The sequence below is a fragment of the Tachypleus tridentatus genome, chromosome 9 (genome assembly GCF_004210375.1).
Source record: "Tachypleus tridentatus isolate NWPU-2018 chromosome 9, ASM421037v1, whole genome shotgun sequence".
Lineage (NCBI taxonomy): Eukaryota > Metazoa > Arthropoda > Merostomata > Xiphosura > Limulidae > Tachypleus > Tachypleus tridentatus.
The window spans coordinates 135,339,282-135,622,915 of record NC_134833.1 but is presented as its reverse complement, the minus strand read 5'-3'; the positions used below and the strand labels follow the sequence as shown (position 1 = coordinate 135,622,915).

Sequence of the window (283,634 nt, the reverse complement as noted above, 5' to 3'; positions counted from 1 at the left end):
AACCATCGAGGGTCACAGAAGTAGGAATGTTTTGTTTTTAGTTAAGCACAACGCTGTAGAAAGGGCTATCTGTCATCTGCACACCACGGGTATCAAAACCCGGTATCTAGCATTGTAAGTCTACAACGATGTAGAGTAAGAGGAATCAGTTTTATTTGTGTTTTGCGTTGCATAATTGTAAGTTAGGCAAAATATACATAAAAGTCATTGTATCCAATGAAATTATAACACAAGTTCCATTTTGTAATTAGAAGTATGCGTAGAAATGCTAGATAGAATGTTAAACAAATTTTGCGTAAAAGTCGATAATGTATTCCTTTTTAAAACTTTGGTTTATAAACATAAAAAGGCCCGGCATGGCCAAGCGTGTTAAGGCGTGCGACTCGTAATCTGAGGGTCGCGGATTCGCATCCTGGTCGCGCCAAACATGCTCGCCATTTCAGCCGTGGGGGCGTTATAATGTGACGGTCAATCCCACTATTCGTTGGTAAAAGAGTAGCCCAAGAGTTGGCGGTGGGTGGTGATGACTAGCTGCCTTCCCTCTAGTCTTACACTGCTAAATTAGGGACGGCCAGCACAGATAGCCCTTGAGTAGCTTTGTGCGAAATTCCAAAACAAACAAACAATAAACATAAAAAAATTAATTGTTTTGTTTATAAAAGTACAGAGGTCAAATGCTTCTATTTATTATCGCTAGATAGAAGTAAAAATAAGTAAAGGAAAGGGTCCAGGAGAGCTGGAGTCACTTTTCAGAACAAGACGTATAGAAACTCAGTTTGTCAAGGTCTAGAATGAACAATAACTGTTTTATAGTCTATATCATTAATAACAATTGAAATGAAATATTCATTATTGTTGTTACTTTTTAAACAATAATGATATATTTATTCTATTAATTAACATATTTTTGAGAAATTACATGCATCATTAAAACTAGACTTACATATCATTACGTCTACATTATGTTCCCAGAACTAAACTCCCTTCCTGTTTACAAAATCCTGTATTCGACCTTAGAGGTTGTTAGTGACAGTAACTTTGTTTATTTAGTTCACATCCTATGTTACTTAACGTTTTGTGTTCGTGAATTTATCATTGAACTCTTCCCATAGTCTTCAAGCAAGTAGAACCCAACTTGGCAATGAGCTCTGTTTGCCTCGGGAATATTCTTAACTCTACCACATAACTCCTACACTTATTTATTTGAGACACTAATGATGGCTAAAACGCGCTTGGAAAGCCGCCCAGGCAGGATGAAGATCTCGGCGTAGGTTTACAGAGTCAATAAACTCGAATTTTGCCTTCATGACTTCCCTCAAGATACAACGGCACTATTTTGAAAAATGTTTTCATAACCCCCACTCATAAATTAGCAGGATCAAATGCAATGCACGTGCTCGGGTACCATGGACGATTGTTCTAACACAGACTTTGTTTGGTACAAATACACCTTTAAGTAACTATAAAAGCAAATGGGGATAATATAAGAGCTTGTTCGGTACATTGCTGTCTCTTTGAATAACAAGGAAGCTTTCGAACTCAGTTGCGAATCGCAGGTGTTTTATGCTGGTTAACATAATAAAAATAAACCACACTTTTGGAACAAAATATTAACACGTAGATTATAAAACTAGTTTCATAACTATTATGTATCTCTTTTCAGACGTTTAAGAGGACATTTGTGTTGGTGTTTGTTTTGTTATGTATATACATAGAGATAATATTAATTTGTTTTTGTTTGTTTGTTTGTTTTTGAATTTCGCGAAAAGCTACTCAAGGGTTATCTGCGCTAGCCGTTTCTAATTCAGAAGTGTAAGGCTAGAGGGAAGGCAACTAGTCATCACCACTCCCCGTCAACTCTTGGGCTACTCTTTTACCAACGAATAGTGGGATTGCCCCTCACGTTATAACGTCCCCACGGCTAAAAAGACGAGTATGTTTGGTGCGACGGGGATGTGAACCCGCGATCCTCAGATTAGGAGTCGAACGCCTTAACCCACCTGACCATGCTGGGCCTAGAGAGAATATTAATACTGAACAGTCAAGTAAAATAAAACAAAATCAAAAGGAAGACTGTGTTAAAAATAGCAGATTCTTGCTTCTCCCCGTCTTCTTTACTCTGGAGAGCAGTCACCTTCCCACAACTTTCTGCAGGCAGTGAAAGGTGATATAGATATGGGGCGTTGTGGACTTCAGCATCCACATATTGCTCTCCTAATTTCTATTTCTTGTTATTATTCTATTAGTTAATTATTTTATTCTTCATGTGTGACTGGCGAATGGAGGTTAAGACTGATAAACAGTATACCCCCCTGCAACGTGGGTCCTTCTCCCGCAATCATCTCCAAAACCTAGGGTACATTAATATCCCATGTTATGAAAGGATACTCTGAGGATCTTTCCAGTTGGTGCAGAGTTTTGGTTTTTGTTTGGGCTTACACATATATATATGTATATATTGATCGCAACTTCTTACCAGGCATTTTGAATAAAATTGTGATGACGTGGCTCGCTTACGTAATTGTCTAAAATATGAGAATACGACTGCTCCGTACATGCGTGTGTGTGTGTATATATATGAATTCCTTATATACTTAGTTGCTGCACAAGAACCGTTGATACACATATTCTTATAAAGTTAGAGCTTTCTACAAACTCGAATTATAATAATAATTTGACAATACAATTGATTGATTAATTTTAATTGTACAGGTTCTATTTATATTATTTAGCTAAATCCAGAAAATATTTGCAACAGAGTATTGGTTATACCTTATTTTATACTCGTGTGTATTGAAAGAGCTGCATGTCAATTTATTATTGTGTAATCTCCAACCTGTGTAAACGTGGCCTAGTAGTTAATGTGTTTGGGCTGTGAGTATGAAGGCACGTGACTGGCGTGTCATTATTTTAGAAATCCGCATTATCGGGTCTTATGTGTGGTGTGAGAGCAGCGGCCGAGTCCCGCTATTCGTTCAGACATGAGAAGTGCAAAGCTGGACGGTGAGAGCTCTTCACAAGCTGCCTTCCCTCTTGTCTATCAGTTAAAAATAAGGAATGGCTAGTTACAGATGACCCTTGCGTAGCTTTGTTCGAATGTTTTAAACAAAAAATAACCTTCACCCTGTAAATGTCATTAAATTAATTCGTACAACAACTAATTTTCAAAGGTAGCTCGTTAAATAATGTTACCTGCTTGGACAGCACTAATTCTACGGATTTACAAGACTGAAACGAGGAATTCGATTCCCCTCGGTGGACACAGCAAATAGCCCGGTGAGGCTTTGCTTATAGAAAAAACAACAACAAAAACACGTTAAACAACAATCACATTTAAAGTTGGAAGGACGTGAATACTTGAATTATTTTATATTCCTAGGGACAAAATGACATGACATCACATCGTGATATCAAGATTAATTACATCTCAGATCTAGAATTGTACAACCTTATATATCTGTGTATATATATGTATAGTTAAACCTGACAGTTTTCAGACCAGGCCAAAGATATGTGATAAGTAATCGAAAACCAAAAGAAGAAGGTTTAAAGGGGAGAAAAGCGTATTATATTGTATGAAGAGTTAAAAAACACTACATTGAAGTGAATTTTTGCACGAAGCAATATGGAACTTAACACTGAACTTACGAGATCGACCTCTGCCTCAAACACACGTTTCAACACTACGTTATGTCGTGACTGCTGTGCCTCAAAGCTTTGTAGACACAAAATGTTGAAAAACGTGACAGACTGTCAAAAGGTAGCCCTGACTCAAATTAAGTTATATTTGTCTATTTATCCGCTTTTTATTTATCTGTCTATTGTTTCAATTTATCTACCTACCAATTTCTGTCTGTCTACCTATCTGCTTGTTTCTCTATCTATTTACCATTTATGAACTGTTATTTGTATGTCCATCTTTTTAATTTACATATCTACTTATTTCTCTGTATTTCTGTTTATCTATCTGCTTATTTCTGTGTCTACCAATTTATTTGTTTATCTACCTATTTATCTCTCTGTCTCTCAGTTTATCTATAAATTTTTCTCTCTGTATTTCTTTCTTTATTATCTGTCTGTCTATCATTTCATATGCTTATCTACCTATTTATCTGTCTGGCTATGTTTCGCAATTTATCAATACACCCATTTCTTTTTATTTTTGTCTATCTATCATTTTTTTGGTTTGTATAAAAATAACAACGTGTGAAACATTGCTCTTATATCGTAGAAATGGATGAATACTTAAAACATTAAAAGTCATGTAGTTATCCGCTCACGTTCCAAAGAATTTAAATCAAAGCATTCGAACACATTAACTACAATGGATACATATACTGTGTACGCATACAAACTTTCCTTTGAATTATAGTGTGTGTTTTTTTCAACAGTTACAGCTGCAAAGTTAATTAAGCTTTCCCCGTTTTTGATTTATATAATAAGTTTTGTTCCAATTAATTTGGGTTGCATTGTTGTTGTTTTTTTAAAGCAAAATCGAACAATATGAAAGTAATGTCCATTTTGCATGCTTCATCTATACTTAATTAGAAAAATGCTGACGTCAAGCTCCGAAAAAAAATGGAATAAAAAACATGGAACAGGATAAAACTTTGACACAGAAATATTTATCAGTTTATTGAGACATGTTTTAATAAAAGTCATTATGTAAGGTAACAACATCAAATCTTTAAATAGATCCTTTTATGTAAAAGTTCATTGATTTATTTTTCGTTTTAAAAGACTTGAGAAGAAGGAAAAAGGATGATCTAATTGATTTTTCCGAAACTTGATGTTATAATATTTCAACTGGCACGCACTTTATGAACAGTCCTGAAACAAATGCTGATACAGTGTAATAGCCAACCTTATAAGCTTGGTTGGATATGAAACAGCACCTTTTAATGCATAATGAGGAGCAACTGGTTATATTACGATTCATTAAATCAATGAGTTTCGTTCACAACGATAAGAGTATCCGAACGTGTTATAGATAGTTTCTAGATATCTGATCAGTTGATACTCAGTTACCCCCCTCAAATTACGTTGTCACTCATATAGTGCATTCACAAGTCCGTAAGTGTGGAGCGTGATTTTGCAACAACAGATGCGAACCATGAATTCTCAGATTGATAGTCCAGGCACACTAATAATAGGCAATAACAGGTCTCATAATGCTTAGAAATTAAAATATAAGACGACACGTTTGAATTATAGTAAATATTGAAAATATAGTGAAAAGGATACTAAAATATTCATCACGTATTTTTGTTTTTAATTTTAATCTCTGTTCTGTTTCGAGTTGTTAAATATATACATAAAAGAGGAGACCAGAAACACAAGCTTGTCACTTTTTTATCGACTGAGTATGAACGTAAGTTCAGTTTGGAACATGATTATTAAAATGACTTTAACTTAAAAGTTTGTGTTGAATTACGCGCGAAACTACACGAGGGCTATCTGCTCTAACCGTCCCTAATTTAGCAGTGTAAGACCAGAGAGAAGGCAGCTAGTCATCAACACCCACCGCCAATTCTTGGGCTACTCTTTTACCAATGAATAGTGGGATTGACCGTCACGTTATAACGCCCCCACAACTGAAAGGGCGACTATGTTTGGTGTGACGGGCATTCAAACCCTCGGACCTCAGATTACGAGTCGAGTGCTTCAACCACGTGGCCATGCCAAGCCAGAACTACCAGATGTTTGTGCACAGTATTTCAATGGTAAATAACCCGGGAATACCACAATACCAGCGTAAAAGAGTGTTGTCCACTACTTTTTCAGCACATTATAGTTATATGTCTATGTCTTGATAGTTCAGAGTTGTTCTGAAGTCGATTTCAATTAATACACATTTAAAATTAATCTAAGTAATGAACTAATGAATAATTTACGAAAAGCGTTAAGAAACTTAAAATGATAGCCCTACTTTTATTTTTTGAAGTAATCAGCTTGATTCTTGGAATGAAATAGATTAAGTAATATTTTCTGTGATTTAGTTTGACATATTTTTCACGTTAATTGTGGATTCAGTTCTTAAATAATTAAAGGCTTTAACTTTTGTTACGTTTGCGTGGACTATCTTGAAGAATGTACCCTCCCATTAACCTTTCAGCATGCATTTATATTTTAACGCATAATTTAATAAATATATTCTTAAACTTTTTTTTTTTATATCGTGCATGCATATTCATTTGGATTTAGTTTGGAAGAACTTGGTGTTTGCTTGTTTGTTTGTTTTGGAATTTCGCACAAAGCTACTCGAGGGCTATCTGTGCTAGCCGTCCCTAATTTAGCAGTGTAAGACTAGAAGGAAGGCAGCTAGTCATCACCACCCACCGCCAACTCTTGGGCTACTCTTTTACCAACGAATAGTGGGATTGACCGTCACATTATAACGCCCCCACGGCTGGGAGGGCGAGCATGTTTGACGCGACTCGAGCGCGAACCCGCGACCCTCAGATTACGAAGCGCACGCCTTAACGCGCTAGGCCATGCCAGGCCCCTGGTGTTTGCTTTCCAACGACGACTGAAAAATCAATAAACTGAGTGCACGTTGAGAGTTCGAGTTCCTTTATGAACAGAAAACTAGACATTACTCTTCTGCCCTTTTTTGCCTTAAGAAAACAGCGTAAGTTTAAATTCGTCTCATAAAATTGATCTAAGAAAATTGTTGTGCATCGCTATTCTTGTCGTGATATTTTGCAACTGTGGTCATAATATGACGTCATAACAACTGACAGTTCCAAACTACAAAGAAAAGGGTGAGGTGGTAAAGAATTATTGGGTGTGCCGAATATTAATAGCTTCTTAGCAGCGCGTTTAAACTTTACTGACACGTGTAAGTGACAGATTTCGATTAGCGTTGAGGTAAATTTTAGTGAACGGGCACAACTTGAATATCACTCCAAGGAACAGGGTGAATCTCTAACACTAATTAAATGCCGTATTATTTTCATGTTCCACTGACCTGAACTACAAAATCTAGCGCACCTGCTTTTTAATGATTTGTTGATAATGACAATAATATAACTCCAGTACTTTTTTTCTGAAATTGCATTTTTGAAAAACAAAATTCTCTTTGTGATTTTTTTTTTTAAATATACAAAGCATAAAGCTACAGAAAGGGCTATTTTGTGTTCTGCCCATCCCGGGTGTCGAAACTCGGTTTCTAGCAGCATGAGTCCGCAGACATAGCGTTGTGTCACTGAGGGGCTCTCTATGTGCAGGCCTGGTGTGGCCTGGGGGTTAAGGTACTCGACTCGTAATCTGAGAGTCTCGGGTTCGAATCCCAGTTATACCAAACAATATCGTTCTTTCAGCCGTGGGAGCGTTATAATGTGACAGTCTATCTCACTATTCTTTGGTAAAAAAATAGCCCAAGAGTTGGCGGTGGGTGGTGATGACTATCTACCTTCCCTCTAGTCCAATACTGCTAAATTAGGGACGGCTAGCGCAGATAGCCCTCGTGTAGTTTTGCGCGAAATTCAAAACAAACCAAATCAAACCTCTTTGTGCATCCGCCATCTTTTTATGAATTACAAACCAGGTACCTAACAAGAAATATGAATGTCAGAATTTCATGTTATCCGATACAAGACAATACACTAAAATATTTAGTTATTTATTCTTAAATATTCACAAAATGTGTACGTGTTTTACAATAAAAGGCCCACTTAGAATTAGACAAAAATAGTTTTCTGATCTAAGTTTTATTAAAAGATTTTCTCTGCAGTTAAGCACAAAGTTACCAAATGGGCTGTTTGTACTCTGCTCACTACCGGTATTAAAACCCAGTTTCTAAAGTTATAAGTTCGCGAACATTCCGCTGTGCTAGTGGAGGTTATATGTAAAAAAAGTGTTGGTTTGTTTTTTGCGCAAAGCTACACGAGGGCTAACTGCGTTATCCGTTCCTCATTTAGCAGTGTAAGACTAAAGGAAAGTAACTAATCAACACAACCCACCGCCAACTCTGGGGTTATTCTTTTATAAACGAATAGGATTGACCGTCGCATTTTAAAGCACCCCGGCTGAAAGGACTAGCATGTTTGGTGTGACGAGGATTCGAACCCGCGACCCTCAGATTACGAGTCGAGTGCCTTAACCATCTGGCTAACCCGGGCGTGTAAAAGAAGTAAAACATAGAATTTTTAACACGTTAAAGCAGACCAGAAATGGAAATACAAATCGAAACACTACACCATGAGACGTGGTAGGTAAATTAGAAAATGGGATGAACAATATTTTAGTTTCTTCAGTCATCTTTTTTTTCATGAAAAGAATGTTCGAATTCAGGTGTAATTAGAAGCTTGTAAAAAGAAAACTGACTTACCAGGCTTCGTCAGTTGCAATCCTCATTTAATTAATAAATTATTAACGGATATGTTCAATTTCACGAATTTGAATCAGAGAGATCTCTCGAGTAACCATAGCCTGCATTTTTCAAGTAAAGGCCATTACTCATAACTAGCTCGAGGTGTATTTTCGGAGCTTTTACTGTTCTACACGCACATTTGTGTGAAATATCTGTTTTCGTACAAGACTTCATTCTTTAGAATGTTGTGTCGTATGATTTTACGTTCTTTAATAATCACGCAGTACACATATTTTTCATCGGAAAGTGGTCTGATATATTCCTTTAAAATTTGAGCAACCTACCAATCCATGGCTTGGCCCGGCATGACCAGGTGGGTTGAGGCGTTCGAGTCGTAATTTGAGGGTCGCAGGTTCGAATCCCGGTCGCACCAAACATGCTCGCCCTTTCAGCCGTGGGGGCATTATAATGTGACGGTGAATCCCACTGTTCGTTGGTAAAAGAGTAGCCCAAGAGTTGGCGGTGGGTGGTGATGACTAGCTGCCTTCCCTCTAGTCTTACACTGTTAAATTATAAACGGCTAACGCAGATAGACCTCGTGTAGCTTTGCGCGAAATTCGAAACAAACCAAACCCAAACCAGTTTGTATAGCTATAAATACCCTTCTAAAAATTATATAACATTTTTCATTAAGACAACTTTCTTTCAGAGAAAAGGATGCGATGTAATAATTTATTTTACTTGATCAAAACAATGCAACTCTTATGTCCATTGGGCTACACTTTTACCAACGAATAGTGGAATTGACCGAACATTATAGCACCCCCACGGCTGAAAGGACGAGCATGTTTGGTGTGACGGGGATTCGAACCTGCAACCCTCAGATTACGAGTCGAATGCCTTAACCACCTGGTCATGCCGGGTAGTATTGTTTTAAGTGCGCGTATTCTAATTTGTTCAGCGTATTCAACTAGTTCTTTATTGTTGTTTGTTTTTATTTAAGCGCAACTTCACACAATATAATATCTGTTTTGTGCCCACCATTTAAGAGCTTTACAAAATTATAAATCGAGGTTTGATCCTCAAGGCCGATACAATGCAAGTATATTATGCATCTATGCACTACAAACAATAATAAAAAATTACATTAAAGCACTTTTTGACTAATCTGAAATTGTTTTCGTTCTGTTTTAGCGCAGTACCACACAATGAGCTATCAGCGCTCTGTCCGCCTCTGGAATTTAATCTCAAACTCCAACATTATAATTTCTTAACTTCTTGTTGAGTCATCGAAAACAACTTCTTATGGTAATATATGCAAAACTGACGTGTGATTCTTTTGTAGACAAAATTGAATCAACAAAAATTAATACAAGTACAAATGGTATAATATTATTTTATATTTTTGAATTTAAAGATATATTTTTATACAAAGCTGATTTTTAAAAATTAACTTTAAAATACAGTAATTTTTATACCTCTTTTGTCCAAATAAATAACCGACTCTTAGCATACTTGTGGAGAAACCTTCGATCAGGCTTTTCTTCTGAAAGCATATAGCCATCGTGTGGCCCAATGGTAAGTCAATAGGTTTATAATGCTAATTTCCCTAATGGCATAGCGGGATGTTAGCGGGTAAAACAACTCTAGAATCTGGGTTTCGATACCCGTGATGGGCAGAGCATAGATAGCCCATTGTGTAGCTTTGTGCTTAATTTCAAGAAAATAACACCAAAAATCGATTTACGATACTCGCTGTTGGCAGAACAGAAATAGCCCTTCTGTAACTTCGTGCTTTATAAAAAGAAACACAACTAAAGACATGTTTGTACATTAAATGAATTTCTCCGTACTTAGTATGCTCGTGGAGAAACCTTCAATCAGGCTTTTCTTAAAGCATGTAGCCTCTATGTAGCTCAAAGCTAAACTTATTTTTCTTGTTTACCTCATGGGTAGATTATTATTCCACCCCCTCCCAGTGATACAGCAGTGTGTCTACTGATTTACAACGTTAGAAACCGAGTTTCGATACTCGTAGTTCGCAGATCATCGACGGCTCATAGTGTAGCTTAACTTTAAACAAATAAACAGACCGCTATAATTCTAGAAAATTTTAGAAGTAATGTTGTTCTTGTTGTTGTTGTTATTTTCACAAATTAAGATCTAGTAATTAAATACAAAAAGCAAAAATTATGGAGGAAGCGACGTTTTCCTTGAATCTACTGGCCGAAATACCCTGAGAGATTGCTTTAGTACTGAAAAAAAATGTTTCGGGTATTTATAAATAATATAATTTACACAAAGTTTAATACAGTGGCTACCCTCGAATTACTACCCAGAGGAAACGTATACAATCAGCAGCACCCATGGCCACTAAGGGATTGACTATCAGTTTTATAACGCACACCCAGCTGAAACTGTGCAGGAGCACATTCAGCGTCACTGCGGCGCGAATCTTAGATTTTCATATCCGCAGTCCGCCATGCTAAACATTAAGCCACAACTCACCCACGTCGTTTACGGTGTCTTATTCTCTGCAGATGTAATAACCAATAATGTCTAATCCTTAAATTTAAATATAAAAAAAATGCCGTTAATACAAAAGTGGCTAAACTTGAAATTAAAACTTGTTTTTTAATACTGGTTTCCGAAGAAATCCTGTCTTGTATTCTTTGTTCTGTTAGCAGCTTATTAAGTTGATGTGAGATATCAATATCTTGTTCCAAAGTTAAGACAAAACTAAACTTGTACTCTAATAGCTCCTGTACAATGAAGTCTTTGAACGCGGTACATTAAAAAAAAAACGAACTAACAGATATTTTGCTGCAGTTTTGTGAGACTAGGTGGAGCTCTTTTCCTTTATGTCTAAGGTGGTATCATAGAAATGACATTCATTTCTCTATGTTGTTTTCTGGTTGAAAGTAAATTGCACTAAAATAAAAATAAATTTCTTATTAACTCTGTGGTAATTCAAGTAAATGTTTGGACAGTATCTCTTTGTAAAGTATACTCTGTAACATCTTGGTTACTTCAGGCTTCCTTTTTGGTATCTTTAGTTTTGTTTTGTATCTAGTCAAGTATTTAAAACATAGTGTAGTTTAACAAATGAAAACTGTTTGTCAATTTCTTTGAAACGATCGTAACGTCATTTTATATTCATTATTTTTGTTAATCTCCTAGATAGACTGTAAATAAGGTCCTATTTTCATAAAATCGTGTCTCGTACGTTGTAGCCAAGAGTCAAACTTCACTATTGAGTTAGGGTAGCTCTCGAATTAGCGGTGGGTGCTGTTAACTAACTGTCTTCTTTCCAGTTTATCAGTTCAAAGTTAAGGACAGACACCCACATATGTTGTGTAAATATTCGAAACAAACTTAGTCCCTCCCTCTCCCTTTCTACCAAGAAATTTCAGTTTGTTTGTTTGTTTTTTGTATTTCACGCAAAGCTATTCGAGGACTATCTGCGCTAGCCGTCCCTAATTTAGTAGTATAAGATTAGAGGAAAGGCAGCTTGTCATCACCACCCATTGCCAGCTCTTTGTCTACGCTCTTACTGACGAATAGTGGGATTGATCGTGACATTATTACACCTCCAACGACTTAAAGGGCATGTTTTGTGTTATGGTGTTTCAAACCCGCTACCCTCAGGTTACGAGTCTAGCGCTTTAACTGCCTAGCCATGTAATTACAGAAATAATGATAAAAAAAGCATTTGAAAGCTTTGACTGGAAACTAATTTTACACACTGTGTACATTTATCGTTCCTGTTTAAATAATCTATTTTTAAAATAAAAATACTACCAGCTTTATTGAAGTTTAAAAGTCCCGTTGTTTGTCGATACCACTAAAACAATACAGATAAGTTCATAATTGAAATACCTGTTTTAAAATTGGTTTGAATTTCGCACAAAGCTACACGAGGGTTATCTGCGCTAGCCTTCAACTAATTTATTAGTGTAAAACTACCACCAACTCTCTTATCAACGAATAGCGGGATTGACTGTTACTTATAACACCCACACGACTGAAAGGGCAAGCGTGTTTGATGGGGCTGGGATTCGAATCTGAGACTCTCAGATTGAGAGTCGATCGCCCTAATCACCTGGTTATACCAAGCCTTTTGTTTTGAATATTCGCTTAAAACTACACAAATTGTATCTGGTAAACTACATGATACGCATCTAGTCAACAGCGCACAGGTTAATTTTATCGAATAATGGGGTTTGATTTTCACTCTTTTCACGCGTCCTAAAGTGGGGAATGCGATTTTGTGGCAATAGAACGCAAACTGTCGACTCTCAGATCCATAACGTGGCACGTTAGCTACATTTGGTGGCATGAAAAAGGCATTCACACCCTAACAACTGTTGTCGTAACAAGTGGCTTATATGAATAAAGTTTTGACCGCTACTGGTCCCCAGTTGCACATCAGTGTGTCTGCGCACTTATAATGCTAGAAATCGGGTTTCGATAGCTGTGGTGGGCAGAGTACAGATAGCCCTTAGTGTAGCTTTGTGCTTAATAATAAATAACAACAACTGGACATTATCATTTGTTGTGTCCTAGCTAGCCTCATTAGCTCTGAAATGAGTGAAACGTATCTTTGAAGATGGATAAGACGAACAAAGTGCTTCTGGATCACTATTATCATACATTCTTTTAATTCTTAAAAATCCCTATATATTTGATATACAATGAAGTGTTAAAAGTATGATAAGACTATGACTGATGTGTAATGACAAGTACATCAAATACAAAAGGCAGGTACTGCTAATATATATGGTAGATTTAGGTCATAATTCTTTTGTATATTCTAGTGAAAGTTGGATATATATATATATATATACACGTAATTTGTTCTTGTATTTGGTATGCGAAACAAGAAATTTGGCATAATCTTCTGAAATAGAGGCCTGGTGTTGTAGCCTTTATGTAAGATGGTAGTCCAGACTGTCTTTGTTATCGCACGAGTTAGCTGGACATGGTGGCTTGTATTTACTTAATGTAGAGTTACCCATGCAACAGCCTCTTAAGCGTCAGGAAATCTGATTGTGATTGGCTAACCCTTAAAGATAGTGTAGCTCCTAAATTTTCGACCAGTTCTAAATCAAATTACCATTCGAATAGTGGTTTTATTTTGTTTTTCTTGTTATTTTTTGTATTTGTTTCCCTTTAATACTCCACTTAATTTATCCTTTTAATTTCGCTCTTGTTTCTTTACTTACTTTAAATTATCAAAATTTTTTCTTTTATTTCAAATAACGGTTATAAATATCGTGCTTTTCTTGTTCTGTATATTCTATTATCTCTTTATTCAATTTCGCATGTTATCCAAATCTGTTACCTGCAGGATTCATCCACCTATGCTTTTATACTCCCCAAAAATGTGAGCAGTAAACTTATGTGAAGAGAAAATACTTACTATTTCAGATTAGTTAAATACCCTTAAGAACAACAATAACTTTAAATTTGTATTTTTTTTACAAAATGTTTTGTTAATGAAAGGCAAAAAAATTTTCAACCAAAAAATATCATTACCGAATTTTCCATGGTATTTGTTTGGGACCGAAAACACTTCCAAAACCGACGATACCGATCTGGTGATTACAGAGGTTTTTGAGGTTTGCTTGTGGCTTTAAATTAGGACTAATTATTATTAATTGTAAATTTCAATGAAAAATGTTTAGCAACTCTTCTGTTAGGAGTGGTTAAGGCGCTCGACTCGTAATCTGTGGGTTACGGGTTTGAATCGCCGTCACACCTAACATGATCACCCTTTCAACCGTGGAAGCGTTATACTTTTACAGCCAATCCTATTCATTTCCAAAAGAGTAGCCTAAGAGTTGGCGGTGGGTGGTGATGACTAGCTCCCTTTCTTTTAGTCTTACACTGTTAAATTTGGGACAGCTAGCGCAGATAGCTCGATGTAGCTTTGCTATAAGAAAACACACATACCCTACCAGAAGTTTGTTTTTGAATTTCGAACAAAGCTACACAAGGACTATCTGCGCTAGCTGTCCCTAATTTAACAGTATAAGACTAAATGAAAGGCAGCTAGTCATCACTACCCACCGCCAACTCATGGGCTACTGTTTTGCAAACGAGTAGCCACATCGGGCTATCTGCTGCGCTCACCGAGAGTAATCTTACCCCTGATTTTAGCGTTCTAAATTCATAGACTTACCGCTGTACTAGCGGGGGCACTTCTGCTAGGAGTTATTACAAAAAAAATTGTAAATATGGTATAAACCAATCATCACGAGGCCTCGAAAGATAGCACTATTTTGTATTGTAATTATATAAAAGTCCGTTGCTTGAAATATGTTGAAATGAACTAGATAGAAAGATAATGGTAAAAATTTTAAAAGAAGCACGTGTACATATTTTTTCTTCAAGTAAAAGTTATTCTCAAAAACTTTAGTGGAATTATTTTTCATTTTTATTCTCATACAGCGTGATTCTAGATGATAGAAAAACTATTATGAAAACACAAAAGCAATAATAACAGATTTTTAGACATTTTAGGAAATTCCGTGTTTCTTGAATTTATTTTAGATTTCAAATGTCCCCAGGGGATTCGATTCCTCGCGGTTTACAATGCGCAGGTAGTTTATTATATATCTCAGCTTTGCGCATTAAGAAACCAAATAAAACAAACAAGATTTTAAGGCACAGTGTAACTTCCCTGTCTGTTGGGGGAAGGGGCTAAGGTTGGAACGGTTCCAGCTTCAGTATCTGTTTTTGGTAATAATATACAATATCTAACGTCGTAACGGCTGTACCTTCCAGAAAATTTATTTCTGTTTTGTATCTTCAGATTAGGACGCAAGTGGGATTAGCTCTTGGATTTATAGCTTTATTTCGAACACTAAAAGTTTAAATGATATCATGAGATATCACTGTTCTTATCTTCTGTAGCTTTAAAACCAATAACTCAGTCACTTTTATTTCTATAAGCCTCTGTTTCACCTCACAAAACACTTTGCATTGACGGTCGAGAAACAGAATTAGGCCCCCATTTATGCAAACAGAGAATGAGGATGGAGTTAACATGTTAATTTTGAGACTGATTTTTACACATTCATGTGGCAAGTTACGTGTTAGTTTGAGGACCACAAATTTACATTTAAAAAAAAAAACAAAAAAAACAGTGAAGGTAATTAAATTTTATGTACGGTATAACGTTACAGTAAGTTATGATATAAAAATAACATTTGCACAAACAATTAGAAGAGGGATAATTGATTTTTATTGTTGTTTTTTTTCCGGGCTTCTTCCCTTCTCTTTCCTGCAGTTAAAATAGGGGTCGTTTAAATTGCATAAAGTTGGGCTGTAATGAATGTGATTAGAAAGTAGGTCACTAAAAACTGATCAAAGTTTCTCTCTGTCTCTCAAACTCTAAAAAAAATACAACAACAACTGTCATTTCAAAAAATAAATTAACTTGGGAGAAAAGTTCACTAAAAAATCAAGAGGAGAAAAAGACAATAAAATACTGGTCATGAAGTTGTAACCCTCGTTATTGTTTGTTTGTTTTTTGAATTTCAAGCAAAGCTACTCGAGGGCTATCTGCGCTAGCTGTCCCTAATTTAGCAGTGTAAGACTAGAGGGATGGCAGCTAGTCATCTCCATCCACCGCTAACTGTTGGGCTACTCTTTTACCAAGGAACAGTGGGATTGACCGTCACATTATAATGTCCCCACGGCTGAAAGGATGAGGATGTTTGGTGCGATCGGGATTCGAACCCGCGACACTCAAATAACGAGTCGAACGCCTTAACCCACCTGGCCAACCATTTTTAAAAACAAACAGAACAATAAACAAGGGATTATAATGACACTATTCATTGATTGGTTAGTGGAGAACCAATCTTGTTACATGCATTTCGGTCAATACCGTGAATGATGTTTTATTTTTAACATGTAATTTAGTTATAAAGAATTTGAACAGTAAATAATAACTGATTTTTAATGGTCTCAAAAGCTTCTTTGTTCTGTGATATTTTAGAAACTTTGAAATGCTAACGAGAGCCTTTAATGCACGTGAATGTATTTCAGTGAAGACAATTCATTTATTGAATTTTGAGCAAAGCTACTAGAGGGCTATCTGCACTAGCCGTCCAAAATTTAGAAGTGATGGACTACATAAAAAGCAATTAGTCAAAATTACCAACCGCCAACTCTTGAGATACTCTTTTATCAACGAAAATTGAGGTTGACCATCACATTATAACTCTCCCACTGCTGAAAGACCTAGCAAGTTCAGTGAAAAGATTCGAATACACGATCCGTAAAATTAATTGTTTGTAAAATGGATAAAGAAAAATGTTCATTTTTTAGGACATTGCTAAAGAGTTGCACAAGCCTAAATAAGAGCAATAAACATAATACTCAATTTGTGATGGCTAACTAATAGCTTTAAACGCAAGTGCAAAATAAAGAAATAATTTAAGCAGGCTATAATTTTTAGGAAACAATTGAAATGGATTATTACTGGGGATTGCAACAGATTTACCCTTATACGTTTATTTCGATACCTACATTTGTTTTGGTTTGACGCGTGTGGCATATATTGTCGAGTGTTTACTGGGCAATTCCCGCCTGTCCTCTAAATTTGAGTAAGAATCAACAACATTTGTTTTACATTGTTCGAACATTGTTGAACATTCTAAAAACTCGTCTTAAACTATATAAATCAACGCGCCAAGAGGCATTATTATCATTATTAGTCAGCTACAGTCAGCATGCAATAAGCCTCGGAAGCTATAATTATGATTAACGCTTATTAGCCGGAAAACTACAGAAGTTAACCAAGAACATTTACAGATTTCAAACATTACAAACCGTTCAACTTCAGTGAATTACCTCGGACTCTATCATTTCTACGAGGACATTATTCGATTCTCCTCGGTAAACTCGGCAGATACCCCGATGTGGCTTTGCTCTATGAAAACACACACACACACACACGAGAACATTAAATATCTTCTTTGGTGAGAACCAAGCTTGTAACCGGTGTGAGGCCAGCCAAGAAACGACAATGTTAGCTTAGGCAACAATATCACCTCAAAATTCATTTTCTCGTCGCGGACATTGATCGTCGATAAAATATTCAATTCTAGACAGGTTATAAAACTCGGTGCTATTTGTAAGTTTGTAAAACTGTTGTATATAAATCATTATTTGCAATAACTGTTTGTAATATCCGTTATTATAAATTGTACTGTTGTTTGTGTAGTAAAATATAATTTTGTTAAAAAAGAAGATTGTACGTATCAATCTTGTTGGCAAATATAAATATCATACATATTAACATTTAATTAACTTTAAAATTAAAATTTCCGATTATTTGAACTAATAATACCTAACGACGTAGTATAATAAATCAGAGCCTCGTCCGAAATAAATTATAATACGTAACAGGACGCGTTTCTTATCATACCAGTCGATACGATACGTATCTAGATACAAAAGTTTTACCAGCGGTTTATACCAAAAATATGTTATTAGAAATTTTGATTTTTCTATGTACAAAAGACAGATAATGTTCACTGAAAGCTTGCCAAATTTCGTGAAGATACGTGAATCGTATCGTAGCGGACAATATATACACTAACGCAACGCTCTATCATCACACCTTTAACTATTACTACTTTAACTATTAGTTACAAATTCCACGTGAATAAGGTGTACTCAACAGAGAACTCACTGATCTTGCCCTTAGAAAATGTCTCCTATGCTCGTGGGGTTAAACTGATTGAAATGGATTGTTTCAGCAAGCTGGCTAGCATTTATTACATTTGAAAATAGAGCTGATGGAAACCATGGTTTCCTTTCTTGTTAATGAGGCTTGCATAATGTCATGATATATGAGCTCTGGTTCAGATTGGAACTGTTTTAGACGGAGTAAGTCCTTCGTCAGAATTCACTGGTATTTATGAAATTTCTTTTGTCGTAAAACATTGAATAAAAATAAAACGCAATGTGTTCACGCTGAGAATTCACGAACTATTCTGTTCACACTGTTTGCATCAAATAAACTGTATTTTGTTCTAGTGTGAAAACGTTTATATTTAATCTTTCATTTCTTAGTCGATTTGACTTAATTACAACTTTACTAAGCAATTCACCCAGTTTATCAAATGTATATATGTTACTGTAAAACGTTTATTGGTTAGAATATTATTGGACAAAATGCGTGTGTTTTCTTATAGCAAAGCCCTATCGGACTATCTGCTGAGCCCACCGAGGAGAATCGAATCGCTGATTTTAGCGTTGTAAATCCGTTGTACTAGCAAGGCCTGATTTGGCAAGTAACATAACTTGTGTTTTTGGAGCATCTATTTTTATGATTCAGTGTTTACAGAAATTTTGTTTTTGGTTTAGTCGCGGTTATAGATTTGTCATGGCCATTGTTGGAGTGTACAAACTCTCCCACATAATTACATCATTAGTAAACTGTAAATAGAAGTAGGAATTCGCATGTAACAAAGGCGTCTCAGTTACATATAAGATGAATAGTTCTTGCAGGGCACCTGCCTTTTGAGTAAAATAATCTGAGAAGGTATCTGATATATTTTTCCTGCCTTTTATTTTATCTAGAAATTTGGAAAGCCCTCAGATGATACCTCGTGGTAGTTTCATTTGGAACATTTGAAACTTTAACCTGTTGTGCCATATACTGTCGAATGCTTTTTCCACATCGAAAAGCAGGCGAAAGTGCATTAATTCTGATTAAAACTATTAATTATCATTTCTATTAGTCACACTAAATGATCTGTGCTTTGACTTTATTTTCGAAAACCAATTTGTATTTTCGGTAATTTTGATGGCAGTTTGAGATACACCAATAATCTTTAACTCATGATGTTTTCTAAGAGATTGCCAATACAATTGGTTAGGTTGACTGGTTGGTATGAAGCTCTCTGATCTATTAAATGGTTTTCCTTTTTTAAGAAACATTAAGACGTATGATACATACAAAGCAGCTAGTATGTATACTGATTTGAGGGACAGATTGAAAATTACCACGAGATATTCGTATGTGGACTAAACGACTGTTCCTAATTTTGAACTACTGTCCACAGGGAAACTGCCAAAAATTAGCACCTGTTGCAAAAAGAGCTTTGTCTGGCTCCTTAAACAAAATAGCAGGATTGAATGCCACTTTTGCAATGCTACTACGACTAGAAGTGCGAAACGTGTTTAGTGACATCACGTCTTGAACCTTGGACCTTTAATTCAATCAGCAGCTCGACTTGTTAATTATTAGGCCATGTCCAGTCTCTCTATTTTAAGCTGTACTATAAAAATATTGCAAATTTAAATTTAAAGCTTATTATTTTCCATGTCTTCTAGCGTAATAAATATTGAAATTTTTTCTCAAACATGTTGTCTGTACATTGTTTACTTGACTAAATTGAAGAGTTACGTGTTATAATTTATCTCGGACGAGTCTCCAATTTATTATGTTATGTTTGTTTGTTTATAGTTAAGCACAAAGCTACACAATGGGTTATCAGTGCTTTGCCTTCCACGAGTATCAAAATCCGGTTTTTAGCGTTGTGAGTCCGCTGACATATCGCTGTGTCACTGGTGGGCATTATTTTACGTATTATTATGATTTTGAATAGACGGAAATTTGAATATGAATTTAGAAGTTAATTGAAAGTCGATACACTACTGGCCAAAATCTTAAGGCCAATGAACATAAAGAAAACATATGCATTTTGCGTTGTTAGACTCGACCACTTATTTGAGTAGAGCTTCGAAAGATGAAAATAAGAAAAGGGAAAATAAAAGACTTTTTTAGCATTCAACATGGAAAATGTGAACACTATGAAATTAGCCTAAATACTAGCTGGTCAAAAGTTTAAGACCATACTGAAAGAAAGCGTTAATCGGTAAACACGGAACGAAATTTAGTCATTTGTGTTCAAGAATTAGCGTTGTCAGCATCTCCCACTGACATCTCCTGTGTTATATTGGGTAAAAACATGTCAAAGGCTAAAAAAGTTGACAGAGTTTGAACGTGACAGAATTGTGGAGCTGCAAAAGCAAGGTCTCTCTCAACGTACCAGTGAGATTGGGCGTAGTAAAACTGCTGTTGCAAATTTCTTAAAACAGCCTGAGGGATACGGAATGAGAATTTCAAGTGGTTGGCCCAAGAAAATTTCGCCGGGGTTGAGTAGGAGGATTTGACGGGTTGTCCGGCAAGACACCAGCCGATCGTCGAACCAGATTAAAGCCCTTACAGACAAAGAATGTAACTCAAGAACAATCAGACGGCATCTACGAGAGAAAAGCTTTAAAAACCGTAAACGTCTTTAAAGGCCACGCCTCCTTCCACACCACGAAACAGCTTGATTAAACTTTGCTGAGAAGCACCAAACATGGGAAGTAGAAAAGTGGATGAAAGTTTTGTTCTCTTATGAGAAAAAATTTAACCTGGATGGTCCAGATGGCTTCCAACGTTACTGGTACGATAAGGATATCCCACCGGAGGTATTTTCTACATGACACAGTGGAGGAGGTTCCAACATGATCTGGGGTGCTTTCTTCTTCCATGGAACAATGCAGCTTCAGGTTATACAGGGGCGTCAAACAGCAGCTGGCTACATTGGCATGTTGGAGAGAGCATCCTTATTGACTGAAAGCCTTCGCTTGTGTGGAAATTATTGGATCTTTCAGCAGGACAACGCTGCAATCCAGAATGCCCGCAGGACAAATTACTTTTTTAATGGCTAATAATATGATTCTTTTGGACCATCCAACGTGTTCGCCCGAACTGAACCCCATTGAAAATGTTTGGGAGTGAACGGCAAGGAAGTCTACAGAAATGGACGTCAATTCCAAACAGTGCATGATCTTCGTGAAGCCATCTTCACCACTTGGAATAACATTCCAGCCAACCTTCTGCAAACGCTTATATCGACCATACCAAAGCAAATGTTTGAAGTTATTCACAGTGATGGCCGTACAACTCACCACTGAGACCTCTTGTTGGGCATTTCCTACCCTGTTTAGGACTTCTTTTTGGTATGATCTTAAAATATTGACCAGCTAGTATTTATGCTAATTTCATAGTGTTCAGTCTTTCCTATTAAATGCTAAAAAAGGTTTTTATTTTTATTTTTCTTATTTTCATCTTTTGAAGCTCTACTTAAATAAGTGGTTGAGTCTAACAAGGCAAAATGCACATTTTTTCTTTATGTTCATTGGCCTTAAGATTTTGGCCAGCAGTACATGTATTAAATGTATTATATTTGCCAACAAGATTGATACACACAGTTTCCTGTCTTTACACAAATATATTTTAATATACAAACAATAATGCAGTTTATAATAACGATTATTACAAATTATAATTAATATACAAACATTTTACAAACTTACAAAAATACAGAGTCTTCTATCTGGTCTGGAACTAAATATTTTATCGACGGTTCACGATGAGCGAATTAATTATATGTTGATACACATATATACTTCACTTGAGGGAAAGCTAGATAGCTTCTTCACATTCGAGTTCTATCCCGACGAAAATATCTAATGTTATCATAGAATTACTAACATCCAAAGTCAAATAATTTGTAATGTTCGACGTTTATAAAAAGTTCCTGGTCAAATATCTGTAGTTTTACAATAAATAAGCACTTATCGCAGTTATATCTTACTAGGGTTTTGTATACTAATTCTTGCAAACCAACAATCGTACGAAAGCTGTCTCTTAGCGCGTCGATTTATAACCTTTAGGCGAGGTTTTCGAAAGTTCAGCTGGCAACAATATTTTACTTACACATATCAAACATTGTTGATTCTTACATTCGAGAAGCTTCTGCGAATTTAGAGAATGGACAGGATTTTCGCAATACACATTTACCTATATAAGTTACGTGGGTTTCCAAGTATATGCAACAAACAGATATTAAAATAAATATATACTAGTAAATCCGTTACGGTGGTTATTCTTATACATTAATATGTATAATAAATGTTCTTTATTTGTATCTTATTTTTTAAATTTATTACTATATTTTATGCATTCTATAATTTCAAAATACAAGTACAGAACTTTTCATATAAACACACTCTAACTGTTAGAATTTCAGTATAACTTTATTTTCCAAGAAACTGTTTATGTCACAATAGCTTGGGTACCTTGGCAACAGTTATGTTAACATCAGTAATGTATGTATAAACTACGCTCGTGTGTGTATGTGATATAACGCCCAACTGATTCCAGAATTACGTTTTCACTTTACCCATCTATATATATTAGGCCAAACACTTTTGTTTGCTTTTTTCAGTCGTGTGAGTGACTAATAGGGAAAAACGTGATGGCGTGCACATTAATACTGATAGTACGCGCAATTTTTAATCTTACTGGGCCTGATGTCACTTGTATGTTGTGGCCCTTGGGTGGCCGGCAAATTTACTTAGAAAAAATTAGAGTGCTCAAAGCAGGTGAAACGCCTGAATAATAGTGCATGGAATAATGGAATAGGACCTCGGTTCTATTTTTTGTACGTTGCACAGTACAGCTTATCCTTTGTTAGGTTAGTCAGTAAAATAGTTGTTCGCAAGATTTAATATAAGCACGACATGGCCAGGTGAGTTAAAGCGTTCAACTCGAAATTTGCGGGTTGCGAGTTCGAATCCCTGTCGCACCAAACAAGCTTATCCTTTTAGCCGAATTCCCCTGTTCGTTGGTAAAAGAGTAGCCTAAGAGTTGGTGGTGGGTGATGATGGCTAGCTGCCTTTCCTCTAGTCTTACACTGCTAAATTTTGGACGGATAGCCCTCGTGTAGTTTTGCGCGAAATTCAAAAACAAATATATATATATATATATACTAAATTAATGACGCTTTGCGGACTAAAAGGAGCCGTGTATGTATTAAATAATATCTTTGTACATAAAGTTTTATTTCATTTTTCATGCCAGAAATAGAAAGCTCTACTGGTTGCGACACAGTGACGTGCAATTTCACTCGTGCGGCAATGCACGGTTGGACAAAACGAAACCTCCATACAAATTCTGTCAAAACGAGAGCTCGTGCGAGTTCGGGGAATGCGCTTGTGCGTTTGAATCGATATTTTTTTTTCTAACGTACACGATGTCGTAAAAATTAGTTCGTGCTATAAATAAAATGACAAATTTCATTTGAAAATTGATAAAATATGAAACGAGACAAATAAATGGAAAAATGCTGAATACGGCCGTAATCATAGGAAAAATAATTTTGTTTCAATAATATTATTCTTTCTACTCCGATTAAGCGTTAATTTGAAAATCACGACTATACCTAATTGTAATTTACATGCCAGAGCAAAATGTTACTATTTTGACATATTACTGTTTTAACGTGATCTATCGCTGGGCAGGTTCTTTTGAATTAGTTGATGAAAATTATACCAATGCCAGTCCATGTAACATAAAATAAATAATTTATTTCTTTATTAACGTTTGCTATAGACCACTTTCACTTGTTGAGTTAGGCTTAAATGCAAAAACAACACTTGAGTGGAAATTCCGAGACTAATGATAATTACGCCTAACTCACAAATAAGTTTATTTACAAAATTTCATTTCGAATGGATCAAATAAGTGAATCAACGCGATAACTTTCACAACTAACACTGATCTGAATCACTCACTGATTAATTATTGAAAATACCTTACTAACTTATTAACTAATCATTTATATCATACTCGCTTCCTAATACCCTACTCACCACACGAATTTTCTATATTATAACTTCATGCGTCCTCTGATAAATGTACAAGTTAAAATAATGGAAATACAGCTAACAACATTATGTAGGAAAATAAAACTATCCTACATATAGTTTCTATTAAATATAATCGTTACTTATTTACAGATACTGCTGCCTACTGTAAACAAATATCTTCCAGTTAGTACTGTCTTGTGCTTGTTATTAAAACTACACAATGAACTATTTCTGTTTTTTAGTACTGGCTTGTGCTTGTTCTTAAAACTACACAATGATGTCCATCGCGAGTATCGTAATCCGATTTTTAGCGCTACAAACCCTTAGATTTACTGCTGGTCCACCCGAAAAGTTAAATTACGTTAATGTGGAATAACTATTACGTAACTACAGGATGACTGATAGCTAAATAGCTGAGAATTATTGTGTAAAACGTAATAATAGTACGTAAATACAAAATAAATTTTTACCAATTCCCCTTCCAAATGACCAAAGAAAGCATCTCACAGTCAAATATAATAAAAGTAAGTGAGAGCTGAAAGGGACAGAATGACTTTTTTAACTTTTTTTTTGGCAAATTTGTTGTTTATTCCTTTTATTATTAATCCAACAGGTCAGGCTAACAGTACAAAGATAATAGACGTATAAACGGAGTGCGAAAAATTTTAATAACTTTCTGTATATTTCCTTTTGGGTTAGGCCCGGCATGGCCAGGCGGTTAAGGCACTCGACTCGTAATTTGAGGGCCCGCGGTTCGAATTCTCATCGCACCAAACATGCTTGCCCTTTCAGCCGTGGGGGCGTTATAATGTGTCAGTCAATCCCACTATTCGTCGATAAAAATCTGGTCTTACACTGCTAAATCAGAGATGGCTATCGCAGATAACCCTCCTGTAGCTTTGCGCGAAATTCAAAACAAACCTTTTGGCTTAGATCTAAAGCTATTTAAAACTATACAATTATAACAACGCTTGTCATTCTTTTTTTTCTTTTGTAGCCACTGTACACCCTAAATATCAAGCATCTTGAAAGTTTTATGGTAAACAACGTAGCAACTAATGGTTATATGATAAAGTATGACATTTTTACATCCTTCTAACTCAGCAGCAACGCGATTCCATAGTTATTTCACTTCAAGATTTTCGTGCACACTGCATGAAATGCCATCTGTTCATAGCTGCCTTTATAGATTTATAGACTACGGGAAAGTGAACATCTTTGGTATATTAAATCTACGGTCACTTCTATAAAAATATGTATTTATCATATTTACAGATACAAACAATCCTGGAAAACTTTGCTGCTTTAGTAATAGTGGAAATTCTCCCCTACGTGTATCTGTTTTAGGATTTTATTGTTCTAAATAAAATAAAATAAGATAATGATGATAATAAACGCTGACTGAATATATATTTCGAATACACTTCTCCCACAAATTCCATATCAGATAGGCTCGTTATGACCAGGTGGCTAAAGCGTTCGACTTGTAATCTAAGGGTCGCTGGTTCGAATCCCCATCATACCAAAAATGCGAGCTCTTTCAGCCGTGGGGGCGTTATAATGTGACGGTTAATCCCACTATTCGTTAGTAAAAGGATAGCTCAAGAGTTGGCGGTGGGTGGGTATGATAGCCCTTGTGTAAATTTGCACAAAATTCAAAAACAAACAAACAAACCGTATCATACATAAAAATGGCATTTCGGGGGCAATTATTTCCTGAGAGCAACATTCTTCATCTGGGAACTGTTCCCCAAAATTAAGGCATGTAGTTGCTCCTAGACCTGGGCGAGGGCGGTTGTTCAACAGCATCCACCATCAACTTTCGAGTTGCTCTTGTGTGATCGAATAGAGATTTCACTGTCCTTCTTACACAGTAACCACGACCCTAAAATGAGAAATGGATTTTTGCAGCAAGAGTGTGTGTTTGTGTGTTTTTCTTATAGCAAAGCCACAAAGGGCTATCTGCTCAGCCCACCGAGGGGAATCGAACCCCTGAGTTTAGCGTTGTAAATCCGGAGACATACCGCTGTACCAGCGGGGGGCTTTGCAGCAAGAAGCTGTGAACCATGAACTCAAGAATTCCCAGTCAGAAAACACTAACCGCTGGATTACGCTCATCCATTTACTAATATCACTCAGTATGGTCTAACACACCAAGCTTTTCTGATTGTCTTAGATCTCGCAAATGTCTTTCGTGAAATCCCTAATCCGTTTTCAAGGACCGTCATATAGATGGAATTGTCTTCCCTGGTGTTTAACATCTAAAGAAAGGAAAGCACGGATTTTTACACAACATATCCAAACCAAGACGAAATATAATTAAATGTAGTTTTATGGAGAAAAAAAACAACAAGACCACAGCTACCATACAAACATCCAGCACTGGGGCACAAATTACAATTTGGATCAGCGTGTAATGTGCCCTAGTTTTTTGAGGTATTGGCGGAAATAAGACATCCTCTGTTTAATTTAACCCAAACGTTACCATCCTGACTTGCTAAGGAAAAAGAAAATATTGAGCATGTTTACCACCTTTTTCTCTCTGCAGCCAGATGTGGGAATGAAAATAAAAAGTAAGAGATAAGGGGGGAAGACAGTAAAACTGTCCTTGAAGTTAGCATTGCAGCCCCCAGTATGATATTTCGACATAAATACCAAGATCTTAAAGGACTGCTGTATTAAGCCTAATCAAAATTAGGCTTAATCTGAATAGTTACCGATATGTGCAGCTCATATCCTTCGCCTTTTCCATGTTACTATCTAAATCTTCAATAAAGAGATTTATACAGTAGTAGGTCTCATATAGGGAAGGATTTGCAACTACATACCTACCTAAATAAGATGTGAAGCATCCAATAAGTAATTCCAATTATTTCCCTAGTAATAAATCTTAAAAAATATTTTATTGTGCATATTATAATTTTGTTTAAATCATTATCTTCAAATTTATATCAATACTTTTTACATTTATTATAAAATAATTAAAAATATGAGATTAATGTTTTCTCGTCAAACCTATTGAAAATAAGTTTGGGTGTTAATATTAAATATTAAGAACTGTATATAAATGCAACTTATACAATACCTAATAATATATAATATATTATGAGGCAATGAAGCGAGGTGGGGCGATATGAAAAGGTCGAGTGAGAACGCTGAGTGAGACAAAGGCAGCAAAAAGGAAGTGGACAAAGCCGGAGTCCGCAGTCAGAAAACAAGCAAACAGTAGACCAACCTCGAGAGAATCTGTGGTACGTCCTGAGATCAGGGCCACAGAGTGGCTGGGATTTGTAAATCAAAGTGCCTCAGAATTTGTTCTTTATCGAGGAGAATCGAACTGCTGATTTTAGCGTTGTAAATCTGAATAGTTACCGATATTCAACCGGGAGATTACTGTTTGTAGAAGTAAGTCCAAAAACTTGAAATGTGAAACCACTTATTTTAGCACAAATATTGAAATTACTATAATTATAAATTATCTTAATAATTAAATCTAAATAATACGCTTTAGTATTTGATACAGAAGTGTTCTTAATATGTAGAGCTTATGTAATTAATTGTTACTGGATTATTAACACTAGTTGAATCTCGGTAAATCTTCATGTGAAGGCAAGTAAGTCCTTAACCCACCTGCCCGCTATGGCCAGGTGGGTTAAGGCGTTCGACTCGCAATCTGAGGGTCGCAGATTTGAATTACTGACGCCCCAAATATGCTCACCCTTTCAGCCGTGGGGGCATTATAATGTGATAGTCAATCCCATTATTCGTTGGAAAAAGAGTAGTCCAAGAATTGGCGGTGAATTGCTAAATTAGGGACGACTAGCACAGATAGCCCTCGTGTAGCTTTGCGGGAAATTTAAAAACAAACCATATTTAGAAAATTGTTTATAAATTTATTTTCCTAATAAAAAATATAAATTAGCAAAACAGCTTCCATGATTAGAACCCATTGCCATACGTACTTTTTTCATAAAATTACATTTAATTATACATATTTTATAGTTTTCTATTTTATAGTTTTCGCTGTTCGAATGGTTATTCAAAAATATATAAAATAATTAGAACAAATGACCCAAAAAACTGACAGATGTTAACATTTTAACCTATGAAAAGTCTAACAGCGTCAACCAATAAAAGTCCTCTCCTCAATAAAATCTGAAATGGCACTTCTGCGCCCACTCTCCCAGTCAAGAATAAACATGGTTTAATGCACTTTCAAATGATGCATATTTATTTTTCACAAGTTTTCTAAGTTCAGTTCCCTTATATAACTTGCTAAACGAAACTTTATTGGGATTTTGTGTGTGTGTAGTTAAGAAACAATGAAATATATTACAATAATTTGAAAACCATTCTGAGAATTATGCAACTTCTTTTGGATTAAATTATTCTTTTTTCGTAAATTAATTGTAATAACTGGCTGTTATGACCTTTAAACTTTACTGCATTTTTGGAAGTTACATTCTAAGTGCATTTAGTTGAAGATTCAAAAATATTAGAAATATCTCTCAAGCTGGTTTTTACGGAGTAACTCTAACTCGTAAGAAATTATTTTACTTCACATATCTTGAAAATTTTCAAAAATCTGAGACAAATTGCGCTGTTTGTATTTCAACATAGTGAAGTATCTCTACTTTTTCGCTGCGGTGAATTAAATCTCCTTAGATTTTAATGTAAACTTAACGCTGACTCAACGGGAAACCAGACAGTCACCAGCCTCATAAAATCGTTTTTATAATTAAACCATATCGATGGAAGTCTGGGAGCTTTTTCACGCGTAATTTTCTTGAGTTTCGTTGCTGAATAAGTGGTGTACCGAATTTTTTAAAATGCGGTATTTGATGTTACAACACACATACTTAGAGCTTTTTCTGTTGCACAAACACACACATGTATACAGCAGTTAAAGTGACCCGGTAATAAAAAAAAAAAAAAACGCGGTATGACCAACCGATAAAACAAAAAATGTGCACAGTTATTTGGTTTCTCACGAAAATATGTTTGGCTTTGATGTTTTAGCAACAATCATCCAAATGCGCCTCACTTCAGCATGCACACCGGAATCTTTTGTAAACCACTTTAAACTGTCTCTCTTTGTATGTTAATACGTATCTTGTTTTTGCGCTTCTTTTGGCATTGCCATTCTAGATCATACTTAACTTTTGCAAAAATGTATTTATTACTTTTTAAAACCAATTTTATTAAAGTAATTGGGTAAGTTTGTTTATTTTTAATTTGGCACAAAGCTACACCAGGGCTATCTGCGCTAATCGTTCCTAATTTAGCAGTGTAAAACTAGAGGGTAAGCAGCTAGTCGTCACCACTCACCCCCATGTCTCGGGCTACTCTTTTGCCAAATAATAGTGGAATTAACCACCATCACGTTGTAATGCTCCTACGGCTGAAAGGGCAAGCATGTTTGGTGCGAAAGGGATTCGAGCCCGCGACCTTCAAGTTACGAATCGAGTGCCTTAACCACTTGGCCATGCCGGACCAATTTGGTAAGTGGATATTTCTTTTACGTTTATAATTCGGTGGTATCATATATTGTTAACATTAAATCAATATTGTCAGTTTCTTCATTGAATGTGTAGAATGATCTCGTATACTGTTATTTTAGCATACACCCAACTACATAATCTTGACTTGTTGAGAATTAATGTTGAGCAACCCACAGTAATTAAATAATATATGAAAAACGTATCGCTGTATTATCCCTTTTATGATGTTTACATTCTTTTGGCATTGCCCCTACATTAATTTACATTTACAAAATGTTTATATCACTTGTTTGTGACATTTTGTTCCTTGACTGAAAGTATGTGTTTGTTATGAATGTGTGTAATAAGATTTAATATTATGTCTATTGACAATTTTTTTTCACTTTTTCGCTTCTTACATAATACAGGGGTTGGCTCCTTTAAAGACACAGATGTATAGTGTACAAAGCATTGAATATTCTACATGTTACACTCATTTAATTTTCATCTGTTATTGGCTGTTAATTTCTGTTTCACCCTGTACTTAAGGGCCCGGCATGGCCAGGTGTTAAGGCACTCGACTCGTAATCTGAGGGTCCCGGGTTTGAATCTATGTCACACCAAATATGCTCTCCCTTTCAGCCGTAGGGGCGTTAAAGTGTGACGGTCAGTCCCACTATTCGTTGTTAAAAGAGTAGCCCAAGAATTGGCGGTAGGTGGGGATGACTAGCTGTCTTCTCTCTGTTCTTGCACTGCAAAATTAGGGACGGCTAGCGTAGATAGTCCTCGTGTAGCTTTGCGCGAAATGCAAAACAAACCATACCTAGGGCTGTGACGATTACACTATTTACCGGTTACGGTTCGGTTACTGCTCTTAACCGATTACGGATTTCCTAACCGGTTAATCTAAGATTTTTTTCCGAGAAAAATAAACGAGGGAAAACAATACGATTATCGACATGTAAATATTCCATTATTTGACCTTGACATTGGTATGCTTGCCTATCGCGATTTTACGAACTTCTTGCCTTTTTGTTTGGTTGAATTTTCGTTGTTGTTGTTGAAAGCCTTTAGAGTTTTTGTTAACGTTCGGTGCGGCCGTCACGCACAAATTCCTAGGGCTGTGACGATCACACGATTAACCGGTTACGGTTCGGTTAAGAGGCAAAGATTAACCGGTTACAAAAGTCCGTAATCGTCGCAGCCCTAACCATACCCTGTATTTATACGTTTGAAAGGAACGCCAGATTTCTGTAACAAAGCTAACATTAATGAGTAGTGATAACAACGTTTACAAAAGAACCACGATTTTTAAGCTCATACGAAGCATTGCCGGGCTTAGCGATAGTTTGTTATCAAGTTGTCTTAAATGCTTTTCTGTCATGATTAAACCATTGTGAAAACTTCGCATACTTTTTGGTTGAAATAAAATGGAAATATGAACATTTTGTCTTTTCAGCTCTTTCTCAGTTATTCACTTTAGCAACACTTTTCAATGATATTGGGAGTCTCACAAACTGTGCAAAACTGATGATGGCGATTATAACTATAACTGAAGTTTATCAGATAGTTGTAAGGATTATAGTCTAATAGATTGAGTGCAGCAGCCATTTTTGTCGCTTGACTTACCCCTAGATATTAAGCAATGCCCTTTTAGTGAAATAAAAGTTGCAAATTATGAATTTATATGTTTGTATTCGTTATATATTCACTTCTTGTTGGTTCTTCTGATAAGTTTTTGTACACATACACCAGTTATATGTGTGTGCGTCTGTGAAAATTAGTGAATTTAAATGATGAATCATACGAATAAAATGAAGCATTTTGTACTTGTTATAATACATAAAATATAAGTATTTGTTTGTTTGTTTTTTGAATTACGCACAAAGCTACTCGAGGGCTATCTGTGCTAGCCGTACCTAATTTAGCAGTGTAAGACTAGAGGGAAGGCAGCTAGTCACCACCACCCACCGCCAACTCTTTTACCAACGAATAGTGGGATTGACCGTCACATTATAACGTCCCCACGGCTAAAAACGGCGAAAATGTTTGGCGCGACGGGGATGCGAACCCGCGACTCTCAGATTATGAGTCGAGTGTCTTAACACGTTTGGCCATGGCGGGTCCGAAATATAAGTAAAACCATACATCTTGTGTACGAATAGTGGACTGCTTGGAAAGAACAAGTTACGTATTCGTACAAAATGATAATTTTCTGTGTACGCCTTTCATGACTTAACAGCCCAGCATGGCCAGGTATGTTAAGGGGTTCGACTCGCAATATGAAGGCTGCTGGTTCGAATCCCTATCGCACAAAACATGCTCGCCCTTTCAGCTGTGGGGGCGTTATAAAATGACGGTCAATCCCACTATTCGTTGGTAAAAGAGTAGTCCAAGAGTTGGCGGTAGATGGTAATGACTAGTCGCATTCCCTCTAGTCTTACACAGCTAAATTAGGGATGACTAGCGCAGATAGCTCTCGTGTAGCTTTGCGCGAAATTAAAAAACAAACAAACATGATTTAATCAATAGTGTTTTGTGTTTCAGCAAAGTTTTTAACATTATTAGGAAACGTCGGAAATGTAGGCCTAAGAGAACGTTAAAAGAATGAAGTAAATGTACTTCTTCCTTCTGTTAAAGTAACAAGCATGTAAACATATACTAGCTGTGAAGAGTCGTACAGAAAAAGCTGAAAGAAAAATTTTTAATTACCGAGAACAGAGAAACAACTCAATATGTTAAAATTCAACAAGAAGACAGAAAAATTATGATTTAAACAGAACGGGAATCAGGAAGATAGATTCCCAAAGAACGGGAGAAATGACTGCTTGAACTATTGACGCAATATAAAGTTCCGACGCTTACTTTTAACAAATAAGGCATCTGTCAAATCTAGTTTTTTGAGGTTTCACTATTAAGTTTTGGTTTTATGAGTCACGAAAAGTTGATTCAGCAGCAACAATTGTCTACAAATTAAGTCGAGAGCATTAAAACACAAACTGAATTATTCAGTTACTGGAATGCTGTAGAAGATGTAAACATTGGAGAATGTCGCCCGATTCCCAGAAGGGTCACCACGGCACAGAAATAATTTCTCTGCCTCTTGTAAAGAGGTCTAGAAGCAAGCGATAATAATATTTCTTGGAAACTGTAGACAACTAATCTGGTAATATACACTCGCACTGTTAGAACAAGAAAATGTGTTTCAACAGCGCCTTACGAGAAGTCCAAAGTCAACATGTGTATTTCCTGGATTTGTACTACACATCACTAACATTCACTTAGCAAGATGACCGCGATTCCGACAAATTTTCAGAACTCTTTGTTCTTGTTTATTAGAATTTACCATTTCTATTTCACTTTGTTTGTAACGCGGAATATGGAACAGTTTAATTGCTTCGTACACGAAGGAACTATTGATAGTGACAGAGAATCTCTGACAGATGTTTCCTCCTTTCATGTTAAAGGCACTAAACATGTGTATCGTCCAAGTAACTATTATATTGGACGGTATTATCCTCGTATGAGACAGGATATTTGGGATAATAATAATAAAATTACATAATTCTACTCTCTGGGGCACAGCGTGATTTAGGGCTTTGGACTTGTAGTTAAAAGGTTACAGATTCTTGGTGTATCCTTGTTGTATCTTTGAATAAATCATTTTTACTCCAGTTGCTTTGGTCAACTCAGCGATATCACGGATTCTAACAGGTTATTCTGAATTGCTCTGCAATGTGCTGGTTTCCATCCAAAGAGACGATGTCATCATTATCATCTCATCCGCTTGTACTAAAGGAATTTTTTTGAAGACGTAATAAGGACAAACCTACATAAGGAGCTACTCTGACTCTAAAATGTGAACCAGAGAAAGTGTGTTACAAATTACTAAAACGTATTTCAGTTGCCATATGTTTTTGTTTGTGTTTTGTAAAAATCTGGTTGAAATTATATTTCCTCTGGGGTTTCAATGTTCATGAAAAGGGAACTAACCATGGTTTGATACCATGACTTTCATCAGCTGATGACAATTCGTCACTTTTGTTATGCTTCATCAGAATTTATCCGTATACGACTGTCGTGATCGGAACCAGACCACTTAGTATCGACGTTGTTCGAACACATATGGCAGCCTTTAACGGTTCGTGAAGCCGTGTCAATGTTTGCTTCTGATTTTAAGATCCTCACGTGCGCTTATAGCTGATGATGTAATGGTTTGTTTGTTTGCTTTGAATTTCGCGCAAATCTACATGAAGATTATCACGAGAAGAGATGAAGTGTAGTTAAACTGGATTCAGGACTGAGGAGCCCATTAAACACAAAAGCCAATTTGGTTTTCACAATAATATTTCTGTTAGAATAGGTATTATTATTATACATATTTTAGAGATAGTTTTCATCATTTATGTGTAAATATTAATACCAATAACTATATGTTAAAATAAACATAACTCTCATGTCTCTTGATTTGTTTTTGAATGTTTTACAAGGGATATTCTGGAAAAACCTAATTAACGAATAATTACAAATCTTTTACTTTAAAGTCACAGTACTATCCATCCCACCCCCAGTGGAATATCGGAATGTCAGCAGACTTACAACACTAGCAACCGTGTTTCGATACCCATGGAGGGCAAAGCACAGATAGCCCGTTATATAACTTAGTGCTTAGCTATAAACAAACTAACTATCTATTGTTCTTCCGCTCATGTTTGACGACCCACAAATGTGATAAATGAGTAAAATATACCAATATTATATACTTAGTGTGTATTACTTTATATTGTATTGTTGACAAAATGTTACAATCATGTTAAATAGTTAGGTCAGAGGCTCTAAGATTCAGGCATAACCGTTTCTAATATAGGACTGCTGACCAGTTAGAGAGCCAGAGCTCCTTTCAAGGTACTCAATTATAAGTCTCTTTCAATCGTAAATGGAAAGTGAAAGTAAAAGATTTATCTTACCTGTTTATAAATGTAGATTTTCACGTTAACATACTTGTAGTATAGTATTGTATGGAAATAATTTGTTTTATAAAAATTCTTATTCCAAATTCTCATACAACTTTGTGAAAACTGAAAATTGTAGCATAACTTTCGAAGAAGATTGAAGCCAGTCCTGTGTTACGCTCTTGATGGAGGATCAGTGACAGGTTTCAATTTATTACAACTTTGAAAAACACCTTGTAGCAGATCCAACATTTACTATATATCGCCGAAAGAAATGAATACATTCTGATATACCGCTTGGAGAAATGTAACCAGACTTTGAAGATCAACTAGTAAATGAATTATTTCAACATCTGGCTGAGTTACACAGTTAATGCTAAAGCTAAACAACTAGTTTATTGCGTTCTACGTTTCAAATGTATTTACATTTACGCAGGAGTTTAAAATGTGGCACGTAATTACGGAGCAATTCAAATCTTACTTCTAGTTTGATTAAAGCACGGTCTACTACAACGTAAAGCAAAAATCTGTTTTGTTTATTTTGAAATTCTCGCAAAGCTACACGAGGGTTATCTGCGCTAGCCGTTTCTAATTTAGCAGTGTAAACCTAAATGGAAGGAGGCTAGTCATCACCACCCCCTACCAACTCTTGGGTTACGCTTTTACCAACGAATAGTGAGATTCACTGTCACATTACAACGCTCTCACGGCTGAGAGGGCGAGCATGTTTGTTGTAACGGGGATTCGAACCCGCGACCCTCAGATTGCGAGTCAAGCGCCAAATCTGTTATAAACCGTCACTGTGCAACAATGACTGGTTCATCCTTTGATTCGTAATTAGTAAGAGATCTCTTTGGGTGAAAGGTAGGAGCAGTCAATAATGCCTGCATTTTACGCGACTATTCTTACCCTAATACCAGGATTGGTAGTTACTTTTATAATGCGCCGCGCGTCCTCACAACATTTATGCATATCATGTATCAAAATCTGGGTTTTTAATTCACAATCAGAGATTTTAACACTAAGCCATACTTAGCCCTATGGATTTTCAGTTCGAGTTTTGATTTTGAGAATACAAGTTAGTGTGCAAAACAAGTGGTTGTGCTCCTTCAAGTTTCTCACTAATTGTAACTCAGTAGTATAGAAATTTCAATAGGAACTTTCTGGAGTTTATGAACTTCTTTAATCTTCTGTTAGTTTCATGTAATTGAAACAGAATTCCTAAAAATTGGTAAATTTCATTGTAGAATTGGAAAATATTTTAAGTTCAAATACTATTATTTTGCTTTTTTTCCAGTGGTTTACTGTTTCGAGTTGGATTGTAACCTGCATACAGTGAACTAATTCTGATTTACTAACGCTTATTAAAAATACTGCTAATGTTTTACACAGACTATATATCTCTCAGTGGAAGAGCTGTATGTCTGCCGACTCACACGACTGGAAACCAGGTTTCGATACCCGCAGCGGGCAGAGTACAAATAGTCCATTGTGAAGCTGTGTGCTTAATTCCAAACAAATACAAACAATAACGTACGATGTTATACATGTGAATGCGAATCATTTATGAACATAGCTAGCCCTAGTGACTCGGCTTGCATAATTATTTTGAAACTTGTTGTGTTATGGTAAAGGACAATTTGGAACAATAAAATAAGTTCCGAAGCATCTATTCAGCAAATATCACCATTTAATAAACATAGTTTAAAAATACATCTATTTTAACTTGCTGTTAGATTGTAAAAAAAGGAGGTAGATTGTGGAAACATATAGTTTACAGTTACTCTGTAATTGGCACAAAATGAAAGAACTGGGGAGACAAAATTAATGTCATAACACCAGTCACAACGTATGGAAAAAAAAATCCATTAGGTTAAACAGACTGATGAAGTTTATTCTAATATTAGCTAAAATAAAGCTATTTTTATCTTTTTTATCGATTTAGTTTACTGACAAGGAAGAGGGACCGTTGCAGCAGTTATTCTAAAACAGTATTAATTTATTATGTTACTAGATGAACTACTCGTCGCCTAGACAGAAGTTATGTAAATTCATGATTAATGAAATGTTATCATAGGCCATGAATGATTGCTTCCTTTATGTGTAATTGTAAAAAACCAAAAATGTCCATAAAAACTGCAAAACACAAAGTGTAAAACTACAAGTTTGCATGTATCTCTGCATGGACCCAAAAAAAACATCGTGCTATATTTGAGGAAGGTCCATCCATAGAAGACAAGGTACTGGCAAAAAAAAAACCTATAAAAACTGCTAAACGCAAAATTAGAAATTTATGTGTGTGTCCTCATGGACCTAATAAATCTACATTCCAAATTTGGTGAAGATTCATTTATAGGGGCAAAGTAGTGGTAAAAAACACAAAAATGATCATTTAAAAAACACAAAATGCAAAACTGAAAATTTGTATGTACCCCAACACGGGCCTAATAGATCCCTATACAATTTTTAGTGAATATCCATCCATACCCTGCGGAATAGTTACACGATACAACAGACAGTATTATTATAATTATATAAATTACACTTATCTACTCAAAATGAAACATATTTATGTTATTTCTGTTTTCGCAGACTTGAATGAACAGAATGTACATCATTGTTCTTGGAAAGCTTTTGACTTTCTTTATTGCTCGATGTTTTCAAAGAGATTTGCAAACCAAATTTTCAAACTAGATTTTGTCGAGTTCTTAACTTCTTTTAAGAAATTGAGTTTTCACACATAGAAATAGATTAAAATTATAGGATGAAAAATTTTACCTACACCAGCATTCGGCAGAAGTACTTACGAGCGTTTTATCTGTTAAGACTATATATTCTTCTGAAATTTAGTAAATTAATATATATAGTTTTCTTTTCACATTTCTTAATATAAACATTTTTCTCAATGTACATAACGTAATCTTTATATTTTACTGATGCATTTGGCATGTACTTGGTTTCCATCGAAAATAGCAAGCCTTCAATGACTCAATGGAAGACTAAAAGAACGCAAAAATTTTGGATTTTGTCCATGTAGTTAGTACAGACAGGTACCCAATTGTGCAGCTTTGTGTGAAAACAAACAAACTCCATCAAAAGAACAAATTTCATATTTTAACAGACACGTTGTTTTCAGCTCTTTTTGCTGTTAAACATTTTTTGCCGACGTCCAACGGTGACAAATATTTAGATTAATGTATTAATAACTGAACCCACTGTAAATATTTATTACGCTTGAACACAAGAAAGCTTTTACTCTCTGATCAGCTGAGCTAAATTGGTGAGCTTCTAAGATTCTGTGTTCTTAACTGTTGTCACCACTAACAATAAATTGCGAGTACTTTTAATTTTTTACATGTATGTAGGGAACAAAAGTATATTTTCTTTGTGTGATGTTTTTTAAGGAGAAAAATGTACTCGGTTATATATACATATGGTAAAAAGTAACTTTTAACACGAAAATTACAAAATGAATAAAATAATACAAGCAAAAAACTAATAAACAACAACAAAAAATGTTTTATGATGAAATGTGGTATTCGAATAATATACGTCTTACTCTTCCATATCATGTATTTCTTAACAGCACAATTCTTGAATTTTATTCTAATTTCTAACATTGAAACACCATATCGTTTGTAAAGTTCAACCTTAGGTGTTACTTTCTGTCAAGATGTTTTATCTGCTATTTCTTTGGATATTTTCATTGCATTCTTCTTGTTTGGGGATAGGATACCTTCTGATTGTTACATTGAGCAGAACATCTCGAAGCCCTTTTTCTGATTAATCACCTGCAGAGAGATTGTGTATTGTGAATACAGTTTTGGTATTTTCGTGTTAAGTTTGCTCTGATTTTAGAGTTTGGCACGTCTTTGCAAAGAGAGACAGGGTTTACTGTGGAAGTTAGTCATGGTACAGTAGTAATTCCACTTGCTAATCGTGTCATAACTGTTAATTCAATGGTTTCCAATTATTATATTTTCTTTTTTTTTTTCCCCAATTACATCCTTATTTACAAAAATCCTATCACAATACGATTGGCTGTCGCTTTAAAAACTTATTCAGTAAATAAAGAATTTCATTTGGACCTCTACACCGCGTCTTGTCTCTTTCCATTTCACCTGCATCAGATCTTTATACCTGTCCTTCTACATATGATTTATCACTATCTTGTTTTGCGGAGGTCCAAGATGACCTCCAAAGAAAATGTAGTTAGAAGTAAATGTTCAATGAGCTCATATAGTTCATTCTTTAAATAATGTTATACTGGTACGTAAGTAAATATATTCAATACTACGTTTATAAATTTACGAACTCCTTAAAGAACGTGGAAACAACCCACACCTTTTTCACCTGAAAGAGCAAATCCCAGCTGCTAAAATGTTCAAGTCGGATAAAAACATAATTTATTCACCACTTTTAAAAGTTCTGATGTTCAGACTCTAATCTCTAATATTAAATGGAATGGTATGAAAGTAAATCAGTTTTATGTTTTATTTTCAAAGACCTGAAAAACTTGGAAACAATACATGAAATTATGATGGCATAAGCGAAGTGATCCTTGGTCATTACTAATATTATAAATAAAAGTATATTATGCTGTGAATTTTTACGATGATATAATTCAAACCTTTGTTTATCTGGACTTTTGAACAGTTGGTAGGTAGATTGTTCTTGGTAAAGTGGTCTTTTTTTACCTAAGTCCGTAAAGCCTCTTTCGCAATGCAAAAACCATTAACGTAGTATTATAATGCTAAATGCGAGACTAGCTATAATGCATGTCATAGTTTTGAAATCAAGTTTATTGGTGTAAACTCAATTTACAAAGTGTAGCTCTTCATCATGTGAGTTACTTTATAAAATGCAAGATAAAATATTATTTCAAGTACCGCGTGGGAAATTACGTGCAGTAAAGTTCGTCCGCATACTAAATTTAACTAGTTCCAATAATTTCTATGCTGTTAACCCTACCTGCTACTAAAAGCTCGCATTAAACTTTAAACGCCAAATTAACAGCTATTATAGAGTTAACATCAGTTTAGATCAATATTGTTTTAGTGTAGAATTAAATTTGAGTTACACGCAAGGCGCTACGATGTACACGGTAAAAAAAAAAAAAGATTATATATTAATTTTGTCTACATTTTTGTTTTATTTCTCTGCATCCATTTACTGTATACTGTATTGAATAGCACACTTTAAACTATTTCTTATCTCACATCGTAATTTAAGCAACTTAAATCAGACACTTATATTTCATATATTTACTTGTTTAAGTCTTTATGAGAAAATTAAACCTTGACGGCAAGCAATGTATATTGTATAGAGGGCGTGGCGCCACGCGCGACCAAGCAGGTTTATATACACATGAGGATTTATTACTTTACTAAGAACTGTTAAACGGTGATAACAACAGCCTTATCTTGTTGTATTACTCAGAATTGCTTTAACTCAGTAACTTGTTTTGATTATCACAAGATCATGCATCATCTTCAGAAACAGATATTTTAAAAGTAAATAAAGAATTTACGATTACTCCCAAAACGCATGATTAAAGAAGTAATGGTTATATCCAAACGGTGACCGTAAACATTTCTGTTTAAAGTAGACGAATGGTAATTTTGAAAAAAAAGAAAGAAAGATATTATATAAGAAAAGGTTCAAAGAAAGATTTCATGTTGTTTTTTGTTTCGTTTTTGCTTTTTACTGCTACATACTAAGTACATCTGCTCTGGTGCTATCAATGTTGTGCCTGTCCCATTCATGGTCTACAATTCTATATTCAAGGCTAGGCTCCACGCCATTTGGCGGACGACTAGCAGTAAGCTTTGTTTGTTTGTTTTGGAATTTCGCACAAAGCTACTCGAGGGCTATCTGTGCTAGCCGTCCCTAATTTAGCAGTGTAAGACTAGAGGGAAGGCAGCTAGTCATCACCACCCACCGCCAACTCTTGGGCTACTCTTTTACCAACGAATAGTGGGATTGACCGTCACATTATACGCCCCCACGGCTGGGAGGGCGAGCATGTTTAGCGCAACGTGGGCTAGCAGTAAGCAATGTGATAATAAGCTTTACCCGATCAAACCTGTGTTGCTCTTTGGCCATCTTATTTCCATAATTACAGGAGACCTGGCATGGCCACGTGGTTAAAGCGCTCGACTCGTAATCCGAGGGTCGTGGGTTCAAATCCTCGTCACACCAAACGTGCTCGCCTTTTCAGCCGTTGGGGTCTTATAGTGTGACAGTCAATCCCACTATTCGTTGATGAAAGAGTATACCTTGCAATTACTTAGCAACGTACGACTCTTTGTAATACACAATAATCCACCTTTTACCATTGTTATGACTCTGAACGACAGCGCCATGTGAGACATGTTTCTCCCATGGATTTACCCCTGATGCTAGAAAACGTCACTTGCGACGGTGACACTGTCTACCTTACTTGTGTGTTTAATTTTTTTCATGACCATTGGCCTTTTTACTTCTATTTAAGGTTGTATCTGTTTTTAACTTCATTTGTTTTTCACTTTGATTCATTTTTACATTTTGTAATGATTGTACTTTTTGTTTGTTTGTTTTGCTTTAGAATTTCGCGCAAATCTACACTAGAACTATCTGCACTAGCCATCCCTAATTAGAAGAGTGAGACTAGAAGGAAGGCAGTTAGTCATCACCACCCACCGCCAACTCCTGGGCTACTCTTATAACGCCCCCACGGCTGAAAGGGCGAGCATGTTTAGTGCGATGGGGATTCGAACATGCGACCCTCAGATTACGAGTGGAGTATCTTAACATACCTGGCCATGCCGGGCTGTATTAGTAAGGCAAAGTAGAATTTCCTTTCAGTAAATACATGTCGATTTTCATTTATGGTGATATATTTCTCTGTGTGATTTTGTAAGCTTCTTTTAGTTTTATAAGTCTCTAATGATGAAAGATTTGGATCGAATTGGCTAAATCCAGTGTCATGCCAAATGTCTACACCTTAGTTTTCTTAATTTTGTTATTATATTGTAAAAAATAATGCGTAAAAAAGAGTATCGATACATTATGTACACACCAGAAACATTGTTATGAACATCTTTAAATTATTGCGTGACTCCTTATTTTCAGGAAAATTTGATGCTGATGATAACTTAGAGAAAACTGTAGGAACAAATAACGGTATTGCGTTTCTCTTTTTCTTTTGTCTGTATGTGTACTATGATAATAAATGCAAACTTACTCTTCTCACAGGAGTACTAATGAAAGAGTAAAAAAATATATATTTTTTAACATAGCAGTGTTCATATCTATATATATATATTTATACTTGTTATTATACTACTATTTCTAGTAAACTGCTAGGCGTTGTTTAAAATGTAGCTTACCAGTGTTGAACAGAAGCAATAAATCGATTAGTCGCGTGTGCTGGTTGGCGCCTCTCACATACCGAGAATCATAATTTTTATTTGGTTTATAAAATTAACTGCAGGTTTTATAGCTAAAAAAATTAAAGGAAACAATTTTGATCACTTATCCTTTATTTTTGCCTATATTATTAGGTATTTGACGTTAAGAAAGACTTTTAATCGAGTTCTCATGCAAAAGAAAAACGAAGAGTGGGCATGCGTATTTCTATCGTCGCATGATAGTAAAATACTGCGGTAAAAGATGCGAGGTGGGTGAGTTGATGATTGTGTTTAATTTTATTACTCAACTGGGACCTTGTTGTAGTGAGTAAGAGTTCTGTGCCTTTTTAATAATTCCTGTTCATTTTCAGAACGATTGTAAGAGTAAATGTAGTACTCAGTCTTTCAAGATCCTTCGACGTGCTCAGGTATGACGTAAACGTGTATTAGCCTTCCAAATTCACTACTTGCACTAGTAGTTATAATACTACTAAGCCTAATATTATAACTATTAATAATAAGAAAACTGTAGTCTCTATTGGAAATTGGAACTGTACTTGAGATACTTGAACAAGTTCGACAAGATCTCTTGACGTTGAGAGTGAGACTGAGTAAAGGACCGAAGATGCATGATTGGACACATTTGTGTTGACGTTAAGCCTTAAAAAAGTGACAAGTACTGAGTTTTACCTACTTTCTAATTATTATACAAAATAAACCGAAATATGAAGCTAATTTGAAAATTGCGTTAGCAGCAAAGACAAGGTATGCCTTTTTGTTCTTATTTTGTATGAAGTGTAAAGTTAAGGAAAGAGGTTTACTTTTAACAACTAGTCATTTTTATTGTGGATTATTTTATGAAATCGATATTAATGGTATATCTATTATCATAAATGTCCAGTGCAAATATTTCATGTACTTATAAGCTTTATTTACATGGTTAGTGGAAATTTAAATTTGAAACATGACACTGTATATAATATTTGCATGATTAGGCAAATCTCTTATAACTTGAAGGTTTAACACGTTTGGGGGGATATTCAACACTAGAATTGTCAGTAAGATACACCCATGAATGCTAACACGAATCTCGTACCCTTTTGTACTTCAAAAGTTTAGTAAGAGTTCAACAGGTTCCATTGTTGTGTCACACGATATAGAATTGCTTGTAATTTACAACTTTTTATAATACTTGTAGAAAACTAATAGTAAATGTATTACATTTGGATTGTTTAAATGGAAAGCAGTGTAAAAGTTGTAAGAATTTTAATATTAATGGGAAGACATTTTATATTATAAAACTGATATTTTCTCATTTTTATTAGTAAAAATAGAACTATTATTAAACTTGAATATTTTCTAACATGTAATGAGGGTGTAATAAGTGTTACATTACTGTATTATGTTAATGATGTGAGATGTGTCATACATTCATAAAGTAACAGGAAAATTGTTTAATAATAAATTTAAAGTGACTTTTATGGCCAGTGAAATTAAAATGTAAAACCTTGCAGATTAGTTGGAGTATTTACTGATGTTATGATTGATTGATATATTCTGGAAAGTTCATATGTCATGCTCTCATTACCTTTTGTCTTAAAATGTATGTCTAGTATAATACTAAAATGCTTAATGAAAACCATTAATGTAATTTGGCAATTATTGGCTAAACTACTACACTTGGTATATGAAAATTTAAAAAGCATTTGATTTGTATGTCTTCAAAACTGTTATACAAGGATACAGTAATATTTTTCTAAAATTAAAAAATTGTATAAATAGGCTCAAGAAACAGTTTTTTTTTTTTTTTTTCACCAAGCTTTGGTTTTTCCACCAAAGTTTTGAAAAACTGATAACATCTTATTTGAGTATAATACGTAGTTGTCCACTCACTACAAAACAGATACCATTATGTGAAGAGTGTAGATATTACTGGAATAGTAACAGCATTAGGTAATCTAAGATATTAAGAGAGGCTTAACATTTTTTGCATTTGTTTTTTTAACGCTGTAGAAGAACTATAGAAGACTTGATTCAAATTTTCAGTATTCACAATTGTAAGGGTTATGGATATGTTCTTATGTTTGGTTTCTTTGAGCAGAAGTAGAACCTGAATGTTAGAGGAGGACTTGTATAATGACTCTGGGAATGGGGTTTCTTATGAGAATAAGTTGGCATCCTTTTTACTTCCAAGAAGAGAAATCTTACTGGGGTTTACAAAAGTTGAGAACTAGGTGAAACTTTAATGGCTCATATCTACAAATGTTGACTCCTTGTGTGGAAACCAGCTACCTTTATCGATGTTACCAGTGCTCTGTTGATTCTCCATATTTTGCTTATTGTAGCTACACTGTGTAGTGCTTTGTTTTTCAGTAGTTTAGTTTTCACTGATTTTGATGAAGACTTCTCATGGTTGCAGCTTTCACCTTACTTGTGCAGAGAAGTGATGCCAGTGTAGTTGTTCTTCCTTATTTAGATTTACTCCTGTAGGATTTTACCATCCAGTTTTTTGCCATCTCCCATCCATCCAAGCATGTACCTTTTGAAGAGAAAAATTGTTTCTCCACTTATCTAAAACTTACTCTACAAGAAGAAATTGTCTGTTACTATATAGACTAAGCCAATTTTATTCATGTAATTTAAAACAATATTGAATGTAATTTCAACACTGTACAAGTACATGCATTAATATGCATCTGTGATTAACTTTATTTATTTGGTTATGATGTATGAATCTTTTTCCTGTAGCTATTACAGTTTAGGATTGTTGTCTACCTGAAATAGTTTCTAGTCAGTAGTAGAGCCCATCATTGGACAAGTATGTTGGAGCCATCTTCTTCAGAAGAAGAAAGTGACAATGAAACAATTGAAGACGAGAGCTCTGAAACCACTGTGCTTTCAGCCTCGGCCACGACTTTAGAACTACCTCGAAGCGGAAGTGTAAGCCGTAGTTTATCCCCTGCAAGTGTAGCAGAAACATTAAGTATTGGGAGTGTTTCTCAGTCACGTTTCAACAACTTAGCTCGGCCATCAAGTCCAAGCCCTTCTTTAGTTAGTGATAAAGAAAAAGATGATGTCGATCGTGCAGAACAGGAGGAAGAAGAAAGAAAGAAAAGACTTCAACTTTATGTTTTTGTACTTAGGTGTATTGCTTACCCATTTAATGCTAAACAACCAACAGATATGACTCGGAGACAAACAAAAATTACAAAACAACAATTGGAAACTATTCAAGGTCGTTTCCAGTCTTTCTTGAAAGGTGAAACTCAGATTGCTGCTGATGAAGCATTTCAGAATGCTGTACAGAGTTATCTCGAGGTGTTTCTAAAGAGTGATCGTGTACTGCGTATGGTTCAGAGTGGTGCTTGTTCAGCACATGACTTCCGTGAAGTCTTTAGAAACAACATTGAAAAACGAGTGAGAAGTCTGCCAGAAATTGATGGCCTCAGCAAGGAAACTGTTCTAACTTCATGGATGACAAAGTTTGATGCAATATTTCGTGGTGATGAAGATACAAGAAAGCAGAGCCGTCTTCAACAGAACATTGCATCAGAGCTTATTTTAAGCAAAGAGCAGTTGTATGATATGTTCCAAAGTATATTAGGAGTAAAGAAATTTGAACATCAACTTCTGTATAATGCCCTTCAGGTAAAACGTAATTAGTTTTAAATTTTTAAAGCTTAATGTTTAAGAAGTGCATTATTTATAACTTTCTAAGTTGCCTTCTGTGGAAATAACACAACTGGTCTTTATTTAGGAGCTTAGTAAAATGTTTTAAACATTTCCTGCTAATGGACATATTGTGAATGTATTATTACACATAATAAAAACATGTAGGATAAGTAAAAATTTTATTTTTGTTTGACCTTTAATGAAACTTGTAGGGTTTAGGTAGTATAGGATATAAATTTATAAATGTATGATTGTTACATGTATTGAGGTTGAAACACTTGTAGTTTTAAAGAAGATACATTGGGCTTAGCCTATATGATAAAGTATATGGAAACATTTTTGAAGTGATCTTCAGAAATTGTGATGAGATTTTTGTATACACAAAAATCTTTTACTTGTAAAGAATTTGGAGAATATGTAGCACTAAAACTACTAACCTAATCTTTTACGAATTTCATGAGAAAGAAACTGGAAGCCCAGTCTAATTTTGTCTTTTTATTGACTTAGACCAATTTCAAGGAATTTCACCTCTCATTAGTAATAATGGGGAAAAAAACAAAACAGACTAGGCTTAGTCATCAAAATTTATAGTTTTGATGATGTAAAAAAATTTACCTAATATGCAAAGAGTTTAGTGTTTTCTCAGTGTTGACATTTTTACTGTTTTTATAGTGCATTTTATATATGTTTGCATCTGGGTTTATGTATATTTTCAGGGACAGGTAATAAAGCAGCATAAATGTTGTATTAATTATTTTAATTAAACAAATATAATTTTATTTGGATAAATTTTGAAACAATTAAATCGTTATTTTTGTAAAAGCTCATTCAGTCTATTTTGTACAGGCATTTGTAAATCAATAATGATTTAAGAAATCTTTTTCAGATTGCAGAGAAAAATAAACTTGGTAATAAAACTGAGTAGTAATAACTCTAAAAGAAATAATAATTAATGGTACTTCTCAAACGTATCTTCCTACCATGAATAGTCATGATTATTTGTTAATAATGCATATGAAAGGAAATGCAAAAGGATATTTGGATCAGAGATTTCATTTATGAACTTCATTTTTCTTTTGTTTTTTAATGTGGTAAACTTCAAAGGCACCACGTTAACAGTTGAAATATACAAGTGGAAAATCTAACATCAGAGGGATAATTTATGTATTTTAATATATAACCATTATGATAACTCGTATTTCTAAAAGTCCCAGTCTCCCTTCAATTCATGTTGTGATTAAGTCATTATTTTGGTAGTTTATATTTTGAGAATTGAAAAATTTCAATCTGTTTCAACATTTGTTTTGGTACGTGGTTATTTGCACGCAAAAAATTTAAATCATCCAAAATATTTTTTTTAGCTGGATTCAGCCGATGAACAAGCTGCGGCCATTCGCCGTGAACTAGATGGAAGGATACAGAAGGTTAATGAAATGGAAAAGGTTTGCTTTCTTTATAAATAAATGTGTATATGTAAATTATGTTGATTAAAAAAAAAGTGATTTTTAAAATTGACTGATGGTGCAGAATTTGTATTAAAATCATTCCATAAAGAGTTATTTAATTGTTCCACAGAAATTTTGATAATGTTATTGTTTTGAAAAGGGGAAACTGTTACAGGGTAAAGACAATGGTTTTTTTTTTCAAGCAGGTTTATTAGTGATAAAAATCCACACTGCTCAGTTTTTCTAAAATACATCTTGAATATTGAAATGTTGTCCTTTATTTATTTTAGTTGAACAATTGAAACTAAAATTTACAAATTCTTTTAAACTATAGAGCAATTTGTCAGTTTGGAATTTGATTTATTTTTCAGAATCGAAAGCTGATGCCAAAGTTTGTTCTGAAAGAAATGGAAAGTTTGTACATAGAGGAGCTACGATCATCGATCAATCAGTTGATGGTCAATTTAGAGAGCTTACCAGTATCAAAAGGAAGTGCTGAAGGGAAGTATGGTCTTCAGAAACTAAAACGGTATAATCATAGGTGAGAGATTGTCTATTTTTATACCATTTTTGCCTTTTAGGAGTATTTATTTGAAATACTCTAAGAGTTTTTCTTTATTTCAATTGTAGCTTTATTTGATCGAGTGAAACGTGAGTAACTATTTTTGTATGCACATGATTTATTACAATGTTATAAGTTAAACCCATGTGATTGTGCTAATTACACTTTTTTGGAAATGAATTGAAATTTTAATGCACTTGAGCTGTGAACATTGTATTTAGCACCTATATATTTGGACCATGGTAAATTCTTCACCACCAAAATATATAATGCTGCCACATAAAAGTCTAAAGGGCTATAACAGCCCTTCCTGAAGGTGGATGTGCATAGAGCAAGAGTGTTAAATGATATATAGCCAAAACACAAAATATTTTGCAGAAGAAAATCTTCATTGTTCTCCATAGAAGTAGAAAAATTGTACAGCAGAGTTTTAGGATAGCACCTGACTCCAAAACTACACTGAATGTGATCTTGATACTTTCCTATAGTGGAAAGTGAAGGTTGCAAAAGAGAATTCTTGTTTCAAAAGTTTATTTCATGAAACTAGTCATATCTTCTGTTGCTATTAAAATGATAATAAGGGACTTCAAGGTCTATAAGGTTTTGAAGCTCTCAGCCACACCTTTAAGTCATTGGTTGTTTTTGTGAGAAAATCGTCAAAGAAGTTGCAGTCACCGCATAACTATTATGACACAAATTCACTGAGTCCATGATGCAATTACAACAGGTTTTGTTTTTCTAATTCGTATTCTGTTTAAACATTTTTTAGGAAGCTGATGTACACATATAGTGTTTGTAGAAAGTTTCTCAAGGCATATGGTCTAAAATTAGCTCTATCATTCATTCAAGAATGAAAATTGCAGTGTTGGGCAGAAATTTGTAATCATGGCTATTGTGTTGAGGATGATGGAAATGGTTGCAAGGGAAACTTGACCTGGAACACTTTTCTTACAAAATGTGATTAACCCACAGTACATTCTGGAAGAAAGCTCCTCTGAGGTAGAAATGAGAAATATCTTGATAATAGGTTTCCTTTATCTCATGGAAACAGTTTTAAGTGTAGTTTTAATGGCACAGGAGTGAAGAAGCAGTTTTCAATGTCAGGGACTTCCTCGAGTCTTCCATTTATTTATAAAATTGACTGAATACACTTAAAATCTGTTAAGATGTTTTGAAGTATTTTATATCTATTTACCACATTTAATATGAAGACAGTAATGTTTTTTGTATTTAATAAATAATTGCTTAATTATTAAATTTTTAGATTTTATTTGAGTATAAATAATATACTTGACAGATGCTTTTATTTACTATTTAAAACTTGCATTTTTCCAAAAAGAATACAAAATTTTATTTATTTTATTCTCTCTGAAAAAGATTTAATGGAATTGTTATAGTTTAAAGATTTTTGAACTGTTGAATTAAAAATGTATATTTAATGCTATTGCATAAAATTTTATAAATTTGATAGAATGATAATGTTGAAGTCGTATTTTGTGTATATTGTTTTTTATTTTTCAAATGATGATAAAATGTGCCAAATTAACTTATTTTTCTTAAATATTTATTGTTAAACAAATGATGACTTTTGTACGTATGCTATTCCTTAATAATCAAGTAACCTCTTCCATGCTGCCACATTATATGTATTGTAGTCGTCAAAGGTAAAGATTTATTATTAAATAATATTCATTGCTACTAAGTTTCACCCATCTGTGGCATGCTGTGTATCTTTTAAGGTTCAGAAAACAGCAAAGATTGCTTATGATCTATCAAATTCATCAATTGATTGCTTTTGTCTCATCTTCTATGTAATGCAAATTATGCATGTTTAAATATCAAAGTTCTTCCTCTTAAAATTTTTTATGACAACTGTTTTTTATTTTGAAATTATTTTTGTTTATAAAGTAGAAGAAAATACAAAATCTTTTGGAGAATTATTCTTAGAAGTGAAAACATCTTTGAAAATTTTTGTTCAGAAATTGAAACTGTATTGTTATAGTCTATTTGAATAACAGTATTTGTCAGAGAGTTGTATAAAAGTTTGCATTTACTTTAGCAAAGACCAAACTCAGTAGTGTTTATTCATACATGACACAAATAACATTTAGTATTAATTAAGGCTAATTTTATTGTTGGTTAACAATGAAGAACCAGGCATATTTTGATTAATAGAATGCTTGAGTTGTAACCAGTGGGCTTATGATACCTTTTATCATTGCCAGGAATACTTTGAGGCTGTGGGTACAATATAAAAGTGACTTACAGAACCTTCTTCTTTGTCAAACAAGAGCATTCCCAAAGTTGATAGTAGATTCTGTGGGTTGTTTTCTTCCTTCTAGTACAGCTCCTAATCTGGAAGCTGTGAAACCACAGGGCAGCAGGATAGTATCAGAGGGCCATAGAAAATGCAAAAAATAGATTTTTTTACTATTTAGATACTCAGTATCTATAGTTTTATTGGGTTGGAACACTTAATTAGTATGTGGCACACATTTAGGGGATGTTGTGAAAACATGGGGAACCCATGCTATAATCTGTCAGTTAAAAATCAAGAACAGATATGTCTTTTTTTATTGCTTTTATGAAAATTTTGAAGTGGATAAAATTGATTGTGAAAATGTAAGTCTTAAAAAAATTCTTTTCTTATTGGATCAAAACTTTCTAAAATCATGAATGAGATTATTGTGTGCATGTAAAAGCTTGTCAACATCAGCCTGCTTTTCCTTTGATAGATGGTTGGACTTAATTACTTCTCTAAAAATTATCATGTTTAGTTAGCTGTGAACTTATTAACACTTAAAGACTATTTATGTGACTCTACTAAGCCTTTATTTTTTCTTTATTTCCTGTTTAAGAAGTTATATTTTACTTTGTTTATTAAAAAATACTTCATAGATGAATATGAAGTTATACTTTGACTAATAATTTAATATTTAACTCAAATGGTGTTTACATTTGTAAAGTAAAAGTCAGAGGTACCACATAATGCCCAAGCAGTTTCTTTCAAAGGTGATTCCAATTACATGAATATCTTTTACAAGATCTTAGAAATAAATGTAAGCAGTTGTCAGTTACACCTAATTATTATTATTATTACCAAAATTCCAACTTTTACTTAAATAATTTGAATGTTGCTCTGAGACTTCTTTAAAGATATGTTTTAGATGCATGTAGCCTCTTGAGTTCATTTATTCTGAATTACAAGGTTGTATTGAAACCTATTATCACTATTTAACTTACATTACACATATATACATTCTTAATCTGAAGTGTCTTGCATTCTTACCAGAGGAACTTGCATTACACATTTTGTTTGTCCTTGCACAAGTTAATGTCAGCTTAAATTTGTTCTTTTTTATGTATCTATTCTTTATGCTGTAGCTTGCTTTATTTGTTCTACTTTTTATATAATATATTGTTCATGTTTTGTGATAATACATCTGATATGTGCTATATTTAGTGGTTCTCAGCCTTTTCTAATCCACTCTTCTAGTGCCAAATTTGTGTCATGGAACCCTTCACCGTATGCTCTCTCAAGTAATAAGTTTGTGACTAACTATTTGTACTTAGTCTCACTTGCTACTTTAAAACAATGTGGTAACATGTGCCATTTTGAAACTATCTATATTAGTAAAGAAATGTGATGTAGTCAGACTACAATTACGTAACTAGTATGTATTTATACAGTAAAATATATGGAACTTGTGCATTTTGCTGAACCCCTGGATGTCTGTCTAGGAACCCAAGGGTTCTGTGAATCCCAGTCAAGGAGCACTGTGTTATACATGTTTAAATAGAGTAGTACAAATATTGTTACTTATGTAACCAAACGTAGACATGTTTAAAGTATTAGTCTACAATTTTAAGTTAAGTCATACTTTATTTTTATATGGTGTAATGGGGTTTGGGGATATTTTGGCACATGACACTCTTTATCTATAATAACAGATAATTGTTGTAAAATTCATTATTTTTTAAATTTAATAGACCTGCTTGAGGCATACTTTCTGCATGTTTACTAATAGGTATACTTATTGTGTACTTTCTCTGTTCAGTAACAGTTTTCTGGTGAAGTTTGTGTATATTCAGTAACAGAAACCTTAGGGTGTACTTTGTTACTGAAACAGTTATATTTTTGGAGTTTTTTATGCACATTTAATAACAGTATATATCTATAATTTCAGGGTGTTTGCAATAGCATCAACACTTGTGTAATTCCACTATTTAATAACTTTGTACTTTGTATATGTTATAATGCACATTTTGTTTAATTTCAATGTATTTAATTACAGTTAAATTTGTGTAATCAATAACAGTTATAATTCTGACATACTTGTGTGTTAATAACAGGTACCTTTGTAATGTGATTTCTGTATTCAGTAACAGGTGCACTTCTATAAATGTTCTGTTTAATAAACAAGTACTCTTGTGATGTATTTTTTGTGGTTGATAAGAGCACATTTGCACTGTTCTTTGTGGTTGATAAAAGGCATGCTTTTTGTGAAATTTTCTGTGTACTTGATTATAAGGCACATTTGTGTTGCATTTTCTGTTTGTTTAACCCTATCATAATGGGTCAGGTATAAAAGGTTGTATCATTGCATTTGTTGACTTCCATTGAAAATTTTATTAACTAACATTTTTATGAATTTATGTAAATATATTTGGTATCAAATTTTAGATTATAATTCAAATTTTTCTGATGTCAGAATACTAAGCTTGTTGTTTCATATGAATTAGGAATTCAAATTATCAGTATTAACAAGCTAGAATATGAAATGAGAACCTCATATCTTTTTCATTGCATATATACTGAACCAAATAGTGGCTCAGTTCACCTCTTTCCATTTTTGGAAACGGTGTCTTACATATACTTCAACATATAACGTGAATAGCTAATTGACAGCTTGGGATGTCCCCATTTCTCAGCCATTTTAATATTTCAAAAGGCCACCTCATTCTGTCTCGCCAAAATTTCAAAGGTATAGGCTGTCTATAGTCTGCTCTAATTTGATATTTGTTTATATCTAAATACAGTTTAGTTATGAAGCTTGATAAATTAGTGGAATTCTATGGGATCTGTATGGTAATTTGTGATTTTTTTGGGGTTATTCAGCTGTGTATATAAAAACCTAACAAAAAAATATTTGCATTTCATATCCTCCACATGCAAAATTTGAAAAGGCTTATAAACCTAAGTCAAGCAGCAGCCGAGTAGAAAAGTTGTAACTAAAAGAAAGAATTGTTTACTACACTTCTTTATTTACTCTTCTAGATTTAAAAAAAGTTTAATAACTTATTTCTGAATAGTATTATTTTGTATACATATTTAATTTAAAATAATTAAAATGTGACTGTATATTACAAAGTACTGATATACTAAGGTATGACCAAGTCAGGATCACTTTGTAAAGTCTAAAGGCCAGTTTTGTATTATTGGACATGATAGTATGAGTGTATGTGCACTTCATCAGTGCAAGTTCTGTAATGTTAGCCAGGCAGAACTGGAAGGTTAACATATTAAAAATAATAAATAATGTTATAAGATTTAAGCTTATTTACACTGAACATTTATATTTCACTTTATAATTTGTAATCATTCTAAAAATTAAAAGGATAATTTATATTTGCTGATTTTTTATAATAATTACAAAGTCAGTCAGGTTGACAGACCTCACACAGGGAATATAAAAGAATATAAAATAATACTGAAAACAAATATTTGACGTGTGTTTAGGAAGTGTTGGAGATAACACAAGTAATATAGATTTTTGGGATGAAGAATAGTTTTAATCATAACATGAAATCACTTTACATTGAGACTAGTAACCAAACATACTTAATATTTTCATGAATAAATATTTAGTAAAAAAACTTCATCAGAAGATCTGATTGTTTGTGTACAAAATCTTGCAGTCATTACTAAAAGTCAAACCAAATTTTGTGAAGGTACATATACTGTTGGGCCTGGCATGGTCTAGCTCGTAAGGCGTGCGACTCATAATCCGAGGGTTGCGGGTTCGCGCACGCGTCACGCCAAACATGCTCGCTCTCCCAGCCGTGGGGGCATTATAATGTGATGGTCAATCCCACTATTTGTTGGTAAAAGAGTAGCCCAAGAGTTGGCGGTGGGTGGTGATGACTAGCTGCCTTCCCTCTAGTCTTACACTGCTAAATTAGGGACGGCTCGGTGCAGTGGGCTAACAACCTACTCACTTAAATACTTGTTGAAGAATCCGCAAGCGATTGCGGCCCTATGTTCCTAGATGGAATCTAATGGTTATAACTAACTAATTAACATATACTGTATCAAAAGTTATAGTATAAATACTTGTGCAAGTGTGTTTATAAATTCATGTAAATTATGCCACGCATGTTACAAAAGGGTTAGTAATCTTATTTCCCTATAAATTTTCATGTTTAATACATTAAAGCCCAGTGGAAGGTATAATGCAAGGCAAGAACTGTGCACAGTATTGAGGTGATTTGAAATCTGTTAAAAAAAAAACAAACAACTGAGAACAATCTAATATAACTCCCAGAAAGTGAGATATACCTATAGCAGATTGGTTGTGCAAAAAACAATTTTTCAAAGTTTAAGATAATATATTAAGAGTTTATTAACTTAAAAAACCTTCAAACTAAAAAAAAATAAAACTTATAGTTGAATTGTGCAGTTATTGACATCATCACTTGAAAAACTTGCTGTTTTCAAACTATTGGAGCTAGAAATAAGCCTCAAATGAATGCAGAGTTAACACGTTGATTAGTTTTGTTCCCTGACAAGCTGTTTCTGCTCTCAAGTTTGATCATTACAACAGGGAGCACACATAAAAAAAACCAAAACAAAATTAGGACTAACATTTTTTTAACCCAATATTTTGGGAATAATTTGAGGGTATGCATGATGCAAAATATTTCGAAGCTTGATGCTCTCATTTTGTGTTTGTAAAACTGCAAGATAACCACACTGGTTTAACAAGACATTTATATTGTTTCCTTGTTTGATAACACCTATTTGTGTTGTACTTACTGCATGTTTAATAAAAAAAAATTCTTTTTTGTGAAGTTTCTGTTTCGAAACAGATGTATATTTTAAGTAATTTTTATGCTTAAATGATACACATTTTGATTAGTTTTTTTTGTTTTGTGATAGTATAAGGTACCTCTGTGTGTTTTTAATAATAAATCCATCTGTGGTATATTTTGTGTTTATATTGAATTTTTTCTATGGTGAATAATACGTATTTCATTGTGAATTTAATTCGTTTGGTTGATGTGCCTTTATACTCTATACCAGATTTGCACTTTTTTTTATCTGCTTTACAATTAGTGAGTAACTGCTTCTGTTTTACAGAATGTTTTACATGTTTTTGTAAGCTTAGTTGCATTGTAAGAATAAACCTGTGATTTTATAATATACATTAATCTTCCTTTTGTTACAGGATAACCTTTTTTCTATAATAATCAACTTATTCTTCTGGTATATAACTTCTCCATAATAACATGATACTTGCTCTTTTAACAATTAACCCATAATGTCTATAATTTAATTTACTTGTTAATGATAGCATGTACTTTTGTTACATGGTGCAATTACAGTGATTAACCCAAGTTTTCACTTGATACATGAGAATCTAACAAACAAAAGAAAAATGTTACTAGTTGGGATAGTTTAAAACACAGTGGATACAGCAAATCAAAATTATTAGATAGACGTACCTGGTAATGTAATAAATAAAATTCAATAACTTTTATGTATGAATCTTCCTCAATCAGTGAACTTATTAAATGAAATTATTTTATCAATTATTATACTTTTGGTATTTCAAGAAACAATAAATGCAAACTGATATGAGCTGATTTGTAACTATAACCACACAACTGAGGGAAGTCATTATTCCTGCTTACACAATCTAGGTCAAAGTAGTACAATGAAACAATTTAAGTGTTTTTATATATTTGAAATTATTTTGTAACACATTACAAGTAGTAAATTTAATTTTTTATTTCAGGCACATAATTCATTTTTTACATATTAAGCAATTTGGGTTTATCTCTTTACACAAAACTATTGTTTATCTTGATGTGAAAGTTGTTGACAGGACTAAGATTTGTTTTATCTTGAGTTCCCTTTAAAAGTAAAAGCAACACAGTATTTTACCATTAGTATATTCATTAACCTACACAGTATTTTAGGCTTCCTCTGCATTGCTTGCGAGATGAAACAGGTGAAATGGTTTTATGAATACAGAATGATATTCTAAAGTCAGTGGTGAGTGAGAAAGTATATTTGTTGATCCCTGGTGTTACTCTTCTATAGTGTAACTTAACTATCCAAAATAATGTCCTTCTGTTACATGGTACTTTTCATGTAATGATTATTCTTTGCTTTTATAATATAATTCTCATGTTTTTAATAACTTGCTGTACTATCTTCTTTTTTTTTCATGTAATTATTATTTTCTGTTTCTATAACATTTTTATATTGTTCATAATAACTCTCTTGTTCTTTCATGCTGACTGGATAGCCGCGGCAGATCTTCTGTTTTAAGGCAGGTAGATTTGAGATAGTATGGTATCTTAGTTTGTTTTTTCTCATCTATTGGTGGTGGTGTAGAGTTTTGTAGCTTTCATTTTATGTGTGTATTGTAAATATATTAAATTTAAATATAGTTATGATTTAAAGTAATAAATCTAATCTGAGAGGTGCAGGAAAATAGTGGAATGAATTTGTGTGAAATGCAGGTATTTACACTGCTTAACTTTTATCTGTGGTCGTAGCTTGCATGATGAATACATATTTTTTTTATTATTAATTGATTTTTACCTTTTCTTATAAATGATCCAAAGATAGTAAGTAGTTAATATGAATAATTAATGCTAAACATTATTTTACAAATATAATAAGAGTTATGTAAGTGATGAACAATTAACACTTAAGGATTTAAAATATTCTCATGCTTTCAGATCATCTTTTTTTCTTAGTTGTGCTAATATTTGTTAGTATATTATATACCTAGAAGCTTCACTATCATCAATATGTCACCTTTATAATACGAAGCAAAAACTAATAATTTGTAAAATAAATTGTACATTTTCACCAACAATTTGAAAAACCATTAAATTTGTGTTTAATCATTACTTCTTCAGAAAAGTTAATTTTGGAGTGGTTTTAAATCCATTTAAAGTAAACTTGTAAAAAAACTACATAGTATGAATACACTATTTCTGTGCAGTATATGCTGAAGTTTTTATGGTATTGACATTATTGTATATGTTTGTTGTAAACAACATTCTAGGACTTTTGAAAGTAGAAAAACATATAGAGCTGTGAGGCTGGTTGCAATGCAAGTGTTTTGCAAAATTCATTACCTAGAATATGTGTTTACATCAGTGAAGGTCAAGTTTTGTGATAGATTGCATTAGATGTTAAAGCAGTTGTAAAATATCTGTTTATGAAAAAAGAAAGTAACATAAACTATTGTAAATATAATTTTAATGAAAATATTTAAAAAAGTATTTTTAAAAATTAATAAAGATGCTTTTCTAGAAGATGTTTGTGTAGAAATGATTTTTTACAGTATCATAAGTTTGTATTATGTCTAGAATTAGGAAACCTTGTTAAATTAGGTCATTTAATCTTAAACTAAAAGGTCATTCAACTTTGAACCAAGTTGTTGGTATAATATGGTAGGTGTTTAGTAATTTGTTAAAGTAGTCGTCTAGCCTTGAATGAAATTTGTGTTATGTCTAGAAGTTGGTAATTTTTTAAAGTAATTATTCAGCCTTAAACAACATTTTAGGACTTTTGAAAGTAGAAAAACATATACAGAGCTGTGATGCTGGTTGTAGTGCAATTGTTTTGCAAAATTCATTACCTAGAATATGACTGGGATACGAGAGGCATAATAATAGTCTGTTCATATCTCCTTGGCACTTGATAACATAGATGCCAAATGAAAGTTTATGCCAAAATAATTTATACAACAGTGCATAGTCACAAAAGGAAGGACAATACTAGAACTTGCTGTTCCATTCTGGCCCAGCATGGCCAGGTGGTTAAGACACTTGACTTGTAATCCGAGTCTTAGGTATGAATCTCCATCATGCCAAACATTTTCATCCTATCAGCTGTGGAGGTGTTACGGTGTGATGGTCAATCTCATTATTCATTAGTAAAAGAGTAGCCCAAGAGTTGGCAGTGGGTGGTGATGACTAACTGCCTTCCCTCTAGCCTTACACTGCTAAATTAGATATGGATAGATCAGATAGCCCTTGTGTAGCTTTGCGTGAAATTCAAAAACAAAGAAAACCAAACTGTTCCATTCTAGCATGTAAGCAAGACATTGCAGTTGGCCAACATACTGTTTTGTATGTGTGTGATTATGGTGGCAATTTTTATTGTCTTAGCCATTTTGTCCTGAAATCTCTACAGATCTACACAAAAGTATACTTTAACAACATTAAATAGATATTAGACTGTCTTAATTTTAATTGAAGTTGTGGAATCTAATGTGCTTAAACAGGAATATTATATACTTACCTGTTAGTGAAAATATTAGAAACGGTAATAAATCTAAAAATAAAGTAGAAAATAAGAGCAAAAACTGAAAATTTGTATACATTTAACTTATTTAATGGCTTGATTTTATTTCATTTAAAAGTTTTATTTAATAATATTGATTTCTATTTCCTCAATATTCATACTTAAATTGCTCCATTAGTGCTGTGCAATTAACTCTGGTACAGGACCACAGGAAGCAGTAAGGTCAGTCAGACTATGCACTGATCACTTTTTAATGGCATGTATAGTTACAACTTGTGTATTAAAACTTGCTTCTTTTAATTCAGTGCATTATGTTGTGTTTATGCAGTATTTGTAAATGACTCAAGATTCAATCTCATTGGATTAAATTTTTAAATATTTTCTGGGGGAACCCCCAGACCTTCTGAGAAATGGTGATGTGGAAATGGCCTGACCACCCGTAAATTGCTTTATATGATAACATGGTACATTGAACTTAAAAATATATATGTAAATTTTAATACAGTCACTGTATGCATACTTCTACATGGATCTTTCCAATAAGTCCTTTTTCAAAGTGAATATTCTTTAATTAAAAATGTATGTATATATGTACACTTGAATAACACGCACGCACACATGCATTTTAAAATTAAAAAATGTCTATATATTAATTGATAGAGTTAAGTAAGTTAAAATCAAATCAAAAGGAAGGACTGTATTAAAAAGAACAAATCCAAACCTCTAACTAATTATATTACTTTGTTACAACCAAAAACATGCCAAAACAAAAATAAATAAAAGTAACAACACTGCAGATTCCAGGGTACAAGCTATAATGTGGGATATGAAATATAGTGGAAAGTCACAGACATAGTAATAAAGTTTTTTCTTCTGTTTTAAGTTATTATAAATGCTTTTATTAAAGCTACAATGTGGAATACAAAATGTAGTGGAAAGTCATAGTAATAAGGTTTTTTTTCTTCTGTTTTAAGTTTTATTTTATGATTTTATTAATTATTGCTTTTGTACTTATTTTTCCTCATTTTTAGCTTCTCGACTTCAACGCTCAAACTGTGGTCAAGATGTAGCTTTCGAAGCATTTCTTTATACCTGCAAGCCCCGTTATGGAATGTGATTTATGACTCCCTTCTTTTTGCTTTTAATTTCATGTATGGACCTTTTAGTTTGCATTTATTTCTGCATAAACCTTTTCTGCTTTCTTTCCTATTCCTTATTCTTTCTTTCTTGTTTTTAAATAAGTGCACAGTATTGTCTGAACAAAAATGTTAAGACAATCAATGAACTATCATACATTGTAGAAAATAAAGGAAGTTTTTATAATTACAACCACCATTATTTTTTCATAGTTAATATAAAATAGTCACATATGTTTTGATAATTTCTAAAATTGTCACACATTGAAATCCAGTATGTTTTTCATATGTAACACTAAACTGTGTTACAGGTCTTCAAAAACCATATTGAAAGCAACAGCAAATTTGTAATGCTTCTTATTACAAAAAAAAAAAAAAAAGTGAAGGTATGTGTGGTTTTTTTAGGGGGGGCCTGGAGACAGATATGGCATAGAACATTTATGTGTCAGAAATGTCTATCAGTATGGTATTTCCTATTTCCAAGGTTTTTTTTTATAAATATATCTAAAGTGGTACAGTTTTAAGGGTAGCTGTATATTTTTTTCACATCAAAAGTTACCCAGGAAAAAAAAGCCTTATGTGAAAGAGAAATTCTGGGGAGGAATATTCCTCCTGCTCTGTAGAAAGAAAACACCTAAGTATAGTATTTGTTATCCATGTAAAATCAAGAAACACAAATCTGGACATGGGCTTTTAATTTATATTTAAAAACAAACAAACCTATTTAATATTGTGCAACACATACATAATATTTAATATTAATGTATGTTTTGTAGCAGATTGCAAGTAGTGGTTTTTAATTCATTTTAATGAACATTCATCATGTTTCATGTATAGTAACAAAGAGAATAGTGTTTTGTGTGTTTGTCAGTTACTGATGAAAGGTTTTAGTTTTTGCACTTTTTCCACACTTCCCATTCTAGAAACATAGCACCTGCATGTTCTTCATGTTAATGGAAATTACAGGACATATGTTATAAAATAAATTATTTTATTTTACTTTGGTAAAACATCTGGAAATTTATATTTGTATCTAAGTGCATTACTATTGTAATTGCATAACAAGTATGAACTGTTGTTACAGTTGGAAGGTTATTAAATGACTTAGCATTAATTATGCAATTATAAATACAATAGGAACCAGGCATCACTCTCAAAAGAAGGATTGACAGAAGATGCTGAGGCTATGCTATCAAAACTAGACATTGTGCTTTCATTCACCCTTGAGGTAGTTATGGCTAAAAATGTTTTTTTTTTAAATTTAACTTATTTCATTTTTAACATTATTTCAAAAATCACTAAACTTGTGTACTTTATTGAGCAGGTTAAGAATTATAATTTTAGTTTGTCAGTGCCTGATACAAATATTTATTAAGAGATTCAGTAAAAAGCACAGATGTTAAATGGACTTGAGAATCAGTTGTTGATTTTTGTCTTGAATGCAGCCAAACTACAGGATACTTGATAGTTATTTAAAATTATAACTTGTATGCAATGAACCATGTCATTAATCAAGGAATGTATACAACAAGAAATGGCTTAAATGGTTTTAGCAATTTAAAAAAATGTCCTACAATACCTTCACATTTGTTATTGTCTCATGTTAACTAGTATTTCACTGTTTACCTGTATATTGTTGTTCAAACTGTTCGGTTTTTTTATTTTTATTATTTTGATATTTTTTAATTTTTAGTTGTTTTAATACTTTCAAGATTAAGCTTTTAAAAGATGGGCTGAGACATGAAACTTTAATTTTGATGTTAAAATAATTGTATATGTGAATCTTTCATATTTTTTACTTTGTTTTCTGTAAAACAGTTTTTAGTCTTTGAAATATGTGTTACCTTGTTAGAGGTTATGTTTTATTAAATTAAAGTAATGCCTTCTGCTTTGTTATTTAGGTAGTGGTTATGGAAGTGAAAGGACTCAAGTCTCTGGCTTCCAATAGAATTGTCTATTGTACAATGGAAGTTGAAGGTGGAGAAAAGCTACAGACTGATCATGCAGAAGCTTCAAAACCAATGTAAGTTTTATGTTTGATTCACTGGGGAATATTTGTTTGATTTTTAAAAAACTTATTATAAGGTTCATTATCAATTAATCTATATTTTGAGATTTCATAACTATGAATTATATTAAAAAAATGATGATAAATTTTGATTTCTTACTTAAGTAAAATCTTCAGATGCCTCAGAAATTTCAAAAATTAAGTTAAGAATTATTATAGTATTAGACAATGTAATCAAAGTTTTCTGCTCAGTTATGTTTATCTTTCATAATTTTCTTTCCAGGTGGGATACACAAGGAGATTTTACCACCACTCATCCACTCCCTATTGTAAAAGTAAAACTTTACACTGAAAGTCCAGGACTGCTTAGCCTTGATGATAAGGAGTTAGGAAAGGTGAGCTTTAAACATCTATGAGGTACATTTTGGTCAATAGAGTAAACATAGTGTCTACTATACCCCAAAATATATCAACTAGCCATTGTAGTAGGACCTGAATCCAGTATTGAATTAGACCAACTTTGTCTTTCTAATGAAATAAAGATTTGAACTCCAGGTATTCTTAAATTACCATTGCTACAACTAAGAAGGACATGTGTCTCAATATGGAACAGTGTGAAACACAACTCATCAAATTCTTACAGTTGTTCGTTGTCCTCAATTTATGTTCTCAGTATTGTTGAAGTAGAGCTTTCTGGTTTATATCTGTGATCAACAATTGTTTAAACTTGTCGTATTTCACATGACAATTTTTGTAGTTACCTTTATGATGCAGTAATAAATGTCAAATCCTGACATGTTTTGAAGAACTGGTCAGTTTGGAAATTTTGAAAGCGTAATAAACAAAGTGTCCATGGTATCAAATAGGCTAATGTGTTTAGTTGGCAGCTGCTAATCACATGCAACTCTTTTGTTTTAGTGTGTATTTAGTTCAGTGTATAAGATGAAGGTAAGTAAAAACATAAAAAAGGGGATATGGCATTGTCTTGCCATATGAAATATGGTGGTTTCTTTTCATCTGGAGAAAAAGTTGAAAGAATTCTCAGTTTGTCGTTTGTCATCAAAACCTTTTGGTTACTTTTTGACAATTTAAAATTAGATTATAAACAAAAAAAAAACAGAATATTGAAACAGCAATGTTACATTTAATGTTTTCATCAATATAAAAATTATATAATAAACATCATATAAAGATCATGCTTGTTCTGTTAATATATATGCAGATATTTGCATGTATTTATTTTTACCTCTCTGACTAGCTTTTTTAAGTTTTACTGAGTGGTTTTGAAAGTTCTTTGACTTTATATAACTTTCATATATATTCACACATCTTGTTTGCCTTCATAATAAATGTTAGTCACTTTTCTAAAGGTGGTGTTATCTTTGATCCTAGGTTGTCACAAAATTTTGCACAAAATAAACTGGGTGAGTAGGTGAAAGTTAGACCTTTTTCTTAAGTCTGAAAAGTCCCTCTGTGTAATTTGATCACGTTTTGGTTTCTTTTTCTGACACTGGGGTATTAGTAAAACAAATTCCAGATCCCCATTGTCCCAAGCCAGTCTAGTACAACTGAACAGGTCATCCAAGACAGGTTACAGTTACATTGTCCACTTATTAGAATGGACACTGTGCCTGATCTGTAATAATAACCAAACCAAAAAATAGAGACAGAAGTTCTTCAATTGCTGAAAAAATCTATTCTGTTTACACAATTTTTCAGATCCCTTGTAGCCTGTTAAAACCTTAATCAGGCATATACCCTCTAAATGTCAAAACATCACAGTTTATTTTGTTGCATATTTTGAATCATTAACCCTTTTACCATCAATATCCAGTGCAAAAGGAAAGTCTTACAGTCGAAGGCACAAACAATAAAAGGTTTTACATTTAAATTAATTTATTTAACTTCCATGGGGAAAATTACTCAATTTTCTTCTTCCTTATTTTGAAGCACTTCTAACCAATTTGTTTGTAATTTTCCACCTGCTCATCAAAATTCTGCATTCTAACTACTCCCTTTGAAATAATGGACTGTGCCAATAATCTTTCATTAATGAGTCAGTTACAAAGGTTGAACTCTGTGTGTTGAATTAAGAAAGAGCTTTTACTAATTCTTATAGTCTTAGTTGCCGTCCTAAGTTTTTTTTTTTCTGTGGTAAATCCTGAATATTTGAGGATAGACAGAAAGCATGGTCCTTACAAATCAAAAAAGAGGAAGTTTCATGGTTATAGATTAATCAGAAATAAACAATAGAATGCAGAGGGTGCTCATAATCTTAGTAACAGTACAGGTGAAACACTGGAGCTGCCACAAGTTTTTGGTACTAACAGCACAGTAACAGTTCTTTAACATTTGAGTAACTTTCCATGGTGCAAAGTACTTCTGAAAGATAATTTGAACATCTGTATGCTTCGGAAAGGATGCCACCAAAGAAAAGATTACACAACATTGTATCCAAAGTGCTAATTTGTTTGTTGATATGGACATTCTGTCAGAAGTAACAAGTGAATTTTACCATTATTTGTGTGGAAAAAGCTGATCTTAAACATTACCAATAGAAGTGGACTTGTTGCTACTTGGAAATTTGCATGAAAAGGAACAAACTCTCATAATGAGAAAGTTTGGTATATGAGTCAAGAAATGGGAAGGAACTCATTTGTAACTAACAAGCAATTTGTGTATGCTGTCATACATTGGAAACCAGTGTAGTTGGTCTTGAACTCTTTCTTTTGAGCTGAATTTTTTTTGCTGAAGTTGTACATACAGAACAAAAATTTTTTCAAGATTTTAGCAGCTGCACATAGTGTAATGTTCAACTGTTCTGGGAAATTTCACGTTTAGTATTCTGTTATTTCCCACTAATTCATCTGGTGATATACCAAGAAACCTAAAGTTGATGAAATTGCTAAATAAACTACATTATTGAACTCGTACTTCTGTCTCTTGCTCGTAGTTTTTTTATGGCCAAGTTTACATAGTTCTTGCCATACTGAGTGGCCTCTGTCATGAAAGTAAGAGTTATGAAAGTCATGAAAGTTACTTTACGTAACTGTTTTACTATGTTTTTATAAGAATTTGTTTCCCTCATTTCACAAATGAATCGAAATTCTGATGCCATAAATTGTTTGTTCCTTTCCAAAATCCAGAACTTATTTCCAACCTGACCACATGAATTCTGTTCTAACTTGTTTCATCTTTCTTCATTTACTTGTAGTTTTGTAATAAAAAAAAAAAAAATCAGACTAGCACTTTTGAAATGTTCATCATTCAAATCCAGTCATAAGGAGTAGTCACCATAATATTCATCTCCTCCATACCTTGACTTCAGTTTTTCCAGATGTTTTCTGTATGCTATAAAGTGTTTTCATTGTTTGGTATATTTTTTCACAATAGAAAGAAGGCTTTTTGAAATATTCCCACACTTTCTGGTGCCCCTATGATACAACAATTTGGGTTATTGATAATAATAATAGCTAAATTGAGATTGGTTGAATTACTTTGTCTGAACACTTGCATTTTGCAACCAAACATGTGTAGTATTGATGCAGTTGGTAATGCTATTAGAAACTAACTTATCTGCTCTCTTGACGAGTTAATCTATAACATCTGTGATCTTTCCAAGTTGGAACCATTGAAAATGTAAAATGGTACTATGTCTGAAAGCATTTTTGTATAATATATGTTGGCATTTTGTATGGTCACCAGACACATGGTAAGGACCATTTTATAGCTGCTGTCTCAACTGTTTAAGTGTATTCCCTTCCTTTGGATTTCTTCTGATAGTACTTGAATCTTTTTGTCTTGAGCTTGCTTAAAAATTGCACATTTTTGGCATTAAATTTTGAAGTTTTATGAAGTGTTTTGGTGTTGCATTTAACTGCATGATTTGGTGCACTTCACTTTCTCAGCCTGCCTACTATACCTAAACCTCTTTATTGTTTTAGACACTCAAGCCTCGGCCGTTATTTTTTCATACTATAGACCATGCATATCTTCACTGTTCTTCTACTATATTGTCAGATTCCATTTATGTGTAAGGTTCATTCTGATTTTTCCAGCAGTGATGGTTGTTTTATTTTGTAAACTAGTGCTACAGAATTCGTTGCTCATACCCAGATATAAGTTTTCTATATGGAAACCAGTTATAGCAGCACACCAAATATTTCAGTGTATTTGTGCCCATAACTGCATCAGGACCAACCACTGTTTGTATAAACAGTAATAACTGGGTTGCTGTTACTATCCTTCTTCAACTTCTGTTGCTAGCTTTTCTTGTTTCATTGTAGCATCCTGTTTTGTGTGAAACATTTGCTTTTCACACAAATGAAGCAAACAGGTTATATAAAGGTAGATGTGATTTTTGTTACACTTTTATGGAAATGAAATATTGGTGTCTGTTTTCACTTACTCTATTGGCAGATTTGAATCTACTATATTTGTAATATTATAATAATAAAAATAAAAGTTTGTATAAAATTATAAATAAATAAATATAATATGAAGTTATTATTATCATACATACTTTTCAGAGTGAAAGTAAAGAACTATGGAATTTTTATGTACTATTACTCATGTTAATAATTTTCTGTGTATTGGGATTATACATAAATATTAATCAATATACCTTTCTAGTGTATTTCTTACATATGTTAAATGTATTCACAGACATGACTGGAATCCTGACAGAGAAATGTCTGTACAATTGAGCATATGCACCTCCACAATCGAGAACACCCCAAACTGCTGAATAATTTGTCTAATGTATGAATGTCTTTTGCATTCACATGTTCTTCTGGCTCTGATACTATTTTAAGTTTCAAAAAAAAAGTCTCACATTAATTTGGATGTCTATTTTAAACCTCATCTGAATCATGAGGAAGAGTGTAGCCAGCCATGTGCACATACTTTGCACTTAAAAAAATATAACAAAAAAACAACTGCTTCACTGTATATTAGTATATATAATATTACCAGTAATATTCTACATTCTAGAGGGGCACTTAGTAGAGCATATACCTCCACCATGCAAGATTGATCATATTTGGCTCTCAAAAGATACAAAAATGTATTTGTTTATCTGTCATTATCAACAGGTATGGACCATTTTTGGCAGGACAATAAATAATATTCTACGTTAGTTCACCATGTTTCATGAAAATTCAATCATTGTTGGCTGAGCTATAGAGTGAAAACATTATGAAAAATCAATCCAATATTTTTTTTTCCCACAATAGCACATGCACACAATAAAATATAACTCCATGACATTACTTGAACTAGTGAATTCTGAATTCTGCTTATTAATAGAAATAAACGTATATGCAACTTGGAATTAAAATTGATTTGAAATAGTTTTGAATAATATTTGCTTTATGTTGTAGGAATAACAATTACTGGATACCCCAAAAATATATATATTAACTTATCATGATGACTGTATGTAATCTTCATTTCCATAATGTTTATTCTCAGCTTTCTTGGCTGGTTTTCATTTTTAGTTCATACAAATGCCATCTATTTAGTTGTTTTAGTCAGAGTCATATTTCATTTTTTGTTAGTGCCATTGCTTCAAGTTGTTGACTGAAAATGTATTTAAGCTAAACTATGAACAGCTGTTTGCTGTCTTGTTCAGCATCTACTTATGACTGCAACTGTGTTGTGTACTGGGACTTCACCATGAAAACAGAAGGTCAGAGGTGATTGGACGAGGCCCTGTTTTATGGGAAGTACACTACAAGATGCAGTTTAACAGTTACATGATCATACCAATTTATAAGAAGGAAGGGTCAATCATTTTAGAAAATTAGTAATCTACAGTGTACCAAGTTAATTCAAAATGCAAATCTTGATGGTAGTGTGTACGTGTACACATCTTCAATTAATCACAATAACAGTTTGATTTTTCTGCAACATTCTGATTAACTAGATGTGTTTTGGTTACTTATTTATTTTGTATATCTATATAATGAAGATAGGTATAGATAAATTTCTCATTATAGGCATGGAAGAAATGTCAAGAACATTGTCCATTTGATGCTTCAGTCTATTTCAAGAAGAATACATACATGTATGAACCAATATATGAATTTTCTTCAGGTTATAACAGACCATGAACATTTAGCATATTAAAATGTGTAGGAAAAAAAAAGTTGTATCAGGAAAGAAATTGTATTCAGTTCACTTTCCCACCTAGAATTAAAACTTTGATTTATTTTATATATAGTATGGCCTATCATAATCTTAGATACCAGTGGACAAATAGCATTCACTATTAATTTAAAAGTTTTTAGAAAATTTTATTGTTCTGTGGCTTAACTGAGTAAAACATTGAAACGTATTGACAACATAAGCATGTATACAAACGACAAACCAGCTTTTGTTCTTTGATATTATTATTTCAGGTGCACAAAGAAACATTATTTTTATTGTACCTGCAATATTTGCTATTTCATAATGACTTCATTTTTTGTTGCTGGTCACAATATAAATTTTTTCTACTTGCAAAATTTAGTTTGAAACATTAAGTTCCATATTTAATACATTGAATATTAAAGAAAATGTTAACAACTGGCTCTTTTTGTTAATTCAATAAATATGAAGTTTTTTAAAAAGGACATCTTCATTTATTGGTTCGGTTCAGTTTTATTTACTTAAAAATAGGCCCTTGCCATCTAGTGAGTTGTAAAGCAAACAGATTTTAAAATTACAATAATAAGATTATTCAAGGTGAAGCTGTTTAAATTTACATTTTCATTAAATATTCTTTTAAGATACATGTGTATGTATGTCTGTTTACACATATTTTACATCATTGATGGATTTTTTGTGATATTCTTTATATGGTTTGTTTAGTAAATCATTTATTTTTAGTCCAGCATTTTGTGTGAATTTAGATTTAATATCTACATTTTTGTTTGTTCCATATTATAAATTGTTTTCCACTGTTTCCAATGTAGGTGATGTACAGTTGCTTTCCTTTTTGTATTGTTTATTTTGTATGTTTGTGTATGTTACTTTTTTGTTTAGTGCTCTTTCAGTGACATTTTATGAAAAATTTGAAATTAAAGCAAGTTGAAATATAATTAATTTCATTTTTGACTTCTTAATTTGAACTAAGGCATAATACAATACTGCATAAGCCTTTAATTTAGTATCTGCTTTCGTAATGTTGTGTACTGATTGCCAACTGAGATGTGTTTTATTGTGTGTATTCTTTCTGTGTATGTTATACTGACTGTATTGCAAGGTTGTGTGATATTTAAATTTTAGGAAGTCTTTTTTTTTTTTTTTTAGCTTCATTTTCATCTTCATTTGTGTATTTTGTTTGAATGGATGGAAGTGAATTGTTTAAAGAAGTAATTTTGTTCATTTTGGCTATTAAAACTGCATAATACACCATCTACATGTTTCCACCAAGTGAGGGTTAGAATGAGGCTACTTGCATTTCTTTTATTCCTGTATCACTTATGAACAAGTTTTATAAAGTAAGTGTGAGATAAAGGGTTTTCGATGCTAATCCAGTTTTTTTATTTAAAAAATTATTTTATTGTCCAAAGAACTGTAAACAGTTAATTACTGAAAAGTGAAATAAGGTTTTTCACTGTTGATGTAAGATCTGTATGATCACATGTACTTCCACTGTATTATCATAGTGTATTTTTAAGAAAGTTTCAGAATAATTTATGCTATTATGAAGGTGTTATAATCATTCATGTTTTAATTTTCAAACACTGTTATTTATCTCCTAAAATCATCTTTATAAACAGGTAATAATTAGACCTACTCCTTTGAGCCCTAAAACTCCAGAGTGGCACAGAATGACTGTTCCTAAAAATGTCCCAGATCAAGACTTGCGTATAAAAATAGCAGTTAGAATGGACAAACCTCAAAACATGAAGCACTGTGGGTAAGTAAAAATTTATATGAAGCATTAAGTTGACATTGTAAATAAGTTTAGAAACAGCACTTTGAAGATATATATGCCTTTGGTAAGTTTTCTAAAACTTGATGCAAAAAAAATTCTCATTTTTAGAGCAAATGAAATTAAATGCCTACCAGTGGCTCAGTGGTAAGTCTGTGGGCACAGTACAGATAGCTAGCTCATTGTGTGGCTTTGTGCTTAATGGATAATGTAACAAACCTTGATCATGTATACATAATTTTGTCAAAACCTTGCAACATGTTTACATCAAAGTGTAATGTTCTTAAATTTGTGTATATATATAAAAAATCCGTAGTCTTGTTAATTATGATTTTGTTGTATTCATTCCTTGCTAATGCTAAAAGCTAAATTGTTTTTTTAAATTAATTTATTTATTATTGTAATATCATTTTTGCAGGAAGTGAGTAAATCCTATGGTATTTTTAGAAATACAATTTAATGTTGTAAACTTGTTTGTTGTAAAAGATAAAGAATTGTGTTGGCTAAATGTTAATAAATAACAACTGATGTGTTAATATTAACTTGTGATGAAAGCAAACTATCTACTTAGGTGAGAACTAAATCTGTAATGTCTGTTAGCTAATTAAATGTGATCAGACTATACTACGACTAGAATGTGTTATTTCATGCATTGGGAACCCTTGTTGTAAACAGTATTTTCAATAATAACCTCAGTAATATCTCATGAGGTTCATGCAGCCTTAGGAGGCTTAAGCTTTCCTAAATTCATATACAAAGCTAGCAATGAAGAAAAATCGTTATATATTAACTTGGATATAATACAAAATGGATATGTTAAGTATTCTAACTAAAAATGTATATGCATTGTAGTAAAATTTTCATTTGTTTTGGGCCCATTTTCCAAGATATACTACTAAGCTAACATTGTGAAATAATCTTTATAATAATAATAATAATGTTTAAAATTAATTATTATGAATATAATAAGTTATAATGAGATAAGTGTCAAGAAGAGGCTAGAGTGTAGCTAACTTAAAATAAATTATAGTCACTGCCTCTAAAATCTGCTAAAAAATGAGAGGGCTTTCCAACTATGAGAACAGCATTTACTTCCAGTAGGTTACAAAATTAAAATCACTAAGGCAAATTATGCTTTCCAGATATCATCTGCTTTCCTAATTATAAACACTTCATTGTCCACTTCTATGCCATAAATTGTATATAACACTAATGTTGAATCATCCTGTCAAAAGTATAAGCAACTAGGTGAAAAGGAGATTAGTCAACTTATTTGAACCTGACATTGTTCTTGACATTCATGTTTTTTTGCTTTGACAGGTACTGTCAAGTTAAGTTCCTTACATAAATCTCTTAACTTATTTTAATTTCAAATGTTTTTCCCTTTTGATAAATTTTGCTTCCATTTCAAACTAATTTTTATGGTTTAAATATGTTTGTAAAACTTTACACCAAAGTAAACTTGAACATATTTTAAATTTAAAACTGAGTTTTGAGTGTTAACACAATGAGAATTTAAACAGATCTAGACTTAAGCTATAAATTATACAAAACACAATATATATTGTATAACTATATAAAATGTAAAGATTTCCTGAATTTCTTACAACCAGCTCTGGTTATTGTCTCATTTCATATCGTGGATGAAACCCCAACTGTTATGATCCTATACTGTATAATACATAAAAGGAAAAAAAATGAACTTGGCAATTTCATAATTGATTTATATATTACAACATAAAAGAAATGCAAACATCCAATGTTAACTTGTATACAATAATTTACAAAACTTTACAACACAAAAGAAACTTTTGTGGTAGATCGACAGAGGAACTGTCTCTCCAGCTCAGTAAAATCACTTCAAACACAGTATGTGAAAATTCAAAGTTGAAATTCTTGGTAGATGTATAGTTACAAAAGTTCACTGTTCCAGTCTCAATTACACCAAACTTCTCATCAATATTTTCAAAAACTGTTTTTCATGAGATCTCAAAAAGTACAATAATTAAGACTAATTCTTAACCTTACTAACTCTTTAGGGTTGTAAACAAAAAGCTACTGATAGCTTATATAAAAATTAATATTTATGTTCAAAAACTCTTTCTGACTCGACACAGAAAATCTATCTGAAATGGCCAGTCAAACTAAATTAAACAATACTTTAAAAAAAATAACTCTTTCTCTTAATGGAAACTTGAGACGTTTTACATAGAACCCGAAACAAAAAGTTAGAGAGCATAGTGGCTAAAAACTGTTACACATCAGTAATCAGGTGATACACCTGCAGTGCTTCTCCTGCAAGTTTCTTACAAAAATATAGCACTGTAACAGTACAGTCAAATAACAAAGGGAAACTGATTTAACTAAACTGATGATATTATATCATACTGTACACTGTAGGTTAAGTTGCAGGAGTTATAACTATATGTGTATCATCAGTGTTAGATTTCCGCTTTATTTGCAGGCAATCTACAGGAAGCAGTCCTTTGCAGGATGGTTAAATGTGTAGTTATTCATTTCAACTGTTTTATTTTCATTGTGAATCCATTGAATTTAACAGCCTTTAGGTATTGTCAGCCTTAATGGATTATAAGTTTGGCACATTTCTTTCGTGTTGGTGTTAAGAATAACCTATATGAATAACTCGTATGAATCTCACTGAACTGAAACAGGGTACAGAAATATTCACTTTGAAAATTACAGTGATGGCTGAAATGTAATTATGAGCAAGAAAAATGCAAGTATGTCAACATTTTCAGACCATGACATCATATGCAAAATGAGAAATTATCATATATTACCAATAAATTTGATAATTGAGATATTTGCTATATTTATGCTTGTCATAATGTTATTTCAATGGCTATATTTAAGTTGTTACTGTTACGCATGCGCAACCATGTGTTTACAGTCTCAATGTAATTAGGTACTGTTTTTAAAATAACTACCATAGCCTAGGTTATGGTATTATTAAATAAAGTGATGGTTGAGTTTGAACTTTTTGAGCCATAGTATAGGTCTATTGACTGTCACACTTTTAAACCCTTAAATTATTATATATATTGAAATGTATTCTGAATTTTGTGTTTCAAATATACCAGTAGACTGATAATAGGTTGGGAAGTATCAGAATTGTCACCATTCTTGATGGTATTTCTTTAACATTTTTACTGCCTGCACAATGCCATTGAAATTGTTTCACAAAAGGAATCAGTTTTACCACTACTATCAAGTGATAAATGTTTGTGAACTTTTGTGAGCAATTGAATATATTTATGGTTAACTCAAGTTAATTGCATGACTGAGACCTTTTAGACCCTAGGACCAATACAGACAGTGTATTATCTTTTGAGAGAAATAAAAGGTTTAAAGCAATAAAAATTAACTTTAGGGTTTAACTTTCAGGTATCTCTATGCACAAGGCAAACAAGTTTGGAAAAAGTGGAAGAAAAGATATTTTGTATTAGTTCAAGTAAGTAAATTTTCCAGTGTGAGACTTTGAAACTAATAAATTAGGAATATGTTGTATATTGAAAATAGTATAATTTAGCAAAGAAACAAGAATGTTATTTGTTTTTAAAACACATTTTACAAGTAGTAAACAAAAGCAAGATTTCCAAAATAGCCACTCTGTCTAATAAGCTGGTAATTAGATTGTTTTGAACAATATTTCAGTAATAGCTGCTAAATATTCCCACTTAGATGAATGCTTGTTATGTGATGGTAAGTGTATTTATTTTGCACCAGAGAATTTGTTCCAAATAATTGTTTTTAATATATTTTCTAAAGCATTAAGTACATTATAATAAACATTTTTTTTGTATATATTATCCTTTTTCTAATGTTTTACACACCCAAACAAATTGTATATTTTGATGTTATTTTCATATCTGTTTCTTAAAGTTTCTTAAAGCCATATAGAGTTGACCATGGGGAAAAAACTACTTCTGGAAAAAATATTCATACCTCATGGTTAGTTGTCTGGCTCTGTAGTTTATTAATTGTGATGGAAAAAGCAAGGAACTGGAGGGTCAAGAACAAGTTCATAAAGCTATAATGTTTTATATAAAATGCTATAAAAATTTTTAATAACTGTTTACAATCCTACCAAAGGTAATAAATGTCAATAATAATATATTGTGATATCTGCTGGTTTGTAAAAATACTTAAATTGTGTTAACTATGGACATACATGCTGGTGTTTGTATATTTAGGCAGTATATATGTAGACTTTATTTCAACTTGTGTAAAACTATTTTACTGTGTATTTCTTAAAAAGAGGATGATTTCTGCTGTTTTTAATTTAGAAAGGTAAGTAAAATGTATGAAGAGTTTGTACTGTTATCAATAAATTAAAGGTCTTCAAGATCCTTTATTTTGTATAAAAGTGTTTTTTTGGTTATTGAAATTTTCTAGGTGTCCCAATATACATTTGCTATGTGTAGCTACAGAGAAAAGAAATCTGAACCAACAGAGATGATGCAGTTAGATGGCTACACTGTGGATTATGTGGAGCCTGTGCCAGGTAATGTGGTAGACCTTTGTATCTTATTTTTGTCTTCTATTCTAAGTTTACTTTCAGCTAATCTTCTAATAACTTTACATCTTAACACCCCATACTTAATCATTAAGTTAAAAGTACCCTTTATCTCCAAACTAATTATTGAGTCATTTTAACTTCGTATCTTCACAGTGCTTTTCTAAATACTCTCAATGTTATAGATTTCTTATTTTGCTGCCTTGATGTTTTCATAGGTTCATATGGTATTTTTGTCTACCTTTTAATAATTTTAGGTCTTCTCTTGAGTCAGTATTTGTAATGGCTCATCTTTTTGCTATTTTTATCATAGAAATAAGTAATTTTTAAATTAAAGAATAGCTCTTCACAAGTCTATATTCAGAAAATGTTCAATGTTTAAGATGTGAAATGTATATATAGGAAATGATAGAAAACAAAGAAATATACAAATAATTATACTTGCTAGTAACTATTGACTGTAATTCTTGTTAACTAAATCTAGTTTACTGTTAGAGCCCTTCACTTTGTTTACTCTTTGTGCTACATTCACAAAGTGCAATAACTGTTAAGTGGTTATTTGGTATTTACTAACCTGCGATTAAGTTAGCATGCTGTAGTTATTTGTAAGTTATATGTTTTTGTAACTTGTTCTTGTCAGGAAGCATAATTATTAAAACTAAATTATGACAGAAATAACATTTCTAAAAAAGTTCATAGTTGTTTGCAAAAATATATAAATTTACTGTTATATCTTTACTACTGCAACTAGTTAACCACTTTACTACTGTAACTAGTTAACCACTTGGAAGTTCATATTGTTCTTTAAATGTTTATTAAGGTATTCAATATATTTTAGAACAAAACTTTATTTACAAATTACTAATGTAGTTATTCAGAGTTTTATTTTTTTCTGATGTGTCAATTTGAAGTTTACGTAACCAAAATGTAAAATTAAAGTACTAAGGGAATCAACACCAGTAATAGAAAAAAGTAAAAGAAGTTTGGAAAAAACTTCATGCTCGTTTTTTGTTTTTTCAATTACTAGAATTGGAAGGAGGAAGATTTTTCTTTAATGCTGTGAAAGAAGGAGATAGTGTTTTGTATGCTAGTGATGATGAAAATGAATGCCACCTGTGGGTTATGGCAATGTACAGAGCAACTGGTCAATCTCACAAACCAACTCCTTTAGTACAACCTCTTGCAAGTAAAAATTCAACCATTTCTAGACTTCAAGGGGGTGAGTAATATAATAACTTGGTGTAGAAGTAAATGCGTGTGTGTTTTGTTCTAGTACTGATTTCAGTAATCAAGTATCATCTCCAAAAGGAAGTAAAAGTTTTCTATGGAAAAGTAAAGCCCCAAAAATCATGAATTTTCACAAAAAATAAAAGTTCAAGTAGCTTTTTCATAAACAATCCTTTTCTTTCCCTTAATACATATAAGTGAATGTATTACTTTTGTGCTTTCAGTTTAAAAATAGCAAGAGTTACTCAAATTGAAAACCGTTAATGTGTGGAGCAGGTCCTAGAGTTTAAGTGATTGTGAAAAATTTTATAAAAATGCGTATTTTTAAATAGCTCATAGAAAAATAATTGTCTCATAGATGTCTGGAATACAAGGGTTACACAAAAAGTCAGTATTTTTATTATTATTGCAAATGCATTATGTGAAGATCTGTTCCAAATTTGAACCTTCCTTTCTGTTTATTGACCCAATGTACTTCCATTGATATTAAGAATTGCATGATACAAGAGAATGTTGATATTTAAACCAAAGTTGAAGTGTTAGTTTAGGTTAATATATTTTGAACACAAGTTTGTTAATATGAGATTTGTGAAAAACAAGTATGTGGACATTTTAGTAAAGTTGAACAAGGTTGGTGTGAAGTGGACTGAGAAAAGAACTTGAACAAGGTTGGTAAAATATTTTCTCAACCCAAGTTTTTGATATAAATTTCTCAACAAGTGGACATGAGAAAAGAACTTGTTTTCAGAAATGTGAAGGACTTAAGTGTTCCTTTTTTATTTTGTCTTCAACTTTAATTCAGCTGCAAACAATAACAAGCAGTATGGTGATTTCAGATTTCATTTAGTTTGAAATGTAAATAACATAAGTAACAATTTCTTTGCACACAATGTGGCTTTGTTAAGTGAGGAATTGTCTTGCATAGTTTCTATATCATTTTTAATTTAAACACTTAAACCAATTTTTTAAAATCAATAATTGTTTTAGTTTTAATAATATGAGTGTAATAAAATATTAATTGATTGAACTTGGGTTTAATCATGACTTAATATTTCTGCATAAAAAAACAGTAAGTGTATTCAAACATAAGACTGAGTGTGTCAGAATTAACCATTGCCATTCATGTAGGAAAATTTTGCAACACATGTTTCTGATTCACTATAGAGGAAGTGAGAAACTACTGCTGCAGAGACAACATTGCAAGACGAAGTGTACATTGATTTCAGTTGTTAGAAAATGAAACAATGTATGGCACGTTCCTAATCTATCCAAAAGCTCACCAGCTGTCGTTATATTTGACAACTACAATGACCATAGTTAATAGTAGTTAAAGAAAACAAACATGGTTTTTGTAAATTTAAAAGCTTACTCTCGTGTTTCTATTTTCAAAACCTGTTTGTTCACAATATTCCCTTGTTTTCTGTTTTACACAATGCCTCTGGAAGTCTACTGTTAGGCTTACAGTGCATGTGAACATGGTTCTTAATAAACATAGCAGACATGCTAGTAGCCTGAAAATACATGAAAGAAGGCCATTTTCAGTTCACTAGCCTCAGTGTATATACTATTCAAGCAGCATAGTAGTTGAAGCTCTTACCATGTTGTCCTTTTCTGTGTGTAGTTAACAGATTTCCACCAAAAACATCCACTTTCCCCTGTGAAATGGGATTTGTTCAGTTTTACTTTTTATGTGCATAAATTAGGTTTAGTGAAACTGTAGTTTTAAGTAATGCAGTAATATGGTTGATATTTTAACTTCTGGGAGGCTCAAAACATCTAACTTTGATTCTAAATGTAGTAGTTCTAAGTTTAAAGATACTTCTAAACATTATTCCAGTGTATATATTTCAGAAGAATATTTTAAAATGCATTAAGCATATTAAATTTTAACATGATTTTGTGTGATGCAAATAATGCTTATATAACTAAACAGTAGATAAAGGACATGTCATCTTATGTGTTGATTCAAATTCAAAATTTTTTGGACTTCTATTTTTATGAATTTATGTCATTGAGTTTAATATCAAATTGTAGATTATAATTTAAATTTTAGTATTATATATTACTGAATTTCTTAATTTAAAAGTAAATATAAAAAAACAACAACCTAAACATTGAATTTTGTGTGTGTCATGTTGAATGCAACAGTGGTTGAAATTAGGTGTTTGTGATGTTAAAATACAATGTCTATAGTTTCATACAAATTAGGAACTCAAGTTACTAATATTAACAAGCTATAATATTCCTCCTGTCATTTGTATTTGCTGAGATATTGCTCATGTACTGAATCAAACACCGTTACCCACTCACCTCTTTCCATTTTTGGAAATACTCCATTATATACCCTTACTTCTGTTTGACTTGTGAATAACCACTTGAAACCCCAGTATTTTCCCCTACTGGCTTTTTCAGCCATTTTAAAGTATTGCAATGTTGTCTTGTTCTTTCAATATAAGTATTCAAGCTGGTGAGTCTTCAGTCTACTCAAAATTTCATATTTTTTAGACCCAGATATAACTTAATTGCTAAGCTTGATAAATTATAGTGGAACATATGATGTTGGTATAGTATCTTATTTTTTGGTTAATTTAAATGTGTATATAAAACTTAAAAAAAAAAAAAAAATCACATCCTCCATATGCAGAATTTTACAAGACTTAGCAACCTACAACAAGCAGTAAATGAATACAAAAGTTGTAACTAGAAGAGATAATTGTTTATTTTACTTTTATTTACTGTTCTGTTTTAAGAAAACTTTTAAGAAGTTATTAGTAAATAGTAATTATATATATATATATATATACTCACATAACATGTATTTTACAAAATACTAGTCCACTAAAACACAGCCAAGACAGGTTACTTTATAAAGACTAGAGCTTGTGTGTGTGTGTTTTCTTATAGCAGAGCCACATGAGACTATCTGCTGAGTCTGCAAAGGGGAATAGAACCCCTAATTTTAGCATTGTAAATTCATAGACATACTGCTGTACCAGCAGGAGACTCTTAGACTAAAAATCAGTTTTATATTATTGGATACGGTAACATAACTGCACGTGTGCCACATCATTGTAACTCTGTATTATTAGCAGGACATTATAAAGATTTTACTTGTGGAATTTCAAACTGTTTCTGATCACTAAAAGTATTTTTAATCGTAAAATAAAAATTACATTGCATGTTAGTTGAGAAAAGAATGTAGGCATGATAGAAACTTTTCTTAACAAACCTCAGGACTTGATATAAAAAATATATATTTTGCATGCACAATCCTTATGATGTTTACTGATAAACTGTCAAATTTTGTAAACATACTCTTATTGATTTAAAAGTTGTAGAATAAAAACTATAACAAGCACAAAATGGTTGATGTTGGTCCCAAGGACAGAGCCCATGCTGAAAGAGTTGACTTAATGTGCAGATGTGCCTTCTATGAATGTTTTGTGACATAAAATATTCTCTTAAAGCTAAATAGCTGATTGAATTTGTTTTGTGAATAAAATGAGAGATGATTTTTTTCTCAAATTTGTATTATTTCTGCCTTTGAAAATCCACTGTAACTCTTTTCTATTATCATTCAGTAAAAAATACTCTAAATTCACAGGCTTTTTAAAATTCAGTTTACTTTAAAAGTGTTAAATGTGTTTTATGTTCTGACTATCTATAGCTTTACATTTTCTATAATGTCTGTTTGAGAAATTAATAATTTTGTTGTTGTTGATGGTGGTAGTACATGTGCATTTATATTCAAGCTTGGGATCATTGTGAAATTGCTTTGTAACTGGATCTGAAATTCTGATTGGTTGTGTGGTATTTCACATTGGAACCATGTACATATCACATGAAATGTAAGATGAAAATAAGTTGCAATGGTTTTACTATTTTTTGACAGTTTTATGATTTTGATAGTGGTTTGGTTGCCTCAACAAACACAATGATAGAAAGTTGACTTCTTTGGTAGAAGATATTTTTGCATTTGAAAGGCTTTGATGTATTAACTACAGGAATTTCAGCTTCAATGTACCGTTTTTCAAAAAATATAAAAATGTTTATAGCAACATTGCTCATTTTGAAATAATCCACAAATGCTAAGAATTTCAAATGTCAAGCCAGTTGACATAATAGAGTTAAACATCAGTTTCAGTGAAACATTTAAATTAGTCTAGTAGATTCCTGGTGGTAATCACTGAAATCTGAGCAGCTTGTAACACTATTAAAGCATTAGAAAAGCAGGTATGCTCATTTATTGAAAAAATAATAATATTCAGAAGAATTGTGTATCAAAGGATGTTTTCTCTCCATCAGTGGTGAATTTGTAAATACAAATTGTTGAATTATAAAGTATTAGAAATTAAAGAAAATTATCTATTTGAAATTATTTGCAGAACAAAGTAAATTAGGGATTGCAACCATTAATAGAATTCATAGTTGATTAAATTCTGGAACATGTAATGCTTTTACATTTGATGTTGTAGCATATCCCATTTATAAAAACACGTAAACTGTAGGCTGTGTCTGATAAGTAACAATAACTGAAGAGAACACTGTTGTGTTGGATAGTTTTGCATAACAAATGAAAAAGTCTTCGGTTCCAGGAACAAAATTGTTATTCTGGAGTTTTGTTAATCATTATTTCTAGATCATATTAAAAATTATAGCTTAAAACAAATATAAACACTTACAGCACAGTTAGAGTTGAAACTGAAAGTACTTAAAAATGATTCTTAATAGTGTCTTAATTTTCCATATTTTGCAAAACGTAACATCCAATTGAAATTAAGGCTTGATGTTCTTCCAGATTACTCAGGTAAATTAGAAACAGAATTTTACTATCAGCACATAGTACTCACTGTAAGTTACAACCTTTTATCACTTAAGAAAAAAATGTTCTCACTCTTCATCTCTCATTTTATGTTGTTCATTACTTTCTACAATTGAGGAGTTTCTTCCCAGTAATTTGGTATTTGTATGTAGCATCTGCGTGAACATTTCCAGACATCAAGTTTAAATAGCTTGTAACAAACCAATATCTATATTTATTTTCTGAACTGGGAAAATTATTTGTTCTGATGTTAGATGCGGACAGAGCCAGAAAACATGGAATGGATGAATTTATTACGGCTGACCCATGCAAATTTGATCATCATTGTTTATTTAGAATGCTTCAGACATCAAGCTTAGACTTCAGACTGGCTGACCACTACTGTTCCTTGGTAAGGCAAAATATAAGGAGTCATCATTATAATCTCATCTAGTAACTTTTCATCTAAAGATAAGTATGTTGCAAAGCTGTTTCAAAATGCAGAATTACTGAGTATCTGAAACATTGCTTATATATTTCAAAAATTAACTTAAACATATGTTTGTGTGAAAAATGTAACTGTATGTTGGCACAGCATTCTCTTGTTAGTTTATTCTTTGTAAGAAATCCAAAATAGTTTGTTTTGCATGTTTGTTCCAGGTTATTGTCCCAGATGAGATTCCTGTGTGTTATAGACTATACTCTAACAAGAAATAAAACTATTGTTCTTTGTTCAAACATTTCCCTTATCCACTGCCTTTTGAGTTCTAAACAGTTTTGTTTTTTTAATTAGTACAAAGGTTTTATACCCTGTTATATTAGCCAGGATATAAATTCTTAGTACTTAATGTTCAAATCTACAATTATCAGTAAATTTATAACTATTATGGAAATAGTGACTTTGTTTCGTAGAATAACTAACTTTGTTAATTAAAGCACTGCCTACTAACAAGCTGTGCTGAATGTTTTGCTTCTAGGGGTGGTTTAGCCCTGGTCAAGTATTTGTTTTAGACGAGTACACTGCTCGTTATGGTGTACGTAGCTGCTACCGTCACTTGTGTTACTTGAATGACCTCTTAGATCGCTCTGAAAAGTCCATCATGATTGATCCCACACTAATCCATTACAGTTTTGCTTTCTGTGCCTCTCATGTCCATGGCAATAGGTAGGTACTAATGAAATGAGAAAAAAAATTGCTTTATTAGTTATTTTGTTTACGCTGCAACTAATTTCATCTTGAAGCATGACTCATCTTTTTGGTGTACATAATCATAATATTTAGTTCTTTCTTTTCTAGTTAGGAAAATGCCTGTGTGATTGAGTTTAATGTTAGCTAATTTGTTTCATTTGACATCTTTAAGCCTACATGTGCTGTGTTTTCACACCTATTAGAACCAACACACGATCATGATAATACAATGTTGTGTTACAATAGTAAAATAGTTTTCTTTAAGAATTTAATTTTCAGTTTGTGTCTGCAAAACACTTTGATTTTTCAGTGACTTAAATTGGTTTTTCATAACTGAAAGTTACACAAAGATATTATTTTGCTCTAATCATCCATTCTCAAACACATATAGACTGAAACACAGTTATGTTAATTTTAATATTATTTTTGCAGGTAAAGGAAGCATAACTGCATTATATTTTTACCTTAGATGAAATTTTAAATAATATTTGATACTGTAATACTGAAGTGTTACTCATAAAAGACAAAACTAAGATGCAGACTGTAGTTTGAGAGAGAAAAAATGTACATGAGTAAGAGGGTATCTGTCAAAGGATAACTCGCATAGCAGTAAGGATACATCGCATCCCAAATTCAACATGTATCAGGAAACCTCATGTGGGGAAAAAAATGAAAATTCAACATCTGAAACTGCCATTTATGAAAAGGAAAGTTAGCTGCATCCTAGTGAAACTGAATGAAATAAAACAGGTTATGATTGGACCATGGTGGGTGGAGTATAATTTACTTCAGAAGTTGGAATGTTAGTTCCGATGAGAGCAACTTAAAAACTAAACTATTATGCAGGTCAGAAAATACTCTGTATAAAAATTAAACCGAAATATATGTTTTATAATAATTGCTTCGCATACACAAAAGCAATAACAGTTTTGTGTTGTATACTTCTGAATGTTGTATATAATACTACACATTTGGTGTTAACTTAAACAAATGTCAAATGCATATCTTGGCTTTGGTTGTGAATGTATAGCTCAAAGGTTATATATATGAATTTCTAGTGCTTTAAAAAATATTCACATTTTATGTAAAAGCACTCTAAAAAATTTGTATAGTTCAATTTGATGCTTATGTTTACATATAGAGCATTTCATGAATTTACAAATGTTTTTGTGTTTTTCTATTAATGTAAATTACAGAGAGTAATTCTAAGTTTTAGTTTCAAATGTGTGTTCCTTTTATCTCGATTATATTTCATTGTTTTGTAAACTAAAAAGGTAAAAACTTGTGTGAGTGTTATCAATATACACTGATCTTCCAGAGGAGTTTTGTTTTTAAAAATAATAAATGCAAATCTCATATAAGTGTTGTGATTCTATGCCTGTTACCCTTGTATTTGTTTTTGCCCAGTTCTTCAAATATTCTTCCTTTTTATTCTGTTTAAACTGTCAATTTCTTGATATTGTAATTTATGCCATGTTTTTCTTTTTATCCAAGGTATGAAATGTTATTAAAATTTTAAACAATTAAAACATGTATCATTTTTAATTACAGTACTAATAAAATAGCATATTCTTATAAAGAAATATTGAAGCTTTAAAATTAAGATAAAAGCACCAGAACTGACATTGATTTTACACTTGCACACACACAAAAGTATTGCACCACCTGGACAGGTTGCTACTGATGTAAGGTATGTGCTGCCTTCTCTTTCTGTGCATGCTTTCATGTCTCTCTTGTGCGTATTGTCAGTTTCTCTGATTAGCACTAGAATCATGTCTTAATCTTTGCATGCCACCACTGTCCTGCTTGCTCTTAATTACTTTCTCTCTATATAGTAGGTTATTATAGATTAAGATCTCTATATATGAATGTTAACCCTTTCTACTATTATATATATATTTATTTAAATATAAGTTAAGATAGTTTGTTGAAAAAAATTTAATGATATGGTAACTTGCTAATTTAAAATTGTGAAAATATTACCATGGAAATCTTGAAATGTTTCTAAATCCTTAAAGTTGTAAGTATTGTTAGGTTTTTAAGTTTGAATTGCTTCTGAACCCATATTAATTTTGTTTTCCTAAATTCAGTAATTTTTCATAACAAGTGGGACTATATAAAATTTCTAGATTTAGTGATTTTGTATTAAAGGGTTAACATCAGTAGTTTTTAGACCATTGTGAATTAATAAAGTTGTTGGTTAAGATAGAATAACAGATGTTAGATTTCATGATGGGGATTAATCCACTTGTCAGAGGAGTGATCATTGTTTTTTACAAAGGAAACTGTTCCATGTTCCATATTGTGGATATTAAGATGTTAAATCAGAATATTTCTCTTCTTGAACTTAGACATGTTGGAAGTTTTGAGATAGAAAAAGAGGATATATGTGTGTGTGTGTGTGTGTATATATATATATATATATATATATACACATGGATGCATCTATACAGAACCTTAAATGACACAGATTTTTAAAGAAAGAGGACTGGTAAGCTACATTTAAAATGTTTTTGCTAATCCACTTTTTCTACTTACTGACTATAATAGACATCAATAAAACCCTCCTTCCTTTATTTCCAGATTTCGTTGCAGCTTCTGATGTCTTGGGGCAATCCCTCTAGTTAGCCCAATATCAAAATCTTGTTTTTTCTTCTTATCAACAAAAAAAAAAAACAACAAAAAAACTCCTTTACAAAAATAAAAATTCTCTAAACTTAATCTTAGCTCATATAGCAGGGTGTGGATTCCTGTTCGTTGTGAGGGGACCTGCCAGGGAAGGTTCTATTCTGTCTGGTTACCTTCTCTGGGATCTAAACATCCACCCACGTGTTTGCCGTTCGTGGCGACCTGTGAAGGGGAGGAGAGGATCCTGGTGGTTGAGGGGTCCAACCCTAACACACCACTTTGGCCTTGAATTCCTGTAGACGGGCGGCCTTTGGGTGGCTCCCCTTGGGTCAATCGGCTGGTCCACTTGGGCTAGAGTCAACCAAGTACCAGTGTTGGAAGTTCTCAATGGGTGTTGTGGACATTGTACCTGATGCCGGTGTTTGGGTATAGTGCTCACGAAACCCTGGCGTTGCTGCATTGTCCTTGCATGACTTTGTAATGCGTCCCCTCGTAGGGCTCCATGGTGGGTGGGGTCAGTGGGTACCGAAATTTTTTCCTTTTTCCTATGGATCCTTTTTCAAAAAATTTAAATAAAATTGTGAAAAAACAGTCACTGGGTAAGCGACCACGTCTTGAAGACTCTGAACAGCATTCTTCAACATCTGTAACACACGTACCTCATTTTCTTATATTACATTCTCTTTCAGAAAAACCTTTAGGGCAATTGTTCCCCTTTTTTATTCAGAAGGGACTAGCTAGCTCTCCAAAGTCATTAAAGAAACTTCGACCTGAGACATATTGGTTGAAACATCCACATCCCAACACAGTGAACTCCTCTTGAATTCAAAGGCAATTGGGGATATACCTATTGAGGTTACACCTCATGCTACTTTGAATTCATCACGAGGAGTTATTGTTGAGAGGGATTTGAAGAACGTCCCCGAGTCAGAGATTCTCGCTGGTCTCTCCACTCAAGGAGTTTCTGCAGTGAGGCGCATCTCCACTCGCAAAGATGGAGTTACACTGCCAACAAATACCCTCGTTTTGACATTTACTTCATCACGTGCACCTGCCACCATCAAGGCAGGTTATCTCATTTGCAGGGTTTGGCCATACATTCCAAACCCTCTCCGATGTTTCTAATGTCAGAGATTCAGCCACTCAAAGACATCATGTCGTGGTTCCCTGACATGTGCTCGTTGTGGGGGCAAGGACCACGATGCATATGAATGTGACATGGACCCACATTGCATCAACTGCTCGGAAATTGCTGCCCACCACTCCATCTTGGACATATGCTGCTGCACTTCATTCCACAACTACAGTGGGAGTGCAGACAGATCTCTCTGTGCCTACAAGAGAATCGTTTTCAAAACAACCGAAAAGCCTTTTGACCTCCGTGATTAAAAGGGTTGATGAATCGACTTCCACACCCATCTCTGTTCCTCCCATACGTTCCAACAAACTTCAAGATCCACATCCTTCAGTTTCAAATACAGGCATTTCTTCTGATACATCTTTCTCTCCCACCCCAAGTAGCAAAACAATCATTCGTTCACGTTTTCAATCACTGGAATCCCCTTCCAATGACAAAGATCTGCCCACTCGACCCAGGGCAGGATCCATGGAGGTTGATAGACCTCTTCCGACTAAGGACAGTAAGGAAAAAAGACGTGATCGTAAACCGAAGGGTTCTCCAGCCACTTCACCTACCCCTTCTTAAAAATGGCCACCTTGATACAATGGAACTGTCAAGGTTTACATTCTAATCTGGATGATATCAAAACACTGATTGCTTCCTACCATCCTGTTTGTCTTTCCCTACAAGAACATTTCTCAAACATGCTGATACAGTCTCCATTCTGCAGTTTTCTCTGTATAGAAATGACAGGCTGTGTGATGGAGGGGTGGCACTATTGGTAGATCAGCATGTGCCCACCCTGCCTTTGTCACTCAACACATTCTTAGAGGCTGTAGCCATTCATGTTTCCTTGGGTCATACCATCACTGTTTGTTCTCTCTACCTGTGCCCTGGAGAGACATATGAGCAATCAGACCTTGATGCTCTCATTGAACAGTTGCCGTCTCCTTTTCTAATCCTGGGGGATTTTAATGGACATCATCCACTCTGGGGAAGTGCTGTTATTGATGGGAGGGGTCGATCTGTAGAGTGTATGCTCTCTGATCATAATCTTTCTCTTTTCAATACTGGTTCTTCCACATATTTTCATGCACCTAGTCAGTCCTTTACCGCTATTGATCTCTCGGTTTACTCCCCTTCATTATTCTCCCATTTTTCATGGAGGATTGACAGTAATCCACTAGGCAGTGATCATTTTCCTATCCTTTTGAGAGAGACTGGCCGTGGTCGATGCCACCCTACCTGTGTGCCCCAGTGGAAGCTGGATCAGGCAGACTAATCCACTTTCACTGCTCTCGCAGAACTTGATCCTGCCATCGTAAGTATTATACAAGCAGCTGCTCAGTGTATTCCTAAAACCTCGACACGTTTTCCACGATATCCTCGTCCGTGGTAGGAATCCTGCTTGCCACTTAGCACGGAAGGCTCAAAACGGGCCTGGGATACTTTTCGTAGATATCCCACACTTTCAAACCGTGTCGCTTTCCAACGGGCCCATGCACATGCTAGGTGGATAAGACGTCAAAGTCAGAAGGAATCTTGGATTAAGTTCACAACTAGCATATCTTCTACCACCGGTTCCAAGATCATATGGGACAGGATTCGAAAGGTTAATGGGCACTACAATTCTGTCCCCCTCTCGATCTTACTCTCTGATGGTCAGGAGGTGGCTGATGTCCGGAGCCACTTCTGCTTGTTCCTCTACCTTCTTGGCCATCAATACTCAGGGAGAGCGTTCACCTTTTTCCTTTCGAACTGATTGTTTCTTTGACTATAATTGTCCCCCTACACTGGTGGAACTGAAAATGGCCCTTCATCGGTCTGCGAGTACATTTGTTGGACCTGATGATGTACACTATGACATGCTGTACCATCTATCTCCTGCTTCTCTTGATGTCCTTCTGATTGTCTTTAACCAGATATGGCAGGAGAATGTTTTTCCTCATACCTGGCACCAGGCTATTATTTTACCTTTCTCTAAGCCAGGGAAAGATCCCAAGATTCCTTCAAATTACCATCCAATTGCTTTGACGACCTGTCTCTGTAAGACCTTAGAAAGGATGGTTGATGCTCGTCTTGTTTGGTTCCTCGAATCAAACAACCTCCTCTCGCGCCCACCCAGTGTGGGTTCCGATGACAGCACTCCACCACAGACCACCTAATTCGTCTTGAAACATCTATCAGAGAAGCCTTTCTCAACCGCCAACATCTTGTATCAATATTCTTTGACATAGAGAAGGCTTACGACACAACATGGCGTTTTGCGAGACCTCCATACATATGGGTTACCTGGCCATTTACCCATGTTTATTAAAAATTTTTTAATGGACAGGAGATTTCAAGTTCGTGTGGGTTCGACACTTTCCCGTTCTTTTGTACAGGAACTTGGGGTCCCTCAAGGATGTGTTTTGAGTGTCACACTTTTCAGTATAAAGATAAATGCCATCACTGAACAACTCCCTCTTACTGTTGCAAACGGGCTCTATGTTGACGACTTTCACATCTCATGTCAGTCTAATTTCTCTCACTCTAAAACCGTATGCATGCACTTTTGCCGTCAATGGGGTATCCACCCTGATCCTGAACTTCATATTGGTGAAGTGTTGCTGATAGTGGTCCCGGAGACCAAGTTCTTGGGGCTTATCTTTAATCGTAAGCTGACCTTTATACTTAAAGCAGCTTCGGATCAAATGCACAAGAGCACTGAACATCCTCCGTGTCTTCTCTTCTACTAGTTGGGGAGCAGATTGATGTTCGATGTTAAAGGTATATCGTGCTCTTATTCGATCAAAACTCGACTATGGATCAATGGTCTATGGCTCTGCAAGACCCTCGGCCTTAAAGATGCTGGACCCCATTCATCACCAAGGTCTTCGACTCTGCACTGGGGCTTTCCGTACCTCTCCAGTTCAAAGCATATACATTGAATCTCATGAACCTTCTCTGCACCTTTGCCGTTTGCAACTATCTTTACAATATGCTTCGAAACTTCGTTCCTTAACATAGCATCCCACTTGGGGCTATGTTTTCCTTCCTCTGTGGGCCGTACTTTTTCAGAAGAGACGATCTGTCATTGCTCCGTTTGGCCTTCGCATGCGGGTGCAATTGGATGAATTGGGTCTGTCCTTAGATAACATTACAGATTCCACAGGTCAGCCAATTCCACCATGGCTTATTACAGCCCCCAAATGTGACCTTTCTTTCAGTCATCTGAAAAAGGAAGATACTCCAGATTGGAAGTACCGTCTTTTATTTAATGAACATCTTTCGAACAATCATTCAGTTCCCATTTATACAGATGGTTCCAAATCAGGTAATTCAGTGGGCTCTGCTATGGTTTGCTGTGGTTCAGTGGTTGCTCGCAGAATCCCTTCTACAGCTTCTGTGTTCACTGCTGAACTGTACGCCATTTCTCTTGCCCTGGATCATATTGCAGCTGAGCAGTACTCCAACTGCACTATTTATACTGACTCGCTTAGTTCTATACTGGCCCTGGAATCGCTACACGTTGGCTCGCACCCTGTTCTCGCTGATATTCAAAACAAACTGGCCCATTTCTCATTAACAGCTACTTCTGTCCAGTTTTTCTGGATACCAGGCCATGTTGGTATTCACGGGAACGAGCTTGCAGACACGGCAGCTAAATCTATCTGCTCTGGCACTATCACCACTGTGCCTATTCCATACATGGACTATGGTCCTGTATTCAAGGCTCTGCTCCGTGCCAGCTGGCAGTCCACTTGGAGTGAGCAACGCAACAACAAGCTTTTTCAAATCAAACCCTATATTGGACTTTGGCCATCTAGCTTCCGTAAAGTTCGGAAGGAGGAAGTTGTTCTAACTAGACTACGCATTGGTCACAGTTTTTTAACTCATCGTTTTCTTTTATCTGGAACTGATGCACCAATGTGTAGTTTGTGTGACACTCAAATCACTATCAGCCACGTTTTACTTTCTTGCCATCGTTACAATTCTCAACGACGGGAATATTTTAAACATATTTTTTCCCATGGTCTATCTGTAACATTGGATAGCGTTATTGGTGATGCTGACACTGTCCACCTTGATAACGTTTTTAATTTTTTAATGGCCATTAATCTTTTTCATCTCATTTACGTGTTGCATATTTCTTCATTACACCTTTTTAATTGTGGTTCCTTTTTTACAGTTTTATTTTCTCTTGTTCAATTTGACATTGGAAAATGGCCAGAACATTAAATAACTCGACACCAGGACTGGAAAGGCCAACTTCAGGTGACTAACGCTGCTGTTTGAACTATCCGTTTGAACTACTCGTTCGTCATCCTGGCGAGTTGTTATTACACTTTTGCTGCATGTCATTTCACACTTTAACTACTTTACCTTTTAGTACTGACCATAATGACACATAACCCGGAACCAGGACTGGAAAGACCAACTTCAGGTGACTGACTGTGGTTCTTATACTTACCTGTTAGTCTTCCTGGCAGGTTATGATCATTACCATTCTGCTGCAGATAGTCCTTTACAACTTTGTAGACTGAATGCCAACATTGTTTTTTATGCCATTTTCTGTTTTAATTGCTGTTTTGTTTTTACCTTCATTTACTTTTACAAATTTTACTCCATTTATTTGACTTTTATCTTTTTACTGGACATTTGGCTACTCATTATTACGATTTCTATGTCTCTTGTAAACCTTTTATTCTTTTACATTTTGATAATGGCTGCTATGACACATAACCCAGAACCAGGACTGGAAAGGTCAACTTCAGGTGACTGATAGTGGTTCTTGAACTTACCTGTTAGTCTTCCTGGCAAGTTATGTTCTTTACCATTTTGCTAGAGTAAGTACTTTACAACTTCTTTTACTGTGCTTTCTTTCTTAACGTTGTAGACTAGGTGTCAAAATTGGTTTTATACTTTTTTGTTTTACCTTCATTTCCTTTTATGTATTTTACTACATTTACTTTATTTTTACCTTTTTACCGGATGTTTGGCGCAGATAGCCTAGCTGCGTTGTGCCATTAAACACTAAATCAATCAATCATATAGCAGGGTGAAAAGAAACCGAAGTTTCTAACCACCCCTAGTTATATTTCATCCCCTTCAGGGAAATATGTCATCCTAAATTCCTGTGATAAATCTTGCTTATTTACTGACTGAATCTACAACTAATTAAATTCAATTGCTCACTTGTTCAAAACAAGTAATTTTTCTAAAGGTCAACTATTTTCATGTCAACTAATTGCCACTGGGACAAACAACACTTTCTCTGAGTTTTAAATGTTATCAACATAACTGAAAAATAAAATGCATAAATCTGAATCTAAACTGTGTTTTTAAACTTAATACTCTCATATCTTTGTCATTTTATATACTTATAAGCAACTACCAAACTATAGTGGTGGTGTTTAATTAACACAGTAAGGGACTTTTGAATATATAAAAAAATATATATATTCAAATGCTGTAAGGCATTTTTAGAGGAGTTGTTATATTCTGATATGATTTGCATGATCGATCATGAATCTTAATTGGATTATACCCTGAGCTCTTCACAGTGAGTAATGTTTTAAACCAAGGTGAAATTGTAACAATAGTAATGATGTTGATAGTTTTGATAAAAATAGTAAGGTTTGGAAATTCCATAAATTGTGGTAAAAAAGAATGCTATGGCTCAAATATTAGATTGTGTTAAATGGTACTGCACTTCATAATGATGATGATAGGCACACTGCCAGTGTTAGACCTAGGCCATTGGTAAACTGGACTTATTCTGCAGATGGCCAAGATGAAAATTGGGATCCTCGTGCTGACAGTTCTCAATGTAGTAATGAACATGTATGATGCAGTTTGTGTAAATATTTTTATTTCAATCAGCTGACATTTTTCTCCTTTTATAAAGTTTAAATATTCCTCTGGTCACAAATATTGTGTATTGCACTATTATTGGAAGTAATTGAATACTGTAATAAAACCATTGGGTCAAATTGAGTTAAATGAGAAAAACAACAAAAATATTTCATTGAACGTTTTTTTTTCTTTCTTTCTTTCTTTCTTTCTTTCCTAGTAGTATTTCTGTATGTGACAGTGTGTTGAACAACTAAATTTTTAAGTTGAAGAGTTCCAAATTCTGTATTGTTAACCCTGATAAGTCAGATTGTTTTAAAGGTCATGGAGGTAAGTCTGTTTTAAAAATGTGGAAATGCAATTTCAAGTACTAATAATAATTTAATTTTATTTATCAGAATGCATATTAGATAGGAAAGTATTTAATATGGATATATGTAAGAAAAGTGATATTTCCAGATATATTTGTATGTGTAATATTTGATTATAAAAAAATTAACATTTTTAAATTACACCTTAGATTTTGCTTATATCTTGGCTTCTTGTACAAATGATGAGATGCTCATTAACTATTTTAACTGTTAGAGTTATGACATAAATTAAAAATAAACATCTTTTAAATGGTTATGATTTTCTAATTTTCATTTTGTGGCAGAACTTTTCAGTTTTGAGTGTGACATAGATAAGTTTATTTGTGAGTTTTGGATATTAGCTATAGTAAAAATTACTCTATAAACATAAAGAAAATCTAGCTTAGATAATTAATCTTTACAATTTTATTGAATGAGGTTTGTAAAAACATTTTTTAGTTGGAAGTGATCTATGCTCATTCATTGGAAATAAAATATTATATTGGGTGTACACTTTGTAAATAAGTACACTTCTAAAATAAATATCATACATTGGGTAGAGGTGTGTATAATTTTTCTTAAGTAAGCTCATTCTTAATAAAATGTGATTGTGGGTGAAGATCTATTTGTTAAATCATTTTAAAGAGACAAACAGATTCAGGGTAGTTTTGTAACACAGGTAAATGATTTATTAAAGTTTTCCTTTTTAGATTTGATGCTTGTTTTTTCAATACATTGTGATGATGAAATTTTCAGATTGGATATAGTTTGGTATGTATTAGCATGTTTTAAAACTTCAGGTTAGATATATTTGTGTGTGTGTGTGTGTGTGTGTGTGTGTATATGTGTGTGTGTGTAAGTTTGATATATTTAATATCTGTAATTACATATTGATCTTTTGTAGATACAAGAACATTTTGATGAAATTCTTTGAAAAATTGACATATGAATATAATTCACTTAAATCTAATTTAAATTAGACTTTTAAAGAATATTTTAATCTGAAAGGGATTTATAGGTTATTAAAAATTTAGGGTGTGTATTTATTTTTTAAATCTCCTGTGTACAGATGTGGATTAATCCCTATAGAAGTATATATGTTTCAGGCTTAGTTTAAGGGGCAGTGGTAGTAATGCATGATTCAGTGAACAATGTTACTTCTCAGTATTTTAAACAAAATGCTGAATTGGTATTGTATGTATTAACATGAGGTAATCATTAAAGTTTGTACCTGTTTTGTTGAGTAACATGTTCTATGTTCTAATGGAGTGTCTAACTGCAAAGTTTCTTTAATTAATTAAAAATGTGAAAGCAAATGTTTGAGATATTTATAAAATTGATAGAATATACCCAAAAATGAACTAATAACTGAAAATCATTCAATATTTTTAAGTTTTGTTTTTAAAGTTTTCCTTTACACTTTTAAAAAATCTTTGTATAAAATGGACATAAATAAATAAACACACTTTTTATTTTCAACTTGTTGAATCATGTTTTCTTCTGTTTCTAAGCACATCCCTGTTTCTGCTACAATGGTTTTTCTTACCATTTGTAGTTTTATCTTGTAACAAGTTTCAGAGTTTTTAACAAATTTGAAAGAAATATGTGAAACTTACCTGGTAATAAGTGCCTTTTGCTTGTTTGAGCTTGTAAAATTTCCTTTTTATAACTGCTTATACTAAAGTATCGATTTGATTAGAAAGTTCTGTCATTTAACTTAAGGTAGTCATACTATAAAAATATAGTTTCAGGTGTAGGTAGACTGTTCTTATATTATACAAGTATACAGTTGCTTTTAATATGTGGTATCTCCTCTGTTCACATATGATTGTATTTTGAGATGTTATTTCCTTGTTATCCTAAAATAGTCCTTCCAGTATTTAATAAGATATACTGACAAGCCAGTCATACTCTTTATTATATATATTTTTTAAATGCCTTTGTTCTTCTGTCTTTTTTTATAGCAGAAACCTTCATTTTGTTCTGTAACATACAACATAAAAAAGTTTGATTTGTGAAGCAGGATTAAATGAACATTATTAAAAGGATCCTGAACACATAGACATAAATTTTATTAATATATGTATTGTGCTTTGTCATGATAAATTGAATTGATGTTGATAAGTTGTAAACTTATTTAGTGTTATAAGCAGTTCTCCTATAAACACATTTTTATATAATTACAGGAATTATTTGAAAAACAGTTTAGGTGTAGTTGATATTTTTTATGTTTAGATAAGGGAAAGTTCTGTTCGTGAGCACATTTTTCTGTTTTGATTACTTGAATAAAATGTGTTTACAGCTTTGACTATGATTTTATAACATGAAGATGGAATTAGTTTTCAGTAAAAATGAGATGATGTATTCATTTATTTCAACTTAATCTTTAAAGAATAATGTGGCATTCAGTGCTCTCACTTATTGCCTTACTACCATAAATGAAAAAAGAAATTGTAGTGTGTGATAAGTTTGAATTCAGTCTTGAAATAAGTACTAATGCATCCAAAAGATTTCTAAACCTTGACAGGAGAACTTGAATGAGCTTATGTATTTATGATTAGGCCTTCAGATATTTATTTGTATACTAAAATGTACAACAACATTTGTTTAGTTTCTTTCCTGAAAATAAAATAACAAAGGTTTTTAATTGCTAGACACTCCCTTCCCTCACAGTAAAAGTTTACTTGTTTTACTTAAATCAGAAGTTTGATACAAACCCTTGAATACATGATATCCAGTACTCCAAGTACATAACAATTAGTGTATCTAGCAAATATGTTTTACTTTGGAATACACAAGTTTGTAATGCAAATGTGTATTTGTGCATGAATTCTTTGTAATGTTTAGTATTTGTTTAATTTTTGTTAGCAGCAGTAGTTAATATAAAAATAGGCTTGTGTGAAACTTAAGTTCTGCATTAAAAGTAATTGTTAATATGTATATATATCTACATATATTTGTAATAATATTGTACGTGAACTAGAATAGAGGATACAAATGCAATATTTACTTTGTTTCTAAAGACCTGATGGAATTGGAACAGTTACAGTAGAAGAAAAAGACTTATTTCAACAAATCAAAGAACGGTTGAGAATTCTTTTAGAGAACCAAATTACCCACTTCAGGTAATTTGAATTATTTTCATTGAGTTCCTAAATTTTAACTTTAATTGACATAATTAGAATAGCTACCTAAAACTGTTTTGTATTATTATACAGTGTTATATTGGTCAAATTGACCAATGTCGTATAGAGTTAGGGTAGAGAAAATAACATAAAATATAAAGTTTGAGGCAACAAATGTTTATTTATTCAGGATGTTTTAAAGATTGTTTTAAAATTTTCTTGCACTCAATGCAGTGAATCAGTATATTCATTAAATTTTTTTTATTTAAAAGTTCTTAAATAAAAACTGATTTTTTTGTGTAAAGATTTGTAATTTTTTACTGAAAGTTTGCCATATTTTATGAAGATTCACAAACATATTAAAAATCAAAGTATGACATTTATGATGGTCATGTGGTCAGTATAATCTACTGAACCCATAGCAAGAGGATTAAATTTTACTTTACCGATTACTGATAATACTGTAGCTGTGCTTTCATTACATGTAATTACTCGAACTTGGATTTAGTCAGAAAAGCTTTCTTTAACAATATAATGTATTTGGAGAACATTGGACCTATTGGTCCATCTTGGTTGTTCCATTATTTGAATTAAATTAAAACTATTAATTTCTTTTTGCTTTTTTTTTTTAATCTTAAAACCAGCTCTGACCATTCATATAATTATCAAGCTTTATTTCCTCCACAACATTCAAAGGCAACCCATTCCACATGCCAGCCACCCTGTTAGAAAAATATTATCTGTAACAGGTTTACCTTTAATCTAGTACCATTACCAAAAAATAGAATCAAACACATGACCAAAGACCTCAATGATCAGCTAATTGAAAAAATGAAAGGGAAGGAATTTGGGTCACAGTTAGATGAGGTGACAGATAGTAACAAGGATGCTCATTTGAGTTGCTACACACAGTTTGTGGATGGTGACAATTGTGGAAGACCTCTTTTGTAAATTTATCACTACAGGTACAAAGGCTCAAGACTTGATCCTTGACACTTTTGTGTAAAAACAACTTAGACTGGACTAAGTGCATTGGCATCTGTACCCATAGTGGTCGTTTTGTCCAGCTCTTATGGAAGATTGCAGGCTCTCAAATGAAGCAAAATTCTTGGTGCATTGTGGACTCGCTGCATAATCCACAGGGATGCACTTGTGCTCAAAGCACCTGAGTCCTCAACTGAACCTAGTCCTGGGAAGTGTGTCAAAAGTTGTAAGCTTTATAAAAACTTGGTCACAGAAGATGAGGTTTTTTTAAAAACTAGGTAAGGACATGGGATCTGAACACACATCTTTGTTGTACTACTTTAGCTTGCGATGACTCTCCCAATGGAATGTACTGCCCCATGCATTTGAATTGTGACAGGAACTCTGCTCTTATCTTGAACAACACAAATATGCTAAAAATATCTTAGTAACTGATTTTTTGTCAAAATTAGCATACCTGTGCAATCTCTTCAAAAAACTGAATGCGTTGAATCTCTCTCTGCAGGGAAGCAACATGCACATTCTGAAACTCAGAGAAGGTTTCAGCCTTCAGAAAAAAGTTACTACTATGGAAAAGAAAAATGAGTGGAGATGGTGGCAAAGACTGTTTCCACTTGTTGCAGCAATTTGTTACATCCAGTAAAGTTTATTTGACCCACGAACTAAAATCTGTTTTTGAGGAACACCTAACACAGCTCAGTGACTGGTGTGAAAATTACTTACCAGAAGATATGGATAAGTTTGCATGGATTTAAGACCCATTTAAGGCTAAGGCCTCAATTGAATTTACCTCTGCAGAAGAAAATCTCATTGAGCTGTCTTTTGACAAAACTTTAAAAACAGAATTTGGCAGTGTGGAAGTAACTGAGTTTTGGGTATCAGTAAAAGAATAATGTCTGCTGCTAAGTGCTGAAGCTTAGCAACTCCTAATTCTATTTGCGAAGTCTTATCTCTGCAAAGCTTGGTTTTTGGCAGTTTCTGTGATAAAAAGCAAGTACTGTGCAAAAATCAGTATGGAACAAGAAATGAGGGTGGTGGTGATTCCAAGGTTTGAGAAGCTGTGCTGTGTCCAGTAGGTGCACACATCTCATTAGTAATTATGGTTATTTAAAAATGAAATAAAAGTATTGTTTTTACTTTCAATTTATGTGTATTATTCTTTCAAACATGTACAAAGTTGTTAGGACATAAATACTTATTAAATATTAAGTTGCTCGGACCTCACTGCTTAATAAACGGAACTGTCAGTTTTCTTTTTGTCTAGAGGCGCTGTGAAAAACATTGCTGAGATACTGAGGGGGCCTTGAACCGAGAAAGCTTGGAATACACTGGCCTAACTCATTGAATAATCTTTTTGTAAATCAGCAGCATCCTCTCTACAGTTAGAAACACCCAAGACCTTAATATCTGCAAATATAAGTAACTTATTGACCAATTGCAATAACTGTTTTTCTTTTTTCTTTTTTTTACCAGCCTTCTATGCAGTACTTTGTCAAATGCTTTTTGAAAATACAGATACACCAAATCTACACTTTTATCATTATCTACATAAACAGTAACCTTTTTAAAGAATGTCAAAAGATATATAAGGCAATATTTTCTCTTAGTGAAGCCATGTTGGATATCCAATAAAATTCTAAACTTTTTAAAATGACTGTAAAGCATCTTTTACCAAATTGTCCAAAAATGTTCTTACAACTGATGCAAGGTAATAGGTCTGTGATTACTGGGACAATTTTTATCATTTCCCTTGAAAAGAGGAATGACATTAACTAACTTACAGTTCTCTAGAACTTGCCCACTGTTGAATTACTGACAAGATATAACAGCAAGTGGTTCACATTTCTAATTTTTTATACCTCCTTAAAACCATTGGGGAAATATCTGATCCAAGAGCTTTATCGTTCTATAAATTTCCCAGTGTTTTCTTAACCAGCTCAGAATTATTGCAAACACCTTGTTTGATCTTATTGACATAACTTGATTTCTTAAGTTTTTTTCCATTGCAGTGTTTAAAGTTTATACTGTTGCTAACTTATATAAATGGTGAATAAATCCACCATAAATTTAGTTCACAAAATACAAAGGTGATTTGTAACTGATTTATATTGACATATTACTTAAATATGTCATGCTTATTTCTTGTAAGGCTATTTCCTGCTGGCAGTACCTGATTTAATTGAGTAAGTTGTTTCTGGAAAAATGTTCATCTTTGTTCAGTTATTATTCTACTTGTATTTCAAAAAATAATTGTCAGGAAAGCATAATTAGACTCTACTGATAAATCTCGCTGGTATTTCAGGAACTGTTCCTGTCATATGGTTTATTATATTCCAAACAAGACCAGAGTATTCCACTGCAATACAGCTACACATTACATTCATTTGAATATGAATACTACATTCAGTTTTTATTGTTATTCTACGTAGCAGAATAATATTTGTGTAATAAATTTTTTAATGTATAAAATGTATGGCAAATTTCTTTTTATAGTAATGTTCCAATTTAATGGAATCTAACTTTATCAAAATGATAAAATTAACCTTCATTCTAAAGCATTATTTTAATTATTATTATTATTGAGTTTGTAGTGTTGATGTTGTATTAACAAAGTGTCTTTATTAAAATTCATTTTCACAAACTGCAAAAATGTGCTTAGGCTTGGGTGATTATTTTGCCAGTCTTATAAACAATGATTTTGTATGAACAATATTACTGAAGACATTTTGTTTTTGGTAAAAAAAATTGGCAGTTAAAAAAGTATATTGCTCATACTCGTTAATATAATATGCAAAGTGGTTACAATTTAATGATAAGTGTTCATTATGTAGGCAACTCTTCCAATTATTCATTAAATGTGCCCTTCATACACACATCCATATTTTGATAAAAGTATGTAAACAAAAAGGTTTTTTAGTATGAATGTTGTAAAGTTATGTCAGTGTTGTATTTGTATTAAATAAAATTCAGCATCTCCTCAAAATGGAATATCAGTTTCTTGTGCATATATGAAATTTAACATCATGTTACAAAGAACTGTCACATTTATCATTTATGTTCCCATTCATAACAGAAAATTGTGTTTTTGTACTTAGAGAAATAATGTGTAGGATAATTTTTGTCACTTTCCAATATTTTATGTAGGTACTGTTTCCCATTTGGAAGGCCTGAAGGCTCTCTCAAAGCTACTTTGTCACTTTTGGAAAGGGTATGTAGATTTTCAACAAGCAGCCACGTTTTCACTGTGTAAATTTAAATGTATGTGTGTGTGATTTTCCATAATTTATAACTGTCTGAATAGGTTTGAAATGCACCTTTATTGCTACTTTGAACACATTGTCTAGTAATACATACAAAACTCTTGAAAAGTCAGGCTTAAGGTTCAAAGTTTTATTTTACTCAAAACAAATGGTAATAAAATGGGTATAAAAATAATTAGAAAGATGGCTATTTAGATGTAATTTTATTTTGTAGGAAATTTTAGATTGTATCAAATATCATTTGGTCTTGAAAAGAATTCAAGATAACAGTGCTTGAAAAGATTAGGGCTACACTTTAGTTAAAGCACTTTGTGTCACAGATTTTATTTTTAAGGTCCTTATGAAAGACGTTATGACTCCTGCTGCTCCAGAGGAAGTTCGAGGAGTTATCAAAAAATGTTTAGAGAATGCTGCCTTAGTAAACTACACCCGCATTTCCGAACAAACAAAAATAGAAGGTAGATAATTGGTTTTGTTTCTGCCTCTAATAAAGTGAAAAGTTGTAAAGGAGACAATTTACTAATAAGGTATTATAATGGTTGCTAAAATGGAGATTTTGTTCAACTGGTATATAACTAGTTTTAATACAAATCAAATGTAAATGAATACGAATTAAAGTACATTATTACCTAGCAGTAGGTTATATACATTAAGTACGAAGGTAGGTTGAACTTAGAGTACAGAATGTTCTTGCATCTTGCAGTAACAAACAGTAACATTGACTTTTTATGAAGGGCTAAAATTATAGTTTTAATATGTGTAAACAGCTGTTTTTTGTTCTTATTTTTATAGTTTGTGTGTGTGTGTGTCTGTAACCTTCCTGCACCAAAATATCTATATTATAAATAAGAACAGTAAAGCAGAATATATCTCTAATAGTGCATTTGAAAGAATACAATTTTTTTTTAAACTTTGTTTTACAAATAAGTAGTTAGGTTAATCAGTAGCTTTTCATAGAATTATATAAAAATGGCTAACTTGAAAGTGAGTACAGTAATGCACTACATAATTTATAGAGAAGAGTGATATTTATTAAAATCTTTTAATATGGGAAAGATGTGCATGCATGTGTTGCTTTCTAACAAATGTCAGTTTGTGTAGATTTTTTAAGGCTAGTTTGTTCTGAATAATTAGTGGTTATTGAGTATGGTTTCTTAATATCATTGATGTATAGCTACTAATAATTTTTATTTCTAGATATAATAAATTTTGAGAAACTTTTATTAGACTTAATTTTTTGTGTGCTAATAAAATTTGCCTCTGTCTTTCTGTGTTTGTTATTTCTGATCTTACCTGTGTTTTTGCATTGCTACTTTTGCAGTTGGAAATGAACCACCTTCACAACTTCAAGGTATACCCACTTTGCTTTTGCTTGTTCTTGTTTTTGCTGTGTATAGCTGTTAGTATTGTTAAATATTTCTCTGCCTTCTTGTCTTTATTTTTTTATGTAGCTGTTATTGATGGTTGAATTGTTGCTTATTGTTCAACAGTGAACTAGTTTTAAGTAGTTATTAAACCAGCAAATAGTATTTACTAAATCTGTACTGTTTTTATTTGACAGTTTGTCATATAGTAAATGTAAGTTTCATTGACAATTACATTTTATTTATTCACAGTCAGATACTATTATTTATAAAATTTCTTAAACTGAATTTTAAAGTTTACTTACAATACAGATTGAAAAATCAAATGAAAATTAAATAAGTTTAACCCTCTCCAGACCAGAAAGCACATTTTAGGTGTATAGTGTGCACGTCATATCAAATTTCCAAATTTAAGTAAAAGTAATAATTCTAAATTTCAAATATTTTTAACTCAGACATAGTTTAAAAGTGATATTTTGCCATTTTATTACACTTAGTGTATTCACAAACAAAAATGAAAACATTTCAAACTTACTTTTCTCTGTAGTTCTGAGGAGTCTTGCCTGTAAGTGATATACTTATCCAAAAGTTTGAACTTTTTCTGCCAATACCAAAATCTAGATTTATATTTTTTAATAAAGTATCATCCCTTGAGAATATTGTCATGTATATTTTTGTTTCTCATTGCTTTCCTCTAAATTTCACTGATTTTATTAGTAAAGCCTCATGGTCCCAATTAGTTATGACCTTGCAGCATGTGTTCTGACTACTAATTAAGATCAGCTTTGAAAATACCTGCAGGCAAAATTTAAATAGCATTGGATAGAGCAGGTCACAACTGTCAGTGTAGATTCAAACAAGTGGTGTGAGAAGTAATGTATGATATTTCTGGGAAGATGAATTAGATGTAGTTTTTGCAGAGAACAATAGAATCTAGTGGGACATTTAGAAAAAGTGGGAACAAACCATAGATCTGGGATTTTCTTTTTCAATAGTTTCTTTAGGTTTTCTCTTGGTTTCTGAAAATGTTTTTTTGTGTTAAATTATATTTGTTTGAAAGGTACAGAAATTTTTTCTTTGATAAGATATCAGGTAAGGCTAGTTAGTTTCAGGCAGTATAGTCACTGATGGCAAAATATCCTGACGATTCAAATCTGTATTTATTGATTATTGTTACATTTATCATATTCAAACAACCTCATAAACAAAAGATCTTATGTGTGATTAAATCTGTTGTGATACCATTTTTAAAAGTCAAATTCTAGGCATATACTATCAAAATAAACACATCAGTGAATATCAGTCAAGTTGAAAATTATTGGATATGTGAAATGGAACTATGTGATCCACATTAAATTCTAAAATGATATGAAGTATTTTTATTTATTTTTCAAACAGTGCCTTATAAGAAAATGTTGGCAATATTTGTTACATACTATGTATTAAGTTCTTTTGTAAGTTTCATGCAATATAGCTAAGCATTTCTATTGTGCACAATAGGAAGGAAAATAAGTAATTGAATATTAACAACAGGTTGTTGAAGTCTGGATTTCTAGGATTGATAAACTTGATATTCTTTAACTTCTGAATGTCCACTGCTGTGGTTATTTCCACTTCATCTTGTTGGTTTGGCCTTTCTTGGTTAAGTTAGTCATTGGTGCAGTGAGTTTAGTGTAGTTTGGAATGAACTTCTTAGAGTATCCTGCTAACTTGCTGCTTGGTCATTGGAGCTGGTACATCTAGTATATAGATTAGTTTTCTCTTCCTTGTCTGTCAGACACCCACCTTGCATCCAACATAGTCCAACATAAAATAACTAATGTAGCACTTAGATGGTTATAATTGCTGCCTTCAACTGTCTGAACAGTCCTCTGAATTTATTCAGATGGTCTTCCCATCCATTTGTGTGGGTCAGTGTAGTAAGCATAATGATCAGTGTTGGTGGTTTTGTGGAACATCTTTCTCATCATGTGGTTGAATGTTGCCACTGAGTTGGCGAACCCAAGCTGCATCTTTTTGAACTGGTAGCATCTATCTAGTGTTACAAAGGCTGTCTTCTCATTAGGTCTCATCTGCATCTTGATCTTCCAATATTCTTTATTGAGATTGATCTTGGAAAAGAACTTGGCCCTGTTTAGTTTTTCCATGGAAGCTTCTGGGTTGTCCATAGACTTGGAACCATTTTTCCTCACGAGGATCAGCTTCTAGATATTTATGCAGAAGCAGTTTGAGCTGTCTCTTTTCTTCACAATTATTATGGGAACAGTGGATCAATTTCAAAGGCTCAATGATTCCAGCTTCTAACATTACTTTGAGTTCCTGTTTGGTCAGGTCTTTCATTGTAAAGGACATCTGGTAGGCTTCATCTTGACTGGATCCCCAATTGGGGTCTCAATTTTGTGTTGCACAAGATTTGTCTTACCTGGTCTACCTATAAAAATGTGTTCTGACACGGTAGTTCTTGTTTATTCTTTCTTCTGCTTGCCAGATGTTTCTTCACTAATACTAATGTCTTTGTATGCCTAATCTCCAACCAGTAGTTTTGAGTCTAATGGATTTTCATCATCTATGACAAAGCCATTGTTTTCTGTATCTGTGAAAGTCACACCTGCAGTGTGTTTCTGTGCCTCAAAAGCAATACCTGTTAGGTCTTTTTCTCTCTCTCAAAGTACCTCTTCATTAGATTGATGTGTTAGATCTTGGTCTTCCCATTTACTTTTGTCATAGTTCATCCTGTTGAGCACTCTCTGCATTTCAAAATGTCTTTTCCATTGTAAGGTGAGATTGTTGTGGTTTGTGGGTAGCAGAACCAGGACCTTCTGTTTGATATTCAAATGTCAGTTCTTGAACTACTTGTAATAGGTATGTTTCTGACCATCTTGAGCTGCATAACAAACTTTCTCTGGTAAGTTGACATGTATCCTCTAGTTGGTTTATGAGGTCTGACATATACTGATATCTGTTCCTCACTTCTGGCTTTTCTTCTCTTCACAGTTCTTTCAGTATTTATGGCCCAGCATGGCCAGGTGGTTAAGGAACTCGACTCACAATCCAAGGGTCGCGAGTTCAAATCCCGGTCACACCAAATATGCTCACCCTTTCAGTTGTGGGGGCATTATAATGTGAGGGTCAATCCCACTATTCATTGGTAAAAGAGTAGCCCAAGAGTTGGTGGGGGGTGGTGATGACTAGCTGCCTTCCCTCTAGTCTTACACTGCTAAATTAGGGATGGCTAGTGTAGATAGCCCTAGTGTAGCTTTGTGCAAAATTCAAAACAAACTGTTTTGAGTATTTCAGTATTTGCATTGGACCTTGTACTGTTTTTCTGTACAGTAATTCAAAGGGTGAAAAAACCTGTATTCACTTGTGAAATTTCTCTTTAAGCAAATAATATTGCTTGCAGGTACTTGACCCAGTCATGTGGTCTCTACTGGTACATCTTTTACAATATGCTCTGTTGACTCTCTCACAAAGTCTCACACCTGGGGTGTAAGGTGGTAAAGAGCTGCCTGGTACTGATGAGTCTGAACACTTCTTGCATCAGTTCTGAGGTAAACTTTGTCATTCAAGGCTTCTTTAGGAGAGCTTACTTTGCAGAATGCTTTCATGTGGGCTTCTGCTACTTTGTGTCTCATTCTTCAGCATTGCTATGGCTTCTGGATAAAATGTTTCATAGTTGACTATTGTCAGCATGTATCAGTTGCACATACAGATACAGGTGTTAATGGTTTTATAAAGTCAACATCTTCTGTGAGAGGCATCTCACCCAATGGTACCTTGGCTACCTTCCTTCTAGGTACTGTTCTTTAGCAGATTTCATATGACCTGCAGAATCTGGTCACACCTCTGATGGTCCTCAGTTGTGGAAGTTGCTAGTAATTCTGTTTACCATCTTTTCTCCTCAGTGACCTCTCAAAATTGACTTGAGCTAATTTCATCACTTAAGTCTGGTATTCTGTTGATACTATGATTTGCTTAACTTTCCGAGTAGAATTACTTTATATATCTGATAAAGCAGTTCCTTCCAGTCCTCTATTCTGTAACTCTTTTTCATCTTTGTCTTGTGCTCTTACTTTCTCCAGAACACTTTTCCAAAGTTTCTGCAATGAAGGATCTTTCTTCTGTGCTTCCTTTAGTTTCTGTAAGCCTACCTTCAGGACATCATCATTCAGGACTTTCATAGGCTCGATGTCTTGCTTACTTTTCTTTTCTCGAGCTCTTGTAATGACTGCAGATACTTCATCAGTCTTCTCTCTGTATAGTTTCTTTAAACTTCTACTGTTTGGTGTATTGGCAATCATCATGTTATAGATGGATGTCTTCATACATATGGTCTTAAAGTATCTCGGGTAGTATGGAGTGTCCACTTTTATTATTGCTGTGGAAAAGTTTCTTACTGCTTTGTTAATCATTATAAACAGATGTACCTTTTCCTTCACCTAGTCATCAGACACTAGACTGGAACATATTGCTGTATTCAGTGTTTTGTAGGGCTTTGTTCCTGACATAGTCTTTGGCTACTGGCACGTTGTGGTTTGTTGGAAGGTCTTGATAAAATATTCTGATCAACACTGGCATTGTTCACATGTTTGGTAACTTGAACTTACCATCAGTCAGGCTCTCTTTAATCATGGTGATAGCACTTTTATCTTGTGGTGAATCTGAAAAGTCTTCTCTATTTTGTTTCTTCTAGCAACCACACCCATGGTGACAGTCACTTTTGTTCTTTCTTGCCAGCACTATCTTTGTAGGTAACTTCAACTCTCTCATATTGATATTTCTGCTGGTGTTTATTTATTACAGACTTGCAGTGTGCCTCCCCACCTTTTATTTATTTATTAACAAACATAACATCTCTTTCTCCCTTTTGTCTTGTCACCTTTGGTGGGATATTTCTTATTGTCAGTCACCTGTGGTTTCAACTTTAACTGGTTATTCTTGAACTTGCCAGTTATACTCACTCCATGCACCTCCATATAATATTCTACCAAACGGATTGTCTTTTCCATGTCTCAATGCTCGTTCCTGTAAGAACAATGACATTCCTGAAGAGCATGTGATTATGAACAGTTCATGTGTTAGTAGCTCTGCCAGATTTTTACATTTGCCAGTCCATCTTGTGAAATGTTGCTATAGACATGCCACAAACTGAAATACAGTTTTTTCAGTGTCAGATTTGACTTTCCAGAAGTTTTAACATAAAAAAAACTTTTTCAGTAAGTTTAAAGCATTTCAGCAAGGGCACTTTTAACTTGTCATTGTCCATGGCATCTTCTGATGTCATGCCCACATATACTTGTAGGTTTTTTTTTCTGGGAGAAGATGACTGAAACAGACTGTAAAGTCACCTTTGTCCTAGTTCTGACTTTGGGCAAATCTTTCAGAAAGCATCCATGCAATTGTTCTATTCATCAAATTTGAGTAGCTTAGATCAGCTAGCTGAGCCTGTTATCATTTATGGGTCTTTCATCTTGCTGTTGTGTGAGCTTATCTTGGTTTATATTCTATTTCAGTTTCCCTTCTGTCTCTCTAACTCATTTTCTTCCTTTAGTCTTTCTTCCTCTTTTCTTTGCCTACACTCTTCTCTATCTAGGTTTTGTCATTATTTAATAAACTTTATTAGATTGATCATCTTTAAGTCCAAGTGCTCACCTCTCTCTCTCTCTCTCTCTCTCCACTTATCAAAGACAGTTGATATGGTTTTGTAGTGTGGTTGTAACTTCCACAATAATAGTGCTACCTACCACTACAGCTGTGCTTATATAGGCCAATTTACATCTTTTCTACCATTGTTTACCCCTATTGAATTTGATTGGCTCACAAATATCAGGTTTTTATATGCAAGACTGGCACTATTCTTTACAGTAGGTGTCTGTGACTTGTTGATAAATTTTGTCAATAAACAAACAGCAAACAGTCCACTTGTTTTAAAATACTTTCTTAAAACAAATCAAACATAACAGAGCTTTTCCTAAAGATTTTTTTTTTCAACTGGACAATTATATATTAACTCCATTTTTTCTCACCTTGTGTACAAGCCTGGTAACAGATGATTCAAAAAATAGAGTATTCTAGTAAATGCATTTTATTACCAACTCTTCAATGGAATTTTATAATCTTAAAAATATTTTTTAAATATTTATCCACTTGAACTTACTAATGTAGATGAATTTTCAACTGCACAAATACTTTTACAGGTGTGCATTTGTGTTGACTGTACTCTAGGAAAACCCTGAAAACTATATTTATAAATGTTTGTTATAATTGTATCCAGAGATTTAAAATAATATCTTATTGTCAAAATTCCACACGGAATTCTAAAATGCTTTAATTCATCTTTTAACAAAGATAACAATATTAGAAATTGTTAATGAAGATACCAAAAGATTTCAATGATAGAACTTTTATATTTTCAAATTAGAAACATATTCTTTCAGATTCAACCAAGGTTTTAATAACTATAGTGTTTTGAATTTGAGTAATAACTGTATTTCTATTTTTCCTTTATAGATAATGTTTTGATAAAAGAAAAATTAAAATTGGTTAATTTTTCAGAATTTTATATTTTAAATACTACTTTTAATTACAGTATTAGTGTATATAAATTATTTATTAAAAAGATTTATTAACTTAATCTTCCTACATTAAGAGTGTTAATTAATATAATAAATATTTGCTTTTTGAAATGATCATGCAAAGCACTTTCAGATATTATAAAATACTGATTAAAAGTCAATAATTTCCCATGTTTTGAAGAAGAATAACTGCACATTAAAACTTCATATTTGGTAATTAAACATAAGTTACTTAATTACTGGCAGATTTCTGAAAATATTCATCACTCTAAAAACATAGTATTATTTCTTGTAAAAACTTAGACTACCATTAGTTATAAGTTATACCATTATAAAAGTTTGTTAACTGATTTAAATGTAGATGAAGTTAACTTATCTTGTGAGTGTGAAACTATTTTATTTATTGGTACTTTTTATAAACATGTTATTACTGGTAACTTGGAAATTATAAAAGATAAATGTATGTGAAATAGTTAAAAAGGATCTAAATACAGAATTGCCACAAAATGTAATAAGCAGCATATTATAAAATCTGTTGTAAACTATATCGATGAATATATTTTGAAACTTAACTGTGGTACATCTTGTACACCTAGATGATTTTGGAATGAAAGTTTTATGTGTTTTAAAAAATAAAATTTAAATTATCCAGTATGAAATTAAAGAAATACTGTATAGATTTGTTGCTTCATCAGTTAATAAAGAGGGTTCAAGAATTATAAGAAAAATGTTATAGTTTCTATTTATAAAGCTAACTATAATTTTGGTTTCATTTGTAAAAAAATGTATGCATTAATTATGATAGAAGAAATCAATAGTATACAAACATTTAGACTTATTAACCACTCTAAAGATACAGTTAGTAATAATTTCATTGAGGCATATAAAACCTTTATTCTATACCAGATTCTTTTGTAGATTTACCTTTTCTGTGTGATGTTTTTAAGCTCCATAAAATCTCCAATTAAATTTAGATATATTTGTAGTTCAATAATAACAATTATTCAACAATTACCCATTTTATTAAATAAATTACTTACTTTTATTTTACCAAATAAAATATTGATAATAATAATAAAAATAATTAACCCATTTTAGAATATCTAAGAAGCTGAACAAGTAAACAACATTCAAACATTTGATTTTAACACACTCTACACAACAGTTCCGATATCATTTCGTAGTATTGGAAGAAAGAAAATATAGCTCCGAAATTGGAAAATGTCTTAAAATTCTTCATTAGCAGTAATATATTTTTCAATAACCAAGTAATTAAGCAAGTAATATGACTTCCAATGGGAGCTGACTATTCTACTACTATTGCAAATTTATGCCTTTATTTTTATGGGAATAGGTGTATTGAAAACCAAATAGACCTGGACATTTTTGTTTCAACTTAGATATATAGTTGACTTAATTAGTATAATTAAACCTGAGATAATGTTATTAACACTATTTATCCAATAGAATTAGGAATTGAAAATACTTCAATTTCTAATGCAGAGGCACATTATTAAGATTTAAAAATTAAAATAATTGATAATGATATCGACTTAAATATTTTTCTTTTCCAGTATATGGTTTATCCTCTTGTATTAGTAATATATTATACTCTTCTGTTATAAGCATTATAACTTCACAATTATACAGATTTTGTAAATTTGTAATAAATTACAATATTTTTTATTAATGTTGAAATACTGAAGCAAAACATTAATATTTAATGTATTTAATACAGGAACTAATCAAATTATTAAAATATTCTGTGGTAAACATAAGAATACATTTAAATAAATATCATGGCTCGGCATGGCCAAGCATGTTAAGGCGTTCGACTCGTAATCCGAGGGTCGCGAGTTCGAATCCCCGTTGCACCAAAGATGCTCACCCTTTCAGCTGTGGGGGCATTATAATGTGATGGTTAATCCCACTATTCATTGGTAAAAGAATAGCCCAAGAGTTGGCAGTGGGTGGTGATGGCTATCTGCCTTCCCTCTAGTCTTACACTGCTAAATTAGGGACTGCTAGCACAGATAGGCCTTGAGTAGCTTTGCATGAAATTCAAAACAAACAAATAAATAAATATCAAAGTAAAAAAGAAATTTTACTGAAATTTTGTGTTAAGTATTTTTAGTTGTTAATAAGCTCATTTAAACTACTTGACATTACTTTTATGCAGATTAACACCTTATCACATATAAAGGCTGGTTTAGAATCTGAAAAAATGGTAGTTACAGTAGACTTAATGGGTGGTGGTTGGGAGTTATACTAGTTATTTTAGTTAACTGGTTAGGATCCTATATATACTAGTATAATTTGTCTACTAGGCTACAGATTAGTTTCTTACCATGATAATGGGGGCTGAAATGCCAACTTCAGGAGTTTTTCTTACTTACTTCCAAGTGGTAGTACCTTATTATCATTATTACATCTTTACTTTGGAAAACAGTCACCTTCTCACAGCTGTCTGCAGGCAGTGAAGGGTGATATAGATGTGAGACATTATGTACTTAAGCATCCACATTTTGCTCTCCTAATTTCTATTTCTTTTGTTTATTAATTAATTATTATTGATATTATTCATGAATTTTTTCATGTGAGACTGGCAAATATGGGTTAAGACTAATAGACAGTGTGTCCCCATTGTACTGTAGGTCCTAATTCTTCAGTCACCTCCAAAACCTAGGGTACATTTTATATCCCACGTTATAATCTGTAACATGATAGTCCTTTTGATTTGTGCAGCATTTTAAATTTTTGTTTGGGTTTGTTTTTGTTTATTAGAGTATAAATATTGCTTACATACACACAAACAATAAAAGTCTTGAATGTTCCACACAACTAGACATTATCATGCAATAATACTCAATTAAAGCAATAAGAAAAATTCAGATGGTTCAAGTAACTTGATTTTAAATCCAGAAACTACCAGCTTATGATAATTGAACTACAAAATGTACGATTTGCACAGTTACGTAAACAGACTTGTGATAAACTGTTGCTTCGTAAAATAACTAAATTTAGAACTTGCACTATACTTAAATTAAAGTAGTTGTGTATATCTAACAATTGGTAATGATGGGTAATGTATTAAAGAAGTTTGTTAATCTCTGTTACTAGACCTTTAAGATTTTGATCATTGCTCTCATATTGATGCTACTGAGACATTAAGCTTTATATGAACGTAATACTTGTCATATTCCTAAGTAGGTTACTAGCAGCACACATTTTTTTGTGAACAAATTTCTCAGTTTCCATATGTTCAAACACATGTGTCAGATTTTAAGTTTTTAAGAATTATTTAAGTATTTTATACTTTATCTATTAATGAAGTACTTCTCTGCAAAATGCATATAAAATTATTTTTTTTTCTATTTGCCAAGAAAAAACTCCCAAGCCTTTAAACTAGTTATGAATAGGCTTTTAATCTTTGTGAATATTTTATCTGTATTTTGTCTTCTATTTGCTTTAAAACAGAAGACAATAGTTGTAAAGATATTTTATGTTTTGCATATTAATATTTTTGGACCAGTTTGTTTTAAATGCTTATTACTTAGTTTTAAGGCATTTATTGTGAATTAACTTTCATACTGAATAAATTTCCTTATTACAATTGTTACTATCTGTATTATGGTGTGATTACATTGTTGTGTTATTTGTTGTTTTTTATAACTGAATGAATTAAACATGTTTTTGATCTTAAACAGAGTCCACCACTGATTTATCTACACCTCCCAATAAGAAACTTGATGACTTGATTCACCTTGCAGAGCTATGTGTTGATCTGCTTCAACAGAACAATGAACATTACTCAGAGGTGAGTTAGATCTGGTGAAGTGTGATAAGAGCTTATTTTACAGGTGAATGTTTTGTAAGTAGGTGTTCACATTAAAAAAAAAGTATGTTGAGCATTTTGGAGTAGAAAGGACAATTAAAAATATATTTTTGTTGCTATGACAATTGCACATTTTATCATTGAAAAGTGTAGTTTTAAAATTTTAATAAGTTATCAAGTAAACTTGTACAAGTCATTCAAAGATCATGTTAATAACAAAATGAACTTGTACAAGTCAGTCAGAGATCATGTCACTGAGCCTTTGAAAATTAGGAGGAAAACCCCAAAAGAATAGTAAATGTTAAATAAAAATAACTGAAACATTGATAAATAAATTTGAAACTTTAAAATAAAAAATCCTGCCATTTTTTTTTTTTTATATGTAATTAGCTTGAGATACTTTCTTTAGGTTATATACAGGGGTGCACACTGTAATACATAACACAAAAATCCTAACATTTACACAACTTATTTATAACGTAACATTATTACAGCATTCATTATTACCTCACCAAAAGTGTGGTATATTGTTTAAAAATTCAGTATGTACATACTTTAAACGTTGTATACACTGTACAATGGTCAGGGGTAAACAAATGGTGCACACAGAGTTTTGTGCTATATATATATATTATCAGAGAGATAGGATCTGCTACACAGATAATAAAAAGCATAATTAGTACTGCAAAAGAAATGTTTCTTATTGGACAGTTTTTTAAATAATGCATCTTTTGTACTTTGTGTGATGGAACATGTGTATTCTATTTCTCTGAATTTAATTAGTATAAAACCACATGGTATTTGTTTTGTTAATAAAAAGTATTACTAGCAGATTTTGTTCTCTTCAAAAATGAGTAGCAAATTTTTTTCATGACAAAAAAATGCACACCTACCTAAGTAAGTTGGTCTGAGTCCATTATTTCAATACATTTTAGAATATTGGTGACCATTTATATTTTTATAGTATATGGGTTTTTTGAAAACTATAAAGAGTATTATTTTTGAAAAATTAGTGTTTTGTAAAATATCAAAAATGTGTTTACATTTTTTCTTCAACATACATTTATGAAGATTGCTTGTGATGAAAATAGTTAAAAGGACAAGAAAAATTAATTAAACATAAAATGAAGAAGAATTGAGAAACTCATATCAACAAAACGTAAAAATAGACATTTTGTATCACTATATATGTATCTTACATATATTTCTGAACTTCAAAGTTTTGAAAAATTTTATTTAAATTGCAGGCTTTTATAAACACGTATAATAACATCTTGAACATATGTAACAAATCAAAGTAAGTCATAATGCATCACTTTTAAATATTATATGAAAGCTCTTTCTGATATCACATTGTGTTTTCAAACATTGTGGAACATCAGATAGCTTTAATGATAGAACTATACACTGGTAGAGCATAAAAAGGTATATAAAACCATTTAGGTCTAATAATGTTAATTATGAAAACATTAAGCTTTTCAACTAGTTTCATTGTTGTCAGGGTAATTTTTGGGAATATCATACATTTAAATTTACTTGCTGAATTTTTAAAATAAAGTTTTTTTTTTTTTCACATAAAGAGTTGTACAAGTGTTCTTTGTTTTTTTTTAATTTCTAATTAACCCTATCATGATGGGCATCTGTTACTGACATTGTCGTGAGGTTTTAAGAACGTGCATTCAAAATTTAATTAATCAACTTTTTGTTTATTTCATATCTGTTTTTATAAATAAATTATTAGCTAATAATCCATAGTTTAATAATTTATAAGTTCTTATTTTCATAGGTATTGTTTAAAAAAGTCATGAAATTTCCCTTGTGGAACACATTTTCTTCAGACATCTCCTCGTATATATTTTGTCCACCACCTCTCTGGTGATCATGAAATTCCATGTAAATTACTCGCTATAAAATCGTCATTGCTCATACAAACCATACGTTTAAAATATAGCCATCAATTTTATTTTGTTACAGAGCCATCAAATAGAAGATTTACACCCTCTTGACACACCCACCTGTCACATCCTCTCTTTTAGAATTTCTTAACAGTTTTCTCTTATGTTCAATTCTATATTATCTGTAAAAAAAACAAAGTCAGGATTTTCATCTATCAAATGATATATTACATTGTTTTCTGAATGGAGAATAATCATTTCTCTGTTAGTATAAACGACCCTATGGGAAAGATAATGACTAGCTTAAATGAATTTGTAATGACTCTTGTCTCGTAGCTAGAAAACAAGTAAAATTGTGATAGTGTAAGTTGTCTACTTTTTGCATGTTAATTTTCCATATTGTTAGGTAAAATAAGTAATATAAATGTTTCATGAGGTACACATGTGAGCAGATTGTGGGTAAAGTAACTTGATAATATAACATGACCTCCACATTCCCCAAGTGCTTTACAACTTAATGGTACAAATAGTAGTTAGACACAGTTCAAAAGGTAATAAAACGATAAAATTGAATTATAAGTAGATGTATAATGTTACAAATTGAATACTACTCAGGATAACTGAATGTAGTTTCATGTTACAGTTTGAAGTCATTCTGGAAAGAAAAAAGGGTAATTTAGATTTGATTTTTTGATGTCTGTGTGTCTGGTTATAAGATCAGTCAACATGACTGACCCCCATATGGAGTTAAAATAGAGAAAACAGATACAACATGAAGTTTTACTGAAAATGAACATTTGAAATGTATTTAGGAGGTTTTAGTATTTACACAAATGAAATTTGAGATTTTTTAGATAAACAAGTATTTTTAATCTTAACATGGAAATCATTTTGCACACAGACTATTTAAAACAAATGCTTGATATATTCACTGACAAATTTTTAGTTTATTTAGAATATTTCACCTCTTTTTGTATATGAAGGACTTTAATACTTACTGTATTAAAGTTAGTAGTATCAAATATATAAAGACTATACGAGTACAAAGAAGTCACATAGTGGGTCAAATTGACTGAGTGTGTGTTGAGGGAGTTAAAAGGTGTTTTATTAATCCTGAGTTTCTTTGCTATTCTTATCTAAACATCTAATTTCCTGACAAAATTTAGTTGTATTGGTGGTTACTGCCTTGTACAAACACAAACATAAAGGATAACATTTTTAAGTCTTAGTTCCTGAAGACAAAAGGCAGAATACTTTCAAAATAACAGGCAGCTTCTGTCCATTTACTTAAACTTCATCATGAATAATCTGCCTGAATAATATATCAAAGAATATTTCATGTCATTCTAGAAGTAAACTTATTGAGTAACTCTTCACTTCTCAACACTGAAATTACTTTACAGCAAAAACAGAATACAACATTGTTATTTAATGCTTTCACTTGATATTCAAGTATATAACCTGAGAAGCATTAAGGATAATCCATTTTTAATCATTACAACCTTACTCAGTGGGTAATGTAAAAAAATAATTTGACTCTGTATTATATTCTATATATTACCTTCAGTCCTTTCCCGTTTATCCACGACTAGGTTTTCAGAATTTAATTATTGTAATTTTGTGCACGTTTCTGTTTATTTTTTATGATAACAAGTCACTGTGTAAACAGATGTAGTTGCTAGTTATCCTGTTTTGATGATTCCAATATCCTTGTATATTATGGTACCTTGTTACAGAATAACTAAAAAACTGTAACCATGTAAAATGTGAATTGATTTTATTTGACATCCTGTTTTTGAATTTCAAAAAAAGTTTTTAGAGCTTTTTAATAAATCATTTGTGTATTTGAAGAGCATGATGACATATTTTGACATTATACTTTTTTCATTGTTATCCAAGGTTACTGTAAATCTCTTTAGAGAATCGCATCATTCTTGAATTATTCAGACTTAATGTAGTATAGGTGAAATAGCTTGTTTATGAGCATGAATAGCTGTAGATGCTTTAAACCATTCATCTTATTTGAAAGTATCTTTTTTACATAAATAAATAATCTTTAAACAGTGCTAATGCTAGCTGCTGTGTTTAATAATGGTACCTTTATTACTGATTGATGCATTTTAAGGTTCACGAATAAACAAAGCCAGTGGTTCAGGTAGGTTTTTTGTCACTACTGTTATAGAGATAATCAAACTGACCTATACGTTCTGAAGTGAATGGTTGATCCTTTCAGTTTTTGTTGTTTTGATGTCTAGTAAGCTAAGTGTATAAAAAATCTATCTTCCAGATGTACAAGGATGAATAAAATTTACAGTCCTTCAGCATGATTGTTTTTTTTTATTTAATTATTTGAATTATATCACCAGAGTGTAGAATAGTTACTTGTGTAACATCAAATCACTACAGTTTTTAACTGAGAACACAGTGAGCAAAGTAATTTATAAAATGTTTTCTCACAAAGGAGAACATTAAATTTGTTACCATTTTTCAGATGTTTAAGTGGTTTAATACATAAATATTAAGTTTTATTTTTCTAAAATTAGTTTCACAGTTAGGTAGCTGGTTAAGTTTACAGGTCATAGAAGCAAAACGTATATCCCTCGTTAGTGTAATTTAACTTCACAGGGTAATAGCGGTCATGAAAGGTAGTCTTTCAGCAGGGTAATTGCTTATAACTTTGTAGGAGTAATACCTATAAAACATATATAGGCTTTCAACAGATAATTGTTATTAATAGCTTTGAAGGGAGTAGTAATAAAAACTGTAGATCTGTAGTCTTTCAGCAGAATATTTCATCAAGGTGAAATAAAATTTCATTATAGTAGTGGAATTGTATAACAGTGTCAAGAATGCAGTTTCCAGAAGCAAATTTCAAATGTAAAACAGTGTGATGGAATTCAGTTTATCAAAACTAAAACAATATTCAAAGGATAGAGCAAACTTATAAAATAAAATCTATTGAAAGTAATGCAAAACTGAGGAAGTAGGACAGTGTTGCACAGTTCAGTTTCTGGGAAGTAAAGTACACCATGTTTGCAAAGGTTTATTAAGGTCTAAACAAAATAAAAGACAGAACAATATAGTAGAAAGCATACTTATTAACTAAAATAAAGATTTGTAGTTAGAACAGTAGCATATGTAAATTTATTAGGATCAAAGCAAAATTCCTCAGGAAAAACTATGGGATGATTCAATTTACCAAGAGTTCAACAAAACTTCAAATGGCAAAATAATACTGCAGTCAGCTGAAAGTAAAGCATCAGAGAAATTTAAAAGAGAATGTTTTAGCAACACAAAAATCTGATGGTTGTAATACCATAACATCGTTCTTTTTGTTTAAAATAGAGCATTAAACACATACAGAGGTATTTGGACCAAAGCTATATTCAGTGATATTAAAACACTAAAATAGTGAAGAGAGTGCAGTGTAGTTCTGTTCTAGTACTGAAGTAATTTAATTTCCTTCAGACCCATGGCACTTATTTCAACAACTAAACCAGGTGAGCGCTATGTATACATCTTATGTGAGCATGCTTTTTGGTGTTTTTTTTAACTGTTGAGTGTGCTATGTGGTAAGTATCTATGTAAATATTTTATAATGAAGAATAGTGTTGCTGTTGTTTTTTCCTCATTTGTTCTGCTTGGCACTTCTGATTTGTGTGCTTGAGCTCTTGAGTTTGTTATGATATGCAAGGGCTGTTGACGTTGCTGCATATTCCATTTGTTTAACTAATAATATTGTAGCATGTATTTGTGTAAATTTCTTGGTGTTGTGAAATCTGTTGTAACTAATACTTGTTGTTGTGCTCTTTCCTGCTCTCCCTGTGGTTGATGTTTGCTGTTTCCGCTTCAGGCCTTTCGATCGGTGAGTGGTTTGTGTGTGGTGATATCTTTTAATTTCTTTATTTTTGTATTCTTTGTTTGATATATTATTGCAGTGTTGTTTTTTTGTATATGTCTGACCTTACAGTGACCTCCATCACACTCAAATTGTCAATAGGGAGATAAAAAAAATTAGGTTAAAGTACTCTCAATAATTGCATATTTTTTTAATGATATCTAGAGTGTTTTGTTCTATATTCTGTACCATAGAAATAAAAACATTTTTGCAAATAAATGGGCTGTTTCTCACCTTAAAATTAGGCAACTGTGTAATTTCTGAATAAATGTTTGCTTTTTCCATGGAGGCCATTGTCAGGACAGGATATATATATATATATATATTAAAGAAAGAAATTAAAGAAAGAAAAAGCAAAATGAAAATAAAATTAATACTTTTTATGTATGTCAAGTGAAGAAAAACTTAATGTATAGTTTACTACAACCTTGTTTTTTAGCTGGATAAAAGACTTAATGTAGTAAGAATAGAATCAATAAAGATTTTGGTATTAACCTACCTAATATACATCAATTTCAGTGTAGGTAAATGTTTTTGTATACATTTACAACAGTAAATGCAGAAGTATAAAACAAATTTATAAAATAAATTTGATGCTAAAGGTTAAGCCTCTTTTAGTAAAGGTGTTGCTATAGAAATAAATAAACTTTTAATGTAAACTATGTTAATAATTTTAACATATAAATAAGGTATGTAATCAAAGTTCATAAAAATATTTTTACAGAATATTAAAAACATTGAATCAAAGAGTGCTTTGTACCTTTTTAAGCAGGTGCTTGTTGGGAGTAAGAATTCTGTATCTGACTGGTGAAAAATTGACCGCTTGACACTAAACTATGATCGTGCATTGTTCTGTGATCAAAGAAATATTAATCTTTAGAAATTTAATTACATTTTGTTTTCATCATGTACATGCTAGAAAATATTTGCTCTCTAAATAAAATATTTTTAAATTGTAATTTATTGTTTAGAAATTAAACAAGTATTTTTTCCTTTTATTAATTGAATACAGAAAATCTCTGTTTAAGTTTTACTATCTCCAGATATTTTAACTCTTGTCTTATTCTCTATTTTTATCCATATCAAAATTTATTTAACCTCAGTTTATGATCTAGCAAGACTATATTTGAATCTATATATATCCTCTTCACCAGTCTCAAGAGCACCCACTTTTCTAAAATGAGTTCTTGTCTTCTGATTAGATAGTTTTCATAACTTGGTTGTGGTAAGTTCTTACTGTCTTCTCCATTTGTGGACATATTAATTTATGTGTTGTTTTAAAGAACACTTTTTCTCAAGTGCTTGTTATATTTAGCATAAATTATGGTGCAAGTTGAAACATCAGAAGGTTAGTAACAGTTTCTTAAAACTTGTACAGGACACATGCCACCAACTAACTGCAAAAGATCCTTAGATTCCATTGGCAGGTATGGCATACCACATTTTTCTAACTAAATTGGCTGTTTCTTACTTTAAAATTATACAACTGTGTAAGAACACTTGGCTTATACTCAAAACTTTAGAAACGGGTTACAGCCACAATAAGGATACATGCTGAAACAAATTTCTTCTCTCAGACCTTTTTGTTAGTTTCAAATCAATGATATTTTACTTGATCATTGATGGATGCTGTTTTTCAAATGTTTCTTCTCATCTTTGATGTGTAAACTTCGTTGCTGTGCTTACACTTGTGTCATTGTATGATTAGAAATTCTTGCATGCAACAAAACAACTGCTGTGACCTGCTTCCATCTTTTTAGTTGATTGTGGCACAGGATGAAAGAGCTCAATGATTTTAGTTTTATAAGCACAACACATCATTAAGGATCTGAAGAAAAACAAGCAGAAAAGATTTTGCAGAGCAGTTGACCTTAGAAAGGCTTTCTTCAAGATTTAAAAATCTTTGAGGTATTGAGTTCTATAAAATTTATGAAGTGTTAAGACACTGGACTGCTGCAGTAGTTGATGCCTCTAAACAACAGCTTACACTCATTTGCTTTTACAAAAATTTAACAATTTCTTTATTAGTATAAAGATATAAGAATATTTTCAGGTTCTTTATGTTGTCAGTTAATGGCTGCATTGTGTGAGCTGTAGACTCATTGCAGGGTGTGATTCTCTATTCAGTTTTCAGCATTTTCCAGTAATGATTCTCAGTATTAATACTTCAGAATTAATCTGTACAGTAATATGGAGTGTGTAAAGTTTGTTGGTGAATAAATGGATGTTGAATAGTTACAATAAAATAGGTTATTTCATTGTTTTAAATATTACTCCAACCATTAGATAACATGAAGAGTGACAAGTTTCTTTATTAAGATTCTTTTTCTGTTTTTGTTCATATTTGTAATCTTAAGAAGGCTTTTCTAGTTAGTTTTGGTCAGCTTGTGAAAAGTCCTCTATGTATGTATGCATATATAGATTTCCAAAAAACTGAGTAAAGGGATTTTGTTTGAATAAATTGTATAAATAAACTCTTTTTTGGTCATGTAATATTCTTTCCATGATTACAGTAATGCTGCCTCTATCGAAAGCAATGAAATATAGCTATTAGTGTCAGTTTCATTAAATCAGGTTGAATAGGCTTTGTATGTTTTATATGCTGATGGTGGTAATAAATAGAGGAGTGTCAACATGTGTGGATTACTTTTTGTCTCTTTTTTTGCTCTTGAATTATCTCCTTCACAGTTACAAGGCATGTAGTATAATTGTTTTAACAAATTTTGGTTTTTCATTTCATTTGTATACTCTGATGAACAGTACTTGTATTTAACTGTTTTAGCACCTTCATGGTAATGAATAAACTTCCAAACGAATGTGTTTGATTTTTAGCTACCAGATGTAGGCTTGCCATATTTGGTTAGAACAAAATATCACTATAAAATTGTCACTTTACCATTTAAAAGTTGATAAAGGATATTCATGCCATTAAAATAACTCTTCACTTTTGCTGACTTATTTTCTTAGTAAATTTCAACTATTAGCTGCACTGCATAATCAAGCCCAAATAATTGCATTTCAACAAATAAGCATTATTTTTAAATTGTGGAACTAGCAAGAACATTCAACACTATGATAAAAAAAACAACAACAATGAAACTGGTTTTGCATCCTGTAAAGCTTATCTCTGTTAAAAAATATAAAGAAAAAAACTAGGTAAAACAGTTTTTATTTATAATATTTATAGTAAAAAACTAATTGAAGCCATATAAAGTAATGATACAGAATATTAACATCATAGAGATATCATATTTAACTTGTTTAACAAGGATAAGACTATTTCAGATAAACAGCCGAGAATGCTTTTGTTAACTGCTGATTATGCTTAAGGAATCCTATAAAATTAACTGATTCTGACAAATGCATAAACTTTATCACGTGTTCATTTCAAAATTTGTCAAAGGAATTCATAGAAATATTTGAAAAATTTGACAGTTGCCTAATAACAAAGCCCAGTGATGGTTTTATTGTCTTGAAATTTTTGTGTGTTCTGCAGTTATTCCTGTATGCTGAATCCAAAAGTGATCTCTATTTTTCTTTATGTATCACACACGTTTTACAAAAAGTCCTATGCATTTTTTATAAGTGAATCATTTTCATTGAAATTGGGTCACATTTGTTTACGCTTAAAATGTTGACAATCATCAGCTGTAGATTTCTATAGACCATTTGTGACCTAAGAGTCTTCTCGATCATTCTACAGCTCATGAGAAACACACTGGTAGTATACCAGTGGTTAATAGGCCCCATGAAGTGTCATTTTTGCATAGTATTTGTTTTTGTGTGCACTTTGCCGTCTTTGTTTTTTCTTTTTTAATATTGTTTATCCATCACTGTGGTTACAAGAGGTGGTGTAGGTGTCTCAGATATATTTTGTTATATTTGTAGTAAATTTATTGTATGAAGAAGCATTGCCATACATACAGAATCAGCCTGATACCAGGATCGAAAAACATTGAACATGAAAATTTGATTCACACAAAGAAAGTCCTGTTACCTTCACATAAAACGGCTTGATGAAGCAATCTGTAAAGGACCTTAGACAAAGTAAGCGAATGTTTTAAGTATCTATGAGCAATTCTCGGCTCTTTCACCACTGAAACTTGAAGGAATTTTTGTTGAGCCTTGGATTAGGAAATTTACTTAGGATGAAAAGATCAAAAGGACGGTGAGAAAAGTTGAAAAAGAAGCACAGATTGGCTTTTAAAGACGTTATTGACAATTTTTAGGAAACAACAAGAACCTAAATAATAAAAATGTTGTTAATAACATGCTCAGTAAATTCAGAGAGTTGGGTTATAATAGGAGTTTGAAAGTTAATTTGTTACACTTGCAAATTATTTTCTAAAAATCCCATTGTCATTAGCAAAGAACAAGGGGAAGGGTTTAATTAAGGCATCAGAAGAATAGAGAGGGATTGTGGAGATCAGCTTGATGGCTGATTACTGCCAGTCATTGAAATGAAAATGCTCCAAATGCAATACAAGAAAGATCACAACACAGTTTTGAAACTAAAAGATGTAGATTTCACAAAAGTCATGATTAATGAAGATATGTTTGACATTGTTCTTCCCTTTTCTTCAGCTTGGTTGTATATTTGTTAACAAAAATAATAATAAAAATGTTCATTGGGATAATTGAAGTAATAATTTGATCTAAGTAAAAGTATTTTTTCTTCCCACTTTGTAAAAAATCCTTATGTGATAAAAAAAAATTTTGAAGTCTGCATAGCTGAATTATGGAAAATTGATTATTAAAATTAAAACACCTTTTATGCAGTTTTTAACTTTGCAGACCTGTGTAATCAGTTGTTAAGGAACCTTATAGGAAGTAATTTCTTTGTAACCTTTTACTCAGATTTAAATATTCTGCTTGGAACTATTTTAGAAGTTGTACATTAATATGCTTGTTATTAAAAAAGAAATATACTGAATTATCTAAGTTTCACTTCATTTAATCCATATGAGCATGATTGTTGTTACAAGTGCTAAGCCTAACATTTTAACAGTTTAAATTTGATGCTTTTTTTAACACATCTCAGCTGATATAATGCTGTCAATATTTTGGAGTAAAGAATTAGATTTCCACATCAATGATTTCAATTTTGTTTTACAGACAACTGAGCTAAATGTCTAGTGGTATAAAACTTTAGTATCTAATAACTTCTGATTAAAGCATATTGCCTGGTAATGAGCATAGCTGATTAAATATAATGTTCAAACTATCCAACACAATGATTAAAATGCATTGTTATGTTAATTTTTTTCTTACTTGCCTAAAGGTGTGATTTCAAACACCTAAGTTATTTTAGTTTATTAGTGAGTGAGTATTGGACTTTACATGAGATCTACAAGTAATTATATAGTTTATCATTCATATGTGAAAAACAACTGGGCTGTAGCTCTGTGAAGGAAATGTAATCTGTGATTCAATTGACATTTCTTTAGGTTTAGCGTATAAACTACAAATGAATCTCTGTAAAACATTTCTAGAGAATTGAGAATTTAAACTAGATTATTTCTATTTTCTACCACAATAATGAACACTCCTTAAATACTAGTCTTTTATTTTAGATGAAGATTAAGAATGGTATTTATGAAATAGCTTTAAATTACTAGCATAGTTTCAGACTTATAATGTGAGGTAATATAATGAAATAATCCAAAATGAACTGTTATTCTTAGATGTATTTTTTATATATATATAATAACTTGAGTTCTGTGACAAGTCCTGCAATTCAGAGAAAATGGTTTTATTTAGTAGGCTTGGTATGGCTAAGTGGTTAAGGCACTTAACTCATAATCCGAGGGTCGCGGGTTCAAATCTTGGTCACACCAAACATGTTCACTCTTTCAGCCATGGAGGCAATATAATGTTATGGCCAATCCCACTATTTGTTGGTAAAAGAGTGATCCAATAGTTAGTAGTGGGTGGTGATGACTAGCTGCCTTCTCTCTAGTCTTGCACTGCTACGTTTGGAGTAAATCTTTGTGCGAAATTCAAACCCAAACTAAACCACTGATAGTAATGTAACTAAAAGCTATGTAGCTTAATCTAATTCCCTGAACAAATCTTATATTTTGATTTGTTATTGATAACTGTTTTTTAATTGTCTAAAAAAAATTGGTTTGGATACATGGATCAAGAAGTTTTATATTTTCATGTCTTTTAAGTACACTGTTATCATAATTTATATTTTCATTTAACAATGCACAATAACTCCTAGATCATCTTATTTTTATAAAATGTTTGCTTGTTTATGGTTAAGCACAAGGCTACACAATGGGCTATCTGTGATGTGCCTACCACAAGCATTAAAATTCAATTTTAAAATCTTCAAGCCCTTATACTTACTGCTGAGGAGCATCATGTTTGTAGTAATAGACTGAGAAATTTGATTAAGCAGTGTAATCATTAATTTAAAACTGTAATTTTATATATATCAAAGAGAACTACACTTACCTATGATTTAACTATTAGTTTAATAGTTACCTACTTAAGACAATATTTTTTGTTAGTAAGAAGACTGAATGCTGTATTAGTGATGTACAGAGATGGTATTTATCACACTAAATTTATGATTAGCTTTGTGTATAAGTATTGTTAATATAAGAAAGAAAAATATGAAAAAGAAATAACTTTAATGAAGCACTTGTAGCATTTTCCAAGAGAAGTTTGTACTTAATTGTCTCTTGGTAAGCTTCATTGAGAATTCTGTGAGCCCTACTTTAATTAAAATTAGTCAAATTTTGATTTTCATGTGTTCATCCTAAGTTATGCTAATTTTACAGCTGTACGTATGTTGAAACTCCAACTTTTCTCTAGTCTGTTATATTTTATGTAGTTTAAAATTTATTTTGATAAAGTTTTTATAAGTCAATGAGCTAATGACATGATACTTGTAAATATGAATTTGCTTGGGTAGGGAAATTGGAAAACTATAAATAGAAATAGTAAGCTATACAAGTCTATTGACTATCACTAATAATGTTCTTTATAAGATATTTGTAAGAAATAAGAATCAGTGTTAAAAATTAATCACTTAGGTACATTTTTTACACTTTTAAAGTGAAAATAGTAATTAGGTCTTCAATGGCCAGATATTTCAATGGGAGTAATTAGAGAGTGTGTGTGTCAACTTACTTTTGTAATTTTGTAATTAGAGTATCAATAAATTGATATTTCTGAGCATAACATACATACAAAACTATATTTTTTGGTTTTTCTTCACTTGGCTGCATGTCTTTTGTTTTATTTCTTTTTGTAAATTAAATTGTTAATAAAACAAGATAAACTGTTCTTGAAATTTCAGATATTTAAGTGCATATGTTTCAGTTCATTGATTATATTAATTTTGAGTTGTCAAGTTTTTTAAAAAAAATTGATAGTTATTATGAAGTACAAATTTTGTTGTAAGATAAGTTTAAATTGTTTTCAGCTCTATGAATAAGGTATTCATAGTGGAAATTTTTTACCAGAGTGAATTAATAAACTTTTCTCAAATATTGTATTACCTTCTTAAAAGTATTTCCAGTTATTTCTTAAATACTGTAAATAGATAATTGTTGCTTCAGGAATTGTTATTTAAGCTTTGTGAAACTGTATTTCATTGTTTATTTGAAGTAACAGAGAAAGGTTTTAATTTTTTTATATTTATCTTGAGTTTTGTTTTCGGCTTGGCTGAAGATACGTTGTTTTTTTTTCCTTGCTTGTTTTATAATTTGTTAATGCTCATACATTATTGTTGTTTTCTCTATGTTGTCCTTGTGATGTTCATTAATAATACTTTTGTGCTGGACTTCTCCCACTGCTCTTATCCTAGGATGTGGTGAGTATATATAATTAAACTATTTTGAATAACATTAAGATGCTGTAATTCACTGATACTAAATACTGAAAGTGATTTTACCTTTATCTTTGTGTTATCATATTTTAGTGTTTAGTTGGCTTATGAAATATGAGATACCATCAAGATGAAGTTGATTTTCAGTGCACACAGTCAACTTAAAGAAAATCTAGACTGTTTTGCCCTGGTCTAGGCTAAACTTAGGTACCTTAGAATAAAATGTAAATGTGCAGATATTCATTTGATCTATAACTGACAAAAAAAGATTAATAAAAATACAATTTAACAAGTGAAAATCGAACATGTTGAGTTTTAATTGATTGAATAATTTTTCTAACTGTAAGTTTACAGAAATAGTTGATCAAAGCACATCTATGATTGGAATTGATGTAAAGTCATGTGCCATCTAAGTTAAAATGGTATATCTGTAGAACCAGGTTGGTAGAATGTTATATTTCAGCTTCATTCAACAGTAAGACTTTTAATCAGTGATAATGGTACATAGTAAGACTTTTGTTTTATATAAATGTATTTTGATGGCACTGTCATATTGATTAAATATAAACATGTCTGTTAATTCAAAAATTAGATACATGTCCATCCAAAGGCTAATGATTGCATATCGAAACTAATCTTGAGGCTAATTACAGATAATAAAAACATTACTGCCTACATGAGTGGACATTGTAGAAATACAATGAAAGAAGAGCTTTGATATTATTAAAACATTTATTTATTTGAAAAATATATTTAGCTACATTTATGACTCTTAGAACCACAGTTATTTTTACCATACTCTATAGTTATGTAAAATAGCTCAATTACCACAAGAATTCATAATAAAGTGAATGGTTAGAATGTTTTTAATATAATTTTTTTTAACTTTCAGAAAGCTAAAGCTTTCATTTGTTACTTGTAATAAGTTTTTTTTCTTTTTTTAGAACACAGAGAAGATATATGTAGTTTTTGTTTTTTTATATATATATTCTTTTTTCATATGTAGGCATTTGCATGGTTTAGTGACTTGCTGGTCGAACATGCTGAGATCTTTTGGTCATTGTTTGCTGTGGATATGGACGTTGTACTTGCGGAGCAGCCACCAGATACATGGGACAGTTTCCCTCTATTCCAGGTGCTAAATGATTATCTAAGAATAGATGGTAAGAAAATAAATTATTTGCACATGTTAAACAATATTGAAGATAATTTGTGTGTGTGTATTAAGGATTTTATGTTGCAATTGGTTATCTTCCATTTTGATTAATTACAGTATGCATGGATCATATAGAATGGATAAGTTTTGTCAGTATTATTACTTTTCAATGCAATGACTCACCTCCTTGCTTATTTCTTTCACGTATATGTTGAAGATAATGTTCAGAATTGGTTTTGGGCATGTTCCATTTGATTGTGTTCATAACCTGTTGTGTTCTTCTGGTGCTGCACATTATTGTGGGCTGTCTTTTTAACTTGGCTGCATCTTACCCATGGATTAGTTCCTCATCCACTGGTCTTCCAATGTTCTGCTTTCTCGTTGTTCCTTTTTTTGTTTCTTTGTCACATTTCTCTTTGCCATCTTCCTCTGCATCATTCCTCAACCCTGGTTTTCCATGCAGTCTGGTCCATCCCATCTTTTGTATTATGCATGTCTTCCTCTCCACCTCTTCCTTCATTCTTGCTAAATTTTGGGACACTCTTTAAAGGATCCATTTAGTCACTTCTCACAGTCTATCTCAACCTTTTTTTCTTTTATTTCACTTCCTTGAGCCTGAGACCTGTCTTCTTCCTACCTTTTGATCCATCTTCACAAATTGCTCTTTCCTCAGGATACGAAATCTTTACCATTGTATGTGGGATTGTTTAGCCTACCTTCCTGATCATGTAGCTCTCTTTTGGTTCCAATCTTGTCACTCTTCTGTTTTTCTCTTGGCTGGCATGTGGATTACCCCAAAATCATTTGTCTTACATTAAACTATCTTCACCATCTGCCTGCATCATCTCGAGCAGCATATAGTCTTCCACCAAAGAATGTTCTTCAATTAACCCTCCACCTGTCATGGGTGTGAGTATTCATTTACTTATTTATTCCTCACTTTTCTTCTATTTTTGGATTCCACTAAGTGGCTAGCATTGCCTTACAAGGTATATATAACCAGTATTCTGCATTGAGCCAGGTTACAGAAAGTACTCAGACTATCCACTGTGACCCAGTCAGTGCCCATTGTGAGATGGTGTATTCCATAGTACCACCGAAATTTTACTCATAGTCTTATATATCACTTTTTTCAGTTTGATACAGATTGTGTTCATTCCATGGACTATCATGGACAAAACCGCCACCAGAGTTATGCTTCTACCTGCTTCTCTGGCTGATGTTTCCTGGCTTTTAAAAGATACCATTTAGTAGTCACCCATTACACTGTCTCCAAAAAACTCTTTCCAGAACTGCAGGACCAATAGGGATATAAACATATTTTCTAGGTCTCTTCTGCTTGAATATCCCCCCAGTATAACATGGAGACTTTTGACATTTACCGTTTCCCAGTTCCCCTGGTTATGGACTGTGGAGAATTCTCACTTATTGAAATATGAGAGTGTTATAACACAGTCCTTTTAGAAGTGAAGCAAGGGTGTTTCTGTAGCATGGTACAGACCACTCCAACCTATCTGGATACATCACAATCTCAGATTTATTGCTATTTCTTAAATATCCAACTGTGATGTATTGCTCATTAACCCTACACCCATTGCTGGCAGTGGACCCGTAGAGTCTGATGGTTAAGTTATTTCATGAGTATCCTTAAACAGAGGTGCCCTCCTCCTGGGCCCTTAGTGTCTTATAGTTAAGAAGCTGTACATGGATACTTTTCCTATATGCCTTTCTCTCATAGCTGCAGAGACTAATGATCAAGAAGGTGATCACACTTGGTACTGTTTGAAGATTTTTCAACCTTACTTACACACATTGGACTTCCAATGGCTTTTGTGCAAGTTGTCAGGCACCTGTACCTATTTTGCCCCTTTATGTGATGTTTTTCAGGTTTTTGCATCTCCATATTCACTTCTGCAAAGATTATACCCTGATTTGAAGGACATGCAGTCTCCCACAGATGTATCCCTGTGTAGCTACTGCCATAGGGTGTTTCACACCATGAGCTTTCTTTTAGCACATTTGAAAGGAAGCTTATGTAGGTAATATCTCCATTGATTTCTCCACTATCTAAACATGGGATTCTAGTTAACATGCACATGGAGATGGGTCATCATTATTGAAAGTTAACATCTTGCTTGCCTGTAGATATGTTTCTGATAGGTACTCACTTCCACACATGTTCCAACCATTCCTGCCAACTCTTCCAGTGCACTTTTATTGATTGCCTCATTAAAGAATGAGGATTTGCACACTTGAATCTAGAGGGAGCATTTATGCAGAGAGATGTATTGCATTTCTGTTGGTGGAGGGTTTTTTTATATGTCATCAAGTAGTAAAACAAATTCATGTGTTTTTTCTTGAATGTTAGAATTTAAAGAAGGAGTTTCATTAGGCTGGTGGCATGTAATTTTCTAATGCAGAACAGTACAACTTTGAGAATGAAATAGATAATCTGTACAGGGAGATGAGTATCTATTAGAAATATATTTTTAGAAAAGGAAAAATGTTAACTTTGAGCATTGAATGGCAAATAGTCGATGAGTATGGGGTTTGAGAATATGCTTCCCCAAAAGGTATTTGAACTTACAGTGCCCACTGGAGCCTAGTTTGTCATGGAGGACCAAGATGTGATAGAAATTAGAAAAAATAAAAGTAATGAGAGAGTAAAATTTAATGATCAATTTACATGACCTTTGGTAATTTTTTAACTTCTCTTTATCTTGTCTTTTCAACCTTTTTTTTTCTCCAGTTACCAAATTCATATAAAGATATTTATCTATTAATATTGAGTCATTATTTTGTACCAAAAACTGAATTCGTGTTGAGGAAATAAATAAATCTATTGACATTTATGCAAAAGTATGGAGTGAGTACTTCTCATTGTTAGAAATGAGAAGCCTAACTTTTCTCATCTGATAATTGTGATTCATATGGAGTATCAGTTGGTACAGTTGTGTGTTTGATATGGAAACATGAAAATAATACAAGTTTTACCATACAAAAACTTTCAATTCACTAATAACATGTCTGATACTTTAATTAGAATATATGAGCAGTGGGTTATATGCAAATTTCCTGTATGTTGTATAGATTTCTAAAGTTACAAAATAAGAAATGCCAAAAAGTCCCAGAAACTACTTGATTAAGGTATAATTAGATATTTCAGTACTTCATTTATTTTGTTCAAAGTTACACAAAACTGGAAAATTAATCAGGCTGAAAACTAGTATCAATACTAGAGTGGAACCCCTCTAAGCAGCCATCCCTCAGATTTGGTCACCCCTTGAAAGCAGTCATTCAATCACAGTCCATTTTTTTGTTTACATAATTCCTAATTATGTACAGTGGAACCCCTCTAATCAGGCCAGTTTGTCTCAGTCTCGAAGGTGGCTGCTTTAGAGGGGTTCCACTCTACATAATTCAAATTTGTTGTTAATTGGTTTGTTGTTACATTTTCGTAACATGATTTACGCATGCTTTGTGTTTTTCTTTTCTTTCAGAGAATCTTTGCGGTGGTCGGTTTCATCAACACTTAAGAGATACATTTGCTCCTCAGGTTGTGAGATATGTTGATCTTATGGAGTCCTCCATTGCCCAGTCTCTTCATAAAGGTTTTGAGAAGGAAAGATGGGAACTTAAAGGGTGAGTTTTTTTTAATTTCTTGACTGCTTGTTATGGGACATTCCTTCCTATGTATATGTCATCTTTGTTGATTTTAATAAGTATATTCATAATGAGTCAAAGGATAGAGAAGTTTGAAAACAGAATAAAGTACATGTGGTTTCTCCATATTCACACTTTAATCTTTTTGTTTTCTATAATAGATTTTGACTATTGTATTGCAATGATGTTTAGACTTAAATGATTTTTATAAATCAAAACTGGCTTTGATATGCTTAATTGTGTCATTTCAGTATCTTTATTTCTGTGTTTTCAGAAATGGGTGTGCCACTTCTGAAGATCTGTTTTGGAAATTAGATGCTCTCCAGTCATTTATCCAAGAACTTCACTGGCCTGATGAGGTGTTTGCTAAGCATCTTGAGCAGAGGCTGAAACTGATGGCTTGTGATATGATTGAATCCTGTATTAACAGGTGTGTTTAAATCTGCTTCAAGTATTAAGTGTGTAGTTGAGTTAAATTAAACTTGTACATTAAATGTTTTATCAAAACCTAATATTAATATCAATGATTTGTTTTGGAAATTTTTTAATGTATTATTGTTGTGAATATTTGCTAGAACATTTTATGTCATAGAAAGTAGATATGTTAAATTTTTCACTATGAGCATTTTTTCTCCATGTCAGGAAGGTTTAGTGATTTATATACAAAATTTAGGTGAACAATTTTATTATCATGATACATGAATAAACTTGGTACAGAAACATAACTAATAATCCAAGTTTTTAATAGTATACAAGTTTTCTGAATTTATAAGACAATATTTTTTAAAAAATCTTTAATTTCCTCTAATATGAGAGTTGTTACTTCTTATTATGCATCTTGTCTTCTCTGCTGTATTTACCACCCCTCCAAGAAGTTTAATTTTTACAGCCATCAATATTATTTAGTTACAGACTCATAATGTATAAAACAGGACCCTTTTTACTGTGCCCGCCTGTCACATCTTTACTTTCACAACTTGCTAATTGTACTCTCTGATACTTGATACTATAGTAATCATAAACAATACAAAGCCAGAGTTTTAACTTATTAAATGATGGATCATACTTTGTTGTTTTCTGTAAAAAGAATCATCTATTTTGCTTCTAGTTCAAACTTTATTCCTATGGAAACACATCAGTAAACTTAGCCGAATTTTTTAACAGTTCTTGTTGTATAATTAGAAAGCCAGAAAACTGTGATAACTATGGGTTATTGCCCTCTTTTTGTATATTATGATTCTACATTCTTTGGCACATTAAATAAATAAAAAAAATATTAAGTGCAATAGTGCCATTGGTATTAAAAAAAAAAGGGAGGGGATATGTGTCATCACAGAGGAGTAGCCCATGCATTATGTAATTCCATAGGGTAATGTGAACTACACATTCATTAACTGATTTACAATTTGTATGACATGAATATTAGTTAGACACAATTCAAATGGCAATAAAGCAAGATTTATGAATAAATAGTTATATATACTGTTATGATTTTAAAGTTACTTTAAGGTAAACAAATGCCATTTCTTTCTTACAATCTGAAGTCATTCTAGAAATTAAAAAGGTGTAATTTAGATTTTTGTTATTATGGTTACACGATCGGTCTAATTGACAAACCTCATATAGAATTATAGTAGAGGAAATGACTGGTAAAGTGTGAAGTTTAACTGAAAAAACGCTTACAATTTATTTGGAAGGTTTTTAGACTTTTTAATCTTGTAATACACAAAATGTATTCAAAGTTATGGAAACTATTAAGGCTAATTTGGAGTCATGAACATGGTCAGTTTCTCTAAGCTCCTATCAAGAGAGTTAACTAGCTTATGTTTGTAAGGCATGTGGATCTAAACTTGTGTTCATTCCTCAGAACTCTTCAAGGTTTCCAGCAGTGGCAGAGAAAGGGCAGTAAATGGACCAGCACAGACTACATAGTACCATCTGAGATGTGTGCCATGATTAATGTGGTGCTAGAAGCTAAAAACCAAGTTAGTTATGATTTTGCTGCTTTACAAGCTGTTAACAGTGCTTTAATCTTAAATTAATGTAATTTATACTGCATATTTTATATATAATTCCAAGAACTGGTAGCTGTTATGACAAGAAATGTAATACCTGATGAGGCAGTAGTAATTTTTAATACAAAAAAATGTGTTTATTTAAGCTGCATAAATTAATTGAAAGATAATTAAAACTTATAATTTGGATATGACATACTATGTTCCTTTTTATGTAACAGTTTCACTCAATCCCTCTATTAATTTTTATGCTTATTAAACACACAATGATCCATTACAAAGTACAAATGATTGGTAATTCAACCCACTCTTATAAATTAAAATTTGATGGAGATTGCTTTGCAACGTTATAGTTTGATTTAATTTCAATATTGAGTATGGTTGCCTCAAATAGGAAAAGCAGTGTGGTAGTAGTTTTGAGTGCTTTAAGTCAAAACAATAAGATCTTAAGGTGTCTTAAACCACTCATGTAGGAAAACTATTTTCAGAAAATCTGTAGTATCTGTAGTTGTGTAACAGGATGTGTTGCATATGAGCAATCATACAGGCTCAACAGGGTTATAGTCTAGTGAATGTGAAGGCCACTCCATTTAAATAATCCACTTTCCTTTTAGGAATATGTTGTTCAGCTAAGCAAAGTGAGAATGGGTATTATTTCTGTTTAGCTGAAACTGGGTTTGATATTGCACCAACATATAGCAGCACGAAAGGGATGTTGGATGTGTAGTCCCTGTAATATTTATTGTATCAATGTTAACATTTTTCCAGGTTGTAGAAAAGGATATGTCAATCATTGTTTTCCCCTGTCCACTTCTACCATTCCCATATGTATCATGTTTGTATGTGAAAATGGGACAGGGTCCAGTTACAGATTCACTTGAAATTAAGAGAACCCAGTTATCTGCAAACAGCATCAATAACCACTTTTCTGTGAAAATTAATACTCCTCATGTTGCTGGTCATGTTCTTAATGTTACTGTAAAATAGGCCATTTTGAGCCTTGCTGTGAATGCATGTCACTAGATGTCTGATATATACACTAACTATAATCTGTTCCTAATCAATTGTAAATTATCACAACAACACACTGCACCTGCAACATTTGATTTAGGCTTAAAGCAGATACCGTATGATTGTAAGAGGCCAGAATTAACCAATGAAAATAGTCTTCTTGTGTTTTGAATTATTGTTTCCCTTGTACAATTTGTTCAAGAAACTGTGCCATTGGTTTGGAAGTAGTTTCTCATTTTGTTAATAATGCTTTGAGATACTTGATCAACTTACAACTTGCTATGATTGTCTAGCTTCCTTTTTTTTTTTTTACAATATTTAAACCATCTTCTTTGAGGTCTAGCCATGGTTCAAGAACAGTATGGAGCATTTTTTAATGTAATTCACTTTCCAAGTGACAACTGAGACAAACATTGCAAAAGGCAAAGAGTGGATAAGTCATTTGCATTTTGATTAATCTTTATATATTTAAGATAAGTGACTTTATTATACAACTTTTCCATATTATTAAAAACTGTTTAGCCTTTGATTTTCTTATGTGCTGTACTTCAAACAGATAAAATTTTTTGATGTTGCTAAGACTTCTAAACTGTACATTACAATACATGTTGTCATATATTACATACTCATAACAGTCTATATATACTTTAAAAATAAACACATTCAGATAATAGATTGTAGAGATAGGGCTGAAGTAAGTGTTGACAATATTATGTGTGCATTATATATATATTTTGTTCTTTTTCTCCTCTAGTCATTGAAGTTGTGCACTGTAGAGGGAGTAGACATGGTAAGTAAAATAAAAACAGTAGTCAAGAAAAAGAATATTTGAAAACATAATTGTCGTAATGTTTTACTTGTGTTAACTGTTTTTCTTTAGCAGTGTTTATTTTTATACATTTTCTAGTAATTAGTAAAGTTATCCTTTAGTTATCTATGAGATTGTTTAGTGTATCAAAGATACCTTTTCAGAAAAATGTTTTGATATTTATAAATTAGCCATTGGTGAGAAAGCTGCATGCATATAAACGTTTAATTGTATATAAAAATTAATTATACATCAGATTATATTTTCTTAATAAATTATTAGTACTTGATGTTCACACTTGCTGATTTCTAGCATCAATATCATGCCAAGATAGATCAACTTGTTGATAAGACTCTGAATGAAATGCATACAGGACTGATAGGCAAGGTAAGAATGTACTTTTAACACAAGATAATAGTTTTATCTTGTTTGAAGATTGAGTAGAATGGAATCAGTAGATTAAAGATGCAGTTAAGTCTGATATTTGACTTCTATTTAGATCAAGTGTCATTATCTTCTTTGCAGGTTAGATTTGTAACATCATATTTATACTTTTTGAATAGTCTTAAAAGTGTGTAAATTTCTAAAACACTTGTAAAGTGATGTGTTAATCATCTGAAATGATATATGTAATTAAAACTAATATTTAACATTGCTTTGTCAAGCCTTGATGAGCATGTGGTAATGTAATACTTGGTTAATTTTTAGGACATAGCTAGACCATGTGTGTCTGAAGATTACTCACTTTGATGTAACATGTTACTACTTCATAGTGTCTTTCCTGTAAAGATTCTTATGGTACTTTGACAATATAACCTACGTACATTAAAACTTTAATTTTTGTTTTCAGTTGACGAGCATCTTGGAAGTAACACTAAGTAAGCTGTCGCGATACGATGAGGGAAGCCTCCTTGCCCCAATTCTTTCTCTTACCGTATGTATATTAAAGTTACAGTTACCTCTTATATTTAAAATATGTTTGTTTGATATTACTGTAAGTAAAAATGTCCAAGATCTTGAAATAGCAATCAGCATTCAAACATTTGATAAAATTACAAAATGCACTTCTAGGATTACTGACGCTATATAGTATTATACAACACTTAATTCACTGACACCTAAAATATTTACTGAACATATGGCTTGTGTACATTACTTCATTCAGCAAGGTTATGCTCGTATTATGGTCAATCTGTAAGTAATGGGTTAAGGACAAAAATGTATCTAATTTTCAGTTAAGTATTGTAATGAATGCTTTTTCAGGAAACTTGTTATTGTCGTAGATCATTTATTACACTAGCTGCACAAAGACATTAGTAATTAGTGTGTCAAGAGTGGGAGTGGATAGAACATGCATCTGCATTTCTTAAACAGCTGGCCCCAAACTGCTTATGGCATACAGAAGGTAAAGATTCTACAATGTGCATCAGATTATATCCCAGTTGACCATTTTCTCCATCTGTGGTCAGAAACTGATTGTCTTCAACCATGCCATAGAAAGAGCATTATAAAGAGTTGTCATCTGATAGTTTCTGAAAATGTCTTGGATACAAACTTGAAAGCATAACTTAGTTGTGTGTAGTATGCAAAATATGTGTAATAAGTAACTGAAAGTGTGACTCAGTCTAAGTCACAAACCATCTTTTAAAAATGTTGAAGATAGACAGACCAGACCATAAGGTACTTGACCGTAACTATGTTGTTCCAACAGTGCAAGCTTGCATGACATGATGCAGTGATATGGGCAATTTTTATCATAGCAGATGTTGGGTCTTTTAATTCCTTCAGAAGACAAGCAGTAATCAGTGTTCCTCAGTATTATTACCAATAATGTTGAACCAAGTAAGTAATGGCTTCTATTTTTAAGAAAATAACTGAATAACTTACCATTTTTGTCAAGTGTAAAAAGGGGCAAATGTTGGAAAAAAATCTGTTTTGAGCATTATATAACCCATATGGACACACAATAAATTTTTGTCAAGTTACAAAATGTGGATGACCCTATAATATATTATTTTCATGTGCTATAAGACTGTTTTGAGTATGTGTAAACAAACATTTTTTTTATATGTCAGTGCTTATAGTTTAGTATCTTAAATACTTCAAAATATCAGAGGTGTAGTGTTATAGTGACAAAATTAAGATATTGCAAAGTAGAGTTAGTTATGGAATACTGTAAATAATTATTTTATATAGATTTATAAAATGTGCTGAAAGTTAATTTTGACTTGCAAAAAAAATATGTATATATATATTTTTTTTATATTTGGTAAAATTATGTACTTTCACACAAAAATTATTGTAATTACTTACACATACAGTTTTAATTTTCTTTCTTGTATATTATTATGTGGCACAGTGTACTGGTTACTATGTGAAATGTGTTTAAACTTTAATAAGGTTTTTACATGTCTTAAAAATCATCTTTAGTGTTTCATCTTCAACTGTTAGATGACTGCTACCCACTCACCTTAGTTTATATTTCAACAGATGTGTATTGCACAGAGGAAGGTCAGATTAGTTTTGTCATAAAACTGCTAATTGTATCTATTAAGTAATAAAATAACTGAATAACCTTTTTTTATGGTTATAAGAGTTCTGTATAGTTGAGAAAACCTATAATTTCAAAATACCTTGAAACACACAGGAATCTTTATTTCTAGTCTTTGCTTCTTTCACATGTATATACTGTTCTTGGCCTGGTAGTTAGTGCACTCAACTTGCAAGCTGTGACTTGTGGATTCAAATCTCATCATTGAACATGTTCACCCTTTAAACTGTGGAAGCATTATTATGCTATGGTCAATCATACTATTCACTAGTAAAGAATAACCCAAAAGTTAGTGCTGTTCAACCATTATTGAGGCATGGGCTTGCAAGGCTGAAGCCAAGGGCCTCAAACTATGACCATAAATGTATTGCACTTAGAGGTTCTGTCTTGAGGGGACTTCTATAAGTTAAAAGTCCTAGGGCTAATAAAACCCTTAATCTGGTCTTGGAGCTGTTGGCTAGCTGTTTTACCTCTGATCTATCACTTCAAACTTAGGAACAGGTATTATAGATAGCCTTTGAGTAGCATTATGCAGAGTTCATAAACAAACAAACATATGGTGTTACTCCTACCATTTACTGGATGTGTAATATGATTTACACCACTTGTGTATTTTTATAAATAATTTAATCAATGAATATAAAATTGCAGTCGGTCTTATCATAATTCTGCTACTGTTGGTGAAAAAGTACTGTTGTGTACTTCATCAGTGTTAAACCATAAAAGTTATAAGATTCCAGTAACAAAATGTAGGAACAGAAATTCAGTAATTATTCAGTATAACTTGTATTTCAGAAGACAATTGTTTAAATTTGATGTGTCTCAAATTTACCTTTCCGATTTGTTTGAATTTTGACTTCAGTATATGACACAGTAGACTGCTAATATACATAAATGACAGTCATATAAAACTGATTGTTCCCTTCTAATAAAAAATACTTATGTGAATGCAGAGATATTGCTAATGTTGTATGTGTAAAAAAATATCTTAAGAAATTAATTTTTAATCTCACGTTTTAACCTAAGTCCATTATTGTTTGTCCTAAACAAGGTTAATACAGAAATATGTATTAAAGATTGTTACCAGAAATTCTTACATTTAATTTTTTTCTTCAGTATAAGCAAGGGATGTCCAGTTCAGGGCGTGAAGTGGGACAAGCATATATTAACTTTGCTAGAAACAGCATGGAGCAGTTGAGGCAAAAAGTTGTTGATGAGTTATGGGTATTAAATGTGTTTGAGGTAAAATTTTCATTTAGTCTTGTTTTACTTGGAAAACCAACAATAATTATTTTTTTTGTAGAAACTTAATATTAGAAACTAGTATTGTTGATATTATGACAGAGATCAGTTTTAAATAAGGATTGAGTTCTGTGTTAAATGTTATAAATACTTGACTTATTTAGATAGTTCAGGTTAGGTTATGATTAATATTTACATTTTATCTCGTAAAGACCATGGTATAAGTGTTAACTTGTTGATGTTTTAAATAAAATTGTTTGTGAATTACTAATATTTTTAGATATCTGATAGATATATATGAAGACAGTTGGCTCTTGTTCTTACCTAAAAATAAAATATTTTTATGACTGTGTCAGCAATTTTAAAGGATTTTGTTTTGCCTTGTAATCAATACCATTCTTTTCTTGACAAGCCTATTAGGTCATGATTGCTTCCTACATATTAATTATGATGTTTTCCATAGATGTGGAAAAATAGTTACCAATTTTATGCATTGCAGTCATACTAATGGTTAGAGGCTAAAGTAATATGTTTTCAAACTTTTAATTCCGTGAGTTATTTAATGATGTATACAACAGTGTTTAAGATCTAGTGTGAGTAAGTTATTGATACTTTTTATTTCACTTTTATTTATTTAAGCAATGGTATGCTTCCCAAATGACTATGCTGTGTGCTTGGTTGTCTGAAAGACTGGATCATGGACTCCACTCCTTTCAGCTCTCAGCTTTGTCTCATATTGCAAAGGTAAAAGGAATTTAAAAAAAGACCATCAAATTAAAAGACGTGCATCTTTATTCTCTATTAACATGTATTGCCAAGGTCATCTTTTACTGTGCATGTCATGAGGTTTCAGTGACTTACTTTTAGAATTTTATTTGTCCATTTTTTAGTTACGTCACAATAATTAGTATAGCATAAAATCTTAGCTAATAATTATTTTATTATTATTATATAAATTTCAAGTTCTTAAATTTGTACAATAACATTTAATAAAATCCTGAATTTCCTATAGTGGGATCATTTACTGTAGGTAACCTCCTATTCTCCATTCTATCCACCAATCCTGCAAAAAGTACAAAATTAAACATAAATTACTCACTATAATATCATAATCAGACAAACCATAATTTTTATAGCTTTCACTTTTGTTTTGGTTACAAAGCTATCAAATAGAAAATCCTGATCCCTCTTGCCACACCCACCTGTCACATCCTTTCTTTCTGAATGGAGAATTGTCATTTTATCTGTTAGTACAAGCATCATTCCCACAGGAAAGTAATAACTTGGATGAATTTATAAGGGCTCTCGTTGCATAGTTAGAAAGCCAGAAAAATTGTGATAGTTAAATAAAATTGTCAGCTCTTTGCTTGTAGTTATTCTGTATTCTTTGGTGTATTATTTAATTAAATAAAAATTATTTAATGCATTACTGCTATTGGAATAAAAAAATTGCGTTAAGTGTGATCAACAGTTGACAGCATGAAGAAGTAAGTACTTTGTTTCATGTTTGTTCTTTATTATTATAAAAGCAACTAAAATGTAATAATGAGGATCTCTTTAGGTTACTTGAAGTTAGATTAGGTGAAATAAATAATAATGTTTTATGAAGCATGCACATGAGCAACTTGTATGTACTGAATTCGATAATGTAACATGATCTTCACGTTTCTTAAATGATTTTAAATTTATAATGGCACAAATAGTATTTATGCATGGTTCAAAAAGCGATAAAACAAAACTTAATTATAAACATGTATTGTTACAAGTTTAAAACTACTTAGGATAAACGAATGTAGTTTCATGTTACAATTTTAAGTCATTGTAGAAAGAAAAAAGGGTAATTTAGATTTTTTTTTCTTTGTGTGTGTGATTATAAATTCATCAAATTGAACATCTCCATATAGAGTTACAGTAGAGAAAATAACACATAAATGTAAAGTTTTACTAAAAACATTTGAAATGTATTAAGGAGATTTTATTGATTACATAATGAAATCTGAGGTTTTTGAGATGAAAACTATCTTTAATCTGAACGTGGAAATCAGCTTGCACGTGGATTCTTCAAAACAAATGCTTGATATACTCGTAGGCATTTTTTTTTATTTATTTAATATATTTCACAAAAAATGATTTTTTTTATATGTGAAGCACTTATAATGTTTACTGAAAGATTTACATGCTATATTAAAAGTTAGTAGTATCAATATATAAAAACTTTACACAAGTACAAAAAGGTCACATGGTTGGTCTAATCGACTGAGCATGTGTTGAGAGAGTTAGAAGGTATTTCATGATTCCAAGTTTCTTACCTAAACATCTGTATTGATACCAAATGGTGTTTCTCATGGCTTATGACTGTTCGAAACTGTAGTGCATTAAATAATACTAAGTGTTATGTAGTAAACTAGTATTCTTGTTTCCCCAACATTTATCAAGTAAGTGAAAGACCGTAGGCCAATTTCAGGTAGATATTTGACATAAAAATTCTGTAAGGTAATAATTAAAACATAATTTTTAATTACACAATTTAATTGGTTATTTAAAAACCCTTTAAGTATTTTAATTAATTAAATTTACTCAAGTGCCTTAAATTTTTAACTTCTTTTTAAATACTAGAAGACAATGGTTATTATAGAGGAAGAGAAATGCTCAGATGTGATTTGGTAGTTTATGAATAGAATATTTTTTTCAGTCTTTAATCATTTTTTTTAAATTATCAATAAAAAGCCCTGTGAAGAAAAAATATTTTGCACTATGTTTTATAGGGTACAACAGTATTTTGGCATTTTGTCTGGCCAAGTATGTTTGGACTAAATTACTTATCTTTAATTCCACGAAGCAAAGTCATTATTAAGTCACTAATTCCATAATAGTAACTTTTAATTAGAATTAAAAAATAAACTTAATTTATATTCCACTTTTTGTGTTTTGTTTTGGGGAAATAGGAAAAGGATAAGTGGGTTTCTTTATAAACAATTACTTTTTCATAGCATTTTTTTATTCTGGGCAAATTTTTTCTGTTTTTAAATTCATGTCCCATTGCAATGCTTTTTAAAGGGTGGTCTTTCCTTTAAACATATATTAGATAAAAATAAAAACAGAAAAATATATAGAAAAGGTTTTTAGATATATAGTATGTTAATTTTTAGTGGTATGTTGTTTTTGTATGCTGTAGTTTGATCGAATATAAAACTTTGCATTTCATCACTGTCTATCATTACTAACATGTTTCTAAGGCAAATATCTGTTATTAAAATTGTGTAACAGTTTTATTCTGTGCATTCTTTATTATTTCCTTCAGTCTGTTATAATTCTAATTACATCTTCATCAAATTAAAAACTCCTGATTTATAATCATCTACATCTGGTGTTTATACCTTTATTGTATTTTGGGTAAGAGATCATACAAACAAAACTCATGAATCTGTATGATATGGTGGATGAGAATTAAAAATATCTGTATATTCTAAGTGATATGAATTTCATATATTATTTCCATGTGATGTAATTCAAGCAGTTAAACATGATTGTTCACAGAAATTATTCTCAGATTTTGAGTTGCAAGGTATTGAAGAGGAAAAACTGAATTCAAAAGTTTACCAAACCATTTGTAGTCGACTGCAGCTTGAGGAAGCTGCTGCTTCTGTTTCAGACACAGGAAACAGGGAAAAGGAAGACTCAGAGTATGTATTGTAATTATGTTTATATGTTTACATTATTTTATCTGAACTAAAAATCCAAATATGATAAGTACAGTATGTAGAAAGTATATAGCATTCATCAGTATAGAATGTCAGTTTGTGACACGAAGTATAGTAAAACAGGATGTTATTTTAATCCTTGACACTACCACCTTGTTTGTTTTTCAAAGTTTGTGTATTGAAACTTATTAAGTAATATTATTTTTGTGTCTGCTATAACAGTCGGCCTGGCATGGCCAAGTGTGTTAAAATGTGCGACTCGTAATCTGAGGGTCGCGGGTTCGCATCCCCATCGTGCTAAACATGCTCGCCCTTTCAGCCGTGGGGGCGTTATAATGTGATGGTCAATCCCACTATTCGTTGGTAAAAGAGTAGCCCAAGAGTTGGCGGTGGGTGGTAATGACCAGCTGCCTTCCCTCTAGTCTTACACTGCTAAATTAGGGACGGCTAGCACAGATAGCCCTCGAGTAGCTTTGTGCAAAAAACAAACAAACAAGTATTCTTGTAACTACTTATGTCATGGATCTACAAGCATTTGTGAAAGACAATTTTATTCTGTATTTGATATGAGTTGGAACATTCTTTGTCCACCTTTTTATTATTTCAGATCATCTTTCTAATCCCAGTGTGAACTAAGACAGTTGGTAATTTAAGTTTCTATTTAGTGTTTTATACCACATTTTCTGTTGGTTTACAGTTTGGTGTACAACAGATATAAATTGATTCTGTGGGTTTATATGGAGATCAGTATAAGAATTGTTATAACTTAATAAATAAATTTTTTTTATACTGTAGACATTTAAAAAAATCTTTTTAATCCACCCTCAAATGGTGACACCCTTAAAGATGTTGAACATACAACTGCATATCAAATTTAAAAATTTAACTGAAAATAACATTTCTGTTTTCCAGTTGACATTTTGTTATTATGTAATTTGCAAAGAAGGATAAATGTTCCAACTTTTATATACACAAATGTCTAAGGAGTCTCCTGGCTAATTTTTCTGTGAAATTACCATTTGTTCAAAATATAATTATTCATGTCTTGTTTCTTTGTGACTTTTCTTCCTCTTGGTAGTTTAATTCTTTCAGCTCTGTATTTACACTCATGTTTTTAATGTGTGGTCTGAACAGTTGGCAGTGAAGCACAACTTTCAAAATAACTTGACAACATTTACATATGGTTATATAAACCTGGTAAATAGTTATTTTAGATTTAAAATGTGGTTGAAGCATATATTTATGGTGTTGTGGATAAGTAACTGGACAGAGCTTATTCTTGATGAGAAGTTTGGAAGACTTGTGAACAGAGAATGTTTTTTCATTGAATGGTCATTCATTAAAATATTTTTGTGTTAAATTATATTTAAAAGCTACAGAAATGTTCTGCTATAACAAGACATCAGATAGGTTTAATTAGGTTTAGCAAGTACAATAAGCAATGGGAAAATTTTCCAATGATTAAAATCCCATTTGTTTAATGTTATGACGTATGATGTATTCAAACAATGAACAGAAATAAAGAACTTGTTATGTATTGGAAAGTAGTTAATTTTGTTATAAATATAAATTACTCAATGTTTTTAGCTAAAATCAGGATACCTATTCTGCCAAAAATAATGGTGACTATTCTGAAAGATCAGAGTAAATTAAGTAACTGATAAATCTTTGAGTTTTTGCCATTTTTTTGTAATTTATATCTACAAGTGGTGACTATTACACTTGGCTGGTTAAAGTATTAAAAGAAAGGTTAATGGATGTTAATGAAATTGAAATGACATTATAAAATATAACCTTTTGATCAAAATTTTAAGAAATTAAAGTTCTAAGATAAGTGGAAGTATTTGTAGTGGCTTTTTTAAGTAACACCTTTCTACTCCAGAGGGGGTTGGTTAAACAAAACTGTGGATGATATTTGTTTTTCATGAACCACAAATTGCATTTCGTTTCAGTAATGTTCTTACTTAAATCTCGACCCATCATTATACAATATTTTGTCATTAAGAATTGTAGTGCACATGTTTCCACTCGTAGTATGATGTCATTTTTAAAAAATTGCACGTTCAAAATGCAAGAACAAAGTGGGTACGAAATTGGGAAAAATAACAAGGTGATTATTCTAAATTCATTTATGAGGCTGTAAAGTGTTATATAATGTATAACCTAATTTTTTTACTTTATTTTTTTAAGATTTGATTTTAACTTTTCAGGGACAGGGCAGGAGAGAGTTTTGTATAAATTCATTGTGAGTAAACATTTGTTGTGATGTTATTCAGAAAATAGTATCAGTGGTGGAGGGTCTTTAAACATCTGTTGTGTCAGCCTATCGTTTTGTATCTGGTGATGGGTTTATAGCTTACTCTGTTGCACTGTTTTTATTAAACAAATAAATAAATATTTGCCTCTGTAAATTAATGTTTTGACAATACAAGTGTCATGTTATCGTATGTAGTACCGTTAAAGATTAATACTGTTAAAGTTCTGTAGATAATCTTTTGACACAATGAATATTTAATTCATGAAATGAACTAAAAAGCTGAAAATGAAAACTTGTCATTTTGACTTGCTAAGGTATTAATAACCATGTCAAGCAACCACAAAAAAATCTTTTCTCATCCCTTCTTCTTCTTCAAGATAACTATATAATCACCAGTACGTACCTTATGGACATGTTTATAACCAATAGAAAGAAAATGAAGATAATTTAAGTATATTTAGAGAAAAGGTACCTCATTGAACTCTTTATTTTTTTTATATTATGACTTACTTTCTTTTTTAAATTTTGATCTAATATTTTAACTAGGAACCATTGAAGAAATAAAAATTGTTGTTTATGAAATTTCTTTTTGAATACATTTTAGGGACTACCCTGAAACTGGAATTGAGGATGATATGGGTCGTCCAAAAGTAATGATTCGAGAAGCAGAAGGAGCAGAAGGATATGTCACTCGTATTCAGAATGTCACACAAAATGTGATGGGACGTGTTTCAACCTTTAGCAGAGGTATTGGAGGATTTGCTAACAAAATCTCTGGAGGTTTCCTTAATTTTTAAACTTCAGACCTACGGTGTCTGCGATAATCTCTGTTTTGAATGTGTGTTGGCTGACAAGTAACTAAATGTACTTAAAATGTGACCATCAGGCATGAATATGGGGTTTAAAAAGCAGGCAATTAATCTCTGAAAATATTTTAAGGAAGAGACAAATGAGAATTTGTGCTTATGAATATGCGATCATGAAGAGCAAGTTACAAGTTAGACTTGAAAGTGTATTTAGCAGTATTTATATTAATTTAGATGTACAGAAGATGTGATCAGAAAATTAAAGGATTGTTACTGCTGTCTCAGAAGCAGAAAAGTTAATTGCTTATGAAGATTGTTTAGAATGAAAATGGGAAGTCCAAACTTACCATCCATGAAAAGTAGATGGGTGCATGTTTACGTAGATCACTTTGTTGAGTGTATACTGAATAACAGGAAAAGATTTTCTATCTTGAAAACTAATATATATATATACATATAAGCACAAACATAACTGAGTGGTGGTATAACTAGAACAAGGTAAACAAATATTAGGCTTAGGAAAATGTCATTTCCTAGTATTAAGTGGCTTAAAACTATGCATAAATGGGTAAGTGAGGATAGTTTTTAGCCCAGCTGAGCTTAAACTTATGTTTGTAATCCTTATTGATTATGCTTTGTTATAGGCTTTTTTCACTGCAAGCTGTAACTTTTTTTTTTTTACTTTTTTATCTCTTACTCTTTGCTTGCATGTAACAAATACCCTCAAAATCAATGGAGAAAATATAGCTGTGCTGTTTTTATTTTTTCGAAGATGTGTGTTACATTGAGACTTGTAAGAATAAAGATATTTGTATTAACTAATAGTTTCAAGAGAGAAATCTAAGTTATGTGGGTTAACTTTCAGAGTTATATGACCTGGACCTTGCTGGTGTGGGACATAAGAAATTGGTTCTTATACATAGTTCTGATTTAAGAAGAAAAAAAAAATGTATTGAAGAATGTATATAATGAATTAAGGTCACTCAGAAGTAATTAAACTCCCTTTTATTAATCATTCTTGTATTTTAAGTAGTTATATATTTCATGGTTTACCAGTGGGTATTTACATTTATAAGGTTCTTTGATGATTTTTATTTGTTCTATTCATCAGATGTTTTTAAGTATCTTGTTGGTATCTTCACTCTGCTATATAACATAATACAAAATATATAATCGTGTAAATCATGAAAAAATATTTTCATCTTAATTGATCTAATTCTCTCATTAATTGTAAGTGGAAATAAATGTAAACTAATTGTGGCATATATGGAGTGTAATAATTTGTGTAAGCACTCTATAATAATAGTGATGAAGTTTAAGTGTTGGAGATATATGTAGAAATACTTTTGGTAGTGGACAAAAGAACCACCATTCCAGCGTTGAGTTGAGCAGATGTGGTTATAGGTCCCAAAAACAACGAATTCCCATTTCTAAATAGTTATAAATGTTGTAAGTTAAAGGGGTATGCTCATATAGGCACATCAGTGTGGTGTGAATTGTTTAGTAGATTTTCAGCTTTTAAAGGCATTTTTTCCTTGGATATCAATATGAGAATGTTTGAATTGTGTACATGCATGTATTCATATTCCTTACAGATCTTAATTTCTACTTTGTTGGTGGTTGTTGTGTAAATTTCAAGGAAATTATAATATTGTTAAGTGTGTGTGTGTGTGTGTTTAGTTTCAAATCAGTATTACTTTTTAAACAGTTTTCTGTTTGAAAATGTTAGTGGTTAAATTCCACTAGTTTCAACTGAAATGTTTATGTGAAACCTATAGGTTACTATTTGCAAAATAAATTCCAAACTAAAACATGTATGGTCCCTAGAAAATTAAATTTTAATATCAGATCTAACCACTCCTTGAAAATGTGTTCAAAAGCCTAAAGGTTGTATAGTCATTTGAAAACCAAATTCATGTTAAAGCTTTCTAGTCACTATTTGAAAATCAAATGTGTTCAAGAACCTAAAGGCTATATATTTATTAGAAAATCAGATTATAAGTGTGCATCAATTTGTTTTTTCTATATAAAAAATTAGTGTGTACAAAAATCCAGAATTTTGTTTTTTTCATTTTGAAATGGTTAAAAATGATGTAAAGCTTTTGTAAATCTTGGGGTTAGTGTGTAGAGCTTACTTGGTAACTTTTAAAGCCTTTCAAGTCACTTAATGTTGAAGTTTTTCAATAAAAGACTTTTAATTTTTACTGCATGAGAACTTCACATTTTATTTATAAGAACTTAGGCTTATTATAATAGTTTAATAATCTTTGTTTCTGACAGTTAGAAACCAAATGAATTATTTAGGTAAAGTGAGCCAAGAAAAAGACATACATCATCTAACTAGTAATTAGAAATTAATTTTCTCATTAAAGATGTGATCTTTCCAGTCAGTATTTGAAACCTAAAGTAAAATTGGTTTATAAAGCTCTTGTGCCATTTACTTAATTATTTGCCGTGAAATATATGTATATATTTCTGTTCTTTATTCTGGAAAAGAAGACATTTTTTGCTGCAACTGATTTATGAAAAAATTCAATATTTCAAGACAGTTTATATTAATCAATGTAAAATATATCTTTGGTAGTTAAATGCAAATATTCAAGTTGCAGCATTTTGTGTGCATTTGATACAGTTATTCCTTTACACCCTAGAAATTTGTTTTACATCTTTTGAGATCATTGTGACTGCCATATATTTACACTAACTGTAGTTTATTTAATGGGTTATGCTTCTAGGTTGTGGTATTTTGACAAACATTTAAATGGAAATACAGTTGAAATTTGTAACAAACCACAGTTGTGTGTATTATTATTCTTATTATGATTTGTAAATTGTTTTCTGCATTTTATTTGTATTTTTCTATATCTTCTATACTACAATGATGACTTAAAACCCATTTAGCAACACAGCTAATAATGAAGACATTTTTCACTGAGAGAACTTACAAGGTAGTTACAGTAGAATTTGAAATGTTATATTCCCACGTGTAGTTTGTAACATTTGTCTACATGTGTATACATTTATATTCAGTATTATTTTGTATTAATTTGTGTCATTCAGCTAATAACTAAGTTAAAAGTATTATAAAGCTTATCTTTTCTTAGGTACAGCAGAAACCAGAAATAATTTATTAAATTGACCACAATGAATAATAATAAATATAGTGTTTCATGGAACTAAATTTCAACATTAATTATTATTTAATGATTCAACTTGTGTACTCTTTCTTAGCTGTATTTATTCACAATTATGATGTACATTAACAAATAAGTTGGATCCAGATTTTAAGACTTGAGATTTTTACTTAAGAACATTGTTGGTTAGTTATAATTTTTAAAATATATGAAGATCACTAAATGTTTTCAAAAAAGTAGGTCAGCCTTCTTATGGTTCCAAGCACCTGTTTTGGTTTAAAATAAGTTAGTTTTTTCATGTGTTTAAATTAACTGTAAGGTTAGGAAAATATGATTTTTATAACCAGAGATTTTGTTTGATTTTTTTATGTTAATTAACCATTTGTTTTATAGTATTTAAGAATAAAAGGATCATTAAAGAAACACTTTTTTGCTATTTCATTCTTTTGTATACATTTTTAAATATACATATTATATTTATAATGAGTCTAGGTATATGAGCCCTAGTGGATACAAGATAAATCAATTGGTAATTTTATATCAGTTCAGTTTTTAAAGTTGTTGAAGTGTACTGTTTTGTTTTTTATCAAAACTTCCTGAAAAATTAATGGAAATAAATATGTCGATAGTAGCACTTTTAAACAAAATTTCCTCTCAAAAAATGCATTCACAAAGTGTGCTAAATCTTCTTATTCAATCTGTTGAAAAATTATTTTTCTCTATTGATTTGTATCATAAGCAGGCATAAGATCTAAAGTTGTGTTGAAATACTGAAAAAAAATTAAACATGCTCTTAGTTCTGTTTTTTAGAGATGTTTCTACGATATGGTCAGTAGTTTTTGTATGTGAAACTATCTGTGTGATGACTCATTGTTCAAATAATTATTTTTATTCAGCTGTGTTCCTATAATGTCTGCCTGTTATTTGACAGTGATATAGATAGATAGGTAAATTGAGTCAGGTAATAAGAAATACTTTCTTATCTGTTTTCATATTTATCCTTTTCATGATGCAATACTTTGAACATGTGCCATGATTTTTACATTTACCTTTTTTGATTTTTGCCTGACCACCTGTCATATAAGCCTTCAGGTTAATAGCATGTCACACACACATATGTATATCAAATATAAAGAATGTAGCTGGTTTATCTTAGAAACATGTAAATAACTATAATATAAGGATTATAATGTTTTCATGTTGGGTGATGACTTTATATGCAAATAAGTGATTTTCTTTAAACTACATTAGTTCTGTGTACCAAATTTTGAGCATTCTACAAATAAAATATTGTGTGTGTTAAAAGGTAGTACTGGCTCTATTATTTGAATGGCATTGAATATAACTTGATTTTGTAATCCTTTTAACTTCTCCCTCCTGGCTTAGCAGTTGATTTGAAATCATATGATATCAAAATTCTGGGTTTGATGCCTACCTGAGGATTTATAATGCTGTAATTAAACTTTGGTTCTCATGTTGGGAAGAGTGCAGATTGTGTATCTTTGTATTAAAAAAATGTCAGTTTATTTGTCACTTTCACAGTTGTTATATATTTGCAACAAATAATTTGAATGATTTATTACTCCTTTAACATATCAGTTTTTGATTAAGTCTAGTAATAATAAACGTTCAATATAGTGGATATTTGAAATTTTCTTCAATCTAGGCTAAGTAGAATTTCATTTAAACTTCAACTGTGTGTTTGTTTCTCTGAGGAAAACTTTGATAAGAGGTAATATAATTAAAACTGTAGGAAGTGGGAATTCTAAAAATTTGTTTTCAGCATATAGATGCATCAAACCTGGTTGTACAGTTGTCTTATTTTGAAAGAAAACCATGTTCACAATAAGACAGAGGGTGGCAATTGAAAGTTTTTTGGCAGCAAACTGATGTATACTATTTCATCAGACTGCTTTCTGTATATTAACAATACAGTGTGATCTAGACAAGCACATCAGTCTTTCACAGAGCATTCTGAACAGGAAATAAATTTCCATAGGAATTTATTCAATCAAATGTTTGTCATAAATCCCCAAAATCGAAGTTATACGAGTTGGATCAGCCTAAATAATAGGAAAAAGGGAGCTTCGGGTTCTTACCACTCACTCTTAACTTCCAGTTTGAAAATTTAACTAATACGTATGCCATGAGAAAATTTGTTTTTGACGTGCTCTGTCGTATGCACAAACTTTAACAATGAGACAATCGCAATTCAAAGTCTGGTGTATCCTGTTAATTAACGAAGACCTTAAAGTTAAGTTGTGAAACAATCACAAAATTTGCGTACTAGGGCTGTACAAGGATCATGTTTTTTATACATACACACACATTCAAATTACACATTATATATACATGAAATTCTGTTTTTTTTCTTTTGTTTTCCCAACGTGAGTAAAAGTGTCTTAAGAATTCATGTTATTATATATTACGGGTAGCTTTTTTACATTGAATTTTGTGCAATTTCTCAAAAGACAGAATGCACGAGTAGTCGCTGATTTTGAAGCAATAGATTATAGGTAAGACGTATTTATACCATCCACCAACAACATTATAGGCTACTTTGTACCAACTAATACTGGGAATACACTATCGTATTTGGTTATGGGCTTCAATAATGCCACTGCGAATTTCGAGTCAAATGCTAGAGTCATCGTCGAGTTTATGAGAATCTAATTTGAGTTTTGGTTAATAGGTGTCGCCGTATGTATTTTAGAAGTTTTAGATTTAAACACTGTTAATAAAGAAGCATCGGATTTATTTTATTTTCAAAAAAATATATAAATAGATAAAGTGACGAATTAATCACGCAATATTATGGTAACTAATTTGTACATCAACGAAATAATAGATATAAATATATACATAAAACTAAAGTTACTTGGGATGACGTCATATGGAAGAAAAAAGTTTCATTTCAATTAAATACTTGTTACGAATGTCAGATATAACTGGGACTTCTCTAAAACATTTTATTAGTATATCAAGACACGATAATGTGTTGTGCGGTGAAAACAATCTGCTGTAGTACATTGTTATAAACGGGAGTGATAGTTTAACAGTTTTCCATCTGTATCTCAGATTGTGGTAATCAGAACTATCCCATAGTTTTAGTAGATGCGATCCGCTGAACCCTTACTTCACATATCAAATGTCAAGACAATTCGTTAAAAAATGCACAAGATATCTCCAATTTTGATAGTTTCTTATTATTATATAATTTAGTTTTCTTCGCACCAAAACTACGGAAACTGTTTAGGAGAAAATCAACCTTCGATGATGTTTTCAAATTCGGTACACTGGTAGATTTTTTCAATCTATAATTTAAGAATATTATTTGGTGTAAATATATGCTACGTGTGCAAAGTTTTTAAACAAAAAATAACACATTTGATGTACATTTGTCACGCAAAAGTCACGTGAGCTATCGGTCTTTAATTTGTATTCCAACTTCAACGAAGAATGATCGTGGATCAATATGGCCTAGCGCGTAAGGCGTGCGACTCGTAATCCGAGGTTCGCGCCCGCGTCGCGCTAAAACATGCTCGCCCTCCCAGCCGTGGGGGTGTATAATGTGCCGGTCAATCCCACTATTCGTCCCCCAGCCGGTGGGTGGTGATGTATAATGTGACGGTCAATCCCACTATTCGTTGGTAAATATTTATTAAGATAGCCCAAGAGTTGGCGATGGGTGGTGATGACTAGCTGCAAACTTCCCTGTCTAGTCTTACACTGCTAAATTACGGACGGCTAGCACAGATAGCCCTCTCTTAACTCTGTAGCTTTAATCTGCGAAATTTCCAAAAAAGAGTAAAAAGAGTAGCCCAAGAGTTGGCGGTGGGTGGTGATGACTTTTGTTTGTTTGTTATTCAGATTAAACACTGCAGACTTAGATATGTAAAACTATAAGGTGAAAGGGCGTGTAGATACTTAGGTATTACTTAAGTTAAGCAGTATTATTAATTTCCTTTTTTTAAGCATAAATTTACTACATCTTAAAATTATCATAATTAAAGAGCGTTTAGTGTCACGTAGTATTAGCTTAAGCAATTACCATAAATAGCAATGCTTGGTACTGCTGTAGTGATTACGAGAGGATGATAACCTAAATTCCATGGCATTATAATAAAATAATCAATTAACACTGTTTTCGAGATTTAAAGTACCACCATATATTTAGATAATCTAGTTGGTTCTATATAGTATTGGTCTCTTTTGAGGAAATGCATTATTTTACTTGCTGTGATTTGTTGGTGTGTGTTTTCGCCACTATAGTACCCCAAAATGAACAGAAAAACGCTGTCTAGATAACAAATTAATGGATATTTGCTGTAAAATTATTATCAATGAATGCTATAAGTATAGTTACTGATGGTAGTTACAGTGTAGTTATTGTTTTCACTTCCAATCTTGATTTCGTTCCTTGAAGTCTCACACTCAATTTTTTATCGCCTCATCTTTTTTTTGTTGTTGTTGTTTCATACCTGTGTTGTTTCTAAGGAGATTATCATAACTAAATAAGGTTTGATAGAGATATTGTGTACATCAAATAATGTATTTAGAGCCGGCATGGCTAGGTGGTTTAAAGCGTACGACTCGTAATCCGAAGGTCGCGGGTTCGAATCCCCGTTGCACCAAACATGCTCGCCCTTTCAGTCCGTGGGGACATTATAATGTGACGGTCAATTCCACTATTCGTTGATAAAAGAGTTGGCGGTGGGTAGTGATGACTAGCTGCCTTACCTCGCGTCCTACACTGCAAAATTAGGGACGGCTAGCGCAGATAGCCCTTGGGACAGCGGTAAATCTAAGGATTAACAATGCTACACTCCAGGGTTCAATTTCGCTAAGTTTACACAACAGCAGATAGGGTATGTAGCTTTACTGTAAGAAAAAAAACAAACACATACGCATGCCAACTGAACATATCATACAAATTTTATAGAAAGCAGTATGTTTCTCATCTATGAGGTTTTGAGTACGTTTTACTTCGCCATTTCGTAATATGTTTTTAATATTTTTATTATATTTGATTATCCAAAACTAACAGCAAGTCGTATAATTGTTTAGTCAATATAAACGAATTTCTTTACGTGAGATAAATAAATATTTTTAATTTTATGAAATTAAAGACGTTCATGTATCGAAAAAACCGCTCGAAGTTTACTAAATATAACTACTTAATCGTGGCCTTTTAAGTTGCCAGCATTCAAAAATAATAATTGAGAAACAACTGAACAGAGGGAGTCTAATTCGTACAATCGTGTTTTTGTTATTCATGTGATATTGCTTAGTGATACTGTGTTTTTGTGTGTTAAAGTCGTTGAATCTTTCGATAAAATTATACATATTCATTAAATATTATGGGCGATCGTGAGAAATCTGACCTACGTATATTTTCTAAACGTATACGTTCTCATAGGTTTCGTATTGAATTAGACATATTATCTGTTATACATGGTTTGAGACCCGCCTATTTGTGGGATAAATGCCTCGCTTCACCTGAAGAAATACAAAATTTCGTCAGGGCGTTCAGTGCCCGTTTCAGTACTTCTAAGTGTAAATATAGATACAATATATTGGACGTTTTAGTATTGGAAGAATCAGTGTTTGTGATTAACTTACAAGCGTTAGTTGGCCATTTAGGACGTTTAGTAAATGATTCCAGTTTTCCATTTATCGATGTATCATTCAACCTAGAAAACCCTGAATTAGTTTCAGTTGGGGAAAGTCTTACGATGAATGTCATACGAAATGTTGAAAACGAACTGAGAAAGTATTGGGAGCTACAACAGCGAACTGAATCTAACCGTGAACCTTCAGTAATAAAGCTTGATTGTGATAATTTATGGAACTTGACAGCATTATTTGGTATTTTATTAAATTTTCCAGTGATTTACTGGTATAATTTAGAGACCCAAAGAAAAGGTGATAATTGCTTAGGAATGACTACCCTTAGAGTATATCGCATAATTTGCCACATACATTTCACGGAAAGTTTAATACATCATGAAATTTTGTCATTTAGTGTACCCAAATGTGTTTATTCACAAATTCAAGAAAAGATATGTTTGTGGTTTTTCATGCTTAAAAATATTGTATCAAGTTTTTGCTGTGCATGTTTTAAAGATATTGAACTTATTAGTGAGGAAAAGGTTTTGCCCACTGTTGCCTTATAAATTGATGTATGAATTGAAAAATACCATTTTCACATTAGTTTTTTGAAAGTGTAGTGTGTGTGCTTTCTAATATATGTTTATAATTTACTGAAAGTAATTATGCCAACAAGCATGTATAGTGCTCCAATAATTAATACTACTAGCCATGATGTGCCACAATTTCCAAACACTGACTGTTTTTTTTTTTATTACCTAGAGAGTAAGTTAGTTATTTCAAAGTGTAGTATGTGTGTTTTAATACAAATTTGTGAACTCCAAAAGTTTCACAAATTTTAATTAACAACACCTGCCTTACCATCAGCTAAAATCTTCTGCATGTTTAAAATTTAAAGAAAAGTAATTACGCTAAAAAGCAAATATGTTACCACGAGTGCTTATTTAGTCACAATTACAATACATTCACTAAATTTTTTTTTAATTACCTAGAGAGTAAGCATCTTTTTCCCACTTTCACTATTATTTATAACTCTTTAATTTCACTGTTCAGTTTAACTCAGCTTTGAATAGTTTGGAATCAAGCTGTATATAGTTTTCCTATACCCTATTGTAGTAACCTTTGATCATAGTTCAAATTTTCATCAACAAGATTTTGATTTTAGTAGCTGTTCTCTTAACTGTTTTTGTCATATTGATTCCTTCTTGTAAAATAGAGGACCAAATTACATTTCTCAGTTTTGAGTAAACTTAACCACGATAATATAAAGTGAGAATAATGCTCTTATTTTTAAACTCAAAATTGTCACAAACAGACTACAGATCACAGTCAGTTTTTCATCACAACGAAATTCCAAACCTAAAGTTTGAGGGATAAGTGAGCCACATGATTTCTTCTTTTCTACACCACAAGTAGGCTACTTTATACTTGAACCTTATTTTGCACATTCAAACTAATAACTAGCTAGTTCCTTTTAAGTACCCATTCTGTTTACAAGAGTGTTAACTAAATGTAATGTAATTATTGAATAAATATATATTCTCTTCCTAGTTGTAGAAAAGTAAATTATAATAGCTTTCTACTGCTACACCTGGACTTCAGAGTCATAGAAACATTTGTGTCTTAACCCTCCTCTGCAAATTACCTGAAAAAAAATGAAGAAAAACATAAGTTTGAGAAATATTTTGATATATATACTAAATGAAGGTAATATCCTGCTTCACTAATATCAAGCTCATTATGTAATATATATTTGGAAAGTTTAAGACATATTTATGAGTGCTGCAATTTTGGTCACAAGAATTATCCATTGGATACACTACATCACAATAAAACATGATGAAAACATTTCAGAATATAGCATAATAAAGATATATTCACTTCTAGTTACAAAAAAGGTAAAATTATACATTTTCAACTGCCACGCTATATGGAGGAAACAATATTTCCTGTAGGAATTTAAAAAATGCTTAACTTTCTTTAAAAAGTAAAACATAATTTTAAGAGAATTGTAATTTTTTTTAATTCAAAATATTAGTAAAAACATTACAAGATTCTAACTTGACTCCTTATGGTTTATGTTAGCACTATGAAAACAATGTTATGTCTACTAAAATATTTCTGCATCACCCTTATGAAAAAGATTTTCATCTCAATAAGTAAGAAAGTATACATAGGAATTACTAGACACGTGCATTACACTCTTTTGTTAAATGTGCCTTATGCTTATTTCTCATTTAGCTTATAAATGTGCACAACAAGCATTGGTGCCTGTGGTAACGTACAGGATTTGGAGAATGTTTATCTTATGCTAGTATATGTTGTTGAAGTCATTGTTTCACATTACTGGACTCTCCATTGCATGTTGGAGAATGTTTTTACTAGCACCAGTCTGTAAATGTTAAGAAAACGTCTGAAAATTCCGACTTCTCTACTTCTAAAAGTGACCAGGTTATGTGGATGACAGTTGCACTCTGGAAGTTTTGATTCTATCTGACTACATTTATAGTAGATGATTCTCTCTGTTCAGTTCAGATTAGACTTGAATTCATTGGATATGTTTCTAGTTATCAGATGCAAAATTGTGGTGATATTATACATTTGTGTACATGCCCAATTGATTCACCTTGTGATATAGACGAAAACATTGTTTTATCCAACAGTCAAACTTTATATCCAGTCATCACTTCAGTTATGTCAGAATTAAGATTAACTTTGTCATACTTTTTCTTTCTACCCTCTAACAAGTTAGAACTACAGACACTGGATATGTTGGTCGTCTTTCTCTGACGAAGTGGTCATCTGATGCTTCATCAGGAATGTTAATTATTTGGCTGAGTGATGAAAGTTCTTCAGAACAATCTATAGACAGCTTGCTGAAATAATTTCTTACAAATGTGTACAACAGCTCCATGAATAGCTAGTGTAAGTTGTGCTTTCAGTCAGTGCACAATATAAATGGTAACAATGTAGTGAATCTGAATAGAATAGAACTTGTTTTAATGGGTTTGCTTTATTTATTTTTCTGTGGTACTAACTGTTATGAGTGAATGGGTTTGTGTGTGGCAATGCAGTAAGTTTGCTAGTTAACTACAAATATTGGCAGTAATCTAAGGAAATAAGTATTCGTTAATGTATACCACTGAATTTGGCTTAAACTGGTATAAGATGGTAATGGTGTGAATGTTAATCCAACCTAGGAAAATCATAGCAAACAAATGTTGGTTCAGTTAAGTTCTGCGAAATTACTTATTTCATAATGCCTTAAATTAAGTTTAGTGAGAGTACAAATGTTATTCTTGGCTAGGAGAATTTGAGAATGAAAATATTGGTTCAGTTGAATTTTGTGAGACTACTTGTTTCATAATGCATGAAATTAAGTTAGGGTTTACAGCTCAAAAATAGCAGCATACTAATACACCATAATTACATAATCATTGATAAGTAGTTCACACTAGCAGCACATATTGGTTATTAAAGTAATGAAGTACTATATCAGAGGTGATCTGTCTGAAACTGCTAACATTTGTGATGTATTGTTGAGATATGTGTACATGGCATTATATGCATTTAGTGTTACAAATGCATGTTAAAAATTACACAAGAAGACTATTCATTAAAAATAAATTAGTAAGCAACACTTGAGTAAATTAAAGCACTTGATCAGGATGATAAGATCTCGAAGTATAAGGTTAATTTTGACTGTTGGCCTGTGAAGCATTGTTTAAAAATATGGAGAATATTTTAGTTTTGAAACTGAAATATTTGGCAGGTAGTGACTTTTATAGAAAAGGTTTACTTACAACTTTCAAATTCTCATATGCCACAAATATATGGAATGCTAAACAATCCATAAAACAAATGTTTCTTTGCAGCATAATGTTTTTGCATTTAAGACTTATAACTATTAAAAGTGATGATTTAGCTGTTACTACTATAATTAGGAAACATATTTTCCTTGTGAAATGTAATTCCCAAACAATGATAGTGTACACAGTTTTCTGTTTGGTTGTGAGTAAATGTTTTTCAGTCATGCAGATTGAATATATTCCTTAAAAAAAGGTGTGTTTTTTTATTATTGTCTTATCACTTCAGTGCAAGGTGCAGTAATTATGCACAAGAATACAGACCATACACCAGACAATGATAGTAAATAGTATTGAATAACTGGCTTCTCTGTCGTGTTTCATTGCAACCTGAAGATGAGAGCCACTAGGCAGGTAAGTCTGCCTAAGAATTACCAATAATGCATCAGCTGCTTTGGTGCTCCAATGGTCAAAAGCAACCTCAAGACTAAAAAACAATGTTTATAGTCTTTGATTAACTTCACAAAAAATTGAACAAAAGCCTTTCCCACCTCTTTAGGTTTGAAGGTAGTCTTGATCATGGATCAAGCAAAAGCATGTTACTCATGATGTGCACGTCACACTCTTAACCTGGTACCATCTGATTCTCTTACAGAAAAGACAAACCTGTATTTGAAGGTATCATGAATGAAGTGTCTGTCCTGCAAAAGAACATGCGTAATGACCAGTTAATAAATCCTAGTGTTGTGTGCAGCTTCAGTAAGGAAAGGTTGTTTACTTGAGTGATACCATATGTCCAAACTGAAATGAAATAAAAATGTATGCATTATCTTTGGAAGTAGCAAATCTGTGCTGTCATTATGTACCACACTTGAAAGTGTAGTTCTTAGCTGCTTGTATAAGATGATCAGATTTTCAAATTATAAAACCAGGACTCACTCAGATTTTCAAGCCTTAAGATTTCCATCATTTTAGGGATTATTATGAACAGTTAATTATGCTCATAAATGTCTAGTGATAAGAATACTTTTACTTATATTAATGGTGCTTCAAATGCCTCTCTGACGAACGATTTTTTTTGATCATCTTCTTGTTGGTCAAAAGTTTGTCCTAAAATTTTGAGCAGCTGTAATTTATGTTCACCCCTGAGTTATTTTAACCAGTTTCATCACAGCTTTAAAATCAAGTATATGCTGTAAATAGCACCTGTCAATTTGCATTTGTCTCTCTTTGATGTAGAGGGTACAAAATTATGTTCTCAGTTAAATTATGTAATCATGTTACTACAGTCTGCCTTTAGCCAACTATAGGGACAGGAGAAAAGACAATACCAAATCAATTAATGCTGTGCTCAGCATGGCCAGATGGATAAGGCACTCGACTCGTAATCCAAGGGTCGCGGGTGCGAATCCCCGTCACACTAAATATGCTCGCCCTTCCAGGAGGTGTTATAATATTCGTTGGAAAAAATAGCCCAAGAGTTGGCAGTTGGCTGTGATAACTAGCTGCTTTCCCTCTAGTCTTACACTTACATTAGGGACGGTTAGCGATGATAGTCCTCGTGTAGCTTTGCGCAAAAGTAAAAAAAAACAACACAAACATTTAAAACTGTTTAATAACTTCCCTACTTTTATCTATTGAATTACGGTTTTCAGAAATTTCAGTATTAAATACAAATATAACAATTTACAAATTACAGCCATGAAGTAAATTGACTGAGTGGAACGGCCTTTCCTCTGTCGAGATACGAGGAAGAGATCCAGTGGCTGTGAAAAAGATTAGTCAAAGTCGAATGGAACCTGTCTAGGGTATGAGAAGACCTCAATAGTCTATAGTCGTCAAACTTGGAAGCACAACTGACAGGGTTAAAGTGAACATAACGATGCACCAAACACTTTCTGGAGTAAATGCGAATTTTGTATTTTTTAATTTAATTTTAATTTTTTAATTGGTAATTTTAATTTAGTATCTTCATATGCAATGAAATGCTTTCGTTGCATGTGTAAAAGAACAATATTTCAAATATTTTGTAAGTATGTATTTATTCCTTTTAATTTGGTATACAAATTGTAAGTTAAATGCAACACGAGTGTCTCCACGGTAAGCTCTTATTTTTTATTTTTTTTACTAAATGTTTATTTTATATGTTTTTCAAGTAAAGCTTGTCTTTCCATTATCGAGATACGAGGAAGAGATCCAGTGGCTGTGAAAAAGATTAGTCATAAATTGTAGCTAATGTCTGTCTGTTATCACAGTTATATCCAGAGCTTTAAATAATTATCTATTTTTCATCAAAGTACATAGAGGCTGATTCAATTACTTTAGAATGAAGAAGAAAAGTTGATATTTTGTGTTCTGTTATTACAATAGAGTCTGTGATAATTTCACTTTAAAAATTAATACTAGACGTTCTTTATCATTAACAATTATGCAATCTAGATGTAAATAATAATCTATCGACGTGTATTTAAATCCCGACAGAAGTCTTAAAACATTACACGCAGTACTAGATATTCTAATGCAGTAATACACAATTAAAAAAACGATAAAATTTCAGAATGTTCTAGTAATTTGGCGCAATTATAACAATTGAATGTACACGTTACACAACGTATTATTAGTAAACAATTACATAAACAAACTTACCATAAACTCTCGCTTCTAGAAATAACTGTTGTTGTTTTTGAATTAAGCACAAAGCTGCGTAAACGGCTATCTGCGCTCTGCCCACCACGGGTGTCGAAATCCGGTTTTTAACATTGCAAGTTCGCAGACGTACCGCTGTGCCACTGAGGGTCCTAGAAATAAGTGAATAAAACACCCGCACTATATAAATTATCCATGTAATAACCTTCGTTCTCATTAAACTTGGTGAAACAGTTACGAACATCTAACAGCTACATATAGTTTTGAGCACAAATAAGCTTCGTTATATCATGTAAGTAGAACTATAAAGCGATTGTTGGATTTGAGATTTAAGCATTTCTTGCATGTTTTATTTTCGTACAAAGAAGGAGTTGAGAATTGTGCTAATCTTATATTCATTTGAAAATTACTCACTATGTAAGTAATAACCTAGCTCGTGAGATTATACATTATACGGTATATAAGGCTCCCCAGTGGCTCAGCGGTATGTCTACGGATTTACAACGATTAAACCCGGGGTTTCGATACCCGTGGTGGGCAGAGCACATGTATTTCATTGTGTAACTTTGTGCTTAATTCAAAACTTCGATATATAAGCCAGATCTTCGACATTTCTTACTGAACATAATTTCACAATAACTTTATGTAGATAGTACATTACTTTACTATAAGAAAACATAAAAAAACTTATGCTAATTTGAGCCAAACCCCCAGGCTCGGCATGGCCAGATGATCAAGACACTCCTCTCATAATCCGAGGGTCGCGGGTTCGAATTCCCGTCATACCAAACATGCTCGCCCTTTCAGCCGTGTGGTCGTTATAATGTGACGGTCATTTCCACTATTCGTTGGTAAAAAAGTAGCCCAAGAGTTGGCGGTGGGTGGTAATGACTAGCTGCCTTCCCTCTAGTCCTACACTGCTAAATTACGGACGGCTAGCGCAGATAGCCCTCGTGTAACTTTGTGCGAAATTCAAAATAAACAAGCCAAGCCTCTCTTTGCTGAATTACAAGAGAATATTGATTTGTTGACTTCTCATGGGATGAATGTGGATTTTATTTAAACAACCATGTAATTGTTTAAACTATATTTAATGCACAGTTACTTCCAGATTTAAACCAACAGATAGCTCGATGTTGTTTTGCTATAGGAAGAAAACACACAGATTTAAACACTTAACATTTGTTTTTTACTTTTTTTAAGGGGTATATGTCCTGGATCTCTGGCATCAACATGTTGGTTGGTTATTGGCATTTTTATCTTACAAGTTAAAATTCCAGTTTCAAACAGTATGCATGCGCATAGGCCTGACATACAATATGCTTTGTATTTATTTGTCATAATAAAAGTTTTGTTTTTTTATTTACGTTTATATACATACTTCTTAACTTACACGTAAAGAAAAGAAACCCAGTGAAGTTAACTCGTATGGAACTTTAAATTCCCTCCACCTGAAAATCGTGTTTGATACGATCTATAAGTGTTTGATTCTTCAATACAATGTTGAAGATAACTGTAACGCCCCCTGTGATAGGTATCGAGATTAAAAGCGTCGTGGTTTCAGTAGGATTTTGTTTTTGGTTAATTAGAATATTATATCGAATTTAGATTTGCCCATGTATATCGTTGTCTATTAAACTATTATATACTCCAATTAAAATGCCAACACACGTAATTAATGAAGAAATTAAGAATTTAGTTGCAAAAGACAACGGAAATCATCTTAACCTTCCCACATATATGTATTTGTTAACACTACTTTCAGCAATAGGAGGTTTTTTGTTTGGGTATGATACAGGAGTTGTTTCTGGAGCTATGATACTTTTGAGGGATTATTTTAGCTTGAATCATGTGTGGCAAGAACTTATTGTTAGTATAACAATTGGGGGAGCTTGGGCATTTTCTTTAGTTGCAGGCATACTCTCAGATAAATTGGGGAGAAAACCAGTAATATTGATAGCAAGTGTTGTTTTTACTGCTGGAGCCATTGTAATGGGGTTTTCAGTTACTAGAGAAATGCTTTTAGTTGGACGTTTAACTGTTGGAATTGGTATAGGTAAGTTTTAACACATCCTTCTAAATTAGTAGTAATACTTCCTTTTAGCATTTTAGTTTTTAAACCAGTAAAACAAAGTAGCTCAGAATTCAGTCTTTAATATGTTATTACAAATTTTTGCCACTGACTAGTTACAGAGCATTAGTTTAAAATGTAGTCTTATGTTGAAGGTGCAGAGAAAGAAGAAATCACTTTGAAGTTTAAGATATAAAACAGTTACGTTTCAGTATTTCACTTGATTTTGTTAAATTTTAGTGAAATTCATTGAAAGATTTTATTTTTAGTATCCTTCTATATCACTATTATCTCATGTCAGATTTATTTGTTGTTGTTTGTTGTTATTGTTTGATTTTAACTCTTCATTTTATGTGTTTGTTTATTAAAATAACTTTGTGTTTTTCTGGTTGTACTGCATTGAATATTAGAAATAATCGTTCACTACAACAGACCATTATGTGTATGTTATTAAATGTATAAATCATGGATTCAGTGAGAAAAGTTTGTTTGAGTAACTAGTGTGAAATGGTGAAATATTTATGTTGGAGACCTTTTTTTGAGAATAAATTGCTTTGATATGTAGTTGGTTGAAAGTATAAGATTGGTGATCAATATTATCTTAATAATGTTAACTGCAAATTCAAGTTAAAAGTCATAATATTATAAGTTAGCTGTTTGACCAAGATTAGGTCATATCTTTACATTTCAAATAACCTTATAGAAGAGCAACGTAGGCTAGGTATAATCTTTATCATCCATGTGCATAACAAGTAAACACTTAAATAATATGATTTTGAGATAACAATATACAGACATTAAGCATGGCATTTTTTAAATTCATAATTTAAAAAAATTGTTTTCCAAGTATATTAACTTTAGAGTAGCTTTCTATAGCTTAAATTTAGTGCATAGGTCTTTGCTTCCATCCTTAATATTGTGCTTCTCAAACACATCACTCAAGGAAAGTGTTATGTGACAGTTTTGTACATCTAAACCTTATTGCCATATTCAAATCTCAAGTAGAAGAATCTGCTAACAAAAAAAACCCCAAAAGTGTATAGAGTATTTACCACACTGAAACTTAATATAAGAGACTAATTTTTATTTTTGCATGGTACAGAGAGCTTATCAGTAATTATACACATAATTATCTTTTTATAATTAATATTATTCTTCTGTAAGATAACTTTATCATGTGGGGATTCTCACTCTTAATTATTATGAAATTGGCCACTACGTTTTCAGTGGATGATAATACTTACACTTAAAATATTTAAACAAACATAACTTTTTCTTTGCAGGTTTGTCTTCGATGATTGTACCTATGTACATTGGTGAAGTTGCACCTTCTGGAAGACGAGGAACTTTGGTAACCCTGAATACTTGTTTTGTAACTGGTGGTCAGCTTATTGCTAGTATTATAGCTGGTGCTTTCAGCAATGATAAAAAAAGTGGTTGGAGGTAGGTGTAACTAATAAAAATTAATATTTAAGATTATTTAATGAAAGGAAAACTGAGAGAAGTCCATTTTGCCTGTTGAAATTGTCTCTTACAAAAAGTGAATGAATGAAAACAATAATTATAAAATAACTCCACCTTTATTTAATTTACAAATCAATTTTAATGCAGCTATTTGCATCTCTCTACCTATTTAACATAATGTGACAAGAATTCAAAACTAACAGCACAGCTCACATCATTGTACAAACTGTTACATAAGTTTATAGTTCTAACTCTCAAAAGATTTTCCCTAAGAACAATTCTGCATAGGGCTTCCAAAGCTTAAAACATTTAATTAAATATTGAAACTTTTATTCCCAACCATATCATTCCAACATTCAGATCAACACTCTAGAAACTTTTATAAGACCAAGAAATCTTATTCATAAACTTACTATTCTTATAAATAGAACTAGAAAATGGTATTGGATGACAGGAGCTCTCTAAATGGAATCAGACGTTACCTGCATTTTAATATCATTAGCAAATTTAGAAATTCTGTTATCTGAATAGCCATTCAACTTATTAAAATAAAAACAACAACAGAGGTCATAGAGAAGACCCCTGAAAAACTTCACTAGATGCTTCATGTCAGTAAGAAACCTGTATTTTTTGTTGTTTTCTTTGCTTTCTATCAATAAGCCAGTTTCCAGTCCATTTCCTGGAATTTTTTTGCCAGTTCCTTTAGCTTTAAATTACCAATCAGCCTCTTGTAATGCACATTACAGTGGCTTTCCAGAAGTTAAATTAAACAACATCAAAGGGATGTCTTTATTGAAAAGTTTAAAGCCTTGGTTAAAAGGCTTACCCAGTTCAGAGCTTATACATAGAATCTCAGGAACCTTATTTGCACCTCTGCCATTTGCAACTGTCTTTACTGTATGCTTCGAAACTTCATTCCTTACCAAAGAATCCCACCTGGGGTTGTGTTTTCCTTCCTCGATGGGCCATGCTTTTTCAGACCAGACAGTCTGCCATTGCTCCTTTTGACCTTTATATCCAGGTGCAGTTTGATGAATTGGGTCTGTTCTTGGATAACATTGCTGTATTCACTGGTCAGCCCATCTCACCTGGCTTCTTACAGTCCCCAATTGTGACCTATCTTTAAGTCATTTGAGAAAAGTAGACACTCCTGATTGGAAATACTGTCTGCTATTTGCTGAACATCTTTCTAACCATCCTTCCATTCCTATTTATACAGATGGTTCAAAATCAGGTGATTGTGTGGGCTCTGTCATGGTTAGTGTGGTTCAGTGGTTTTGGGCAGAATCCCCTCTACAGCTTGTGTGTTCACTGCTGAACTGTATTCCATTTCTCTTGCCCTGGATCACATAGAAGCTAAGCAGTACTCAAACTGCACAATTAATACTGACTTGTTTACTTCTCTGCTGGCCCTGGAATCACTTCATGTTGGTTCACACCCTGTTCTCTCCGATATTCAAAACCAACTGGCCCATTTCTCTTTAACATCTACTTCTATCTGTTTTTTTTGGATATCAGGCCACATTGGTATTCGCAGTAATAAGCCCACTGACACTGCAGCTAAGTATATTTGCTCTGGCACTATCACTGCTATGCCTGTCCCATACATGAACTATGGTCTTGTATTCAAGGCTCGGCTTCATGCCAGCTGGCAGTCGACTTGGAGTGAGCAATAAGAAAACAAGCTTTTTCAAATAAAACTGTATTGGACTATGGTCACAGTTTTTTAACTCGTTGTTTTCTTTTATCTGGAACTGATGCACCAGTGTGTAGTTTGTGTAACACTCAGATCATAATAAGTCACATTTTACTTTCTTGTCATCTTATGATTCACAATGATGTCACCATTTTAAGCATATTCTGTCCCAAGGTTTGTCCATAACATTAGACAGTGTTATTGGTGACACTGTCCACCTTGGTAATGTTTTTAGTTTTTTAAAGTCATTAATATTTTTAATGTTATTTAAGTTTTTTTAATTTTTACTTCACACTTTTTTAATGTGGCTCCCTTTTAAAAATCACAGTTCATCTAGTTCAATTTGAAATTAGAAACTGACTGTGACATTAAGTAACTCGAAACCAGGACTGGAAAGGCCAACTTCAGGTGCCTGACGGTAGTTTGTGTACTTACCTGTTAGTCTTCCTGTGGAATTATGATTATTACAGTCATGTTACAGAAAGTCCTTGACAACTTTAATTACTGTAATTTTTCTCTTGATGTTGTAGACTAGATGTGAGCATTGGTTTTATGCTAATTATTTATTTTTTTTTTAACTGTTTTGTTTTACCTTTATTTCCTTTTATGAATTTTACTGAATTTATTTCTACGTTTTTACTGGATGTTTGGCACAGATAGCTTAGCTGCTTTGTGCCATAAAACACTTAACCATCCAATCAACCAAGCAAAACGACTTGAAGAAGTTTGTGCAGCACTCCCAGACCAGCATTAGTCAGAGTAACACAGCTCTGGCTCTTTTTGCAACTTAACAAGAAAGAAAGATTGGAAGCATCATTAGTGGGTACTGTTTACCAATTGAAGCTATTTTGATGATTCAAAGTGGATTGTGTGGCAATGAGAGCTTCCCTAAGCTGGATGGTACACTAGTAACATTAATGCAATATATGAATTGCTTAATGAGAGCTAGAAATAAGTTGCTAAGTACACTTAGTTGCTCTGGACCCTTAATTCAGGAACCCACCATCAATCAGAACATTGGAGGAACCTGAGCACTCTATGCTGGGCTGACATTGCTGATAGTCTCTCAATCATGTGATGATTTGAAGGTTGGCAGGGAGACCATTTGTTTGCACCCTTGGATCCTCGTAAATAAAGCCAAACAAATAACTCCTCTGACATTTAGATGCTTGATGAAAGAAGAGCTAAACTACTTTCTGAAGCACTTCAGGCAGCTGACTGCTTGGAACAGTTATACCCTTTAACAGGCAATTCAGTGCCTAGCACTGAGACTGGATGACTCATAACTTGACTCATTCCAACAACTTCATGAACATAAGGTAGCCATAACTGTGTAGTGCTAAAGATTTATCCTGGTGAAAAATATTGATCCATTGGGTTGAGTTCAAAGCTTAAGTAAGGAAACCTGTGGAAAGCTTGACCACTGATGTGGATGATCTGTGCAAGCTGCTTGGTAGAGATGTTAGCTGGTGAGATATTATAACACATTGCAAGTTACAGTCAATGTTCTATCTTCATTATAGGTTGGTCTAATGCATATTCAGTTAATATATACCGTAGCTACTTTTACCACTAGATGTAATTTCAAGTACAGTATTTTTTCAGCAGATACAAGTGTAATTACTGTAGCCATAATGCACAAATGACATTTAACAAGACTTTCCTTGATTAATAGTAAATATGTCTATGTTACAAATAAACATACTCATAGAATTTTCTCACTAATTGTTTGAGTATTGAATAAATGCAATCAGTCTTTTCTAACATGCAATTTTTCTGAAACTGAAGTGATAAACTTGCATACTATTTATTGACTTCACTATCTGCTTGTATTTATAAATAATGTACCCTTGTCTCTTGATTTTACATGAAACATCTTAATTATTACATCATTATGATTAGCAGCTCCCTCTAGCAAACAGTGAAATTATAAATGTTATTGAAGTACAACTTGCAGCAGCATATTATAAACATCAAAAGAATTAACTAGTTTGTTTTTTAATCAGTTTTATTGGAATAGAACAAATATAGGCTTTTGATGTTGCAAACAATTACATGTCACCCACTGAAATTCCAGTGTTATCGTTTGTGGTTATCATGGCTATTAGTTATCTTTCTCTTAGAACTTAGTACTATTTAAATTTTTCTTGAGTTTTGTCTTGCATTAAACCAGTTTAACTGCTTTTATAATTAAGTTTTGTGGAAGTAACTTGTGATAATAAATTACTTTAAACATGCCCAGGCACAGTTGAGTTATAAGATGTATAATCAAAAATGTTTTTGGTAGTTGTGGTGATGAACTTAAACTGTTTCAATAAACAATAAATATAGCCTTGAGAAATATCTAAAACTATAAATTCTGCTAGGCTAATCAAATTTGTGATAACTAAATTTTCATATCTCTTATTTCTCAAAATATAGTTGTGGAGAAACTAGTCTTGTGTTAATTACTGGTGTTTGCAAGCTTTGTTTAGTTTGTATTTATTATATTGCATATATTACAATCAATATTATTTTTGTGTAGGTACATGCTAGGCCTTGCTGGGATCCCATCATTCATTCAGTTTTGTGGTTTTTTGTTTATGCCTGAGTCTCCTCGCTGGCTAGTCAAAATGAAAAAGTATGAAAAGGCTATTGAAGTGTTAAGGTCTGTACGGGGAAATTCTGTTGATGTAGAGCCTGAGTTCCAAAGCATTAAGAATAGTAGTTTGGAGCAAGAAAGGCAACAAGCTGGATTAGGTAAGTTTGGAGGTTTTCAGAAAAGCGAGGTGTATGTGGATTTTATTAAGAAAAAAAAAAAGGTAAAGCAAAGATACTGTGTTTTAAAGCTCTTTTTGAGGGAGTGTGATAAAGTTTAAAAATGTATGTATGCCTTTATGTTTGTCAGGTTTTATGGGACTGGATTTTGTAACTTACGATAGGTGTCTGTGAGTTGTTGCTGATAAATTTGAACAATAAATGGGCAACACACAATTCACTTGTTTTAATATAATATATCAAAAACAAGTTTAACATGTATAAAAATTCTTTACACTGTGGGATATCATAGTTGCATCTAAAAGTCTAAATATGTTTGTTTTTTTTGCTCATCAAAAGTACATGCAGCCTGGTTGAGTGACTTTAGAACCCGATTGACAAAACAACTTATGTTTCCTCTTCTGTGTTTCTAACTTCCTACTCTACAATTAATTTACTTCTCTTACCCTGTGAATTACCACATTTATATCTAGAGCTTCAAATACTTGTGTCCTTTTCATCAAAGTCCACAAAGGCAGGTTCAGATATTTTAGAACACATTTTGAGAAGACAAATTATTCTACTTATTTCTGTTAAACTGTGAATCTTACTTTAAAATATTGTCTGTTATGGCAAAATTAACAATCACACAGTTTAACCTCACTTTCACTATCTTAAACTTTCTTTCCTGACTTCTGCTCTCTTGGTTGCTTATTTTTATATATATACTGAGGCTGAGAACTTTCTACAAACCATTGGACACTAAGATACTCATTTAAGGCAAGGTGAAAAATACAGAAGATTTGAGTAATGTGACTTCAATCCACAAAATATGATCTACATATGCAAAAAACATTACTCATGCTGTTTTATGTAACAAATCTGTCATAACTATCATTTTTAAACTTTTGTTATTGAAACTGAATAATCATTAAATCACTAAACAAAGTAAATAATAACATTGGTTCTAAACAGTTTTGTTTATCTAACATATCTGTAACCTTATATCAGTGTGTATTAAACATTCAGTACTCTTATAGCCTCTTCAGAGCAATATGGCATACTGTCACTGAGTTTGTTTATGTAATCCACTATTATTTCATCCAAGATTATCAGTAAAAGGTAATGCAACCCAGCTGCAATAGCTGGTTTAGGGTTGTAGTTAGCAATTTTCAGGCTCAGTCATCCCCAAAAGTTTTCAATGGAATGCAGAGTTTTATTGCCAAACCTTGTTCTAGCATATGACACAAATACTATCTCCATGTGATGCCTTTGGGAGGCTCCACTGACATTTCCCTAGAGGATACAAAGAGTAGTCTTTCCATAATGATGGATAGCTGCCTAAACATGTACTGCACCACCTCTTATGTTGTTCCTGTCAGAGAAGGACAAACTTTACTCATCTGTTGCCCAGGTAAGCAATGAACACAAATCCTACCATCAGATTTAACAAGCCAGAAACAGGATTCATATGAAAAGATTACTTGTGGCCAGTGTCTTAACTGCAAGTTTGCATGCACTTTTGCTCAGGTAACATGATGACAGCAGTGACTGGAGTGACTTGCTGGCTCTCCAAAGTTAGTAAAGAAGCTTTGATCTGGAGACATATTGGTGGAAACATCCACATCTCGTCTTGAATTCAAAGGCAATTGGAGGTATACCAATTGAGGTTACACCTAATGCTACTTTGAATTCATCACAAGGAGTTATTGTTGAGAGGGATTTGAAGAACATCCCAGGGTCAGAGATTCTCGCTGGTTTCTCCACTGCAGACAGTGAGGTGTATCTCCACTGTGTGGCAGCTGCTCAGTGTATTTCTAAAACATCAACAGATTTTCCACTATATTCTCGTTCGTGGTGGAATCCTGCCTGACAAATGGCACAGAAGGCTCAAAATGGGCCTGGGATACTTTCCGTAGATATCCCAGACTTTTAAACCACATTGCTTTCCAGCGGGCACATGCACATGGTCAGTGGATAAGATGTCAAAGCCAGAAGGAATCTTGGATTAAGTTCACAACTGGAATATCTTCTACCTCCAATTCCAAAGTCATATGGGACAAGATTCGAAAGGTCAGTGGGCAATATCACTCTGCCCCCTTCTCGATCTTGCTCTGTGATGGTGAGGAAGTAACTGATACCCAAAGCATTGCTGATACTCTAGGTGAAAGCTTTAGTTTGGTATCTAGCACTTCTGCTTCTTCCACCTTCTAAGCCATCAAGACTCAGGCAGAGCAATCATCTCTTTCCTTTCGAGCTGATTGTTTCTATGACTATAATTGTCCCTTTACACTGGTGGAACTCAAACTGGCCCTTCATCAGTTTGGCAGTACGTCAGTTGGACCTGATTATATACACTATTTGATGCTGCTCCATCTATCTCCTGCTTCTCTTGCTATCCTTCTGGTTGTTTTTAACCAGATCTCGCAGGAGAATACTTTTCCTGATGCCTGGCTATTGGCCTGCCTTTCTCCAAACCTGGGATGGATCCCAAGATTCCTTCAAACTACCGTCAAATTGCTTTGACGAGCTGTCTCTGTAAGACCTTAGAGAGGATGGTTAATGCTCGTCTTGTTTTGTTCCTCAAATCAAACAAACTCCTCTCACTCACCCAGTATGGGTTCCAACAACAGCACTCCACCATGAACCACCTAATAAGACTTGAAACGTGAATCAGAGAAGCCTTTCTCAAACGACAACATCTTGTATCAATATTCTTTGACATTGAGAAGGCTTATGACAAAACATGGAGGTATGGCATTTTGTGAGAACTCCATATATATATATATATGGCCAATTACTCATTTTTATTATAAATTTTTTAATAGGCAGGAGATTCCAAGTTCGTGTGGGTTCGACACTTTCCCGTTCTTTTCTACAGGACCTTGGAGTCCCTCAGGGCTGTGTTTTGAGTGTCACACTTTTCAGTATAAATATAAATACCATCACAAACTGCCCTTAATCGTGTACTGAAGTGGCCCACGGCAAACGGCATTAATTTCTCTAAAACCGTTTGCATGCATTTTTGCTGCCGATGGGGTGTTCACCCTGATCCTGAATTCTGTATTGGTGGAGTTGTGCTGCCTGTGGTCCCTGAGAGCAAGTTTGCAACTGTCTTTACTATATGCTTCAAAACTTCATTCCTTACAAAAGCATCCCATCTGGTATTGTGTTTTCCTTCCTCGATGGGCCATGCTTTTGCAGAACAGACGATCTGCCATTGCTCCTTTTGGCCTTCGTATCTAGGAGCAGTTGGATGAATTGGGTCTGTACTTGGATAACATTGCAGTATCCACTGGTCAGCCTATCTCACCATGGCTTATTACAGTCCCTAAATGTGGCCTTTCTTTAAGTCATCTGAGAAAAGCAGATACTCCCAATTGGAAGTACCATCTTTTATTTACTCAACATCTTTCGAACAATCAGTCCATTCCTATTTATACGGATGGTTTAAAATCAGGTGACTGTGTGGGCTCTGCCATGGTTTGTTGCAGTTTGGTGGTTGCGAGCAGAATCCCCTCTACAGCTTCTATGTTCACTGCAGATCTGTACGCCACTTCTCTTGCCCTGGACCACATATAAGCTAAGCAGTACTCCAACTGCACTATTTATACTGACCCACTTAGTTCTCTACTGTCCCTGGAATCGTTTCACGTTGGTTCACACCCTGTTCTTGCTGTTATTCAAAACCGACTGGCCCATTTCTCTTCAACATTTACTTCTATCCAGTTTTTCTAAATACCGGGCCACGTTGGTATTCGCAAGAACAAGCTTGCAGACTCAGCAGCTAAATCTATCTGCTCTGGCACTATCACTGCTGTGCCTATTCCATACATGGACTGTGGTCCTGTATTCGAGGCTCGGCTCCATGCCAGCTGGCAGTCGACTTGGAGTGAGCAACACAAAAACAAGCTTTTCCAAATAAAACCCTATATTGTACTTTGGCCATCTTGCTTTTCTAAGGATCAGAAGGAGGAAGTTGTTCTGACTAGACTACGCATTGGTCACAGTTTTTGAAGTCATCGTTTTCTTTTATCTGGAATTGATGTACCAGTGTGTAGTCTGTGTAACACTCAGATCACAATAAGCCACATTTTACTTTCTTGCTGTCGTTACAACTCTCAACTCTAAACATGTTCTGTCCCAAGTTTTGTCCATAATGTTAGATAGTGTTATTGGTGATGGTGACACTGTCCACTTTGATAAAGTTTTTAGTTTTTTAATGGCCATTAATCATTTTACTGTCATTTAAGTTTTTTAATTTATACATTACACCTTTTATAATGTGGTTGCCTTTTAAGAATCACAGTCTTGCATTCAATTTGAAATTAGAAAATGGCCGTAACATTAAATAACTCGACACCAGGACGGAAAGGCCAACTTCAAGTGACTAACGCTGCTGCTTGAACACTCTGTTGGTCATTCTGGTGAATTATTATTATCATTAAAATTTTGCTACACGTCTTTTAAAACTTTTATTCCTTTACTTTTTGAAAATTGGCATAATGGCATATACCTCAGAACCAGGACTGGAAAGGCCAACTTCAGGTGATTGATAGTGGTTCTTGTACTGACCTGTTAGTCTTCCTGACAGGTTATGATAACTACCATTATGCCACAGAAAGTCCTTTACAACTTCTCTTACTGCAGTTTCTGTCTTAAGATTGTAGACTAGAGTTAAACATTGGTTTTATGCTACTTATGTTTTTAAACTCTGTTTTGTTTTACCTTCATTTCCCTTTAATTTTAAAACATTTACTTTACTTTTACCTTTTTACCAGATGTTTGGCACAGATAGCCTAACTGCTTTGTGCCATAAAACACTAAATCAACCAACCATGCATGCAAACAATAATATCAGTATAAAACAACATGTATACATTTCACCAAGAGTGAATACATGCATCCATGTTTTGTAGTTGGTTTTTTTTTTTTTTTTTTACTGTAAAGCTGAATATATATAGATTGATAATTATATGAATATCTCAACTTTTATAGATGTATGTATATACATTCAATGTAAATATAAGGCAACGTCTCGCAGAATAATAACTTGTAAAAATAAGCATTTTTAATTTTCTTTATAGTTGAAATATTTTCACATTCCTTTTACTTCTTCTATCTGCTGGCTATAGTAACATTTGTCATGGTTCTACTGCAGCTGACTAGATTTTCTTTTTAGAGCGACATTGTGCACGCTCTACAAGGTTGAAATCATGTTAATTAACAATAATGAACTGGTTATATTAATATAACTTTCCACCACCTTCATTTCTGATGGAGTTTGGGTCATGCCACTTCTACGATTCTCTTCCACTGTTACTTCTCTGTTGGGCTGCTGCTGCTGCATATTTTATCTGAAACTAAACATTTTCTAAATACAATTTATAGTTAGAAATTTCTGCATCAGTTTCATATAGAACCACTATTAGTTTCACCATCTATTGCTTGCACAATGTTGTCACTCCTTGTAGTCAGCTTCTAAGATAGATACTGTATTTGCAGTATCAATAAATTGTACAGCCATGCAGTGTTGGCTGTAATGTAACACCATCAGCTGTTGCAGTGATTGCTGACTCTATGTTGGAAACTGAGCTTGTTGCTATCTTTTAAACTATGGGTTAAAGATTTCTGTCATGGAAGACAGCATATATGTTTATATATTTTAGTTATTTTTGTAACATGGCTGAAATTGATCACGCAGTGGTAAAAAAAACAAAACCTGTGATCTTGTCAGCAGCTTTATGTCTTAAAGGGCAAAAATCATGTGAACAAATGATATGCAACATCAGTACAGTTGCAATCATAAGTTAATAATTGCTATGTTACATGTGTATTATGGCAGCCATATAAATATTAAGTTACATCCATGGCCTGCATTTAGCTATATACACGTGTAGTAGATTAATAGGCTAATATAAACTACAGACAACATTAAAGCAGTTGGGGTCAATAGTTATACAGCTACTGTTATTTGCTAGGTAGTCAAATACACTTAAAAACTACCCTATAAAAATGCAATGATGCATCTAGTAATATTGTCCAGTTTTTATTATAATACAACCATTTTTGCTCTAAGGTGATGGAACAATATTAAATAATAATAAAGAACAAATGAGTGATTCCTATTATGAATCACTACCATGGTTAATGATATTCATTGTGTGTTCATTAATCAGTTCCCATATTTACCATTTGTAATGCAAAAGCTTACAGTTATTGTACAGACTTACACGCTATGATAGAAGTAAATCCTCTCTTAATTTTTATACTTTTTCATGCCTTGAAACTCATAATTGAGTTTTACCCGACACTGAAGTGTTTCTGCCCCACAAGTGGAAGTAGTGTAGTGAAAAGAGCCCTATTGCTTGAAGATTTGGCTTACCTTTTGAATCTCGGATATTATTATATGTTAGGAATAACTGCTGTTTCTAATAATTATGCCTGGTGTTTTTGTTTTGTTTTTATTAAAACATTTATGGAAAATGTTGTTGTTTTTGGCACAATCATATTTGTGTGTGTATAAATTTATAAGGCTTTAGTAAACAAATCAAGTATATCTTTTCCTCATAATAATGTTGTAAACTGTATTGTTATTGGTGGTATGAATACATGAACTAAAATAATTGAAATATATAAGACAAGCTAGTTGTGCCTAGTATAGCATTTTGATGATATTTTTTTTCTTTGAGATTTTATTACACATTTCACTACATGCATATGATGGAACAATAAAGGATAGGAAAACTCAAAACACATTCTGTTTGTGTTTCCAGCACTAATGAAATTGTTGCCATTCAAACCAAGCATACCTAACCTATCAGATAGCTTCACAGTTTTTCACTATATATATAAAGTCACAAACTTGACCTCCATCAGGGAGCAGTATGAGCCACATAACACTATGAGAAGTACTTCCTCTGCTATTCCTCTCATGTTATCCAATGTCCTGACCAGTCCTTTTTCTCATGAAAGCAATTTGGCTTCTCACTCATTTCTTTATTTTCCATCTCCTATCAATACTCCCTTTACAATGATGATTAGCTTCTTTGTTTTCTTTGCACGTTGTGGTGTTATATGGCACATACTGTCCCCTTATGGAGTTCAAGTTTATGACTTTTTATTTATACAAATAGAGTGAGAAACTGTGAAGCTATCTGATGGGCTAGGAATGTACAATTTGAATGGGAACATATCCATTAGTGCTGAAAACATAAACAGAATGGTTTGGTGCATCAGTGGGTTGCAAAAGCATGTATAAGTTGTCCCTAGGTGGAAATATACCACCAATAAGCCTGTAGATCAAGGGGCTACTCCATGGGGAAAAAATCTTGCTGGGACAATATAATCAATCTGCCTCCAGATTTGGAGTGCTAGGAATATGGCAACTAAGATCACCATGTGGTGACTGTGGGCTCAGAAAAGGTGATCCAGGATCTGAAAGAACAGAGACTTGGAATTGGTAGACCCTTGCTTGGTGATATAAATGACCAATGTGGAATTATTGGAGTGTGCCATAATCACCTTCTCTTACAGGAATGGAAGTGGGACAAAGCTTGATGAACTCCCATAAACTCAAAAAAGATAAAACAGAAAGAAAAGTCCTTGATTGACCAGAGACTGCAAATCTCTTGGGAGTTAAAGTAAGCACCCCAACCTTCTAAATATTACTGCCTGAATAAGTAAGTCTGGACAAGATGATGGAAGGAGCACCTCTGATGTGGTTTGGTTTCTGTCTGACCATCAAGCTAGGTCAGCTCTGATCAAGTAATGAAAGGTAAAAGGGTGGTCCAGCTGATGTGAAGAGAAGCTCCACTGATCTAGTGGTATTAAATGAAGGAAACATATAAGAACCTGACCCATAGGAATGAAAGCTTCCAAGGAATCCCACATCCTCATTAGTGATAGAACCTCTTGAGGTACAAGAAGATGTGAGGCAAGGGCCCTGTGGACTATTTGCTTCATATCCTTAAGTAGGAAAGGAGAAAGCTGGGCACAATTGAGATAGGAATAAAGAAAAACCTCAAATGAACTTGGAATTTAGTGGGTGTAAGAGTGGACATCAAATTTTCACCAGGAATCCCACTTGTGCTGCTGTATGTAGAAGCAGAAGAGTATAACCTCTTGATTGTGAATGGGAAAATGTGAGCAATAACTAATTTATATAAATTAAACAATCAACTCCCAAACTGTAGCTATCAATTTTGAACAGTAATTAACTGTTAACAGTATGGCATTTTGGGGATGAACTTCAAATTGTAGATTAGAAGCAGAAAATGTCATTTCTAGCATCAGGAATGTAGAAGAAGGAGTCAAAGTAAAGCTCAACCCCACAAACAGGAAAGAAATAAACACATCAGCAATGCACCAAAGTGAAGATGAAAAAATTTATCCAGATATAATGATGAATTAGATGTTACTTGTGGTGATGATATGTAATGTCCAAACTATCTAAACATACCTGGTTAGCAAAGTCTGTAATAATAATGAATGTGCAATTCCATGAAAATTACCAAGAAAAAATAATAACCAGTATCAAATCTACAATTCATCTAAGATAACTTAGATAATAAAGGACAGATAAGTAAGGCCAACAGTGAAAGTAAATAGGATTTATGGCACATATTGAAGAAAGACAAGAAAGAAAAAATATCAGGCAGAACAATGGATTAAATGTGACTACTAGTAATCCCTAGGTAAAGTACATATTAATATATAAGTAATCAACTTTAGACATTTACCAAGTCTACAAGATATTTAATGTTAACAAATGTGCAAAATCACTAAAAGTTCCTAGAAATTCAAAGTAATAAACAATTTTTAGCTTACAGTTAATCTGAATACCTTACACAACAGAGGACACATAAATATTTAACTGATCAAGGTCTGAGCAATGATGACATGAAACTTAAATCTTCCACGTGCAAACAATGACAAAAGCGCACAAAGGGCATCTGATTTGATGTATACCATTGGTATAACTACCACGTGTGAGATGTACAAGTCAAAAACTTACCGTAGAACCACTGAGAAAACTGGAAGAAAGAAGAAGAACAAATCTCCATCAAAATGAATTGCATAGTGGCATGTCAGTTTGAATAGAAAAAAGAAAATTAGTGAAATCCCTTATGTCTTAAACACAGAGAAAAATTGGGGTATGTGTTGACAAATGACCTGATTGACTAGCTATAAAAAAATAAAGGGGAAAACACCTGAAGAGATGTAGAGTGCAACAAACTAAAATAAGAAGGTGCCAAAAAAAAAAAAAAAAGAGTCCATATAGTCTTCATTGCCAAGTTGAAAGAAGTTGTTGTTAGCTGAACGTATGAATCTAGCTCCCTGTGAATTAAGGCCTGTATCTCCTCTGCAGATAAAGATTAACCTGATTTCTGGGAAGTCGTGCCAGTAGTGTTTTCAACTGCAATCAGAATTTTTGTAGTGGATATCATTAAATGCAAATTCATAGAAAAATCTCTTATAGTTTGATAACGATAAACAAATGCAAAATAATAATTTGTTAAAACAGTTGAATACAAACACAATGAAATAAAACTGTTGAAAAAAACTGAAATGCCATAAACTGGAACAACATGAAAAAAACATGTCCAAACAATGCTGTGCCAATTGAGAAAGTGGGGATTGAGCAGATATAGCAGAGGGAGTTTGCTGTGTCAACATAGGTGGCACAGTACTATTGGTGGAGAGTAGTCTCATACTATGTACATGTTCTGTTACAAATAAAGTTCTGGCACCATATAAGTCAATTGGAAAAACACTTTATGAAACACTGGACATAAATACCAAGCATTTGTTTGCTTGCAGTGTGAACTGTGTAAAAGGGTATTGATTTCTTATTGATATAATGACTAACTATAATTTTACATTTATGTGTGCATATCATACATATCAGGTTTTAATTGAAACTTTGTAGAATGGACGGCAACTGCCTGTTGTGGAGACACAAGTGTGCAGGATGATGTTTTGAAAATCTTTCACTTTTTGTCTTCAGGACTGCCGTCCATTCTACAAAGTTTCATCATGAATACTCTGCCTAAACAATCTGTCAAAGAATAGCCTTTAATTGATTGTTCTCATAGCAGTTAAGAATACAAGTATTCATATTTTTATAAGATCAATAATTAATAACTTACCAGTAAGTGTAATCACATACTGAGTGAGAGACAAACTTAAATTTTTGAAAATTTCATAGTTTTATAACAGAATATTCTTCTATGTTATCTTGCTCTGTGTGACATATATACTATTAGTAAACAAATAATGATGTATACTAAAGGATATTACACTAGGTATAAAATTTTTGACTACATTAGCCAGTAATTAAAGATAAACCATAGAATATAATAAAATTGTATTCTGATATGTGTTTTCTGAAACATTTTGTTAAAGTTTATCTGATTTTGATGTATTGATGCTTGAAGTTGTGGAAAATAAGTTACGTTTTTTTCAATTTTTTTGAAAAAAAAACCCATCAAATTGCAATTAATACCAGTATATTAGTAGTTCTCTATAGAAAATACAGTGAAATTAAAATTGCCCCAAAAAATTAAATTTTAAATTAAAGGTCACTTGAAACAGGACAGAAATTTTCAGCTTCAAATTCTAAAAATATGGATCTACAGGTAGATAAAGTAAAGGTTCAACATAAACACATTTGCTTTATCATCTGTTGGATTTTTGGAAAACAAGTATACAAATCTTAAAAATCTTATTTTTTCATCCAAACTGATAACACATAAGCATGATATACTTTAATAAATTGGTGCCTAGAATAACTTTTTATAACAGATTAATGATTAGTTCTTTTGTGTTTTTTTTATATAAGGAATGCCTTAAGGTGGTAACTGTACATGTGTTAAATAGTGTCATAGTGTTAGTAGACTTTATATGTAGTGATGACCAAAGCACTCAGTAAGCATATTACAAGTATGCATGCTAAAATGAACAATGACAGAAATTTTTACTAAAACAATGATTGCCACTCACTCTCATTTGTTTCTTTGCCCAACAAGCCCAAAACAAGACAAGAAACCATTACAAGGATACCAATCAGAAAGTGACCAACCTATTAAGTTGTTCATCTTTCTTCTTGTTTCAATCAAGATAATTCTACATCTAATTTCAATTTAAACTGAAATCCAGTCTATGTGTTTATGGGCAGTACATGATGTCATCACTTAGTCATAATAACAAAAATCATAATTCCAGTGTAAATGATGCTATCAATACCCCTTGAATTCATCTATTTTACAAAGATATGGTGTTCCTCTGAAAAAAAGCTTAATGATCCATGATTAATAATTACTACAAGGTTTGTTATATACATAAACATCACATAAAATACACAGGATTACAGTTAGCCAAACTAATTACTGCTATTGTTCCTTGTGTGTGTTATGAAAATTAATGATTTCATTCTTTTTTTTTTTTCTTTTTTTTCCAGTTTTTACATTGAGATAGGTAAAAACATAAAATTATACAAGGTACTGCAGTATGTTGATCTACTAGCAGTGAAGGTAAAAATGTATTGGTGTATGTTAATGAGCCATTTGATTCTGATATTTTTGTAAGAAATTTCAGCTTCTAAACCTTAAACTTTTACTATAGTACATCAGTTTCACATATTATAATAGTTGCTCTCTTTTGCTTTTCATATTAATTTGAGCTTTGAAATTAATTTTCTTTCTTTTTCTTTTTTAGGTTCAAAGCCAGTTTTGTTTAAAATACTTCTGGATCCATTTGTCAGAAATGCTCTAATTGTGGGTTGTGCATTACAGATATTTCAACAGATTTCAGGCATCAACACCGTAATGTAAATATTAACTTTTCTTTACCTCTTAATACCTTTAAATTTTATATGTCTTCCCTGGAGAAAAATTGAAATTATAAACTGTATTGTGATTTTAATTAGATTCTTATATGTGTAACTTGCATTTGTTTTCTAAGTGCCATTATTGTATAGAATTTAATGTTGATTTAAAAGTGTAAACATTTTGAATGTACAATTTTATAATTAAGAAATGAATGTTTTCAAGTTGTCTATGACTCATCTCTTGTGCAAAAACTCTGATGTTTTTTAATTTATTATGTCTGTTGGTTTATAAAATAAACTGTTATTAAATGAATACAGTTGCACTCTCTTTGTTCATTGAACAAAAATGTTCAAAGCATCAATACTTATGCTATTGTTTAGATTGTGTGGATTTTTCATATCACACAAATGTGATTAAACAAAGTCTTTCTTTGCAGAATATTAAAAAAATATGTCATTGACATCTTCATTGTAAACTTCATTATATGAACTTTATTTAGATGTAATGAAAGTTTCGAGTATAAATTAAAATAATTCATTAATTTAGATTAAAGCTGATAATAATCTCAGAAGTGTGGAATATTGGGTGTTGTGATATTGAAGATCCTAATCATAATGATTTTGAAATACAATAGTTCATTTTTTTTATAAAATATTGTTACAAGCTATTTTTTTACTGTTGTATTTAAGCATTAGCTGGAGGACATAGAATCATAATTTCATGTAATTGAAAGAGTGGCTTTCCAAAATACCTAGAATCTGGTTCAGGTTGTAAATATGAGTGAGCCAGTAGTGAAGGTAGTTGTCTTCTAGTCAGTAGAGTGAATCAGTCAGTATGCTCATATTTTTATTACACTTAATGCATTAATTTATACAAGTAAGTTGATTTTTACATTAATATAGTGCAGACAGAATGACTTTAAATGTTGGCCCACAAGCTACAAAGTGTACAAGCCTGTAAAAAATGTTAGGGAGAAAAAAAACTAATTTGTTATTGTTACATGGATTGGATTTAATTACTTTTCATGAGATAATTTAAAAGAACTTGCAAATTGGAATTAATTATTTTACAACATATCATAAACATACTTGCAAAATTTATGGAATCAGTAACATCAAGCCATGTTTGAAAGCTTAGAATCTTTTTTTTAGTACTTGTAGTTTTCTACAAAAATAGTTTTCGAGCTGTTTTGTGGGATTAATTATCCCTGATATGTTCATTAATGTCATCCAATAATCATATTATTAGGTGATGTTCTATAAAGAAAAGTGTCATCAGTTGGCAAAAATAGAGAATTTAAGACATTCAGTTAGCAGAAATAAGTGTTGATGAACTGTTACATGTAGTATTCAGATCAGTTAAATTCAGCTAGCAGAAATAAGTGTTGCTGTAATGTTAATGTAGTATTCAGATCAGTTCTTATATAAATACTAATTGAAAAAGGTTACCTGTCAATTATATTACTGTTGTATAAAATAGTAACTGATTTACAGATCTGTGTTGAGTTTATATATAAAGTTTGATTAACTTGTAGTCATCATGTACAATTTAATTTCATTCTGTCAAGATATGTATTTATTTTTATTATTAGTGGGTATTCTGTCAGTACACTAACTGTATCTAGAAAATACTGAAAGCCTTGGCACCTTGTATAAAACCTTCTATATTTTTGTTGTTTTCCTCACCTCAGTATTGAAACCTTTTAACTTACTTTGGTAACAAGCATGCTCTCTTTCATCCTTTTAAAAATTTAGGTTGTGTTTGGTGCAACCAGATTTAATATTTACAGGCAGAACCAGGATTAAGTATGTGTTGACTACTGATGAGTTTTACATTCATTTTTACAAGTTTTATGTACTTTGTGTTTTATCTTATAAAACACTAAATATCACAACATTCTGTTACTAATGTTATTAACTCTTCTACTTATTATTCTTCTCTATGTTTTTTTTTATATTTATAGGTACTACAGTGCTACTATCATAGAAATGTCAGGGATAAAAAATGAAACAACAGTTATTTGGCTTGCAGCTGTGACAGCTGGAGTTAATTTTATTTGCACTTTTATCGGACTGGCATTAGTGGAGAGATGTGGACGTAGACCTCTTGTTTTATCAAGCTTAGGGGGTAAGTAATGAAGTAGAGAAAAATTATTCATAGTGTTCTTTTACTTTCCTTCATCTGAGGTGACTTAGAAAGAATCATGAATCACTTAGTATCATTGCATTCTGTGTCTGGCCTCAAATGAACCATTTATTATCTTAGATATATTGATTTTAATTCAGCCATCTCTCTCGCATGTGATCATTTAATTTATTAGATCACATGGTTTTCTGTTGTGCCTTAAAAGCTCTTCTTCCATCGATAATTCAATTCCTACATAAGTCATAATCAGTAATTTGTTAATGTTGTAATAAATTAATTTTTTTCAATAAAAAATTTATGTACTTGAGATCCAGGTAAGAGTCCAGCTTTATTAAATTCCCTTTTTTAGTTTTACTTGATCTGAAGAGACAATCTGCATCTCTAAAATTACCAGTTTAGTCTTGTATGATAATGCTTTTATAATTAAAATATATTTATTTATATTAAACTGATACTATTTTCATTATCCAAAAATATTACTGATAGCATTGTAATAAATTTAATTAGCTGTTTGATGGTTTTTGTTAGAATTTATGACAGCAATTTTGATAAAATTACATCTGTTTTTTTTAAATCATATTTTGTTTGTTTCACAACTTGTAAGCTGATCTCTTCTTTGATTGAATTTTCTTCACTTGTTTTGTATGTGGTTCATATTTGGACTCTACTATTGTACTGAAGATGATTTTAATTTAAATTTTAAATTATTTCCACTTGTACAAGGATAAATTGAAATTGTGAATTACAATTAATCATTGATTAGGCTCATTAAACTTTTGTCTCACCAGTCACTTGTAATTTAAAATAAGAGAATAACAGTTTTTATCAGTTTGTTATAATTTTTAAGATTAATTCTAAGATTGTATAGTAGTTGAAATATGATAACATTTGTCTATTAAGATAATGATTAATAATATCTTAAGCAGTGAAGTTTGGAGATTTCTTAAATTACCAAAGGTCACAGAGGTTATGTTTTCACTCCTGTGTATGTTTGTCAGCAGCATGTTTCAAAAACAGCTGAATGTATTTTGGTAACATATGGACTATGGCCCAACTTGGAAGTGATTAGTTTCTAAAGGATAAAGATCACAATAAGGCCACCAAAAACACAACAACCCTATCTGTTAACATGGGGACCAGTTTTTTCACACTATTTTTGCTTTGTAACTCAGTCAAAAATGATCAGATTAAACTTGGTGGATGTGTGTTTAATATTATTTCTTATTGTCCTGCCACAAATTGAGTCTGTTAATAGTGACAAACATAAGAACACATTTTGTAAATGGAAGTACCACTTCTTACCTAAAGCTGTTTTGATCCTAATGTGCCCTGTAAGTATATTTAAAACACTGTGCTACATTACACCAGGTTTTTTGCTCTATTTCAGATACAAGCTAATTATGTGACTTCCCTCCACCAATCACACTATGCCATCAATACTGCTGCAGCTATCTCCTTCTGCTATTCTAGAACAAATCCTCACTTTATTGATTGGAATACTGGTGTGCAGATATATGTTTTAACGTATTCTTTGTATGACTACAAAACTTTGATTATGCTTGATCACAAACTTATGTCAACTTCAAGTTTCGATTTCTTGTGTTTGATTTCCATTGTTGCTACTCATTTGTATCAGAAATATTTCTGTTTCTAAATTCTAATTTGTTAATGTGAATGTGATATTTAATATGGAGGATGAAGAAATTCCTACAACAACCCACAATTTCTTTTTATGGTACTTTCCATTTTATTTCCAATGTCTAGTATTGTTCTTTTCCCCAGGAGATCTGTGGTAAGTTTCTCAGCATGTACTTCTCACTCTGAAAGGTATAACCATGTTTAGCAAGTTTATGTGGTCTTGTGCATATTAACCTAATTTCCTCAAGCTATAAGTTATGTCTTCTCTGCTCATCAATTGATAAGTTAGATTTCTATAATTCTTTTACGATCTAAGTTACTTTAGTTTAGGTTTGCATTTAAAATTTAATTATTACCTTTTCAGTGGGTATATATATATATATATGTCCTACGCTTTGCATCAGTTTCATGGGTTCTACAGGTTCTGCCCACCTTCTCCCATTCAATTCCAAAATCTTCCTTGTGATTTGAGATTGTCACTCTTCCTCTCATCTTGCCTAGTTTGATCAAGACATGCTATACAATGAAGCTGTTGAATGGGTGGTACCCACACAACCAGGGCCCTGTCTGTTGGTTGTACTGCAGAAGATGGGAGATAGAGAGCAGTTGAAGACCTGACCTGGTTGAACTCTTATTTGGAGCCAGCTCATTTCAATATGGAGTTCTACCTCTTGCTTTGGAGTTTTTGTGTTCCCCAGGGCTCTGTGTGACCAATTTGTCATGATAGGTGCCTTTCTTCATATTTCAACTGCTTCATTGTCACATCACTTCTTCAGTTTATCCATGAAGGTAATATCTTCCAATTTTGGGTACTGCCCTTCAGTCCTTCTTTGGTTGAATTTGTTTGTTGAGGGTTACACTTTTTTGCCTTTTATTTTCAATTGTTGGGTCTTCAGACTCTCCTTTTTTATGGAATATTGGCTTATACTTGCTTCTTCCTGTGCCCAGTTGGTTAATAATGCCAGCTTAGCTTTTGAAGAAGCTAATTGGGTAGTGTTTACTCATCGAGTTGGAAAAGTTCACTCTAAACCCCACTACATATCTTATTCCATTGGTTTTTTTTTAAATTCCCTTCTTCATTTGGCCTAACCTTCAGCATTTTGGCTCAGTGATATTGAGCAGGTAGTTTCAATGGTCCTACCTTCTTCTTTTATCACTGCATGAGGGGTTCTTTCTTTCTTGAGGATTTGAGTTCTCATTTTCTTGGGTTGAACACACATAGATTCCTTTAGTGGATGCTCCTTTACCAACCAAACTTCTCCTGTACCCCTTTGATGCAGTGGTATGTCTGTGAACTAACAACTTTGAAATCTGAGTTTTGATATCTTTGGTGGGCAGAGTACAGGTACACTATTGTGGTGCTTTGTGCTTAACTTCAAAAGCAACAGACAGACAAACAAACTTATCCTATGATTCCTAGGACCATCCCGTTACCTTTCCTCCTCAGACCAGGACCAACATTGCTTGCTGGCTCAACAAGAAACTGACCGTGATGAGGATTCCCATATCTCCACCTTGTCCAGAATCTCATTTCAACTGTTTACTAGTCAGTGGTTTGCTGAGGAGTCTGCTCTTCGTTTTCAACATCCTGGAACTTTTGGTAATTTGTAGGGATCTCGCACTCACAGTTTTGTAGGGGCAGGTGGTTATGGTTCATTCTGACTATTCCATTTTTGTCATCTGTATCACCAGTCACTTATCTCAGTCTAACCAGGTTCTAGGAATACTACGTATAGATATGTTTACTACTCACTGGAACATGAAAATTCCTTCCTTCAGTTAGGATTGGAGGGGTCGTCATCCTGATGCCTTCGCTTGAATCAGACTCTTCCTTGGAGTCCTTTTCCTTATTCAAACCACCCCTTGTTGTTTAATTGGTTGCTACTTAATATTGGCTTGCTCAGACATGATTTCCTTTGCTCTGGCCCTTACTGGAGCAACATTACCTACTCTTACTTCTGTCCCAGTCTCTCCTCTGACAACTGTGATTGGGTATAACTCATTCTGATATCACCAAACCCCATCTTCATGTGTGGCTTTTGTCTGGTCTCTTGCCTCAGCTCAGGGATTCATCCTTTATGTAGCAATTTTTCTTTCTCATTCCATTTGGCCTTCCTCCTTGTCAGTGTACCAGAGGAAATGGCCTACCTTCAAACCAAAGTCTGTTAGTCATGGCTTCTGCCCTTCCTCTTCTTCTTGACCTCCTCTTTCCCAGTTCTTCACATGGCTGTTTGATCTGGGTTTGTCTGTGTTAACTATTTCCAGTTATAGGGCTGCCTTAACAATTACCTTTTGGTTTACCTGTTTTGGGCAAGCTTTCTTCCCTCCTGTTATTTCCATCCTTTTATCTACTCTTGTCCTCTATGTCTCTTTGTTTTGCCATATTGTATCTCTGTTTTGTCTTTCATGCCTGTCTAATTCTCCATTTGAACTCATTGCTATGAGTTTCTCGTACTACTCTCCTTTAAGTCCTCTTTCTTTTTTCTTGCTTGCTTGTAGTCATTGTTGTTCCAGTATTTATGTCATTGATGTTTATTACATCCATTACTGTTCCTCTTCTGTTATCCTCTATCCTGATTTTGCTATCCTTTCTTAGATATCTGCTGCCAGAGCAGGTGGTTTGGTCTTCCATCCTACTTCCTTACCATCCATTTCTCACAGCACTTCTGTTCAGTTTCAAATATACATTTTTTGGTTTGGTTTGTTCCCTGACATGTTTTGTGGATTGTACTACCTCCCTTTATGTTATTGTCCCTATTTCTTTTTCAAAGGATTTCCTTTTGTGTCCCATAATCTGTCTCATATTGCACTTACTGTTTGGGTATGTCAAAAGTGAGGATGTTCTAGAATAATAGAGGGAGCTAGCTGTGCCAGTATAGATGGTGCAGAATGATTGGAGAAACATAGTCATATGATCAGCTGATGTTCTAAAATGGTGTACAGATTATGGGGTACAAAGGCTTGTGTGCTGTAATGAAGTCTGTGTTTTTGTTTGTCAGTGCTTAAAAGGTAGATCAGAATTGAGATAGCTTTGTGTGAAGACTGGTGCAGTATAGTGAAATTTTTTTAGCAATGCTAAGAGGGCAGATCAGAATTGAAGCAGCTTTGGGTGATAGGATATAAGTACCAATTTTAAATACACTTTCAGTTTAAGAAAATGTTAATTTTCATATTTTTTGAAAGCCAAATTTAATCAATGCTGTGGGGCAGAGGCATGTACTCTGCTGAGTGCCTCTATAATTAAACATGTTTTACATTGACAGTTGTACTAGCTATGTTACTAATAACTGATATGAAAAAAAGTTGCTCACAGACTAATGTGTTTCTTAACAATAACATCATAACAAAAAGAAAACCTATTCGTAGCTTGATGTATTTTGCTCAAAAATGATATATATTTTTAATTTGTTAACATTATTGATAGACAGCTTGCAAAAATGGTTGGCATACACTTGTTTTATTATATGTACTGTTTTTTTTTGTTTTAACTTTGTGAAACAGAATTTATTTGTAATAAAACTGAAACTTGTAAATTGAAATAATATTCACTGACTTTTTGGTATTTTTTAAATTTTTTTCTCACTTATAGATTTCTGTAATTGATAGCAACAAATGAATCTTGGTTTTCCTTCAAAGCTAGCAATTACTGATTCACAGTATTAGGTAGCAACAGTAGATGAAAATGGTATGATTCATTGTATAAGTGGTGATATGTACAAGTATTGTCTCATTTGAATCATGGAGTTGTCTCATGACATACATGCAACTTGTTTCTACACTTAGAATTACTGTGTTGTTATTGATTTTTCAAAGTGATTGACCAAGCTAATATCTAGAAATGTATGCAAACCAATCCAGAAAAACAGAGTTAACTGGTAACAGTGAAATTTGATTCAGTACCAATAAACAGTACTGACAGATTGATTACCATTTATTAATTGATTAGGGATTTCTATGAAGCTGCTCAGAATATTAAACATTTAACATTGTTGATTTCATAACAGTATAATTTACATAATCTGAAGTATTGTTGAGAGTAATGTTTTATAAATTTATGGTGTTTGATCTTTATGACAAGTATATACAAACTAAACACCTAAGTATGTGAAGTGGGAAGAAAGTCTTATTTCAAATATTTGACCCAAGTTTTAGTAAAAATAAAGTGCCAACAATAACTCAGATTGTATTCTGATGCTTTGTTTCGAATAATGTGAACATACACAGCTTTACTGGCATAGAAAATACTCAACAGAGATATCAATTTGAACATAAGAATATAATGTTTTTATATCTATTTCTACTATGACACATTCAAAAAGTTTTAGGTGAAGAAAACTAGTGTGAAATGTATTGTACATTAAATTCACTACCTGATAAACTGTTAAACAGTGCAGGGCTCATTTTATTATGAAGACAACAAAACATATATTCACAGTTCTCTCTTAGCCATGATCATGTGATGCTGCTCACATAAATAAAATTTCTGTACAATAAAAATTCTTTATTTATAAGTAATAAAATGTTGAAAAATGCCCACTTTGTATGCATAATGGGTCATTGTGATTTCTGAAGTTTGTTTTTATCCTTTTTACATATTACAAGAAGGTTGTCACTCTTACCACTGGGTCCTAATTGGAAATGTCCCATCATTTATGTCATTAGGTTATGTAAACTAAGGCAAGTTGCAACTACCTTGTTCACTGAAAAAATCACTAAGTTGTTATAAACAAGCAAAAATAATATTTATTTGTCAAGAATGTGAATATAAAACTACACATCTTCAGACATGGGGAAAAGACTGTTAAAAAATTAGGAATTATAAATACAGTTACATCTGTCACAAGTTAAAGAAAAAATCCCAAAAGTTTCTTTAAGGTGTTACTTCCTATGATATCAAAATGCAGGAATGTTCAGTACTTTATGTATTGAACTGTTTGCAAGATTCAGTGTTAGATCTTGATACTGATAAAATAATTTCTATAATGCAGTGAACAGAGAAATAAAACATTCATCTATATTCTTATACATTATGTAAATTCAGTTTGGAAAAACAAATTTTAGTGCAGCTCATTTCTACCAGATTTTTTTCAGTTTTGTACATAGGTTTCCCTGCAAATTTTAACACTGACTGTTTTTGGAAGATAGTTTCAACAAGTGTGAAATAAAGATACATAATATAAACCACAAATATATCTACACAATCATTACATATAAATTGTTTAGAAAAGAATGTTTTTACATTTATGGTTTATTATAGGCCCCAATTTGCAAGATTTTTAAAAATTAAACACCTGTCAATTTAAAAGTAAGAAGCACTTCAACAAATTATTTCTCCTGATTTCAAAAACATTTGACATTTCGCTCACCAAATAAAACAAAGTACTTAACGTGTTCCTTCCATAATAACAGCAGTTTCATGCCTCTCAGCTAACAGCCATATAAATGCTCCATGAGTCAGAGTATACTATGATTGAAGAAACAGTTACTTATTTCTTGTGGTCAGAAGTGATGTGAAACCTTATAAGTAAAAAATATGACATATTTATTAAACTTTTTCTTACTTTAGAAAATGCAAATGCAAAACATGATTCAAATTATAAGTGCATAGTAAATCAATTTTTGAAAAACAAAACAAAATCACAATTGGAAGTAACAATAGTGTGATCCTTTATATGATATATTTATACCTCTAGTACAAAACATAAAAAATTGTATTTCAAATTTGTGAGTAGCAGATGAGTCATTTTGTAAAATGGACTTACAGTGGACAATCTACTGAACAATTCTTTGCATCTTATTTTATCAATAGGATCATGAAAGTTGGCTTCAAAGAAACGTTCCAGACAGTTGTCCAGCAAAACAGTGTATTACCATACATCAAAAATTGAAGTAGAAAAACATATAGAATCTCAGCTGATGTATTGTTTATCACTGTACTTGAAAGTTTTTATTTTCCATAATTTTTTTTTAAATCTCAAGAACATAGTATGATTCTTGTAAAAGTATGATTTTTGTTGTTCTTGGATTATGACTTTTGGTAAGAATGCTTGAAAATACAATCATTCTAGTTCAGGGAGCAGCTTTCCAGTCTAAAAGTTATTTTGAGTGATTCCTTTTACACTTATGTCAAGAGGTGTTCAAATTATTAAATTGTAAACATTTTTGCTAACTATGTGAAGTTGATCTTGTACTTTGTAATAATATGTATATGTATAGTTTTAGTATATTTTCCACTGACAGTATTGCATATAAAGGAGTCATCCCATTTGCTGACACTTGACTTCATTAATGCCATAAAACACTATAATGGCACCTGGGCCACAAACACGCCATTTTCATGCATTTTTTTTATTTCTAATTTCAGAGGAATGACCAAGTAGAGCATTTCTTTCATTGCAATTGTTTTGATAGTATAAATATATACTGTGTTGTAGTTGGGCTAAGGATTCTTCTACAGTAAGTGTCTGTGACTTGTTGGTGATTAATTCCATGATAAATGAACAATCAGCATCCACTTTTTTTTTTTTTTCAAAATAATGTGTGTGTGTATAAAAATATAAAATTTGAACTGGTTATATATACAGAGAGAGAGAGAGAGTTTTCTCCTTCTTGTCAAAAGTCCACGATTGTCCAAAGGTCTATTCATTTGCTTTAGAATTTCATTTGACAAGCCAATCTACCTTTCTCTGTTTCTATCACAGTAATATTCTGTGTATAATTCACTTACAATTGTGGCACAAATAACCACAGTTTATACAACTGCTCTTCCAGTCATCATTTGATCTTCTTTTTTCAAAACATCCTTTCTATCATTTATCAAAGTGCACTCAGGTTGATTCAATTACTTAAGAGCCACACTTTTACAAAATAAATTATTATTATTATTATCTCCTATTCTACTATTAGTCTTACTCTAACACATTAAATGTTAGGCCTATGTCAATCATTAGGCCTATCACATTTATGGCATTTAACTTTGTGCTGAACTTTTCTTTGGCTGTGACTTTACTTCTTCTGCTGTTTCTCCTCATCTCACACTATTTACATGTTTATCATTTAAATATTTGCCCTCCTTTTAGAAATCTATATTCTTGATGTCAGTGTATTGCATGTGACATTCAATTATTTTGACATCATTGAATTATAAACATAACCTTGAACTCTTGTTATGTAAAAAAACAGCATTAGTCAGTCATAAATATTGGCTCACAAAAAAAATTAATTAATGCTCGGAGACATCCTCATCACCAATCTACTTTTCCTAAAGATTATGTATCACTTCTGACTTTTTAAATTTTCCAGGTTGTGTTAGAGGACTAATTCCAGTTTCTGTGTGTGATCTTTTCTCTTTCATTGCTATTGCACATATACAAACAAAAATTTATTTCTAATGCTCATGAATAAGAATTAAAAAAAAAAAATGACCATTAATAACAGCTGCTGAGAGTTTGCATGTACCTGTATCTGTCGCTTCTCTACTCCATCAAGAACTATAGTAATATATGGAATTACTTCAATATCCACATCTCCAGCTTTTGTAGTAAAATGTCTTTCTCCATAACTTACTACTTTAAATTGTTTATGGAGCAGTGTTTTGCATTCTTAAACCAAAAATAGTAGCTTTGGTTTATTTGATATATTTAGAATATAAATATTGGAGAAAAACAAAACAGTTTCAAACCTCATTTGAAATATTAAAACATTCATTGTAATTTATAAGGTTAAAAAAGTTCAAATAATGAATCCAACTTTATTATAGCAGAATGAAAATTGCACTGTTTGGGTTACTGTTAAATTTTAGTTTTTTTGGGCCATGACCCTGTATTCTCATAGAACTCACCCAGTTTTATATATACAAGTTATTCTTATGGTCCCATTTTTATGATATATTGAGTTTGATAAGATTACTGTGTTCTTGTTGTGGGTGGCTTCTGTCCAACGGGGCTCTGCCTTTCTTTGGAAGAGACTCGTTGTTCTTCAGGTGTGGCTCTGAATCTTACCCTTTCTCACCATGTTTATCACAGTTTCCCATGGTACCAGTGTTTGAGTTTTTTGTGGAAATGACTTTCTTTTCCTCTCTCTTCCTCAGGATCCTGGGTCATACGGTGTCTATCCAAGGCAGTCCTGGTCCTCCTTCCCCAACAGGTGTTATACTTACTCTAGATGGGTTTTACTGTTGCCAGTGTGCACTTTGTGGAATGGTATAACTTTTAGGGCCCTTTCCATTGATATTGCTTCTGCACCATGTGTTTTTGTTGAGTGGTTTGCTTTCTTGCTCAGTATATTCTTACACCCTGGGGATGGCAATTCCACATGTTCATGGATAATTGGCTTATTCTTGCTATTTCCAAATTGAAATTGGTCAGTCCTATCTGTCAGCTCCTTCTCAAAGTGGCCTGGCAGAGTCAGGTGGTTAGGAAGATTAATTCACAATCTGAGGGTTTCAGGCTCAAATCATTGTCACCAAACATGCTCATGATTTCTATTGTGGGGGACTTTTTAATATGATGGTCAATGCCACTATTTGTTGGTAAAAGAGTATTCCAAGAGCTGGCAGTGGATGATGATGAATAGCTGCCTTCCCTATAGTCTCACACTGCTAAATTTGGGATAGCTAGTGCAGATAGCCCTCGTGTAGCTTTGTGAGAAATTCATAACAAACCAAACTTTCTCAAAGTGGTGTGGGTGGGATGATTGATCACTCTAGAGTAAATTCTTTGAGATACTTGGATAATAATATGTCCTTTATGGACTGCATCACCCATGGATAACATGGGTAAAGCCAAAAGGGGATTCTTTGAGATACTTCTCTGATTTGCTTGCACTAGTTTCTTTTCCACTGTTGGATTCAAGCTAATCTTGTGAATGGAGGAAGAGTATTGTATCAGAAGTTATAATTTTCTTCCATGAAAATGCATTTCTGATAGGTACTTCTCTCTTTCACATTTCCCATCTTTCTTTACCACTTGCAAACTCTGCCAAACTTCAGAGTGATGGTTCAGTAGTGGCGCATTGAAGGAGTCACGTGCGTCACATGATAGTGGTCTTCTGTTGTGAAACGTAATTATTTACATGAGAGACTTGTTGGAAAGGTTGAATGTTTGTGGAATTGTGGCATGCATCCAGAAATGGTTGCAAATAGAGGGCATCACAAAATGAGAAAAGATAATATTATTAGCTGAGAGAAGTATTTATTAATAACACATTTTCATCTAGGAAAATTATAACATTCACTCACAGGGTTTCAGATCTCTTTCTAAGTGAAAGTCTGTCTGTTGCACCTCACAGAATGTTTTCATCTTTGCTGTTTTGACTACCATTGTTTTGGCACAGATAGCCCTCGTGTAGCTTTGTGCAAAATTCAAAAAACAAACAAACCCTTGTTTCGTTTTATTTTTTAATTTACTTTCAATTATAAGCATGGATATCTTATTTTTTCATTTTGTTTTAGCCATGTTGCCAGTAGGAGTGCAAAGTAAAAACTGTCAGAGTGAAATATTTTTATGCCTGCAGGCAGTGCAACCAGGCGGGGACAAGTGACTATTTGTGTTGTCAGTGTTATTGTTTAATAAAATAGTACTAAGTACATTATTTTTTTTCCCAATCACAATATGATTGGTCGTTAACATCAGTGCAGAAAAATTAAATGAGAATATAAAATATAAATGAAATGTCTCTAAATATAAAACCCTAAATTTCAAAAATAAAGGGTAGTTGGTCTAAATTTCATCTAAACAGCCTTATTATTGTCTTATTTTTATTTTGTAAAATTGTTACAGAATTGAATATTTATTTTACAAAATTGTTTAACAAAGATTTCATTGTAAAACCGAAAGTGAAGGAAGACTTTAAGCAATTTCTTTTACAGTTTTGGGTAAGTGAGTGACAGGAGAATATTAAAAAGATCTTCTCCGAATATAAAAATGGTTGAGGTACTGAAATATTTCTTGTACTACAAGCAAGTATCGTAATTAGGATATAAACCAATCATGACTGTTTTTTAGAGATTAAAATTGTATGTACATTTAAATTCAGGTGTAACTGCAAGTCTCTGTCTTTTTGCCATTGGTTTCCATTTAATTGATGCTTATTCACCGAGTTTGGACTACCGTGATCCAGTTGTTAATGGGAGCATTTGTTACACTTTCAAGTATGTATATCATTTGTTATATTTTTGAGCATATGTATATTTTAAGGTTCCACTTTTCCTCTTGGATAAAATGTGCAACTTTTTTTCATGTGCATTTGATAAATATATATTTACATGCAAAATTAATAGCACTCGAACTCAATAGCAAATTTCTGTCTGCTTATTGATGAAAATAAGTATGCTAATAACTGTTGAACAGTCATTCTTTGTCCTTATAATTTAAATAAAATGTAGATTATTAATTAACAGTTGTTTTGTATTCTTTCTATAGAAGCATATTTTAGTATCAATAAGTGACATTACACTTTTCTCTGAAAATTAAAGAAAGCTGTAAATGTTTAAATGATTTTTGTTTTGTTTGTTCCTTTCTGAAAAATTTTATTTTAGACATAGTTTGTTCTTCGGTACAATTAGTAATTTTGAAAATCATTAATTAACTTATTTAAAATCACTTTTGAAAGAAAGATAAGTAGTTTTTATTTCCCCTCGGTGTGGATTCCTGTACGTGGTGAGGGGACCTCCCAGGGAAGGTTCTGTTCTATCTGGTTACCTTCTCTGGGATCTAAACATCCACCCACGTGTTTGCCGTGTGTGGCAACCCGTGAAGGGGAGGAGAGGATCCTGGTGGTTGAGGGGTCCAACCCTAACACACCACTTTGGCCTCGAATTCCTGTAGAAGGGCGGCCTTTGGGTGGCCCCCCTTGGGTCAATCGGCTGGTCCACTTGGGCTAGAGTCAACCAAGTACCAGTGTTGGAAGTTCTCAACTAGTGTTGTGGACATTGTGCCTGATGCTGGTGTTTGGGTATAGAGCTCACGAAACCCTGACGTTGCTGCATTGTCCTTGCATGACTTTGTAGTGCGTCCCCATGGGGCTCCATGGTGGGTGGGGTCAGTGGGTACCGAAATTTTTTCTTTTTCCTATGGATCCTCTTGAATACTTAGAACAGCAATCTTCAACATCAGTAACACACGTACCTCATTTTCTTATATTACATTCTCTTCCGGAAAAACCTTTACTATTCAAAAGGGACCAGAGGGACTTGCTGGCTCTCCAAAGTCAGTAGAGAAACTTCAATCTCGTGACATATTGGTTGAAACATCCACATCCCAACACAGTGAACTCCTCTTGAATTCAAAGGCAATTGGGGATATACCTATTGAGGTTACACCCCATGCTACCTTGAATTCTTCACGAGGAGTTATTGTTGAAAGGGATTTGAAGAATGTTCCCGAGTCAGAGATTCTCGCTGGTCTCTCCACTCAAGGAGTTCCTGCAGTGAGGCGCATCTCCACTCGCAAAGATAGAGTTACACTGCCACCATCGAGGCAGGTTATCTCATTTGCAGGGTTCGGCCATACATACCAAACCCTCTTCGATGTTTCCAATATCAGAGATTCGGCCACTCAAAGACATCTTGTCATGGTTCCCTGACATGTGCTCGTTGTGGAGGCAAGGACCACGATGCCTATGACTGTGACATGAACCCACATTGCGTAAACTGCAATGGTTCTAACCCATCTTATTTTCATTCTTGCCCAAAATTGTTGGAGGAAAAGAGGTGCAGCATTTGAAAACGACACATAACATTAGTTATCCTGAGGCTCGGAAATTGCTGTCCACAACTCTGTCTCGGACATATGCTGCTGCACTTCATTCCACAACTACAGTGGGAGTGCAGCCAGATCTCTCTGTGCCTCCAAGAGAATCGTTTTCAAAACAAATGAAAAGCCTTTTGACCTCCGTGGTTAAAAAAGTTGATGAATCAACTTCCACACCCATCTCTGTTCCTCCCATACCTTCCAACAAACCCCAAGATCCACATCCTTTGGTTCCAAATACAGGCATTTCTTCTGATACATCTTTTCTCCCACCACAAGAGCAAAACAATTATTCGTTCACATCCTCAGTCACTGGATTCCCCTTCCAACAACAAAACCTGCCCACCCACCCAGAGCAGGATCCATGGAGGTTGATAGACCTCCCTTGAATAAAGACAGTAAAGAAAAAAGACATGACCATGAACAAAAGGGTTTTCCAGCCACTTCACCTACACATAAATATAAATGGCCATCTTGATACAATGGAACTGTTGAGGTTTACATTCTAATCTAGAATGATATCAAAGCACTGATTGCTTTCTACCATCCTGTTTGTTTTCCTTACAAGAAACATTTCTAAAACCTGCTGATACTGTCTCCATTCAGCAGTTTTCTCTGTACAGAAATGACAGGTTGTGTGATGGACCAGTACCTGGAGGGGTGGCACTGTTGGTTGATCAGTATGTGCCCACCCTGTCTTTGTTACTCAACACATCCTTGGAGGCTGTAGCCATCTGTGTTTCCTTGGGTCATACCATCACTGTTTGTTCTCTGTACCTATCCCCTGGAGAGATTATGATCAATCAGATCTTGATGCTCTCATTGAACAGTTGCCATCTCCATTTCTAATCCTAGGGGATTTTATGGACATCATCCCCTCTGGGAAAGTGCTGTTATTGATGGGAGGGGTGGCTCTGTAGAGCGTGATGCTCTCTGATCACAATCTTTCTCTTCAATATTGGTTCTTCCACTTACTTTCATGCAGTCAGTCCTTCAATATTGATCTTTCTGCTTTGCTCCCTTCATTTTCTCCCATTTTTCATGGATGGTTGACAGTAATCCACTAGGCAGTGATCATTTTCCTATCCTTTTGAGAGAGACTGGCCTTGGTCAGTACCACCCAACCTGTGTACCCTGGTGGAAGCTGGGTCAGACAGACTGGTCCACTTTCACTGCTCTCGCAGAACTTGATCCTGCTATCATAAATCAGCCATCAATAGACGACTGTGTAGCAGCGGTAATTGACTGTATTACACATGCAGCTGCTCAGTGTATTCTTAAAACCTCGACACGTTTTTCACAATATCCTCATCCGTGGTGGAATCCTGCTTGCCACTTAGCACGGAAGGCTCAAAAGCGGGCCTGGGACACTTTTGTAGATATCCCACACTTTCAAACCGGTTGCTTTCCAACGGCCTATGCACATGCTAGGTGGGTAAGACATCAAAGCCAGAAGGAATCTTGGATTAAGTTCACAACCAGCATATCTTCTACCACCAGTTCCAAGATCATATGGGACAGGATTCGAAAGGTTAATGGGCACTACAATTCTGTCCCCCTCTCAATCTTACTCTCTGATGGTCAGGAGGTGACTGATGTTCGGAACATCACTAACACTCTAGGTGAAAGCTTTTGCCGGGTATCTAGCACTTCTGCTTGTTCCTCCACCTTCCTGGCCATTAAGACTCGGGCAGAGCGATCACCTCTTTCCTTTCGAACTGACTGTTTCTTTGACTATAATTGTCCCTTTACCCTGGTGGAACTAAAAATGGCCCTTCATCGGTCTGCCAGTACGTCTGTTGGACCTGATGATATTCATTAGGACATGCTGCACCGTCTATCTCCTGCTTCTCTTGATGTCCTTCTGATTGTTTTCAACCGGATCTGGCAGGAGAATGTTTTTCCTGATGCCTGGCGCCAGGCTATTATTTTACCTTTTTTCTAAGCCAGGGAAAGATCCTAAGATTCCTTCAAACTACTGTCCAATTGCTTTGACGAGCTGTCTCTGTAAGACATTAGAAAGGATGGTTGATGCTCATCTTGTTTGGTTCCTGGAATCAAACAACCTCCTCTCGCCCACCCAGTGTGGGTTCCGTCGACAGCACTCCACCACAGACAACCTAATTCGTCTTGAAACATCTATCAGAGAAGCCTTTCTCAACCGCCACCATCTTGTATCAATATTCTTTGACATAGAGAAGGCTTATGACACAACATGGAGGTATGACATTTTGCGAGACCTCCATACATATGGGGTACGTGGCCATCTACCCATGTTTATTAAAAGTTTTTTAATGGACAGGAGATTCCAAGTTTGTGTGGGTTCAACACTTTCCTGTTCTTTTGTACAGGAACTTGGAGTCCCTCAAGGCTGTGTATTGAGTGTTACACTCTTCAGTATAAAGATAAATGCCATCACTGAACAACTCCCTCTCACTGTTGCGAATGGGCTGTATGTCGACGACTTTCACATCTCATGTCAGTCATCAAACATGAGATATATTGAGCGGCAACTACAAACTGCCCTCAATTGTGTACGGAAGTGGACTCTGGCGAACGGCTTTAATTTCTCTCTCTCCAAAACTATATGCATGCACTTTTGCCATCGACGGGATATTCACCCTGATCCTGAACTTCATATCGGTGAAGTTTTGCTGCCAGTGGTCCCGGAGACCAAGTTCTTGGGGCTTATCTTTGATCGTAAACTGACCTTTATACCACACTTAAAGCAGCTTCAGATCAAATGCACAAGAGCACTGAACATCCTCCGTGTTCTCTCTTCTACTAGTTGGGGAGCAGATCGATGCTCGATGTTAAAGGTATATCGTGCTCTTATTAGATCGAAACTCGATTATGGATCAGTGGTCTATGGCTCTGCCAGACCCTCGGCCTGAAAGATGCTGGACCCCATTCATCACCAAGGACTTCGACTCTGCACTGGGGCTTTCCATACCTCTCCAGTTCAAAGTATATACATTGAATCTCATGAACCTTCTCTACACCTTTGCCGTTTGCAACTATCTTTACAATATACTTCAAAACTTCATTCCTTACCAAAGCATCCCACGTGGAAATGTGTTTTCCTTCCTCGGTGGGCAATACTTTTTCAGAATAGACGATCTGTCATTGCTCCGTTTGGCATTCGCATCCGGGCTCAATTGGATGAATTGGGTCTGTCCTTGGATAACATTGCAGATTCCACAGGTCGGCCCATCCCACCATGGCTTATTACAGCCCCCAAATGTGACCTTTCTTTCAGTCACCTAAAAAAGGCAGATACTCCAGATTGGAAGTACCGTCTTTTATTTAATGAATATCTTTCAAACAATCATTCAGTTCCCATTTATACAGATGGTTCCAAATCATGTAACTCAGTGGGCTCTGCTATGGTTTGCTGTGGATCAGTAGTTGTGCACAGAATCCCTTCTACAGCTTCTGTGTTCACTGCTGAACTGTATGCCATATCTCTTGCCCTGAATCATATTGCAGCTGAGCAGTACTCCAACTGCACTATTTATACTGATTCGCTTAGTTCTGTACTTGCCTTGGAATCACTACACATTTGCTCACATCCTATTCTCGCTGATATTCAAAACCGACTGGCCCATTTCTCATCAGCAGCTACTTCAATCCAGTTTTTCTGGATACCAGGCCATGTTGGTATTCGCAGGAACGAGCTTGCAGACATGGCAGCTAAATATGTCTGCTTCAGCACCATCACTCCTATGCCTATTCCATACATGGACTATGGTGTTGTCTTCAAGGCTCGGCTCTGTGCCAGCTGGCAGTCCACTTGGAGTGAGCAACGTGCCAACAAACTTTTTGAAATCAAACCCAAAGTTGGACTTTGGCCATCTAGCTTCCGTAAAGTTCGGAAGGAGGAAGTTGTTCTCACTAGGCTACGCATTGGTCACAGTTTTTTAACTCATCATTTTCTTTTATCTGGAACTGATGCACCAATGTGTAGTTTGTGTTACACTCAAATCACTATCAGCCACGTTTAATTTTCTTGCCATCATTACAATTCTCAAGGACAACAATATTTTAAACATATTTTTTCCCAAGGTTAGTCTGTAACATTGGACAGAGTTATTAGTGATGGTGACTCTGTCCACCTTGATAATGTTTTTAATTTTTTAATGGCCATTAATCTTTATAATCTCATTTAAGTGTTGCATATTTATTCATTACACCTTTTTAATTGTGGTTCCTTTTTCACAGTTTTAATCTCTCTCCTTCAATTTGACATTGGACAATGGCCAGAACATTAAATAACTCGACACCAGGACTGGAAAGGCCAACTTCAGGTGACTAACGCTGCTGTTTGAACTATCCTATTGAACTACTCGTTAGTCGTCCTGGCGAGTTGTTATTAAACTTTTGCTGCATGTCATTTAACACTCTTATTACTTTACCTTTTAGTACTGGCCATAATGACACATGACCCGGAACTAGGACTGGAAAGACTAACTTCAGGTGACTGACAGTGGTTCTTATACTTACCTGTTAGTCTTCCTGGTGGGTTATGATCATTACCATTCTGCTACAGGAAGTCCTTTAAAACTTTGTAGCCTGGATGTCAACATTGGTTTTTACGCCATTTTCTGTTTTAATTGCCGTTTTGCTTTTATCTTCAATTACTTTTACAAATTTTACTTCATTTACTTGACTTTTGTCTTTTTACTGGACATTTGGCTACTCATTATTACGATTTTGTGGAGTGTCTTTTAAAACTTTTATTCTTTTACATTTTGATAATAGCTGCTATGACACATAACCTGGAACCAGGACTGGAAAGGCCAACTTCAGGTGATTGACGGTGGTTCTTGAACTTACCCGTTAGTCTTCTTCGCGGGTTATGATCATTACCTTTTTGCTATAGTAAATATTTTACAACTTCTTATTCTCTGCCTTCTATCTTAACATTGTAGACTAGGTGTCAACATTGGTTTTATACTTTTTGTTTTACCTTCATTTCCATTTATGTCTATTACTACATTTATTTATTTTTTTTTACATTTTCACCGAATGTCTGGCGCAGATAGCCTCGCTGCTTTGTGCCATAAAACACTAAATCAATCAATCAAAACTAGTTTTTATTCATTAATTTTATCCATGTACAAAAGAGGTAACAATTGTTCTTGAATTGTGTCCCTGAAACACCCACCATTACACACATGTAATAATACAAGTTTTATAGGTTATCCTACTATAGATTTTAAGTATCTAATCACAGCTTTCTTATTGCACTTACATACAAAATTAAGTAATGTGTCATTTTGCTCTTAGAAAAACCAAAATTTAGTGTTTTCTCCATGAAAAACTAATCAGAATGTACTGTATTTAAGAAAACCTTTTATAAGAGCAAAATAATGAATTGTAGAATTCTTTATTTGTAAATAAATAACAGTATAAAATTGATTTGATAGTTATCATGTGTACAGAGATTAGGATGTGCTTCACTCATAAGTACTTCATGAATGATGTTCCAAGTTGTTGTTTTTTTCATTGACAAAGCTCTTGTGTAACTTAATTCTTTGCCACAGATTTTTAAAAACATGTAAAAATGATAAAATGACTTGGTTTATCTGAGTATTTGATCATGACTGTTGAATAATATTCTGTTGGTAGTCAACATGAAATTGTTTGATAGAGTAATAAAAGAATCTCACTTTTATTTCTTAGCATTTCTTGGTGATTACTGATGTATTGTGTACCAGTCATTTTGTATTTTAGTTCAGAGTGGCTGCTTTTGAATTAGTAACATGCTAAACTGCTGGTCATGGATGGTGTTTACTTGTTGCATTTCCTCTAGTCTGTCACTTCTAAATAACAAAGGCTTACACAGATAACCGTCAAATAACTGCACAAAATTCAACAGATAAACATACTGTAGTTTGTTTGCTTCTCACACTTAAAAGTCACTAATGTTTTACACTTTTCCTTTATAATAATTATGGGAACTGTTGAGCATCTTTCCTGAAAGAAGATATTCATTTATAACAAAATGTTTCAAGGTTTATTTTCCCTGTGAAAGATGAAACTACAGTTCCAGCTTGTGCCTTGATTGATGTAGGATGCACAGTAATCTGACTGTCCTATTTATTTCTTAATGATATTAATATTCCTACTTTCTGACTTCTTTCTTTTGTCAAGATTAACATTTGATATTATACTTTAGAAGTTCAATTTCATCAATAAATGTATGATATCTTTTTTAACATCCTAGGAGAAAAGTTCTTACAATTTACTCAGTTTCAATGTTGGTGGGTTACAATGATCAGTGGGGGATCTACAAATTTGACTGTGATTATCAAATGTTTCATATGTTCCTTATGCTTAACCTATTGCTTTGAGTTCTTACCAAAAGCTACTCTGTAGGCTTCTACTGCATGTCATTGTTTCAAATTTTTAGACTTAAAGAATTAAACAGATGAGAATGTAAATCCAGTCTGCATAAATATGCATCTGAGAGTAGCTAATTTAATTTATAAGCTGCCATTTTGTTGTAGAAATTTAAATTAGTTTTTAGAATTGCTTTATGTTTTGTAACATTTTTGATTTGGTATAATAATTTGGAATGTTGAAATTGTGGTTCTTTAATTATTTTAATTTTGTTTGTTTTCCTCAAACATCTTTGTCATAAGTACTAACTAGTGACATTGTTTTCTCTACCTTTTCTTTACTGTTTCTAATTCTTCTTTTGTTATAGTTCATGCTCTGAATGTATAGATAGTGGTAAATGTGGCTACTGTTTCATGGACCTCTCATCAGGGCCAGCCAATGGCACATGTCTTGTAGCTGACCCAGACAAAATTAATGTTGCACTGATGGGTTCTTGTAATTCCACATCTTTACCTGATCCTTTAACATGGGCAGTTAACTGGTGCCCTTCAAATTATACTTGGGTCATCTTCCTCAGCTTAGTGCTGTATCTCTTTTTTTTTGCTTTTGGTAAGTTGACAATGGTGCCTTTTTATAGTTTAAAACAATCTTTAAAAAAATAAAATATTTTCTAACCTTTAGAAAAACTGAAAACTGTGTATACATAAAGAAAAATCTTATACATAAACAACATTGCAGCAACAGTAATTTTTGTTATCATCTTGTTCAGGTATGACATGGTGGTTACCATGTACCATGAATGCAAAATTGCTCTCCACACTTTGGAACTGTTGATACACAATAAGAGTGGCAGTAAAATCCATGATTTGGTCAGACTAAAGTCACTGAAGAATTGGCAGTAGGTGCTATTGAACAGTCTAGTAGTTCAAACTTAATGGACAATAATTTGCTCTTATTTAGCTTTACAGGAAAATTATGAAAGTCGTGGCCATCCAGATAACATTTATTTGAACCATTTATGATCGGTCAATCCAAACATTCTGTTTAATAATAGTAAAGGATTATAGTAAATCTAGTCACTTGATTTTAATTTCATTTTTTCATGAAATAAATATATTAATTTCTGAAGACTTTGGGTTTTATATGTATAATTTGAATCTGGACAAGCTGAAGAATTGTACTCTATCTAATCACGGTTTCATTTGACCATCAGTTGTCAGGTCTGAACTTAATCTGACATTATCTCACCAGATACAGAGAGACTTCAGTTACATACTTTTTTCATAGATTGTTCTAGACACAACTGAAGAGTGACAAAAATTGATAACATGGTTAGATTTGAAAAATAGAATACCGTATTGGTACTGTACAATAAGACATCTAAAACAGGTCAAATGAAACAGTTATAATGTATGAAAGTTACAAATACATAAATGATTAAAATAGTCATAACTCACAAAAATATATAACATTAAAAAAAAAACTTGAGCATAAAGATGATGTGACAATATCTGATTTAAGTTTAGATAACAATAACTCATACAACTTCAGTTTTACAAGATATTATATTGTATAAAAAGTCAGTTTGTGTCCATGCTACTTGTAGAATAAACCGAAATGAAAAATACTTACAAAAGAAATTGGTTAAGTAAACTATACAGCTAATCTTCTAAACTTTATATGATACTTATGCTGTAAAATGAGTTATCATATAGAATTGTCTCTCATTCTTACCCATATTTGGTATTACTTTACTCAGTTCTGGAGTAGTCTCACTAAAACATTGATTATTATCATTCTAAAAATAAATGGATTTTTTTTGTTACTTAAGTATGGTGTGAAGAACCAACAAAACACATTTTCTGATTGTTTTTCTCATAATATATTGTTCTTTAAGATAATGAGATGTATTCTTTTACCATTCAGGTTTAGGGCCCATGCCTTGGACTATTAATGCTGAGATCTATCCACTATGGGCTCGCAGTACTTGCTACTCAACTTCCACCTCTATGAACTGGTTTTTCAACATGCTTATATCCATGTCATTTCTCACTTTTACCGAGGCCTTAACTAGATATGGTTTGTATATCTGCAATTTTATTTTGGACATAAATTACTCCTTTGAAAGTTTTGCTCAAATAAACTTTTGAGATTAACACAAGTAACAGACAAAAGCGAGTGCAGGCTTACTCGTTAAAGTTATAATTCTTCACTTTATGAACAGCATTGTAACATATTTATTGTAAAGGCAGTAGTGATTCAGCATGAGATTATTTTATTTTATTAACATTATCCAGATCTGTGAACACTTCAGGTATTAAATACACACCAACATAACAGATTTCAAAATTTAAATGAAAATAATAGTTTGAACTTGTGATTTAACTTATCTTTTCCTGATTTTCTTAGTAAAGCCAGTCATTCCCTCCCTATTATGATCTTACTGCATACAATGTGAATAACTAATGATGAATCTCTGTCTTGAAAATAGCCAAAGCCAAATTTTAAAAGTCAGTGTGAAGGGTAGAGAATATACAGTTTACATTAGTGTAGGATTAATAAAGAAGTAAAAGAAAGAGTTTGTGGTAATGTGTAAAGGTGGAGTTTTTACAGAGAACAGCAGTGTAGTTCAGTTAGGAGACTTAGAAATGAACCTCAGGTCTTGGAATTTTTAAGTTTTTTTAAATGTTCTAAAAATGTTTTTGTATTGAACTCATGTGAAAGATTTGGAAATTTTCTTGTACCTATAACAAAACATCAGTTATGTATATTTAGTTTTAGAGAATATGATAGATCACAGCAAAGTATTCCATTGGTTCAAATCCTTATTCATTTAATTATAGTGTTACATTTATCAATTTCATACAATGCAAGCAAATTGATTTCCACTAAGGATGTTACTATATATGAAATTTTGTCAATATGTTTATTTCTACAATTTATAGCCAGAAGTGGTGACTACTGCAACCAGCAAGATAAGTGTCAAAAACAAAAAAATTAATGAACATCAATCAGGTTGAAATTAAATGGATATATAAAATGAAAATTTTCAATTAACATTTAAAAGAATTTAAATTATAAAACAGAAAAAGAAATATTTTTATTAATCTTTTTTTTTAAGAACAGGGTCCTGAAAACATACTTACTATCAATTGGCACTATGGATACTTCTTGATCTCCAGGATTTCTTCTTCTTTGCCATCTAAGCATTGATTATACTTGCTCCAGTCTTATATACCCCACTTAAATGCCTTTGGCAAAATTTTATTTGTAAAATTCTTCAACATCTTTAATTCACCCTCTGTCTAAGTACTGTATGTAATCACTTCATCCCAGTACTGTAATTGCTTTTCTAAACAAAGCATTTGGCATGGGTTTCCATCCAGGAATGTTATGATTATAAACATTTTGAGTTGTGACTTTAGATGTTGTTTGCATTTTCTTCAGTTATATTTTCATTTATATTCACTGATTCATTAATGTAAAAATGTTTTTTTAGTCATGAATTCCCAACTTAATGTTTCTAATTGCTTTTATTTCCTCTGCCCCTTTACCTTTCATTGTATTCTTCTCTAAGATGAGTGTTGTCCAGATAGGTATGCTTTATCACGCCAATTTCACATTAGCAACCACTGTCAGTATAATTACCAGATGTTGCAACAGGCTCTGTAGAAATAGAGTGTTTCATAAGAGCATCTAGGCACCTAGATGGTGCTTACAATATACAGTTTCCAGTCATAGGGTTGGTGGAAAGAGATTTTTTATCTGGACTGTCAGAATGTGTTCCTCTAATTTTGAAGAAGAGGGCTAAGTTAGGGGCCCTCCTACCTGAGTCTCTGGATGTTTTTCCCACATGTCTGTGGCAGCCTACTTGTAATGTCAGTTAAGATTTGAAACTATGCTATCTGGCTGGGATGTGCATGACCCTTCTTCTTGATTAATATTAGTTTAATATATTGTTTCTTGTGGGAGGCCCACTTCTTGTAATTATGAATGTTGAGTGGTCCCATCCTGGATCCTTGGTTGAGCACAGTTTTTCCATGCCTCTCCATAATTCCAGGGGCAACTTGGTTGGGGAGTTAGGATAAATGTTCATAATTCCATGCTGTATGACTTCTGTTACTTTGATTAAGTAAGGCATGCATGATCCTGTCATTCTGAGCCTTTTGTGTTGCATTTTAGGCTTCTTCTGGTGAGGGAGAAAGTTTTTCCACTACAGTATTGCCAACCCCTTAATTACAACACCAATTTGTGGAACCTTTGCTGTTTGTTTGGGGCTGACCTATAGTGATGATTACTTGTGTATTATTTCACCTTAGATACAGGAACTAGGTTCTGGGTGAAGAGCATACTTGTTCTGGATGTAGTATGGTTTCCAAACACCTGTACCAACTTTATCTTGAAACACTCCTGTCCTGTGCAGAAGCTTTATGTATGGATAATGTCTGCACTGGCCTCTCCACCTTCTCAATATAGGATTCTAGCTATAATGTCAGCAAATAGTGAATATGTTCTTGAAGCTAACATTTTCCCAAAATTAAAAATATATTTCCAGTAATTCTTACTTCCACTGACATTCTCTCACCTTGTCTCTTGACTAAGAGCCAATGTAAGTCTTTTAAAAGGGATTACATTATCTGAATGAAGTGCTTATATGCAGTTCCTAGATAGAGGGTGCATTGTAGATAGTGGAGAATTTTGCAAATTTGATTTTTCCAAGGGCATTCAAATGGTGTATGTAAGACTGGAGCAAGTATGCTCAATCCTTAGATGGACAAAGAGTGGAAATCCTGAAGATTGAGAAATAGCTGTAGTGCCAGTGGAGGTAAGTATTATAGGAAATGCATTTTCAGTTTGTGAAAATGTTAACTTTTACTTGGAAATTAACTCAAGTTATATGCATCTCTTTGAAACTGAAACTAGGTAATGATTAATAAATAGGGTCTAATTTTCATCTAATGTGGCTAAGTGTCTGTTGTAAGAAGGACAAACTGAGGGATATCAGTAACACCTCTCCAATCAAAATAAAAACTTGTTGTTTGACACTTAACCCCACATAAATTTTAGTTTTATATATTTAATCTAATACTTGAGCTGGTTATACAGTTATTTTTATGTATTTAATGTGTAAATCTTCCAAAGTTATTTTATTATATTATTTTATAATATTTAATTTAGGTTTAGAACAAGTTTAATTTTTATTAAATGTCTTGAAATATTTTTGAAAAGTTTGCTTGTTTACATTCAAAATAGCACTCGAGTTGTGTTGGACCTTGAACTTTAGCTAAAACATGTTTCAACAATAGTTAACTTTTCTACCTTGAAGCTTCTTTATTTTAGGAAATTATGCTTTTATATTCCATTTAGGAACATTTTGGATGTATGCTATCTTTGCCTTTATTGGATGGATCTACTTCATGCTAGTTCTCCCAGAAACCAAAGGCAGAAATCTTGAGGATGTAGAATCACTTTTTGTATCACCCTGGAAACGTTGGAAAGTCTTAAACCATAAGGAAAGTGTAACGTATGCTAGGATTCACAGTTTTTACCATTCTTCTAGTTCTGAAGTTGATTAAATGTTTGAAGATTAGAATGAAAAATGATCGTGTTATGAAAAAGTTAGACGTCTTTAAAACTACCAGTAAATAAATGAAATTCAAATTTTAATGATTTGGTTATAAAAAAAAACGTTTTTGATTCAGATTATTACATTGCTGTGTTTGTGCATGTATGTGTGTGTGTGTATATATATATATGTGAGTGTTATGGAGGTTTGTTGTTTAACCTTGTTGTGACCAGTGAGTAATTTGTCAAGTGACATATACACATCTGCATATGAAATTTCAAAACTGAAGTAAGAATAATAATTCTAATTCTTATTTCATAAATATTTTATTGACAAATAGTTTGAGAATTAGAATGTAATTTCATCCTTTTACGTAGAAATGCTTGTGTGCATTTGCCTTTGAGATTTACATGCTACTAGTCCTTGTTTCATGTTTAAATTTAATTTGGAGAAACTTTTATTTGTTAACAAAATTTTAATTTATGCTTTGTTGTTTTTTTTCTCCAAATTTTAAATTTTTATCATGAATTCTCATATGATAGTGTGTAGATGATAATGTTAGAAAAACACACACAGGATTTATTTATATTATGGCTTCTAGAGGCTTGTTAACTGTTGTGGACTATGCACTTTTGTTCAATGTCTTCTGGATTACCATGTTCAGCAGACCATCTACTCCCATCCCTTCAGCCAACATTCTTTCTCCTTGGTCATGAATGGCCTATTATGCTATATATTTATACCGTTTATCATATCTTACCTCCAGCATTAAGCTTTCTTATTGTAGACATATAATTTCATGATCCACACCATTGTATGTTCCTGCCTAGGACCAATCTTCTTCCAGGGACCTCTCTTGCCTTCTCACATTACTGGATTTCTCCAGGTGATGCATTCTTACAGGCTATTTTGAATTTCTTTACACCTGATTCATCAACTTCCTTATATTTTTGTTTCCCATTTTCACTGGCCCTCAACCAAGACCAACTAGGAAGCATGTGGATGACTCTCCACACATCTGTTATCATTATCTTTACCATCTGATTTTTAAGTCACTCATTGCATTGTCTCCAGTAGAAGATCTTTCTGACTGGTAATTTTATGGGGATCTGGACACTTCTTCAGATTTCCAAGTACACCCTTCCTACTCCACTCTTTTTCAGGTGGAGCACCTACCATTTACTAGTTTCAAGCAGCTGGAGTGATGGACCATGGACAATCCTTACTGGTTTGACTGAGCACAATATGGTGAGAAGTAGGGCTGTATTTACACTGTCATTGTGGTACTAATCATTTCTTGTGCAGCTACCGTGCCCTGTTTTTATAGTCAGAGTCCATTCAGTGAGTTTAGGTGAGTGCACGTTGTATGGCCTGATTGTACCATAATTACACTATACGTATTGACTCATTCATCACTGACATGTAGCTACATGGTTGATTGTAATCAGATTTCACCCATTCCTGTGTTTCTTCAGGTTCTTTATAACTTTCTCCCCTTTTAATATTGGGCTAAGAATTTACCATGGTTGAGAAGAAATGTGATCTTCCATGGGTATATCCCTATGTAGTTCCTGCTGTAGGGTATCACAGTCCATTAGCTCTTCTACTACTTTAACCTGAAATTTTAGCATTTCTATGTGTTTAAGTGAGTTATCTTCAGTAAAGTTAACAGTTTTCTTACCCAAGAATGTATTTCCAATAGACAATTATCTCTTCACATGTTGTAACGTGACATCCCCATTTTTTCTTATCTTGTCTAAATGTGAAGTTATCATGAGTGCAAATGCATGAGGAGAGTTACTATGTATGCAGGTGTCACCCTCCCATTAGTGGAAGGCTATATTTGCATAATGACATTGTCATACATCAGTGAAGTTCACATTAAACATGAATTTAGGTGAGAATTAGACCAAGGCAAGTAGCAATCAAACCTTACAGGCAGGTATGTAAGGAAAATAATGTCTTTGGGCAGAAGTATCTATCAAAAATGTTTTCAGATCAGTAACTTTCAGGGAAATATGAACAAATTTCAATGTTTAATTTTTGCACAACTCTGAGAGCCACACGTTTTACCCAAACATTTATTCTTTACTTTTCTCCTCATCCAAAGTTATTGACTTCTATTTGCTGAGAACCTGTCATCCCTCTAGAATGTAATTCTTTGTGTCTTCTACCTCAGTTCTATGTTTTATATTTTATTACCATTGTCCTTTATTTCCATTTTTTAGTAATGAAAATCAGCTATGCAAATAGCTGTAGGCATTGTACAGCAATTAAAGTGGTTTTAAAAGCTATTCATAGTTTTTCAGATATTGTCTAGATGGAGCTGTCATAGAGGGTAGTAAAGAAATATGATGGGAAGTTTAGAAAAATTAAGGAGTAATTACAGATCTGGAAATTATAGTTTATTGTTCTTTTTAATCATGAAAATGTATTTGTATTAATTAATGTGCGTGAAAGCTACAGAAATATTCTACAACAAAATGTGATGTAAGTTTTACTATAGTGAGTATAAAATTATACCATTGATTCAAATTCTTATTTATTAAATATTGTTAAGTTTACTATATTCAAACAATAAATATAAAATTATGTATTATTTATTGAAAATGAATTATGTTGTTTTTTTTACATAAATTAATCTCAACTTAGAATATGATGATGATGCTATTTTGAAAGATCATGTATTATATTTTGATAAATCTCTGACACTTTTGACATTTTTTTTTTATGATTATAGCCATAAGGTGTTTGACTGTTGCAATCAATAAATACCTTATTGTGTCAGTGGTAAGTTTACACATTTAAGTGCAAAAGTCCAAGATTTGATTTCACAAGGTATTTAGACAGATAACCTGTTGCATTGTTTTGTACTGTACTTTTCCAGTCCAGAAAGGGTTATTTGAGTAGCTTTGCACAAAATTTAAAACAAACCAAACCAAACTAACAAGGGAACCAAAGTGAAAAAAAAAAAAGTTTGATGAATGTTCATGTAATTTACTTGATCATGAATTTATGTTCTAAAGTGTCTACAGCTGAATATGATTTAATATGGTGAATAGCCATATTATTTATTTAGTTGTTATGAACCTTGTAAAATCAGTTTCTACAGTTGAATGTGACGTAGTTTTAACTGTGCTTTGTTTAGTAGCTAATTTGTGTATTTATCAGAGACTGCTTTATTAACCAGATCTGATATAAAAAAAATGTTGTTTACAACTGTTATGATGTTAACAAACTTTCTGATAATTATTTTTATATGTAAATCATCTTTTCATGATTAAAGTTTGATAATGTGAAAACATTTGTCAGTTTAAATGTGCTGATCTATGTCAACTTGCCATTTTAACTCAAGTGTGGGTTCTAGAATACCTAAAATGACAAGGTTGTGAAAATCTGAATTAGCATTTTATGAAAAGTGTTTGATATTAAGTGGTTACCTAAAGATGTTTGTGGTAATTCCTTTTGTTGAAACACTTACCTTGTCTTATTTAACACCATTTGCTGAAATACTGTATATTAATAAGTGTCAGTGGGAAGGTTTATATAGCATTTATAATATGTAATGCCACTATGGTGTATTATGTTAATTGTAAGTTATGAAGCTATTTTTCTACTGTTTGCTACTAATCGGGGCCATATGATGCATAACGTTGAGTAATTTTATGTTTTCACCTGCTACAACACTCAGTGTGAAGAACTGATCTTAACACTTTTGTGAAACTGCTTACCTTTGATATAAATTATGTAGGGGACTCAAGCAATATGTTAGTGCAATTAATTGAAATGTAACAGGGTTTTTTGTTCACATTTCTTTTGCAAGTTTTATATTATTAGAGATCCTATATCCAACAAAGTCATGAGCCACAAGCAATTTAGTGGATAAACACTTTAGAAAAACAACCGATAAATAATGTTTGATCTATACTTGTATTTTAGTTCCACGTGCTGGTTCAAGGCTTTGCAAATAGGGAAGAAACCATAAGAGAGAAAACTAAATCTATTTGTAGGCTTAATAGATTGGGAGCAATTGCTTAAATATAATGTGTTTTTTTTTCTGATTTAGCAGTATAGTAATCTCATACACTATATGTTTGATTATGATAAAGATGATAGATCAATGATGTGGGATGTATGAAATAGTAATAAAAATAGGAAAACTACTTGGATATATCAACCTTATTATTTCTTGCTACATCAGGATTAGCTAATTAGAACTATTGATTGTAAGCACATTCCAATATCACTATCAGATGTTTAACATAGAGAAACTTAAGTATTTAACATAATAGTTCTAAACGGTATCCTCTCATTTAGTTATTATTTAATTCAAGGGAAACATTTTACTGATTTTCTTTGAGGGTAAAGGCTATTTATGCTGATAATAATATAGTGTGAAACTTATTTACACTGCTGGTAAGATAGTGTGAACATTATTTTTATTGGTGGTAATATAGTGTGAAAGTTATTTACATTGATGGTAGTATTGGTGAAGGTAATATATACAGATGATAATATAGGGTGAAAGTGATTTTCATTTTGTAAAATGTGTCTTTAAGAAGAAAGGGAAATACAATGTATAATAAAAATTATTGGTCAGTTTATATCACCAGGTTTCATAAATCTGTCTTCATACTGATAAAAACTCAAGCCCCATTTAAAACACTTTTTTAAAGTGAAGTTATGATGCAAAAGGTTATTATTCTCCTACATATAAGTAGTTATTTATGGTAACTATACAATTACCTTTCATTCAACATCGTAACAATTATTTCTGAATAGTAAGTTATGTGAAAAATGAGAATTGGTTTCTTGGACTAATGAGATTAGTGCATTTTCAAACATTAATAACTCATTATAAGTTGTGACAATTGATGTAATAGAATGTATTTAAATCTTGAGAACTTAACAAGTAAGCTGGAATAAAAAAGTTTACCAAATTAAAATACAGTTGTTCATGTGACTGGGATACAACAGTTACCTCTTAAAAGAAAGCTGTTTGGGGTAGATTATTCAACTGCAATAAAGATAATGTTGTGCATGTATTAGTTTTTCATGTAGTATTTTTACTCAGTGTAAGATATTACAATAAAAGAAATATTTTACAACAGAAGAGTATCAGTTAAATTACTGAATATTCTGAAACATCCACACAATTATTCCATTATAATTATTAATATAAAAACACACTGAACTGACTTCAAGAGCTGTTTGTGGTTTCTTCAGTCATTTGCAAGCATTCTTATGGTAGGTGGTAATAAAAAAAGACAGGATAAAAAAATAGGTGTTGTGTTTATATGCTGACTGTCAAGTACAGTTTTCATATAAAGCAGTTACTAAGGTGGGTTTTCACAATTAAAATTTAACATTGCTCAGAAAATAAAAATAAAAAAGCACTTAACATTAAACTTCTTTTTGGATTAGTTCTGAAGAGGGTTTAAGGAAAATTTATGGAAAATATAGTTTTATATTGAGAAACATGAATAAATTATAAAAGACTTGTAAAATATGTTTTAAAACTCATTTACTGATGGGTGGGTACTGTTACTGTCAGATTCATTGATGTATTTAGGAATAAGTGCTATTGAAAATTTTTTTACAGCTGATTTCATGCTTGTTACTACAGTTTATCAAGAGTGGGGATTATGTTTAGGATACATAGATCAAAGTTAAATGAATCACCCAATAATTAAAAGAAAGATATTACACAAAAATAGGCTATCTATAAAGTATATAAACTGCTAACTTCAGGGAGTAAAATATTTTCACTGTTGTGTTAGATGGAACGTATCGGCTTTATTTAATGTATCTAAAAACAAACACATTTCATTCATCCTGTTCTTAAAAGTTTGTTTTTTTTTTCATTATCACTTGTTATGAAATAAAGTTATAGATAGCACTTACGGAAAAACTATGGTGTAATTTATCTTTATTCCATTGTAATTTGTAACTTCAAAAAGTATCAACTTCCTTATTGTCATTAATGATAAACAATTTCTGGGAATGTTTCTTTTGTGCTACAGGAGATATTCTGTGCCTAAAGAGTAGATGGGAAACAGAATATATAAGAAATTAATTTATGTGGAAAAAACGTTTTAATGCCAATAAAATTGTGTGTAGATTTTACCTTAAAAGCATCAGCAATATGTTTTCTCAGGAAATAGCATGTTGAGTGTCATGTTTATTTACTTTAGGATATTTGTGTGGTGCAGGTATAAACATTTGCATACATTTAATCCAAAATGTTTGCTTAATTGCATATATGTCTTGATAACTAGAACTGGTTATACATTAGTGGATCCACTTGAGAATTAGAAAACAGTAAAACATTTAATGAATAGTAGATAGTGCGTCTGTTATATAGTGCCAGAGTAACTGTAGTACTGTTACTGTGGAGCTCAGCCAACTCTGGTTACGTTTGCCAAACTAAGGTTTATCTGCGGTGTAATCGTGGCCATTTCAGGAGAGTATCTTCTTATTGCATTTCTGATACACTGTAAAATAAATATCAAAACTTTATTTATAATGAGACAGTAAACCAAAAATTATACTGTTATGGCACACATTCTATGTAGTTTTCCATGATTTATTTCTATATGGCTTCATTGTCAAAATGTAAAAAACTACCATAATTGGTAACTGCCTACCTATGGAGAATTCTAAACATGGTTCACAACAAGACCCAAAGCAGGGTTAGTCGTTAAGAATATCGGTAATGATTTGTTTCTGTAGTACAGTGGGTTGAGTATGTTATATTGAACTGATTTTGAATATGCAATTCAACAGCTTGTGTGACAATGAAGTTGATATAAAACCAAGATGGAACAGAATGTATTAAATTACATTTTACCTTGTTTTTTACATTACTGTAATAGTATGATACCACTGAAAATTGATCATTACTATTGCAAAGGATAAAAGCCCTTTCTCATGCAACATATTGCTATTTTCTGGTTGTAAAACAGATGTAAAAAATATTTAGAATTTATAAGATGAGAGTATATTTTGTGCTAAATAGCATTAAAACACAAAGGTATATTGGATTAACTTTTAGCCCAGGGCCATCCAGTGAAAGACCTGAAACAAGTCATGCTCAAGTGAGAATCCATAACATGAAAGTAGTGGCAAAAGCAATCCATGTGCCCCAAGCAACAGTACACAACATAACAATGAAGGATATATATATATATATGGAAAAGTGACAGAAGTCACGTGTTTAAGTTGCTTCCTCAATGTGTCTGTTCACTATCACGTACCTCAAGCATCTACAGAATGAAATAAGTATTCATGCTACTCAGTATGGAAATATGCCATGTAAGTTGCTGAATGCAGTACCTATAAGTTTCTACAGGGTGTTCAGAGTGTCACTGTGCAGTTTTGTAATCAGCATTCATTCAGCCTATTCCAAGCCAGCAACTGATAGTAGTGTTGTGAAACAAAATAAGAAGGATCCAAGCCTGTATTAATGCCAATGGGGTTCACTTTCAACATTATTTATAATTGTTATTAATATTTACCTCCTGTATTCTATATTAAAACATATCTGTTAATAAATATATAAGTGCACAGTGACTTTCCAAACACCCTGTATGAGATTGAACTGTTGAAACAGTGTTGTGTCTGTACACTGGATGGCTGATGTAGGGTGATCAGGTGTCCTGGTTTTCCACAACAGCCCAGGTTTCTGTAGCTTCTCCCAGTGCTCTTAGAAAAGTTGTTGGGATATGCAAAACACCCTAATTTTATAATAAAGACATAAAACTCCCAGTCACCTCGAATCACAAATGTAGTCGGTCTTCTTAACTTCCTCATTCTTGTTGCACATACTCTCCTACCATGAAATTCTCCCAAAAGTTCTGCGTGTGGTGGGAAACCCAGTTCTACTTAGGTGTGAATGTGAAGAGTGTTAAGGCAATTCTCATTGTCAAAACACACCCCTCAGTGTGGATTCCTGTACATAGTGAGGGGACCTCCCAAGGAAGGTTCTATTGTTTCAGATTACCTCCTCTGGGATCTAAACATCCACTCATCTGTTTGCCGTGTGTGGCAACCCGTGAAAGGGAGGAGAGGATCCTGGTGGTTGAGGGGTCCAACCCTAACACACCACTTTGGCCTTGAATTCCTGTAGACAGGCGGCTTTTGCGTGGCCCCCTTGGGTCAGTTGGCTGGTCCACTTGGGCTAGAGTTAACTAAGTACCAGTGTTGGAAGTTCTCAATGGTGTTGTGGACATTGTGTCTGATGCTGGTGTTTGGGTATAATGCTCATGAAACCCTGGCGTTGCTGTAGTGTCCTTGCTTGACATTGTAGTGCATTCCCTCATAGGGCTCTATGGTGGGTAGGATCAGTGAGCACCGAAGTTTTCTTTTTTCCTATGGATCATCCTAATAAAAATTTAAATAATGAAAAAAACAGTCAACAGGTAAACGACCACGTCTTGAAGACTCTGATCAGCAATCTTCAACATCTGTACCACCAGTTGTACCTCATTTTCTCATTCTACATATCTTTAGGGCAAATGTCCCCCTTTTTTATTCAGAAGAGACTGGAGGGACTTGTTGGCTCTCCAAAGTCAGTAAAGAAGCTTTGATCTGGAGACATTGGTTGCAACATCCACATCCCAACACAGTGAACTCCTCTTGAATTCAAAGGCAATTGGGGATGTACCTATTGAGGTTACCCCTCATGCTACCTTTAATTCATCACGAGGAGTTATTGTTGAGAGGGATTTGAAGAACGTCCCTGAGTCAGAGATTCTCGCTGGTTTCTCCACTCAAGGAGTTTCTGCAGTGAGGAGCATCTCCACTCGCAAAGATGGAGTCACTGCCAACAAATACCCTCATTTTAACATTTACTTCACCACGTGCATCTGCCACCATCAATGCAGGTTATCTCATTTGCAGGGTTCGGCCATACATACCAAACCCTCTTTGATGTTTCCAATGTCAGAGATTCGGCCACTCAAAGACATCTTGTCATGGCTTCCTGACATGTGCTCGTTGTGGAGGCAAGGACCACGATGCCTATGACTGTGACATGAACCCACATTGCGTAAACTACAATGGTTCTCACCCTTCCTACTTTCGTTCTTGTCCTAAATGGTTAGAGGAAAAAGAGGTGCAACGTTTGAAAACGACTCATTACATTAATTATCCTCAGGCTCGGAAATTGCTGTCCACTGCTTCATCTCGGACATATTCTGCTGCTGCACTTCGTTCCACAACTACAGTGGGAGTACAGACAGATCTCTCTCTGCCTCCAAGAGAATCATTCTCAAAACAAATGAAAAGCCTTTTGACCTCCATGGTTAAAAAAGTTGATGAATCAACTTCTACACCCATCTCTGTTCCTCCCATACATTCCAACAAACCCCAAGATCCACATCCTTTGGTTCCAAATACAGGCATTTCTTCATATACATCTTTTTCTCCCACCCCAAGTTGCAAAACAATCATTCGTTCACGTCCTCAGTCACTGGAATCCCCTTCCAACAACAAAGACCTGCCCAATAGACCCAGGGCAGGATCCATAAGGGTCGATAGACCTCCCTTGAATAAAGAGAATAAAGAAAAAGACATGACCATGAACAAAAGGGTTTTCCACCCTACTCACCTACACATAAATATAAATGGCCACCTTGATACAATGGAACTGTTGAGGTTTACATTCTAATCTGAATGACTTCAAAGCACTGATTGCTTCCTACCATCCTGTATGTTTTCCTTACAAGAAACATTTCTAAAACCTGCCGATACAGTCACCTTTCAGCAGTTTTCTCTGTACAGAAACGACAGGCTGTGTGATGGACCAGTACCTGGAGGGGTGGCTCTGTTGGTTAATCAGTATGTGCCCACCCTGTCTTTGTTACTCAACACATCCTTGGAGGTTGTAGCCATCTGTGTTTCCTTGGGTCATACCATCACTGTTTGTTCTCTCTACCTGTCACCTGGAAAGATTATGATCAATCAGACCTTGATGCTCTCATTAAATAGTTGCCATCTCCCTTTCTAATCCTGGGGGACTTTAATGGACATCATACCCTCTGGGGAAGTGCTGTTATTGATAGGAGGGGTGGCTCTGTAGAGCGTATGCTCTCTGATCACAATCTTTTTGTTTTCAATACTGGTTCTTCTAAGCATCTATTCAATTCTTTACCGCTATTGATCTCTCATTTTGCTCCCATTTTTCATGGATGGTCGACAATAATCTACTAGGCAGTGATCATTTTCCTAGACTTTTGAGAGAGACTGGCCGTGGTCAGTACCACCCAACCTGTGTACCCTGGTGGAAGCTGGGTCAGACAGACTGGTCCACTTTCACTGCTCTCGCAGAACTTGATCTTGCCATCGTCTGTCAGCCATCAATAGACGACTGTGTGGCAGCAGTAACTGACTGTATTATACAAGCAGCTGCTCAGTGTATTCCTAAAACCTCGACACGTTTTCCAATGTATCCTTGTCCGTGGTGGAATCCTGCCTGTCACATGGCACGGGAAGCTCAAAAACGGGCCTGGGATACTTTTCGTAGATATCCCACACTTTCAAACCGCATCACATTCCACCAAGCCCGTGCACATGCTAGGTGGGTGAGACGTCAAAGAAGTAGCTGATGTCCAGAGCATCGCCGATATTCTAGGTGAAAGCTTTTGCCACGTATCTAGCACTTCTGCTTGTTTCTCCACCTTCAGGCCATCAAGACTCGGGCAGAGCATTCACCTCTTTTCTTTCAAACTGAGTATCTCTTTGATTATAATCGTCCCTTCACACTGGTGGAACTGAAACTGGCCCTTCATCGTTCTGGCAGTACATCTGTTGGGCCAGGTGATGTACACTATGACTTGCTGCGCCATCTGTCTTCTGCTTCTCTTGATATTCTTCTCATTGCTTTTAATTGGATTTGGCAGGAGAATGTTTTTCCTAATGCTTGGTGCCAGGCTATTATCTTATCTTTTTCTAAGCCTGGGAAAGATCCCAAGATTCCTTCAAACTACCGTCCAATTGCTTTGACAAGCTGTCTGTAAGACCTTAGAGAGGATGGTTAATACTCGTCTTGTTTGGTTCCTCGAATCAAACAACCTCCTCTCGCTCACCCAGTGTGGGTTCCAATGACAGTGCTCCACCATGGACAACCTGATTCAACTTGAAACATCAGTTCGAGAAGCCTTTCTCAAAGGACATCTTCTACCAATATTCTTTGACATTGAGAAGGCTTACGATACAACATGGAGATATGGCATTTTGCAAGACCTCCATATATATGAGTTATGTGGCCATTTGCCTATTTTTATTAAAAATGTTTTTAATGGACAGGAGATTCCAAGTTCATATGGATTCGACATTTTCCCGTTCTTTTCTACAGGAACTTGGGAGTCCCTCAGGGCTGTGTTCTGAGTGTCACACTTTTCAGTGTAAAATTTAATGCCATCACTGAACAACTCCCTCTCACTGTTGCAAACGGGCTTTATGTCGATGACATTCACATCTCGTGTCAGTCGTCGAACATAAGGTATATTGAACAGCAACTACAAACTGCCTTCCGATCGTGTACTAAAGTGGAACATGGCAAAAGGCTTTAATTTCTCTCTCTCCAAAACCGTTTGCATGTACTTATCTTTGACCGTAAGCTGACCTTTATACCACACTTAAAGCAGCTGTGGGTCAAATGCACAAGAGCATGAAACATCCTCCTTGTCATCTCTTTAATTTTCTCATTAAAGATGTGATCTTTTCAGTCAGTATTTGAAACCTAAAGTAAAATTGGTTTGTAAAGCCCTTGTGCCATTTACTTAATGTCTGCCTGTTATTTGACAGTGATATAGATAGGTAGGTAAATTGAGTCAGGTAATAAGAAATACTTTCTTATCTGTTTTCATATTTATCCTTTTCATGATGCAATACTTTGAACATGTGCCATGATTTTTACATTTACCTTTTTTGATTTTTGCCTGCCCACCTGACATATAAGCATTCAGGTTAATAGCATGTCACACACACACATGTATATCAAATATAAAGAATGTAGCTGGTTTATCTTAGAAACATAACTATAATATAAGGATTATAATGTTTTCATGTTGGGTGATGACTTTATATGCAAATAAGTGATTTTCTTTAAACTACATTAGTTCTGTGTACCAAATTTTGAGCATTCTACAAATAAAATATTGTGTGTGTTAAAAGGTAGTACTGGCTCTATTATTTGAATGGCATTGAATATAACTTGATTTTGTAATCCTTTTAACTTCTCCCTCCTGGCTTAGCAGTTGATTTGAAATCATATGATATCAAAATTCTGGGTTTGATGCCTACCTGAGGATTTATAATGCTGTAATTAAACTTTGGTTCTCATGTTGGGAAGAGTGCAGATTGTGTATCTTTGTATTAAACACAAAAAAAAAAAATGTCAGTTTATTTGTCACTTTCACAGTTGTTATATATTTGCAACAAATAATTTGAATGATTTATTACTCCTTTAACATATCAGTTTTTGATTAAGTCTAGTAATAATAAACGTTCAATATAGTGGATATTTGAAATTTTCTTCAATCTAGGCTAAGTAGAATTTCATTTAAACTTCAACTGTGTGTTTGTTTCTCTGAGGAAAACTTTGATAAGAGGTAATATAATTAAAACTGTAGGAAGTGGGAATTCTAAAAAATTTGTTTTCAGCATATAGATGCATCAAACACGGTTGTACAGTTGTCTTATTTTGAAAGAAAACCATGTTCACAATAAGACAGAGGGTGACAAGTGAAAGTTTTTTGGTATCAAACTGATGTATACTATTTCATCAGACTGTTTTCTGTATATTAACAATACAGTGTGATCTAGACAAGCACATCAGTCTTTCACAGAGCATTCTGAACAAGAAATAAATTTCCATAGGAATTTATTCAATCAAATGTTTGTCATAAATCCCCAAAATCCAAGTTATACGAGTTGGATCAGTCTAAGTTTGAAAATTTAACTAATACGTACGCCATGAGAAAATTTCTTTCTTGACGTGCTCTGTCGTATGCACAAACTTTAACAATACAATTGCAATTCAAAGTCTGGTATATCCTGTTAATTAACGAAGACCTTAAAGTTAAGTTGTGAAACAATCACAAAATTTGTGTACTAGGGCTGTACAAGGATCATGTTGTTTTATATGTATATATATATACATTAAAATTACACATTATATGTATATGAAATTCTATTTTTTTCTTTTGTTTCCCCAATGTGAGTAAAAGTTTCTTAAGAATTCATATTATTATATATTTCGGGAAGTTTTTTTGCAATGAATTTTGCACAATTTCTCAAAAGACAGAATGCACGAGTAGTCGCTGATTTTGAAGCAATAGATTATAGGTAAAACGTATTTATACCATCCACCAACAACATTATAGGCTACTTTGTACCAACGAATACTGGGATTACACTAGCGTATTTGGTTATGGGCTTCAATAATGCCACCGCGAATTTAGAATCAAATGCTAGAGTCATCGTCGAGTTTATGAGAATCTAATTTGAGTTTTGGTTAAAAGGTGTCGCCGTGTGTATTTTAGAAGTTTTAGATTTAAACACTGTTAATAAAGAAGCATCGGATTTTTTTTTTTAATTTTCAATAAAAATATAAATAGATAAAGTAACGAATTAATCACGCATTATTATGGTAACTAATTTGTACATCAACGAAATAATAATATAAATATATACATAAAAATAAAGTTACTTGAGATGACGTCATATGGAAGAAAAAAGTTTCATTTTAATTAAATACTTGTTGCGAATGTCAGATATAACTTAAGACATCTCTAAAACGTTTTATTAGTTATATCAAGACACGATAATGTGTTGTGCGGTGAAAACAATCTGCTGTAGTACATTGTTATAAACGGGAGTGATAGTTTAACAGTTTTCCATCTGTATCTCAGATTGTGGTAATCAGAACTATCCCACAGTTTTAGTAGATGTGGTCCGCTGAACCCTTACTTCACATATCAAATCTCAAGACAATTCGTTAAAAAATGAACAAGATATCTCCAATTTTGATAGTTTCTTATTATTATATAATTTAATTTTCTTCGCATCAAAACTACGGAAACTATTTAGTGGAAAATCATCCTTTGATGATGATGTTTTCAAATTCGGTACACTGATAGATTTTTTTCAATCTATATTTTAAGAGTATTATTTGGTGTAAATATATGCTACGTGTGCAAAGTTTTTAAACAAAAAATTATACATTTGACGTACATTTGTCACTTAATAATACGCAAAAGTCATCTGAACTATCGGTTTTTGATTTTTATTCCAACTTTAACTAGGAATGATCGAAGACCGTTTTTTCTTTTTTTTTTTTGTTATTCAGATTAAACACTGCAGACTTAGATCTGTAAAGCTATAAGGTGAAAGGGCGTGTAGATACTTAGGTATTTCTTAGGCCAAGCAAGTTAAGCAGTATTATTCATTTCCTTTTTCTCAGCATAAATTTACTACATCTTATAAAATTATCATAATTAAAGAGCGTTTAATGTTACGTAGTATTAACTTAAGCAATTACCATAAATAGCAATGCTTGATACTGCTCTAGTGATTACGAGAGGGTGATAACAAGAAACTGTTCACCTGAATTCCATGGAATTACAATAAAATAATCAATTAACACTGTTTTCGAGATTTAAACTACTACCATATATTTACATAATCTAGTTGGTTATATATAGTATAGGTCTCTTTCGAGGAAATGCACTATTTTACTTGCTGTAATTTGTTGGTGTGTGTTTTAGCCACTATAATACCCCAAGATGAACAGAAAAACGCGGTCCAGATAACTAATGAATGGATATTTGCTGTAAATTATTATCAATGCTTTCAGTGTAGTTACTGTTTTAACTTCCAATCTTGATTTCATTCCTTGAAGTCTCACACTCAATTCTTTTCTCGCCTCATCATTTTTTTGTTTTGTTTCATATCTGTGGTGTTTCTGATTAGATTATTATAACTAAATAAGGTTTGGTAGAGATATTCTCTACATCAAATAATGTATTTAAATCTTACCTCTACTTTATAGTACAAAGTGTACCGAAAAATTCTGAGGTTAATGTTACACCAAAGATGTCACCGAGTAAAATTATAACAAGCTTCGTCAGTTTTTGTTTTACGGCAGAGGTTAGAGCCGGCATGTCTAGGTGGGTTAAGACGTTCGACTCGTAATCAGAGAGTCTCGAGTCCGCGTCGTACCAAACTTTACCATGTCGTAATATGTTCTTAATATTATTATTATTTTTGATTATCCAAACCTAACAGCAAGTCGTAAAATTGTTTAGTCAATACAAACGAATTTCTTTACGTGAGATAAATAAATATTTTTAATTTTATGAAATTAAAGACGTTCATGTATCGAAAAAACGCTCGAAGTTTACTAAATATAACTACTTAATCGTGGTCTTTTAAGTTGCCAGCATTCAAAAATAATAATTGAGAAACAACTGTACAGAGGGAGTGTAATTCGTACAATCGTGCTTTTGTTATTCATGTGATATTACTTAGTGATACTGTGTTTTTGTGTGTTAAAGTCGTTGAATCTTTCTATAAAATTATAGATATTCATTAAGTATTATGGGCGATCGTCAGAAATCTGACCTACGCATATTTTCTAAACGTATAGGTTCTCATAGGTTTCGTATTCAATTAGACATATTATTTGTTATACATGGTTTGAGACCCGGCTATTTGTGGGATAAATGCCTCGCTTCACTTGAAGAGATACTTTACAGTGGTGCACAAACTTTTAGAGTCAGGGGCCACAAACGGACTTTTCGTAACCGTTGGGGGCCACAAAAAAAATGAAGATTAAAATCGTCCCACAGTTGTTTCACACAAGATTGACACCACGTTTAAAAACACACAAATAACGATTACATCAAAGAGTTTGCACAATATTCTAAGAAATGTTATGATACGTCAACTGTCACAAAGTCAGTTTAATGGATGGTGCTGCATGTCACCTACGAGCTTAGAAATGTCCGACTTGATGTTTGACGTTGAAAGACGTAATACTGCTTTCAGATGATCATCAGTCAGCTGATTGCAAGTGTTGTTTTTGTTCAGTTTCATATGTGAGAAAGCCTGTTCGCAGCAGTACGTGTTGCCAAACATGCTGGTGTGGACAAGTGCGTTCTCTTTTAGATTAGCAAATGTATCAGGCAACGTTTTGTTGAAGTCAAGCAAACTGTTTTCTCGGTAAATAGCACGCAGTTCATCAGTTGCCTGGAGATCAGTAAGTTCGAGCTGAGATTCTGCTGACAAGTCATCCACTGACACACTGAACGGATCAGTAAAAAGTTTCATCAACAATCTGCATTGATCAAAGTCATGAAACCGTGCATTGAAGGATTGAATCAAGGTATCAGCTTCCCAACATAAACTTGTGTGTCAATGTGCTGATTCTTCTACAGCTGTAACTGAAAAGTGGGAAAGTGCACGAAGTTGCCTGATGCTGCTTGCTGCCGAAACAACTGCAACTTTATCCTGAAAGCTAAGACGTGATTTGCAAGCTCACAGACAAGCTGATTTTTGCCTTGCAACTTCAACTTCAAATCATTCAAGTGTTGTATCATGTCAATCAGAAAGGTCAAATCAGTTTGCTATGCTGGATCAGTTATGAAAATCACTTCTGTGTCTTTGTTCTTGCTTCTGAGGAATTCTATCACCTCATCAATCAACTACCAGAATCTTCTGATCTGAGCATCTTCCCTCGACTCAGCCAGCGTACTTTACAGTGATACACAAGGTCACCATAGTCTGAATCAATTTCTTCAAGAAGACTTCGAAAAAGACAGTGATTGAGCCCTCCTGATTTGATGAAATTAATGGTTTTTGTCACTAATGCCATCAGTGCCTGATAACCAAGTTCTTTACTGCACAGGTTCTATTGGCGAATAATACACTGCAACTTCACCAACTGTCTGTTCTGCTTTCCTCGATGCCTCAACAACAGTGCTACCAGCCCGCTACTTTCTCTGGTTATGGCTGGTGCTCCATCAGTTGTCACACTTACCAGTTTCGTGATATCCAATGAAACACTACTACACAGTCGTACTGTCTCCTCGAATAGAGCAGACCCAGTTGTCTGACCCTTCATGGAACCCATGCCGATTAGTTCCTATATGATATCAAACGATGACGACACACCACGAACAAAAACTAAACAACTGTGCTGTTGAACTGATGTCAGTCGGCTCGTCCGCTGCCAAAGAGAAGTAGACAAAGTTGGCTGCTTTATTTGTAAGCTGCCTTATCACATCTGCTGAGAGGTGTGAAATTCTTTGTTGAACTGTCACACGATTCACAGCCACCGTCTGTAGCTTGCGAACTACTTCCGGACACAATTTTTTCGATGCAGTAATCATACATTGCTTGACAAAATCACCATCAGTAAACGGTCAGCCAGATTTTGCTATCATCAACGAAATATCGTAACTGACCTCACATGCTGCACCTAAATCTGCTGACTGCTTTGAGCAAATGTTCTGCTGGTGATTCAGCGACCGCCGCATAGATTCAATTCGAGCTGTTCGTTCATCACCGACAACGTTGTGGAAATCTTTATGCTTCGACTCTTAATGACGCTTTATATTGGATACCTTTGCCACTGCTACTGTCGAATGACACAGTTGACAAATCACGTTCATCTGTTGTTGAACAAAACAGTATTACACAGTCCAAGCATCAGGAAACTGCCGGTTTTCGTCGACAACTTTTCTTTTACGATTAGCTGCCATTTTTGTTATGAAATAATATCAAAATAGGGTTCAAAAGTAAATCTCGAAGAACAATTGGAACGCGTGAGATTTCGTAATTATGGAAATATTTCGTCATTGCGCCAATGATTAAATGCCTATGCATTAACGAGATTTGCTTGTTAAATTTTCTTTATTGCTCGACACAAATATGGAACCATCCAGTATCTAATCTAATGCATATTCTTTTATAACACTTAATCTTCGCGCAGGCGCGAACTCTCTATGTTTGACTTTCCCGTTGGACATCGCGGGCCACTCGGCGACTTGTCGCGGGCTGGATTTTGTACATCACTGAGATACAAAATTTTGTCAGGGCGTTCAGTGCCCGTTTCAGTACTTCTAAGTGTAAATATAGATACAATATGTTGGACGTTTTAGTGTTGGAAGAATCAGTGTTTGTGATTTACTTACAAGCGTTAGTTGGCCATTTAGGACGTTTAGTAAATGATTCCAGTTTTCCATTTATCAATGTGTCATTCCACCTAGAAAACCCTGAATTAGTTTCAGTTGGGCAAAGTCTTACGATGAATGTCATACGAAATGTTGAAAACGAACTGAGAAGGTATTTGGAGCTACAACAGCTAACTGAATCTAACCGTGAACCTTCAGTAATAAAGCTTGATTGTGATAATTTATGGAACTTGACAGCATTATTTGGTATTTTATTAAATTTTCCAGTGATTTACTGGTATAATTTAGAGACCCAAAGAAAAGGTGATAATTGCTTAGGAATGACTACCCTTAGAGTATATCGCATGATTTGCCACATACATTTCACGGGAAGCTTAATACATTATGAAATTTTGTCATTTAGTGTACCCAAATGTGTTTATTCACAAATTCAAGAAAATATATGTTTGTGGTTTTTCATGCTTAAAAATATTGTATCAAGTTTATGCTGTGCATCTTTTAAAGATATTGAACTTATTAGTGAGGAAAAGGTTTTGCCCACTGTTGCCTTATAAATTGATGTATGAATTGAAAAATACCATTTTCACATTAGTTTTTTGAAAGTGAAGTATGTGTGCTTTCTAATATATGTTTATAATTTACTGAAAGTAATTATGCCAACAAGCATATATAGTGCTCCAATAATTAATACCACTAGCCATGATGTGCCACAATTTCCAAACACTGACTGAAATATTTTTTTATTACCTAGAGAGTAAGTTAGTTATTTCAAAGTGTAGTATGTGTGTTTTTAATACAAATTTGTGAACTCCAAAAGTTTCACAAATTTTGATTAACAATACCTACCTCACCATCAGCTTAAATCTTCTGCATGTTTAAAATTTAAAGAAAAGTAATTATACTAAAATGCAAATATGTTACCACGAGTGCTTATTTAGTCACAATTACAATACATTCACTAAATTTTTTTTTAATTACCTAGAGAGTAACCATCTTTTTCCCACTTTCACTATTATTTTTAACTCTTTAATTTCACTGTTCAGTTTAACTCAGCTTTGAATAGTTTGGAATCAAGTTGTATATAGTTTTCCTATACCCTATTGTAGTAGCCTTTAATCATAGTTCAAATTTTCATCAACGAGATTTTGATTTTAGTAGCTGTTCTCTTAACTGTTTTTGTCATATTGATTCCTTCTTGTAAAATAGAGGACCAAATTACATTTTGCAGTTTTGAGTAAACTTAACCACGATAATATAAAGTGAGAATAATGCTCTTATTTTTAAACTCAAAATTGTCACAAACAGACTACAGATCACAGTCAGTTTTTCATCACAACGAAATTCCAAACCTAAAGTTTGAGGGATAAGTGAGCCACATGATTTCTTCTTTTCTACACCTCAAGTAGGCTACTTTATACTTGAACATTATTTTGCACATTCAAACTAATAACTAGCTAGTTCCTTTTAAGTACCCATTCTGTTTACAAGAGTGTTAACTAAATGTAATGTAATTATTGAATAAATATATATTCTCTTCCTAGTTGTAGAAAAGTAAATTATAATAGCTTTCTACTGCTACACCTGGACTTCAGAGTCATAGAAACATTTGTCTTAACCCTCCTCTGCAAATTACCTATAAAAGAATGAAGAAAAACACAAGTAAGTTTGAGAAATATTTTGATATATATACTAAATGAAGGTAATATCCTGCTTCACTAATGTCAGGCTCTTATGTAATATATATTTGGAAAGTTTAAGACATATTTATGAGTGCTGCAATTTTGGTCAGAAGAATTATCCATTGGATACACTACATCACAATAAAACATTATGAAAAACATTTCAGAATATAGCGTAATAAAGATATATTCACTTCTAGTTACAAAAAGGGTAAAATTATACATTTTCAACTGCCACGCTATATGGAGGAAACAATATTTCCTCTAGGAATTTAAAAAATGCTTAACTTTCTTTAAAAAGTAAAACATAATTTTAAGAGAATTGTAATTTTTTTTAATTCAAAAGATTAGTAAAAGCATTACAAGATTCTAACTTGACTCCTTATGGTTTATGTTAGCACTATGAAAACAATGTTATGTCCACTAGGATGTTTCTGCATCACCCTTATGAAAAAGATTTTCATCTCAATAAGTAAGAAAGTATACATAGGAATTACTAGACATGTGCATTACACTCTTTTGTTAAATGTGCCTTATGCTTATTTCTCATTTAGCTTATAAATGTGCACAACAAGCATTGGTGCCTGTGTTAACGTACAGGATTTGGAGAATGTTTATCTTATGCTAGTATATGTTGTTGAAGTCATTGTTTCACATTACTGGACTCTCCATTGCATGTTGGAGAATGTTTTTACTAGCACCAGTCTGTAAATGTTAAGAAAACGTCTGAAAATTCCGACTTCTCTACTTCTAAAAGTGACCAGGTTATGTGGATGACAGTTGCACTCTGGAAGTTTTGATTCTATCTGACTACATTTATAGTAGATGATTCTCTCTGTTCAGTTCAGATTAGACTTGAATTCATTGGATATGTTTCTAGTTATCAGATGTAAAATTGTGGTGATATTATACATTTGTGTACATGCTCAACTGATTCACCTTGTGTTATACACGAAAACATTGTTTTATCCAACAGTCAAACTTTATATCCAGTCATCACTTCAGTTATGTCAGAATTAAGATTAACTTTCTCATACTTTTTCTTTCTACCCTCTAACAAGTTAGAACTACAGACACTGGATATGTTGGTCGTCTTTCTCTGACGAAGTGGTCATCTGATGCTTCATCAGGAATGTTAATTATTTGGCTGAGTGATGAAAGTTCTTCAGAACAATCTATAGACAGCTTGCTGGAATAATTTCTTTCAAATGTGTACAACAGCTCCATGAATAGCTAGTGTAACTTGTGCTTTCAGTCAGTGCACAATATAAATGGTAACAATGTAGTGAATCTGAATAGAATAGAACTTGTTTTAATGGGTTTGCTTTATTTATTTTTCTGTGGTACTAACTGTTATGAGTGAATGGGTTTGTGTGTGGCAATGCAGTAAGTTTGCTAGTTAACTACAAGTATTGGCTAAGGAAATAAGTATTCGTTAATGTATACCACTGAATTTGGCTTAAACTGGTATAAGATGGTAATGGTGTGAATGTTAATCCAACCTAGGAAAATCATAGCAAACAAATGTTGGTTCACTTAAGTTCTGCCAAATTACTTATTTCATAATGCCTTAAATTAAGTTTAGTGAGAGTACAAATGTTATTCTTGGCTAGGAGAATTTGAGAATGAAAATATTGGTTCAGTTGAATTTTGTGAGACTACTTGTTTCATAATGCAAATTAAGTTAGGGTTTACAGGTCAAAAATGGCAGCATACTAATACACCATAATTACATAATCATTGATAAGTAGTTCACACTAGCAGCACATATTGGTTATTAAAGTAATGAAGTACTATATCAGAGGTGATCTGTCTGAAACTGCTAACATTTGTGATGTATTGTTGAGTTATGTGTATGTGGCATTATATGCATTTAGTGTTACAAATGCATGTTAAAAATTACACAAGAAGACTATTCATTAAAAATAAATTAGTAAGCAACACTTGAGTAAATTAAAGCACTTGATCAGGATATAAGATCTCGAAGTATAAGGTTAATTTTGACTGTTGGCCTGTGAAGCATTGTTTAAAAATATGGAGAATATTTTAGTTTTGAAACTGAAATATTTGGCAGGTAGTGATTTTTATAGAAAAGGTTTACTTACAACTTTCAAATTCTCATATGCCACAAATATATGGAATGCTAAACAATCCATAAAACAAATGTTTCTTTGCAGCATAATGTTTTTGCATTTAAGACTTATAACTATTAAAAGTGATGATTTAGCTGTTACTACTATAATTAGAAAACATATTTTCCTTGTGAAATGTAATTCCCAAACAATGATAGTGTACACAGTTTTCTGTTTGGTTGTGAGTAAATGTTTTTCAGTCATGCAGATTGAAAATATTCCTTAAAAAAAGGAATTATTGTCTTATCACTTCAGTGCAAGGTGCAGTTATTATGCACAAGAATACAGACCATACACCAGACAATGATAGTAAATAGTATTGAATAACTGGCTACTCTGTCGTGTTTCATTGCAACCTGAAGATGAGAGCCACAAGGCAGGCAAGTCTGCCTAAGAATTACCAATAATGCATCAGCTGATAAGGTGCTCCAATGGTCATAAGCAACCTCAAGACAAAAAACAATGCTGATAGTCTTTGATTAACTTTACAAAAAATTGAACAAAAGCCTTTCCCACTTCTTTTGGTTTGGAGGTAGTCTTGATCATGGATAGGACATTGTCTCTCTGGTTGGTGAATACCTAAGTAACCTGTAGGGACTGTTCCTCTGGTCTTAAATGCCCTCATAATACTTAATCATATAGGCTCCAACTATGCTAAGTTTCAGGGGAAACCTTATTGTCCTTTCTGTGTGTTTCAGACAGCATTTTAGTCATCTTGGGCTTGCTCATGGTTGCAGGGTGATGGTTATTAATCACCTTCACAGCATCAGCAGAAGTTTGGGATCTAAGAAAGGACTATCTGTTGACCAAAACAATCTTGCTGTAGGCTCTCTTACCCTTGATCCATATTCAACCTCCTTTAGCTTATACACCCTTCAACTTGTGGAAAATACCATCCCAACAAAATCAGATGCTTTGTTTACTTAATAGAGTGTTGGAAAATCCAGCTTCACACCAACGTTAAAAAAACATAAATACCTGTAATAATAACATCTGTGTTCACTCTATCAAAATTTCACCCTGTTGCTCCATGGTATTTTTCAGTACATGGATTTCTCACAGAACAATACATTGGAACCACTGAACAGGAGTTCTGTTCAATACTAGCTGCAGAATATAGTTCTCTTACTTTCCAACTTCTAAGTTCATAACATAAAAGTTTCAACACATTTCGTATGAACCCATGTAAGATAAAAAGAAAAGATGTTCAAATAAAAAATAGCTCTCAATGTTAAAATCTGTAAGCTAAAATGTAAACTACAAGTTAGATCTAATTAAAAGCTAAATCTTTACAAATGTTAAATATACTTTATCAAAATTTTGGATGTTTTAAGAATCTGCCTAACAGGGTAGAATGTGGTTTTAAATACTAATGTACAGTATATAAGCAAAAGAATGTTACTCATGATGTGCACGTCACACTCTTAACCTGGTACCATCTGATTCTCTTACAGAAAAGACAAACCTGTATTTGAAGGTATCATGAATGAAGTGTCTGTCCTGCAAAAGAACATGCGTAATGACCAGTTAATAAATCCTAGTGTTGTGTGCAGCTTCAGTAAGGAAAGGTTGTTTACTTGAGTGATACCATATGTCCAAACTGAAATGAAATAAAAATGTATGCATTATCTTTGGAAGTAGCAAATCTGTGCTGTCATTATGTACCACACTTGAAAGTGTAGTTCTTAGCTGCTTGTATAAGATGATCAGATTTTCAAATTATAAAACCAGGACTCACTCAGATTTTCAAGCCTTAAGGCTTCCATCATTTTAGGGATTATTATGAACAGTTAATTATGCTCATAAATGTCTAGTGATAAGAATACTTTTACTTATATTAATGGTGCTTCAAATGCCTCTCTGACGAACGATTTTTTTTTATCATCTTCTTGTTGGTCAGGAGTTTGTCCTAAAATTTTGAGCAGCTGTAATTTATGTTCACCCCTGAGTTATTTTAACCAGTTTCATCACAGCTTTAAAATCAAGTATATGCTGTAAATAGCACCTGTCAATTTGCATTTGTCTCTCTTTGATGTAGAGGGTACAAAATTATGTTCTCAGTTAAATTATGTAATCATGTTACTACAGTCTGCCTTTAGCCAACTATAGGGACAGGAGAAAAGACTATACCAAATCAATTAATGCTGTGCTCAGCATGGCCAGATGGATAAGGCACTCGACTCGTAATCCAAGGGTCGCGGGTGCGAATCCCCGTCACACTAAATATGCTCGCCCTTCCAGGAGGTGTTATAATATTCGTTGGAAAAAATAGCCCAAGAGTTGGCAGTTGGCTGTGATAACTAGCTGCTTTCCCTCTAGTCTTACACTTACATTAGGGACGGTTAGCGATGATAGTCCTCGTGTAGCTTTGCGCAAAAGTAAAAAAAACAACACAAACATTTAAAACTGTTTAATAACTTCCCTACTTTTATCTATTGAATTACAGTTTTCAGAAATTTCAGTATTAAATACAAATATAACAATTTACAAATTACAGCCATGAAGAAAATTGACTGAGTGGAACGGCCTTTCCTCTGTCGAGATACGAGGAAGAGATCCAGTGGCTGTGAAAAGATTAGTCAAAGTCGAATGGAACCTGTCGAGGGTATGAAAAGACCTCAATAGTCTGTAGTCGTCAAACTTGGAAGCACAACTGACAGGGTTAAAGTGAACATAACGATGCACCAAACACTTTCTGGAGTAAATGCGAATTTTGTATTTTTTAATTTAATTTTAATTTTTTAATTTGTAATTTTAATTTAGTATCTTCATAAGCAATGAAATGCTTTCGTTGCATGTGTAAAAGAACAATATTTCAAATATTTTGTAAGTATGTATTTATTCCTTTTAATTTGGTATACAAATTGTAAGTTAAATGCAACACGAGTGTCTCCACGGTAAGCTCTTTTTTTTTTTTTTTTACTAAATGTTTATTTTATATGTTTTTCAAGTAAAGCTTTATTGCGTTGTTTGCTTTGTTAACTGGCCTGGCATGGCCTAGCGCGTTAAGGCGTGCGCTTCGTAATCTGAGGGTAGCGGGTTCGCGCCCGAGTCGCCCTAAACATGCTCGCCCTCCCAGCCGTGGGGGCGTTATATATGTGACGGTCAATCCCACTTTGCGTTGGCAAAAAGGTAGCCCAAGAGTTGGCGGTGGTTGGTGATGACTAGTTGCCTTCCCTCTAGTCTTACACTGCTAAATTAGGGACGGCTAGTACAGATAGCCCTCGAGTAGCTTTGTGCGAAATTTAAAAAACAAACAAACAAACTTTGTTAACCACCACAAACTTTATTTATGTTAAACGATTTAGTCTTTCGTGTGTAGTTATTTTTTCTTTTTTACTACCCCTCGGTGTGGATTCCTGTACGTGGTGAGGGGACCTCCCAGGGAAGGTTCTGTTCTGTCTGGTTACCTTCTCTGGGATCTAAACATCCACCCACGTGTTTGCCGTGCGTGGCGACCCGTGAAGGGGAGGAGAAGATCCTGGTGGTTGAGGGGTCCAGCCCTAACATACCACTTTGGCCTCCAATTCCTGTAGACGGGCGGCCTTTGGGTGGCCCCCCCTTGGGTCAATCGGCTGGTCCACTTGGGCTAGAGTCAACCAAGTACTAGTGTTGGAAGTTCTCAACGGGTGTTGTGGACATTGTGCCTGATGCTGGTGTTTGGGTATAGTGCTCACGAAACCCTGGCGTTGCTGCATTGTCCTTGAATGACTTTGTAGTGCGTCCCCTCGTAGGGCTCCATGATGGGTGGGGTCACTGGGTACCGAAATTTTTCTTTTTTTCCTATGGATCCTCCTTCAAAAACTTTAAATACAATCGTGAGAAAACAGTCAATGGGTAAGCGACCACGTCTTGAAGACTCTGAACAGCAATCTTCTACATCTGTGACACACGTACCCCATTTTCTTTTATTACATTCTCTTTCGGAAAAACCTTTAGGGCAATTGTCCCCCTTTTTTATTCAGAAGGAACTAGAGGTACTTGCTGGCTCTCCAAAGTCAGTAAAGAAGCTTCGATCTGGAGATATATTGGTTGAAACATCCACATCCCAACACAGTGAACTCCTCTTGAATTCAAAGGCAATTGGGGATATACCTATTGAGGTTACACCTCATGCTACTTTGAATTCTTCATGAGGAGTTATTGTTGAGAGGGATTTGAAGAACGTCCCCGAGTCAGAGATTCTCGCTGGTCTCTCCACTCAAGGAGTTTCTGCAGTGAGGCGCATCTCCACTCGCAAAGATGGAGTTACACTGCCAACAAATACCCTCGTTTTAACATTTACTTCACCACGTGCACCTGCCACCATCAAGGCAGGTTATCTCATTTGCAGGGTTCGGCCATACATACCAAACCCTCTTCGATGTTTCCAATGTCAGAGATTCGGCCACTCAAAGACATCTTGTCGTGGTTCCCTGACATGTGCTCGTTGTGGAGGCAAGGACCACGATGCCTATGACTGTGACATGAACCCACATTGCGTAAACTGCAATGGTTCTCACCCCTCTTACTTTCATTCTTGCCCAAAATGGTTGGAGGAAAAAGAGGTGCAGCGTTTGAAAACGACACATAACATTAGTTATCTTGAGGCTCGGAAATTGCTGTCCACAACTCCATCTCGGACATATGCTGCTGCACTTCATTCCACAACTATAGTGGGAGTGCAGACAGATCTCTCTGTGCCTTCAAGAGAATCGTTTTCAAAACAAATGAAAAGCCTTTTGACCTCCGTGGTTAAAAAGGTTGATGAATCGACTTCCACACCCATCTCTGTTCCTCCCATACCTTCCAACAAACCTCAAGGTCCACGTCCTTCAGTTTAAAATATAGGCATTTCTTCTGATACATCTTTTTCTCCCACCACAAGAGACAAAACAATTATTCGTTCGCGTCCTCAGTCACTGGATTCCCCTTCCAATAACAAAAACCTGCCCACTCGACCCAGAGCAGGATCCATGGAGGTTGATAGACCTCCTCCGACTAAAGACAGTAAAGAAAAAAGACGTGGTCGTAAACCGAAGGGTTTTCCAGCCACTTCACCTATTCGTTCTTAAAAAATGGCCACCTTGATACAATGGAACTGTCGAGGTTTACGTTCTAATCTGTGTCATATCAAAACGCTGATTGCTTCCTACCATCCTGTTTGTCTTTCCTTAAAAGAAACATTTCTCAAACCTGGTCCGTTTGGCCTTCGCATCCGGGCGCAATTGGATGAATTGGGTCTGTCCTTGGATAACATAGCAGATTCCACAGGTCAGCTCATCCCATTGTGGCTTATTACAGCCCCCAAATGTGACCTTTCTTTCAGTCATCTGAAAAAGGCAGATACTCCAGATTGGAAGTACCGTCTTTTATTTAATGAACATCTTTCAAACAATTATTTCGTTCCCATTTATACAGATGGTTTCAAATGAGGTAATTCAGTGGGCTCTGCTATGGTTTGCTGCGGTTCGGTAGTTGCGCGTAGAATCCCCTCTACAGCTTCTGTGTTTACTGCTGAACTGTATGCCATATCTCTTGCCCTGGATCATATTGCAGCTGAGCAGTACTCCAACTGCACTATTTATACTGACTCGCTTAGTTCTATACTGGCCTTGGAATCGCTACACGTTGGCTCACACTCTGTTCTCGCTGATATTCAAAACCGACTGGCCCATTTCTCATTAACTGCTACTTCTATCCAGTTTTTCTGGATACCAGGCCATGTTGGTATTCGCAGGAACGAGCTTGCAGACACGGCAGCTAAATCTGTCTGCTCCGGCACTATTACAACTGTGCCTATTCCGTACATGGACTATGGTCTTGTATTCAAGACTCGGCTTCATGCCAGCTGGCAGTCCACATGGAGTGAGCAACGCGACAAGATTTTTCAAATAAAACCCTGTATTGGGCTTTGGCCATCTAGCTTCCGTAAAGTTCGGAAGGAGGAAGTTGTTCTAACTAGACTACGCATTGGTCACAGTTTTTTAACTCATCGTTTTCTTTTATCTGGAACTGATGCACCAATGTGTAGTTTGTGTAACACTCAAATCACTATCAGCCACATTTTACTTTCTTACCGTCGTTGCGAATTGTAACGACAACATATTTTTTCCCAGGGTCAGTCTGTAACATTGGACAGTGTTATTGGTGATGGTGACACTGTCCACCTTGATAAAGTTTTTAGTTTTTTAATGGCCATTAATCTTTTTAATCTCATTTAAGTGTTGCATATTTATTCATTACACCTTTTTAATTGTGGTTCCTTTTTCACAGTTTCATTCTCTATAGCTCAATTTAACATTGAAAAATGGCAAGAACATTAAATAACTCGACACCAGGACTGGAAAGGCCAACTTCAGGTGACTAACGCTGCTGATTGAACTATCCGTTTGAACTACTCGTTAGTCGTCCTGGCGAGTTGTTATTACACTTTTGCTGCATGTCATTTAACACTTTTATTACTTTACTTTTAGTACTGGCCATAATGACACATGACCCAGAACCAGGACTGGAAAGACTAACTTCAGGTGACTGACGGTGGTTCTTATACTTACCTGTTAGTCTTCCTGGTGGGTTATGATCATTACCATTCTGCTACAGGAAGTCCTTTAAAACTTTGTAGCCTGGATGTCAACATTGGTTTTACGCCATTTTCTGTTTTAATTGCTGTTTTGTTTTTACCTTCATTTACTTTTACAAATTTTACTCCATTTACTTTACTTTTACCTTTTTACTGGACATTTGGCTACTCATTGTTACAATTTTGCTATGTATCTTTTAAAACTTCTATTATTTTACATTTTGATAATGGCTGCTATGACACATAACCCGGAACCAGGACTGGAAAGGCCAACTTCAGGTGATTGACTGTGGTTCTTGAACTTACCTGTTAGTCTTCCTGGCGGGTTATGATCATTACCATTTTGCAAGAGTAAGTACTTTACAACTTCTTTTATTCTGCTTTCTCTCTTAACATTGTAGACTAGGTGTCAACATTGATTTTATACTTTTTCTGTTTTTCAATGATGTTTTGTTTTACCTTCATTTCCTTTTATGTATTTTACTACATTTACTTTATTTTTACCTTTTTACCGGACGTTTGACTCAGATAGCCTAGCTGCTTTGTGCCATAAAAAACTAAATCAATCAATCAATCTTTTTTTACTAACGTGACTGATATAAAGCATCCTTTCTATATTTTCATGTAATGAGTTTTATTTTACTGTGTGTATTTAAATTATCTGCTTGCCATTACAAAACGCCTTAATTCTACCAGTTTTGGTAACTACTGTATTAGAATGCCCCTTTTAGAATGTGGAAGCTCTGAATCATTGTTAAAGTTCTGATTTAAAATGTTATTATCGTTAAAAGTAAAAACAAAAGCAATTAGAGTGATTCCATACCTCGTCCCGCCGCCCAGTTTTCGAAATTTCTTGTATTTATATTGACAACGCAAGATTTCTCCTTCAGAAACTCAAAAACCCCTTCTCAGATCCAGAATGATCAATGATCCAGACCACGTTTTTAGTGTGATGAGGAGTTTCAACCCTAATGTGTCTATAAAATTTGGTACACATCCGATTTCATTCTACAGAGTTATTAACCAAAAAACTGTGAAAATGCCCCATTTCTTCCATTATAAAAAATGTTTGAAAATGACGCAGATCCAGACTAAATTTGGGGAGGATTGTTTCATATTACCATGGAATCTAGATTAATAGAATCTTGTCATCAACCTCATGTACTTTGTACAGCTGTTTTAAGCATCATTATCTTATCTAATTGCTCAAACTGATATCGTGTAACGCGAAACGTTGTTTAATTAGGAAATTTTCATAAAATTTAGCTAATTTCTGTCTGTTATCACAGTTATATCCAGAGCTTTAAATAATTATCTATTTTTCATCAAAGTCCATAGAGGCTGATTCAATTACTTTAGAATAAAAAAGAAAAGATGATATTTTGTGTTATGTTATTATAATAGAGTTTGTGATAATTTCACTTTAACAATTGCTACTAGTCGTTCTTTATCATTAACAATTATGCAATTTAGATGTAAAGAATAATCCATCGACGTGTATTTAAATCCCGACAGAAGTCTTAAAACATTACACGCAGATATTCTAATGCAGTAATACACAATTTTAAAAAACGATACAATTTCACAATGTTCTAGTAATTTGGCGCAATTATAACAATTGAATGTACACGTTACACAACGTATTATTAGCAAACAATTACATAAACAAATTTACCATAAACTCTCGCTTTGAGAAATAACTGTTATTGTTTTTGAATTAAGCACAAAGCTGCGCAAACGGCTATCTGTGATCTGCCCACCACGGGTGTCAAAATCCGATTTTTAACATTGTAAGTCCGCAGATATGCCGCTGTGTCACTGAGGGGCCTAGAAATAAGTGAATAAAACACCCGCACTATAAACTATCCATATCATAACGTTCGCTTTCATTAAACTTGGTGAAACAGTTACGAACATCTAACAGCTACATATAGTTTTGAGCACAAATAAGCTTCGTTATATCATGTAAATAGAACTATAAAGCGATTGTTGGATTTGAGATTTAAGCATTTCTTGCATGTTTTATTTTCGTACAAAGAAGGAGTTGAGAATTGTGCTAATCTTATATTCATTTGAAAATTACCCACTATGTAAGTAATAGCCTAGTTCGTGAGATTATACATTATATAAAGCTCCCCAGTGGCTCAGCGGTATGTCTACGGACTTACAACGCTAAAAACCGGGTTTCGATACCCGTGGTGGGCAGAGCACATATATTTCATTGTGTAGATTTGTGCTTAATTCAACAACAACAACAACAACGATATATAAGCCAGATCTTCGACATTTCTTACTGAATTCCGTTTCCCCCCCACAGCAAAATCTCTGGCATCGGATCTGTAGGTCCCAGCCACATTCTGAAAAGGGCCATTTACTCAGTTATTGGTTATCCAGCCATAGTAAATAGTAAAGTATACTGGCCAGCCGCCAGTGTACTCCATTCTCGGGCCAAGGTCTGGCTCACTTCACTTATGCTGCTCTCGTCCAGTTCTCCTGTCTTTCCTCTCGCTCATAAATACCCCACTCCACTTTAAAAATATTAAAAAGAAGTAAAAGAAAAAACCCCACGGATATTTTAACAATTTCTCACGTAAGGGGACGAAGAGGAACCACAACGTTCCTGAACACCCCAGTTGGAGAGAGAATTCTTCTGATTTCTCTCTCTCTAAACTAAACCCCTGCCACGTTAGTTTGCGTTTCTTACTGAACATAATTTCACAATAACTTTATGTAGATAGTACATTACTTTGCTATAACAAAACATAAAAAAACTTATGCTAATTTGAGCCATATTAAACTATATTTAATGCACAGTTACTTCCAGATTTAAACCAGCAGATAGCTCGATATGGTTTTGCTATAGGAAGAAAACACACAAATTTAAACACTTAACATTTGTTTTTTACTTTTTTTAAGGGGGTATATGTCCTGGATCTCTGGCATCAACATGTTGGTTGTTTATTGGCTTTTTTATCTAACAAATTAGAATTCCAGTTTCAAACAGTATGCATGCGTATAGGCCTGACATACAATATGATTTGTATTTATTTGTCATAATAAAATTTTTGTTCTTTTATTTACGTTTATATACATGCTTCTTATCTTACACATAAAGAAAAGAAACCCATTGAAGTTAACTCGTATGGAACTGTAAATTCCCTCCACCTGAAGATCGCTATAAGTGTTTGATTCTTCAATACAATGTTTGAGATAACTGTAACGCCGCCTGTGATAGGTATCGAGATTAAAAACTGCGTATTTTCATTCGGCTTTTGTTTTTGGTTAATCAGAATATTATATCGAATTTAGATTTGCCCATGTATATCGTTGTCTATTAAACTATTATATACTCCAATTAAAATGTCAGCACACATAATCAATGAAGAAAGTAAGAATTTAGTTGCAAAAGACAACGGAAATCATCATAACCTTCCCATATATATGTACTTGTTAACACTACTTTCAGCAATAGGAGGTCTTTTGTTTGGGTATGATACAGGAGTTGTTTCTGGAGCTATGATACTTTTGAGGGATTATTTTAGCTTGAACCATGTGTGGCAGGAACTTATTGTTAGTGTAACAATTGGAGGAGCTTGGGCATTTTCTTTGGTTGCAGGCATACTGTCAGAGAAATTGGGGAGAAAACCAGTAATATTGATAGCAAGTGTTGTTTTTACTGCTGGAGCCATTGTAATGGGGTTTTCAGTTACTAGAGAAATGCTTTTAGTTGGACGTTTAACTGTTGGAATTGGTATAGGTAAGTTTTAACACATCCTTCTAAATTAAAAGTAATACTTCCTTTTAGCATTTTAGTTTTCAAACCAGTAAAACAAAGTAGCTCAGAATTCAGTCTTTAATATGTTATTACAAATTTTTGCCACTTACTAGTTACAGAGCATTAGCATAAAATGTACTCTAATGTTGAAGGTACAGAGAAAGAAGAAATCACTTTGAAGTTTAAGATATAAAACAGTTACGTGTCAGTTTTTCACATGATTTAGTGAAATTCATTGAAAGATTTTATTTTCAGTATCCTTCAATATCACCATTATTTCATGTCAGATTTATTTGTTGTTATATCTGCAAACAAAAAAAAACAAAAGTATATTGAGTATTTACCTCACTGAAACTTAATGTAAGAGACTAATTTTTATTTTTGCATGGTGCACAGAGCTTATCAGTAATTATACACATAATTATCTTTTTATAATTAATATTATTCTTCTGTAAGATAACTTTATCATGTGGGCATTCTCACTCTTAATTATTATAAAATTGGCCACTACGTTTTCAGTGGATGATAATACTTACAGTTAAAATATTTAAACAAACATAACTTTTTCTTTGCAGGTTTGTCTTCAATGATTGTACCTATGTACATTGGTGAAGTTGCACCTTCTGGAAGACGAGGAACTTTGGTAACCCTGAATACTTGTTTTGTAACTGGTGGTCAGCTTATTGCTAGTATTGTAGCTGGTGCTTTCAGCACTGATAAAAAAAGTGGTTGGAGGTAGGTGTAACTAATAAAAAATTAATATTTAAGATTATTTAATGAAATGAAAACTGAGAGAAGTCCATTTAGCCTGTTGAAATTGTGTGTCTTACAAAAAGTGAATGAATGAAAACAATAATTATAAAATAACTCCACCTTTATTTAATTTTCAAATCAATTTTAATGCAGCTATTTGCATCTCTCTACCTATTTAACATAATGTGACAAGAATTCAAAATCAACAGCACAGCTCACATCATTGTACAAACTGTTACATAAGTTTATAGTTCTAACTCTCAAAAGGTTTTCCCTAAGAACAATTCTGCATAGGGCTTCCAAAGCTTAAAACATTTAATTAAATATTGAAACTTTTATTCCCAACCTTATCATTCCAACATTCAGATCAACACTCTAGAAACTTTTATAAGACCAAGAAATCTTATTCATCAACTTATTATTCTTATAAATAGAACTAGAAAATAGTATTGAATAACAGAAGCTCTCTAAATGGAATCAGACCTTACCTGCATTTTAATATCATTAGCAAAATTAGAAATTCTGTTATCTGAATAGCCATTCAACTCATTAAAATAAAAACAACAACAGAGGTTATAGAGAAGACCCCTGAAAAACTTCACTAGATACTTTATGTCAGTAAGAAACCTGTATTTTTTGTTGTTTTCTTTGCTTTCTATCAATAAGCCATTTTCCAGTCCATTTCCTGGATTTTTTTTGCCAGTTCTTTAAGCTTTAAATTACCAATCAGCCTCTTGTAATGCACATTACAGTGGCTTTCCAGAAGTTAAATTAAACAACATCAAAGGGATGTCTTTATTGAAAAGTTTAAAGACTTGGTTAAAACTTACATCAAATTAGTAAAACAAGAAGATTCTTTTCTGCAACCATGCTCAGAATCATTAATGCCAGTATCTCAAAGGTTTTTGTAAAGGACTTGTGACAGCAGATTTATTCTTAAGAAATATGTCTGAACTGCTTTAAAAACAACCATTTCTTCAAAATAAATGGCATTTAAAGTTTTCTCTACTATTAACAAAGTGATCAGATTAAAGAAAAATTTACTCGTATTTTTCGTTAAAAGCAGTGATATAAAAAAACTTTTATATTTTAGCCATGTTTTTCTTGTATAGTGAAGTTTTTTCAAAATCTTTTGAAAGACCAGTTTTATCCTCCACCTTGTTTTTATAATTATTGTAAAGAGAAAACTCTAAATCAAATTTAATATTTTTATCCAATTAAGAAACATTCATAATCCATTTTAGAGCTAATTATAGGTTTGGGCTGCTTTTTATTTGTCTCTATAAACCTTAGCATTATTGATTTTGGAAGTGAATTTCATATTTAAGAAGTTAGGAGTGTATCACCTGTTAGATACTGAATTTTATTAATATAACATACAGACAACAAGACCAAGGGAACATTTGGGTCTTCAAGACTGCCCTTGAACATTCACCTTGGTGAAAAATAAAGTTTAAACCAAACTTTCATTTTTCAGGAAATCTTAAATGCTTATCAGTTGATAGTTTCCAGTTACATAGATGGTAACTCACTTCATTAGTTACTCACTCTGTTAGAAACAAGCAACTGTTTTAACTGGAGCTTGACTTGTCTTTTTTTTTTTCAAATCCTACACTTTTGTCTTTTCATCCTGTTATTTTCAGAATACAATGGAAAGATTTCACATTCCTTAATCCCTTAAATATTCTCGTAAATATCATCAAGATCACATTTACCCCTCTCTTTTCAAGAGAAAATAAGATGACAGATCTGACTTTGTTCTATAAGATAACCTTTCTATCCACAGAATCATCCTAGCAGCCATCCTTTGATCTTTTTACAGTTACTCAATGAGATCAGAATTATACACAGTATTTCAAGTGAGGCCTAACTAGCAAGTTTTGTAGATAATAACCTCTTTGACTTTTGAACAATTTCTCAGTCAATTTGTTTAATTGGTTCCTATTAGTATTAAATGTGATCAAAACTGTGATAACCCAAATTCATTAATTTTTACATACTATAATTATTTTTACGTTACCCTACTTATCTTTAAGGCTGATAGAATTACATTTAAAACTATTATTTAACTTGTCATTGAAAATCTTCTCTTTCCAAACTTATCATTACCCTAGCTGTCATATCAATCTGTTTATTTCCTAAGCTCCCTAATTACTATGAAATTTTAGTTTAAACAAATTTTAATAAATATCTTAAATTTCCCCAAACATCTTACTACCTAACTTGCTTAAGTGGAATTCATTTCTGGCATAGAATCCACCATAATCTTGAACACTGTAATACAGGTCTAACTAGTCCACTTGTTGTTCTAAGGATGTCCTTGATAACCTTTTATTTAAATTGTGATCTTATTAAGTAAGTCATTCCTTTTTTAGCCTGATGGATTAATCTAGAAAGATCAACATGTCTATTTTCTTCTGTAAACCTAAAGAAAAAGTTTCTTGGTTGTGGTAACCATAATTAAATAACTGAACTGTCAACATGCACTTTAATGTTCTGTACATCATCATCTGGTAAGCAAATTCTAATTTTTTTGTTTTTTATTTCTTCAGTAGTTATTTTATCAGTATAACTTCATAAACCTGTTGTTCATCTTGTTTCTTATTGCAAACATCTAAAAGTTTCAAGTCCGTTAAATTATCACCTGAATGTTAAGAGAACGTGTCTATGTATTTTTAATCTTTTTACAATTGTGTGCTTTCATAACCATCCTAATTTAACCATTTCTTGTTTTGCTAACTCAGTTTTCAACTATAATCAGTTATATTACCTCTTCAAATGCACAGTCTTTCCCAAAGCTAGCCATCTCTTACTTACCTTTGAGTTAGCAAGCTCTGCAAGTGTGGCATACAGTGTCTTCCTAAGCTTTGTGAAAGTTGTGATCAACTAAAAATTGTCAAACTCAACCTAATCATAGTACTTATTGTGTCTTGTACACTCCTTTTTACTTACCACTGAAATGCATCTATCCATATGGATGTTAACAAGTCTTTATTCTATTGTATGTTTAACTAAAGTGAAGTGATTTCAAGGTTTAAAGATTAACATCAATATTCCAAATTGCCTAATTCTCATATTAATTAGTTGTACCACAGGTATCTAGTTACACGTAATTAAATGTTAGTTTAAATTAGCACTTACTTTAATAATTAAAACTGAAAATCAAACCAATAATGTGTATAGCTAATTAAATACAATGTTTTTATAGAGTAGAATGCAATTTTATGTGTTGGATACACTTACTGTTAGCAGTATTTTTGGCCACAAATTCAACAATAACTTACGAGAGTGCTAAATAACATTTTATAGAAATATTTTAATAATTAGAAATTAGAAACAAAAAAAGAGAGAATTCATGATGACAAGAAACCCCCTTGAAGTAAAAATTGTTATTCTGAAGATAACCTAATAAGGTCAAAACATTGTTTTCTACTTTAAAAAGTTTTGATACCCATATGAGCTGTATTGAGATCCAAAAAAAACAAAAAACATTTTGACCAAAAATGGAAATGAAAGTAAAAATAAAGAAATGACAGAGTAAACCTTATTTACAGTATCTGTAAGCCCCAATTATTTGCATTGTAAGTTTTGTAGATTTAATATTTCATGCTGTAGGAATATACCATGGGTTTCTTTCTTTCTCTAGTATTACTGTTTATTTTGAAATTATTCACTGTTTTGAATATATGCAGGTTTCTATATAACATTTGGTCAAGAAAACTATTAAGTTGATCTTGTTTCAAGTTATATTTCTTTCCTTGTTATATCAAAGTTGGTAACACTTGATAGGGTACATGGAAAACATTGCTTATAATAATTTTGTGTCAGGAGGTTGATAGCAGTGTTTTCAGCTGTTGTATTGGTAATATATATATGTACAGGTTATAATCTCACTTGTGTAGAATGAAATTTATCATTCACATATTACTGCATGAGGTACTGTGTAAATGTGAGGTTCTTCAAAGTTAAAATTCTTGCATGTAGTCAGTCAGACAGATGACAACATTGAATTGAAAACATTTGGAGAAAGGATGGATTGAAGATAAAACAAGTATATGTACCATTTTTGATGACACTTGAAATAAAAGTGTATCTCAGAACATCTGGTACGGGTATTAACACTTTTATTGATAAGCAGAGATCAATGTTTTGAACTTCCTAGGTCATCTTCAGGTTAACAAAAAAAGTTTGTTTCAAGATACACATACATATGCACAATGTTCTTATTTTAAGTCTAAATAAATATTCTTTTTAGTATATTTTAAACATTATGTTCAGCTTATTCTTTCTTTAGCTTTAACTTATCCAGTAAAATTTGGCACTGTTCTATAAAACTGTGTGCACTGTCTTCAGCTGGTATTCTTTGTTTACCATTTAAAAAAAAAAAACACTTCTGTGTTTAAGAAAATGCCATTTTCTACAATTCAAAGGTTGTATGACCTATAAGAAAAGTCAATCACCAATGAAGATAGGCTTTCAAGAGAGTAGATGCATTTAAAAGAAAAGAGAAGTTCTTTCTGGGATGTTGAACTTTTGTCATGGTTGGAAAGGTCTATGATTGAGTTTTCACCATGACCCATAGATCAGGAGGAAGAATTGCTAACATATGGTAGTTTATGGAAGATCCAAATTCACTTGATTAAAGCAAGAAGGAATCTTGAATTAAGTTCACAACCAGCATATTCTTTACCACCAGTTCCAAAGTCATTTGGGACAAGATTTAAAAGGTCAGTGGGCAATATCACTCTGCCCCCTTCTCGATTTTGCTCTGTGATGGCCAGGAAGTAACTGACACCCAGAGCATTGCTGATATTCTAGGTGAAAGCTTTTGCTGGGTATCTAGCTCTTCTTCCACCTTCTAAGCCATCAAGACTCGGTCAGAGCAATCATCTCTTTCCTTTTGAGCTGATTGTCTCTGTGACAATAAACATCCCTTTACACTGGTGGAACTCAAACTGGCCCTTCATCAGTTTGGCAGTATGTCGGTTGGACCTGATTATATATACTATTTGATGCTGCTCCATCTATCTCCTGCTTCTCTTGCTATCCTTCTGGTTGTTTTTAACCGGATCTCGCAGGAGAATGCTTTTCCTGATGCCTGGTGCCAGGCTATTGGCCTGCCTTTCTCCAAACCTGGGATGGATCCCAAGATTCCTTCAAACTACTGCTCAGTTGCTTTGATGAGCTATCTCTGTAATACCTTAGAGAGGATGGTTAATGCTCATCTTCTTTGGTTCCTCGAATCAAACAACCTCCTCTCGCTCACCCAGTGTGGGTTCCAATGACAGTGCTCCACCATGGACAACCTGATTCAACTTGAAACATCAGTTCGAGAAGCCTTTCTCAAAGGACATCTTCTACCAATATTCTTTGACATTGAGAAGGCTTATGATACAACATGGAGGTATGGCATTTTGCAAGACCTCCATATATATGAGTTATGTGGCTATTTGCCTATTTTTATTGAAAATGTTTTTAATGGACAAAAGATTCCAAGTTCGTATGGATTCGACATTTTTTCGTTCTTTTCTACAGGAACTTGGGAGTCCCTCAGGGCTGTGTTCTGAGTGTCACATATTTCAGTGTAAAAATTAATGCCATCACTGAACAACTCCCTCTCACTGTTGCAAACGGGCTTTATGTCGATGACATTCACATCTCATGTCAGTCATCGAACATGAGGTATATTGAGCGACAGTTACAGAATGCCCTCAATTGTTTACTGAAGTGGAACATGGCAAACAGCTTTACTTTTTCTCTCTCTCTAAAACCGTTTGCATGCACTTTTGCTGCCAACAGGGTATTCCTGAACTCGTATTGGTGAAGTTGTGCTGCCTGTGGTCTCTGAGATTATGATCTTGGAATTTAATTTTGACCATAAGCTAACTTTTATACCACACATCAAGCAGCTATGGGTCAAATGTACAAGAGCACTGAACATCCTCTGTGTCCTCCCTTCCACCACTTGGGGAGCGGGTAAACTTTCTGTGCTAAAGATATATCGTCCTCTTATTCAATTGAAACTCGACTGTGGACTATGTTAGACCATACATGTTAGGCCTTAAAGATGCTAGATACTATTCATCTTTGAGGACTTCAGCTCTGCTCTTGGGCTTTCCACACTTACCAAGTTCAGAGCTTATACGTAGAATCTCAGGAACCTTCTTTGCACCTCTGCCATTTGCAACTGTCTTTACTGTATGCTTCAAAACTTCATTCCTTACCAAAGAATCCCACCTGGGGTTGTGTTTTCCTTTCTCGATGGGCCATGCTTTTTCAGACCGGACGGTCTGCCATTGCTCCTTTTGGCCTTCATATCCAGGTGCAGTTTGATGAATTGGGTTTGTCCTTAGATAACATTGCTGTATCCACTGGTCAGCCCATCTCACCTGGCTTCTTACAGTCCCTAATTGTGACCTATCTTTAAGTCATTTGAGAAAAGTAGACACTCCTGATTGGAAATACTGTCTGCTATTTGCTGAACATCTTTCTAACCATCCTTCCATTCGTATTTATGCAGATGATTCAAAATCAGGTGATTGTGTGGGCTCTGTCATGGTTTGTGTGGTTCAGTGGTTGTGGGCAGAATGCAGAATTCCCTCTACAGCTTGTGTGTTTACTGCTGAACTGTATGCCATTCTCTTGCCCTGAATCACATAGAAGCTAAGCAGTACTCAAACTGCACAATTTATACTGACTTGCTTACTTCTCTGCTGGCCCTGGAATCACTTCATGTTGGTTCACACCCTGTTCTCTCCGATATTCAAAACCAACTGGCCCATTTCTCTTTAACATCTACTTCTATCTAGTTTTTATGGATATTGGGCCACGTTGGTATTTGCTGGAATAAGCTCCCTTACACTGCAGCTAAGTATACTTGCTCTGGCACTATCACTGCTATGCCTGTCCCATACATGGACTATGGTCCTGTATTCAAGGCTCGGCTTCATGCCAGCTGGCAGTCGACTTGGAGTGAGCAATAAGAAAACAAGCTCTTTCAAATAAAACGGTATTGCACTTTGGTCACAGTTTTTTAACTCATCGTTTTCTTTTATCTGGAACTGATGCACCAGTGTGTAGTTTGTGTAACACTCAGATCATAATAAGTCACATTTTACTTTCTTGTCATCTTATGATTCACAATGATGGCACCATTTTAAGCATATTCTGTCCCAAGGTTTGTCCATAACATTAGACAGTGTTATTGGTGACACTGTCCATCTTGTTAATGTTTTTAGTTTTTTAAAAGCCATTAATCTTTTTAATGTTATTTAAGTTTTTTTAATTTTTACTTCACACCTTTTTAATGTGGCTCCCTTTTAAAAATCACAGTTCATCTAGTTCAATTTGAAATTAGAAACTGACTGTGACATTAAGTAACTCGAAACCAGGACTGGAAAGGCCAACTTCAGGTGCCTGACGGTAGTTTTTGTACTTACCTGTTATTCTTCCTGGGGAGTTATGATTATTACAGTCATGTTACAGAAAGTCCTTGACAACTTTAATTACTGTAGTTTTTCTCTTGATGTTGTAGACTAGATGTAAGCATTGGTTTTATGCTAATTATTTATTTATTTTTTTTAACTCTGTTTTGTTTTACCTTTATTTCCTTTTATGAATTTTACTGAATTTATTTCTACGTTTTTACTGGATGTTTGGCACAGATAGCTTAGCTGCTTTGTGCCATAAAACACTTAACCAACCAACCAAAACCACTTGAAGAAGTTTGTGCAGCACTCCCAGACCAGCATTAGTCAGAGTAACACAGCTCTGGCTCTTTTTGCAACTTAACAAGAAAGAAAGACTGGAAGCATCATTAGTGGGTACTGTTTACCAATTGAAGCTATTTTGATGATTCAAAGTGGATTGTGTGGCAATGAGAACTTCCCTAAGCTGGATGGTACACTAGTAACATTAATGCAACATATGAATTGCCTAATGAGAGCTAGAAATAAGTTGCTAAGTACACTTAGTTGCTCTGGACCCTTAATTCAGGAACCCACCATCAATCAGAACATTGGAGGAACCTAAGCACTCTATACTGGGCTGACATTGCTGATAGTCTCTCAATCATGTGATGATTTACATGATTTACAAGTTACAAATAAACATACTCATAGAATTTTCTCACTAATTGTTTGAGTATTGAATAGGTGCAATCAGTCTTTTCTAACATGGAATTTTTCTGAAACTGAAGTGATAAACTTGCATACTATTTATTGACTTCACTATCTGCTTGTATTTATAAATAATGTACCCTTGTCTTTTGATTTTACATGAAACATCTTAATTATTACATCATTATGATTAGCAGCTCTCTCTAGCAAACAGTGAAATTATAAATGTTATTGAAGTACAACTTGGAGCAGCATATTATAAACATCAAAAGAATTAACTAGTTTGTTTTTTAACCAGTTTTATTGTAATAGAACAAATATAGGCTTTTGATGTTGCAAACAATTACATGTCACCCTCTGAAATTCCAGTGTTATCGTTTGTGGTTATCATGGCTATTAGTTATCTTTCTCTTAGAACTTAGTACTATTTAAATTTTTCTTGAGTTTTGTCTTGCATTAACCCAGTTTAACTGCTTTTATAATTAAGTTTTGTGGAAGTAACTTGTGATAATAAATTACTTTAAACATGCCCAGGTGCAGTTGAGTTATAAGATGTATAATCAAAAATGTTTTTGGTAGTTGTGGTGATGAACTTAAACTGTTTCAATAAACAATAAATATTGCCTTGAGAAATATCTAAAACTATAAATTCTGCTGAGCTAATCAACTTTGTGATAACTAAATTTTCATATCTCTTATTTCTCAAAATATAGTTGTGGAGAAACTAGTCTTGTGTTAATTACTGGTGTTTGCAAGCTTTGTTTAGTTTGTATTTATTATATTGCATATATTACAATCAATATTATTTTTGTGTAGGTACATGCTAGGCCTTGCTGGGATCCCATCATTCATTCAATTTTGTGGTTTTTTGTTTATGCCTGAGTCTCCTCGCTGGCTAGTCAAAATGGAAAAGTATGAAAAGGCTATTGAAGTGTTAAGGTCTGTATGGGGAAATTCTGTTGATGTAGAGCCTGAGTTCCAAAGCATTAAGAATAGTAGTTTGGAGCATGAGAGGCAACAAGCTAAATTGGGTAAGTTTGGACATTTTCAGAAAAGCGAGGTGTATGTGGATTTTATTAAGAAAAAAAAAAAAAAGGTAAAAGCAAAGATACTGTGTTTCAAAGCTCTTTTTGAGGGAGTGTGTTACAATTTGAAAATGTATGTACAACTTGAAGCTTGTCAGGATTTATGGGACTGGATTTTGTAACTTACGATAGGTGTCTGTGAGTTGTTGCTGATAAATTTGAACAATAAATTGGCAGCACACAATCTACTTGTTTTAACATAATATATCAAAAACAAGTTTAACATATGTAGAAATTCTTTTCACTGTGGGTTATCATAGTTGTATTTAAAAGTCTAAATAATTCTTTTTTTTTTGTTAAAAGTCCATGCAGCCTGGTTGAGTGACTTTAGAACCCAATAGACAAAACAACTTATTTTTCCCCTCCTATGTTTTTTACTTCCTAGTTTACAATAAATTTACTTCTTTTACCTTGTGAATTACCACATTTATATCTAGAGCTTCAAATAATTGTCCTTTTCATCAAAGCCCACAAAGGCAGGTTCTGATATTTTATAACACATTTTGACGAGACAAACTATTCTACTTATTTCTGTTAAACTATGAATCTTACTTTAAAATATTGTCCCTTATGGCAAAATTAACAATTGCACAGTTAACCTCACTTTCACTGTCTTAACCTTTTTTCCTGACTTCTATTCTCTTGGTTGCTTATATTTATGTATATTTGGAGGTCGAGAACTTTCTACAAACCATGAGACATTGGGATACTCATTTAAGGCAACGAGAAAAATTCAGAAGGTTTGAGTAATGTGACTTCAATTCACAAAATATGAACTACGTACACAAAAACATGACTCGTGCTGTGTTATGTAACAAATCTGTCATAACTATCATTTTTAAACTCTTGTTATTCAAACTGAATAATCATTAAATCACTAAACAAAGTAAATAATAACATTGGTTCTAAACAGTTTTGTTTATCTAACATATCTGTAACCTTATATCAGTGTGTATTAAACATTCAGTACTCTTATAGCCTCTTCAGAGCAATATGGCATACTGTCACTGTGTTTGTTTATGTAATCCACTATTATTTCATCCAAAATTATCAGTAAACTGTAATGCAACCCAGATGCAATAGCTGGTTTAGGGTTGTAGTTAGCAATTTTTAGGCTCAGTTATACCCAAAAGTTTTCAATGGGTTTACAGTCAAGAGATTTTTCTGGCCACTGCAGTCTTGTAACTTTCTCCTAGTCAAGATAATTCTGTACAGTATGAACACTGTGGGCAGTGTTATTGTCATTGTGGAATGCAGAGTTTTATTGCCAAACCTTGCTCCAGCATATGACACAAATACCATCTTCACATGATGCTTTTGGGAGGCTCCACTGACATTTCCCTGGAGGGTATGAAGAGTAGTCTTTCCATAATGATGGATAGCTGTCTAGACATGTACTGCACCACCTCTTATGTTGTTCCTGTGGGAGAAGGAGAAACTTTACTCATCTGTTGTACAGGTAAGCAAGATAACACAAATCCTACCATCAGCTTTAACAAGCCAGAAATAGGACTCATCTGAAAAGATGATATGTTGCCAGTGTCTTAACTGCAAGTTTGAATGCACTATTACCCAAGTAACATGATAACAAAAGTAAATGCTGGTTAATATTGGTTTGATGATAATTTTTGCAAAATAACTTTGTCTGGCCAGTCTGCTATTAACTGTTAATTTGGTTATGGCTCGCACGTTTCATCATTCCATGAACATGCTCATTCTTTCAGCCATGGGGTATTGTAATGTGACAATTAATTCCACCATTCATTGGCAAAAGAGTTGGTAGTGATTGGTGATGATGATGACTAACCGCCTTCCCTCTAGAATTTCACTACTAAATTAGGACAGCTAGCACAGATATCCCTCATATTTTTGCATGAAATTCAAAACATACCTATTTTTCTGGATATTATAAAGTGAATGATTCATACCATTTCTGTCAGAAGGTGTTCCAAGACTTCTTTCAATCTTGATGTGGTAATGTGATGAAAACACTGTCATCCAAGCCAGTAGTTTTTAGTAATCTACCAATAAACTTTCCTGTAGTCCCATGACATTTCAGGATTTTGGATACAGTATACTGGGGATATCTTGCTGTTCTGTCAATGTCTGTTTGATTCATACCATTTCTGAACAGCCAAACTGTTTGATGCCCTATAGCTTCTCATATGTGACAAGGCATAACTCTAAACCAAGTAGAGTGAAATTTTCTAAACAAAATATTGATTGTACCAAAGGTACACTCATTTATACTAAATAGATGTGTGTGTGTGTCAGCAAACAAATTCTCAAAACAACAGATGATATCTCGTACATCTTTTCTGGTACTACTCAGACATTTACATAATAACTACTCCATGCATGTAGACATTAATATCAGTATAGAACAACACGTGTACATTTTCACCAAGACTGTATACATGCATCCATGTTTTGTACTTGTTTTCTTTTGTTTTTACTGTAAAGCTGGATATGTATAGATACACCCTTGTGCAAATTAATTGAAACAAGATGGAAAATTATGATTTATTTATTTATTTCTGAGAATCCAAAAATTACTCGTAAAGTAATCCATGATATGATTAATTAAATAAAGGTCATTAATCCGCTTTGGGATCGAGTCCATGAGTTTACTGCAATCTTTACTAATTTTTGGACCACGGTATCACACCTCAATTATGGCTTCAATTAGCTTATCTTTCGTAGTACAATCTTTTCCCTGACGTCTTTTATACAAATTGCCCAAAGATTTTCAATAGGATTTAAGTCTGGAGAGTTTCCAGGCCAGTCCAGCACCTTTATAAAATTCTTCACAAGTTTCGATGTGTGGCACAGAGCCAGATCTTGCTGAAAAATTCCAGATCCATCTGGAAATCTCTTTTTCAATTCTGGAACAACTCTTCTCTGCAAAATTTCGATGTACTGTGGTCCTTGCATCATACCTTCTATGATATGTAAGCCTTTGATGCCATAGTAGCTGAAAAAGCCCTAAACATCTTCTTCAAGGGATGTTTTACGAACTTATTGATGTGAGATTCTCGAAGTTTCTCACCTGGAGATCTGCGAACATGCAGACTTTTTTGACCCTGTATGAAGAAATGTGTCTCATCACTGAATAACACCTTCCTCCATTGTTCTTGCATTCAGTTCTTGTATTTCAGACCCCATTGATACTGTTTTTTCTTCATTGAGTTGGTAAGAAGTTGTTTTTTGACTGGTCTCCTTGCCCTTTTAATTCAATTTCGAATGACGTAATATTCCTCAAAATTTCGTCATATATCCCAAAAATAGATCGACTGTACTGCAAAACACAGCTAATGATGCCGTCTGTGTGAAAAAATGACTTAAAGGAAATTGGCAGGTCCAGCGAGCCTACACTGGCCATCATGCAGAAGATGTTAAATGACCATTTGTTTCAATTAATTTGCACAAGGGTGTCGCTAATTATATGAATATCTCAACTTTTATAGATGTATGTATATACATTCAATGTAAATATAAGGCAACGTCTCACAGAATAATAACGTGTAAAAATAAACATTTTTAATATTCTTTATAGTTGCAATATTTTCACATTCCTTTTACTTCTTCTATCTGCTGGCTATAGTAACATTTGTCATGGTTCTGCTGCAGCTGACCAGATTTTCTTTTTAGAGTGACATTGTGCACGCTCTACAAGGTTGAAATCATGTTAATTAACAATAATGAACTGGTTATATTAATATAACTTTCCACTACCTTCATTTCTGATGGAGTTTGAGTCATGCCACTTCTACAATTCTCTTCCACTGTTACTTCTCTGTTGGGCTGCTGCTGCTGTATATTTTATCTGACACTAAACATTTTCTAAATAAAATTTATAGTTAGAAATTTCTGCATCAGTTTCATATAGAACCACTATTAGTTTCACCATCTATTGCTTGCACAATTTTGTCACTCCTTGTAGTCAGCTTCTAAGATAGATACTGTATTTGCAGTATCAATAAATTGTACAGCCATGCAGTGTTGGCTGTAATGTAACACCATCAGCTGTTGCAGTGATTGCTGACTCTATGTTGGAAACTGAGCTTGTTGCTATCTTTTAAACTATGGCTTAAAGATTTCTATCATGGAAGACAGCATATGTGCTTATATATTTTAGTTATTTTTGTAACATGGCTGAAGTTGATCATGCAGTGGTAAAAAAAACAAAACCTGTGATCTTGTCAGCAGCATTGTGTCTTAAATGGCAAAAATCATGTAAACAAATGATATGCAACATCAGTACAGTTGCAATAATAAGTTAATAATTGCTATGTTACATGTGTATTATGGCAGCCATATAAATATTAAGTTACATCCATGGCCTGCAATTAGCTATATACACGTGTAGTAGATTAATAGGCTAATATAAACTACAGACAACATTAAAGCAGTTGGGGTCAATAGTTATACAGCTACTGTTATTTGCTAGGTAGTCAAATACACTTAAAAACTACCCTATAAAAATGCAATGATGCATCTAGTAATATTGTCCAGTTTTTATTATAATACAACCATTTTTGCTGTAAGGTGGTGGAACAATATTAAATAATAATAAAGAACAAATGTGTGATTCCTGTTATGAATCACTACCATGGTTAATGATATTCATTGTGTGTTCATTAATCAGTTCCCATATTTACCATTTGTAATGCAAAAGCTTTCAATTATTGTACAGACTTACACACTATGATAGAAGTAAATCCTCTCTTAATTTCTATATTTTTTCATGCCTTGAAACTCATAATTGAGTTTTACCCGACACTTAAGTGTTTCTGTCCCACAAGTGGAAGTAGTGCAGTGAAAAGAGCCCTATTGCTTGAAGATTTGGCTTACCTGTTGAATCTCGGATATTATTATAATATGTTAGGAATAACTGCTGTTTCTAATAATTATGCCTGGTGTTTTTGTTTTGTTTTTATTAAAACATTTATGGAAAATGTTGTTGTTTTTGGCACAATCATATTTGTGTGTGTATAAATTTATAAGGTTTTAGTAAGCAAATCAAGTATATCTTTCCCTCATAATAATGTTGTAAACTGTATTGTTATTGGTAGTATGAATACATGAACAAAAATAATTGAAATATATAAGAAAAGCTAGTTGTGCCTAATATAGCATTTTGATGATATTTTTTTTCTTTGAGATTTTATTACACATTTCACTACATGCATATGATGGAACAATAAAGGATAAGAAAACTCAAAACACATTCTGTTTGTGTTTTCAGCACTAATGAAATTGTTGCCATTCAAACCAAGCATACCTAACCTATCAGATAGCTTCACAGTTTTTCACTATATATATAAAGTCACAAACTTGACCTCCATCAGGGAGCAGTATGAGCCACATAACACTATGAGAAGTACTTCCTCTGCTATTCCTCTCATGTTATCCAATGTCCTGACCAGTCCTTTTTCTCATGAAAGCAATTTGGCTTCTCACTCATTTCCTTATTTTCCATCTCCTAACAGTACTCCCTTTCCAATGATGATTAGCTTCTTTGTTTTCTTTGCTCATTGTGGTGTTATATGGCACGTACTGTCCCCTTATGGAGTTCAAGTTTATGACTTTTTATTTATACAAATAGAGTGAGAAACTGTAAAGCTATCTGATGGGCTAGGAATGTCCAATTTGAATGGGAACATATCCATTAGTGCTGAAAACATAAACAGAATGGTTTGGTGCATCAGTGGGTTACAAAAGCATGTATAAGTTGTCCCAAGCTGGAAATATACCACCAATAAGCCTGTAGATCAAGGGGCTACTCCATGGGGAAAAAATCTTGCTGGGACAAGATAATCAATATGCCTCCAGATTTGTAGTGCTAGGAATATGGCAACTAAGATCACCATGTGGTGACTGTGGGCTCAGAAAAGGTGATCCAGGATCTGAAAGAACAGAGACTTGGAATTGGTAGACCCTTGCTTGGTGATATAAATAACCAATGTGGAATTGTTGGAGTGTGCAGTAATCACCTTCTCTTACAGGAATGGAAGTGGGACAAAGCTTGATGAACTCCCATAAACTCAAAAAAGATAAAACAGAAAGAAAAGTCTTTGATTGACCAGAGTAGGTGACTGTGTGGGCTGCGTAACGTTGAAAGTAACGTATGGATGATCTTTGTGTAGCTCTATCATTCGTATGTTCTTGTTTGCATTCTTTTTGGTACTGTCATTCCTATATCAGTTTACATGTACAAAATGTTTTTTATTACTTGTATACAAGGAGCTGATGACAAACATTTTGTGCTTCAACACATGTGTAAACATGAGTATGTTAAACTTGCTGTATAGGAAGAGTTTAGAAATAACACGTGCTTGTTAAGAAAATACACCTGTTGCTGATAGAAAGTTTCAGTGAATTAGTTATTTTTGTTTACATTTTCATTTGGAAACATCCTGTGATATTTCTCCTTGATTAAGTTTATTAATCCTAGAAATACAAATGCATCGGTGTTTAAACATATTTTCCTGAACTATTTATGTACCAGATTACTTGTGGGTCCATGATTAATAATTACTACAAGGTTTGTTTTAATATAAACATCACACAAAATACACCAGTATTACAGTTAGCCAAACTAATTACTGCTATTGTTCCTTGTATGTGTTATGAAAATTTATGATTTTATTTTTTTTTTCCAGTTTCTTACATTGAGATAAGGTAAAAACATAAAATTATACAAGGTACTGCAGTATGTTGATCTACTAGCAGTGAAGGTAAAAATGTGTTGGTGTATGTTAATGAGCCATTTGATTCTGATATTTTTGTAAGAAATTTCAGCTTCTAAACCTTAAACTTTTACTATAGTACATCAGTTTCACATATTATAATAGCTGCTCTCTCTTGCTTTTCATATTAATTTGAGCTTTGAAATTAATTTTCTTTCTTTTTTTTTTTAGGTTCAAAGCCAGTCCTGTTTAAAATACTTCTGGATCCATTTGTCAGAAATGCTCTAATTGTGGGTTGTGCATTACAGATATTTCAACAGATTTCAGGCATCAACATTGTAATGTAAATATTAACTTTTCTTTACCTCTTAATACCTTTAAATTTTATATGTCTTCCCTGGAGAAAAATTGAAATTATAAACTGTATTGTGATTTTAATTAGGTTCTTATATGTGTAACTTGCATTTGTTTTCTAAGTGCCATTATTGTATAGAATTTAATGTTGAGTTAAAAGTGTAAACATTTTGAATGTACAATTTTATAATTAAGAAATGAATGTTTTCAAGTTGTTTATGACTCATCTCTTGTGCAAAAACTCTGATGTTTTTTAATGTATTGTGTCTGTTGGTTTATAAAATAAACTGTTATTAAATGAATACAGTTGCACTGTCTTTGTTCATTGAACAAAAATGTTCAAAGCATCAATACTTATGCTATTGTTTAGATTGTGTGGATTTTTCATATCACACAAATGTGATTAAACAAAGTCTTTCTTTGCAGAATATTAAAAGAAATATGTCATTGACATCTTCATTGTAAACTTTATTATATGATATTTAGTTAGATAAATTAAAGTAATTCATTAATTTGGATTAAAGCTGATAACAATCTCAGAAGTGTGGAACATTGGGTGTTGTGATATTGAAGATCCTAATCATAATGATTTTGAAATGCAATAGTTCATTTTTTTTATGAGATATTGTTACAAGCTATTTTTTTACTGTTGTATTTAAGTGTTAGCTGGAGTACATAGAATCATAATTTCATGTTAATGAAAGAGTGGCTTTCCAGAATACCTGGAATGTGGATTAGGTTGTAAATATGAGTGAGCCAGTAGTGAAGGTAGTTGTCTTCTAGTCAGTAGAGTGAATCAGTCAGTGTGCTCATATTTTTATTACATTTAATGCATTAATTTATACAAGTAAGTTGATTTTTACATTAGTGTAGTGCAGACAGAATGACTTTAAATGTTGGCCCACAAGCTACAAAGTGTACACGCCTGTAAAAAATGTTAGGGAGAAAAAAAACTAATTTGTTATTGTTACATGGATTAGATTTAATTACTTTTCATGAGATAATTTAAAAGAACTTGGGAATTCAAATTAATTATTTTACAACGTATCATAAACATACTTGCAAAATTTATGAAATCAGTAACATCAAGCCATGTTTGAAAGCTTAGAATCTTTTTTTCAGTACTTGTAGTTTTCTACAAAAATAGTTTTCAGGGTGTTTTGTGGGATTAAATATCCCTGATATGTTCATTAATGTCATCCAATAATCATATTATTAGGTGATGTTCTATAAAGAAAAGTGTCATCAGTTGGCAAAAATAGAGAATTTAAGACATTCAGTTAGCAGAAATAAGTGTTGATGAACTGTTACATGTAGTATTCAGATCAGTTAAATTCAGCTAGCAGAAATAAGTGTTGATGAACTGTTACATGTAGTATTCAGATCAGTTAAATTCAGCTAGCAAAAATAAGTGTTGATGAACTGTGTTGTATTCAGATCAGTTAAATTCAGCTAGCAAAAATAAGTGTTGATGAACTGTTACATGTAGTATTCAGATCAGTTAAATTCAGTTAGCAGAAATAAGTGTTGATGAACTGTTACATGTAGTATTCAGATCAGTTAAATTCAGTTAGCAGAAATAAGTGTTGATGAACTGTTACATGTAGTATTCAGATCAGTTAAATTCAGCTAGCAGAAATAAGTGTTGCTGTAATGTTAATGTAGTATTCAGATCAGTTCTTATATAAATACTGATTTAAAAAGGTTACCTGTCAATTATATTACTGTTGTATAAAATAGTAACTCATTCACAGGTCTGTGTTGAGTTTATATATAAAGTATGATTAACTTGTAGTCATCATGTACAATTTATTTTCATTCTGTCAAGATATGTATTTATTTTTATTATTAGTGAGTATTCTGTCAGTGCACTAACTGTATCTAGAAAATACTGAAAGCCTTGGCACCTTGTATAAAACCTTATTCTATATTTTTGTTGTTTTTCTCACCTCAGTATTGAAACCTTTTCACTTACTTTGGTAACAAGCATGCTCTCTTTCATCCTTTTAAAAATTCAGGTTGTGCTTGGTGCAACCAGATTTAATATTTACAGGCAGAACCAGGATTAAGTATGTGTTGAGCTTGAGTCAATATTGACCACTGATGAGTTTTACATTCATTTTTACAAGTTTTATGTACTTTGTGTTTTATCTTATAAAACACTAAATATCACAACATTCTGTTACTAATTTTATTAACTCTTCTACTTATTACTCTTCTCTTTTTTTTTTTTATATTTACAGGTACTACAGTGCCACTATCATAGAAATGTCAGGGATAAAAAATGAAACAACAGTTATTTGGCTTGCAGCTGTGACAGCTGGAGTTAATTTTATTTGCACTTTTATCGGACTGGCATTAGTGGAGAGATGTGGACGTAGACCACTTGTTTTATCAAGCTCAGGGGGTAAGTAATTAACTAGAGAAATTAAAAATTATTCATGGTGTTCTTTTACTTTCTTTCATCTGAGGTGACTTAGAAAGAATCATGAATCACTAAGGATCATCACATTCTGTGTCTGGCCTCAAATGAACCATTTATTATCTTAGATATATTGCTTTTAATTCAGCCATCTCTCTCGCATGTGATCATTTAATTTATTAGATCACATGGTTTTCTGTTGTGTCTTTAAAAGCTCTTCTTCCATCGATAATTCAATTCCTACATAAGTCATAATCAGTAATTTGTTAATGTCGTAATAAATTAATTTTTTTAATAACAAAAATGTATGTACTTGAGATCCAGGTAAGAGTCCAGCATTATTAAATTCCCTTTTTTAGTTTTACTTGATCTGAAGAGACAATCTGCATCTCTAAAATTACCAGTTTAGTCTTGTATGATAATGCTTTTATAATTAAAATATATTTATTTATATTAAACTGATACTATTTTCATTATCCAAAAGTATTACTGATAGCATTGTAATAAATTTAATTGGTGGTTTGATGGTTTTTGTTAGAATTTATGACAGCAATTTTGATAAAACTACATCTGTTTTATTATAAATCATATTTTGTTTGTTTCACAACTTGTAAACATATGATGCTTATTACAGTAATAAAAGCTGATCTCTTCTTTGATTGAATTTTCTTCACTTGTTTTGTATGTGGTTCATATTTGGACTCTACTATTGTACTGAAGATGATTTTAATTTAAATTTTAAATTATTTCCACTCTTACAAGGATAAATTGAAATTGTGAATTACAATTAATCATTGATTAGGCTCATTAAACTCTTGTCTCACCAGTCACTTGTAATTTAAAATAAGAGAATAACAGTTTTTATCAGTTTGTTATAATTTTTAAGATTAATTCTAAGATTGTATAGTAGTTGAAATATGATAACATTTGTCTATTAAGATAATGATTAATAATATCTTAAGCAGTGAAGTTTGGAGATTTCTTAAATTACCAAAGGTCACAGAGGTTATGTTTTCACTCCTGTGTATGTTTGTCAACAGCATGTTTCAAAAACAGCTGAATGTATTTTGGTAACATATGGACTATGGCCCAACTTGGAAGTGATTAGTTTCTAAAGGATAAAGATCACAATAAGGCCACCAAAAACACAACAACCCTATCTGTTAACATGGGGACCAGTTTTTTTCACATTATTTTTGCTTTGTTACTCAGTCAAAAATGATCAGATTAAACTTGGTGGATGTGTGTTTAATATTATTTCTTATTGTCCTGCCACAAATTGAGTCTGTTAATAGTGACAAACATAAGAACACATTTTGTAAATGGAAGTACCACTTCTTACCTAAAGCTGTTTTGATCTTAATGTGCCCTGTAAGTATATTTAAAACACTGTGCTACATTACACCAGGTCTTTTGCTCTATTTCAGATACAAGCTAATTATGTGACTTCCCTCCACCAATCACACTGTGCCATCAATACTGGTGCAGCTATCTCCTTCTGCTATTCTAGAACAAATCCTCACTTTATTGATTGGAATACTGGTGTGCAGATATATGTTTTAACGTATTCTTTGTATGACTACAAAACTTTGATTATGCTTGATCACAAACTTATGTCAACTTCAAGTTTCGATTTCTTGTGTTTGATTTCCATTGTTGTTACTCATTTGTATCAGAAATATTTCTGTTTTCTAAATTCTAGTTTGTTAATGTGAATGTGATATTTAATATGGAGGATGAAGAAATTCCTACAACAGTCCACAATTTCTTTCTGTGGTACTTTCCATTTTATTTCCAATGTCAAGTATTGTTCTTTTCCCCAGGAGATCTGTGGTAAGTTTCTCAGCATGTACTCCTCACTCTGAAAGGTACACCCATGTTTAGCAAGTTTATGTGGTCTTGTGCGTACTGACCTAATTTCCTCAAGCTATAAGTTATGTCTTCTCTGATCATCATTTGATAAGTTAGATTTCTATAATTCTTTTATGATCTAAGTTACTTTAGTTTAGGTTTACATTTAAAATTTAATTATTACCTTTTCAGTGGGTATATATATATGGATTTTGCATGATAGTTACTGTTCAGGCAGTTGCAATCTCAACCAATTTTAAGGGTGAGTTAATTTGTTTTTTATATACTTCCTTCTTTATTATTACTACTAAAATCTAATTGGGGATTAAATTTGAGTCAAATTTTGTTATTGTTAACTGAATCCCTTTTTATTCTTATGTTCTTCAGGGTAGATTTTACTTTTGTATCCTTTGTCTCATCGACTCTTTGACTGGACTTATAAATTTGATATTTACATGTTATTTTCTTTTCAAAGTTGTTTTGCTGGCTTTGTATTTTAGGTATTGTTTATTGTTTTATGTACCAGGCCAGATTTCATAGTTTTGCAAATTTGTTACTTTTTGTAGTTTGTGCACTCTATACAGTTCTAGGTTTTGTTAGTTTTTTAGTAATGAGTACTTTAAGTATGACGGCTTTATGTCCTACACTTCACATCAGTTTGATGGGTTCTACAGGTTCTGTCCATCTTCTCCCATCCAATTCCAAAATCTTCCTTGTGATTTGAGATTGTAACTCTTCCTGTCATCTTGCCTAGTCTGATCAAGACATGCTATATAAAGAAGCTGTTTAATGGGTGGTACCCACTCAACCAGGGCCCTGTCTATTGGTTGTACTGCAGAAGATGGGAGACAGAGAGCAGTTGAAGACCTCACCTGGTTGAACTCTTATTTGGAGCCAGCTTATTTCAATATGGAGTTCTACCTCTTGCTTTGGAGTTTTTGTGTTTCCCAGGACTCTGTGTGACCAATTTGTCATGATAGATGCCTTTCTTCATATTTCAACTGCTTCATTGTCACATCACTTCTTCAGTTCATTCATGAAGGTAATATCTTCCAATTTTGGGTGCTGCCCTTCAGTCCTTCTTTGGTTGAATTTGTTTGTTGAGGGTTACACTTTTTTGCTTGTTATTTTCACTTGTTGGGTCTTCAGACTCTCCTTTTTATGGAAGATTGGCTTCTACTTGCCTCTTCCTGTGCCCAGTTGGTTAATCATGCCAGCTTAGCTTTTGAAGAAGCTAATTGGGTAGTGTTTACTGATCAAGTCGGAAAAGTCCACTCTAAACCCCACTACATATCTTATTCCATTGGGTTTTTTTTTTGCTTAAATTCCCTTCTTCATTTGGCCTAACCTTCAGCATTTTGGCTCAGTTATATTGAGCAGGTAGTTTCAATGGTCCTACCTTCTTCTTTTATCACTGCATGAGGGGTTCTTTCTTTCTTGAGGATTTGAGTTCTCATTTTCTTGGGTTGAACACACATGGATTCCTTTAGTGGATGCTCCTTTACCAACCAAACTTCTCCTGTACCCCTTTGATGCAGTGGTATGTCTGTGAACTAACAACTTTGAAATCTGAGTTTTGATATCTTTGGTGGGCAAAGTACAAGTACACTATTGTGGTGCTTTGTGCTTAACTTCAAAAGCAACAGACAGACAAACAAACTTATCCTATGATTCCTGGGACCATCTCGTTACCTTTCCTCCTCAGACCAGGACCAACATTGCTTGCTGGCTCAACAAGTAACTGACCTTGATGAGGATTCCCATATCTCCACCTTGTCCAGAATCTCAACTCAACTGTTTACTAGTCAGTGGTTTGCTGAGGAGTCTACTCTTCGTTTTCAACATTCTGGAACTTTTGGTAATTTGTAGGGATCTCACACTCACACTTTTGTAGGGGCAGGTGGTTATGGTTCATTCTAACTATTCCATTTTTGTCATCTGTATAACCAGTCACTTATCTCAGTCTAACCAGGTTCTGGGAATACCACGTATAGATATGTTAACTACTCACTGGAACATGAAAATTCCTTCCTTCAGTTAGGATTGGAGGGGGTCTTCATCCTGATACCTTCCCTCGAATCAGACTCTTCCTTGGAGTCCTTTTCCTTATTCAAACCACCCCTTGTTGTTTAATTGGTTGCTACTTAATATTGGCCTGCTCAGACATGATTTCCTTTGCTCTGGCCCTTACTGGAGCAACATTCCCTTCTCTTACTTCTGTCCCAGTCTCTCCTCTGACAACTGTGATTGGGTATAACTCATTCTGATATCACCAAACCCCATCTTCATGTGTGGCTTTTGTCTGGTCTCTTGCCTCAGCTCAGGGATTCATCCCTTATGTAGCAATTTTTCTTTCCCCTTCCATTTGGCCTTCCTTCTTTGTCAGTGTACCAGAGGAAACAGCCTACCTTCAAACCAAAGTCTGTTCGTCATGGCTTCTGCCCTTCCTCTTCTTCTTTACCTCCTCTTTCCCAGTTCTTCACACTGCTGTTTATTCTGTGTTTGTCTGTGTTAACTATTTCCATTTATAGGGCTGCCTTAACAATTACCTTTTGGTTTACCTGTTTTGGGCAAGCTTTCTTCTCTCCTGTTATTTCCATCCTTTTATCTATTCTTGTCCTCTATGTCTCTTTGTTTTGCCATATTGTATCTCTGTTTTGTCTTTCACGCCTGTCTAATTCTCCATTTGAACTCATTGCTATGAGTTTCTCGTACTACTCTCCTTTAAGTCCTCTTTCTTTTTCTTGCTTGCTTGCAGTCATTGTTGGTCCAGTATTTATGTCATTGATGTTTATTACATCCATTACTGTTCCTCTTCTGTTATCCTCTATCCTGATTTTGCTATCCTTTCTTAGATATCTGCTGCCAGAGCAGGTGGTTTGGTCTTCCTTCCTACTTCCTTACCATCCATTTCTCACAGCACTTCTGTTCAGTTTCAAATATACATTTTTGGTTTGGTTTGGTTTGTTCTCTGACATGTTTTGTGGGTTGTACTATCTCCCTTTATGTTATTGTTCCTATTTCTTTTTCAAAGGATTTCCTTTTGTGTCCCATGATCTGTCTCATATTGCACTTACTGTTTGGGTATGTCAGAAGTGAAGATGTTCTAGAATAATAGAGGGAGCTAGCTGTGCCAGTATAGATGGTGCAGAATGATTGGTGAAACATAGTCATATGATCAGCTGATGTTCTAAAATGGTGTACAGATTATGGGGTACAAAGGCTTGTGTGCTGTAATGAAGTCTGTGTTTTTGTTTGTCAGTGCTTAAAAGGTAGATCAGAATTGAGATAGCTTTGTGTGAAGACTGGTGCAGTATAGTGAAATTTTTTTAGCAATGCTGAGAGGGCAGATCAGAATTGAAGCAGCTTTGGGTGATAGGATATAAGTACCAATTTTAAATACACTTTCAGTTTAAGAAAATGTTAATTTTCATATTTTTTGAGAGCCAAATTTAATCAATGCTGTGGGGCAGATGCATGTACTCTGCTGAGTGCCTCTATAATTAAACATGTTTTACATTGACAGGTGTACTAGCTATGTTACTAATAACTGATATGAAAAAAGTTGCTCACAGACTAATGTGTTTCTTAACATTAACATCATAACAAAAAGAAAATCTGTTCGTAGCTTGATGTTTGTTGCTCAAAAATGATATCTATTTTTAATTTGTTAAGATTATTGATAGACAGCTTGCAAAAATGGTTGCCATACACTTGTTTTATTATATGTACTAATTTTTTTTTGTTTTAACTTTGTGAAACAGAATTTATTTGTAATAAACTTGAAAATTGAAATAATATTCACTGACTTTTTGGTATTTTTTTAATTTTTTCTCACTTATAGATTTCTGTAATTGATAGCAACAAATGAATCTTGGTTTTCCTTCAAAGCTAGCAATTACTGATTCACAGTATTAGGTAACAACAGAAGATGAATATGGTATGATTCATTGTATAAGTGGTGATATGCACAAGTATTGTCTCATTTGAATCATGGAGTTGTCTCATGACATACATGCAACTTGTTTCTACAGTTAGAATTACTGTGTTGTTATTGATTTTTCATAGTGATTGACCAAGCTAATATCTAGAAATGTATGCAAACCAATCCAGAAAAACAGAGTTAACTGGTAACAGTGAAATTTGATTCAGTACCAATAAACAGTACTGACAGATTGATTACCGTTTATTAATTGATTAGGGATTTCTATGAAGCTGCTCAGAATATTAAACATTTAACATTGTTGATTTCGTAACAGTATAATTTACATAATCTGAAGTATTGTTGAGAGTAATGTTTTATAAATTTATGGTGGTTGATCTTTATGACAAGTATGTACAAACTAAACACCTAAGTATGTGAAGTGGGAAGAAAGTCTTATTTCAAATAGTTGACCCAAGTTTTAGTAAAAATAAAGTGCCAACAATAACTCAGATTGTATTCTGATGCTTTGTTTCGAATAATGTGAACATACACAGCTTTACTGGCATAGAAAATACTCAACAGAGATATCAATTTGAACATAAGAATATAATGTTTTTATATCTATTTCTACTATGACACATTCAAAAAGTTTCAGGTGAAGAAAGCTAGTGTGAAATGTATTGTACATGAAAGTCACTACCTGATAAACTGTTAAACAGTGCAGGGCTCATTTTATTATGAAGACAACAAAACATATATTCACAGTTCTCTCTCAGCCATGATCATGTGATGCTGCTCACATAAATAAAATTTCTGTACAATAAAAATTCTTTATTTATAAGTAATAAAATGTTGAAAAATGCCCACTTTGTATGCATAATGGGTCATTGTGATTTCTGAAGTTTGTTTTTATCCTTTTTACATATTACAAGAAGGATGTCACTCTTACCACTGGGTCCTAATTGGAAATGTCCCATCATTTATGTCATTAGGTTATGTAAACTAAGGCAAGTTGCAACTACCTTGTTCACTGAAAAAATCACTAAGTTGTTATAAACAAGCAAAAATAATATTTATTTGTCAAGAATGTGAATATAAAACTACACATCTTCAGACATGGTGAAAAGACTGTTAAAAAATTAGGAATTATAAATACAGTTACTTCCTATGATATCAAAATGCAGGAATGTTCAGTACTTTATGTATTGAACTGTTTGCAGGATTCAGTGTTAAATCTTGATACTGATAAAATAATTTCTATAATGCAGTGAACAGAGAAATAAAACATTCATCTATATTCTTATACATTATGTAAATTCAGTTTGGAAAAACAAATTTTAGTGCAGCTCATTTCTACCAGATTTTTTTCAGTTTTGTACATAGGTTTCTGTGCAAATTTTAACACTGACTGTTTTTGGAAGATAGTTTCAACAAGTGTGAAATAAAGATACATAATATAAACCACAAATATATCTACACAATCATTACATATAAATTGTTTAGAAAAGAATGTTTTTACATTTATGGTTTATTATAGGCCCCAATTTGCAAGATTTTTAAAAATTAAACACCTGTCAATTTAAAAGTAAGAAGCACTTCAACAAATTATTTCTCCTGATTTCAAAAACATTTGACATTTCGCTCACCAAATAAAACAAAGTATTTATGTGTTCCTTCCATAATAACAGCAGTTTCATGCCTCTCAGCTAACAGCCATATAAATGCTCCATGAGTAAAAAATATGACATATTTATTAAACTTTTACTTACTGTAGAAAATGCAAATGCAAAACATTCATAGTATAAGTGCGTGGTAAATCAATTTTTGAAAAACAAAGCAAAATCACAATTGGAAGTAACAATAGTGTGATCCTTTATATGATATATTTATACCTCAAGTAAAAACATAATTAAATTATATTTGAAATTCGTGAGTAGCAAATAAGTGATTTAGTAAAATGGACTTACAGTGGACAATCTACTGAACAATTCTTTGCATCTTATTTTATCAATAGGATCATGAAAGTTGGCTTCAAAGAAACGTTCCAGACAGTTGTTCAGCAAAACAGTGTATTACCATACATCAAAACTTGAAGTAGAAAAACATACAGAATCTCAGCTGATGTGTTGTTTATCACTGTACTTAAGTCTTTATTTTCCATTAATTTTCTTTTAACCTCAAGAACACAGTGTGGTTCTTGTAAAAACTAGGGTTTTTGTTGTTCTTGGATTATGACTTTTGGTAAGAATGCTTGAAAATACAATCATTCTAGTTCAGGGAGCAGCTTTCCAGTCTAAAAGTTATTTTGAGTGATTCCTTTTACACTTATGTCAAGAGGTGTTCAAATTATTAAATTGTAAACATTTTTGCTAACTATGTGAAATTGACCTTGTACTTTGTAATAATTTGTATATGTATAGTTGTCAAAGGTCCACTTTTGTCCAAAGGTCTATTTATTTGCTTTAGAATTTCATTTGACAAGCCAATCTACCTTTCTCTGTTTCTATCGCATTAATATTCTGTGTATAATTTACTTACAATTGTGGCACAAATAACCACAGTTAATACAACTACTCTTCCAGTCATCATTTGGTCTTCTTTTTTCAAAACATCCTCTCTTCCATTTATCAAAGTTCACTAAGGTTGATTCAGTTACTTAAGAACCACACTTTGACAAAATAAATTCTTATTATTATTATCTCCATTTCTACTATTAGTTTTACTCTAACACATTAAATGTTAGGCCTATGTTAATCATTAAGCCTATCACATTTACGGCATTTAATTTTGTGCTGAACTTTTTTTTGGCTGTGACTTTACTTTCTTTTGCTGTTTCTCCTCATCTCACACTATTTACATGTTTATCACTTTAAATGTTTGCCTTCTTTTTAGAAATCTCTATATTCTTGACATCAGTGTATTGCATGTCACATTCAGTTATTTTGACATCAATGAATTATAAACATAACCTCCAACTATTGTTATGGAAAAAAACAACATTAGTCAGTCATAAAATATTGGCTCACAAAAAAAAAATAATTAATGCTCAGAGAGATCCTCATCACCAATCTACTTTTCCTAAAGATTATGTATCACTTCTGACTTTTTAAATTTTCCAGGTTGTGTTAGAGGACTCATTCCAGTTTCTGTGTGTGATCTTTTCTTTTTCCTTGCTATTGCACACATACAAACAAAAATTTATTTCTAATGCTCATGAATAAGAATTAAAAAAAAAAATTGACCATTAATAACAGCTGCTGAGAGTTTGCATGTACCTGTATCTGTGGCTTCTCTACTCCATCAAGAACTATAGTAATATATGGAACTACTTCAATATCCACATCTCCAGCTTTTGTAGTAAAATGTCTTTCTTCACAACTTACTACTTTAAATTGTTTATGGAGTAGTATTTTGCATTCTTAAACCAAAAATAGTAGCTTTGGTTTATTTGATATATTCAGAATAGAAATATTGGAAAATGAAACAAAACAGTTTCAAACCTCATTTGAAATATTAAAACATTCATTGTAATTTATAAGGTTAAAAAAGTTCAAATAATGAATCCAACTTTATTATAGCAGAATGAAAATTGCACTGTTTGGGTTACTGATAAATTTTACAGTTTTTTTTGGGCCATGACCCTGTATTCTCATAGAACTCACCCAGTTTTATATATACAAGTTATTCTTATGGTCCCATTTTTATGATATATTGAGTTTGTCAAGATTACTGTGTTCTTGTTGTGGGTGGCTTCTGTTCAATGGGGTTCTGCCTGTCCTTGGAAGAGACTCATTGTTCTTCAGGTGTGGCTCTGAATCTCACCCTTTCTCACCATGTTTATCACAGTTTCCCATGGTTCCAGTGTTTGAGTTTTTTGTGGAAATGACTTTCTTTTCCTCTCTCTTTCTCAGGATCCTGGGTCATACGGTGTCTACCCAAGGCAGTCCTGGTCCTCCTACCCCAACAGGTGTCATACTTGCTCTAGATGGGTTTTACTGTTGCTAGTGTGTACATTGTGGAATGGTATAACTTTTAGGGCCCTTTCCATTGATATTGCTTCTGCACCATGTGTTTTTGTTGAGTGGTTTGCCCCCTTGCTCAGTATATTCATACACCCTGGGGACTGCAATTTCACATGTTCATGGATAACTGGCTTATTCTTGCCATTTCCAAATTGGAATTGGTTAGTCTATCTGTCAGCTCCTTCTCAAAGTGGCCTGGCAGAGCCAGGTGGTTAGGAAGATCAATTCCAATGTATTCCACAAAGATTGCTGTTACCATTCGGTTCAAAGTAGTGGTGTTTCATTAGAGGGAGTTACAAGATCCTTCAGACAGGTGATTTTCCAAATGTAGTTCACCCATCTGTTTCAGTGCCCTGCTTCCTAATGTGGATGTTGGTACCCAGCAACTAAGGTTTAAGAGATTGAGTGAACCAGTCATATCAGTCATTTCACAGATTTTGGGTTGTCCATTTCCTCCTTTCAGTTGATCTTCTGTGTTGTGGTTTACTGACAGTCTTCATGGCATGTATCTGTTTTTGTTTTTGGCTTTTCCTCATTATGAGGCAGTTAATGACCTGGGTAGTTTCAGCCATGTTCATGGTCTCAGGAATCAAGTACATGCAATGGACTTCCTTCAGATTCTGTATGACACATTCCCAGGTCCCTGGCATTAGGAGTTTTCTTACAAGTTTTCTCTGGGCTGTAGGACTTGAGGTGAAAATGTCATCAGTCCTCATTCTACCCTTGTAAGGATATTAGGATCCAGGAAGTGATCTTTTGGGTGTAGTTGACTTGCAGAGTGTGGTCTGTCATACCTTAGCCACTCTACACCTTGAGGCACATCATTTTCTACCAACATTTTATCATGGAATTGAAAGATTTTACTTCTTTAACGTCTCTTTGCTGTACTATCCCACATGAATGAGCACTCGTATTGTTCTGCCATGTCTGGTCCTCTTGACTTTATCACTTTTCAAGGCAAAGAGATACTTGGCTCTGATGTGGTGTGGTGCATCTCCTCAGATCTTCTCTGTTTCTCTTGCACTAGTTCCTTTTCCAATTCACTGTTGGATTCAAGCTAATCTTGTGAATGGAGGAAGAGTATTGTATCAGAAGTTATAATTTTCTTCCATGAAAATGCATTACTGATAGGTACTTCTCTCTTTCACATTTCCCATCTTTCTTTACCACTTGCAAACTCTGCCAAACTTCAGAGTGATGGTTCAGTAGTGTGGCGCATTGGAGGAGTCACGTGCGTCACATGATAGTGGTCTTCTGTTGTGAAACGTAATTATTTACATGAGAGACTTGTTGGAAAGGTTGAATGTTTGTGGAATTGTGGCATGCATCCAGAAATGGTTGCAAATAGAGGGCATCACAAAATGAGAAAAGATAATATTATTAGCTGAGAGAAGTATTTATTAATAACACATTTTCATCTAGGAAAATTATAACATTCACTCACAGGGTTTCAGATTTCTTTCTAAGTGAAAGTCTGTCTGTTGCACCTCACAGAATGTTTTCATCTTTGCTGTTTTGACTACCATTGTTTTGGCACAGATAGCCCTCGTGTAGCTTTGTGCAAAATTCAAAAAACAGACAAACCCTTGTTTTGTTTTATTTTTTGTATTTACTTTCAATTATAAGCATGGATATCTTATTTTTCCTTTTGTTTTAGCCATGTTGCCAGTACGAGTGCAAAGTAAATACTGTCAGAGTGAAATATCTTTATGCCTGCAGGCAGTGCAACCAGTCGGGAACAAGTGACTATTTGTGTTGTCAGTGTTATTGTTTAATAAAATAGTACTAAGCACAGTTATTTTCTTTCCCAATCACAATATGATTGGTCGTTAACATCAGTGCAGCAAAATTAAATGAGAAGATAAAATATAAATGAAATGTCTCTAAATATAAAACCCTAAATTTCAAAAATAAAGGGTAGTTGGTCTAAATTTCATCTAAACAGCCTTATCATTGTTTTATTTTTATTAAGTAAAATTGTTACAGAATTGAATATTTATTTTACAGAATTGTTTAAAAAAGATTTCATTGTAAAACTGAAAGTGAAGGAAAATTTTAAGCAATTTGCTTTACAGTTTTGGGTGAGAGACAGGAGAATATTAAAGAAATCTTCAAATATAAAAATGGTTGAGGTACTGAAATATTTCTTGTACTACAAGCAAGTATTATAATTAGATTATACACCAATCATGACCATTTTTTGGAGATTAAAATTGTATGTACATTTAAATTCAGGTGTAACTGCAAGTCTCTGTCTTTTTGCCATTGGTTTCCATTTAATTGATGCTTATTCACCGAGTTTGGACTACCGTGATCCAGTTGTTAATGGGAGCATTTGTTACACTTTCAAGTATGTATATCATTTGTTATATTTTTTAAGCATATGTATATTTTAAGCTTTCACTTCTCTTCTTGGATGAAATGTGCAACTTTTTTCATGTGTCTTTGATAAATATATATTTACATGCAAAATTAATAGTACTTGAACTGAATAAAAAATTCCTATCAGCTTATTGATGAAAATAAGTATGCTAATAACTGTTGAACAGTCATTCTTTGTCCTTATAATTTAAATAAAATGTAGATTATTAATTAACAGTTGTTTTGTATTCTTTCTATAGAAGCATATTTTAGTATCAATAAGTGACATTACACTTTTCTCTGAAAATTAAAGAAAGCTGTAAATGTTTAAATGATTTTTGTTTTGTTTGTTCCTTTCTGAAAAATATTTATTTTAGACATAGTTTGTTCTTTGGTACAATCAGTAATTTTTAAAAATCATTAATTAACTTATTTAAAATCACTTTTGAAAGAAAGATTAGTAGTTTTTACTCATTAATTTTATACATGCACAAAAGAGGTACCAATTGTTCTTAAATTGTATCCCTGAAACACCCACCCACACACACACACACATGTAATGATACAAGTTTTATAGGTTATCCTACTATAGATTTAAATATCTAATCACAGCTTTCTTATTGCACTTACATACAAAATTAAGTGATGTGTCATTTTGCTCTTTGAAAAACCAAAATTTATTGTTTTCTCCATGAAAAACTAATCAGAATGTACTGTATTTAAGAAAACCTTTTATAACAGCAAAGTAATGAATTGTAGAATTCTTTATTTGTAAATAAATAACAGTATAAAATTGATTTGATAGTTATCATGTGTACAGAGATTAGGATGTGCTTCACTCATAAGTACTTCATGAATGATGTTCCAAGTTTTTGTTTTTTCATTGACAAAGCTCTTGTGTAACTTAATTCTTTGCCACAGATTTTTAAAAACATGTAAAAATGATAAAATGACTTGGTTTATCTGAGTATTTGAACATGACTGTACAATAATATTTTGTTGGTAGTCAACATGAAATTGTTTGATAGAGTAATAAAAGAATCTCACTTTTATTTCTTAGCATTTCTTGGTGATTACTGATGTATTGTGTAGCAGTGATTTTGTATTTTAGTTCAGAGTGGCTGCTTTTGAATTAGTAATATACTAAACTTCATAGAATCAACTTCTACAAATATACAAGATTTTTTTACCTTGGACAAAACTGACATTTTTATACATTCTAATAACCAAACTTCTATACAAATTGTTTTACTTTTAAATCAGTGATTTTAACTAGTGTTTTCAAACAATTTTTTATTTTCCTACCATTTGAATTTAACCTTTTATTAGGGACTGAATTGTAATGTGACATTCTAAAGAAATATTATTTTCACACCATATTTCAACCTGTTGGACATAAGCTTAAATCCTATCACTAAATATGCTCACCCTTTCAATCATAGGGTAAGTATAAAGTTGTCATCAATCCCACTTTTTGTTGATAAAAGTAGCCTTAGAGCTGGTCGTGGATGGTGTTTACTTGCTGCATTTCCTCTAGTCTGTCACTTCTAAATAACAAAGGCTTACACAGATAACCATCAAATAACTGCACAAAATTCAACAGATAAACATACTGTAGTTTGTTTGCTTCTCACACTTAAAAGTCACTAATGTTTTACACTTTTCCTTTATAATAATTATGGGAACTGTTGAGCATCTCTCCTGAAAGAAGATATTCATTTATAACAAAATGTTTCAAGGTTTATTTTCCGTGTGAAAGATGAAACTACAGTTCCAGCTTGTGCCTTGATTGATGTAGGATGCACAGTAATCTGACTGTCCTATTTATTTCTTAATGATATTAATATTCCTACTTTCTGACTTCTTTCTTTTGTCAAGATTAACATTTGATATTATACTTTAGAAGATCAATTTCATCAATAAATGTATGATGTCTTTCTTTAACAGCCTAGGAGAAAAGTTCTTACAATTTACACAGTTTCAATGTTGGTAGGTTACAATGATCAGTAGGGGATCTATTAATTCGACTGTGATTATCAAATGTTTTGTATACTCCTTATGCTTAACCTATTGCTTTGAGTTCTTACCAAAAGCTAGTCTGTAGGCTTCTTACTGCATGTCATTGTTTCAAATTTTTAGACTTAAAGAATTAAACAGATGAGAATGTAAATCCAGTCTGCATGAATATGCATCTGAGAGTTGCTAATTTAATTTATAAGCTGCCATTTTGTTGTAGAAATTTAAATTACTTTTTAGAATTGCTTTATGTTTTGTAACATTTTTGATTTGGTATAATAATTTGGAATGTTGAAATTGTAGTTCTTTAATTATTTTAATTTTGTTTGTTTTCCTTAAACATCTTTATCATAAGTACTAACTAGTGACATTGTTTTCTCTGCTTTTTCTTTACTGTTTCTAATGCTTTTTTTCTTATAGTTCATGCTCTGAATGTATAGATAGTGGTAAATGTGGCTACTGTTTCATGGATCTCTCATCAGGGCCAGCCAATGGCACATGTCTTTTGGCTGACCCAGACAAAATTAATGTTGCACTGATGGGTTCTTGTAATTCCACATCTTTACCTGATCCTTTAACATGGGCAGTTAACTGGTGCCCTTCAAATTATACTTGGGTCATCTTCCTCAGCTTAGTGCTGTATCTCTTTTTTTTTGCTTTTGGTAAGTTGACAATGGTGCCTTTTTATAGTTTAAAGCAATTTTAAAAAAAAATATTTTCTAACCTTTTAGAAAAACTGAAAACTGTGTATACATAAAGAAAGATCTTATACTGGTAATCTTTTTCTTTTCTTTTTTTACATAAACAACATTCCAGCAACAATAATTCTTATTATCATCTTGGTCAGGTATGACATGGTGGTTACCATGTACCATGAATCAAATATTTCACGGCCTAAACCTCTTCTCTGCAAAATTGCTCTCCACACTTTGGAACTGTGGATACTCAATAAGAGTGACAGTAAAATCCATGATTTGGTCAGACTAAAATCACTGAAGAATTGGCAGTATGTGCTATTGAACAGTCTAGTAGTTCAAACTTAATGGACAATAATTTGCTCGTATTTAGCTTAACAGGAAAATTATGAAAGTCGTGGTCATCCAGATAACATTTATTTGAACCATTTATGATGGGTCAATCCAAACACTCTGTTTAGTAATAGTATAGGATTATAGTAAATCTATAATCACTTGATTTTAATTTCATTTTTCATAAAATAAATATATTAATTGCTGAAGACTTTGGGTTCTTATATGTATAATTTGAATCTGGACTAGCTGAAGAATTGTACTCTATCTAATCACGGTTTCATTTGACCATCAGTTGTCAGGTCTGAACTTAATCTGTCATTATCTCACCAGATACAGACAGACCTCGGTCACATACTTCTTTCATAGATTGTTCTAGACACAACTGAAGAGTGACAAAAATTGATAGCATGCTTAGACTTGAATAATAGAATACCATATTGGTACTGTACAATAAGACATCTAAAACAGGTCAAATGAAACAGTTATAATGTATGAAAGTTACAAATACATAAATGATTAAAATAGTCATAACTCACAAAAATATATAACATTAAAAAAAAAACTTGAGCATAAAGATGATGTGACAATATCTGATTTAAGTTTGGATAACAATAACTCATACAACTTCAGTTTTACAAGATATTATATTGTAGAAAAAGTCAGTTTGTGTCCATGCCACGTGTAGAATAAACCGTAATGAAAAATACTGACAAAAGAAATTGGTTAAGTAAACTATACAGCTAGTCTTCTAAACTTTATATGATACTTATGCTGTAAAATGAGTCATATAGAATTGTCTCTCATTCTTACCCATATTTGGTATTACTTTACTCAGTTCTGGAGTAGTCCCACTAAAACATTGATTGTTATCATTCTAAAAATGAATGGATTTTTTTGTTACTTAAGTATGGTGTGAAGAACCAACAAAACACATTTTCTGATTGTTTTTCTCATAATATTTTTTTTTATTTAAGATACTGAGATGTATTCTTTTACCATTTAGGTTTAGGCCCCATGCCTTGGACTATTAATGCTGAGTTCTATCCACAATGGGCTCACAGTACTTGCTACTCAACTACCACTTCCATGAACTGGTTTTTCAACATGCTTATTTCCATGTCATTCCTCACTTTTACTCAGGCCTTAACCAGATATGGTTTGTATATCTGCAATTTTATTTTGGACATAAATTACTCCTTTGAAAGTTTTGCTCAAATAAACTCTTGAGATTAACACAAGTAACAGACAAAAGCTAGTGCAGGCTTACTCGTTAAAGTTATAATTCTTCACTTTATGAACAGCATTGTAACATATTTATTGTAAAGGCAGTAGTGATTCAGCATGAGATTATTTTATTTTATTAACATTATCCAGACCTGTGAACACTTCAGGTATTAAATACACACCAACATAACAGATTTCAAAATTTAAATGAAAATAATAGTTTGAACTTGTGATTTAACTTATCTTTTCCTGATTTTCTTAGTAAAGCCAGTCATTCCCTCCCTATTATGACCTCACAGCATACCACATGAATAACTAATGATGAATCTGTCTTGAAAATAGCCAAAGGGAAATTTTAAAAGTCAGTGTGAAGGGCAGAGAATATACAGTTTACATTAGTGTAGGATTAATAAAGAAGTAAAAGAAAGAGTTTGTGGTAATGTGTAAAGGTGGAGTTTTTACAGAGAACAGCAGTGTAGTTCAGTTAGGAGACTTAGAAATGAACCTCAGGTCTTGGAATTTTTAAGTTTTTTTAAATGTTCTAAAAATGTTTTTGTATTGAACTCATGTGAAAGATTTGGAAATTTTCTTGTACCTATAACAAAACATCAGTTATGTATATTTAGTTTTAGAGAATATGATAGATCACAGCAAAGTATTCCATTGACTCAAATCCTTATTCATTTAATTATAGTGTTACATTTATCAATTTCATACAATGCAAGCAAAGTGATTTCTACAAAGGATGTTACTATATATGAAATTTTGTCAATATGTTTATTTCTACAATTTATAGCCAGAAGTGGTGACTACTGCAACCAGCAAGATAAGTGTCAAAAACAAAAAAATTAATGAACATCAATCAGGTTGAAATTAAATGGATATATAAAATGAAAATTTTCAATCAACATTTAAAAGGATTTAAATTATAAAACAGAAAAAGAAATATTTTTGTTAATCTTTTCTGTACAGGAATGTTGTGATTATTAACATTTTGAGTTGTGCCTTTAGATGTTGTTTGCATTTACTTCAGTTATATTTTCATTTATATTCACTGATTGATTAATGTAAAAATTTTTTTTTAGTCATGAATTCCCAACTTAATGTTTCTAATTGCTTTTATTTCCTAGGCCCCTTTACCTTTCATTGTATTGTTCTCTAAGATGAGTGTTGTTCAGACAGGTATGCTTTATCACTCCAATTTCACATTAGCAACCACTGTCAGTATAATTACCAGATGTTGCAACAGGCTCTGTAGAAATAGAGTGTTTCATAAGAGCATCTAGGCACTTAGATGGTGCCTACAATATACAGTTTCCAGTCATAGGGTTGGTGGAAAGAGATTTTTTATCTGGACTGTCAGAATGTGTTCCTCTAATTTTGAAGAAGATGGCTAAGTTAGGGGCCCTCCTACCTGAGTCTCTGGATGTTTTTCCCACATGTCTGTGGCAGCCTACTTGTAATGTCAGTTAAGATTTGAAACTATGCTATCTGGCTGGGATGTGCATGACTCTTCTTCTTGATTAATATTAGTTTAATATATTGTTTCTTGTGGGAGGCCCACTTCTTGTAATTATGAATGTTGAGTGGTCCCATCCTGGATCCTTGGTTGAGCACAGTTTTTCCATGCCTCTCCATAATTCCAGGGGCAACTTGGTTGGGGAGTTAGGATAAATGTTCATAATTCCATGCTGTATGACTTCTGTTACTTTGATTAAGTAAGGCATACATGATCCTGTCATTCTGAGCTTTTTGTGTTGCATTTTAGGCTTCTTCTGGTGAGGGAGAAAGTGTTTCCACTACAGTATTGCCAACCCCTTAATTACAACACCAATTTGTGGAACCTTGGCTGTTTGTTTGGGGCTGACCTATAGTGATGATTACTTGTGTATTATTTCACCTTAGATACAGGAACTAGGTTCTGGGTGAAGAGCATACTTGTTCTGGATGTAGTATGGTTTCCAAACACCTGTACCAACTTTATCTTGAAACACTCCTGTCCTGTGCAGAAGCTTTATGTATGGATAATGTCTGCACTGGCCTCTCCACCTTCTCAATATAGGATTCTAGCTATAATGTCAGCAAATAGTGAATATGTTCTTGAAGCTAACATTTTCCCAAAAGTAAAAATATATTTCCAGTAATCCTTACTTCCACTGACATTCTCTCACCTTGTCTCTTGACTAAGAGCCAATGTAAGTCTTTTAAAAGGGATTACATTATCTGAATGAAGTGCTTATATACAGTTCCTAGATAGAGGGTGCATTGTAGTTAGTGGAGAATTTTGCAAATTTGATTTTTCCAAGGGCATTCAAATGGTGTATGTAAGACTGGAGCAAGTATGCTCAATCCTTAGATGGACAAAGAGTGGAAATCCTGAAGATTGAGAAATAGCTGTAGTGCCAGTAGAGGTAAGTATTATAGGAAATGCATTTTTAGTTTGTGAAAATGTTAACTTTTACATGGAAATTAACTCAAGTTATATGCATCTCTTTGAAACTGAAACTAGGTAATGATTAATAAGTAGGGTCTAATTTTCACCTAATGTGGCTAAGTGTCTGTTGTAAGAAGGAAAAACTGAGGGATATCAGTAACACCTCTCCAATCAAAATAAAAACTTGTTTTTTGACACTTAACCTGACACAAATTTTTCTTTTATGTGTTTAATCTAATACTTGAGCTGGTTATACAGTTATTTTTATGTATTTAATGTGTAAATCTTGCAAAAATTATTTTATTATATTATTTTATAATATTTAATTTAGGTTTAGAACAAGTTTAATTTTTATTAAATGTCTTGAAATATTTTTTGAAAAGTTTGCTTGTTTACATTCAAAATAGCACTCGAGTTGTGTTGGACCTTGAACTTTAGCTAAAACATGTTTCAACAATAGTTAACTTTTCTAAATTGAAGCTTCTTTATTTTAGGAAATTATGCTTTTGTATTCCATTTAGGAACATTTTGGATGTATGCTATCTTTGCCTTTATTGGATGGATCTACTTCATGCTAGTTCTCCCAGAAACCAAAGGCAGAAATCCTGAGGATGTAGAATCACTTTTTGTATCACCCTGAAACGTAGGGAAGTCTTAAACCATAAGGAAAGTGTAACATATGCTAGGATTCACAGTTTTTACCATTCTTCTAGTTCTGAAGTTGATTAAATGTTTGAAGATTAGAATGAAAAATGATCATGTTATGAAAAAGTTAGATGTCTTTAAAACTACTGGTAAATAAATGAAATTCAAATGTTAATGAATTAGTTGTGAAAAAAACCTGAATCAGGTTTTTGATTCAGATTATTACATAGCTGTGTTTGTGCATGTTTGTGTGTATCTGTTATGGAGATTTGTTGTTTAACCTTGTCCTGACCAGTGAGTAATTTGTCAAGTGACATATACACATCTGCATATGAAATTTAAAAATTGAAGTAAGAATAATAATTCTAATTCTTATTTCATAAATATTTTATTGACAAATAGTTTGAGAATTAGAATGTAATTTCATCCTTTTACTTAGAAATGCTTGTGTGCATTTGCCTTTGAGATTTACATGCTGCTAGTCCTTGTTTTGTGTTTAAATTTAATTTGGAGAAACTTTTATTTGTTAACAAAATTTTAATTTATGCTTTGTTGTTTTTTTTCTCCAAATTTTAAATTTTTATCATGAATTCTCATATGATGGTGTGTAGATGATAATGTTAGAAAAACACACACAGGATTTATTTATATTATGGCTTCTAGAGGCTTGTTAACTGTTGTGGACTCTGCACTTTTTGTTCAGTGTCTTCTGGATTACCATGTTCAGCAGACCATCGACTCCCATCCCTTCAGCCAACATTCTTTCTCCTTTGTCATGAATGGCTTATTATGCTATATATTTATACTGTTTATCATATCTTACCTCCAGCTTTAAGCCTGGCATGGCCAAGTGGTTAAGACACTCGATTTGTAATCTGAGGGTTGGGGGTTCAAATCCCCATCACATCAAACATGCTCACTCTCTTAGCCATGGGGGCATTATAATGTGATCGTTAATCCCACTAGTCGTTGGTAAAAGAGTAGCCCAAGAGTTGGAGGTGGGTGGTGATGACTAGCTGCCTTCCCTTTAGTCTTACACTGCTAAATTAGGGATAGCTAGTGCAGGCAGCCCTTGTGTAGCTTTGCACGAAATTCAAAACAAACCAAACCTCCAGCTTTTCTTGATTGGTAATGCCCTGTATTAGCACAAATTTTCAAATGATCAGACAGGTGTTATCCATGATTCTATGTGCACTTGCCTCCTGATGTTCATGGTCTTTTTATACTACAGTGGCACATCTTTCATCTTTGACACTGGTTCTTGTGACTGATGTGCTCTTGGGACCTTCCAGATTGCAAGGTCATTCTTTCTTGAGTAGATTTACCTGCTACTTTACTGCAAGACTTGTGTATGGTACCTTTCTTACTTGAAGAAATGCTTGGGACTTTTCCCAACTCATTGGAGGCATGTGTTAAGTCCACTTATCTGCATAATTCATTATTCTTATTAGATTCCCATTTATATCAACCTCCTCCTACTGTTTCTGTGTCTAACCTTCCCATCCAATCCATCTTTTTGTTTTCAATCTATTCATAGCCAATTTGTTACTCAAAGGCATGTCAGAGGATTATAACGTAGGTGACTCAGTGCCAGTGGGGGTAAGGTTTTTCCATTTTTGACATATTTATATTTGTAATGGAACCATGCTTCCCATAGGTTCTTTCAGAAGGTCTGGCCCTTCACTTTCATCCCCCTTCTTCATTGTTTCTTCTCTCATTGTCTTCCCCACACCAAGAGGTCAACATGTCAAGTACTTTACGCATTCCCATCTCCCAGGCATCTCAGCATTTCATCCATCTTGTTTATGATAGATGTGTTTAACAGTTCCAGGCCCTACTGTTTGGCCTGGCTTTTGCTACTTCTGCCTTCTACTGAGTAGTCAAGTCATTCACTTGATTTTTTTAATGCAGTAGGCTTCTCTTTCCATCATTACATGGATGACTGGCTATTTTCATCTTTCTCTCTGGTCTAATCTGCTGTTCATATTAGGTTCTTAATTTGAGAGACTGCCAGAGTATTTCTTTGGATGTTTGACCATGGTTTAAGTTTCTACCATTGTTTGTTATAGGGCACCATCATCTACTACTTTTCACTCTTCTCAGTGCCACAAGGTATTTGTTTCTCAAGTTTTCTCCACTCTATTTCATTTCTTTCTTCTTCACCAACCTTCTCTCCTGGCTCTCATTTTTGACTAGGTTCTTAATGTGGTTTTGTATGCTCTCACATGTGTGCTGTTTTGAGCCATTGACTTCTTGCTCTTTGTGCCACCTTTCTCTTAAGATTTCATTCCTCCTTATCACCTGTGATCATTGTTTTTAGATGTCTGTACTGTTGATGCTTCTCACACTTTATTCCACTGTACCTATATATATTTCTTTACTCAGGCTGGTCTTTCCTTTCTTACATGTCTGCCACTCAGGGAGTAATCATATTTCCTCTCCTACTTTCTTCTTTTTATCTTTCACTTCTGTGATTATTCAAACTCAAAACAGCTATTTTGGTCTGTTCAGATTATTCATTGCTTCTTATTGTAGACATGTAATTTCATGATCTCCACCTTCATGTGTTCCTACCTGGGACCAATCTTCTTTAGGGGACCTCTCTTGCCATCAGTTTCTCCAGTTGGTGCATTCTTCTCAGAGTGTGAATTCTCACAGGCTATTTTGAATTTCTTTGCACTTGATTCATCAACTTCCTTATATTTTTGTTTCCCATTTTCACTGGCCCTCAACCAAGACCAACTAGGGAAGCATGTGGATGACTCTCCACACATCTGTTATCATTATCTTTACCATCTGGTCTTGAAGTCACTCATTGCACTGTCTCCAGTAAACGATCTTTCTGACTGGTAATTTTATTGGGATCTTGACACTTCTCCAGATTTCCAAGTACACCCTTCCCACTCCCCTCTTTTTCAGGTGGAGCACCTACCATTTACTAGTTCCAAGCAGCTGGAGTGATGGACCATGGACAATCCTCACTGGTTTGACTGAGCACAATATGGTGAGAAGTAGGGCTGTGTTTACACTGTCATTGTGGTACTAATCATTTCTTGTGCAGCTACTGTGCCATGTTTCTATTGTCAGAGTCCATTCAGTGAGTTTAGGTGAGTGCACGTTGTATGGCCTGATTGTACCATAATTACACTATACGTATTGACTCATTCATCACTGACATGCAGATACATGGTTGATTGTAATCAGATTTCACCCATTCCTGTGTTTCTTCAGGTTCTTTATAACTTTCTCCCCTTTTAATATTGGGCTAAGAATTTACCATGGTTGAGAAGAAATGTGATCTTCCATGGGTGTATCCCTATGTAGTTCCTGCTGTAGGGTATCACAGTCCATTAGCTCTTCTACCACTTTAACCTGAAATTCTAGCATTTCTATGTATGTAAGTGAGTTATCTTCAGGAAAGTTAACAGTTTTCTTACCCAAGAATGCATTTCCAATAGACACTTATCTCTTCACACATTGTAACGTGATGTCCCCACTTTTTTTTACCTTATCTAAATGTGAAGTTATCATGAGTGCAAATGCATGAGGAGAGTTACTGTGCATACAAGTGTCACCCTCCCATTAGTGGAAGGCTATATTTGCATAATGACATTGTCATACATCAGTGATGTTCACATTAAACATGAATTTAGGTGAGAATTAGACCAAGGCAAGTAGCAATCAAACCTTACAGGCAGGTATGCAAGGAAAATAATGTCTTTGGGCAGAAGTATCTATCAAAAATGTTTTCAGATCAGTAACTTTCAGGGAAATATGAACAAATTTCAATGTTTAATTTTTGCACAAGTTTGAGAGCTACACGTTTTTACCAAATATTTATTATTTACTTTTCTCTTCATCTAATGTTATTGACTTCTATTTGCTAAGAACCTGTAATCCCTCTAGAATGTAATTTTTTGTGTCTTCTACCTCAGTTCTATGTTATATATTTTATTACCATTGTCCTTTATTTCCATTTTTTAGTAATGAAAATCAGCTATGCAAATTGCTGTAGACATTGTACAGCAATTAAAGTGGTTTTAAAAGCTATTCATAGTTTTTCAGATATTGTCTAGATGGAGCTGTCATAGAGAGTAGTAAAGAAATATGATGGGAAGTTTAGAAAAATTAAGGAGTAATTACAGATCTGGAAATTATAGTTTATTGTTCTTTTTAATCATGAAAATGTATTTGAATTAATTAATGTGCGTGAAAGCTACAGAAATATTCTGCAATAAAATGTGACATAAGCTATACTATAGTGAGTATAAAATTATACCATTGATTCAAATTCTTATTTATTAAATATTAAGTTTACTGTGTTCAAACAATAAATATAAAATTATGTATTATTTATTGAAAAGGAATTGTGTTTTTTTATATAAATTAATCTCAACTTAGAATATGATGATGCTCTTATTTTGAAAGGTCATGTATTATATTTTTGATAAATCTCTGACACTTTTGACATTTTTTTTTATGACTAAAGCCATAAGGTATTTGACTATTGCAATCAATAAATACCTTGTTGTGTCAGTGGTAAATTTACACATTTAAGTACTAAAGTCCAAGATTTGATTTCACAAGGTATTTAGACAGATAACCTGTTGCATTGTTTTCTACTGTACTTTTCCAGTCCAGAAAGGGTTATTCGAGTAGCTTTGCACAAAATTTAAAACAAACCAAACCAAACTAACAAGGGGACCAAAGTGAAAAAAAAAAAAGTTTGATGAATGTTCATGTAATTTATTTAATCATGAATTTATGTTCTAAAGTGTCTACAGCTGAATATGATTTAATATGGTGAATAGCCATATTATTTATTTAGTTGTTATTAACCTTGTAAAATCAGTTTCTACAGTTGAATGTGACGTAGTTTTAACTGTGCTTTGTGTAGTAACTAATTTGTGTATTTATCAGAGACTGCTTTATTAACCAGATTTGATATAAAAAAAATGTTGTTTACAACTGTTATGATGTTAACAAACTTTCTGATAATTATTTTTATATGTAAATCATCTTTTCATGATTAAAGTTTGATAATGTGAAAACATTTGTCAGTTTAAATGTGCTGATCTATGTCAACTTGCCATTTTAACTCAAGTGTGGGTTCTAGAATACCTAAAATGACAAGGTTGTGAAAATCTGAATTAGCATTTTATGAAAAGTGTTTGATATTAAGTGGTGACCTAAAGATGTTTGTGGTAATTCCTTTTGTTGAAACACTTACCTTGTCTTATTTAACACCATTTGCTGAAATACTGTATATTAATAAGTGTCAGTGGGAAGGTTTATATAGCATTTATAATATGTAATGCCACTATGGTATATTATGTTAATTGTAAGTTATGAAGCTATTTTTCTACTGTTTGCATATGATGCATAACGTTGAGTAATTTTATGTTTTTACCTGCTACAACACTCAGTGTGAAGAACTGATCTTAACACTCGAGCAATATGTTAGTGCAATTAATTGAAATGTAACAGGGTTTTTTGCTCACATTTCCTTTGCAAGTCTTATATTATTAGAGATCCTATATCCAACAAAGTCATGAGCCACAAGCAGTTTAGTGGATAAACACTTTAGAAAAACAACCATTAAATAATGTTTGATCTTTACATGTATTTAAGTTCCATCTGCTGGTTCAAGGCTTTGCAAATAGGGAAGAAACCATAAGAGAGAAAAAAAAAATCTATTTGCAGGCTTAATAGATTTTGTTTCTTTTTTCTGATTTAGCAGTATAGTAATCTTTTACACTATATGTTTGCTTATGGTAAAAATGATAGATCAAAGATGTAGGATGTATGAAATAGTAATAAAAATAGGAAAACTACTGACATCTATCAACCTTATTAGTTCCTGCTACATCAGGATTTGCTAACTATGTATGTAAAAATGGCTCGTTTGGGTTGAGAAAATATTTTACATAGAGGAGCGAACAACGTTTCGACCTTCTTTGGTCATCATCAGGTTCACAATGACCGAAGAAGGTCGAAATGTTGTTCGCTCCTCTACGTAAAATATTTTCTCAACCCAAACGAGCCGTTTTTACGTATATATTTCTCTACAAGTGGGTTTTCTCGACATCACTGAGGATTGACTAACTGTATTCTTGTATATTGAGGTTAATTAAATTTCATACTTTAATGGTATTTTTTGTATTAAATGATATATTTATATTTACAGTGATAATACATTTGGCAGGTGTGTGTTATGAGAAGTATCTGTGTGAATCAACTGTGTTAATTATAGCTTGCAGGTGTGAAGGACTATTGATTGTAAGCACATTCCTATATCACTATCAGACTTTTAACATTGAGAAACTTAAGTATTTAACATAATATTTGTAAATAGTATCCTCTTATTTAGTCATTATTTAATTCAAGGAAAACACTGCATTGATTTTCATTGAGGGCAAAGGCTATTTATTCTGATAATAATATAGTGTGAAACTTATTTATATTGGTGGTAATATAGTGTGAAACTTATTTATATTGGTGGTAATATAGTGTGAAAGTTATTTACATTGATGGTAGTATTGGTGAAGGTAATATATACAGATGATAATATAGGGTGAAAGTGATTATCATTTTGTAAAATGTGTCTTTAAGAAGAAAGGGAAATACAATGTATAATAAAAATTATTGGTCAGTTTATATCACCAGGTTTCATAAATCTGTCTTCATACTGATAAAAACTCAAGCCCCATTTAAAACACTTTTTTAATGTGAAATTATGATGCAAAAGGTTATTATTCTCCTACATATAAGTAGTTATTTATGGTAACTATACAATTACCTTTCATTCAACATTGTAAAAATTATTTCTGAATAGTAAGTTATGTTAAAAATGAGAATTGGGTTTTTGGACTAATGAGATTAGTGCATTTTCAAACATTAATAACTCATTATAAGTTGTGACAATTGATGTAATAGAATGTATTTAAATCTTGAGAAGTTAACAAGTAAGCTGGAATAAAAAAGTTTACCAAATTAAAATACAGTTGTTCATGTGACTGGGAGACAACAGTTACCTCTTAAAAGAAAGCTGTTTGGGGTAGATTATTCAACTGCA

The 283,634-nt window shown here is 33.1% G+C and overlaps 4 protein-coding genes across 19 annotated transcripts; all 4 read left to right on the top strand.

Annotated features, from left to right (window-relative positions):
• Positions 1 to 41,853: 41,853 nt before the first annotated feature.
• On the top strand, positions 41,854 to 147,280 carry Cadps (calcium-dependent secretion activator 1). 14 transcript variants are annotated; one of them, XM_076457405.1, is made up of 32 exons: positions 41,855 to 42,138; positions 44,618 to 45,517; positions 46,903 to 46,983; positions 47,358 to 47,527; positions 59,132 to 59,251; positions 60,374 to 60,464; positions 61,138 to 61,259; positions 61,528 to 61,639; positions 69,011 to 69,150; positions 72,571 to 72,637; positions 73,582 to 73,690; positions 74,730 to 74,921; positions 80,006 to 80,142; positions 80,708 to 80,895; positions 82,574 to 82,609; positions 93,876 to 93,977; positions 98,106 to 98,169; positions 98,556 to 98,679; positions 99,543 to 99,572; positions 109,868 to 109,977; positions 124,638 to 124,794; positions 128,288 to 128,429; positions 128,725 to 128,880; positions 130,318 to 130,435; positions 132,231 to 132,266; positions 132,597 to 132,671; positions 133,135 to 133,218; positions 135,952 to 136,077; positions 136,717 to 136,821; positions 139,615 to 139,760; positions 141,989 to 142,023; positions 142,640 to 142,776. In XM_076457405.1, exons 2-31 carry the CDS (start codon positions 44,690 to 44,692, stop codon positions 142,014 to 142,016), a joined length of 3,996 nt encoding a protein of 1,331 aa, XP_076313520.1. In that variant the 5' UTR covers positions 41,855 to 42,138; positions 44,618 to 44,689; the 3' UTR covers positions 142,017 to 142,023; positions 142,640 to 142,776. The 14 variants fall into 14 exon arrangements, 13 of the variants coding, with proteins under 13 accessions (XP_076313520.1, XP_076313510.1, XP_076313512.1 ...); XM_076457395.1 differs by lacking the exon at positions 141,989 to 142,023 and having other exon boundaries at positions 142,640 to 147,280; XM_076457397.1 differs by lacking the exon at positions 141,989 to 142,023 and having other exon boundaries at positions 41,855 to 42,142; positions 142,640 to 147,280.
• Positions 147,281 to 151,196: 3,916 nt separating this feature from the next.
• Positions 151,197 to 153,135, top strand: LOC143226442 (UPF0739 protein C1orf74 homolog). The gene has a single exon (XM_076457394.1). It carries the CDS (start codon positions 151,336 to 151,338, stop codon positions 152,149 to 152,151), a length of 816 nt encoding a protein of 271 aa, XP_076313509.1. The 5' UTR covers positions 151,197 to 151,335; the 3' UTR covers positions 152,152 to 153,135.
• A 6,410-nt stretch (positions 153,136 to 159,545) lies between these two features.
• Positions 159,546 to 280,047, top strand: LOC143226439 (proton myo-inositol cotransporter-like). Of its 2 annotated transcripts, XR_013014620.1 has the most exons (10): positions 159,546 to 160,093; positions 161,392 to 161,551; positions 165,793 to 166,007; positions 177,723 to 177,834; positions 179,799 to 179,962; positions 191,654 to 191,768; positions 200,081 to 200,322; positions 201,640 to 201,792; positions 205,081 to 205,402; positions 276,765 to 280,047. XR_013014620.1 is itself a non-coding variant. In XM_076457392.1 (9 exons), exons 1-9 carry the CDS (start codon positions 159,697 to 159,699, stop codon positions 205,287 to 205,289), a joined length of 1,767 nt encoding a protein of 588 aa, XP_076313507.1. In that variant the 5' UTR covers positions 159,546 to 159,696; the 3' UTR covers positions 205,290 to 210,392. The 2 variants fall into 2 exon arrangements, 1 of the variants encoding a protein (XP_076313507.1); XM_076457392.1 differs by lacking the exon at positions 276,765 to 280,047 and having other exon boundaries at positions 205,081 to 210,392.
• On the top strand, positions 237,093 to 280,047 carry LOC143226440 (proton myo-inositol cotransporter-like). 2 transcript variants are annotated; one of them, XR_013014621.1, is made up of 9 exons: positions 237,093 to 237,609; positions 238,203 to 238,362; positions 247,314 to 247,528; positions 254,506 to 254,617; positions 256,872 to 257,035; positions 269,084 to 269,198; positions 271,646 to 271,887; positions 273,260 to 275,891; positions 276,436 to 280,047. XR_013014621.1 is itself a non-coding variant. In XM_076457393.1 (9 exons), exons 1-9 carry the CDS (start codon positions 237,213 to 237,215, stop codon positions 276,552 to 276,554), a joined length of 1,677 nt encoding a protein of 558 aa, XP_076313508.1. In that variant the 5' UTR covers positions 237,094 to 237,212; the 3' UTR covers positions 276,555 to 280,047. The 2 variants fall into 2 exon arrangements, 1 of the variants encoding a protein (XP_076313508.1); XM_076457393.1 differs by having other exon boundaries at positions 237,094 to 237,609; positions 273,260 to 273,412.
• Positions 280,048 to 283,634: the final 3,587 nt, after the last annotated feature.

Excerpts from the sequence above, each read along its gene's own strand:
- Cadps (XM_076457395.1), top strand. The coding sequence starts at position 44,690 with ATGTTGGAGCCATCTTCTTCAGAAGAAGAAAGTGACAATGAAACAATT. Across the intron at positions 82,610-93,875 it reads CAGGTTGCTACTGATGTAAG|ACCTGATGGAATTGGAACAG; the intron begins GTATGTGCTGCC and ends TTGTTTCTAAAG. Across the intron at positions 98,680-99,542 it reads CGAACAAACAAAAATAGAAG|TTGGAAATGAACCACCTTCA; the intron begins GTAGATAATTGG and ends CTACTTTTGCAG.
- LOC143226442 (XM_076457394.1), top strand. The coding sequence starts at position 151,336 with ATGGGCGATCGTGAGAAATCTGACCTACGTATATTTTCTAAACGTATA.
- LOC143226439 (XM_076457392.1), top strand. The coding sequence starts at position 159,697 with ATGCCAACACACGTAATTAATGAAGAAATTAAGAATTTAGTTGCAAAA. Across the intron at positions 161,552-165,792 it reads GATAAAAAAAGTGGTTGGAG|GTACATGCTAGGCCTTGCTG; the intron begins GTAGGTGTAACT and ends ATTTTTGTGTAG. Across the intron at positions 179,963-191,653 it reads TGTTTTATCAAGCTTAGGGG|GTGTAACTGCAAGTCTCTGT; the intron begins GTAAGTAATGAA and ends ATTTAAATTCAG.
- LOC143226440 (XM_076457393.1), top strand. The coding sequence starts at position 237,213 with ATGTCAGCACACATAATCAATGAAGAAAGTAAGAATTTAGTTGCAAAA. Across the intron at positions 257,036-269,083 it reads TGTTTTATCAAGCTCAGGGG|GTGTAACTGCAAGTCTCTGT; the intron begins GTAAGTAATTAA and ends ATTTAAATTCAG. Across the intron at positions 271,888-273,259 it reads TCTCTTTTTTTTTGCTTTTG|GTTTAGGCCCCATGCCTTGG; the intron begins GTAAGTTGACAA and ends TTTACCATTTAG.